We start from the raw sequence: 283,812 nt of genomic DNA, 5'->3' as shown, positions 1-283,812 counted from the left end.
GTGGTGTCCCCATATAACCTCCTGCAAACGACGGTAATTTGGTCAACATTGAACGATTACGCAGATAAGCGCCTGCCCGGGCCGCTTCATTGACTAGGTGAGCTAGAAACTGTTGGTATTCCCATTGTATGGATGAGAAAACTGAGGCTCAGAGGGGTGAAGTGAGCTGTCCAAGTCTACTTCCCTAATAGACAGCAGACCCAGGACTCCAGTATTCGATCTCATCAGCGTATGCCCCACATCACGTAAATATATCCTTGCAGTTTTATTGAACACCTGAACACCTACTAAGGCAGCTTACTATGCTCCAAACATTGTTCTAATTACCTTACAAATGGTAACATTTAATTGAAGCCTCACAAGGAGACCTGCGTGTTACAGATAAGGAAACAAACTCTGAAAGGTGAAGTTGTGACCGAGTTCAAACTCCTTCCGCTCCCTGCATGACAGCCACTCAGTCTAGAGGCCGGGAGTTGGAACAAGGAAAGCGACTTTATTTCGGAGAGCCAGCAAACCCAGATGGCCTAAATGTTCTAAAGAGCTCTCTTAGAATTATATGGGCTTGGCCGGGTGCGGTGGCTCATGCCTGCAACCAGCACTTTGGGAGGCCGAGGTGGGCAGATCACAAGGTCAAGAGATCGAGACCATCCTGGCCAACATGGTGAAACCTCGTCTCTACTAAAAATAAAAAAATTAGCTGGGCGTGGTGGTGCTTGTCTGTGGCACCAGTTACTCAGGAGGCTGAGGCAGGAGATAGCGTGAACCTGGGAGGCAGAGGTTGCAGTGAGCCGAGATCACGCCACTGCACTCCAGCCTGGGCAACAGAGTGAGACTCTATCTCAAAAAAAAAATATATATATATATATATATGGGCTTGGCCTTGTCTAATATGTTAGGTAAACGGGGAAAGAAAGAGGCCAACTGCAGACATCTGGGTGCCGGCAAGGGTTGAGGGGGAGGTTGTGAAACTTCTTTGTCCTTGGGTAATGGTCTCTCATGTGACAATAGCCAAATCTCCTTGTTCCTATAAATCTTTAACAACGTATAGTTGTCTACATACTTCCTCTTTTTTTTTTTTTTTTTTTTTTTGAGACGGAGTCTCGCTTTCTCCCGGGCTGGAGTGCAGTGGCCGGATCTCAGCTCACTGCAAGCTCCGCCTCCCAGGTTCACGCCATTCTCCTGCCTCAGCCTCCCGAGTAGCTGGGACTACAGGCGCCCGCCACCTCGCCCGGCTAGTTTTTTGTATTTTTAGCAGAGACGGGGTTTCACCGTGTTAGCCAGGATGGTCTCGATCTCCTGACCTCGTGATCTGCCCGTCTCGGCCTCCCAAAGTGCTGGGATTACAGGCTCGAGCCACCGCGCCCGGCCTACATACTTCCTCTTAATCCTAAAGTTAGTTTCGAAACTATGTAATTTCTATTTCTGCATTTTATCTCAGTGGCTCTAAAATTATCTTAGCTTTCAAACAGGAATGGGTAAAGGCCCCTTAAACAAAAATGGACCAGTCTGGACAACATAATCAATACAAAAAATTTTTTTAAAGATTAGCTGGGGTCGGATGCGGTGGCTCACGTCTGTAATCCCAGCACTTTGGGAGGCCGAGGCAGGTGGATCACCTGAGGTCAGGAGTTCGAGACCAGCCTGGCCAACATGGTGAAACCCCGTCTTTACTAAAAACACAAAAAGTAGCTGGGTGTGTTGGCGAGCACCTGTAATCCCAGCTACTCAGGAGGTTGAGGCAGGAGAATTGGTTGAACCCAGGAAGTGGAGGCTGCAGTGAGCCGATATCACACCACTGCACTCTAGCCTGGGCAACAGAGCAGAACTCCTTTTCAAAAAAAAAATTAGCCAGGCATGATGGTGCATGCCTGTAGTACCAGCTACTTGGGAGGTTGAGGCAGAAGGATCTCTTGAGCCCAGGAGTTCGAAGCTGTAGTGAGCTATGATTGCACCACTGCATTCCAGCCTAGGTGACAAAGCAAGACCCTGTTTTTAAAAAGACAAAAGTTCTTCTGCTGTTTAATTGTTACAAAGTGAATTTCAGTTCCTTGTCTAGAACAGTGATGTATTACAATGGGTGTGACATGTTGCGTTGTAATGGGCTCAGTGAGTTTTAGTTGAATGAATCAACAAGTGAATGTCAACCCTCATCAAACATTTGAGCTAATTTGGGTTTCTGTGCAGTGAACCTGGGTCAGATAAGGCAGCATCCCATGAGTGGGAACGCTTTGGCAGGAGGTGTGCTGAAAACGGCTGTCAGCTGGCGCACAAGTGAACACAGCTGACGGGAGATTTGGAGTTGGACATGAAACTCCTGTGGCCCCATATCTGGCTGGGTCACCCTGGGCAAGTCTCTTTGCCACACCCTGGGGGGTTCAATTTCCTTCTCTGATAAATGGGGCTACTGAGGTCCACAGGGCTACTGAGGTCCACGTCTCAGGCGGTTGTGAAATGATTTGTGTAGAGCACTTTTGCGGGGCCTGTTATATAGTGATCAATGTGTGTTCTTTCCTCCCTGCCCCAGGTGGAACTCAGTCCCATTTTGACAAGGATGAAATGGGAAGGGCATAGATGCCCTGCTGGCTTTTGTCTCTGGGGTCAAAAACCCAAAATGCTCCCAGGATCCCCGCAGGTACTAGGAACGGGGGCTGACCCGGGAAAATCCCTGCCTTCCATAAAAATTTGCCCTCCCGGTCTCACCATATTATGTCAGAGACATGAAGAAAAGATTTTTTTTTTTTTTTTTTTGAAATGGAGTCTTGCTCTGTCGCCCAGGCTGGAGTGCAGTAGCGTGATCTCGGCTCACTGCCAGCTCCACCTCCCGGGTTCACGCCATTCTCCTGCCTCAGCCTCCCAAGTAACTGGGACTAAAGGCGCCCACCACCACATCTGGCTAATTTTCGTATTTTTAGTAGAGACGGGGTTTCACCATCTTGGCGAGGCTGGTCTTGAACCCCTGACCTCAGGTGATCCACCTGCCTTGGCCTCCCAAAGTACTGGGATTACAGGTGTGAGCCACCATGCCCAGCCTATTTCATTATATTTTTTAATAATCCTCAGATTAGGGATGCTACTGTTCATTCTAAGCTCTAATTGCTTTTTAGGTTTTTTTTCCCCTTTGGATTTCCTAGAAATACAGAATTCTGTCTCTCCTTTTTAAAGTGATTTTTTATTTTTATTTATTTATTTATTTATTTATTTATTGAGACAGAGTCTAGCTCTGTCACCCAGGCTGGAGTGCATTGGTGCAGTCTCGGCTCACTGCAGCCTCCACCTCCTGTGTTCAAGCAATTCTCCTGCCTCAGCCTCCCAAGTAGCTGGCCACCATGTCCAGCTAATATTTTTAATTAAAAAATTTTTGTTGTTGTTTTTGGAAAGGGAATCTCACTCTGTCTCCCAGGCTGGAGTGCAGTGGCACAATCTTGGCTCCCTGCAACCTCTGCCTCCCGAGTTCCAGCGATTCTCCTGCCTCAGCAGGACAGTAGCTGGGATTACAGGTGCACACCACCGCCCCAGCTAATATTTTTGTATTTTTAGTAGAAATGGGGTTTCAGCATACTAGCCAGGCTGGTCTCAAACTCCTGACCTCAAGTGATCCGTCTGCCTCAGCCTCCCAAAATGCGAGGATTACAGGCGTGAGCCACTGTGTTCGGCCTTACAATGATCTTTTCTTGGCCAGGGGCGGTGGCTCATGCCTGTAATCCCAGAATTTTTGGAGGCCAAAATAAAATATTTCCCTCTACATTTAACCCTAGAATCAGAAAAAACAGCCCATGAAAAAGTGCAAACTGGTCTGGGGTGGGGAGGCCATAGGGATGGGTGGAGACTAAGGCAAAGTGGAGAATTGATTCCCCCTTCCCTTGCCCTGCCCAGCCAAGGGGGCAGTCATCTCTCAGCTCCCGCCAGGCAGCCTGGTTTTTCAAAAGAAGCTAGAAACCCAAGGTTCTTTTCTTTTTTTAATTATAAGTTACATAGGTATACACGTGCCATAGTGGTTTGCTGCACCTATCAACCCGTCATTTGGGTTTTTTATGAGAATACATCTTTTTTTTTTTTTTTTTTGAGACGGAGTCTGGCTCTGTCTCCCAGGCTGGAGTGCAGTGGCGCAATCTTGGCTCACTGCAAGCTCCGCCTCCTGGTTCACACCATTCTCCTGCCTCAGCCTCCCAAGTAGCTGGGACTACAGGCGCCCGCCTCGTCGCCCGGCTAGTTTTTTGTATTCTTTAGTAGAGACGGGGTTTCACCGTATTAGCCAGGGTGGTCTCGATCTCCTGACCTTGTGATCCGCCCGTCTCGGCCTCCCAAAGTGCTAGGATTACAGGCTTGAGCCACCGCGCCCGGCCCGTCATTTGGGTTTTAAACCCTGCATGCATTAGGTACTTGTCCTAATGCTCTCCCTCCCCTTGCCCCCACCACCAACAAGCCCCAGTGTGTGATGTTCCCCTCCCTGTGTCCATGTGTTCTCATTGTTCAACTCCCACTTATGAGTAAGAACATGCGGTGTTTGGTTTTCTGTTCCTGTGTTAGTTTGCTGAGAATGATGGCTTCCAGCTTCATCCATGTCCCTGCAAAGGACATGAACTCATTCTTTTTTATGGCTACAGAAACCCAAGATTTTTTTTTTTTTCTTTGAGATGGAGTCTTGTTCTTGTCAGCCAGGTTGGATTGCCATGGTGCAATCTCGACTCACTGCAACCTCTGCCTCCCGGGTTCAAGCGATTCTCCTGCCTCGGCCTCCAAAGTAGCTGAGATTACAGGTGCCTGCCACCACGCCTGGCTAATTTTTGTATTTTTAGTAGAGACGGGGTTTTACCATGTTGGCCATGCTGGTCTCGAACTCCTGACCTCAAGTGATCCACCCGCCTCAGCCTCCCAAAGTGCTGGGATTACGGAAGTGAGCCACTGCGCCCTGCCAAAACCCAAGAGTCTTATGTGAAATTCCCGTTTCTCCATGCAGCAACCAGTTCTGTTTTTCAAAACCATGGAGGCCAGGCCTGGTGCAGTGGTTCATGCCTGTAATCCCAACCCTTTGGGAGGCTGAGGCAGGAGGATTGCTTAAGGCCAGGAGAGTGAGACCAGCCTAGCAACTTTGCATAGCAAGACCCCAATCTCTAAAAAAAAACATTTAAAAATAAAATAAATAAATAAATAAAATTTTAAAACCATGGAGGCCAGAAAAGAAGTTCTTGGGAGGTAGGATTTGTAAGGGTCGCCAGTTGTAATTTCCAATGCAGGAAAGAAAAAAAAAAAAAAAAAAAAATCAAGAACCAATACAGTGCACAGATGTGATTCCAAAATAGAGATTTATTTATTAAGAATTATTTAGTTTCTGCATAAAAATCACCAATTGTTCCTCATTGGGTTTTTTCTTTTAAAACACACGTCAATTCTTTTGGGGTTGCTTTGTTTGCCCAGCACTTTAAAAGTACAGCTCTTTGTAGCGCCAGGAGGAACAGTTAAGGTTAAGGCAGCGAGGCGTTTTCCTGAATCTTAGCGGCTGAAGGGTTCATCTCTTCCCATCAAGAGAATACACACAGTAGGTCGTTTCTTAGGTTGAAAAATCTGTCCCTGAAGGAAGTAATTCTTCTGAAGAATGCAAACAGAGTCATCTATGGTCAATTGTTTGTGCCCTATAGCTTTGAAAGAAACGCCTCTTGGTCATCAAGGGCTTGCTGGTTGGTTTCAGCTGTAAAACAACAACAGCAACAACAACAACAAAAAAAAACAGAAAAAAGAAAACAAACAAAAAAACCTGTCTAGCGAGACAGAAAGAGCAGGGTTTACAATAGTGCTGTGAGGCTGGGCTATGCAAACCACATGAGAAAACACACCAGTTTGCTTAAAAAAAAAAAAAAAAAAAAATCCCACATGGGGCCCTGCATAATTTCAAATCAAACTCTCTACAGTCCTTAAAATAACCAAAATAGCAATACAGCGAGAGCCTCATAAGGTCACGTGCTTTTTTTTTTTTTTTTTGAGACTGAGTTTCGCTCTTGTTGCCCAGGCTGGAATGCAGTGGCGCGATCTCGGCTACTGTAACCTCCACCTCCCGGGTTCTAGCGATTCTCCTGCCTCCACCTCCCAAGAAGATGGGATTACAGGCATGTGCTACCATGCCTGGGTATTTTTAGTAGAGACAGGATTTCACCATGTTGGTCAGGCTGGTCTCAAACTCTGACCTCAAGTGATCCACCCACCTCTTTTTTTTTGAGACGGAGTTTTGCTCTTGTTGCCCAGGCTGGAGTGCAGTGGTGTGATCTCAGCTCACTGCAACCTCCACCTCTTGGGTTCAAGCAGTTCTCCTGCCTCAGCCTCCTGAGTAGCTGGAACTACAGGCGTGTGCCACCACGCCTAATTTTTTATATTTTTAGTAGAGATGGGGTTTCACCATGTTGGCCAGGCTGGTCTCAAACTCCTGACCTCAGGTGATCCGCCCACCTCGGCCTCCTCCAAAGTGCTGGGATTACAGGCGTGAGCCATGGTGCCCGGCCATCATGTGCTTATTTTTAAAGTGAGGTGGATGACACCATTCCCCCAGAGCCGTGTTCCTCGTTGGCGACAAAACAAAACCAAAAAACCCTAGGACTTGACTTATTAGAAGTGTTAATCGATTTTTACCACGCTGAAATGAAGCTATAAAGTCAGTCTGTGCTGTCGTGAAATTCCAAGGAGATTTGGAAGTAAGATCATTATTTATTGGTCCTTTAGAATAGACCAAAAAAAAAAAAAAAGACTTAAAAAACGAGGGCTGTCCCCTGCAGACTCTGGCAGGACCCTGGGCCGCTCTGGGGGACGCAGGCCAGGGGCAGCTCACAGACTTGATTCACAGTGATTCTGGTTTGCCTGTTTCTCTGTGTGGCCATGAGTCGGGGGCGTGTCCAGCGGTGGGCACGCCTACACCTTATAGTTAAGCTCGGCGTTCATCTGGGTGTACATCTCATAGATGACATCGATGGTGGCTGTGTAGTTGACTAGGAAGAGGCGGATCTTCTCCAGGCACTCCTCCTCTGTCACATTCTGCCCCTTGGAGAGTGCTTTCAGGAAGTCGGACTTATAGGGGGCTGCGTACAGTGCTGCCTTGAGACGGGCAAGAAGGGAGGCAGGCACAGCGTTAGCAGGGGCCGAGGAGCCAGGCCAGCATGCCAGGGTTCTGGGAGGGGTCTTCCCTGGGTCCGTGCTGGACAGGGGGTCTGTGCTATTTGAGGTGTTGGAAGGGAAAGGAAAAGGGAGGTGTATTTTGAGCGACAGCAGGAAGGATATCAGCTTTGGGGACAGACAAGCCTAGGTGCAAATGCCAGTCTGGGCCACCAACTAGCTGTGAGCCTTGAGCAAGTCACTTAGCCTCTCTGAGCTTCAGTTTCCTCATCTGCAAAATGGGGATAATGGCTCCCACCTAATCGGGTTGCTTTTATAAGGATTAGGGGGCTTGTACAAAGTGCTCAGCACAGCACCAGGCATACAGTAGGCACTCAGCACAACACCTGGCACACAGTAGGTGTTCAGCATGGGTAAGTCTCTTCCTTCTGGGTTCCCTGCTTTGGAAAAAGGGAACTGCTTCTTCAGAAAACTCCCTTTCTGAGTTGGGGAGACGACTGCTAATCATACTGTGGTCTCTCTTTTGTCCTTAGGGGGACGATACTTCCCTAAATTTCAGGGCTGCTCTCATACTTGAAAAGTACAGAGAATTTGAAATTCACAGAATTTCAGAGCCAGAAGAAAAAAGGTACAACTAGATAAAAAGCTTAGGCTAGCCGGGTGCAGTGGCTCATGCTTGTAATCCCAGCACTTTGGGAGGCCAAGGTGGGCGGATCACAAGGTCAGGAGTTCGAGACCACCCTGGCCAATATGATAAAACCCCATCTCTACTAAAAATACAAAAAATTAGCCAGGTGTGGTGGCGGGCGTCTGTAGTCCCAGCTACTCGGGAGGCTGAGGCAGGAGAATTGCTTGAACCCGGGAGGAGGAGGTTGCAGTGAGCTGAGATCACGCCACTGCACTCCAGCCTGGGTGACAGAGCGAGACTCCATCTTAAAAAAAAAAAAGAAAAAAAGTTTAGGCCAGGAGTTTGATAGGATGAGGAAAGTATAAATACTATTTTTTAAATCTTTTTTTTTTTTTTTTTTTTTGAGACAGAGTCTGGCTCTGTCACCTAGGCTGGAGTGCAGTGGCCGGGTCTCAGCTCACTGCAAGCTCCGCCTCCTGGGTTCCCGCCATTCTCTTGCCTCAGCCTCCCGAGTAGCTGGGACTACAGGCGCCCACCACCTTGCCCGGCTAGTTTTTTGTATTTTTTTAGTAGAGACGGGGTTTCACCGTGTTAGCCAGGATGGTTTCGATCTCCTGACCTCGTGATCCACCCGTCTCGGCCTCCCAAAGTGCTGGGATTACAGGCTTGAGCCACCGCGCCCGGCCTTTTTTAAATCTTTTTAAACATAGTCTTGCTCTGTCCTCCAGGCTAGAGTGCAGTGGCATGATCTTGGTTCACTGCAACCTCTGCTTACTGGGTTCAAGCTATTCTTCTACCTCAACCTCCCAAGTAGCTGGGACTATAGGCGCCTGCCATCATGCCCAGCTATTTTTTTTTTTTTTTTTTTTGAGACGGAGTCTCACTCTGTCGCCCAGGCTGGAATGCAGTGGCACAATCTCGGCTCACTGTAAGCTCTGACTCCCGGGTTCACGCCATTCTCCTGCCTCAGACTCCCAAGTAGCTGGGACTACAGGCGCCCACCACCACACCCAGCTAATTTTTTGTATTTGTAGTAGAGACAGGGTTTCACCATATTAGCCAGGATGGTCTCGATCTCCTGACCTTGTGATCCGCCCGCCTCAGCCTCCCAAAGTGCTGGGATTACAGCCTTGAGCCACCGCGCCCGGCCAATTTTTTGTATTTTTAGTAGAGACAGGGTTTTACTATGTTGGCCAGGCTGATCTCCAACCTGACCTCAGGTGATCCACCTGCCTTGGCCTCCCAAAGTGCTGGGATTATAGGCATGAGCCACTCACCTGGCCAAATATTATTCTTTCATAATAAAAGTAGTAATAGCTGGTGTGGTGGCTCACGCCTGTAATCCCAGCACTTTGGGAGGCAAGGTGGGAGGATTGCTTTGAGCTCAGGAGTTCAAGACCAGTCTGAGCAACATGGTGAAACCTTGTCTCTACAAAAAAATATAAAAATTAGCTAGGTTTTGGTGGCTTGCACCTGTAGTCCCAGCTACTTGCGATACTGAGGCTGGAGAATCACTTGAGCCTGGGAAGTGGAGGTTGCGGTAAGCTAAGACTGTACCACTGCACTCCAGCCTGGGCGACAGCGACAGAGGGAGACCCCCTCTCAAAAAAAAAAAAAAAGCAATAGCTTTGATGTACTGAGTGTAAACCATGTGAACCATGTGTCAAGCACTTTATACTGATTAATTTCATTTATTTAATGCCTATTTTATACCTATTTGAAAGATGAGGATATTGAGGCTCAGGAAGGTAGGATCACAGTCCCCCATTTTTGTGTTGTGTGACCTTGTCTGAGTGTCACTGTCCTCATCTGGGAAATGGGGGTAAGAACAGTGCCACCTTGTGGTGCATTTGTAAAGATTACAATTCATGGGCAGCTGCCCTGGCCAGGTACACAGGACACACTGTTACTATTGAGGTGATGGTTTGAGGATTTGTAGGGGCAATGCACTGTGGAGATCTCAAGGGGCCCATGGGAATGGGCTCTGTCTCCAGCTCTTCTGGGGTGGATGGCCCAGGGGCTGCCATGCATCTCACTCTGTGACCAGCTCTTCCTCTTTGGAACCATATTGGTTTCTGCTCCAGCCTGCTTGCAGACTGTACCCCACAGGAACACTGAACAGGGCCCATCAGCCCCTCATTCTCATGGCCACCAGAGTGGGCAGGCAGAGGGAGCTGCAGCAGAAAGGGTGGCCAGAAGAGGCCAGGCAGGAACATGTGGGTGAGATGAGGGCAGCAAGCAGCAGGTGAAGGGCATGGCGCAGGGCAGCCAGAGGGCCTTCAGACGTCTCCTCAGCAGGGCTTTCAGCCTGGTGATCAACTGCAGGGCCCTCACCTAACCAGGCAGGTGCTGAAGCCTCACTTCCAGGAGCCCTAGCCAATGTCACCCCAACACAAGCCACCAGGAACCCAGAGGGCCAGTGTCCTTTCAGCAGATGCTCCCAGGGGGAGGCCCTTCTTTCCCCGCATGCCCCATGTGGGGATCCAGGCTGAATTTGAGGGGCCGTCAGGCTGGGCCACCTTCGACCTGGGGTCCTCCAGGGCTTTCCCTGTGGTTTCTCTTTTCACCCCACCATCAGGCCTTGCAGGTCGAGGCCCCTAGAGAGAAACACCGTGGAGTATCTACAGTGACACCCGCCGTGGCTTGAATGGGGCTGGCCAAGGGCACGGGAGGGGGACCTCTCCGTACACTAGCTTCATCCAAATAGATGGGGGAGCCCTTCCTGAGCCCGAGAGGGTAAACACAGCCTCACAGGCCAGGAGGCCTCGGCCAAGCAGGGGCAGAGTGGGGAGCAGAATCTGCAAGCTGGTAGTCCTTGAAGGCCTGTGAGGGCGGCTCACCTGGAAGATCTTCTGCACGATCCAGCCGTGGTACTTCTTGAGGGCCATCTCATAGGCCTTGGTGGCGTTGACGCGGATGAGGTTGGGGTGGTTCTCGTCCCGCTCCCCGTCACAGATGCTCTGGAGGAAGACCTGGATGAAGCGGAGGCCTCTGCAGCCCAGGGAGGAGAAGGTTCATTAGGACCGTGCACACCCCTGTCGTGAAAGACCCTCATGGACTCTGAATTTGCCACCTGCTGAGAGCCAGGAACATGTATACCCCAGAGGGAGCGGTTATTCCCTGGTCATCTTTCCCTGCTGCTTACAAGTAACGTGACCACTTGGCTCCATTCATTATCTCCCAAGCACCTTCTCTCCTCCAGGCCTGGTGCTGGCCCATGACAATAGTGACACTGGCTGTAAGATCCACGAGGGGTGGGTCTGGGCCTGCCTTGTCCATTTCTGTGTCCACATGACCGCCACAGGCTGCAACATGGTAGGCAACCATCAGGCTTGAGGAATGAAGTCACAGTGCTGGCCCTTAAAGGGTTTGCAGACCACAGACTGTGGATATACCGGGCACACTGGTGAGACTGGCCCCATGTGCACCAGGTTCCCCGCCCCCACTCCCCAGCCCTCAGCATCTTTCTAAGTCTGCTACGTTGCTCCTCTGCCTGAGACCTCCCAGAGCATCCTCCAGTGGCCACTCGAGCCTTTCCTCAAGGGGTAGGGTGATGTTTCGAGAGCCAGGAGAAGCAGATGGGGTATAGCAAGGAGTCCACATGGAAAAGCTCACCAGGGCCCTCCCCTTAGCACACATCATCTCACCTCTTGCTTCCCTAGGGCCTGTGAGGCTGAGCTTGGCACAATCAGCCCGTTTCACAGAGGAAAGCACTGAGGCTTCCCTAGAAAGTCTCAGTCACAGGCCAGGATGTGAACCCTGCCTGCCTCACTGCGCACCCCCCTCCCAGCAGGCTCTTTCCTTCGCTGCCCCTCACCGTCCCACTGGGGTCCCCAGGTGAGCTGCTCTGCTCCCTCCCTGCAGTGGGGTGGGGATCAAGTCAGGGTGGGGTGCTCTAAGGGGCAGAAGCACTGGGTTTGAGGGCTGAAGAGTCTATAGCTGGTTGAGAACAGCATGGGTTCAAACCAGCCCATAGGATGTATTTGTGCAAATTAGAACTCCTCCTCACCGCTGGGCACGGTGCCTCACACCTGCCTCACACGGATCACTTGAGGCCAGGAGTTCAAGACCAGCCTGGCCAACATGGCGGGCCTGTCTCTACTAAAAATACAAAACTTAGCCAGGCATGGTGGTGCACACCTGTAATCCCAGCTACTCAGGAGGCTGAGGCAGAAGAATTGCTTGAACCCAGGAGGCAGAGGTTGCAGTGAGCCGAGATTGCGCCACTGCACTCCATCCAGCCTGGGCAACAGAACGGGATTCTGTCTAAAAATAAAAAATAAAAATAAAAGAATTCCTTCTCCTCAAGATGGTGTACTTCTACCAAGAAACTGTCATAACATACAAATCCACTTTGTACGTGTGACCAGCCCTAAACAGGACACCTCTGTGCAGTAGGCAACCTGCATAACTGTGCTGGATGACATGGGCACGTGATTTGGCCTCCAGAAGTGCCAGCTGCCTCCTCTGTGAGATGAGAATAGCTACCACACCTAACTCACAGAATATGAAACCCAATCAGCATATAAAAAGCTTAGCACAATGCCCAGATCAGGGTGTGCTCATATACTCTGATGGGACTGGAACCAGGAAGCATCACTGTCAGGCAAGCCCTGGCCCTTGGGAGGCCTTTTCCCAGTCATTAACTAGCATCACACTGGAAGGGCTCGGAGGTGACCTTCCCAGCCTGAGGTGACACTGCAGAACAGTTACAGTTTGCTTTCCCTCCTCTACAGCACAGAGCCCAGGCCCTGCCACCTGAGCCTGTCACCTTTTCAGCCACATCAGCGCCAGTGTGGCCCCTACTTTGGGCCACTCTGCTCCATACATTTCTTTCTCCACCTCCAGGATGTTCTGCAGGGTCCGGAACTTGGCTGGGTTGGTGTCATACACGGCTTTGATTTTCTGAAATGGAGCACACAGGATTTTCCCTTAGGTAAACTGCCCCCATAGACATCTGGCCCGCACGCTGGGTGAAGAGCACCCTACCAGCATCTCCCACTCCTTCCTGCCCTCCAGGAACAGCAAAGATAAGACCTGTAACAGTAACTATGACTGTTCACATTAGCCAGGATTTGCAAAATGCTTTACAGGCACTGCCTTATATGATCCTGGTGGCAACCCTGAAGTTGCTGTCATTATCCCATTTTACAGGCAGAGACACTGAGGCTCACAGAAGGGCATGGACTTGTCCAAGGTCACACAGTTGGTACAAAGTTCATGTTCTCCAGCCACTACTGACACTGGCTCAGACACCAAGTATCTGAAGTTTTGCTCTGGTGGACAAGTGGAAATAGGTTCCGAGGATTCCAAGAAGTCCAGGAATTAAGGCCTCTGAGATGGAGCCAGGTAGGCCTGGGTCTGAATCCCAGCTCTGCCACTTACTTGCTTGTGACCTTAAGTGAGTCCTTCTCTTAAGGTCTCACTCTGAGTCTCAGCTTCTTCATCTGTAAAAATGGGATAACACAGGACCAGCCTCAAAGGGCTGCTGGGATGAAGAAATGAGATCATACAGTGTGTCCAGAGCCCTTGGCTGGGCCCTACATGGATTCTCACGGGCAGTTTACGGCGGGGGAGACGGCATCAGGAACTACCAGGATTGGAGAAGGGGAGGGCCAGACCAGTGCTGACTGCGGACTTTGGGACTTACTTACTTGGTGGGGATAGATGAAAGAACCAGCAGGTTCCTTTTCAGGGTCAACCCTTTAATTAGACTTTGGTCCCAGTCAGGCTAGACTGGTGACCAGATGGCGAGACTGTGGAGGAGGGCAGAGAACATTGAGCCCTGATCGGGCAAGCCTGGGGCCCATCTTCTACGCCTCCATCTCCTTCCTCGGCCTGGGAAGCTTGCAGCTGGGACCATGGTGCTGGCAACCCAGGTAGGCTTAGATTCCTGATGCAAGTCCTAGGCTATGGCTACCTGACCAGGTACGTACCGTGATGTTGCCGCTTATGTCTGCCTTGATGGGAGTAAACACTGGGGACCCAAGGCAATCTGGGGACAAAATGAGAAGAGAGATTGAGATTACCAGCAAGTGATTTTTCAGGGCCACTGCAGGCCGTGGGGACATGGTGGGTGGGTTACGTGGTGGGTCCCGGGGAGAGCTGAGTTGTTCTGGATGTTACTAAGACAGCATAGGCTTGGGTGCAGCCCCCAGCTCCGTTCTCTGAGCTTCCTGTTGGCAAATGAGGCTACAGCACCAATCACAGAGGCATGATGAGGATGGCTTGAAATAAACAATCCAATCCTAAGACACACATTTGATTCATCTCGAGAATCAGAATGGTATTTGTTTGTTTTTTGGGGCTTATCTTGAGACAGAGTCTCGCTTTGTCACTCAGGCTGGAGCGCAGTGGTGTGATCATAGCTCACCACAGCCTCGACCTCCTGGGTTCAAGCCATCCTCCCACCTCAGCCTCTGGAGTAGCTGGGACTACAGGCACGCACCACCATATCCGGCTAATTAAAAAAAAATTTTGGCCTGGTGCAGTGGCTCACGCCTGTAATCCCAGCACTTTAGGAGGCTAAGGCGGGTGGATCACTTGAAGTCAGGAGTTCAAGACGATCCTGGTCAACATGGTGAAACCTTGTCTTTACCAATATACAAAAATTAGCTGGGCATGGTGGCTCGTACCTATAATCCCAGCTACTCAGGAGGCTGAGACAGGAAAATTGCTTGAACCTGGGAGGCGGAGGTTGCTGTGAGGTGAGATTACGCCACTATACTCCAGCCTGGGTAACGGAGTGAGATTCTGTCTCAAAAAAAAAAAAAAAAAAAAAAAAAAATTTTTTTTTGCACAGATCTTGGTGATCAGGATCTTATGTAGACCTAAGCTAATGTGTCTGTTTTTAACAAAAAAGATTTTTTTAAAAAAGTGCTTAACTTTTAAAATAGAAAAAAGCTCACAGAATAAGGATATAAAGAAATTTTTTCTAGAGCTGTACAATGTGTTTGTTTTCAATTGGATAAAACATTTAATTTATTGGTCTTTGGGGGAAATTTGATGCATCACCACTATATTAGAACTGAGCCATTAATTCTGTAGCTTCATCAATATTAACTACTTTATTTTCATGATGCTACTGAGGAATCAGTTCTTTCTACAGAGGTTCAAGAGAAAGTCCTTCTAAGAAGTGTGCAAATCTCGTATATTTATTAGATTGGTGCAAAAGTAATTGCAGTTTTTGAATACAAAAGCTTTATCTACTCTGTTGACTTTTTCATCATTCATAACGCTTATCTTTTTTTTTTTTTCCCCGAGACGGAGTTTCACTCCCGTTGCCCAAGCTGGAGTGCAATGGCATGATCTCAGCTCACCACAACCTCCACTTCCTGGGTTCAAGCAATTCTCCTACCTCAGCCTCCCGAGTAGCTGGGATTACAGGCACACGCTACCACGCCTGGCTAATTTTGTATTTTTAGTAGAGGCAGGTTTCACTATGTTGGTCAGCCTGGTCTTGAACTCCCACCCTCAGGTGATCCACCCGCCTCTGCCTCCCAAAGTGCTGGGATTACAGGCATGAGCCACTGTGTCCAGCCTCGTTTATCTTCTTAAGATTAGTAGTAACTGGTTTTGCTTTGTTGGTAGCCTTAAAGTGTTTTCAGCTGGCTATGTGAAATACACTCCTGGACTTCTGCCCTCTGAATTTGTTCTCGGCCATTGTCTTCAATAGTAGCGTGCACCTATGTGTGTTTTTAAAGACAGGGTCCTTTGGCAACTGAAGAAAGATAAATAAAAATAAATAAATGCATAAAATAAAGATAGGGTCTTGTTCTGGCACTCAAGCTGGAGTACAGTGGCAAGATCACAGCTCACTGCAGGCTTCAACTTCTGGACTCAAGCAATCCTCCTGAATCAGCCTCCCAAAGTGCTGCGATTAGAGGGATACACCATCACACCCAGTAGAATGTTCTTAAATGGAGGCGATTTCCTTTCTTGGTAGGTCATAATATATGGGAGCATCGTATAATAGGTAACACCTTGGAGTTGATAAAATGTAGACCTGGAAACTGCCTGGCAGTGCCTGGAACTGCTGGAATCTGCTGAAATGTGAGCAGCCTGCTGCCTGCCTCTCCTCCGCTCCCTCTTTTGACACCCCCATGGCAGGCTGTCACAGGACATCTCGCTCCTTACATGCAGGAAGTATGCAGGTTCTTTACTGAGCAGGCTCGATGTGGACTTTACCTTTGAGACTGAAGACAGACTACCGGGCTTCCGTGACACCTTTTCATTGTCCTTGCTGCAGTCCAGAAAAGTGAGCTCGCTAAGCCTACTACAGAGCCCAGGGGACAAAGACCCCAGAGCAGGCTAGAGGCGGGTGCCGACCCCACGGGAGTGAAAGGCCAATACCCAGGAGGCCAGACAGGGACCTCAGTGTGTGCGCCAAGTGACCACATGAGGGCAGAGGGCTAGGGAAGGAACTTCCTTAAGCCAAATTCCACCCAGGGTGACCCTGCACACCTGGCCAGCCATCTGGAACATTCTAAATGCAGCTATGAAAAGAGGTACATGAGAGAAACAGCATTAGACACTTAAGGAAACAGCCCATAGCCCAGTGGAAAGAAGGTGGGCTAGGGATTCAGACAGATGGGGTGAGAATCCTGCACGACCACTCCCAAGCTGAGTAAGTCTCCTCGCCTCTGTGTGCCTCAGTTTCCTCTTGTGTCAAATGGGGCAATAATAGTACTTATTTCATATACTTCTTTAAGAAATTAAAAATAAGGCACCGAGGCTAGGCGGTAGCTCACGCCTGTAATCTCAGCACTTTGGGAGGCCAAGGCGGGCGGATCACAAGGTCAGGAGTTTGAGACCAGCCTGGCCAACATGGTGAAACCTCACCTCTACTAAAAATACAAAAATTAGCCAGGCGTGGTAGCAGGCGCCTGTAGTCCCAGATACCCAGGAGGCTGAGACAGGAAAATCGCCTGAACCTAGGAGGCGGAGGTTGCAGTGAGCCGAGATTGTGCCACTGTACTCCAGCCTAGCAACAGAGCAAGACTCCATCTCAAAAATAAAATAAAATAAGGCGCCGGGCGCGGTGGCTCAAGCCTGTAATCCCAGCACTTTGGGAGGCCGAGACAGGCGGATCACGAGGTCAGGAGATCGAGACCATCCTGGCTAACACGGTGAAACCCCGTCTCTACTAAAAAAAAAATACAAAAAAAAGCTAGCCGGGCGAGGAGGCGGGCGCCTGTAGTCCCAGCTACTTGGGAGGCTGAGGCAGGAGAATGGCGTGAACCCGGGAGGCGGAGTTTGCAGTGAGCTGAGATCCGGCCACTGCACTCCAGCTCGGGCGACAGAGCAAGACTCTGTCTCAAAAAAAAAAAAAAAAAAAAACTTCAAAAAACTAGCCAGGCGAGGTGGCGGCGCCTGTAGTCCCAGCTACTCGGGAGGCTGAGACAGGAGAATGGCGTGAACCCGGGAGGCGGAGCTTGCAGTGAGCTGAGATCCGGCCACAGCACTCCAGCCTGGGTGACAGAGCGAGACTCCGTCTCAAAATAAATAAATAAATAAATAAATAAATAAATAAATAAATAAAATAAAATAAGGCACCAAATACATGTAGCAGAGTGTCCGGTGAGTGCTGAACACTCAGTACCTGGACTTCAATCATTTTTATGACCTCATATCATTACTAGGGTCAGGTGCTGTGACCCAGCAAATGACATCATTGTGGAAGCCACAGGATTCCCCAGAACCTCCACCGAGTGGGACTCATCCTTGACCTGTGCCCCTGCTGCTTTCTCTGTGCTCCCCTGTGACGCCCCACTAGAGGTGGGGCTGCCACCTTGCCCTGCTGCAAGCTCCGGGCATGCTGTCCTCATGCTGGGCCATGAGCAGTCTCCTCTTGGCAACTGAGCCTCTTTCCAATGTCTGCGGAGGCAAATTTCCCAACAATGGGCCATGCTGGAGCCTTCCCTATGGTGGTCACGTCACAGGCTGCTCAGAGGTGCTGTGCCAGGGATGCAGGCAACGAATCCAGGGTGCTCTGGTCTCCCAGACAGGCCTGCCAGGCATCAATGGGGTGACAACTCCATGCCACCCTTTAACCTCACCTGACGGATCACTGACCTCCGCTGCATGTGGAGGCCAGCCTGGGGAGGTCATGCCACTTGTTAGCCCTGGAAGGTGTTCTCTTCCAGCACCGCTACCACTGCCTCTCTGGAAGGACCATGCATTCTCAACTTACATAATAACGCCGGAGCCAAGAACCTCTTTCCTCCGCCAGTGACTACAGTGCCACCAGGGGGTGCCAATTCTGACCCTCACAGGGGGCCAGGCAGGTGCCATGGATGGGCTACATGGGGACTGGCAAAACCCATCCAGACGTAAGGCTGTTCCTCAGCTCCAGCTGACGGCTTTACATCCACATCTTCCCAAAATGTATAATGAGCCGGACGTGGTGGCATGCACCTGTAGTCCCAGCTACTCGGGAGGCTGAGGTGGAGGATCGCTCAAACCCAGGAGTTAAAGTTGCACTGAGCTATGATTGTGTCACTGCACTCCAGCCTGCGCAACAGAGTGAGACTCCATCTCTTAAAAAAATTAAAATGTGGGCCAGGCGCAGTGACTCGCCCCTATAATCCCAGCACTTTGGAAGGTCGAGGTGGGTGGATCACCTGAGGTCAGGAGTTCAAGACCAGCCTGACCAACATGGTGAAATCCTGTCTCTAATAAAAATACAAAAATTAGCCAGGCATGGTGGCACGCACCTGTAATCCCAGCTACTTGGGAGGCTGGGGCAGGAGAATCACTTGAACCCAGGAGGCAGAGGTTGCAGTGAGCCGAGATTGTGCCACTGTACTTTAGCCTGGGCAACAAGAGTGAAATTCCATCTCAAAAAAATAAATAAATGAAAAATAAAAATGCATAATATACAAAGGCTTACATTAGACTGATGGACAGCTAGATAGAGATATGGATAGATAGGCACAGTAAAATATTAATGGTAACATCTAGGTGATAGGTGTACGAGTACTACTTACTATAAAATTCTTTCAACTTTGCCACATTTGGATTTTCTCATAGAAAATACTGAAAAAAGTAATGTCACTTTTTTTTCTGCTCATAAAATCCTATTTGTTTTTCTACTTTTTTTCCCCAAGTCTGTTTCACTGCTACAGTGATGATAGTCACATGTGTTACACCTTTGTTTTTTAAACCAACAGTCTTGCCACCAGACTTGAGCTCTGAAGAGGGCAGGGACCAGGTTCCCTGCTATGCCCCCAGCACCCAGCAGGTGCCTGACCCCAGTCGGTACTTGTATGACATCTGTGGAATGAATGAATGAATGAATGAATGAGTGAATGAATGGACTGCAGGAAATGTAGAATCTGTCTGTGTATTTCCCTGCCAGGCTCTCCATCTCTGCACCCTCCTATGGTTCAGACTGACCCAACATACTGATTTTAAGTACCCTTAAACGCCTCCCGGGTTCAAGTGATTCTCCTGCCTCAGCTCCCTAGAAGCTGGGATTATAGGCATGCGCCACCACACCCAGCCTCTGATAGTTTAAATTCAAGCCTGCGCCTGCTCTGAATAGAGCATGACATGTTTCTACCAGGCTCTCGAGCCTTCCGTTTCCTACAGATGGCAGAGGATATGTGAAGGGACTTAGGCCTCAGTTCCCCTGCTTATAAAATGGAAATCCTTCTAAGATGTTCCTCTGCAGGGCTGCTGTGAGAAAGAGGTGTCACATGCAAAGTGAGGGCTCAAAGCACTGACCATGATTGTTTTTACTGCCATTGGCTGGTTTTCAACCAAAGCCTTCCAGTGAAGAAGAGATGATGGCAGGGCTTGATGACAGATCACCATCCACCATGGGTGGCTTATTAGCTTTTCTCAATGACTTAGGTCATTCAACATGCATTTCAGAGACGCAGAAAAATGTTATGCAGCATCCTTTTGCAGTTCTGAGGGGCCCTGCCGTGGTGGCAGGGAGAAAGGCTTTTTGTTTTGTGTTCTCCTGACCATGCGCTACGAGGGTCACGAGGCAGCTGTTATTGTGTGTGGGGCCACCGCACAGGGCCAGAGCTCCTGCTCAACAGTAAGGGAGGAATGTGGTGCCTCAAATGCACTTCTGGGGCTGGGAGCCTAGCAGAAGAGAGGGGAGGCGAGGCAGGGGCTGGGAACGCCACCCCAGACTCCACTTCCACGCTCTACCCACAGGGAGTCACTGGCAGGAAAGGGAGCTCCACATGCATCTGTGTTATGTAAACATGCACGCTGAAGTGGGTCTAGAAGCATCTGGAGGTGGGCTGCCTGCTATTAGCAGGGGCATCAACCTGGGCAGTGGCATTGAAGCAGTGGCATCCACAGTCCTAGGTTTGAATCTCAGCTCTGGTGTGAGTTTGGCCAAGTGACTTAACCACTCTAGGTTCTGGCCCTTCGGTTTCTACAGCCCAGAGGTGCTGTGCAAACAGGAAGTGCTCTGTATATAGTTGGGCTGAAGCCTGTTTCAACATCACCCACTCAAGGCTCTAGGCTTATGTTTGTCTTTGGTGCAGTCCAAGGACATCAAGTCACAGAAAAGCCAAATGACTTGCCCAGGTTACACTCCAGGGAGTGCCAAGACACAATTCCAGAGCCAAAGCTGCTTCCACTACACCCTTAACCTTTCTGTCTAGAATGTTACCATTCTTTGAACTCAAAGAATGATTCTTTGAAGTCCTGTGAACTCAGAGAAAATAGGAAACCAGAAGACGATTTTAATTCCCAAGCATGTGGTGGCTTTTCTAATAGTTTATTTTACTTATTTATTTATTTTGAGACAGAGTCTCACTCCGTCGCCCAGGCTGGAGTGCAGTGGTGCCATCTAGGCTCACTGCAACCTCCGCCTCCCGGGTTCAAGTGATTCTCCTGCCTCAGCTCCCTAGAAGCTGGGATTATAGGCATGCGCGCCACCACACCCAGCCTCTGATAGTTTAAATTCAAGCCTGCGCCTGCTCTGAATAGAGCATGACATGTTTCTACCAGGCTCTCGAGCCTTCCGTTTCCTACAGAATGCAGCCCTAACCCTAAATTACCCTTCTTGTTTGACCAGTTTTGCAGTTACCCCAAACTTGTTTTTTTTTTTAATTGTTGTCAGCAAACAGGCTCTTTGAAATGCCACCCAGAACCTGGAGGGAGGGAGGGGACTTGGAGGGTTTTCTAGTTCATGACCTCCAGGGAGAAAGGAAGCTGTCTTTTTAAACATGTTTTACTTCTTCTTCTTCTTCTTCTTCTTCTTTTTTTTTTAATAGAGACAGGGTCAGGCCGAGCATGGTGGCTTATATCTGTAATCCCAACACTTTGGGAGGCCGAGGCGGGCAGATCACCTGAAGTTCGGAGTTCAAGACCAGCCTGACCAACATGGTGAAACCCCATCTGTACTAAAAATACAAAAATTAGCTGGGCGTAGTGGTGCAAATCTGTAATCCCAGCTACTTGGGAGGCTGAGGCAAGAGAATCACTTGCACCTGGGAGGTGGAGGTTGCAGTGAGTTGAGATCATGCGTGAGACTCTGTCTGAAAAAAAAATAGAGACAGGGTCTTACTATTTTGCCCAGGCCAGTCTCAAACTCCTGGGCTCAAGCGATCTGTCTGCCTTGGCTCCCTCAAAGTGCTGGGATTACAGGCGTGAGCTGCCATGCCTGGCCTGAAGCTGTCTTTAAAATAAGAAAAATCAGATATGGTCCCACCATCTTCTTTCACAGACCCAACTAGAATGAGCAGATTCCAAATACAGTAAAGCCTTGGTTATCTGGAACAGCTGGCAAATGGCCCCTTCTGTTTAATGGAGAAGGCTTTTTCCAATGCACGCTACTCAAATCACAAGGCACAAGGAAAGAAACCAATAAACCTAATTATAAAAACAGAAACCTCCTATATGGGGGAGAGGAGAAATTCCACCACCAACTAAAGCCAAAAAACTTGGGGGCAGACAGTAGAGAGTCTGTGTAACAAGCATAACAGAAAAAAGGCTAGTATCCCTAATATGTAAAGAGCTCTTACAAATCAGTAAGAAAAAAACAACAGCCCTATAGAACAATGGGCAATTCACCATAGAAATGAAAAGATGCTTAATCTCAATAATAAGACAAATAAAAACAGTGAAATATTTTCCATCTACCATATTTTTTAAAAGTCTTGCTATATTGCCCAGGCTGGAATGCGGTGGCTATTCACAGGTGCAATCCCTCTACTGATCAGCATGGGAATTTTGACCTGCTGTTTCCAACCTGGGCCACTTCACACCTCTTTTTTTTTTTTTGAGACAGAGTCTCCCTCTGTCGCCCAGGCTGGAGTGCAGTGGCCGGATCTCAGCTCACTGCAAGCTCCGCCTCCTGGGTTTACGCCATTCTCCTGCCTCAGCCTCCCGAGTAGCTGGGACTACAGGCGCCCGCTACCTCGCCCGGCTAGTTTTTTGTATTTTTTTAGTAGAGACGAGGTTTCACCGTGTTAGCCAGGATGGTCTCCATCTCCTGACCTCGTGATCCGCCCGTCTCAGCCTCCCAAAGTGCTGGGATTACAGGCTTGAGCCACCGCGCCCGGCCCAGTTCACACCTCTTTAAGCAACCTGGTGGGCCCCTTTGCCAGGAGGTCACCATATTGATGCCAAACTTAGTGCAGACACCCAATCAGTGTAGCACACTACAGCCAAGAACTCCTGGGCTCAAGTCATCTTCCTGCCTCAGCTTCCTGAGCACTACAGCTGTGCATCACTGTGCCTGGCTCTCAAATACAAATACACCATCAGCATTGTAGCTCAGCCATCCTGGATGGAGCTCATCAAAATGTAACACAAATGTCACTGCTTTCATAGTGGAAGCCATCTATAGCTTTCTAAACAGGGCCATCATCAAAAATACGAGTTATGATAAAGAGGTGGCCCAGAAATGTCACTGGTCCCCTCAAACTGTCACTAAATGACTCCAGATGGTGTGCCTTCAGGCTTTTAGGACAACTGGACAGCTTTGTGTATCTTTTTTTTTTTTTTTTTTTTTAGACAGGGTATCACTGTGTTGCCCAGGCTGGAATGCAGTGACACAATCATGGCTCATTGTAGCTTGGAACTCCTGGGCTCAAGCAATCCTCCCACCTCAGCCTCCAGAGTAGTTGGGACTACAGGTGTGCACCACCATGCTGGGCTAATTTTTTTTTTTTTTTTTTTTTTTTTACTTTTTGTAGAGAGTGGGACTCACTACACCATTGCCCAGGCTGGTCTTGAACTCCTGGGCTCAAACAATCCTCCAGTCTCGGCCTCCCAAAGTGCTAGGATTACAGGCATGAGCTACTGTACCTGGCCAACTTTGTGTATTTTTTTTAAACTCCTGTTGATGCTTGATGGCTACTTCTTCCTGCAGTGCTTCAATTATTTATTTATTTATTTATTTATTTTTTGAGACAGAGTTTCACTCTGTAGCCCAAGCTAGAGTGCAGTGGAGCAATCTCAGCTCACTGCAACCTCTGCCTCCCGAGCTCAAGCAATTCTCCTGCCTCAGCCTCCCAAGTAGCTGGGACTACAGGCGCACGCCACCATGTCAGGCTAAATTTTTGTATTTTAGTAGAGACAGGATTTCACCATGTTGCCCAGGGTGGTCTCAAATTCCTGAGCTCAAACGATCCACCCACCTCGGCTTCCCAAAGTGTTGGGATTACAGGTGTGAGCCACCGTGCCCAGCCAAATTCTTTTAGATACTTAAAAACCAAATAGCCAACAGAATCAGAATCTCCTGCAAAGAGGAGGCATGTACCAAGGAGGGGTTTCGTGCATGGCCTCTGGGACAACTCTGACTAGACAAGGGCTGTCTGGGGCCTCCTGCCTGGGTCACTGCAGCTTTGACCTCCCAGGCTCAAGTGATCCTCCAGCCTCAGCCTCTGGAGTAGCTGAGACTACAGACACATGTCACCACGTCCAGCTAATTTTTTGTTTTTAATTTTTTGTAGAGATGGGGTCTCACTTTGTTGCCCAGGCTGGTCTTGAACTCCTGGCCACAAGTGATCCTCCCACCTTGGCCTCCCAAAGCACTGGGATTATAGGCAGGAGCCACTGCGCCCAACCTCATTTCCTCTTTTTCTGGCCTCAAGAGAGTTGGACAGTGCTGGTCGTTATGCTCTTAGCAAGACCACAGCATATATCTGGAAATTTCCATCCAAGTTGCCTCTTCAAACAGCCATCTCTTACGACACGGGATGTTCCTGATGTTGAGTAATGAGGTGACCAAATTACCCTGCCCTGGCCCACCCTCTCATTTCATCTCAGGAACAAAGTTCAGGAACAAAAAAGCACTCTTTAATATGCACAGCTTGCTTCACTTTCAGCCTGTGTGATTCAGGACAGAACACACCTAACCCAATTCATAAACAGTTATTTCCAGAAAGGAAGAACAGGATGCCCATGTCGTGATGCTACAAGCCTGGTGTGGGGAGGCTTTATTGTAAATTCAATGTTTTTTTTCATAGCTGAATAATAAAGTTCAGTTGTTAAACATATGAGGCAGATTAACTTTATAGGTCCCGGGTTACAAGGATCATAATGGAAGACACTCAAATTACAGCTGATGGAGATGAATCATTTATTAATCTGGGGGTGTGGGTTGTCATGGCTCAGTTTACAATAAGGCCTATTTTTAAGGATATGAGCCTTGAGATTACCTACATTCCTAAAACGGGTTCCTACTCTGAGTCTACTATCTAAAGAGGAAAGAATGTTTACAAAACAATTCAAAATACTGCTTTAAAAACTTCATCCCCGGGCCAGGCACAGTGGCTTATGCCTGTAATCCCAGCACTTTGGGAGGCCAAGGCAGGTGGATCACTTGAGGCCAGGAGTTCAAAACCAGCCTCCTGAGCAGCTGAGACTATAGGTACGCACTACCACGCCCAGCTAATTTTTTTTTTTTTTTTTTTTTTTTTTTTATTTTAGTAGAGACAGGGTTTTACCATGTTGGCCAGGATGGTCTCGATCTCCTGACCTCATGATCTGCCTGCCTCGGCCTCCCAAAGTGTTGGGATTACAGGCATGAGCCAGCACATTCAGCTGGGAAAATTATTTGTCCTTTTTTTTTTTCTGAAACTCTCACTCTCTCGCCCAGGCTGGAGTGCAACAGTGTGATCTTGGCTCACTGCAACCTCCGCCTCCCAGGTTCACACCATTCTCCTGCCTCAGCCTCCCAAGCAGCAAGGATTAGAGGCGCCCGCCACCATGCCTGCTAATTTTTGTATTTTTAGTAGAGACAAGGTTTTGCCATGTTGGCCAGGTTGGTCTCAAACTCCTGACCTCAAGAGATCTGCCTGCCTGGGCCTCCCAAAGTGCTGGGGTTACAGGCGTGAGCCACTGCACCCAGAAAGTTTCCTCATTTTTAAAATGAGGCTCATAATGGACTCTTCTTCAAAGCGTTGCTGTGACGCTTAAATAAAGTATAAATAAAGGCCTAAGCACAGTTTCTGGTACCTAGTAAGTGCTCAGTGAAAAAGAAGGTATTAGGCTGGGCACGGTGGCTCATGCCTGTAATCCCAGCACTTTGGGAGGCCGTGGCAGACAAATCATCTGAGGTCAAGAGTTCAAGACCAGCCTGGCCAACATGGTGAAACCCCATCTCTACTAAAAATACAAAAATTAACTGGGTGTGGTGGTGTGCGCCTATAATCCCAGCTACTTAGGAGGCTGAGGTAAGAGAATTGCTTGAACCTGGGGGGAGGGTGGAGGTTGCAGTGAGCCGAGATCACGCCACTGCACTTCAGCCTTGGCAACAGAGCAAGACTCCACGTCAAAAAAAAAAAAAAAAAAGAAAAAGAAAAGAAAAAGAAGGTATTATCATTTATGCTTATTATTATAAACTATATCATCATCACCTTTCCCAACAGATAAAGCTTTTCTTTAAAGAGAAAAATCCAGAAAACAATTATTCCAATGATTAAGAAATCAAAACAGAAGGAGAGGAAGGAAGGCAGGAGGGAGAAAAAGAATTATTGACTCATTGATTTATTGTTAGGGGTAAAATTAGCAGAAATCTCCCCATCATAAAATAATGACTTCAAATGTATTCCAGACCATTAAGACAGAGATCTCAGAATGGAGTGAAGTAAGGAACTTGGAGGAACAGCAAGGCAGAACATGAATCATTTCTGAACACAGGGAAGTGTGAGTCGACTGCCTAACTGCCAGGGTGGAAAGCAGAGGCTTCTAGAAGGCCCTGGAGAGGGCTGATCCACTGCAATGACTTTGAAAAGCTCAGATACAGTTAACGCTCTAACAAGAACCACAAAAAAGGCCTCCATACAAGTACCACCGTAAGTATGCAACAAAAGGAGTTAACATTCATTCTGACAGGTTTTTACTAAAACAATGAAACCCAAGACTAGGACCCAACATTTCCATTCTTCTTTTTTTTTTTTCCTGAGACAGTCTCGCTCTGTCCCAGGATGGGTACAGTGGCATGATCTCGGTTCACTGCAACCTCCGCCTCCTGGGTCAAGCGATTCTCCTGCCTCAGCCTTCCAAGTAGCTGGGATTACAGGTGCGTGCCATCACACCCGGCTAATTTTTTTTTATATTTTTAGTAGAGACAGGGTTTCACCATGTTGGCCAGGCCGGTCTCAAACTCCTGACCTTATGATCTGCCTGCCTTGGCCTCCCAAAGTGCTGGGATTACAGGCATGAGCCACCACGCCCGGCCCCAATATTTCCATTCTAAGAAGCTCATTGAAATAATCACACTGTCATGCCAGCCGGGAACTTCCTATCATTTCCCCTCCTCCCCTACAAGGGACATTTCTGCCCTAGAAAGGACTTCCAACATCTTCCTGTTTCCTGATGTGGCGCTGGTCTCCCCTGTTACAGCGCTAGACCTGCTGCAAAGTCCTGTGGACATCTCTCTGAACATCGGTTTCCTCTTCTGAAAAATGGTGCCAAATTCCTCCTAAGTTCATCATGAGGATTAGAAATGAGTTACTGTCTAATTCAATGCTTGATCCTGGGAACCAGTCAAAATAGAGATGATGCTAGCTATGATCACCGTCATACGTTATATTTTATAAAGCCCTGTGTCACTAATTCCTCCCATTCCTTTTCAGGTGGATATAGGCTGGGCGCCCATGATGCAGAAGCCCATTGGTGGGTCCTGGGAGGGCCTGACTTCTGCCCCAAGGGATTCACAGTGGAGGGCTGTCCCTCCAAGCATCCCTGTGCAGCAGAGGAGGGGCTAGATGAGTTAGCAAGCAACTGTAGTCTCTCCCCTCCTACTCGATCCTCTCTCTTCCTTCTGGCAGCAGAGAGGCCAGACCTCAGGCTCTGACCTCAAGGGCCAGATTTTTCTGAACACAAAGATCTAATCACCACCATCCCAGGACAGGGTGGGTGGGTGCCACTGGTCTGTATGTACTCTGGCCTTTGGACATTATAAAGGAGGCTGCTGGAGCAACTGTCAGACTTAAGCAGCCATGCAGCTGGCTCTGTGCCCTAGCAGTCATTCACCAAGTCAGGCATTGATTTTGGTGCTCCTGCCCGGAGCCACCACATCTTTCCACAGGTAGGACGGACAGCCCTAGACCTTTAGGAAGTGGGCCTTTTGCCACACAGCTGGTGGGAAACGGAGCTGCCAAAAAGAAGCCACCTCAGGGCCTTTCAAGCTCAGGCTGGCTCAGCCAGATGCCAATCTCCATGTTTCTTCCCACTCATCTATACACGGTGTTCAGGGAATGGATATCAGAGGAAGAGAATCAGACTCAAAGTGACTTCTCTCCTCTGAGCCTCAAAAACAGCCAACTCATGGGCTGTTACGCACATGGACAGAAAAACGCAACAGGGCCCTCGACAGCCCTCCTTCCAGATGGTTCTCTGGCCAGGTGGGATCAAGAGTGGGCCCCGCCAGCATGGCACTAGCACACATCAGGTGCTCCTGAAGGCCAAGAAAGCCTCACTTACTACTTACAAATGTATCTCCGAAGTCTGCCAGCAGTTTCAAAATTGTAACAGCCGTTGCAGAAAGTGTCTATCTGGGTTCTTCCTCCAACAAGACATTATTTGTTTCATCTTCTCAGGGTCTATCCCAGGCACACAACCGAAATCCCATTCCTCTAGAATCCAGCTCTCAACAGACAATCCAAATGATAACTCACCTGCTTATTAGGAGGGTTAATACAGTTTCTTGTTTTTCTTTTTTTTTTTTTTTTTGAGATGGAGTCTCACTCTGTCGCCGGGGCTGGAGTGCAGTGGCCGGATCTCAGCTCACTGCAAGCTCCGCCTCCCGGGTTCACGCCATTCTCCTGCCTCAGCCTCCCGAGTAGCTGGGACTACAGGCGCCCGCCACCTCGCCCGGCTAGTTTTTTGTATTTTTTAGTAGAGACGGGGTTTCGCAGTGTTAGCCAGGATGGTCTCGATCTCCTGACCTCATGATCCACCCGTCTCGGCCTCCCAAAGTGCTGGGATTACAGGCTTGAGCCACCGCGCCCAGCCATATTTTTCTTGGGATATTCTACACCAAGCTTGTCCAACCCGCAGACTGCAGACCGTAGACTGCATGTGGCCCAGGACCGCTTTGAATGCGGCCCAACACAAATTCAGAAACTTTCTTAAAACATTATGAAATTTAAGGTTGTTTGTTTTTTTTAGCTCGTCAGCTATCGTTAGCGTTAGTGTATTTTATGTGTGGCCCAAGACAATTCTTCCAGTGTGGCCCTGGGAATCCAAACGATTGGACACCCCCGCTCTATACAAAACCAAAAAATAAACAGGTATTAGCATTAACTTTAAATTTAAAACAAAGCAGAGGCCGGGCGCGGTGGCTCAAGCCTGTAATCCCAGCACTTTGGGAGGCCGAGACAGGCGGATCACAAGGTCAGGAAATCGAGACCATCCTGGCTAACACGGTGAAACCCCGTCTCTACTAAAAAAAAAAAAAAAAAATACAAAAAACTAGCCGGGCGAGGTGGTGGGCGCCTATAGTCTCAGCTACTCGGGAGGCTGAGGCAGGAGAATGGCGTGAACCCGAAAGGCAGAGCTTACAGTGAGCTGAGATCTGGCCACTGCACTCCAGTTTGGGCGACAGAGCGAGACTCCATCTCAAAAAATAAATAAATAAATAAATAAATAAATAAATAAATAAAACAAAGCAGAAAATGTTGCAAGGCTGTGGTAGGTGGTCCCAAATCTCAGAGGATGCTTGTTGCAGTGGGGGAGCTTCTAACTCACAGATTAAGGGGTTCAGGTGGGGCTGGTTCCCAGTTAGCCTGATGCCCCAGATGAAGGAAAACCCAGAGCTGAGGCCGGGCACGGTGGCTCACGCCTGTAATCCCAGCATTTTGGGAGGCTGATGTGGGCGGAACATGAGATCAGGCGTTCAAGACCAGCCTGGCCAGCATAGTGAAACCCCATCTCTAGTGAAAATACAAAACATTAGCTGGGCATGGTGGTGTGCATCTGTAATACCAGCTACTGGGGAGGCTGAGCCAGGAGAATCACTTGAACCCAGGAGGCAGAGGTTGCAGTGAGCTGAGATCATGCCACTGCACTCCAGCCTGGGCAATAGAGCAAGACTCTGTCTCAAAAAAAAAAAAAAAGCGAGAGTTGAGCACTGTGGCACACGCCTATAATCCCAAGGACTCAGGAGGCTGAGGCAGGGGGATCACTTGAGCCTAGGAGCTGGAGGCCGCAGTGAGCTGTGATCACCCCACTGCATGCCAGTCTGGGCGATAGAGCAAGACCTTGTCTCTTAAACAAAACACACACACACAACCAGCCAACTTGTTTGGGGCTTTTCCCACAAGATGATTTCAACACCCCAGTCATTTTCTAATTTACATTCAAACAGGAGTTACAGACCAGCTTGGCAGGCTGTTTAAGCCTTACACACCTCAGAGCAAACCTGCATGTCTGGTCTGTGGCACCCATGCCACCTGTCATGTGGACAAGTCACCATGGTGCCAGCAGAACCACTGGATTTTCTCAAGTACCTAACCAGGCTGGCTCCACTGGGGGTCCTCTCCTTTACCAGAGAGAAAGCCAAGACAGCAGGCATGACAGCAAAAGCACCACATAAGGAGTCCAGAGGCTTGAGTTCTAGTCTGGCTTTACTGGTCACTCACTGGCTGTGTGACCCTGAGCAAGTCACCTAACCCCTCTGGCCTCGGTTTCTTTGGCTGTAAAACAAGATAAATCTCTGATTGTAGGCTGTCACTGCTCCACTTCCCCAAAATGGAACAAGCACTGAACCAAAAGTGATAGAAAACCACTCTTTCTGGGTTCACTCTAGGACTATTTAATGAGTGCCAGATGCCCAGAAGGCCAGATTCCACAGACATCCGTTTAATTAAGGTAAGAGGCATGAAGAAAAGTGAACCCCAGAATTTGGATCTCAAGAACTGAGAGGTGGAAATCATGACCTTCAGCTCTTCCATCTCTAGTCTCTCCCTAAACAGTGAGAGCAAACAGGTATCATCTCACGCACCACTCTAACTGACCTGGAGTGGCTGTGTTAAGAAAGATGCCAAGGCTATGTTTAGGCTCAAAGGGGAAAACAGCATCATGATTGATTGATGATGTCTGCCACAAATACAGGCTATGAAGGGGGTTATGTATTTTAATTTAGTCATGTATCTTACTTTAGTTTAATTTAGTTTATTTATTTTGAGACAGAGTCTCGCTCTGTTGCCCAGGCTGGAGTGCAGTGGTGCAATCTCAGCTCACTGCAACTTTCACCTTCCAGGTACAAGGGATTCTTCTGCCTCAGCCTCCCAAGTAGTTGGGATTACAGGTGCATGCTACCATGCCTGGTCAATTTTTTTTGTATTTTTAGTAGAGACGGGGTTTCTCCATGTTGGCCAGGTTGGTTTCCAACTCCCAACCTCAGGTGATCCACCCGCCTCAGCCTCCCAAAGTGCTGGGATTACAGGCATGAGCCACTGTGCCTGGCCTAGTCATGTATTTTAATTTGGAAAAAGAGAGAAGGGCCCAGCATCTTCAACAAGAACCCAGAAGAATGAGAATAGAATGAAAAGCAGTCATTCAGCAAATAGTACTAGCACCGAGTGTGACGCACTGAAATAACTCAAATTCACAGAATATGATAGGGTCTATGGGCGTCTAAGAGAGTCAGGAGAGATGTTCTGGATAAGGTGACTCCTTAAGGATTAGTAGAACCTAGACAGGCAAAAGGAGGGAGGTGGGCTGAAGAGCAGAATGGTCCACCAGGCAGAGGGGCTAATGTGGGGAAGCTCTGGCGGCAAGAGTATGACAATAGTGCCACGTGTGGGGTTGGAAACCATTCACAAAGGCTGAAGCACAGGTTCCACGCTGGGATGACAGGGAACCACACAGACTTCTAGACAGGGAGTGTCAAGAACTAGATGTTACCTAAGTCTCCATGCTCCTGCCCTCCCATTGTTAATGCTTTAGAACAGCCACAAAATTGACCTTCAGAATGAGAAGGAGCCCTCCCAGAAGTCAGTCTTGCAAACTGATCGGTCAGGAAAGATCTGATTACTGGGTCAAGGTACAGACAGAAGATAAACAAAGGGCTGGCCTCTAAGTGGATGTAGTAAAACCTGTACAACTTGGGAGATTCCAATTGGAGATAAGGAGGAAGGGCAGGCCCAAGATATGGATGCTCTAAGCCAAGCAGGCAGGAGGCTGGCCCACTGCCAACGCACACTGAAGCAAGCCCAACTAATGCTGTCACAAACAACACCTAACAAAGCTTTAAGAAATGTGGCTACTCTAACAGGTTAAAGCACTCTTCAGCTCTGCAGTTTCACTTCCAAAAATGAGAAATAACCAAAGGAGTGTACACAGAAGTGTATACAAGGATGTTCACTGCAGCACTGTCTACCAGAGCCTGACATAAGAAGCAATGTGAATGTCCAGCAGTAGGGGATTGGTTTAATAAATTATACTGCATTGAAACAATACAATTGGCCAGGTGCAGTGGCTCACGCCTGTAATCCCAGCACTTTGGGATGCTGAGGTGGACGGATCACTTGAGGTCAGGAGTTCAAGAACAGTCTGGCCAAAGTGGTAAAATCCCATCTCTACTAAAAATACAGAAATTAGCTGGGCATAGAGTCATGCGCCTATAATCCCAGGTACTTGGGAGGCCGAGGCATGAGGATCACTTGAACCCAGGAGGTGGAAGTTGCTGTGAGTCGAGATCATGCCACTGCACTCCAGCCTGGGCAACATAACAAGACCCCTGTCTCTACAAAAATAAAAATTAAAAAAATTAGCTAAGCATGGTGGCACATGCCTGTAGTTCTAGCTGCTCAGGAAGCTGAAGTGGGAAGATTGCTTGAGCTCAGGAGTTCACATCACTGCACTACTCTAGCCTGGGTGACAAAGGAAAGCAAGGAAAAGAAAGAAAAGGAAGGAAGGAAGGAAGGAAGGAAGGAAGGAAGGAAGGAAGGAAGGAAGGAAGGGAGGGAGGGAGGGAGGGAGGGAGGGAGGGAGGGAGGGAGGGAGGGAGGGAGGGAGGGAGGGAGGGAAGAAAGGAAGGAAGGAAGGAAGGAAGGAAGGGAGGGAGAAAAGAAAGGAAGGAAGGAAGGGAGGGAGGGAGAAAAGAAAGGAAGGAAGGAAGGAAAGAAAGAAGGAGGGAAGAAAGAAAGGAAGAAAAGAAAGAAGGAAAGAAAGGAAAGGAAGAGGAAGGAAGGAAAAGGAGGAAAGAAAAGGAAAGACAGAGGATTGACATAAAAAGATGGTCATGCTATATTATTGGGCAGAAAAAAGCAGATTATACTTGTTTGTTTATTTTATTTATTTGTTTATTTGTTTGTTTATTTATTTGAGACAGGGTCTCACTCTGTCAACCAGTAATAAGTGATAATTAGGCTTTATGTAGTTTTTTTTTTTTTTTTTTTTTGAGACAGGGTCTTGCTCTGCCACCCATGCTGGAGTGTAGTGGCACAATCTCAGCTCACTGCAACTTCGGCATCCCAAGCTCAAGTGATCTTCCCACCTCAGCCTCCCACATAGCTGGAACTACAGGTATGCACCTCAACACCCGGCTAATTTTCTGTACTTCTGGTAGAGAGAGGGTTTCACCATGTTGCCCAAGCCGGTCTCAAACTCCTGACCTCAAGAGATTCGCCCACCTCAGCCTCCCAAAGTGCTGGGATTACAGGCGTGAGCCACCGTACCAGCCCATACTTTTTTTTCCCCCAAAAAATGGATGTAAAGGGTCGGGTGCGGTGGCTCATGCCTGTAATCCCAGCACTTTAGTAGGCCAAGGCGGGCGGATCACGAGGTCACAAGATCCAGATCATCCTGGCTAACACAGTGAAACCCCGTCTCTACTAAAAACACAAAAAAATTAACTGGGCGTGGTGGCAGGCGCCTGTAGTCCCAGCTACTCGGGAGGCTGAGGCAGGAGAATGGCGTGAACCCGGGAGGTGGAGCTTGCAGTGAGCCAAGATCACGCCACTGCACTCCAGCCTGGGCGACAGAGTGAGACTCAGTCTCAAAAAAAAAAAAAAAAAAAAAAGATGGATGTAAATGTAGAAGGAAAATATTCTGAAATCCCAGCAGAGATTCTTTCTTTAAAACTCCACCTCAAATGTTGTCAGACAATTAAGTGAACTAATCTACAAAGAGTACTTAGCACATAGTAAGTGCTCAGTGAGTGACAGGGAGATTTTTATGTATCATTTGTATTTGCTCAGTTTTCCTCCAATCGACAGATCTTCCTTGAAGAATTAAATACTTTTTTTAAACACAGCTTTTGGCTCTTAGTCATATTTATATCTAGAGCTATGGTTCTCAGAGGTGATTTTGCCTCCCTGGGGATATTTTTGGGGGAGGGGGTGTTACTGGCATCTGGTAGCTAGAGGCCAGGGATGCTGCTAAACATCTTACAATGCACAGGACAGCCCCACCACCACAAAGAATGATCTGGTCCCAATGTTGGCAGTGCCATGGTGAAAAATCCCTGACTTGGAGGAAACTGTCACTGCAAGGTATTTCAGACTCCTCGTGTCCCTCACCCCAGAGCAGCTCCATTCAAGAGACACACACACCACCCAGATCATCCAGGTGACCAGATGCTCCCAAGATCTAAAAAAAGCCCCTGCATCACAGCCGACAAATGATCTCGATCAGATGTCCCAGAGAAAAGTCACTCGTGGAAGAATCCTCCTAAAGCTTAAGTCTTCAACCCTCAGGAGCAATTCTACTCCCCCCACAGAAGAGAATAATGGCTCAAATGAATTATCACTTTTTTTTTTTTAGAGTCCTAAGAATTAGCCTCTCTGGTGAACAGTAAATAGCTCTGGTGGGCAGAGGGCCCTGTGGTGGTTAACCCATTGTGGACCAACCCCACTGAGGCTTCTGTGTAAATGGTACTTCTGTCAATAGATGTGACATCCACAGCACAGGGATTGCAACAAAGACAAGGGTCCTTTGAGACCAAGGAAAGGGAGGAGGAGACGCTCTTTAGCCCTGGCACCAGATGACTGCTGGCTCTGGCTTGCCACTTCCCTCTTTCCTCCAAAACCAGCCAGATAATTTCATCAAATGATGATACCCCCAATACAGAATGGATGTGCAACCTCGCTGAAAATAAGGGAAGAAAAAGCCACAGAGTTTAACCTAGGGTTTCTCCACCTTTGACACTGCTGATGTTTGGGGCTAGATCATTCTTTGTTGTGGCAGGACTGTCCTGTGCACTGTAGGATGCTGAGCAGCTCCCTGGCCTCTACCCACAAGACACCCCGCGTCCCATCCCCCAACACAGTTGTGACAAAAATGCCTCCAGGCATTGTCAGATGTCCCCTGAGGGGCAAAACTGCCCTCAGTTGAGAATCACTGACTTAAATGGATTCTGAATCCCTGTCCGGGGCAAGCTGGCTCTGACTTGTAACTATTCCTGGAACCAAAGAGGAAACAAGCAAGCAAAAAACAACAACAACAACTCAGTCACAAAATTAAACAACTTTTCAATGCTAGGGCCGGCTCGCTCCCAAGTCCCTGCCTGGACAGTCAGTATTATCTCAAGACTGTAACACTGATAATAAGAAAGTTTTGTGCATTCAGCAGTATTGACTGAGTGTCTGCTATGTGCCGGGCACTGTTCTGGGCACCGGGGACACAGAGTGGATGTAAAAGACCAAGCCCTTGATCTCAGATTGCTTACCCAGGTCTGGAATCATACACACCAGACAATTTGCACTCCCTTAAACACTGATTAATCACTCTAGCAAGGAACCAAAACTGGATTCAGGAACTCATAACCACACCCCCTACAGCAAAGACCTATTTGGCACTTATGGCCTCGGTGCTTTACACACACCATCTCATCTACTCCTCACAGCTGGCCTAGGAGATTAGCATCCCCGTTTCACAGCTGGGGACACTGGGGCTCAAGAGGTGAAGGAGGGGAACTATAGACTCCAGGTAACCACAACCATCCCAGAGCTCAACACACTGTGGGAACTACCACCCCCAACAAGCTTCATTGCCCACTAAGTCAGACTGCCTTAAGGTCTATGAGTTTCAGCTGGACTTTGCCCTGGGGGCTGGTATCTTCCTGCAAGGCCACCAAGTGAACCGGCAGGCCAGGACAGAGCCCACATGAAGGAGGAGAATAGAGGTTCAGGTTGCACCCTTTACCTGGGACCCAAAAGGCAAAGGGCAGGGGCAGTGGTGCTGTTTTCTGGTTCCCATTTTCCATCCCGGGCCTTGGCTGGGCTGGGCTAGGCTGAGGGAGTGGGAGAAGAGGATCTGAAAGTGGACCGCCTTCCCAATGCGTCCAGGAACTTCAGCACGACATACAGGGGAGGGGCTTCCTCTTGTAGAGCCTAAACTGAGGGAGCAATTGGTGCCAAGCTCTGTATGTCTGATGTCACCTCACAAAACAGCTCCCCCCACAACCCTCACCCCCGTCCTAAAAGGAGGAAAAACTTAAGGTGGTTTCCCCTAGAAAGAGGCCCTGGAGTTTTGCAACTCCACCTTCAAAACACCCTTCCTGTCCCCGCCTCACCAGGCTTCCTACCCTTGGAGGGGGAGACGGGAGTCTTTGATCTGGAATGAGGGAATTCTGCGGGAAGAAGGAAGGGTTCTTAGGTCCCATGAAGGAGAGGCTGGAAGCGTTTAAAGAGAAGGCTTATGAAATGGGGGGATTCATTGTAAGGTGAGGGAGTTGAGAGTCATCAGAAAGCGCCAGGGATGAAGGAAGCACTTTGGGGAAGAAGGGGCAGGAGTCTTTGGGGGAGATGGTGGATTAGAGAACGCCTAGGGGAGATGGAAGAGTAAGGGGTGTTGGGGGGACGGATGATCAGGGGGCATTTGGGGGATATGGAGGACTGTGAGGTGTCTAGGGAGAGGGAGGATTTGGAGAGGACAGGGAGGATGTGACATGTTTAGAGGGGAGAGGACTTGGGAGTGGTCCGGGAAAGGGAGACTTTAGGGTGAGTGGAGGTAAAGAGGATCTTGGGTGCCTGGGGAAACAGGACTTGGGGATGTCTAGGGCAGAGATGTTTAGGGGATGCTAAGGGGAAGGATTCGGGTGCGTGTGGGACTGCGGGCCGCCTCCCCCCTCCATTCCGGCTCACCGAAGAAGGGCGGCAGGTGGGACACCGCCTCGAGGAAGGGCCCGGTCTCGATCTGCTTGTCCGCGGGCAGCGGTTTCAGCAGGTGTTCGGCTAGCAGCGCCATTTCGGGGTCGAGGCCCGCGGTGATGCCCCAGCCGGCGCCGCGGGCGTCCACGCCGCCCCGCGGGCCGCCGCCGTCAGCGCCGGGGCCGTCACAGCCGCCCGCCGCAGGTTCCGGGGACGCCAGCGTCACCACTTCCGCCCGCACCGCGCCCTGGTACCCAAGCGCTCAGCGCTGCCTCGCGGCCGAGCGCCTAAACTGCCAGGCGCGCCGTCCCGCCCCCGCTCGCCGGCTCCCAATCCGCGCCCGCCGCCGAGGTCTCCGCGCCGCCACTGGCCGAGGGGCCGGCCGGGGGCGGGACGCAGAGGAGGCGCGCAGGTTCGTCGGTCCGGGAGGGCCCAAGTGAGCCGCTCCCAGTTGAGTCTTCGCCCGGTGTGCCTCCCGCCGTCCCCGGTTTGGCACCCCCCAACCCGGGCGGGTCGGCTCGGGCCAGGTCACAGCTCACAACCCGCCCACCAGCTCGGGTTACAGCCCCACCCAGCCAACGCTCCCCAGGACCCCCGTTTCCCCCAAAATTGTCCCCCAATAACCGCAAGTGACCTGGGTGGACACTGCTCTCCTGTTGGTCACGGTTCTCTTTCGCTACAGACGGGGACGCTCGATTGCTTGATTCTTCGTCTTCAATGACCTTACACCTGTTAAACACTGCTGAAGTCACAACCTAACTCAGCCACTGCCCTGCTGGACGACTCCTACTTCCCGAAATCTGGGGTCCAGTCTGCCCTCAACAGTCTGATGTTACCTGTTGTGAGGCAGAAGAATAGGGACTGGAGGCAGGGAACATAAGGCCGATCCACGCTGACTTGTAGACCTAAATCAGATGAAAGCACCTCAGCAATGACAGGAATGCGAATGGCTTTGCAACTTCATTTCATCCTCGCCATTCACGCCCTTTACACTTCGTAACTTCATATTCATCCTCTCCATTTACACAGACCACACGCTCCAAGAAACATCCTCTCCATTTATACTTTGTAACTTCACATTCATCCTCTCCCTTTACATAGATCACACACCAAGTAACATCCTCTCCATTTGCAATAGGGCACATTCTGAGTAAATAACTCTAACTTCACTTCATTCTCTTCATTTACATAGAATATTCACCAAGTAACCAATGGGAAGCCTCTAGAATATTGAAACCCCAGAAAATTCTGTAAGCGGGGCTCTTGAGCCTCTACGTTCAAGCACGTTCCCACACTGTGGGGTGAATTTTCATTCTCAATAAGTCCTCGCATTTGCTTTCCTTGCTTCGTTTGTGCGTTTCATCCAAGACGCCAGGTACGTGGACACCTTCTACCGGTAACAGTTGGAGCCAGCCCAGTTTATACCAATTCAACCACAACCTGACTGGGCACTTGTTTCCCAAACCTCATGTCTCTCCAACAGCCCAGGGTCCAGCTTCTCACACCTTGAATCACAAGTCATCTCAGCCACAACCCACCTAGATGCTTATGTCCTAAACCCAATGCCCAACTTTTACAAAAATCTAACACACCATTGTCGAGAGCCTCTTATTCATTCCAGAATAAACATTCGCTGTCCTTCCCCCCGCACCCCCCCCCCACCCGCCCACGGCCACTGTGTGTCATGCACTGCACTGGGCACTGAAAATAAAGTGAACGATACAGCAAAATCCCTGCCCTTGTGGAGCTGACATTCTGGTTGGGAACACGATACAATGCAATACAAATTGGTGAGACAATTTCAGACACTGATGAGTATGTGAAGAAACTAAAACAGCGTAGTGACGGAGGATGACTGAAGCCTGCTGGCTGAGATCGGATGTAGGGGTTTGGGAGCAGTACCTCTGGAGAGGTGATATTTGAGATGAGACCTGGAGAAGTAGGATAGAGCCAGATGAAAGATTTGGGGTGTGAGTCTGGCCAACATGGTGAAACTCCGTCTCTACTAACAAATATAAAAGTTAGCTGGATGTGGTGGCACGCACCTGTAATCCCAGCTACTCAGGAGGCTGAGGCAGGAAGAATTGCTTGAACCAGGGAGGCAGAGGTTGCAGTGAGCCAAGATCGCGCCATTGCACTCCAGCCAGAGCGAGCGAGACTCCATCTCAAAAAAAAAAAAAAAAAAGAAAAGAAAAAAAAAGACTTGAGGTGTGAGGCACATGAGCAAAAACCTTAAGGTAACAAAGAGCTTGGTGTGGTACAAGGAATCGGGGGACCAGGAGAGGAAATGGGAATGGGTAAGTGAGGGCAAGAGTGAGTAGGGTGATAGGAGTTGAGGTCAGGGAGGTGAGCAGAGGCTGGAGTATGTTGGGGCAGGAAGGGAGTGAGGGAGTGGTGAAGAGTTTGGATTTTTGTTTTTTTGTTGTTGTTGTTCTGTTTTTTTTTTTAGATGGAGTCTCACTCTGTCACCCAGGCTGGAGTGCAGTGGTGCGATCTCAGCTCACTGCAACCTCCACATCCCGGGTTCAGGCTATTCTCTGCCTCAGCCTCCCAAGTAACTGGGATTACAGGCATTCGCCACCATGCCTGACTAATTTTTTTGTATTTTTAGTAGAGACGGGGTTTCATCATGTTGGCCAGGCTGGTCTTGAACTCCTGACCTTGTGATGCACCTGTCCTGGCCTCCCAAAGTGCTGGGATTACAGGCGTCAGCCACCGCGCCCGGCCGAGAGTTTGGATTTCATATTAAAGGCAATGAGAAATCACTAATGCATTTCTCCTGAATCTTATTGAATGTTTTCATTTTTTTTCTTTTTTCTTTTTCTTTTCTTTTCTTTTCTTTTTTTTTTTTTTGGAGAGACAGGATATCACTCTGTAGCCAAGGCTAGAGTGATATGATCACAGCTCCCTGCAGCCTCAACCTTCTGGGCTCAAGCAATCCTCCCTCCTCAGGCTCTCGAGTAGCTGGGACTACAGGAAGATGCCAACATGCTAGCCTTTTTTTTTTTTTTAAGATGGGGTCTTGCTATGTTGTCCAGCCTGGTTTTGAACTCCTGGGCTCAAGTGATCCTCCCACCTTGGCTTCCCAAAGTGCTAAGATTATAGGTGTGAACCACTGTGCCCAGCCTGAATGTTTTAATCTTTCAGGGGGCAGGTGAGAGAAGAGGTTGTTTCAAACCATGACCCAGGTAGAATCAGGAAGTGAGAAGGGCTGGGGGAGACAAAGCTAACATCAACTCTTGCTCATACCCAGACCCTGACATGCCCCATCAAGTCAGATCTCCCACTGATAGGATCCCAAGCCATCAGCTTGGCTTGTTCCCACCCCACCCAACCTCACTACCTCGAGCATTCTATGATACCATCTCCTTGAAGTCTCACTGGCCCGCCCCGCACCCTGTCCTCATGCCAGAACCCCACCCACCTGTCAGACACCTCCATCAATTCCACACAGAGCTCACACCCTAGATGGGGACCTCTGGCATCAGACAACACCCTGATTTCTCAACCCTTTCCATTCCAGACAAACCATTCAGACACTATGGCTGATTCAAGAAGCACCTTGCCATAGAACATAGGCTCGATGCGTTGAGATAGGTCAATGCTCTGAGATAATGGAGCATCTCGAAAGTTCATCCATCCATTCATCTACCCCTTCATCAATCCAACAAATATGATCAGTGCTGGGCCTAGGGTGGATTTTTGCTTTCCCATAGCTTGTGACAGGGGCCAGGCTGGTAGCATAAATGGGTGCTATGGGCTGAGTGTGACACAATGAGGAGTGGTGGAGACTTTGGAGAACGGGGGCCACATAGCCCATCAAAAGGGCACTATTAGTCATGCATCATGGCAAGTGCTTGTAGCCCCAGCTATGTGGGAGGGTGAAGTGGAAGGACCCCTTCATTCCAGGAGGTGGAGGCTGCGGTGAGCTAAGATTGTGCTACTGCTCTCCAGCCTAGGTAACAAAATGAGAATACATCTTTTTATTTTTTTTTGAGACGGAGTCTGGCTCTGTCTCCCAGGCTGGAGTGCAGTGGCGCAATCTTGGCTCACTGCAAGCTCCGCCTCCTGGTTCACACCATTCTCCTGCCTCAGCCTCCCGAGTAGCTGGGACTACAGGCACCCGCCACCACGCCTGGCTAATTTTTTTGGATTTTTAGTAGAAATGGGGTTTCACATGTTAGCCAGGATGGTCTAGATCTCCTGACCTCGTGATCCGCCTGCCTCAGTTTCCCAAAGTTCTGGAATTACAGGCATGAACCACTGCTCCAGGTTGAATCCATCTCTTAAAATTAAAAAATAAATAAATAAACGGAACTATCAGGCTCTTCAGCTGACTACTCATCCTGCAGAGCTGCTAGCTTTTCCAGTTCCTCAAGGGAAACCAGAAAACTAGATCTTGGCCAGACACGGTGGCTCACATCTGTAATCCCAGCACTTTGGGAGGCCGAGGTGGACGGATCATGAGGTCAGGAGATTGAGACCATCCTGGCTAACACTGTGAAACCCCATCTCTACTAAAAGTACAAAAAATTAGCTGGGCGTGGTGGCGGGCGCCTATTGTCCCAGCTACTTGGGAGATTGAGGCAGGAGAATGGCGTGAACCCGGGAGGCAGAGCTTGCAGTGAGCCGAGATCGCACCACTGCACTCCAGCCTGGGCGACAGAGCAAGACTCTATCTCAAAAACAAAACAAAACAAAACAAAAACTAGATCTGTAGGTAAAAATTCCTTGATTTTTAAATGTTGGCAACTAATTCGAATTGTTAAGAACAAGATATCAGCCACACAAAGCATTTTTTCTTTTCTTTTCTTTTTTTTTTTTTTTGATACAACCTCAAACTTACAGAAAAGTTACAACTACAGTTGCAAGGTTTTCTTCCTGACCCATTTGAGCATCCTTGCTGAAACAATGCCCTATTGCCCTAAACACCTGAAAGTGTATTTCCTCCAAACAAGGACGCTCTCCTGCAGAATCACAGCACATCCATCCATGCAGGAAATTCACCCTGATGTACTGCTACCACCCAATCTTCAGACCTTATTCAAGGTTTGCCATTTGTCCCAGTAATGTCCTTTGTTTTTGTTTTTTGAGACGGAGTCTCGCTCTATCACCTAGGCTGGAGTGCAGTGGTGCGATCTTGGTTCACTGCAACCTCTGCCTCCCAGGTTCAAGTGATTCTCCTGCCTCAGCCCCCTGAGTAGCTGGGATTACAGGCATGTGCCACAACACCCAGCTAATTTTTGTATTTTTAGTAGAGATGAGGTTTCACCATATTGGTCAGACTGGTCTCAAACTCCTGGCCTCAGATGATCCACCTGCCTCGGCCTCCCAAAGTGCTGGGATTATAGGCATGAGCCACGGCACCTGGCCTCAGTAATGTCCTTTGTAGCCTAAGGGTCCAGTTCAGGACAGTTGCTCTGTCTCTAGAGTCTCCTTCACTCTAGAACAATTCCTCAGCCTTTCCTGGACTCCAATGACCTTGACACTTTTGAAGAGGACAGGACAGTTACTTTGTTTTTGTTTTTGTTTTCTGAGATGGAGTCTCACTTTGTCACCCAGGCTGGAGTACAGTGGCACGATCTTGGCTCACTGAAACCTGTACCTTCCAAGTTCGAGCGATTCTCCTGCCTCAGCCTCCTGAGTAGCTGGGATTACAGGCACCTGCCACTACACCCTGATAATTTTTTAATATTTTTGGTAGAGATGGGGTTTCACCATGTTAGCCAGGTTGGTCTCGAACTCCTGACCTCAAGTGATCCTCTTGCCTCGGCCTCCCAGAGTGCTGGGATTACAGGAGCCACCAAGCCCAGCCCCAGGACAGTAGCTTTGTAGAGTATCCCTCATTTTGGTTTTGTCTGATGTTTCTTCATGGTTAGATTCAAGTTGTACATCTTGACACTAGAAGCAGCTGTAGATTTTGTGTTTCACAAACTATCACAGGAGTGATGCTCTGTGCTTCTCATTGTATCATAACAGATGACACAGTGATTTTTATTTGTCCCATTATTGAAAATCTAATGGGTTTTTTGTTTTTTGTTTTTTGAGACGGAGTCTCGCTCTGTTGCCCAGGCTGGAGTGCAGTGGTGGGATCTCAGCTCACTGCAAGCTCTGCCTCCCGGGTTCACGCCATTCTCCTGCCTCAGCCTCCTGAGTAGCTGGGACTACAGGTGCCCGCCACCACACCTGGCTAATTTTTTGTATTATTTTAGTAGAGATGGGTTTCACTGTGCTAGCCAGGATGGTCTCAATCTCCTGACTTCCTAATCCGCCCGCCTTGACCTCCCAAAGTACTGTGATTACAGGCGTGAAACACCGTGCTCAGCCTTTTTTTTTTTTTAAGAGGCACAGTCTTGCGTCGCCTCTGTTGCTCAGGCTGGAATGCAGTGGTGCGATCATAGCTCACTGTGGCCTTGAACTCCTGAGCTCAAGAAATCTTCCCACCTCAGCCTCCTAAGTAACTGGGACTACAGGTGTGCACCCATTATTGCAGGTCTTAACTTTGATTATTTGAACAAGATGTCTTCACTCTTCTCCACTGTAAAGCTGGGATCACAGTCATGCATCGCCATGCACGACTAATTTTTAAATTTTTTGTTAAGACAGGGTCTCACTGTGTTGCCCAGGCTGGCCTCGAAATTCTGGCCTCAAGCAATCCTCCTGCCTTAGCCTCCCAAGGCACTGGGATTACAGGGGTAAGCCACTGTGCCCAGCTTGACACCCCTCTTTAGACCAGCATGTACCCTCCCCAGTGCCCCCCATTACTGACATTTACCTTGCGGGGACCCACTTACTGACTTTTGGATTGAATTGTTCAAGAATAGAAGGGAGGGAAAGAGAAGAAACAGGGCGGGGGAGAAGTGGGAAGGAAAAGGGGAAGAACCACAGAAAGCTTCAGCAAGTTGGTTTTGGCTACAGGCCATCAGTCTCTCCCCTTAGCTTCCCATAGTGTCAGGGAACTCCTACCAGGCACAGAGGAGCCACCTCATCTTTTTGGATTGTTGGGTCACTCTACTTCTCCATGAGTTGCAAACCCTCTCTGCAATTAATCTGTAGGACCCGCTTGACCAATGGACTTGAAATGTTTGGAATCAACTCAGTGTGGGTGAGGTGTTCACTCCGCAAAGTTTCATCATTTTCCTGAACCAGCTCCACCCAGTGTTAATAACATCTTCCCCAGCCGAATCATCAAATCCTTGTTACACAGGCCGTCTTTCCCCCAGCGGCCTCTGTTGGGATGGGTAAAGCAGGCCGAGTTCGTGGTCTTCCTGACATTTTATGCAATAAACGCAGCTTCTTTATTGCAGCATAGTAATAATAATAATGACAGGCAACATTTATTGAATACTTCCTATGTTTAAAGCTTAGCACTTCTACTTTCTAGTTGTATGGCCTTGAGCAAGTCACTTCCTGTGTCAATGTCCTATGGCTGCTTGATGATTTAAAACAATCAAAATGTATTCTCTCACAGGTCTAAAGGCCAGAAGTCCAAAATTAGTATCACTAGGGCAAAATCAAGGTGTTGGCTAGAACACACTCTCTCCGAAGGCTCTGAGCTGGTCATGGTGGTGCGTGCCTGTAATCCTAGTTACTTGGGAGGCTGAGGTGGAACAACTCCTTGAGTCAAGGAGTTTGAGACCAGCCTGGGCCGCATAGCAAGATCCTGTCACCAAAAAAAAAAAAAAAAGGCTGGGCTTGGCGTCTCACACCTGTAATCCCAGGACTTTGGGAGGACGAGGAGGGAGGATTGCTTGAGATCAGGAGTTTGAGACCAGCCTGGGCCACATAGCAAGACCTCGTCTCTACAAAATTAAAATTAAAAGACAACTCTGGAAGAAAATCTATTCTTGCCTCTTCCAGCCTCTGGTGGCTCTAGGCATTCCTGTCTCGCTCCAGCCTCTGCCTCCATCTCCACGTGAGCTTCTCCTGTGTGCGTGTAAAGTCTTCCCTCTGTTGTCTCATCTGTAAAGTTAGGACAGTAGCAATGCTAACTCCCTCTCAGGGCTGATGTGAGGTTTCCTCTCAGGGCTGATGTGAGGTTTCAATGGGTTAATGTAGACAGGGCCGTTTGCATGCTGGCAGGCAGGCGGCCTCGATGAATGGTGTGGCTACTATGAATCGATTTACGGAGTTATTTCTACCCGGGACTGGCAATTGTGGGGATAATTGATTCCAGTGATGTCACCTCCCCAACTGCCAGGTTTTCAGCAGGACTAAACGTGCCAAATGGGCTTTGTTGAGCCAACTCCTCTGGGTGTTAAGAGCCACCATGACAACTCTCCTTGCTGTTTCTCGGGGCCCGTCTGCCGCCTCTCCCTAATTAATGTGAAGGCACGCCCGCCAACAGGCCCACTTGCTGCCATCCCAGGAAACACCCAAGTGGGATACAGCCAAGTTTTGGACATTTTTTCAGTTACTGGATAAAAATAGTATTTTGGTCATTTAAACAGCACAGAGTAGAGGGGGAATGCCACCTTGTCCTCTATCTACAGGGCCAGCCTCAGGGGCTGAGAGGGCCTGGCCTTTGTAGTCTCAAACTGAAAAAATATTCTAAGGAAGCCTGACCGTGTCACAGTCCTAAGACAGTGTCATAGCACACTATCATTGCATTAAATTGAAGAAACATAAAAATGAACCAACCTGGGCAACACAGAAAGATCTCATCTCTACAAAAAAAAAAAAAAAAAATTAACAGGGCATGGGCGTGCATGTGCCTGTGGTCCCAGCTGCTCAGGAGGCTGAGGTCGGAGGATTACTTGAGCCCAGGAGATAGAGGCTGCAGTGAGCCATGATCGTGCCACTGCACTGCAGCCTGGGTGACAGAGCAAGACCCTGTCCCAAAAAGAAAGAAAAAGAAAAAGCCAACCTTTTTCTTTTTCTTTTTTTTTTTTTTGGAGACAGAATCTCACTCTGTCACCCAGGCTGGAGTGTAGTGGCATGACCTCAGCTCACTGCAACCTCTGCCTCCCGTGTTCAAGTGATTCTCCACCTCAGCCTCCCGAGTGGCTGGGACTACAGATGCATGCCACGGCGCCCAGCTAATTTTTGTGCTTTTAGTGGAGACTGGCTTTCACCACATTGCCCAGGCTGGTCTCGAACTCCTGATCTCAGGTGATCCGCCTGTCTCAGCCTACCAAAGTGCTGAGATTACAGGCATGAGCCACCGTGCCCAGCCGACCTTTTTCATTCCATTCAGTTCCACAGTCACTACTGGAACTTTTCTCTCGGACCAGGCTTTGCCAGGCAATGTGGGGTCAAAGATGGCACTCTCTCAAGGAGCTCACAGACCGGTGTTGTTAATGGCAATGAATCATGTAAGAATCTGAGCATTTAAAAATGAGGACAGGCATTAGCACACAGCCTCTGCCTGGCAGATAACAAGTCCAGGTAATGGTTTTGAACCCGTAGGGTATTTGTTCCTTTCTTCTCTTATTAACTTCCTTGTGTGAAAATGTTTTGAATATAGAAAACAAAACAAATCACATCAGAATTTGTACCTCTATGATAAATTACCTGTACAGTTTTGATTCCATGGGAACAGTTAGGTTTAACTTTGAAGCAAAATCTAAAGACCGAAGTTCCTCACTGAATCAATTTTGTAGTAAGCACAGTTTAAACATCCTTCTCTATAGGAAAATTGTAACTTTTGCTTATTTTTATTGGTACTTCTAATGCTATGTAATTGAGTGAGTAAATGTACTATAGTCATTCTAACTAAAGGAGAAGATACAGTAATGGGCTTTCTTAACATTTACTTTTTTTTTTTTTTTTTTGAGACGGAGTCTCACTCACTCTGTCTCTCAGGCTGGAGTGCAGTGGTACAATCTCCCTGCTCTCAGCAACCTCCGCCTCCCAGGTTCAAGCAATTCTCCTGCCTCAACCTCCCAAGTAGCTGAGATTACAACATGGAGAAACCTCGTCTCTACTAAAAATACAAAATTGGCCGGGCGTGGTGGCGCATGCCTGTAATCCCAGCTATTCGGGGGGTTGAGGCAGGAGAATCACTTAAACCCAGGAGGCGGAGGTTGCAGTGAGCCGTGATCGTGCCGTTGCACTCCAGCCTGGGCAAAAAGAGCAAAACTCTATATTGCCAGGCTGGTCTTAAATGCCTGGGTTCAAGCGATCCTCCTTGGCCTCCCAAACAGTGTTGGAATTACAGGTGTGAATGACCTCACTGGACCCTTTTGTTATCATTATTAAAACACAAAGCTGGGGCTCTGAGAGGCAGCCTAGTAGCCCCAGGGTCTTGGAGCACACCTGTCTACTTCTGCAGCCTTGTCTTCAGGTGGGGTGGGGTGTGAAGCAAGAAGCTGGAGTGGTTGGTGTTGAAATGTCATACCTTCATAATGGTACCTACTAATTAAATGATGGCATTGTGTGGCTTCCAGTACTGTCATGTTTCATCAAATGAAGAGTGGCTCCCATAGCATCACCCCCTCTCCCCATTCTTGTTTTCTTCTCCCATGCTAGGATACCCAAGGTCACAAGTCCAGGAGCAGACCCAACCTAAGGGTTCCTACCAGGGCTTCCCCTCTCAGCCCCCTGCACGCTGTAGTAATTAACCTGTAATTGAATATTTCATATTGCCAAATTCTTTGTATGTTCACATTTGCAGGCCTCTTCTTTTTGAGACAGAGTCTTACTCTGTCGCCCAGGCTGGAGTGCAGTGACATGATCTCAGCTCACTGCAACCTCTACCTCCCAGGTTCAAACAATTCTCCTGCCTCAGCCTCCTGAGTAGCTGGGACTACAGGCGCGCACTACCACACCTGGCTAATTTTTGTATTTTTGGTGGAGATGGGGTTTCACTCTGTTGCCCAGGCTGGTCTCGAACTCCTGACCTCAAGTGATCCACCTCCCTCAGCCTCCCAGAGTGCTGGCATTACAGGCATGAGCCACTGTGCCCGGCCACAGGCCTCTATTAAGAGCTACACTTCCAAACCACAAGCTCCCAGAAAAACACACTGAAGAAGGATTCACAGTCTAAGAGGTTTGTTGTAAATCCTGGCTTTTATAGTCTTTGCTGTGTGACTTCAAGAGAGTTACTTCACCTCTCTGAGCCTTGGTGCCCTCATCTGCAAAATGGGGGCAGGAACACACTCCTCCCAGGTTGAAGGTAAGCTTAAATAAGGTAATATATCTCAAAGCACCTGGCACATAGCAGATGTTCAAGAAATGCTCATTCTTTTTCTTCTTTTTGCTTTCTCTTAACATCATAGATTGCTTTTTCCTTTGGAGAAGGAGAGGAAGGTATTCAAAATTGGGGATCCATTCACTTTTTCATTCTCAACACAAGTATTGATTGAGGCTGGGCACGGTGGTTCACACCTGTAATCCCAGCACTTTGGGAGGCTGATGCCTGAGGTCAGGAGTTCAAGACCAGCTTGGGCAACATGACGAAAACCCCCCTCTACTGAAAAAAAGTACAAAAATTAGCTGGGCGTGGTGGCGAGCGCCTGTAATCCCAGCTACTTAAGAGGCTGAGACAGAAGAATTGCTTGAACCCAGGAGGCAGAGGCTGCAGTGAACCAAGTTCGCGCCACTGCACTCCACCAGCCTGGGCGATAGAGTGAGATTCTGTCTCAAAAAAAAAAAAAAAAAAAAAAAAAAAAAAATATATATATATATATATATATATATATAATGTATATACATAGAGAGCCTACCACGTACAAGGCATGGCATGGAGACTGCAGCAAGGAACATGATGATCCCTGCTTTTGTGTTGCAGCAAGAGGGCTTAGGCCCTGGGATCAGGCAGAACTGGTTTCAAATCATGGCTCAACCACCTATCAGCTGCAGCTCCTCAGGCAAGCCATGCCACCTTTCTGAGGCTTAGTTTAGGCAATTCTAAAATGGGGACAATAAGACATCTCATAGAATGCCCAAGAGGAGCAAAGGAAAATATTCTTGTAAAGTTGCTTAATACCGACAGCCAGCAGCTGTGTAATCCAGAGGTTCATAATTGAACTGAGGGGGCCGGTGAGGATGTCTGGCCAGCAAAAGAGAATGGAGGCTGTAATCTGGAGACTTCAGGCTTCCAGGATCAGGCCACTTGGGAATGGTTGCCCTCCGGCATGCTGGTCAAACCCTAAGCCCTAAAGTTCCGCTACTGGAGCTTATCTCATCATTATACAGATGAGGAAACTGAGGCCCAGATAGTGGAAAAGTCTTGCCCAAGAGGCACAAAATCAGGATCAGGTCTCCCGTCCCTTGCCCCAACTCACATATTTCTTTCTTTCTTTTTCTTTTTTTTTTTTTTTTTGAGACGGAGTCTCGCTCTGTCGCCCGGCCTGGAGTGCAGTGGCCGGATCTCAGCTCACTGCAAGCTCCGCCTCCTGGGTTTACGCGCCATTCTCCTGCCTCAGCCTCCCGAGTAGCTGGGACTACAGGCACCAGCCACCTCGCCCGGCTAGCTTTTTGTATTTTTTAGTAGAGACGGGGTTTCACCGTGTTAGCCAGGATGGTCTCGAACTCCTGACCTCGTGATTCGCCCGTCTCGGCCTCCCAAAGTGCTGGGATTACAGGCTTGAGCCACCGCGCCCGGCCGCTTTTTCTTTTCTTTCCTTTTTTTTTTTTTTTTTTTTGAGACGGAGTCTCGCTCTGTCGCTCAGGCTGGAGTGCAGTGGCCGGATCTCAGCTCACTGCAAGCTCCGCCTCCCGGGTTCACGCCATTCTCCTGCCTCAGCCTCCGGAGTAGCTGGGACTACAGGCGCCCGCCAGGTCGCCCGGCTAGTTTTTTGTATTTTTAGTAGAGACGGGGTTTCACCACGTTAGCCAGGATGGTCTCGATCTCCTGACCTCGTGATCCGCCCGTCTCGGCCTCCCAAAGTGCTGGGATTACAGGCTTGAGCCACCGCGCCCGGCCTCTTTCCTTTTTTTTTTTTTTTTTTAAACACTCTGTTGCCCAGGCTGGAGTTCAGTGGTTGGATCTCGGCTCACTGTAAACTCTGTCTCCTGGGTTCAAGTGATTCTCATGCCTCAGCCTCCCAAGTAGCTGGAATTACAAGCGCGTGCTACCACACCTGGCTAATTTTTGTATTTTCAGTAGAGACAAGGTTTCACCACATTGGCCAGACTGGTCTCGAACTCCTGACCTCAAATGATCCACCTGCCTCAGCCTCCCAAAATACTGGGATTACAGGTGTGAGCCACTGTGCCTGATCCAATTCATGTGTTTCTGAAGTTCCTATCAACAGACATTTATGTGTTGGTCTCCTTTGTTGGGTGGGCATCTCTGCTGAGTGACTGCAGTGGGCTGCTGCCTCTCCTCTGCATTGGGGACACAACATGAAAGAGTGGCCATGAATTTGGCCAAGGGGGTAGGGACTAATGGGAGGGAAACTTGAAGACTCTTATGCACACAGTGGGACAGACCCTGATTAAATGGGTGCCAACTAAAGGAGGATGTGAAAGAAGGCTCAGGTTTGGGCTCACCTGGGATGCACTGGATGCTCTACTCCTGGGCATGCTCCATTTATTCTCACACGGGCAACCCTAGAAAGTTGCACTATTTTTTGTTTTGCTTTGTTGTTTTGAGACAGAGTCTTGCTCTGTCACCCAGGCTAAAGTGCAGAGGCACAATCTTGGCTCACTGCAACCCCTGCCTTCTGGGTTCAAGCGATTCTCCTGCCTTAGCCTCCTGAGTAGCTGGGACTACAGGTGCCCGCCTCCACGCCCAGCTAATTTTTATATTTTTAGTAGAGATGGCGTTTCACCATGTTGGCCAGGCTGGTCTCGAGCTTCTGACCTCAAGAGATCGGCCAGCCTTGGCCTCCCAAAGTACCGGGATTACAGGCATGAGCCACCATGCCCGGTATTTTTACTCATTCCGCGGACTAGGAAGCTGAGGCACAGACAGATGAAGTGACCTGCCCAAGACTACACCAGCACAGTATAGCTTAAAACCTGGGCGTTCTGACTGTAGAGGCCATGTTTTGAGACAGGGTCTCGCTCTGTCACTCAGGCTAGAGTGCAATGGTGTGATCACGGCTCACTGCAGCCTCCCTGTCCTGAGCTCAAGTGATCCTCCCACCTCAGCCTCCCAAGTTGCTAGGACTATAGGTGTGCGCCACCACGGCCTGCTAATTTTATTTATTTATTTAATTTCAAGACAGAGGCTCACTCTGTCGCCCAGGCTGGAGTGCAGCAGCGCAATCTTGGCTCACTGCAACCTCTGCCTCCCAGGTTCTAGCGATCCTCCTGCCTCAGCTTCCCGAGTAGCTGGGATTACAAGCATCTGCCATCATGCCTGGCTAATTTTTATATTTTTAGTAGAGATGGGGTTTCATCGTGTTGGCCAGGCTGGTCTTCAACTCCTGACCTCAGGTAATCCACCCTCCTTGGCCTCCCAAAGTGCTGGGATTACAGGCGTGAGCCACTGAACCCATCTGAGGCCATGATGCTGCATCCAGGAAAACCAGAGATGAATAGAGAATGGAGAAATGAAGAAGAAACAAAAGAATAGGAAAATGAAAGAAAAGAGAACAAACAAGTAAGTATTTTTCTTCATTTTCTTTTTAATGGAATAGTTGGTATGTAATACTTGTAGCACACATGAGTTATAAAACATACTAATAGAATGAACACTCCTGAACTCATCACCAATATGACTATAATAGAAAGTTATTGACTGGGCGCGGTGGCTCACTCCTGTAATCCTAGCACTTTGGGAGCCTGAGGCAGGTGGATCATGAGGTCAGGAGATCAAGACCAGCCTGGCCAATATGGTGAAACCCTGTCTCTACTAAAATACAAAAAATTAGCCGGGTGTGGTGGCGTGCGCCTGTAGTCCCAGCTACTCGAGAGGCTGAGGCAGGGTAATCGTTTGAACCCGTGAGGCAGAGGTTGCAGTGAGCCGAGATTGCACCACTGCATTCCAACGTGGGGACAGAGCAAGACTCCGTCTCAAAAAAAAAAAAAAAATTACCAATAACTTCCATCTACTTATGCCAGCAGGTCTCTGCCCAAGTTGTACATTGAACACACCTGGGGAATTTTGGAAAACACTGGTACTCTCAGATGGGATTTGGGGTTTCATTTGGGCATCTGGATTTTTTTTTAAGGTATCTGGATTTTTTTCTTCTTTTTTCTTGAGATAGTGTCTGGCTCTGTCACCGAGGCTGGAATGCAGTGGCACAGTCACGGCTCACAGCAGCCTTGATCTCCTGGGCTTAAGTGATCCTCCCACCTCAGTCTCCCAAGTAGCTGGGACCACAAGTCCCACCATGCCGGGTTAAGTTTAAAAATTTTTTTAGAGACAGGGGTCCCTCTATGTTGCCCAGGCTGGTATCTGGTGATTCCCATGCGCAGCCAGGTTTGAGGATCACTGGCTTATATTCTCCTCCCCCTGGTTTCCGCCTTCACCTTCAGGTGATGGTAACCACCATCCTCAAATACGGGTAGTGCACGGACGGATTCTTTGCCTCCATCCTTCCGTATTTCAAGGAGTAGCGACGTTTGCTGTTTATCTCCCGCCGGCCACAAGGGGGCACCAGAGAAAAACACAGTCTCCCTTCGCGCTGAAGGAGGCGAGGCCCTTGCGACGCTCCGTCGTCGGGCTCGTTGCTGGCGCAACCAGGGCGGAAACTGCCGGCGTTGCTGTAGCGCCTCTGGAAATTACACTGCGGAACTCGCCTGACCACTTCGTGCCTGCGGGAACTCGGGCCGGGGGACTCTCGGGAAACTCCGAGACTCAGATAAATGTGAGTCGGGGGGTTGGACTCGGCCGGATCCGGAGTTAGGGCAGGGGCCCGCAGGCGGCCCGCGCGGGCGGGAACCGGGGCGGCAGTCCACGTACGCCAGCTCAGGGCGCCTCCGGGGTCCTCACTCTGCTCCCGACGTGCCGTGACCCCCTTTGTTGCACGTGCATGTTCAGGTCGAGAGAGGGATGAGACGTGTTCGGGAAGCAGCCCAGCTTGTGGGTGGCCAATCCGGGATCGGAATCTTAGACTTTTGACTCTTGATGCAAAGATAGATCCACTGGCGGCTTTACGGGGCGGGGAAAAAAGTATGTGAAGCTTGCCACGGTCTCGAGACCGAGGTCACACGTTAGCAGCTTGCCGGCTACATTTGTACCACAGATGCAGAGTGTTTGCCCCCAAACCTGGAGGACCTCGAGTATGAGATTCTTGGCGTGGACCAGGCTTTTTCATTCATTCGACAGGCGTTCCTACCCAGGCACTGCATCGACCCTGCACTCGAGGACAGCTTTTGAGGCAGGGGAATTGGTGCCTGGAGTGAGACTGCTCTCTGCTTTCAGGGCTCCAGATGTATCCCTACATTGCTCAGGCAGTTCCTCTCTCTAGCTCTCAGCTTCTTCATCTGCAGGGTGAAAGGTCTGTCCTCCATGGTAGCCCAAAATACTTCCGAGTGTTGTATCAGGCGAGGTCCCTCCCCGGGGGCTGCCAGAGCCGGGGCAGGTTGGTCCCAACAGGCAGCCCCTCGCAGTGTAGAGAACCGTGGGCTCTGGTCTCAGATGGACATGAATTAGGAACCCAGCTTGTTTATTTCCTTTACTTCCTGGCTCTGTGATCCTGAGCAAATCACTTCACCTCTTCGAACTTAAAGCGAGGTGATTGTAAGAATGAAAAAAAGTCGTATGTATTGACTGCTTGGCACGTACATGTGTTCCTTACATTATTGTCTCTGTTTAAGTAGAGCGTAAATGCCCCCGATGTGCCTAGTCTAGCAATCTTAGGACAATCCCTGTGTCTGTCTGTTGTGTCCCACAGCTGGGTGCATGCAGTCCAGAATTTTTGATGTTTTAGTTTTTTTTTGAGACAGAGTCTCACTGTCGCCCAGGCTGAGTGCAGTGGTGCTATCGTGGCTCGCTGCAGCCTTGACGTCCTGGGCTCAAGCAGTCCTCCTGCCTCAGCCTCCTGAGTAGCTGGGATTACAGACGTGCCACCACTCCTAGCTAATTTTTGATTTTTTGTCGAGATGAGGTCTCATGATGTGGCTGGTCTCCAACTCCTGGCCTCAAGTGATCCTCCTGCCTCAGCCACCCAAAGTGTTGGCATTACAGGCGTGAGCCACCGCATCTGGCTAAGGTTTATTGTTTGTTTTGTTTTGAGACGAAGTCTTGCACTGTCGCCTAGGCTGGAGTGCAGTGGCACGATCTTGGCTCACTGCAACCTCCACCTCCTGGGTTCAGGCGATTCTCCTGCCTCAGCCTCCCAAGGAGCTGGGATTACAGATGCCCACCAGCATGCCTGGCTAATTTTTGTATTTTTAGTAGAAACAGGATTTCACTATGTTGGCCTGACTGTCTTGAACTCCTGACCTTCCAAAGTGCTGGAATTACAGGCGTGAGCCACCGCACCTAGCCTAAGGTGTATTTAAATTGGTAATTTGCAGCACTAGTGGCAGATCATTTTTAAAAATGCTGGTGCTTGGGCCCCACTAAGTTTTTTGATTGAATTAGTTTGGAGTGGGGCTCAGGCATGTCTTTTTTTTTTTTTTTTTTCTTTTAAGTTCCACCCAGTGATTTCACTGTGCAGCCAAGGGGCGGTGACCACTCGTTAAAGGGATGAGGCCAAGCTGGTGAGGGTTCCTGGGGTTTGCAGTGGCTCACTTTCCTCCCATTACTGTTCTCAGATGGCACTCCCCACGCTGCCGTCCTACTGGTGCAGCCAGCAGCGCCTGAATCAGCAGTTAGCACGACAGCGGGAGCAGGAGGCCCGGCTTCGGCAGCAATGGGAGCAGAACAGCCGTTACTTCAGGGTGTCTGACATCTGTAGCTCCAAACAGGCAGAATGGAGCTCTAAAACCTCCTACCAGCGGAGGTAATTTTGCGGTAACTGCCGATTGTATGGAGGTGGGGGCTACTTGCCGGTCAGGGGATCAGGCCTTAAGGATTTAGGGAGAGCAGGATTTCTAGGATTTGCCAGGCAGCATGAATTACCTGCATGGTGATGTTTTTCCAGCTGGAAGTGGAAAAAAAGATCATCAGTGCAGCCATACATTGGCATTGAAGAAGATAAAATGATGCAGAAGAATATGATAGAATTTGGAAGCCTGCTTGTAACCCCTTATCCCCAGAGAGAGCCACAGTTAACAGTCTCGCAGGTATCTTTCCATGCTTTTACCCACTGATATTTGTGCTTAAACACACGCACAAAAAACTGCTTTTATAGAAATACATGTAAACACATGGAGGCCAAAAGCATAGGCTTTGAAGTCAGATAGACCTAGATGGAAATCCTGACGGTGTCTCTTGTTGAATGTATGAGCTTTGCTTTCCTCATCAGTCAAGTAGGGCTACAGCAGACGTATGCTGTAGGATTTATGTGGTGGATAATATATACATTATTTATACATTTATACATTTTCTTTTTGCAAAAACAAGATTTTCTCTTAGGCATACTATTCTGTGACCTGCTGTCTTCACTTTGGCTGGGGACACATTCCTGTATCATCATGACACATCTACTACCTCAGCCTCTTTTACCTACACAGCAGAGCAGAGCACGCTCCCTGTGGCTGTAGCATGATTGATTCAGGCAGGCCCCCTTTCACCCAGCATGCACGCCTATCAGCGTCAGAAGATGAAGGAAGAGAAGAGGAAGAGTCTGGAGGCCCGACGGGAGAAGCTCAGGCAGCTCATGCGGGAGGAGCAGGACCTCCTGGCCGGAGAACTGGAGGAGCTGAGGCTGAGCATGAACTTGCACGAAAGAAGAATCCGGGAGCAGCACGGGAAGCTGAAATCGGCCAGAGAAGAGCAGAGGAAACTGGTAACTTCCCAGAGGCCTTCAGGAGGCTGTGGAGCAGGAGTGCCCCCAGCCTGAGTGTGTCGTACATATAGGGCCATTCCTGGCTGCTCAGGTCTGATGAGAGGCCTGTTAACTCCAGAGCCAGCAGGAAAGGAGCTTATGTCCTTGTGCAGGGACTGGGTTATGGATCAGTTAGCTGTATTCTCTTTAGCCCCTTCAATCATTACATCTGAGTGCTTTTCCTTTCAGTTCTGTGGGCCCATAGAGATCTGGGACTAATCTGTTTTACCTTCCAAAGTAGTTATGTGAAACAGTGAGCCCTGATCTGTGCTTTTCAGCCTGCTGTATTATTTTGAGACCCCCTAGATAGGACCTCTGTGTAGCATCAGATTTTGGTTCCCTTTTGTCACCATTGCAGGAGTCATTTGGTAGTGCCATGTGGTTCTCAGAGCTGTGCATGTGAAGCACAAGGGTTTGAACAGTGGGTGCAGTGACAGTGTGAGTGGAGGCACTCATAGCCTGAGCTGACTTCCACTGTGTGTCATCCAAAACGTGAATGGATTTGAAAACTGACATCAGGCTTTCCATTTTGTGTTTTCTTGATAGATTGCTGAACAACTTTTGTATGAACACTGGAAAAAGAACAACCCGAAACTTCGAGAGGTGAAAATCAGAGACCTCCATTGATTTGCCTAAGTAGATGAAATCATGTTTCCAGACATTTTTTTTTTTTTTTTTTTTAACACGTATCTTGTACTGGGTTGAAACAGAGGAGGGAACCTTGAGCCACCTGAAAAGAGCGCCAGGCAGAAGATCTGGCACAGGCTGCACTGAGCGGTTCATTCAGTTGTTGAACAAATGTTGATTGAACCTCTGCTGCCTGTTCTACCAGGTGGGGGCATGGAGATTAGACGTGGTTTCTGCTGTCTCCAGCACGGGAAACAGTGGATAGCTCGTTACCGGGCAGGATGCAGGGCGCTGGGCCAGCCTGAGAGGATGATCATGGGCCAGCACACTCAACTCTGGAGGGGTCGGGGAGGCTTCCCAGAGGAGTTCCTGGGGTGGAAGAGTTTGAAGGGATGTATGTGTGTAGAGGTGAGGAAAGGATGTTCTAGGTTGATGTGACTGTGAGAACCAGGCCTGAGATTTGAGAGCAGAGTGAGCCCCGGGAGCTGAAAGTGTCTGGGTGAGGCTAGGATGTCAGATAGGGAGAACCCGAAGAAATGACGCTGGCGAGGCAGACGGTGCCAGACGCCATAAGAGCTTGTGTGACCTTCCTCTGAAGGTGCTGGGGGCGGCACACAGGATCCCGGCTGCATTTCAGAGAGAGCCGTCTGGCAGCAGTGTGCCAGCTGGCAGGGAGGGGTGCTGCGACAGCCCAGCTGGGGGATGGTGAAGGCCTGAACTGGGCTGGCAGGGGAGAGGAGGACAAACTGCAGGAGAGGGGGTGGCCTCTTGGCTTGGTGGCCTTGTTCAGTGGAGATTTGACTGTAGGGAGATCATCCCTCACCGTTACTCATTTATTTTCAACTTACAGTGTTTGTATACATTTGGTGCCTTCACGTGATTCATAGTTAACATTTAGAAATCGCCAGTCACTACATAATGGAACATCTAGTGCTTTTGTGTAGTGTGCACTAATCTGTGGGGGGACTCCTTAGCCCTGTTGGCTTCGGTGGAATCATCCAGAGCCGTTAAATCAGAAAAGTTTATTCAGAACATTCAAGTTAGTTGCCTGCGTTCACAGCTGTAAGTTGGGAAAGATTATTGTAAAACTTTTTTGTAGAGACAGGGTCTCCCTATGTTGCTCCGGCTGGTCTTGAACCTGGGCTCAAGTGATCCTCCCACCTCAGCCTCCCGAGTAGCTGAGGCTACAGGTGGGTGCCTCCATATCCGGCTAATTTTATAAACAGTTTCCCAGACAAAAGATTTGGATTGAATGTTGTGATCCATTTTCTAATCCAGGAGATTCTCTGTGCTCGAATCTCTTACTAACAATCCTAAACTTGTTGCACCCACTGGCGCATCACTTGCTACAGGGAGTACATTTTCCATCTGCTCTGCAGAGCAAGCTTTGGGGAGCCAGACACAGGGTTGAGTCTTCTCCTCACCCAGCTGTCTCCCAGGGCCTGGCATGCAGGAGACCAACCCACGGTAGCCTTCGAAATTGTATTTCCATCTCAGCGTCCAGCTTAACCCCAGGGCTAGTGGGAAGGAAGTCTCTGTTACTTTGTACCCGCTCCGGAGATTGATGTAGGAGCTCCTGGTCATTTGGTCTTCTGATTGACTTGCATTCACACTGTACATGTTGAAGTCGCCCCACGCTCTCTACTGGATGCCTGTGAGGAGATTCACACCCTCCCCCTTCCATCCTCAGGTGGAGCTGGACCTTCACCAGAAGCATGTGGTAAACTCTTGGGAAATGCAGAAAGAAGAAAAAAAACAGGTGTGGTGTGCGGCTCTGGGAATAGCCCCGCATTCTGCTGTGCATGACTGTTGGCGTCTTTGCATTCCTTTACCATTTTCAGCGTCAGTGACTCCAGTTAAGGAGTATAGTATACTCTTTCTCAGTTTACTTGACACATGTGAAAACTGAACGTTTGCTCTTACACATACCAGAATCCTATGTGATAATTCTCAGGGCAGAATAAGGCCAGGTGACCAGGACTGGGAGGTGGCAAGTAGAGTATGCGTCTTCTTTTTTTCTTTTGGAGGCAGGGTCTTGCTCTGTCACCCAGGCTGGCGTGCAGTGGTGCAATTCATAGCTCACTGCAGCCTCGACCAGCTGGGCTCAAGCAGTCCTCCTAACTCGGCTTCCTGAGTAGCTAGGACCACATGTATGCACCACTGTGCCCAGCTAATTTTTTAGTTTTTATAGAGATGGGGTCTTGTTCTGTTGCCCAGGCTGGTCTGGCCTCCTGGCCTTAAAAGATTCTCCCACCTCGGCCTCTCAAAGGGCTGGGATTAAAGGCATGGGCCACAGGGTCCAGCTAGAACATGTGTCTTTAAGGGCGTTTTTGTCGCTCTTTTTTTGTTTTGTTTTGTTTTGTTTTGTTTTTTTGAGACGGAGTCTCGCTTCTGTCGCCCAGGCTGGAGTGCAGTGGCCTGATCTCAGCTCACTGCAAGCTCCGCCTCCCGGGTTCACGCCGTTCTCCTGCCTCAGCCTCTCAAGTAGCTGGGACTACAGGCGCCCGCCACCTCGCCCGGCTAGTTTTTGGTATTTTTTTAGTAGAGACGGAGTTTCACCGTGTTAGCCAGGATGGTCTCGATCTCCTGACCTCGTGATCTGCCCGTCTCGGCCTCCCAAAGTGCTGGGATTACAGGCTTGAGCCACCGTGCCCGGCCTTTGTCGCTCTTTTGATGAAATTTGTATCATAAACTCGCAGCCGTGGCTTCCAGTAGCCCTTTGGGGTTGAGCTTCCACACCTCCGTGCACTGGTCACTTTGCTGCCTGGTTCATTTTAGAAAGTGTTTTGTTGAGTGGGGAGGAAACCCAACATTATCAAGCCGCTCCCTGACTTGGTCTCTGAGGGCATTGTCATTTGGGATTCAGACAGGATCTGCCTGGGCCCTGTGGCCTGCAGAATGGCGGCAGGAAGCTGGGTTTTTGTTGGCTTACAGTACAGATACTGACCTCCTGTGTTCATTTGATCCTTTGTAGCAAGAAGCCACCGCAGAGCAAGAGAACAAACGGTACGAAAATGAATATGAAAGGGCCCGAAGGGAGGCACTAGAACGGATGAAAGCCGAAGAGGAGAGGAGGCAGCTGGAGGACAAGCTCCAGGCCGAGGCGCTGCTGCAGCAGATGGAGGAGCTGAAACTGAAGGAAGTGGAGGTGGGCACAAGCCCCTGTCGGCCATGACCTCCTCCACAGCTGCTCGTTAGTGTGAGATGGGCCCTTGAGGGGCTGCCCTGAGAAGAGCCATAGCAGGGCTGAGGTTCCGCAACGGGCGGCAGCAGCCGGCTTCTCCCGCTCCCACACATCCCCTTCCGCCTCCTGCTTTCCCAGCCTCCACATTTGCGTGCCTGGATTCCAGAACGTTAACAACACGGAGCCAGTAGCTGTTCTCTTAGAGGTGCTTAGCGGCCTGCTGTTGGAGAACCTTCTTAGAATCTGGATTTTCCAGTGCACTGAGTAGGCACGATTTAGTCGGGTGGTCTGGCACCCAGCTCTCCATGGGGAGCAGGTTTCGGGTCTCGAGGCATAACTGAGGGTTTTTGGTCCAGGAGCTGTTTTTGGAGAACATGGCACAGTTTCCTTGAAAGAATTAGATCTTTCTATTTAGATGAGGGAGGCCCATCTCCTGTGACCCCTCCCCTTGCCCAGGCCATGATTCAGGAACTACATCCTTAGTGCCTACTACTTATTCTAGGTGCTGAGCCCTGGGTTGGGAACTAGAGGTAGAGCCTGACCGAGGCCCACAGTCCTGACCTCCTGGTGGGGGCTGTGTCAGGGGGAGGACAGTTGTTAAGTTACAGTAAGTGTGGACCAGTGCAGGATCCTGTGGGAGTTTAGAGTTTGGGGCTTAGAAAGGCCCTTGCAGGAAATGGCTCAGATGAGATGGGATGAGTAAGTGAGTGGTGGGAGGGGATCGTGACCACCTGCGTGGCCAGGCCACCATTGTGTAGTGTCTGCGAGAAGTGGAGATGGAGAATGAAGGAAGATCTGATTCCCACGATCTCAGATCTCGGTCGAGCTTACTCTCATCATCACCACAGGCGACCAAACTAAAGAAGGAGCAGGAGAATCTGTTGAAGCAGCGGTGGGAGCTGGAGAGGCTGGAGGAAGAGCGGAAGCAGATGGAAGCCTTCCGGCAGAAGGCAGAGCTGGGGTGTGTGTCAGAGGGCCCCCCACTCTTCCCAGGCGGGTGGGCTTCTTGCTTTTTCAGACTTGCATTCGTGTTGCTGAAACCATAAAGTAGACACCCTGGTCAGCAGTTGTCTAACTACTATTTCATTCTTTCTGAGATACTGAAGGCAGCACACATTTGATTCTCCTTCAGGCGCTTCTTGAGACATCAGTATAACGCTCAACTCAACAGACGCACACAGCAGATCCAAGAGGAGTTGGTAAGTCTGAAGAGACAGCCTGACATCTTTCTTACCCTCTTTTGAAAAAAAAGTCTTCCATTGCTTAGTATATGAGTGTATTCTCATAAGAATGAAAAGACAGTGAGGGGTTGGGGGAAAGGGGAGATGTTGGTCAAAGGGTACATCCCTCAGGAGATCCAGGAATAGTGTCCAACATGTTGACCACAGCTGATGATACCTTATTGTATTCTTGAAATTTGCTAAGAGAGTCAATCTTAAGTGTTGTCACCAGAAAAACCAACTGTGAGATGATGGATATGTTAATTAGCTTGACCGTAAGGATCCTTTGCCAGCATAGATGGATAGATACAGATATCAAAACATCAAATTGTTTTTCAGTAAACATGTTACTTAACAGCCCAACACAAAGTGAGATCACCCCCTTGACCAGTGCCTGCAATCTCTGTCCTCAGAGGTGTCTGTTTGGTGCACATCTTTCTAGATATATTTACATACAGAGAGGTGGAGGTTTGTTTTTGTTTTTGTATTTTTGTATTTAAATCTAATTGAGGTTGCATTCCTCAACATCTTCAATTAACACTAAATCTCTAATTTTTAAAAAGATGCACGGTGCCTCACGCCTGTAATCCCAGCACTTTGAGAGGCCGAGGCAGGCGGATCACCTGAGGTCAGAAGTTTGAGGCCAGCCTGAATGACATGGTGAAACCCTATCTCTGCTAAAAATACAAAAACTAGCTGGGCATGGCCAGGCATGGTGGCTCACGCCTGTAATCCCAGCGCTTTGGGAGGCCAAGGCAGGCGGATCACCTGAGGTCAGGAGTTTGAGACCAGCCTGACCAACATGGTGTAACCCCGTCTCTACTAAAAAATACAAGAATTAGCCGGGCGTGATGGCAGGCGCCTTAATCCCAGCTACTTGGGAGGCAGAGGCAGGACAATCGTTTGAACCCGGGAGGCGGAGGTTGCAGTAAGCTAAGATCGAGCCATTGCACTCAAACCTGGGGGACAAGAGCGAGACTTCTCTCAAAACAACAACAAAAACTAGCTGGGCATGGTGGTGCCTGCCTGTAATCCCAGCTACTTGGGGGGTTGAGACAGGATAATTGTTTGAACCCAGGAGGTGGAGGTTGCAGTGAGCCGAGTTCGCACCACTGTGCTCAGGCCTGGGCAACAGAGTGAGACTCTGTCTCAAAAAGAACAAACAAAAAAAGGTCATTATGCTTAGATTGAACCTGTTCTTTTCAAATAGCTCCTTCATATTCCTAAGTACTTTGATGAGCTCCCTTGCAGTGAGGGGGACAGACCCAGCATGGGGCACAGTGGCACAGGTGGTCCTGGTGTGCAGCTGTTTTTCATGGGGTCTTGCTCTATTGTCCAGGCTGGAGTGCAGTGGCATCATCACGGCTCACTGCAGCCTCGACCTCCCGGGCTCAAGCCATCCTCCCACCTCAGCCTCTTGAGTAGCTGGGACCATAGGTGTGCATCACCATGCTTTGTAGAGATGGGGTCTTGCTACATTGCCCAGGCTGGTCTTGAACTCCTAGGCCCAAGTGATCCTCCCACCTCAGCCTCTGAAAGTGCTGGGATTGCAGGCATGAGCCCCGGTGCCCAGCCTCCTGCATTCTTTTAATGCTTCCATTATGTCTACGTGCATAGTAGCTAATTCCCCACCAAGGAGCATTATGGTTGTTTCTGGTTTTTCCCTCTTATATAAAAGCTGCAATGAGTGTTTTGCACCTTTGTGTCACTGTGGTCTTTATTCTTACAAGTGGAATTTTTGCCAAGTTGTATTCCAAAAAGTTGTGCAACCAGGTGTGTCTGAGGGGATGTGGTGGTGGCAGAGTCTCCCTTTAGCCAGAGGGAAGCTCCTAGACCTGTGCGGTGTCTGAACCACCCCTCGTGGTTATCCCCGGTCTGTTCCAGAAATAATTCAGCATCTTCCCAGCTCTGTCTTGAGAACACTGTGTAGGATCACTAATGTCTGTGTAGAAAGGAAAGGGAGGGCAGGCCCCTCTGTAGGCTCTCACTGCAGAAGGACTCTGTCCAGCCCAGCCACATGCCACCCTCTGCTTCCTCTAGGAGGCAGACAGGCGGATCCTGCAGGCCCTGCTTGAGAAGGAGAACGAGAGCCAGCGCCTCAACCTGGCCAGGCGGGAGCAAGCTGTGGCCGATGCGGCCTGGATGAAGCAGGCCATTGAGGAGCAGCTGCAACTGGAGCGGGCGCGGGAGGCAGAGCTGCAGGTGCTGATGAGGTGAGTGGCGGCCACTGACTGGGCCAGACGCTCCTGGCCTGCACTCTGGTACCTTGAAATGCCCCATGGGTCACCTGTTACTAAAATAACTATTGGCTGGGCGTGGAGGCTCACACCTGTAATCCCAGCGCTTTGAGAGGCCAAGGCAGGTGGATCGCTTGAGCCTAAGAGTTCGAGATCAGCCTGGGCAACATGGCAAAACCCCAGTATCTACCAAAAATACACAAATTGGCCAGGCGTGGTTGTTCATACCTGTAGTCCCAGCTATTTGGGAGGCTAAATGGGAGAATCACTTGAGCCTAGGAGGTTGAGGCTCTGATTAGCCATGATTGCACCACTGCACTTCAGCCTGGGTGACAGAGCAGGACTCTGTCTCAAAAAAAAAAAAAAAAAAAAAAGAAGAAGAAATACCTGTGTATGTTGTCCATCATTCCTGAGGAGCACATCTTCATAATGGACCTGGCCTCTGGGGGTGTTTCCCTTGTATTATCTGAGGTGGAAATCATTAAGGTTTAGAGTAACGTTGTATTCATCTGAAATCTGAGAGATTTGGAAGGAAATTCTTTGTTTTTGTTTTTTTGAGATGGAGTTTTGCTCTGTCACCCAGGCTGGGGTGCAGTGGCGTGATCTCGGCTCATTGCAACCTCTGCCTTCTGGGTTCAAACAATTCTCTGCCTCAGCCTCCCGAGTAGCTGGGATTACAGGTGCCTGCCACCACACCTGGGTAATTTTTGCATTTTTAGTAGAGACAGGGTTTCACCATCTTGGCCAGGCTGGTCTCGAACTCCTGACCTTGTGATCCGCCCACCTTGGCCTCCCAAAGTGCTGGGATTATAGGCATGAGCCACCATGCCCAGCCAGAAGGAAGTTCTTAGAGAGATGTTGAATGCTGCTTAGGTATATAAAACTGAGTTTGGGTCCTAAAGATTAAACTAGTAGATTGAAATCATTGAATAATAAGTAGCATACATTGAGCACTTACTGCATGCTGGACATTGTGCCAAGTGCTTTATAGGCCTTATCTTACTGAGTCCTGACTTCCAGCCAAGTGGTGGCTTGTGAGACACGGAGACTCGAAGAGGTCACTTGGTCCAGGGTGAGCTATCAATGACACAGGCGCATGGTGGCAGGGCTCAGGCCCAGGCAGCGCCCTGCTTCTCTCCAGGTCCTGATGGTTTCATTCATCTTTGTGTTAAACAGCCACGGTGTAAGTCGCCCCAGTTGCTTTTTATAAGGAGATGGGGGCATTAAAAAGGTAACTTGAAATACTTCCAACACGGCGGCTCACACTTGTAATCCCAGCGCTTTGGGAGGCAAAGGCAGGTAGATCACTTGAGGTCAGGAGTTCAAGACCAGCCTGACCAACATAGTGAAACCCCATCTCTACTAAAAATACAAGAATTAGCTGGCCATGGTGATGCACGCCTGTAATCCCAGCTACTCAGGAGGCTGAGGGACTAGAATCACTTGAACCTGGGAGGTGGAGGTTGCAGTGGGCCTAGATTCGTACCACTGCACTCTAGCGTGGGCAACAGAGTGAGACCCATCTCAAAAATAAAAAAGTAAAAAACTTTCAACAGTACTTTCCATGGATGCTGTCCTTAATTGTAATCTTTTCAAAGTGTGTGCGGATGTTTATCTGCAGGGTGGCCCTGCAGAAGCCGTGTGCCCTGCAGCCCTGTCTGTTCTGTAGCTTGCTTCCTGTCAGGGCCGGGAGGAGCCTGCTGTCCCTTTTGTGTTTGTCCAGGGAGGAGGCCAAGGAGATGTGGGAAAAGAGAGAGGCAGAGTGGGCCCGAGAGCGCAGCGCACGGGACAAACTGATGAGCGAGGTAATCCCAGCTGCGGCGATGTGGACCGGCTGTTGGGTCCTGGGCAGGTGTCTGGAAGTCCATGGTCAGTCACCCTGCCACATGCTCTGGGAACCGTCTTCTCTGGTCATTTTAAGTGGGCTTTAAAAATCATTGAACAAGTAATATGAGTTTAGTAGAAAAGAATTCAAAGTACAGAAAGTAGAAATGGAAAAAAGTCCCCCAGAGCCCATCCTGTCGCAGCCATAGCTGCTTCGTCCATCTGTTCTTCTGTTTCTATGCCTGACATTTTTTCTACATGTATTTCTTACTGTCTTGTGCTATTTGGCTTCAAGCATTGTGACATGCTGTTACATCTTTATAAACGCCACGTCAGGGGCTGTATGGCGGACTGTCCTCCGTCACCTGCTGTCTTTCCATTCCCTCTAATGGGTGTGCTGTTTTTCTAATTGGAAGCCATTCTGAGAAACGCTGCCGAGAGCCTCTTGGTGCCTGAGGCTCTTCCCACGCGTTTCCCTGCCCGGGGTAGACGACGGCCGTGAACTGGAGGACATAACTGCTTTCCTGGTCAGTGTGTACACTGTGTGTGGAAGACACACCCCAAGCGCAGGGAAATCTGGGAGAAGAGAGTGCCTTATCCATGGGCTGAAAGCTGTTGTAAAGTGGTTTTGAATGAGAAACTCTATGTTGTGTCTGGTAGTATGCTGTATTTTGGAATCCACAGGAAATCGGGTCCCGATTTGGTGATGTTTTGCTCTTGTAAATACTAAGAATTCTTTTTTTTTTTTTTTTTTTTTTTTTGAGACGGAGTCTTGCTCTCTCGCCCAGGCTGGAGTGCAGTGGCCGGATCTCAGCTCACTGCAAGCTCCGCCTCCCGGGTTCATGCTATTCTCCTGCCTCAGCCTCCGGAGTAGCTGGGACTACAGGCGCCCGTCACATCGCCCGGCTAGTTTTTTTTTGTATTTTTTAGTAGAGACGGGGTTTCACCGTGTTAGCCAGGATGGTCTCGATCTCCTGACCTCGTGATCCGCCCGTCTCGGCCTCCCAAAGTGCTGGGATTACAGGCTTGAGCCACCGCGCCCGGCCAATACTAAGAATTCTCCAATGCCTTTTGATGTTCCTCCTGATGGCGACCACTTTCTGTCCCCCCAGCCCTGCAGCGTCACTGTGGTGAGTGTCAGGTGGCTTCTTGCTCCTGACTGTGGCCTGGGCTGGAGTTGAGGTGTCACACGGCTCTGGGGCCAGGTCTCAAACACAGCAGGTTCAAAAGGTTAGAGGATCACCCCGGCTCCGCCTCTGGTCATCTGTGTGGCTTGTGGCTCTCTTGTTTTTGGAACCCTCTGATAGGAGGGAGACTCACTTTGTTGCTGCAAAGTTTCTGTGTCCCTGGGGAGAGCGCTGCATCCCGTCTCCTTTGATTTCTTTGGCACTCAGCTGTCTCTCCATAATACACAGTCTGGATACATTTTGTGTGTGTTGGGGTGCAAGGGAAATGCGTCTTGTATACTGGCAGGCGTGGCCGGCATGAGAGCGAATCCTGTAGTCTGGCTCTGCCTCTGTCTGCGCACTTGGGCCTGAGGCCCAAGGATGAGGCTGGGCCTTGCTGTAGCTGCAGCCTGTCCAAGGCTTGTGGAACCAGGATCTGTTAGGGTCAGCCTCAAAGCTGCCCTTTTCTTTCTGCCGAGGTTAGGTTCTGACAGGGAGGCAACAGCAAATACAAGAGAAGATTGAACAGAACCGACGGGCACAAGAGGAATCCCTGAAACACAGGGAGCAACTTATTCAAAATCTCGAGGAGGCGAGAAAATCAGCTCGTCGCGAGAAAGAGGAGAGTGAAGAACTGAAATCGGCCAGGAAGCAGGAGCTGGAAGCCCAGGTGGGGCTGAGCCCGAGGGCAGGAGGCAGTGGGCCTGCTGTGGGTCTCGCATCATCCTGGGACAGGGTTCAGAGGCCCTGGACTGCCTGGCAGGGCTTGCGTGCATTTGAGAACACAGTGCCCCCTTTCCATCCCAGCTGCAGTCCTCATGCTCTTGACTGTGGCTTCTTTCCCTCCATATCCTCCATGTCGTATGGGTGAGGCCGGCACTGCTGTCTGTTCTCTTTACTCTGTCTGCTTCTGCAAATAGTTGGCTTCCTGGGGGCCACAGTTCTCTCTTCATTTCAGTCCTTGATACATAAGACAGAACAGTCGTCCAAACACCTGGCCACATGCCGAGCTTTTCACGAGGTACATGCCACGCGTATAGCCTCCAGCTTTCCAGAAGTTACACGCTACACATACAGCCTCTCCAGCTTTGCATGAGGTACATGCCATGTGTAAAGCCTTTCCAGCTTTCTACGAGGTACACGCCATCCATACAGCCTCTCCAGCTTTCCACGAGGTACACGCCACGCGTGTAGCCTTTCTAGCTTTCTACGAGGTACATGCCATGTGTACAGCCTTTCAAGTCCCGTGTGCTCCCTTCCGTTCCTTGGCACCTGCATTGCTATTGCTCAGCTGGATTCTCCAGTCTGGGTAGGACCGCAGGCTTACCCTCCTCATCAGAGGCGGGGCTCTGCCCTGTGGGCCTTGTCTCGGGGGGTGACTTTGCTCTTGGCACCCAGGTTGCAGAACGTCGGCTGCAGGCATGGGAAGCAGACCAGCAGGAGGAGGAGGAAGAGGAGGAGGCCCGGCGGGTCGAGCAACTCTCAGATGCCCTGCTGCAGCAGGAGGCAAAGACTATGGCCAAGCAGGGCTACCGGCCCAAGGTAGGAAGTCTGCCAGGAGACAGGCCAACACCGGCAAGACATACTCTGCCCAGCCCCTGCTCCCCTGGGCCTGCTCATCGCCCTGCGATGACTCTGCTCTCTGGCCATCCGGGTTATTCCTTGTTCCTCTTCTCTTGTATTCCTCTTTTCCCTGACCAGCAGGGAGCCCTGACACAGGGGCTGTTCCAGTCCTTGGTTGGGCCTCAAACCTTGAAGTGATTTTGCTCTGGCCTCTGCCTACGAAGCTGCATGCCTGTCCACCCTCTTTGGGCAATCTAAGAAGAGCTGTGGCCACAGCTGCTGAGAGGGGTCAGAGCAGTAGGTCTAGGCTCCAACTGCTGAGACAGCAAAGCCGGGTGAACAGGAGACCGGCCCCCCTCCTCCTCTCCCTCCCTACCGCCCTCCTCCCTTCCCTCCCTCCTGTGGATGTCCTTCTCCTCCCCTCCCTCCCTCCTGTGGGTATCCTTCTCCTCCCCTCCCTCCCTCCTGTGGGTGTCCTCCTCCTCCCCTCCCTCCCTCCTGTGGGTATCCTCCTCCTCCCCTCCCTCCCTCCTGTGGGTGTCCTTCTCCTCCGCTCCCTCCCTCCTGTGGGTGTCCTTCTCCTCCCCTCCCTCCCTCCTGTGGGTGTCCTCCTCCTCCCCTCCCTCCCTCCTGTGGGTGTCCACCTCCTCCCCTCCCTCCCTCCTGTGGGTGTCCTTCTCCTCCCCTCCCTCCCTCCTGTGGGTATCCTTCTCCTCCCCTCCCTCCCTCCTGTGGGTATCCTCCTCCTCCCCTCCCTCCCTCCTGTGGGTGTCCTTCTCCTCCCCTCCCTCCCTCCTGTGGGTGTCCTTCTCCTCCCCTCCCTCCCTCCTGTGGGTGTCCTCCTCCTCCCCTCCCTCCCTCCTGTGGGTGTCCTCCTCCTCCCCTCCCTCCCTCCTGTGGGTGTCCTTCTCCTCCCCTCCCTCCCTCCTGTGGGTGTCCTTCTCCTCCCCTCCCTCCCTCCTGTGGGTGTCCTCCTCCTCCCCTGCCTCCCTCCTGTGGGTGTCCTTCTCCTCCCCTTCCTCCCTCCTGTGGGTATCCTCCTCCTCCCCTCCCTCCCTCCTGTGGGTGTCCACCTCCTCCCCTCCCTCCCTCCTGTGGGTGTCCTCCTCCTCCCCTCCCTCCCTCCTGTGGGTGTCCTCCTCCTCCCCTCCCTCCCTCCTGTGGGTGTCCACCTCCTCCCCTCCCTCCCTCCTGTGGGTGTCCTCCTCCTCCCCTGCCTCCCTCCTGTGGGTGTCCTCCTCCTCCCCTCCCTCCCTCCTGTGGGTGTCCTCCTCCTCCCCTGCCTCCCTCCTGTGGGTGTCCACCTCCTCCCCTGCCTCCCTCCTGTGGGTGTCCTCCTCCTCCCCTGCCTCCCTCCTGTGGGTGTCCTCCTCCTCCCCTCCCTCCCTCCTGTGGGTGTCCACCTCCTCCCCTCCCTCCCTCCTGTGGGTGTCCACCTCCTCCCCTCCCTCCCTCCTGTGGGTGTCCTCCTCCTCCCCTGCCTCCCTCCTGTGGATGTCCTCCTCCTCCCCTCCCTCCCACTTGTGGGTGTCCTCCTCCTCCCCTCCCCTTCCTCCCTCCTGTAGGGTCCTCCTCCCCTCCCCTCCCTCCCTCCCCTCCCTGCCGTGTATGTATCTGTTTCTCTGCCTCTCCGTGTCTTTGTTCCTGGACCTCTCTTCACGGCACCATGGGGAGCACAGAGAAGCAAATGCTGCCTCCCCTGCCCTGAGGAAGCTGATGACTGAAGCACCCCCGCTGTTGGTTGTCCCCTCTGCCCTCCTTTACCCGGGGCCACCCTGACCTCCTGGTGCCTGGAGTGCATTCCCCAGGACACATGCTGCAGAATGAGGGCTGGCTCCCTCGTGGTCCGATGACACTGGGAAACGGAGTGAAACAGAATTAGAGCAGGCGTTTGCCGTAGGCCACTTGCCCTCATACACTGACTCTCACAGGCACAGGGAGCAGCATTTCCTAAACCCACTTGGCCATGGATCAATGAGAGTGTCAGGGTCAGGGTTTCACAGATCATATGTGAAAGTGTTTCTTAGGGCTAGTACTCAAAACTAAAAAGTTAGCAAGTGCCTCATTTATGGCTTAGGGTCAGACTTTCTCAGCTGGAAATGAAACAGCTGTTTATATTGTTCTTTTAGCTTGTAGTTAAAACAAGGCTAATTCCTCATGCTCCAGATACTGCTGATCTGATCACTCTTATGTTTTCTTTTCTCAGCCTTACGGACATCCAAAAATTGCTTGGAACTGACTTCATGGGTACCATAAGCACAGAGAACAAGGGATGCTGAGGCTTCTGATCCCAGCCGCCAGGCAGTCTTACAGGGCTCTGTTACAGTCGGTGCCCGGGGCACTGTCGGGCGGCTCAACAGTGCCTGCTCAGGTTCATCATTGAAAGCATCCAGGGTTTGGCCAGACATTAGGTGTTGTGGTCTGCAGCACCTGGTGAGAGGCCCTTTCATGCCTTTCTTACCCAAGCAAGGGTCTTTGATGGGCACGTGTTTACGGCGCTCCTGCATAGTCTTGTAATATATTAACAGTCGCATCAACTCAAGGTCAATACTAAGAGCCACAGGTGGTACCTGTGATGGGGCACGTGGTTTCCTGTTGTCTCACCTTTAATTGTCAACCTCCAGTGTTGACTGTAGAAATGTGAGGAAAGCTTTTCAGTTTTTAAAATTGCCATTTAAACTTAGTCTGTTAAAACCACCCTAGAGGTCCTGGTGCAGTGGATTTCAGAGTTTATTAATTTTGTGGTCCCAAAAGGATTACATCTTTTGTATTCCGGAAGAAAAGAACTGTGAACAAATTAGAACCCTGGAACAGTCTGACGTCTGTGGACGCATTCCAGAAAGTGGCAAGAGATGAGTCTTTCCTCCTTCAGGAAGCATTTCGGTAGAATTTCCATAGAGCATTGTCTGTGAGTGACTGATCCCAACATGTATGTTACCAAGCCCCAAAAGGAACCTCAAGCTGGGTGTGGTGGCACGTGCCTGTAGTCCCAGCTACTCGGGAGGCTGCGGCAAGAGGATTGCTTGAGCCCAGGAGTTCGAGTCCAACCTGGGCAAAAGAGTGAGACCCCATCTCTAAAACCAAAAAGGTACCTTAGAAGGTCACCTGGTTGGCTAACCTTTTAAAGGCAGGGGTGTGACACGTGGGGCCTCTAGTGTCTTGGGAATGTCTTGGCTACACGTAGCCTTCTGGGATATATGTGCCCAGAGGGAGAAGCACTGAACCTGAAGAAACTAGATGAGACTCGGAACCACAGACCGGCCAGAAATCCCTCCCACCATTATATGAGTGTGATACAGGTTGCCATTCATTTCTACAAACAGGAACAAGTTCCTAGCAGCGATAATATTATGACTTGTATTTTTACTATACTCTTCCTCTGAGGTTTAGTTTTCATCACATTGTTTTCAAGATTCCACATCTCCGTAAATTACAGCTAATTATAGGGCATTGTTCCATGGTTATTAAAAACCAGAGTTTATTAAAAATCCTGAGTCTAAGGGCTGCCTTATCTTTCACTTCCATTGTGCTGTAGAAACAGATTGAGCTGCAAACCATGTCCTTCATCTCTTGTTCATTTTCTTGCAACTCTTTGGCTCTGATCACCTGAGCAGCGCGTTCATCACGCATGCTCTCTCTTGCGTTCCTCGTTTCAGATTCCAGTAATTGTGAAATAAAAGCCTGCTTCGACAGCATGGCTTCCCGGCTTTGTTATGGATTCTCTGATTGACTGCTGTAAAGTGCATTGTTGGTGACAGGCTTTTTACTGATTTAATCCACATCTCCCACATACAGGCTTGGCTGTTTTCTATGACTGATCACATTTTATAGGTTATATTCATTTTTCTTAGGAAAATAGTTTCTCCCTTCTTTCTATTGGAACCTCAGTGAACTGAATTTAAACTTTTTTTTTTGAAACAGGGCTTTGTTCTGGCACCCAGGCTGGAGTGTAGCAGCGCAATCTCAGCTCACTGCAACCTCCACCTCCCAGGTTCAAGTGATCCTCCCACTTCAGCCTCCCCAGTAGCTGGAACTACAGGTGTGTGCCACCAGTCCTGACTAATTTAGTAGAGGCAGGGCTCTTGCCATGTTGCCCAAGCTGGTCTCGAACTCCTGGGCTCAAGTGATCCTCCTGTCTCAGCCTCTCAAAAGTGCTAGGATTACAGGCATGAGCCACCATTCCTGGCTTGAATTTTTTTCTTTTCTTTTCTTTTTTTTTTTGATACGGAGTCTCACTCTTGTTGCCTAGGCTGCAGTGCAATGGTGTGATCTCGGCCCACCGCAGCCTCTGCCTCCTGGGTTTAAGTGGTTCACCTGCCTCTGCCTCCTGAGTAGCTGGGATTACAGGCATGAGCCACCACACCTGGCCAATTTTGTATTTTTAGTAGAGACAAGGTTTCTCCATGTTGGTCAGGCTGGTCTGGAACTTCTGATTTCAAGTGATCCACCTTCCTCCTCTGTCTCCCAAAGTGCTGGGATTAGAGGCGTGAGCCACCACGCCCAGCCTAATTTTTTGTTTTTGAAGCCTGGTAGTAATCATTAGCATTAAAATTATGTTACACTGGTTCACTGCCCTAATTAAATGTTTCTGCTCTGCAGTGGTCAAAAATAATTTGTTTTCTAAACTTAAAGTTTCCACTGTCTTACTATTTCTACTGTGGCCCATACACCTCTGGGCCCAGAGTATTTGCGTTTTGTATTTTTATTGTATTGTAGTTACCGATACCTATATGGGTTTTATTGTATTGTAGTTACCGATACCTATATGGGTTTTATTGTTGCTAAGCACCTTTTTCTACTGACTCGAAGTAAGTAGTTTCTAGGTTATTCTTCGGCAGATTCTTCTACAAAGGTCCATTCCTTCAGTACAGATGGTGCTGAAACCACTGCTAGGAGATACTTCTTGCACTGATACAGAAGTGATAACTTGGCTGGGCACAGTGGCTCACGCCTGTAATCCCAACAATTTGGGAGGCCAAGGCGGGCAGATCACAAGGTCAGTAGTTCAAGACCATCCTGGTCAACATAGTGAAACCCTGTCTCTACTAAAATACAAAAGGTTAGCCGGGCATGGTGGCGCTTGCCTATAGTCCCAGCTACTCGGGAGGCCGAGGCAGGGGAATTGCTTCAGCTGGGAGGTGGGGGTTGCAGTGAGCCGAGATCATGCCACTGCATTCCAGCCGAGGCGACAGAGCAAGACCCCATCTCAACAACAACAAAAAACCCTCGCTTTCTGCTCCTCGTTCAGCACATTCTCTCTAGGGAAGGTACTAGGCCTGGGAAGTCACAGCTGACCACGAACAAGAGTCAGACGCTGGAATCAGACACACGGATGAGCAGACCTCACTGGCAGACACAGCCAGTGTGTCTCTCATGGGGCTGAAGAGATATTTGTGCAACACATACAGTCTATACATCCATCTTTATGGATATGATTTTTTCATCGGGGTTTTTAGGTAGTTTTTGGTGTTCATAAAATAGAGCAATCATTTAAAAGATATTGTAAAGCCTTTAAAAACATTGGCCTTAGCAGTTCTTGATGACCTCGACTGAATTCAGCCATGATGCTCTGTGGAGTTGGATTTTAGGGAACTGATGTTACATTGTAATGTCTTCCTTTTAGAGGGATGTTCACTTGATGCCTTAATATCACTCAGAACACAGTGTCTACCCCAAAGGATACATCCCTGGTTTTTTCAGCAGGTAGCTGGAGTTTTTTTACCGCCCTGGTAGCTGTAAATTCACTATCATTTGTTTGTTCATGGTCACTTGTTTGGTTTTCGGTATTTTTGTATTAAAATGGAGTTGCTGGAATCCTCCATGCGCATAACTTCCAGTGCCGGCATTCCAGGTGATCTCCAGCAGAATGACTGGAAATGGGCCACTTTCCACATTACAGCCATCAGGCTCACGATGGAAAAGCCTGGATTTGTGTCAGGACGCTGCCTTGACGCTGCCCTAGAGCTGTTTTTCTCATTTTCTCCCAGTTAACTGATCTAAACACTGCAGCTCCCTTTTCTTCATTTCCCCTAAACACCCCCTCCTCCATTTCCATCTAGAAACGCTTATGGTAGGAGGCTGGCGGGCGGGGGTGCCCCGTGTGAGGGTGCTCAAGCTGTGTGGCACTGCAGTTCCTGCCGCTGACTCCTGGCTCCTGAGACAAACCAAGCATCTGGCCCTAAGTAGCTGGCCACCGATGCTGGCTTCCAGCTCACATGTACAGCTCTTGATCCATCGGGGTTGCTGATACACATGGGGTTCTGTGGGTACTTTGCAGTTACTGTGGCCTCTGCTGGTCATAATGGAGCAGTGCTAGTTTTCTGGGCCCAGGGCTCACCACACAGGCCCTCCTAGGTGATGTGAGCCAGGCCTCTGCCTTCTGTTGCCATCCTCACGTCAGTAACACCTGGCTCTGCAGCTCTAGTCCAGATTCTGATGTCCCTACCACTTTGACATCTCCACGGTGTCTCAAAGGCGCCTCAAGCTCAACGTAGCCAAGACTAATGAGTGATCTCCCCCAGACCCCCATCAGAAAACCCCAGACACATCTAGCCCTTCTCCAGTGTTCTCAGATAAGTGCCTGGTGATGCCATCTATTCTGACAGTTGATTATGCCTTAGACCGAGAGCACTGGGTCCTGCTGGCCTCCTGAACCTGTGGCCATCCACTTTGCTTTCACGTCCACCCTTCTTGTCACCAAACCAGCCCATTTTTTCCTTCATTGTACAGAGATCATTTACAAACACACACCTGAAATGAGAATCGTCCACCTTCTTCAGTGGCTGCTGCATTTAGTACCAAGAACCAAATCTTTCCCTGGTCTACAAGACCCTGTCCTGACCGGCCCTGCAGAACTTTCTGGAAATGTACTGCTCTGCCTTCTGACCCAGGAGATGGAAATACCAGATTGGTACAAAGATGTTGTTCACAGCATTAGTATGGTAACAGCAACGGATAACCTAGACGTCCTAGACATCCAACACCAAAAGGCATGCAGTGCATTAAAGTGGAATGGAAAAGTTACGGAGAAATGTTCCTGCCATGTGAAAAAGTTAAGGCCAGCACTTTGGGAGGCCGAGGCAGGAAGATTGCTTGAGCCCAGGAGTTTGAGATCAGCCTGGCAACATAGTGGGACCCTGTCTAAAAAAAAAAAAAAAAAAAGGCATGGTGGTTCACACCTGCAGTCCCAGCTACTTGGGAGGCTGGGGCAGGAGGATCGCTTGAACCCGGGAGATGGAGGTTGTGGTGAGCTAAGATCACGCCATTGCATTCCAGCCTGGGCAACAAGAGCGAAACTCCGTCTCAGAAAAAAAAAAAAAAAAAATGCATGGAGCTCAGAAGGCCATACTGTTTCTGCCAATAGGATGCTGCTGAGGAGTCCGCCTGCCTGGGGTGGAACTGGCCATGGCTTTCTGCCTTTGGACTTGGACTTGGGCAGGATTTCCATTGCTTCTGGTGGAAGCAGGTCAACTCCTGGCTGCGCCTCATTCCCCAGCACTCCCTGGACTGGGAGGCTCTCCCTCAACTCTGGGGATGGGGTGGACCAGCCTGTGCCATGCCCTGAAGGAAGGCCTCTGCTTCTGGCAGCAGGCACAGGGCCACTCCTTCCAGAAGGGCTGCCGTGGGGAAAGTCACTGTGCTTGTGAACGAGGCTCCTCGAATCACTCCAGCAGTTGAACTGGGCAGCGTCCTCCACACACACAGAGTTCCGAGTCTTACTTGGGCAGTGGTTACTGAAGGTCTCAATTTGAAACAAACAGAAAAGACGACAAATATTTGGGGCAGAAGTAAGGAATTGAAAGACAAAATACAAACCCGGCCACCCAGGCTCTATTCCTGCGAGCCTCCTCCCAAGTCGAGGAGAGGACCACACAGTAAGCAGCACCTCCAGGGGCCTCCCTGCTCTGACCCTCCCAGAAAAGAGGACTGGGAGGAGATGGGAGCCCTCAAGTCTCTGCTCCACACCTCCTTCCCACCACACCCCTGCCAGGGTCGCAGCTGTTCCTCACCCTCTCCTGGTTCCAGAAGGCCTGCTGTCCTTGGCCTGGACCTCCACCTGTGTCAGTCGAGCCCTGGGGTTAAGAGTACAGGCTCAGTGCCCTCACTTGCTCCAACATGAACTGGGCTCCAAGGGCCGAGCCTCGGTTTCTCATCTGCAAAACAAGGGTGGTTTTAATTCCTACTTGTGAAGCCTGCTTTCATAACTGACTGGGAAATGCCCAGTGCACTTAGCCCAGTGGCTGCTCGGAGTGCAGGTGTCAGCTCAGCCCCTCTGGTCTGAAAGAAACAGGCCGGGCTGGGGAAGAACCTGAAGTGGGGTCCTGGGAAGGGGCGGTGGGAAGAGGGGAGCAAAGAACAGTTTGCATCCCCGGGCCCAGAGGGGAGGGCAGTTTCCATCCCCTGGCCTGGAGGGGAGGACGAAGGTACCACTCGGGCCTGGGGATGGAAATTGCAAAACTGAGTTAGACTTCAAAACGCCTCCATGAAGGGCCAGGCACGGTGGCTCACGCCTGTAATCCCAACACTTTGGGAAGCCAAGGTGGGAGGATCACCTGAGGCCAGAAATTCGAGACCAGCCTGGCCAACATGGCAAAACCCCATCTCTATGAAAAATACAAAAATTAGCCTGGTGTGGTGGCTTGTGCCTGTAATCCCAGCTACTCAGGAGGCTGAGGCAGGAGAATTGCTTGAGCCTGTGAGTTGAGAGGTTGCAGTGAGCTGAGATTGCACCACTGCACTCCAGCCTAGGCGACAGAGTGATAAAAAAAAAAAAAAAAAGGTAGTGTGAAAAAGATGACGGCCGAGCACGGTGGCTTACGCCTGTAATCCCAGCACTTTGGGAGGCTGAGGCGGGCAGATCACCTGGGGTTGGGAGTTTGAGACCAGCCTGGCCAACATAGTGAAATCCCATCTCTACTAAAAATACAGAATTAGCTAGGCATGGTGGCGCATGCCTGTAGTCCCAGCTACTCGGGAGGCAGAGGCAGGATAATTGCTTGAACCCAGGAGGCAGAGGTTGCAGTGAGCCAAGATCACGCCATTGCACTGCAGGCTGGGCAACAAGAGCGAAACTCCATCTCAAAAAAAAGAAAAAAGAAAGAAAGAAAAAGATGAATTGCTAACAGTGTTGGAGCAGGTAGACAGTCATCTTGGAAAATAATAAAGTGGAATCCCTCCCTACCTTTAAAAAAAAAAGCACTCCTGTATGTAAAGTGTTCTGGGAGAGATGGGGCTCACAGGACTAAGCCAGGCCAAGAGGCCAGGGCTAGGTGAGTGGGGTTCTGAAGGAAAGGGCAGTGGAGAGCCAGGCCCAAGGGGGCCTGTGGAATGACACAAAGGAGGGGAAAGATGAGCCCCAAGAAGGGAAGGTAGGGGTTGGGTGAGAAGAGGGACTTTGGAGGAGGAGACGTGGTCTTTGGTGAGAAGCCTCCTTTGGGAGAGAAATGAGGCTGAGAAGTTCTGAGCAGGTTTGAGTGGTTTGAGGAACTGGAGAGACAGCAGCTGGGGAGCTGTGAGCCCAGCAGGGGCCTGGGTGTGGGGCAGGACGGATGGTGGGGCAAGTGGAAGGATGAGGCGAGGGTCCAGGCCAGCCTCTTCTCATCTCCAGCAGCCCCTCCCTTTGGGATTTGGTGGGAATCTGACATACATACTTTGAACACAGCTGGAACCACCGGGCCTGGACTGAAGTAGAGCTCTGGCTCCTGATTCCGTGACTGGCTAGCAGATGCTGGGACCCCCAGAGTCCATGGACCACAAGGAGCCGTTCCTGGACAACATCACACGCCCAGCCTGCTGGACAGCGAGCCGCTCCTCAGATGGTCACCGAGTGCACTTCTGCCCTAACAGCTTCAGGGGATGGAGACTGCTGCGGCCACAGTGTTGTGAGCAAGGGGACAGGCGCTCAGACAGTCCTTCCAGTCGGCCATTCAACAAGTGCGAGAGAAGTCCAGGCACCAGGGACTCAGCCCCCTGCTCGAGGGCCTCCAGGCTGTGAGGGCACCAGCTGTCAGGGCTGTGAAAGGCATCTGTTTACGTAGCCTGTTGCCTACCTGCCCCCCATATCTAGACTCATGGGGAGGAGCCTTTGAGGCACTGCAGTGCAGCCAGCCCAGCAGCACCAGCTCCACGTGGAGGCCACCTTCCCCGACTCCACTGTTTTTTTTGTTTTGTTTTGTCTTTTTAAACAAAGTTTTTTGAAACAAAGTCTCGCCCTGTCGCCCAAGCTGGAGTGCAGTGGTGTGATCTCGGCTCACTGCACCGTCTGCCTCCCAGGTTCAAGCGATTCTCCTGCCTCAGCCTCGAGAGTGGCTGGGACCACACCTGGCTAATTTTTGTATTTTTAGTAGAGACGGGGTTTCACCATGTTGGCCAGGCTGGTCTCGAACTCCTGACCTCAGGTGATCCACCTGCCTTGGCTTCCCAAAGTGCTGGGATTACAGGCGTGAACCACTGCGCCCAGCCCCGACTCCATTGTTGATGGTAGTGTCTGCTGCCGTTATGCCGATTGCAGCAGGGAAGCACAGCTGGGGCTGCATACTCCATGGAGCCACTGGGAGCCCTACCCCTTCTGGGTTGGAATGGGAGCTCTCCGTGCTTCTGCAGCCACCAAAACCGCAGCTGCAGACCCAGGCCTCCTGCTCCAGGAGGGTGGGGCTGCTGCCGCCCACACTGAAGTTGTGGATTTGAGCCTCTTTGTGCTCTTGGGCTCTTGCGGGAGCCAAGAAGAGACGGGATCTGCCCTCCTGGGTGCAGCTGCAGCCACTGGACCTATGACCTCCTGCTCCATGAAGCAGGCAGGAGCCGGGGACAAGCGGCAGCCCTCCCTCTTCTGAGTTGGTGGGGCGGGAGCTCCTGGGTGCTGCTGTGGTTGCCCTCCCAAGTGCAGGACCTAGGTGTCTCTGCAGCCTGCATCCTCGGGCGCCCCAGAAAGTACCCCCCAGTCTCTGCAGGCTCAGGGGTGCCTGTTCCCACTGCTTGGCCTCTCTCGGCTCCCAGTACCCTCTCCCATCTCAGAGCAGGGTTGGGGCCAAGCCCTGGGGCCATGAATGGCAGCCGGAGGCAGACAGTCCTGGGTGGGAGTGGGCAGGGTCCCCAGTAAGACCCCACCTACAGGCCAGGGAGGGCCTGAAGGCTGTGGACCAGGCTGCCAGTCCTGCAGACCCGAGTGGGGACTTGTGGTACCTCTTCCGGGCCTGCGCATAGCCAACCACAGACCAATTGGAAGGCACTTCCTCCCCTCTGCGGTCCATGAAAGCCCTGAGCTCAGCCAGATCAGGCCAGTGGATGGAGAGGGCAGAGAGATGACAACGGGACAACCAGCTGCAGAGAGGAGTGCTCTCTCTGCTGATAGCTGTAGCTGCAGACGATGGGACGACCAGTTGCAGAGAGGAGTAGTACCCTTTCCCCTGAGAACTGCAGAGACAGCCTGCTGGCAGAGAGGAGCTACCCTCTCTACTGAGAGCTTCAGAGACCTGCAGAGACGTCCGAATGACTTGCCTGTGGAGAGGAGCCACCCTCTCCAGGGCCTCCTCTCTGCTGACAGCTGAACACTTGACAGGATGACCTGCCTACGGAGAGGAGCTGTTCTAACACTAAATAAAAATCTTTAGCCAGGCAATGTGGCTCACGCCTGTAATCCCAGCACTTTGGGAGGTTGCGGTGGGTGGATCATGAGGTCAGGAGATTGAGACCAGCCTGACCAACATAGTGAAACCCCGTCTCTACTAAAAATCCAAAAATTAACTGGGCATGGCGGCGCGCACCTGTAATCCCAGCTACTCAGGAGGCCGAGGCAGAAGAATCGCTTGAACCTAGGAGGCGGAGGTTGCAGTGAGCCAAGATTGCGCTGCTGCACTTCAGCCTGGCAACAGAGCTAGACTCTGTCTCAAAAAAAAAAAAAATCTTCTTCACCCTTCACTTGTCTGAGTACCTCATTCTTCGAGGATGCAGGACAAGAACTCAGGCAAAGGCACTGGCCAGAGATTTCCAGCCAGAAAAATCGATACCCGAGATCCTGTAACACTGTGACTCTGCCGGCGGCTGGGAAACACACCCTGGTGGTGAAGAGGAATAAGGAGCATGACAACAACTGACACACTCTCTCCTTGGATGTGGGGCTCGGCCTCCTGGGCTGTAAACTTCCTTATCTGAAAAATGGGAACACTCACTTCATCCAGCTGTAGTGAGGATGAAATGAATGACTATGTGTCAAGAACTCAGCACAGGCTGGGCGTGGTGGCTCACACCTGTAATCCCAGCAATTTGGGAGGCTGAGGCGGGCGGATCATGAGGTCAGGAGTTCAAGACCAGCCTGGCCAACATGGAGAAACCCCCATCTCTACTAAAAAAAAAAAAAAAAAAAAAATTAGCCGGGCATGGTGGCATGCACCTGTAGTCCCAGCTACTTGGAAGGCTGAGGCAGGAGAACTGCTTGAACCCGGGAGGTACAGGTTGTGATGAGCTGAGATCATGCCACTGCAGTCCAGACTCTGTCTCAAAAAAAAAAAAAAAAAAAAAAAAAAGAACTCAGCAGTGCCTGGTGCAGAGGAAATGTCAGCTAAAATTACATGACTCTCCTACACTAAAACGTGTAAAAGCAGAAGCCAAGGAGCTGTGTGGTGGGAAAGGCCTGGAAACGGTCTACAGCAGAACTTCGCAGAGTGTGGTCCCTGGAACCTGTTAGAAATGCCTACTCCTGGGCCCCACCCCCGAGCTGCTGAACCAGACTATAGGGGCTCGGCCTGGTGAGCCTGCCAGGGTTCCAGGGGGCCTGCTGCTGACTCTTTTGAGCCTCCTGCCTGAGGAGGTTGCTCTGGGTGTGAGCTGTGTGAGCCATTGGTCCTAAGCCTGCACAGATGTCCCCTGGACAAGTGGGATCATAGCGAGGACGTGGCATCTTTCCGACTTCTCACTTGGAAAAGCACCTGTGGTGCTCAGGCCCTACCCCACCCTTCTTCCATTTGGGAGAAGAGTCCCAAGTCACCTAACCAAAGAACAATCACTGGTGACCATGGGCAGCCCTGATGAACCCCCATGCAAATCTATACCAGTTTCCCCTAGGAACCTGCACAGGGGGCCTTTCTCTGAAAATAATAATAAAAAAGACCAGTGGTTTTAAGACACTGAACTTGCCGGGCGCGGTGGCTCACACCTGTAATCCCAGTACTTTGGGAGGCTGAGGCAGGTGGATCACGAGGTCAGCAGTTTGAGACCAGCCTGACCAACATGGTGAAACCCCATCTCTACTAAAAATACAAAAAAAATTAGCTGGGTGTGGTGGCAAGCACCTGTAATCCCAGCGATTTGGGAGGCTGAGGCAGGAGAATCACTTGAAATCAGAAAGTGGAGGCTGCAGTGAGCCGAGATTGCACCACTGCACTCTAGCCTGGGCAATAAGAGCAAAACTCCATCTCAAAAAAAAAAAAAAAAGCATTGAACTCAGTTCAGGACCCCATCACCTGTTAGGAAGAAGTGAGGGCATCTGTGCTGGGCTGGCTTTCACTGCATTTAAAAAATTAAAGTTAGGGGCTGGGCACAGTGGCTCACATCTGTAATCCCAGCACTCTGGGAGGCTGAGGTGGGTGGATCACTTGAGGCCAGGAGTTCGCACCAGCCTGGGTAACATGGTGAAACCCCATATCTAAAAATACAAAATATAAGCTGGGGTGGTGGCGCATGCCAGTAATCCTAGCTACTTGGGAGACTGAGGCACGAGAATCACTTGAACCTAGGAGATGGAGGTTGCAGTGAGCTGAGATCACACCACTGCACTCCAGCCTGGGTGACAGAGTGAGATCTTCTCTCCAAAAAAAAAAAAAAGTTAAATTTAGGGAATAAATACATTGTAAGATGCATGGAACTAACATCTTGATGCAGGGTTTAAAGAAAGCTATTTGCACCAGGTGCGGTGGCTCACATCTGTAATCCCAGCACTCTGAGAGGCCGATGCGGGTGGATCACCTCAGGTCGGGAGTTCGAGACCAGCCTGACCAACATGGTGAAACCCCATCTGTACTAAAAATACAAAATTAGCCGGGTATGGTGGCGCACACCTGTAATCCCAGCTACTTCAGAGGCTGAAGCAGGAGAATCACTTGAACCCAGGAGGCAGAGGGTGCGGTGAGCCGAGATCATGTCGTTGTACTCCAGCCTGGGCAACAAGAGTGAAACTCCATCTCAAAAAAAAAAAAAAAAAAAAAAAAAAAGCTATTTGCTAAGCACAGAGGAAGAAAAAGATAGTCATTACTGTAAAACTGCTGGAGCCCCAAAGCATATGAAACACTGCATCTCACTAATAATGGCGTTTTGGGAGAATTTCCTCAGACCTTTTACAGAGTATCTGGAAACATCAACTAAGTGATGGGGAGCACAGCATTACCACAAACACCTTTGTAGAGCCTGTTTATTGCGTAACTAGCAGGCACAAATTCCAAAACGATTTTACAACACTTAAAGGGCACGATAATTACAGGAATAGAATGTACAATAAAAAGTACAGAATAATGAGTGACAGGGATCAAACACCTTAGAATAAAAGGCATCTCAGTTTTCCTATGCAGCATTTTCTTTTCTAGGAACACACGTTACCTTCAACCAGGACAAGGAAAGAAAGAAAATTATACTATTGGAAAGCTCATGGGTGCCACTGAGGACAAAAACAGGTGAGTTTTGCTCTCGATTCTGCAACTGAATCATTTGAGGAGCCGTGCACAGCTCCTGAGTTGTGCATTTAGAATTCCGATTACGTGAAATGCTGTGTTTGATCTTTGGGCCCAGTTCACTGTTCTTTGGCAAATAAGAACTATTTGCATTCCAAGGCAGATGACGATTTCTGTGAAAGGAGCTTAGGGGTACAGCTGTTTCCTTCTGTTCAGCCAAGTGCCAGTTTCATAAAGTGCACCTCTGCCCTATCGGCTTCGGGGGAAGGGTGAGATATGGGGAGGAAGGGATCATTGAGAATACAGGGTGAACAAAACGATGTTACCGAAGGTAGACTTTGCTAGTGCAAGGTACGGAATCCATGTGCAAAAGGTGGCTGGAACAAATGTTCAGACAAGGTGCAATTTGCCAACAGGAGCAGAGAACTCTGACACCAGATCTCAGATGAGGCTCAGGAAATGGGCGGGGTACATAGGGAGAGGACGACCTTCAGCCCTCCAATGGCTACATCATTCCACCGGGGAACTTCTGTTTGGAGTTTTGGCACCGTGGGCTAACCGAGCACTCTTCTGAGATATTCTTATAACTGGAAGTGCTTTGTTGGTCCCCATGTTCCTTGACTTTCTCTAGGGCCATAAAGACAACATCCTCTATTGCAGGTCCTCAAACGTTCCGAGGAACACACTGCTTCACCTCCTGCAGACAGCTCATTTCCCAGAAGCCTCTACAGAAGCCTGTCCTCCCTGGGACAGCAGGGGCAGGGGTTTGCAAGAAAAAGGAGGATCAGCTAAGTACACGAAGCCTGCAGAAAAGGCTATCAGATGGCGCCTGCACTGAAGGTAGGGGCCCCCTTCTAAAAGGCATCCCAGGAGCAACCAACAGCAATGTGGCACTTAGGGCTGTGGGACAAACAAGTGGAAGAGTCTTCTGGAGATCTGGACCCTTTTCCCATGCTACTCACAGTGTAGCAAAATGCAACAAAAGCATCCACACACGGTGACTTAGTAAAGCAAGCACCGTCGGGGTGCTACTTTCATGACAGCATACGGTCAAGCTATAAAGGTGTGCGTGAATCAGTCCTGTGAAAATAGAGGCTGAGTTATTAGCATGTATTGAGGCAACTTGTACTTTGATTCTTGTGTCTTCTTCACATGTGTGAATGACCACTATGGGACAGAACATATGGGTAAAACAGGAGCGACAGCAACATAACACACAGGGTAGGCCGGCTCCATTATGGGCAAGACTCAGAGGCTGCTCCAGGTGTGTCTGGGGAAGCCAGGCCTTCACACTGCACAGCTTACAGGGCCCTGGGGTGGGGACTGTGAGCTGTCAGCCTAGAGGACACAGCTCACCTGCACATGGCCTCTGAAAATGTTCAAATTGGTTGCCAGCATTTATAAATGAAGAGATGGCACCAAAAAAAAAATATATAGGTTTCTTATCTCTTGAAAAATCAAAGCTGTGGCCATCCTAGGTCCACTTTTCCACATGGCAACAGGAGTAGAGCTGGGGGCTACTGCCCCTACCGGGTGGGCCATGGGCTCCCCGTAGTCCCCTCTGCCTTACTGCCATGTACCTGGCTCCCTTCACTCATCCATATCACCAGCCCTAGGCCAGGGTCTGAACCACACACACAGAATGGCTGCAGTAAGCAGGAATGGGAAGAGCTTTCACATTCAGAACAAGAAGGGGCTTTTTAGTAACTGAAAAATAGTCTGAGCATGTTCCAGCACTTCAACCTTACTCTTTCAGGGCTTTAGGGTAGCAGGCAGCCAGCTGAAAGCACACTCTCTAAGGAATTCTTGAAAGTTGATGTCTAACTTTTTTTTTTCTCGAGACGGAGTCTCGCTTGTTGCCCAGGCTGGAGTGCAGTGGCGCCATCTAGGCTCACTGCAAGCTCCACCTTCTGGGTTCCTGCCATTCTCCTGCTTCAGCCTCCCAAGTAGCTGGGACTACAGGCGCCTGCCACCATGCCCAGCTCATTTTTATTTTTTTTGTATTCTTAGTAGAGACGAGGTTTCACCACGTTAGCCAGGATGGTCTTGATCTCCTGACTCGTGATCCGCCCGCCTCGGCCTCTCAAAGTGCTGGGATTACAGGCTTGAGCCACCGCGCCCGGCCGTTGATGTCTAATTTTTAAGTACTCATGAGGTGATGGAGGAGAAACTAACTCAGATGACTGCGATACATCTTTCCTTATAAGAAGTCCTTAAAGATGATGAAAAATGTGAAGCAACTCATGTGAGAAAGCTGTAAGTGGTCAGAGAAGCAAGCTGACTTTTGGATGAAAGGTGCAACACAATGTCAGGGAATAGGTGATTTCTTTTCCCTACAGTTCATGGTAGTGATACCTGAATGGGTGGCACAAAATGAGTTCTGGCGTGTTAGACTGACGCTTCTCTTTGCTGCGGGTTTTGAACAAACTGCCTGGCTTACAGGGGTGAGGGAGAGCACCTGACAATGGGTGGCGATGTGCGTGAAGCTCCTACCCTGAACATGGCTTCATGAGATGTCCTGTGGCGGGTCAATGCTTTATCTCATTCCATGGGGCCTTCAAGATGACAAGAAAATATCAAGAGATAGGAGCTTGAGATAACAACATTAAATAACAAAACATTTAGCAGGGTAAAACACTGAGAAGAAATGGATCAATTCATTGTTTCCTCCCAAGAGAGACTGTGACACTAGTTTTAAAAAGTGGCAAAGTCCTTTCTCTACATACATGCTTGGAGATACCCCAAGCTTAGAGATTCTGAGCAGGCCAGGAAATTCACTTATTGCACGATGCTTGGTAGGGAACAAATGATGTTGATTTTTTTCTTTTTAAACTGAACTCTCTCAAGAAAATGTTTTATGAAAAATTTCATTTATAGTTTTAGCCATAGGCAGGGAGTTTTAAGGGATGGAAAAGTTTTCACAAACTTTAGACAATGAAACTATTCTTTTGGATGTATGTGATCAACTCGACAGTTATTGACAACACAACCGAACATCAGAAACTAAACCAGCAAATAGGCACAAAATAAGGCAAGTGGGTTAAATAGTTGAAAATTGGTTAGAAAACATGCAAAAATAATACTGAGTTTTCTTTTAAAAAGTTTTAAACCATCATTAAATTTTTTTTTGTAGAAATCTGAAGAGTTCTGTGTCTGAATTTGAAATTGGACTTTATAAAGCCTAGAAAACAGAGGAGGTGACACCCTGCCTTTGTCAGTTGTTGTTCTCTTTGGTGGTGATGGTGACCAGCTGCTTGGCAGCCTTGGCGATGTCGTACGCACACTGGATGACCTGCTGAGTGACCAGCTGGACGTCTGTGGGTGAGCCGGGGTCCCCTGGGAGGGTCTTTTTGCACTCTGACTGCAATCGGTAGGCACTGGACGTCAGTAAACGAAGGGAAGTCCTCACCATGTCAGACTTGGGTTTCTAAAAGGAAGAAGACAACCGTTTACCCTGAACTGCAGGGCAGACATCCAAAACCAGGGGACAAACATTCTTCTAAAGCAAACCAAGCTGCTCCCCGGAGTGAAAGGCAGTTTGGTCCTGCCCTTTCTCAATGGGGTGCTTTACACACTCCAAGTGTCACAGCCCACAGCGTAAGAGATGCTGGAATATTCTGATTCAAAGGTCAAAGTGCCTGCAGGGTAATTTTAGTAGTATGTGGTATTTTGAGGTAGTTTTTGAAAAATATTAATCCATGTGGGTAAAATATTCCAGAAAATCCTATAAATTTAAAAATTTAAAAATTTGCCTTTTAGCACATGACTTGTATATCCTTGTCTTATTAAATCAACATTCATGCAGAACAAAAATATTTCAAAGCTCTATACGACTGCATATTTTAAAACTGCATATGCTACAAAAAAGCTAATATAATATACAGGTCATAAAGAAATTTCTTGCTGTTCATTTAAAAGGATTTAAACCAAGTGAGTAGCAAGTGACTTACTTTGGGGAATAATGCTGCCATTTCTGTAACAGCTACGTGTATCCTCTCTGAGCAGGGAATATAACTGCAAGAATATTGAAGAAGTTACTCAATGACAGTAAAAATGATTCGGAGGTGAAGAGTACTCAAGTGCTAGGATAGATTGTGTTTATATTCCCTTCATGAAGGGGCTGGGGCTGTAGCCAGCCAGCTGGGCATCCCACACCACCAGAGGGCACATGGTTATAAAGCAGGACTGCCATTGCTTCCTGAAAGTTCAATCTGATGAAAAGTCTCCAGGTATGAAATATGGCAACATACACTCCTGATCAGGTAAGGCCACACAACAGTACCGAAACATAATTCACCCCTCCTCATGTCAACTTCTCATGTGTTTCATTGTCCTGATTTCTAGAAAGAGAAAGGATTTCCATGCAAAAGGCCACAGAAGTGAAAAATAAAGGACTGAAAAAAATCCTTAAAATTAGAACTGGAGCCTCTCAAGTAGCCGGAACTTCAGGTATGTGCCGCCATGCCTGACTGATTTTTAAATTTTTTTTTTGTAGAGGAGTCCCACTATGTTGACCAGCCTTGTCTTGAAGTGATTCTCTTGCCTCGGCCTCCAAAGTGCTGGGGTTACAGCTGTAAGCCACAGTGTCCGGCCCTTTCCCCATTTTTTAAACCATGAAGTTGGCTTCTGAATAGATTGTCATAAGCAACTTACGTACTTCCCCTTTGTAATAAATTTAGTTTCAAAACTATTATAAATAAAACTGTTGGTTGGGCATAGTGGCTCACGCCTGTAATCCCAGTATTTTGGGAGGCCGAGGTGGGCAGATCACCTGAGGTCAGGAGTTTGAGACCAGCCTGAACGACATGGTGAAACCCCATCTCTACTAAAAATACAAAAAAATTAGCTGGGCGTGGTGGCGCATGCCTGTAATTCCAGCTACTCAGGAGGCTGAAGCAGGAGAATCGCTTGAACACGGGAGGCAGAGGTTGCAGTGAGCCAAGATCATGCCACTGCACTCGAGCCTAGGGGACAAGAGCGAGACTCCATCTCAAAAAAAAAAAAAAAAAGACTGCCTACATTTTAAATTAAACCATTACATTTCAAGAAAATGTTTATATTATCCAAAAATGCCTTCATGGGAAACCTTGACTTTTACCTTTGTGAGCAATTACAATTATAAACCATGTAATAACAAAAGTTCCAACGTATAGTTAACTTGTAAATATGAAGGGGCAACAACCCATCTGGTCACACAGATTTCAGAAAGAGAAAAAAGCAATGTCCATAGCTGTCATGTGTATCATGCATACTAATAAACTGTGTGTTAATATCACAGTGACTGAGAACCACACTGAAGAGTTATTTTTTCTTTTTTGATACAGAGTCTCGCTCTGTCACTCAGGCTACAGTGCAGTGGTACAATCTCGGCTCACTGCAACCTCCGTCTCCCGGATTCAAGCAATTCTCCTGCCTCAGCCTCCTGAGTAGTTGGGATTACAGGCTTGCGCCACCACGCCCGGCTAATTTTTGTATTTTTAGTAGAGATGGGGCTTCACCATGTTGGTCAGCCTGGTCTCGAACTCCTGACCTTATGACCCACCCGCCTCAGCCTCCCAAAGTGTTGGCATTACAGGCGTGAGCCACCATGCCTGGCCAGTGAAGAGTTTTATATTCTGTTGGTTATGGTTTCATTTTTGAGAAATACGATTCACCCTTTCCTCCTGCTACAGAGAAGGAATCTTTCCTAAGGCCATCTCTCAAAAGCTCACTCATTATGAACTATTTGGGGAAGTCCTCGACAAGACAGAAAAGCAAGCACACCCAGATTGATGAGGAAGGCCTTCTCCTCCTCTAACAGGAGTCCACTTTCACAACTTCATTCACATTGGTATCTTTCCTCAAAAAGGTTTTCGTGCATAGTATGTCATAATCCCTGAATCGTATGTATGTCTGTGTGAAGGCAGGAGTGAGGCTGGAGGCCCAGGAGACAAGACCAGACTTCAGGAATGTCAGGGGCTGGGGCTGCTTACATGGATCAAGAAGAGAAAATGAGAAAAAGGCATGGGTTTAATTTGTACAATTCAAGATTATAAATAAAAGCATCTCGGGTATCTAAGTATCCACAAATTTTAGTATAGCATTGAACAATTTATGAAATATAAATTCTCAGGCCGGGCGCGGTGGCTCAAGCCTATAATCCCAGCACTTTGGGAGGCTGAGACGGGCGGATCACAAGGTCAGGAGATCGAGACCACCCTGGCTAACACGGTGAAACCCCGTCTCTACTAAAAAATACAAAAAACAAGCCAGGCGAGGTGGCGGGCGCCTGTAGTCCCAGCTACTCGGGAGGCTGAGGCAGGAGAATGGCATAAACCCGGGAGGCAGAGCTTGCAGTGAGCTGAGATCCGGCCACTGCACTCCAGCCTGGGCGATAGAGCGAGACTCCGCCTCAAAAAAAAAAAAAAAAAAAAAAGAAATATAAATTCTCTAGACCAATTATGGTTTTAAACCAAAAGAAATGAGCTAATGATTAAAATCTCTGCATCATTCTCTCATGGTCTTAAAAAAAAAAGGAAATCAGATCATGATATGTGTTGTTGAATGGATTTGTACACTTTAAACAAAGAAAGGAAAAAAAAAAGAAACTTCCCAAATTGTACCAAGCACCATATTGCATCTTTGAAGCCAGAAATGGCCTCAGGGCAGATATTTATATTTTTGACAACGACAGCAACATAAGGCAAGCACGTTTTAGTTTGAAATACAAGCACAGCACTTCTGAACTAGAGGAAATGAAAAGCGAAGCACACTGACAAACGGGGTCACAGTGCTCAGGAAGGACGTGTTATTGAATCATGATTACATTAAACACGGTCAAAAACTTTGGCCAAGCACGGTGGCTCAAGCCTGTAATCTCAGCACTTTGAGAGGCTGAGGTGGGCAGATCACTTGAGATCAGGAGTTCAAGACCAGCCTGGCCAACACGGTGAAACTGTTTATACTTAAAATACAAAAAAATTAGCCAGGCATGGTGGTGGGCGCCTGTAATCCCAGCTACTCGGGAGGCTGAGGCAGGGGAATCACTTGAGCCAGGCAGAGGTTGCAGTGAGTGAGATCACGCCACTGCACTCCAGCCTGGGTGACAGAGCAAGACTCTGTCTCAAAAAAAAAAAAAAAAAAAGGCCTGTACTTTGGAAAGCCATGGGATACTGCTTTCTGTAATCAAATATGTCCAAAAGGCGTGGTACGAAGAGGATGCCTGGGAAAGGAGGAAGAAGCCAAATCATTAAACAGTTTTTATCAAAAAAGGCTAAAAAGTTATGCGGGTTTCTCTTTTTCTCTGAGGAGCTTCCAGCAGTCCCTCCAAAAGACTAACTCTTATCTTTCAATAAACATGGCTTATTCCCCTCTTTCCTAGTGGGAAATAAGGACACTGGGAGATGTGTGAGCCACATAAAAAAGGGTAGAGAAAGGGGAGGTTGACCCAGTAGTGCCAGGACTACAAAAGGGAATACAAAGGCCCAGATGCATGTCTGTGTGGAAGAAGAAAACAGAGAGAAGAGTAAACAGCACAGCATCCCTTAAACACTATTTTCTCGTGCAAGGCGTGTAGAAAGTTCTTCACTGAAGTCCTAAACTTTGCTGTCCTAATGAAAAGAATGAGATTGTTCTTGGGTTTGACTGAACTCTGCTGGTTTAGCTAATGTTTTATGAGTGTCTACATCCTGCCAACCATGGGAAGCTAGGATGTTACCCCAAGCAGTCTGCAACTCACCAGAAGTTCTTAGAGAATTCACTCTCAAAGAACAAAAGGCTAAGTTGGAGCAAGAGCCATTCCCTTCCGGGTAAGAATTAACCACAGGATGTGCTTCTGGTCAGAGTAAGCAGCTTCCCCTCTCATGCGCAGACATGGATTTGGGTGATGATGAGATCAACTTTATTCACTTTGAGACAGAGTTTCGCTCGTGTTGCCCAGGCTGGAGTGCAGTGGCATGATCTTGGTTCACTGCAACCTCTGCCTCCAGGGTTCAAGAAATTATCCTGGGGGCCGGGCGCGGTGGCTCAAGCCTGTAATCCCAGCACTTTGGGAGGCCGAGACGGGCGGATCACGAGGTCAGGAGATCGAGACCATCCTGGCTAACACGGTGAAACCCCGTCTCTACTAAAAATACAAAAAACTAGCCGGGCGACGTGGCGGGCGCCTGTAGTCCCAGCTACTCGGGAGGCTGAGGCAGGAGAATGGCTTAAACCCAGGAGGCGGAGCTTACAGTGAGCTGAGATCCGGCCACTGCACTCCAGCCTGGGCGGCAGAGCGAGACTCCGTCTCAAAAAAAAAAAAAAAAAAAAAAGAAATTATCCTGCCTCAGCTTCCTGAATAGATGGGACTACAGGCACATGCCGCCCATGCTTGGCTAATTTTTGTGTTTTTCGTAGACATACGGTTTCACCGTATTGGTCAGACTGGTCTCAAATTTCTGACCTCAGGTGATCCACCTGCCTCGGCCTCCCAAAGTGCTGGGATTACAGGCGTGAGGCACTGTGCCCAGCCCAGGATACCTTTTTTGTCAGCAGCCTTGTCCCTAGCCAGGCCAGGGTATAGCCATGGCCAAAAGCAAGGTGTAAGGTAGCCCCTTTCCCCTCTACCTAGAACTAGCACTGTCGCCACCCTAACTATGCCACAATCCTATTTCTAGAAGCACTTATTTTCGGAGCTTCATAACAAGATGAAAAAAAGAAAATACCATGTAAATCAAACAAGACAAACCAAACCAAAATTGACATTGTTCTTAAGCCTGTTAATGTGGACTTAGGTTTTCAATGACCTTGAAGCAGCATGCTAGGAACAGCTGCCATTGGGAACGTGGGCATCATCCCTTTCTGGGCGCATAACACATGCTCTGCCAAAGCAGGGTCTTCAGTCCTGCTTACCTGTCATGTTTATTTTCTTGGGCTGCTCTTAAGAGCTCCTGTATGTTTTTGGTGATCTGTTCAGTCTTCCTGATGACATCTTCGGTGCTAGGGAGAGTGGGGCTTGGGGCCACATGGGGTTCTGCTGTGTCTGGTACCAAGCCATCACCTGGCCACACCATACTTCTTTGCCGTCCCTTTCGGCTTGACCTGTGAACATTAAAGATGCAGTTAAATACAGCAGGTGCTTATTAGCTGCTCCTCTGCTTCTAGGAGCCACTTTGTATGCACCAGCTAAATGCATGAGCAGGCTGGTCTCGTCATTTCCTTTATCCTGTCTAGCAGGAGACTCATGGTAAGGCTCTAAAATGGGCTATTTCACTCTACCACAGGGCTGGAAGTGTATACTCCCATCGGAAGGGTGAAGGAGGGGAAAAGGGAGGGAAATACCTGGGGCGGGGAGAGTGTGTGGTTATAAAGCCATCCCCAGGTGAGCCAATTCCTTGGGTACAAATGCAGAATGTAACCTAGTGTTGTCTGCGTGACGAAGTGCGGTAATGACTTTAGACACACTACAGACAGCTAACGACACATAACATGCTGGTGCAAAGAAAAAGACCTTTTAGCAATAATGTGAGATGACAAGACATGCCAACTAGGAGCGTATACTTGAATGTTTTAAGACTTTATGAGTCTGAAAATAGAGAAAAGGGGTGTGTGTGGTGAACTGCTTCTGCTGGCCCTGGGGAGCCCCTCCCCTGGCACGCTCGTCCTGTGGATGTACCCCATGCCATCTGGCTCCATGTCATTGGGAGTGTTGTCGTAGTCACTCTCAGGTGTGCTGTTCTGCTTCTCCAGCCTGGATGCCTACAAGAAAGAAGGGGGACCCTCATAAGTTGGTAACATGAGACCCTTCTCAGGAGTCTTCCCTAGGAACTGTTACCTATTAGGCTATTGGCCTTCACATCCCAAATCTCATTTGGGACAGGGGCCAACTCTCTAGTGAAAATTCAGTAAAAGATGAACATTGGATCCAGAAATGGCCTCTTTCCTTCTTTGCACCATTTTCTTCTTAGCTCAGTGGCTACTCCATAATCACATCCTTGGTACAAACTAACAGACATGCAAGGCAACACACCCTCATTTAGTTCTCAAATTTATAACATAATGAGATGTAGTTAAAATACAGGCAGGGTGTGGTGGCTCATGCCTGTAATCCCTGTATTTTGGGAGGCTGAGGCAGGACGATTGCTTAAGGCTAGGAGTTTGAGACCAGCCTGGGCAACATTAAAAAAAAAAAAAAAAAAAAAAACCAGGCACGGTAGCATACACCTGTAGTCCCAGCTCCTCAGGAGGCTGAGGGAGGATTGTTTGAGCCCAGGAGTTCAAGATTGTAGTGAACCATGATCGCACCACTGTACTCCAGCCTGGGCAACAGAGTAAGACCCTGTCTCAGAAACAAACAAAAACAATCCTGGCACTTCTATGACCACAGACCTTCAGCGCTGGAAGCCACCTTCAGATTATCTGATTGAACCCATATGAGAAAATGAAGGGTCAAGAAAGCTGCGTGGCCCACCAAAGGCCACGACGTCCGCAGAAAAACAGGACCGAGCACCAGGTCTCCTGCCTCCTGCTGTCTCCAATATTTCATGCCTGGGCTCAAATCTACCCCTTAAAATGTAAAGATTTGGTGTAACTGTGGCAATCAAAAATGGGATATAGATTCAAAAGAGGAATCCTAAAAATGTTTTGAACAAATGCCAGCACTGCTAAACACAGGATCTTCTAGGGTGACGAAATTCGAAGGGGACTTTATTCCTTCGAAGGGGACTATGTTCTGAGTATTTCATGAACATTATTTTCCCTCAGTATTTATTTCACCCATAATGCTTGAGAATTTCTTTGGAACAGAAATCAGTGGAGGCTAATTTAAAACCTAAACCAATTACCTTATAAAATACAAGTGTGAGCTATTTCTAGCTTTACTCCTTGAATTTCATCCAAGTTAATCAAAACATGTGACTAAGAGAGTTTTATTGATGCTGCAATAAAAGGTAGCTAAGGACGCAGATGTAAACTAAGAGCTTTGTTTAAACACATGGAAACCCTGTAGCTTCATCCAAGAGAATGGCTACTTTTGAGTAAGTTGGTTTAAGAAGGTCTACATGGCCAGGTGCGGTGGCTCGCATCTGTAATCCCCGCATGTTGGGAGGCTGAGGTGGGTAGATCACTTGAGGCCAGGAGTCTGAGGTCAGCCTGGGCAACATGGTGAAACGTCATCTCTACTAAAAGTACAAAAATTAGCCAAGTGTGGTAGTGCACACCTGCAGTTCAGCTACTTAGGAGGCTGAAGTGAGAGGATCTCTTGAGCCTAGGAGGCAGAGGTTGCAGTGAGATGAGATCACACTACTGTACTCCAGTCTGGGTGACAGAGCTAGATCCTAACTCAAAAAAACAAAAACAAACAAAAAAAAACAACAACCCCCCCCCCACAAAACTACGTAAAGCCTGATTGTCACTCCTTACTGATAACACCTGGTGGGTACAGGCAAGGCAGCCGGACCCATGTGGAGGAGCCCCCCTTATTCACACCACACTTTGTTTGCTATCCCCATAGACTCTCCTTCTGCTCCCAGGGCACATGTTCTCTTCTCTGTCGGCTGAGTTCTTCCATCCACACCTCCACACATGCTCTGTTTAGTTCCCAGCCACTCAAATACAAGACACTTGCTGTGGGCTCCTAAAATTCACTATGAACTCGGGCATCCTGCAGCCACTCAAATCCATTTGGCAAATGATTAAACATTGGCTTGGAGCCATATGGGGAGTTTGTAAAGCTAATTTCTGTAGAATCTACAACTTTGGTGATTCCTTTGTTTATATCTCGTACCAATAAGTAGTTCTGCTTCTCTTGCTGCCTTGTTTTGATCTGGCTTTATGAACAATCAATGAGTTTGGCTCCTAGAAGTCTATAGCAGGAAGATCATGGGCAAGCACTGTGGTCTTCCAGAGACGAGCTTAGAAAACCAAAAAGAAAGAAAAAAACCCAAAACCCTTCTTATCTTGTCACAGGGAATGCCTAACTTTTTTTTTCTTTTTCTTTTTTTTGAGATGGAGTTTCACTCTTGTTGCCTGGGCTGGAGTGCAATGGCATAATCTCGGCTCACTGCAACCTCCGCCTCCCAGGTTCAAGCAATTCTCCTGCCTCAGCCCCTCGAGTAGCTGGAATTACAGGCATGCACCACCACACCCAGCTAATTTTGTATTTTTAGTAGAGATGGGGTTTCACCATGTTGGTCAGGCTGGTCTCAAACTCCTGACCTCAGGTGATCTTCCCACCTCAGCCTCCAAAAGTGCTGGGATTATAGGTGTGAGCCACTGCACCCTGCCAACTTTTTCTTTTGTTTTCTTTTTGAGACAGGGTCTCACTGTCTCCTAGGCTAAGTGCAGTGGTACAACCTCAGCTCGCTGCAGCCTTGACCTCCCAGGCTCAAGCGACTCTCCCACCTCAGCTTCCTGAGCAGCTGGGACCACAGGCATGTGCCACCATGCTCGGCTAATTTTGTACTTTTTTGTAGAGACAAAGTCTTACTATGTTGCCCAGCCTAGCCTCATAATCCTGAGCTCAAGTGATCCTCCAACTTTGGCCTCTCAAAGTGCTGGGATTATAGATGTGAGCCACCACACCTGGCCCCAACTAACTTTTAAGTTTTATTTTGGTTTTTATATATACACCCACACATATATCAATAGATAAAAACTTGCATTTATGTAATTATACTGAAAAATGTGCCCAGAGCTGCTCCGGTGGAAAACAAACTAGAAACAGAATTAAACCCAGAAAATGCTACATATTTATAATGAATCTTTTTTATATATTTATCTGGAGACAGAGTTTCGTTCTGTTGCCCAGGCTAGAGTGTAGTGGCACGATCCTGGCTCACTGTAACTTCTGCCTCCCAGGTTCAAGTGATTCTCCTGCCTCAGCCTCCCAAGTAGCTGGGAGTATAGGTGCCCACCGCCATGCCTGGCTAATTTTTTGTATTTTAGTAGAGACGGGGTTTCAATGTGTTGCCCAGGATGGTCTTGAACTACTGAGCTCAGGCAATCCACCTGCCTCAGCCTCCCAAAGTGCTAGGATTTATAGGCATGAGCCACCACGCCTGGCCTTTATAATGAATCTTTTTGCCTTCCCCAATGAAATGTGATAATCGCAAATCATATGCATTACCCTCAATGATCAAAAGTACCAAGTTGCATTTAAACATTTTAGAAGAGTAGTGACTCACATACCTAATAAATGCATAAATGTTTCTCAAGTATGGAAAACAACACACAGCAGCAACCACCCAGGAAATCAGTTACTTACACGTTAGTTAAGTCCTTCGTCGTTGTCAACAAAAGCATATGTACAGAATTTCAGTGTAGCCAGCATTTAATGTATCAAAATTATTACAAGCATGCAGAGCCAAAAGCTATTGGTTAAGAGTGCTGCTCTCTCAAAGCTGTTAATAGAAAGGTTACCTTATAGCTGGTGCTGGTTCAATTTATTTAATAGGTTTGCAGTTTTCTCTGAATAAAGACACGCCATAAAAATCTAAACTCATGATGAAGCTGTCAGGAACAATCAGGGTGATCAGTTTAAATGATTTTTGTACAAAACTCTATCTTAGCAAGCAGTCCTTGCAATGATTTTGAAGGCTACCATACAAATTAAAAAACAAAATTTCACAGTAGACGAAAGTGGTTTGACTTACAAAATTTCTAGTAAGATATTTAATCACTAACTGTCCTTTAGTTGTATCTGGGCTATTTTAATGAAAACATTACAGTTCAATTTCAGAACTGCTCAGGAGACTTTTTTTTTTTTTTTTTTTTTTTTTTTTTTTTTTTTTTGAGACAGTCTCACTCTGTCGTCCAGGCTGGAGTGCAGTGGTGCAATCTCGGCTTATTGCAACCTCCGCTTCCCAGGTTCAAGGGATTCTTGATTCTCATGTCTTAGTCTTCCGAGTATCTGGGATTACAGGCATGCACCACCACCCCCCACTAATTTTTGTATTTTTTAGTAGATATGGGTTTTGCCATGTTGGCCAGGCTGGTCTCAAACTCCTGGGCTCAAGTGATCCACCCACCTTGGCCTCCCAAAGTGCTGGGATTACAGGCATGAGCCACTGCACCCAGCTGAGACTTTAAGTCCAATTTATCAAGAATTCTTTTTTTTTTTAGTACAATAATTGCTTTTTTTTTTTTGAGACAGGGTCTCACTGTGTTGTCCAGGCTGGAATGCAATGGCAAAATCATGGCTCACTGCAGCCTCGATCTCTCATGGTGGGCTCAAGTGATCCTCCCATCTCAGCCTCCCAAGTACCTGAGACTACAGGTGTGCATCAACACACCTGGATAATTTTTTAATATTTTTTGTAGAGATAGAATGTCACCATGTTGCTGAGGCTGGTCTTGAATTCCTGGGCCCAAGCAATCCACCCGCCTAGGCCTCCCAAAGAGTGTGAGTCACTGCACTCGGCCGAGAAATCTTTTTTTTTTTTTTTTGAGACAAGAGTCTCGCTCTGTCACCCAGGCTGGAGTGCAGTGGCCGGATCTCAGCTCACTGCAAGCTCCGCCTCCCAGGTTTATGCCATTCTCCTGCCTCAGCCTCCCAAGTAGCTGGGAATACAGGCGCCCGCCACCTCGCCCGGCTAGTTTTTTGTATTTTTTTAGTAGAGACGGGGTTTTACCGTGTTAGCCAGGATGGTCTCGATCTCCTGACCTCGTGATCCGACCGACTCGGCCTCCCAAAATGCTGGGATTACAGGCTTGAACCACCGCGCCCGGCCGAGAATTCTTAACAGACTACTGTGAAAGTGAAGAATTCCAAAAGGGTCAGGGCATGGTGGTGCATGCCTGTAGGCCCAGCTACTCAGAAGCCTGAAGCAGGAGGACTGCTTGAGCCCAGGAGTTTGAGGCTGCAGTATGCTATATGACTATGCCTGTAAATAGCTACTGTACTACAGACTAGGCAACATAATGAGGCTCTGTCTCAAAAAAAAAAAAAAAAAAAAAAAAAACCAATCCTGAAAGGGCCTTGATAATCCATATGCCACTGGAACTAGGAAAGAAAGGCTCTCCATCATTCCTAGGTGTGGAGGGAATGGCAAAGGCCCAGTGCAAACCCCACTTTGCCTGTAAAGGTGGTTCCTTACCCACAGCCACCTTCCTTCTCTTACCTTACATTGCCCTTCCATTCAAAAAGAGATGGAGCCAGAACTGGGACATGGATTTTCAAAGCTTGTGTTCTTTCCACGGCTTTCCCAGGTTGCAGTCATGTACCACTCTTTGTGCATGCAAGTATTTTTTAATCGACAGTGCCTTCGGGAGCAGGGGCTGTGCCACCTAAGTCCTTAGTACCCTTTCATTGACTTACCAAAACGCTGTGTATGGAGGAGTTGCTTAATACTTACTGCCTGACTACTCTAAAAGGGGCTTAACTGAATCATGCACTGCTATTGAGACCATAAATTATACACCAGTAGGTGGGGTTTAACCAACCCGTACAAGTGAACAGCTTTAGGCTAACAGCTGCTTGCACAGATCCAATGCCACAAGGTGTTACAATTCTGATTCAAGATGCAGGGACTTGTAAACCTTGGTTTGTCAAGTGTGGTGCTGACATAAAATGTGTCACAGGTTTAAAAAAAAAAAAAAAGGCATGACATTTTAGTACTTCAGCGAGTCCACATACAGCAGTTTCAATATGACAACTGTAGCCCTGAACAAATGGAACAGATTTGGCCTATTATAATATCTAACCAGCAGCCAGCTAGTTTTCTGGTTGTTTAAAAAGACAGTATGCTCAGAATAAATGCTGTAGGGTGATTTGTAAACTTTGTTAAATATGACGTGAACATGAGCAGTGTGGGGTTAGAGAAAGGTAGGTGCCCTCGATGGGTAAGCGTGCATGTGCACGAGTGTGCGCCTGATGCACTGTGAGAAACCAGGAGGAAGCGCTGCCTCATGCAGGTCGGAAGGGCAGTTAGCGAGGGACAGGAGGGCCAGAGCCCAAGCACAAAGAGCCCAGGAGCACGGCCCCTCCTCCAGAGAGCAGACCATTCAGAATGTACTTAACCCTTCGGGTGCTTTCGTCCCTCGACCAGGAAAGTGTGGAGGGGAAGGAAGGCAGAGATGAAGAGGAGGTCACAAACGCACTCCTCCCGATCTGGAATGGGAAAGAGAAACACACTCGGGAAAATACAAAACAGACCCAAAACCTACCACCTCGCCAGCTTCAGTAAAAGAATCCTGGAACACCACATATTACGTGACATGAGTGGTACAATCTCAGTGGCCACCAGTGACAGGACCCCAGAGATGTTTAAACCCTTGGTGAAACACCTCCTGGAAATTACTCTGAATTTAATAAGGCTGCTTTTCCATATGGGAAATACCTAACATAATTTGTCAAACTTGTCAATAATTTGTTCATGGATACTATGAAATGCATATTTGTTTTTCAGTCAGGACTGATGTGAGATGAGAAACTATGCAAATGATTCTAAGTTGCTATACACTATCAGTCTAATTTTTAGTACAGTTATAGTACCTTCCTGATCTCTTTATATTCTAATTTTTTTCTAAAATAAGAAAGTACACTGAAAAATAACAAAGGCTGATTTTCCTAAATTTTGTCTTCAGCTATACAAAAATAAGATTCTTAACTTAGGGTGGGCGTGGTAGCTCACACCTGTCATCTTAGCACTTTGGGAGGCTGAGGCGGGTAGATTGCCTGAGCTCAGGAGTTTGAGACCAGCCTGGGCAACATGATGAAGCCCCGTTACTACTAAAACACAAAAAAATTAGCCAGGCGCGGGAGCATGTGCCTGTAGTCCCAGTTACTCAGGAGACTGAGGCAGGAGAACTGCTTGAACCCAGGAGGCAAAGGTTGCAGTGAGCTGAGATTACACCACTGCACTCCAGCCTGGGTGACAGAGCGAGACTCCGTCTCAAAAAAAAAAAAAAGATTCTTAACTTAGTTCAATGGCATTCCCATTACATCAAATTTATCAAATCAATTGCCTTAGAATGTTAAACCCAAATATCTTAAAAAGAATTTGAGATGATAGACTCCCAATTATAGTAAAACAATATTATAATTTTAGCACACTGAAAACTGACAAAATTAAACTAGGGTTTTTTTTTTTTTTGAGAGGGAGTCCCACTCTGTCGCCCAGGCTGGAGTGCAGTGGCCGGATCTCAGCTCACTGCAAGCTCCGCCTCCCGGGTTCACGCCATTCTCCTGTCTCAGCCTCCCGAGCAGCCGGGACCACCGGCGCCCGCCACCTCGCCCGGCTAGTTTTTTTTTTTTTTTTTTTGAGGCAGAGTCTCACTCTGTCGCCGGGGCTGGAGTGCAGTGGCCGGATCTCAGCTCACTGCAAGCTCCGCCTCCCGGGTTTACGCCATTCTCCTGCCTCAGCCTCCCGAGTAGCTGGGACTACAGGCGCCCGCCACTTCGCCCGGCTAGTTTTTTTGTATTTTTAGTAGAGACGGGGTTTCACCGTGTTAGCCAGGATGGTCTCGATCTCCTGACCTCGTGATCCGCCCGTCTCGGCCTCCCAAAGTGCTGGGATTACAGGCTTGAGCCACCGCGCCCGGCCTAAACTAGGGTTTAATTTACGAAACCATGTCCTTGCTTTGCATCTACCTTGAGAATTTTTTTGGAAACTCCCGTAAAATTTGACTGAAGAAATAATAAACTCTGACACTCAAAAAGACAACTACTCCTCTCCGAAAAAGCATCACGTGAAAAAGTTTAAATGTCTGTAACATCTTGGCAAAACACATATTTTTATAATAAAGTAATCCAGGATAAATATATTTGAAAATCTTACAACACAGTATGTATCCCAATGCAAAATAAGATTGTAAGAAACCTGCTGCAGAACACAATCTCTGGAATTCAGCGCTTCTAAGACTGATGAAGAGTATTACATTTCCTTTTCTGAGATGACAAAGCCACACTTCCCCCACCACGGGGAAGGAGCAGGATGCAGAAGCGAACCTAGCAGGCACACTGAGCACACATGGAGAGGCTGTGGAGGCCTGGAGCCTTCCAGACTTGCCTGGGTACCTGGGCCACAGACTCAAGGCCACCTGCTTGAAGAGGAGCTGAAAAGCCATCTTGGATTCTAAGGGCTCCAGTCCTTAAAGGGGTACATCCCTGTGTAGCTCCAAGAAGGCGACACTTCCTTCTGAGAGTGACCTTTATGATTTGCTTTTGTTTTTGGAAGTGGGGAAGGAAGGAAGCTTTACCAAAAAATGTTCCAACACTGGCTGGTTGAGAAATAATCATGGATGTGGGGGAGAAAAAAAGTAGCAGTTCGGGCAAGAGCCAGAATCCCCAACTTGGTTAGGAAACCATCAGCCCATGGCCCTGTGTGCTTGTGGGAACATCGCAAGCATCTGTGGACATGTTAATACAGCAAACACAATGGTAACTCTCTTAGCCCAATTTGGCAAAGCAGAGGTGTGGGGACCTGCAGGTTCAGAAGAGGGAACAGAGTAGTCAGGCTGCACAGAGTGATCAGCGGAAGCGCCAGTGGTGTTACTTACGTGTGCGGGGAAGGGCTGGAGTCTCGTCCTGCTCTCTTCAGGGCGGCTCGCTTCTCCCATTGGGAGATACGGTTTCTGACCTGATCCGGTCTCGTACATGGACATGGGCCTACTGCCCCGGGCAGACGGACGTCTCTTTAAGGAAGAGTGGTTGGAAGTGTCTGTGTACTCAGAACCAGTTTGCACCTGATATACATTGGTTGTGGCCTGTTTCCTGAGGTTCGAATTTTCACTCTGGAGTGTTTGAAGCTGAAAGAAATGTTTGGCAGTGGGACTGTGTTTTTTTATAGCAAGCAGAAAAAGCAAACACCAAGTAAATGAATACAACTACCAGCTTTAAACAATAAAGGCAGTAACAGCTAGCGGGGCTGAAAGTAAAAAGCCAATACAAAGAAAGACCCTTTCTTCTGGATTGGGTGAAACACAATCAACTCCCTTCATCATGTAAGCAAATTAAATAGCTTCATTTCTGAACGCGGAAAAGTTGTGGTTTGGACTTCCTCAAAACAAAATGTCTAACCGCTTAAAAATTTGTCATGGTGGGCTGGGAAATGTTTGCAGGCAAGCTGTATACTGGATTATTCTAAGGTTGTTTCAAGCAAGAGCTCGAGATCATTAAAACATCATTTAGGTAACTTGCTTTTCAAATGAGCCCCGAGCAATTTGCAAAGGCCAAAAATGACAGCAGACACCATGGAAGCAGCACAAAGATGACTAGGGTTGCTTTGCAAAGCAAGAAAGACAGAAGTTCAGCTTATGAAAAATCAGATCAGCTATTGCTTTCCAAAAAGCCAACAAGAAAAATTATGATCAACAAGTTTTTATTACATAATACTCTTGATATTCCAAACAATTCAGCACTTTGTAAAAAAAAAAAGAAAAGAGAGAGAGAAAACCGGATCATGGTAAGTTTGCTATATTAACATATCACAAAGAAAACTGGAAACCTATTATCTATGGAATTGACATCTTCGCATGGATGCTCCACGCAGCACGCTTGCTTCCGTCTGGTGAGTGATCATCTTTCAGCCAGGACTGGAATATTTGGCCTTTCTCTCCTTTGGCTTTGTCACCCAAAAAACACGACCTCAGTGGTGTCAGCTTTGAACATGCTAATCTGCCTGGCACCACCCCATTTTAGAGACTGTCACTTGGAGGCCCTGAACGCTCCTTCCATTCCTCACATGCAGGCTGCTCCATGGTGCTGGATGGATTAGAGTTAAGGGGTCAGCAGGGAATCGTGTTACTCTTTGGCATCTGGCATTTTAAACACCATTCACCACGTCCATTCTGCGCAGGGTCCTTCCCTTCTGGTGCGCCTTCATCTTCCATGGACATTTTATAAGCTGGGTGTGGTGTGAGTTCAGCTGTCTACTCTTTGACAGAGATTGTAAAATCTGACCAAATTCCCCACCAGTGCCAAGGTTTAAGTCCACGAGCAACTGTTTGCACCGGAAGATCATTACTTTTTCAGTAGCAAACCCATTCAATGTTAGGAGTTGCTTTAAATTTTTATTTAGAAAGCACCAATCTGTGAAAAATACACCAATAGTAGTTGCTCCTCTTCATTAATTAGCATCTTTTCCAAGCAACTGTTAAATGTGAAAGATCAGATACAAATCATGCTACTTTGTCAACTTTATGTATATTAAAAACTTTACCTAACTTTGAAATAAAATCAATACATCTTTGCTAAATAAACAAATTCCATATGCTTTATATTAATCTTGCCAACTGCTGCGAAAGTGTGACTTACTGCCTCTTCCACAAAAAGACCACTCATTCTGTTTCCTTGAAGAGCAAGCCATTACAGAATGATAGACTGCTTTTATCCCACAAAGGCTGGCAGGGTATAGCTCATATCTGCAATTCCCTTTCCAGGGAAAGAACAGCTGCGAAGTGACAAAGCAGCCCTGAGCATTTCTACATTCCAGGATACAGACAGGCATGAAGTGCCTGTTGAAACTACTCATTAGAGAACCCAGGGCCTAGAGTGAAATGGTCAAGGTTCAAGGACTGAGGCATGTAACTGACACATGTCCCTCAATGGGGCACTGGTGCATCTAATCACATGTTTGTCTGTGTAAAAAGCCACTGTGACAGTATTTTAGTTAGAGCCTTCACATCTGAAACTTTATCCTAACACTTTTCATGCTTGGATTTTGCCTGAATGTGTTCTCATGAACACAAGTTCTTGGTTTCAATTTTTAAAAATTTTAGTATTCTGTATTTAGAGAGATGTCCTCACATAAATTTTAATGATGCTTATCTTAATAAGAACCAGGCTACACTTTTTTATTTGGAAGGAGTATAAGGGAAAATAAAAAGTTACAGACAATTCAATAGTTTCAGAAATCAAAAGCATTTCTAAGAATTGATGAGATAATCAATAAGCAACAGCAAATAATTTCACTTTGCGTTTCTCAAAGAAGCTCAAGACATTTGCTTTCAGAGATAATGAGGCTCTCTCTGGTGATTTCCAAAAATACTAAAAGAAGCATTATTAGATTTTAAAAGGTGATGTGCAGCAGATTGATTTACAGTGGCAAAATCAGCATGTTTCAGAAATAGTCACCTGGTCAAAATTATCAGTCCAATTAATGGGACAAACTATAATCCATTAAATAAAATATATTCCAAAGAAGGCAGAGAAAGTACAGGTTCTGTATGTAATGACAAAGGGGCTCTTGGTCTGTCTTGTTTACAGCTGCACGGCAGCCCTAGACAGGACTGGGAGACACAGAACAAATGTCTGTTCGTTTAAGGCTGGCTCATCTTGGGCATTCTTCATTCCCTGCTACTATAGGCATTAGAGCCATGTATTTCAAAAAGTCTCAAAAATGCTCTAGAACTCAACATCAAAAGAATCCTAGACCAAACCCCAGGCAAAAGTGCACAGCAATTTCCTTCCCTAGTAAGTAGAGGGGCATGGGCCCCTTTTTAGTTCTTTGACTTTCCTTTAGGAAGCAGCACTGAAAAGACTCTAGGTACACATGGAGTATACCATGTCCTCAGGTCTTGAAAATGATTTGAAAACCTTACTTCTCAAATGACTGCCTAAAGACATAGATTATATATTTCATTTTGTTTCTGGTTAAGTGTCCAAATCTCATTTTAGAACTGAATGATGGGAGTGATACCCACAGTCATGGGCAAAATTTGGAATTTTTCGAATGCCCTTACTTAGCTTTCTCATAAAGAGTTGCATACATAATCCCCCTCCTACTAAGGGTATTCCTTGCTACCATCAACCACACTCCTTTTCGGGATTAATATATTCATACGGTTCTGATTCTCTCAACAGGTAATGAATGAGAAAATGCTGAGCAAATGAGATTGCTTCTTACCAGTGTGCAGCTCTTGCTAGTACAAATGAAATGTTTTTTTGTTATTTTTTGAGAACCTACTCTGTGGCAGGCCCTCCCGTAGGCTCTGGGGATAATACAAGTTAGTAGTAAACACTGGTAAGCAATAAGGTGGGGATGTGGGATAGGGCTGCCAGGGTGGGAGCAGGGTTTGAATGCTGATAAACATGCCCCTGCCCAGGGCTCTCACTGGCTCTGTCTCCATGGTATGATCATCCCTCCCTAGCAATGGGAAGAATCACATCCATGAAGCACCATCCAGGTTTCCAGGAAGCACAGAATAGTGCAAGGTTTATTCTAAAGGGCACAAATTCTTAAATAGGATGTTAGGTTTCTCCTACCTGGGGAATTTACTCTGGATATATTTCATTTTAAATATCCAAATACATCCTGCTTCAAAAAGACAACTTGGCCCAAAGATTTCTAAGGCTGTTACAATAACTGTTTTTCTTCCCTCGGGCCACATCACAGTGCCTGAGATTCTTCCTTGTACTATGGGATTAAAGCATCAACCATCCTGGCATTTATTAACATGTTACCTTTTTCTGCATAATTCTCAGCTCGTCACTCAAGTTGTTATTCACCTTCATTAGCTGCTGTATCTTGGCCTCAGAAGCCACTAGAGCGTTTTTGACCTCCATAAATTCCTGTACAGTGACTGGTCCATCTGATAAATCTGAATCTAGGCTCTAAAAATAAATTGGGGAAAACGTTCACAATCTGAGATGATGAGAACATTAAAGACTAACAGCTCAAGAATTTCAAATTCTGACCAAGCCAGCTGAATTGCAAAGTTAGTCAAACCAAATTAAGGCCTCTGAGAGTAATGTAAAACTAAAACATAAAAAAGTAGGGTCACTATCCTATTTAAAAAATTTGAAAGTCAGTATTTTCCAGTAGAACAGGCAGTGGGACTACACATCTATGCTGACAATGACTGTCTAAGGAGGTCTGTCCTGTCTTGTAAGCCTTTCTCTCGTTCACTCACATTTTGCTTTTATTCATTCTTTCATTAATTCATTCATTCCAACATTTTCATTGAACATTAGGCGGTGTTCTAGGTGCTTGGGATATATTAGAAAAGAGACAAAGATTCCTGCTTCCATGGTGTTTATATCCCAACAGCATGCGAGAGTATATATATAGTATGATTGAGGATGATGAGTGCTGTGGGAAAAGATAAGACAGAGCAGGGTAGGGGACTGCATGTTAAGCGGGTAGCTGGGTTAAGCCTGTGAGTGGGTGAGAGGTGAGCAGAGCCCCGGGAGGTGAGGGAATAAGTCACATGAATCTGGAGGAAGAACATTCCAGCCTGCAGTGGAGCTCAGTTAGAGGGAGCAGGTATGTGGGATGGATTGGGCAGGAGGCCAGGCAGTTGACAGAGGGCCTGGTCACAGAGGGTCCTGAAACGACCTCAGCTCTGACTGAGTGAACCAGGTGGCTTCCCGGAAGTCTGCACAGGGGTGTCCCCTGCATCTGCTAATGGCGCCATCTTTCTCATAGTCATGTGGGCCAGAGAACTCCGAACACATCTTCCATAAGTCTATCTCCCCACTCCAACCTTCCAACTTATTGCCAAGACTTTTCTATTCTACCTTCCTATTCATCCATTCTCAAATGATTGCCAAGCCCCTCTGTGGGTGTGTCCTGGGGGTCAGCAGAGGGTGCACAGCCTGGGGTCCTGCCGCCTTCTCCACCAGCTCAGGCTCTGGTGCCAAGGTCTCTCCCACCTGCACCATCTTAGCATGGGTCCTGGGGTGGCCTGCATCAGCTCCAGTTTGGACCTCTCCCTCCACTCTCTAACCTACCAGAATAGTCCTCCCCAGACATCGCATCCTGGGCTCCGCACTGCCTGTGAGGCCCACACTCTTCCGTTGGGCGTCATACCCCTCTTGCTGCAGCTTCGAGTCCCACCCTTCTTAGGCTGTCCCTATGCATGACCAGCTTCCCCTTAGATGCCCTGGTTTCACTTTCTTTCTGCCTCCTCCATACGCCCCAATCCCAAGCATCCCTTGAGGCGCATCTTAAGAACCGTCCTATGACACAGCCCTGCTGATGCTCCCAGCCATAGGTTCTCTCTCTGTTCACTCCCTCAGCCTGTGTGTGCTTCATATGACACACATCACTTTGTGCCTTCTCCTGCAGTTCTCTCTCTCCTAGGTAATGAGACCCTCATAGGAAAGGGACGAGACCTCATTCAGGAGAGTCATATCCAGAGACGTCACTCAGTAAACACTTGTTGAATGAATAAAACACACCAATCATTCCTCACAAGTTTTATAAAGTCTCAACTGCGGCAGGGCTGTGATGCAGGGACAAGGACCCCTATTTTAAAACCATTTAACCTTGTTTCACCTTTGCTTGGCCTAAGCTAGTAACAAACCCAACCTCACTGCACAGCAGCTTTGGCAGGGCTAGCCCTCAGCTGATGCATGCTTGCCCTTCCACAGGACGCACGGCCTCTCACCTTCTGCCGGTTTGCTTTGCTTGCAGTGGTTTCCAAATCTGTGTCTTCGTCTGATGCCACGCTGTCATAGTCGGGCTGGTCGTTGTCTTGACTCTCAACGCTGTGCTGGTTATTGATTGTTTTCAGTATGAGCTCCACATTGTCTATCAATAAAAGCAAACAACTTCACTTCAGGCTTAAAACACTGCTTTTCTTCCAAAAACTATGGAGAGGATTTTTTGGTTTAGCCATTTAAAGGACATAAAGGGCTGAATGCTGTGCTCTTGCCTGTAATCCCAGCATTTTAGGAGGCCAAGGAGGAGAAATGCTTGAGGCCAGGAGTTTGAGACCTACTTAGGCAACATAATGAGACTCTATCCCTACAAAATAATTTAAAAATTATCCAGGCCTGGTGGTACACGCCTGTAGTCCCAGCTACATAGCTACTCAGGAGGCTAAGAAAGGAGGACTGCTTGAGCTGAGAAGATTGAGGCTGCAGTGAACCATGATTGCACCACTGTACTCTAGCCTGGGCATCAGAGTGAGGCCCTATCTCTAAGAGCAAAAACAAAGACAAAAACAAAATACACAAGGACTGAAAGAAAATGACAGAAATGGCAATGTTATATTCACACCAATATAGAGATAACAGAAAAAGTTTTCAACCAGGTAGACAGTTACATAAGAGACTCCAGCATTCCTCATCTACCTGCCAAATATGAGCAAATTAAACAGATGGCTTAGGAAGGAACTGGTCAGATAAAGGAGGCAAGATCCCAAGTTTCTAGAGATACAGCCTAACTCCAGGTCATGAAGATAAGGCTGTAGGTAATGGAAGATAAACTGTAATTTGATTAATACCTATAACATGTTTACAAGGTAATATCAATCAAAACAGAAAGCAACTTGTTAAACTGGAGCCAGAACCTAGGCACTCAAAGAATAGAAACATTGTGCTGGACGTGGTGGCTCACACCTGTAATCCCAGCACTTTGGGAGGCCGAGGTGGGTGGATCACGAGGTCACGAGGTCGAAACGATCCTGGCTAACACGGTGAAACTCCGTATCTACTAAAAATACAAAAAATTAGCCAGGTGTGGTGGCGGGCGCCTACAGTCCCAGCTACTCGGGAGGTTGAGGCAAGAGAATGGTGTGAACCCATTTGCAGTGAACCAAGATCACACCACTGCACTCCAGCCTGGGCGACAGAGCGAGACTCCATCTCAAAAAAATAAAAAACAAAAAAAAAAAAACATTGGCATTTAGTCAATTACCTGCATCTCAGTGAGAGAAACAGATAGAGGAGAATGAATCAAATACACATGTGCATGTTACAAGGAGTGTCTATTCCATAAGGGAGCAGGGATTATTCTACAGGATCTAACACACTTTGAACAAAAGATTTCACAAACTAAAGTCTCTCTGATTTCTTTCAGGTAACTCAAACTCTGACTTCTAATACTGCTTCCCAGAGATGTTGAGGAAACAAAGGATGGATGATATCTGGGTGATGAATTGCGGTTATTTAAAAGGACTAGGTCCCAGCTGGGCACAGAGGCTCACATCTGTAATCCCAGCACTTTGGGAGGCTAAGGCAGATGGATCACTTGAGGTCAGGAGTTTGAGACCAGCCTGGCCAACATGGTGAAACCCCATCCCTACTAAAAATACAAAAATTAGCTGGGCATGGTGGTGGGCATCTGTAATCCCAGCTACTTGGGAGGCTGAGGCAGGAGAATCGCTTGAACCCAGAAGGTGGAGGTTGCAGTGAGCTGCGATTGCGCCACTGCACTCCAGCACAGATGACAGAGCGAGACTCTGTCTCGAAAAATAATAAGTAAAATAAAAGGATAGGTCCTATTTTAACTTTTTAAATATTTTAAAACACATAAATATAATGATTACAGAAGTAGCAGTCAATACATACAATTTAGAAACTAATGAGCAAGTAAGATAATCACTTATAGCCACTGTTATTTGTTGATCTATTTTTTTCTAGTTTTTCTGAGCACTTATATCCACACACAGTCAATTCTTGTTATTCTTTTTTTTTTTTTTTTTTTTTTTTGTGAGACGGAGTCTGGCTCTGTCGCCCAGGCTGGAGTGCGGTGGCCGGATCTCAGCTCACTGCAAGCTCCGCCTCCCAGGTTCAGGCCATTCTCCTGCCTCCGCCTCCCAAGTAGCTGGGACTACAGGCGCCCGCCTCGTCGCCCGGCTAGTTTTTTGTATTCTTTAGTAGAGACGGGGTTTCACCGTATTAGCCAGGATGGTCTCGATCTCCTGACCTTGTGATCCGCCCGTCTCGGCCTCCCAAAGTGCTGGGATTACAGGCTTGAGCCACCGCGCCCGGCCAATTCTTGTTATTCTTGGTAGTTATTTTATTTATTTATTTTGAGACGGAGTCTCACTCTGTCACTCAGGCTAGAGTGCAGTGGCGCGATCTCGGCTCACTGCAAACTCTGCCTCCCAGGTTCATGCCATTCTCTTGCCTCAGCCTCCCGAGTAGCTGGGACTATAAGTGCTACTTATAGCTACCACGCCGGGCTAATTTTTTTGTATTTTTTTAGTGGAGATGGGATTTCACCATGTTAGCCAGGAAGGTCTCGATCTCCTGACCTCATGATCCACCCGCCTCGGCCTCCCAAAGTGCTGGGATTACAGGCGTGAGCCACTGTGCCCAGCCTCTTCGTAGTTATGTTCTAAAAAGTTGCTGTGAATTGGCCAATATTAAATTAGTACTCTTGGGGTTATCAACCAATCAATACATAACCTTGTTCTATGTGTGTTTCTGTTTAAAGATACCTTATTTAATACATGTTATTGATTCATTAACATTGAACTCATGGCCAACAGCACTATAAATCATGCCTGAATGATGCTTATTTAACACACATTTCTCCGTCGGGGACATCACAGCCTTCTCGCACTTAGACACACTAGACAGCGCTTCAGGACTATGCTTGGAGGCCACTTTTTTTCTTTTTTTATTGAGACAGGGTCTTGCTATGTCACCCAGGCTGGAGTGCACTGGCATAATCATAGCTCACTATAGCTTTTAACTGTTGAGCTCAAGTGATCCTCCTGTCTCAGCCTCTTGAGTATGTAGGACTACAGACACATGCCAACACATCTATATAATTTTTAAATTTTTTGGTAAAGATGGGGCCTTGCTATGTTGTTCAGGCTTGGAGACACTTTTTTTTTCTCTTTTTTTGAGATGGAGTCTCACTCTGTCGTCCAGGCTGGAGTGCAGTGCTGCGATCTCTGCCTCCTGGGTTCAAGCGATTCTCCTGCCTCAGCCTTCTGAGTAGCTGGGATTACAGGCAGACGTCACCATGCCTGGCTAATTTTTCTTGTATTTTTAATAGAGACAGAGTTTCCCCATGTTGGTCAGGCTGGTCTTGAACTCCTGACCTCGTGATTGGCCCACCTCAGCCTCCCAACGTTCTAGGATTACAGGCGTGAGTCACCGCGTCTGGTCAAGGAGACACTTTTGAGATAGGGTCACCCATGCTAGAGTGCAGATGTGATCATGGCTCACTGCAGCCTCAACCTCCTGGGCACTCAATCGATCCTGGGCGGGGGTGGGGGCATTTTAAAACAGTGAAATGACCAGTGAAAAGCACACAAATATGACTAACATGACACTAAATAGACCACAGACACTTGTGTATAGCACGAATGCAGAAACAAGAAGTCAAAGAGTCTCCTCCCTGTTCAGTCTCAGCTGGAAACATGTGCTTTTGGTGACTCAATTTTTTTCTCTGCTCTGTATATTTCTTAGAATGACCTTGAAAATGCTGTATTAATTTTGAGGTCACAAATAAATTTTAGCAAGTAGATGAATTTGTAAATATGGGATGTGCACATGAGGATCAATTGTGTATTTATACTTACCTGTGGTATACTCACTTGTACACATATATTTACATAAATATGTTTTCCTTACAAAATTGGGGTTATACAAAACCTTTTAAAAACGTCATTAGTTGGCTAGGCATGGTGGCTCATGCCTGTAATCCCAGCACTTTGGGAGGGTGAGGTGGGCAGATCGCTTAAGGCCGGGAATTCGAGAATAGCCTGGCCAACATAGAGAAACCCCGTCTCTACCAAAAAATACAAAAATTAGCTGGGTGTGGTGGTACACACCTGTAATCCCTGCTACTCAGGAGGCTGAGGCACAAGAATCACTTGAGCCTGCGTGGCAGAGGTTGCAGTGAGCCAAGATCGTGCCACTGCACTCCAGCCTAGGCGACAGAGTGAGACTGGTCTCAAAACAAAACAAAACAAAATCAAACTTTATTACTTTATCTAATATAATTACTACTATAGTATAAATGTTTGTTCCCTCCAAATCTCATGTTGAAATGTGATCCTCAGTGTTGGAGGGGAAGACCAAAGGGAGGTGTTTGGGTCATGGGGGTGGATCCTTCATGAACAGATTAATGCCCTCCTTTTGTAGTGAGTTCTTGGTCTATTAGTTCCTGCCAGGAGCCGGTTATTGAAAACAGCCTGGCACCTCCCTCCTTGCTCTCTTGCTTCCTCTCTCACCGTGTGATCTCTGCACATGCAGCACCCCTTCACCTTCCACGAGTGGAAGCAGCCTGAGGCTCTCACCAGATGCCCAGTCCTACAGTCAGCAGAATCATGAGCCAAATACACCTTTTTTCTTTACAAATTACCCAGTCTCGGGTATTCTTCTATAGCTACACAAAAAGGACTAAGACAATTACATATTCTTTTTTAAAAAGGTAAGTATGTACTATTTTAAAATGTGACTAATTGTTCCTCTTTATTACTCAGTTGCTTCTAATGTCTGTGTTTTTCTACATAACATACATATAACATCTCTGATGATTTCCCTTCAGTTAAGACCTAAGAATGGAATTATCAAATCAAAGAGCTGGTATTTTTTTAAGACTTTATTTTTTAAATTAAATTTTTTTTTTTTTTTTTTTTTTTTTTTTGAGACTGAGTCTCGCTCTATTGCTCAGGCTGGAGTGCAGTGGCACAATCTCAGCTCACTGCAAGCTCTGCCTCCTGGGTTCACGCCATTCTTCTGCCTCAGCCTCCTGAGTAGCTGGGACTACAGGTGCCCACGCCTGGGTTATTTTTTGTAGTTTTAGTAGAGACGGGGTTTCACCGTTAGCCAGGATGGTCTCGATCTCCTGACCTCGTGATCCACCCGTCTCGGCCTCCCAAAGTGCTGGGATTACAGGCTTGAGCCACCGCGCCCGGTGCCCAATTTTTTTTTTTTTTTTTTTTTTTTTTTTTGAGACAGAGTCTTACTCTGTTGCTCAGGTTAGAGGGCAGTGGTGTGATCTCGGCTCACTGCAACCTCTGTCTCCCAGGTTCACGCAATTCTGCCTCAGCCTCCTGAGTAGCTGGGATTACAGGCGCATGCCACCACGCCCAGCTAATTTTTTTTGTATTTTCAGTAGAGATGGGTTTCACCATGTTGCCCAGGCTGATCTCGAACTCCTGACCTCAAATGAGCTGCCTGCCTCAGCCTCCCAAAGTGCTGGGATTACAGGCGTGAGGCACCACACCCAGGCCATTTTAAGACTTTAAACTTATCCAAAGACTCGTCACTGTGCCTTCACCAAAATTTAATAAACCATTTCAGAACTTCCTTATTCCTGGTTGAACAGATAAAATCAAATTCCTGAACAGGCAAGAAGAATGAATGAGTTGTTGTCAGTTAATGATTACTGTCTTTGGGGAATGTGATACTGACTGAAAACTTAATTTTTATGGTACATATTTCTTTTGCTTAAATGACTTACAATGAAAAATGTCTAATTTCTATAATTAGAAAAAAACAATATGGATACAGTAATAGGGCTGGAGAGGAAGGACATTCCTAAGCATGCAGACAGGACCTGGCCTACTGAACTAGACTCAACAGGGCAACTGTGAAACAGATGCTCACAGCTCTCCTTATGATTGTATATCACAGTAATTCTCACTGAAGACATTTAAAGTTTTTGGCAACAAATTTTAATTATGTCGGACTCAGTTTCGTAGGTAAGCAACAGCAGATATTATGCAGTTTCAATCAAGAAGAGTTTTTCTTTTTTTTTTTTTTGAGACAGAGTCGTGCTCTGTCACTCAGACTGGAGTGCAATGGTGTGATCTCGGCTCACTGCAACCTCCACCTCCCAGGTTCAAGTGATTCTCCTACCTCAGCCTTCCGAGTAGCTGGGATTACAGGCACCTGCCATCATGCCTGGCTAATTTTTGTATTTTTAGTAGAGACGGGGTTTCACCATGTTGGCCAGGCTGGTCTCGAACTCCTGACGTCAGGTGATCCACCCGCCTTGGCCTCCCAAAGTGTTGGGATTACAGGCATGAGTCACTGTGCCTGGCCAAGAAGAGTTTATTTTCACATGTCCTTTAATAAGATCTAAATCAGAGTTTTGGGTTAATTTCAGGATGCAATTTTACAGGGAAGGTAAGTGTCCCAAAACAAAACAGAAATCATATATAAGATAAATATGTGTAGCAGTTAATAACTCTGAAATATTGTTAATTCACCAGGGCTCAGACAGGTAAACTATTTATCACAATATACTACCAATAAAACTTATATGAGTAGGGGCTGAGGGGAGGGAACCTAGACGACAGGCCAATAGGTGCAGCAAACCACTATGGCACACGTATACCTATGTAACAAGCCTGCACATTCTGCACGTGTATCCCAGAACTTAAAGTAAAAAAACAAACAAAAAACCAAAAACCTGTGGAACTTTAAGCTGTCATGCTGATGACTGCTTTAATTAGCTGATAACTTTAACACTTTAGTCAAATTTAGAGGGCCAAAAATACAAATATCTGGAGGTTTGAGCAGTTACCTTTTGAACCCGAGAGAAAACTGCCCTGCTGTCTCCTCTTGGCATCACTGAGAATGTCAATGACCAGTGTGGCAAACTCATGGGCGTTGAACCGAGCTAACTTCTGTCTGCCCTAAGGGTGGGAAAACAATTGGAAATATTTCCCTGTGTAAAAATATATATATAAACAGTCACATAAAATTAGTCAGACTATTGACAGACTTCTGCAAAGACTTTCTTCTGGATGATCAAAATACAGTTAATCCCAGCCATAATCAAACCAAGTTAATGCTTGTTTTCCATGTGAACAGTTTAAAACCATTTATATAACAGAACTTCATAATAAATGTTATGGCATTTCTCACATATGCATTGTTCTCACAACACAGATCTATTTGGTAAGCAAAAATAAAATGGTTCTACTGAATGCTTTTCTTCTATTATTGTTTCAGTTTAGAAGTAGACTCAGTAATAATAAATTAATTTTGAGGGGAATTTTAAAATTTTAAGTTAAGGCCAGGCTCACACCTGTAATCCCAGAACTTTGGGAGGCTGAGGCGGGAGGATCACTTGAGGTCAGGACTTTGTACAAAAATTAGCCAGGCATGGTGGTGGGTGCCTGTAATCCTAGCTACTTGGGGAGGCTGAGGCAGGAGAATTGCTTGAGTCCGGGAGGTGGAGGTTGCAGTGAGCTGAGACAGTGCCACTGCACTCTAGCCTGGACGACAGAGCAAGACTCCGTTTCAGAAAAAAAAAAAAAAAAAAAATTTTTTTAAGTTAAACAAAGTCATAGATATACCCTATCCTTATATATAGCTGCTAATCATAAAGACTAAAACACCTTCCTAATTCATTCAACATTTCTCGTCTTGATAGATGTGTTGGCTGTTTTCAATGCTCTATTACATACAGCAGTGCTTTGATGAAAATCACCGTGCATAAATCTATTTTTATTTTATTAGAGCATATTCTCAAATGAGTAATTCCCATGTAAAAGGATGTACTTACTTCTGAGGCTTCTGAAACTGGTAAACAAATTGCTTTTCTAACATCTACAGCAATTTAAAGTTCTACCTGTTGCAAGAGAAAGCTCAGCTTACCACATCCTTACCAGTCTAGAGTATCCTTTATTATGTATTTTATTAATTTGACTGATAAAACTTGCACTAATGCTTTCAAGTTGCTTTCTTAAATTAGTGACAAGGTTAAACACTTCTTCACATGTGTAAGCCATTTATATTTCTTCTGTGAATTGTTTCATATTCTTTCCCAGTCATTTATTTATAGTCTATTGTTTTTCTTATCATTTTGGGGGTTGTGTGTGTGTATATGTATAAAGGATATTAAATTTTAATCAATCAAAAAATTTAGAATACTTGTCCTGGGAAAATGAAATACCATGACATCAGTCATTCCCCAACTACTATTCCTTTCTAAACAGAATCACTTGCCTGGTTTCGTGTTGATGAGTACTCAGGATTGACCGGAAGAAAGGGGACGACCGTTGTCTCAGTTACCAGGGCGCTGTGGTTTTGCGTGGCAAGCCAGACTAGCCAGAGGAAAGAGCCAGAGACAAACCTTATCACACCTGTGTGTCACTGCTCCTGGGAGGCACAGCTGACGCATTATGAGGGGAAACACACTCTGAAGCCAACACACGCAAAGGCAAACGTCGACATTCGCACCATCAGGACAGCAGAAATTGGGCTAGTAAAACACTGAGCCTGGCAGCTTTTCACTGCCCACTGATAACAGAAGCTTATTAGATAAAGCCACGTCAAGTCACCTGCATCCGTCTCTCGCCTGTCAACTTCATCGTACACATCCATGGCAAGTTCTTCAAACAAATGATTACTTAGCTGAAAGTAAAAAATATCAGGAACACAAGGGACAACGATTAACACCAGGAGGACGAGAGGGAACGGCGACTTAGTCACCCTTTTATTGCCTATGTCTTATCCAATGCCAGTGCTTGGTACATACCCACTGTTAAACAGATGTAACATTTTCACAATCATACAGGGCCTCTAGAAATGTCTGCCAACCACAGCAATTTCACTACTTTATGACACAGACAGGGCTGATGCTATTAAGGAGCTAAGAGGCATCTAAAGTACATCATCTCAGAAGTAGTTTCCAGTTCTCTACTTTTCTTGTGATATCACCCTATAAGCCTCCTTTTCTGCACTTAAAGAGTGTTTGTCAGTTCCCCGAAGTGTAAGCGATCCTATACCCTTGCAAAAATAGCCAGGCTCAGTGGTGCACACCTGTAATCTCAGCACTTTGGGAGACTGAGGCAGGTGGATTGCTTAAGCCCAGGAGTTTGAGACCAGTCTAGGTAACATGGTGAAACTCCGCTTCTACAAAAAATACAAAAATTAGCTGGGCGTAGCGGTGCATGCTTATAGTGCCAGATACTCAGGAGGCTGAGGCAGGAGGATCACTTCAGCCCAGGAGGTTGAGGGTACAGTGAGCCAAGATCGCACCACTGCACTCCAGGCTGGGTGACAGAGTAAGACCCTATCTCAAAAAAGAAAAAAGAAAAGCAAAAGACATGCTGTTTTGTGAGGATAAAATGTGCCCTTGCACAAAAACATGACCCAGACCTCAGCTGAGTTTCTTTGCTCTCTTTCTCAGTAGCAGTCCTACTGTTTCAGTCTCCAGAAGGAAGCTTCCTCCAGCCTGACTCTTCAGCACACAACTGCCTCACGGCCTGCAGTGTCTCCCTGGGCACATGGAGGATAATTGAGTTCTTCCTGGCCCAGATGAGGTTAAGCCCCTGCTAGGGTGGCTCCGCATCTCTGCACTTTATGCCTCATGAAAACACCTTAACACGTGGTAGCTGTGACTCTTAAACTGACATCTGCTTTGGGAGGGCAGATGCTGAATCTGTTATATTCCCTATTGGGTTCCTTACATCCACACATGGTACCTCACACTTTAAGAGGGGCCAGAAAAGAGACATTGGCTGGCCAGAAGGTATTGAATGCAGCAATTTAAAATGCTGGCTACAGGCTGGGTGTGGTGGCTCATGCCTATAATCCCAACACTTTGGGAGGCAGATGCAGGAAGATCACTTGAGCCTGGGAGTTCAAGCTGCAGTGAGCCATGATGGCACCACTGCACTCCAGCCTGGGTGACAGAGTGAGACCTTGTCTCGAAAAAAAGAGAAAAAACAACTGCTGGTTACAGAGACCTCATAGGAATATGTTAAAATGGGTACAATATATTATTGAGTGAAAAAAGCAGGTTAGAAACATCTATAACTATGATTAAGTTCCGGTTTTTAAAAAAGATATGCACATAAAATAAGAACTGAAAGAAATGTACCAAAATACTGAGCCTGACTCCATTAAGAGTGTGGCAATGAGGATGGTCCCCCTTCTCTATTTTTCAAATCTTCCCAAATGTGGTCACACTATAATTAAAAACAAACCCCAAGAGCCTGTTGCTAGGTAAGATGAAGGATTGGGAGCTTGACCTTGCTTCATAAATGTCCAGTTTCTTCCTCCATGGGACTACAAGCTAATGTTATCACTAGCAACAAATGCAATGGCCAACTTATAACACCTCTATGAAAACAGGAACTACTATTGTCCCACTTTTCAGACAAGGAAACTGAGGAAGAGAAGATAGTAGCTTGCCTAAAGTCACAAAGCTAGTAAGTGACGGACCTGAGATCCAAGTTTATGTCTTTGAAAATGCTAACATTTACTCATTCAAGGAATACATTAGCCTTTGTTATATTTCTCTCAGCTTTTCATCAGGAGGGAAGGAAGGAAAAGAGAAAGGAAAGAAAGGATGAAGGGAGGACAGGAGGAAGATACCGGAGGATAAACACTGACTTGGCACTGATAACATGGTCACCTGTGAGAAGGAGACCACAGGAGAGGGTCAACAAGTAACAGTGGCAGCCCACTCTGAGCAGTTCTGGTCAGCAGCCCCTGCAGGATCCTTATCTCCCTTTTCTATGAGAGTACGCCAAGGCACAGGGAGGCTAGGAAGCTTGGCAGGGCTAAGAAATGTACTGACTAGTCTGACCCAAACCCCAGCTCTTGAGAGCTATACTAGACTCTGTTCCAGGTCTTTACTTCATGCCTGTCACATGCTAGAGATATTACAGGCATAATCTCAGCTTTCATGCAGCTTCCAGTGAAGCAAATGTAGGATAGTCTAATAAAATGTGGGTTTTTATCTAGGTTTGAATTATTTATAATAAAATGTACTTACAGATTGTGAGTAATTAAAAGGAAATCACACAATATTTAGTGCTGTCTGACTCCAAAGCTTATCATCCTGATCATCTTAGTCTATAACTTCCTTAAGGCAATAAAACACACAAACACACAAAACTGTAGATACAGAACACAGAGACACCAAACAAATTGCATAAAACACATTTATTTCATAATACAGTTAAATACTAGTAAGGATAAATTCATTTTATGTAATATTTAATACTGAGTATTATATGAAGTTTTAGTAAAGGGTCTTCTGTGAAAGTGGAAATGAGGAGAAAGTCATAAATTAGGGAAGCTGCAATGTCAGAGTTAGGCTTTGGGAATGCCACTACCTACACTGGTCAGATTTCAGGTCCTTGAATGATCAGAGGGATGGAAGCTGGGAAAGGCAAACACTGCAGGTAGAGGAGGATTCCTGGAAGAGGACTTGAGTGTGCAGCTCATGGCCTCAGAGCATGTTAATCCACAAAGACACACAGACAGACAGACAGACACACACACACACACACACACACACACACACACACACACACACACACACACACACGGAACCAGATGGGAAGTAGGGCAATCTCTGAAAGGTGAGAGTTGAATGATGCCCTTAAGGGTTACAGAAAGAAGTTAAGAATCTTGGTTCTGATCCAAAGAGCAGTGGGAACAGCTGAGGAGTATACTTTGGTGGTTAAAGTAGTGAGAAGTACCCTGGTGAGGCTTCATGTGAGAGGACTAGACAAAGAGAAGTCAATCCCAGAGAAACAGATTTCCCAAAGCCTTGAGGCCTTGGGCCCTTAGGCCTTTCCTAAGGCTGAGGTGGGCAGTCTGGAAGAAAGATACAGGCTAAAGGGAGGCTGTGGTGCAGACCCGGCAAACTCTGAGCACACACATGGGCCAAGACCACCAGCTTTTAACAGTAGAAATTTAAAAAGCGCTGATGAATGGCATGGGATGGTAAAGAGGATTACAGTATGGCTGGATCCAAATGGCAGCGAGTGAATCTATGGGACTCGCTACCATTTCAGCATCAGCATTTACCATGTTCTAGAACCCTACGTGGCTAAGTCACCCCAGGAATGCGTGCCCTACTTACTCATGATGCTGGGAGGAACTAGGGAACTCTCCTGAGGAGAACAACTGCCCAATGCCAAAGGTGCCATCTGGCACTTTTTACATGACAGAGAAAAATGAGATTATCTGAAGCAGAACCGATGAATATACTGAACTTAATAGTCCTTGTGGTCATCACTGCTGTATACTCAATGGTCTGGTTCTAATTTAACAAATAAAAGTATGAAATAAAGTCATCAGACGCAATAGGTAACCTGCATTGAGAGTAGGTATAAGCAGAGTGCACCGATTCTCATACTAGAGAAAACCAGTACAGAGAGATACTCACAGACTGAAGTTTCTTCTTAGCAGCTTTTGCCAATTCAGACAAATCCAGGCTGCTAAGAAAACATACAAAGCTAATAAGCAAATAAATAAAGCCAGATTTGTGAACTCTGTAAAGTTTAAGACACCCAAAAGATAAAAATATTAATTATAGTTCATGGACCATGTTAGAACCAAGCATTCTACAGACCGACAGTCAGTGAGGAGCTCTAAACAGAACAAGTCGGTGAAAGTAACTCCTTCTGAAATATAATCATTTAAGTGTTAAAGAGAAAAAAAAAATTGTCCACCAACTAAATGACAAAAGCTATTGCCAGGTTACCTTCTAGGCCCTTATGTGAGGAGTTACAATTTTTGAAGCATTAAAAAAAAAGCATGATATAAGAAAATATGTCAAGCTCAATGGATCACGCCTATAATCCCAGCACTTTGGGAGGCCAAGGTGGGAGGATCACAAGGTCAGGGTTTTTTTATTTATTTATTTTTTTGAGACGGAGTCTAGCTCTGTCGCCCAGGCTGGAGTGCAGTGGCGCGATCTCACCTCACTGCAAGCTCCGCCTCCTGGGTTTACGCCATTCTCCTGCCTCAGCCTCCCGAGTAGCTGGGACTACAGGCTCCCGCCACCTCGCCCGGCTAGGTTTTTTTTTTTTTTTTTTTGTATTTTTTAGTAGAGATGGGGTTTCACCGCGTTAGCCAGGATAGTCTCGATCTTCTGACCTCGTGATCCGCCCGTCTCGGCCTCCCAAAGTGCTGGGATTACAGGCTTGAGCCACCGTGCCCGGCCGGTTTTTTTTTTTTTTTTTTTTGAGACGGAGTCTGGCTCTGTCGCCCAGGCTGGAGTGCAGTGGCCGGATCTCAGCTCACTGCAAGCTCCGCCTCCCAGGTTCACGCCATTCTCCTGCCTCCGCCTCCCAAGTAGCTGGGACTACAGGCGCCCACCTCGTCGCCCGGTTAGTTTTTTGTATTCTTTAGTAGAGACGGGGTTTCACCGTATTAGCCAGGATGGTCTCGATCTCCTGACCTTGTGATCCGCCCGTCTCGGCCTCCCAAAGTGCTGGGATTACAGGCTTGAGCCACCGCGCCCGGCCGGTTTTTTTTTTTTTTTTTTTGAGATGGAGTCTCACTCTGTCACCCAGGCTGGAGTGCAGTGGTGCAATCTCGGCTCACTGCAACCTCTGCCACCCGGGTTCAAGCAATTCTCCTGCCTCAGCCTCCAGAGTAACTGGGATTACAGGCACACACCACTGTGCCTGGCTAGTTTTTGTATTTTTAGTAGAGACAGGGTTTCACCATCTTGGCCAGGCTGGTCTCGAACTCCTGACCTTGTGATCCACCCGCTTCGGCCTCCCAAAGTGCTGGGATTACAGGTGTGAGCCACTGTGCCCGGTGAGGTCAGGGGTTTGAGACCAGTCTGGCCAACATGGTGAAACCCCATCTCTACTAAAAATACAAAAATTAGCCGGGTGTGGTAGCACACACCCGTAGTCCCAGCTACTCAGGAGGCAGAGGCAGGAGAATTGCTTGAACCTGGGAGGCGGAGGTTGCAGTAAGCCTAGACTGCACCATTGCACTCCAGTCTGGGCGACAGAGCAAGACTCCATCTCAAAAAAAAAAAAAAAAAAAAAGAAAAGAAAGAAAAGAAAATACAAGGCTAGATGTAGTGGCTCGTACCTGTACGAGCACTTTGGGAGGCCAGGGCAGGTGGACTGCTTGAGTCCCGGAGTTTGAGACCAGCCTGGGTAACATAGCAAGATTCTGTCTCTACCAAAGCAAAAAAACAAAAAGGGAAGATGTAAAGGATCGGGATGGCAATATTATATCGGGAATAGCATTTAGTCATTTCATAAACTCTTGACAGTTTCTGTGCAAAGGTAACTTGCAAAACAAGGGTTTAAGGTTCATTCCTGTAGCAATGAACTCATCTGCAATTATAGACCAGGTGTCAGCAAAATTATGGCCTTTTTGTTCAATTGACCTAGGAATGGTTTTCACGTTTTAAAATGATTGAGGGGCAAAAAGAAAAAACAATCTTTCATAACGTGAAAACTATTTGAAATTCAAATTTCAGTGTCCAGAAATAAAATTTCACTGGAATAGACATACCCATCCATTTATACAGTGTCCATAGATGCTTTCATCTACAACAGTAGAGTTAAGCTGTTGTGAAAGGGGCCATATTGCCCACAAAGCCTAAAATATTTATTATTTGGCCCTTGAGAAGAAAAGTTTGCCAACCCCTGTCACAGATAATGTAATCTCTATAACACAGACGTATTCTGTAAATAAATAAATAATACTGTCACAACTGGCTAAAACAGTGACAATATCACTGATTCCAATTTTCCTATTAGTAAAATTGCTACTTATGCTCTTTGAAACTTAAGTTTTATATGGTGGTTTACTTACAGCCGTCTTATTTCCAAATGGTATAGCCATAAAAGAGAAAAATGTATGGGCTTTGTTAAACACAAAATATAATATACTTAAACATAACACAACCAAGGAAATATTAGTGATAGACAAAACTAACTGGTATTTCAATGGCCTTACCTGTCTGCCATTTGAGGTATTATAAAGTGCTGTCCATTTTTGTGATCTGAAACAGAAACCAAGTCAAAGTTTTGTTCATAGAAATGTTGATAAGATCTGTAAAGGAACACCACCATTATTTCCTCAAACTAAGTTCTGCAATCAGTATTTGTGCATAATTACGAGTCATGTTGCTAGACTGGCTAAAAATCCCTGAAGACTCAGCCATAGCAAGGCTTATAGCTTTGTTTTTTTCTGGTACAAAGGACCAGGCATCATTTAGCAGAAACCTATGCTCACCTCAATCCTTACGATTAGTTTGCGCTCAGTGTAACTGATGATCTTTGGCCATGGAAAGTGTGCTGAGGGAGCTGAATCAGCTCACAGCAGGCTTCCATCAGCCCACGGTGTGGGGCAGTGGATGAGCTCTGGGCCTTGCTCAAATGAATCTATTAGTATAAAACAGTCAGGGCTGGGGCAGGTGGCCTTTGCAGATCCAGACAGGGACTCCATCTGCAAGGAAGCTTACTGACTCAGTCCTAGTCTAGCTTTTGGAGGACCCTGATCCATGTACCAATGAATAACGCCACTATCAGCATTCCTATGTAGGTTTTTGTTTAACATAAGTCTATCTTTTTTCTGGGTAAAGACCCAGGAGTAGAAATGCTGGGTTGTATGGTAAATATATGTTTAACTTGGTAAGAAACTGCCAGACTTTTTCCCTTGAGTAGCACTATCACTTTGTTTTCCAAACAGCAATGTGTGAGAGTTATAGTTGCTTTCTGTCTTTCCCAGCATCTGTACTTTCAGTTTTTGTTTTGTTTTCAAAAGTTTAATCATTCTAATAGGTATGCTGTGGCATCTCATTGTGCTAATGACTAATCATGCCGCGTTTGTCTTCATGTGATTTTTTTTTTTGCCATCCCATATCTTGTCTTTGTCCAGTTTTTATTGGGTTATTTTCTTACTGTTGTTTTAATTTTAATTAATTAATTTATTTATTTGAGACTGAGTTTCACTCGTTGCCCAGGCTGGAGTGCAATGGCGTGATCTCAGCTCACTGCAACCTCTGCCTCCCGGGTTCAAGTGATTCTTCTGCCTCAGCTTCCTGAGTAGCTGGGATTACAGGCATGCGCCACCACACCTGGCTAATTTTGTGTTTATTTTAGTAAAGACTGGGTTTCCCCATGTTGGTCAGGCTGGTCTTGAACTCCTGACCTCAGGTGATCTGCCTGCCTCAGCCTCCCAAAGTGCTGGGATTACAAGCGTGAGCCACCGTGCCTGGCCTATTTATTTATTTTGAGTCAGGGTCTCACTCTGCTCCCCATGGCTGGAGTGCAGTGGCGTGGATCTCAGCTCACTGGCAACCTCCACCTCCTGGGTTCAAGCGATTCTCATGTCTCAGGCACCTGAATAGCTAGGACTACAGTTGTGCACCACTACACCTGGCTAATTTTTTAATATTTTTAGTAGAAACAGGGTTTTGCCACGTTGCCTAGGCTGGTCTCAAACTCCTGGGCTCAAGTAAATATTACTCCTGGGCTCAATTTAAATATTCTTTAAATATTCTGAATATGAGTCATTTGCTGGATATGTGATTTCTAAATACCTGTATTTTCTTGCAGTCTATTGCCAGTCTTTTCACTTTCTTAACTGTAGTTTTCTCAGAACAAACATTTTCCTTTTTTCTTTTTTTTTTTTTTTGAGATGGAGTTTTGCTCTTGTTGCCCAGGCTAGAGTGCAGTGGTGCAATATCGGCTCATTGCAACCTCTGCCTCCCAGGTTCAAGCGATTCTCCTGCCTCAGCCTCCCAAGTAGCTGGGATTACAGGCATGCGCCACCACACCTGGCTAACTTTTTGTATTTAGTAGAGACGTGGTTTTACCATGTTGGTCAGGTTGGTCTTGAAGTCCTGACCTCTGGTGATCCACCCGCCTTGGCCTCCCAAAGTGTTGGGATTACAGGCGTGAGCCACTGCACCTGGCCAAAAATTTTCAATTTTGATGAAGTATAATTTATCAATATTTTCTTTTATGGATTGAGTTTTTGGTGTTATATTTAAGAATTTTTTTTCCCCCTTGCAGAGGCAACGTCTTGCTCTTGTCGCCCAGGCTGGAGTACAGTGGCATAGTCATAGCTCACTGCAGCCTCGACTTCCTGGGCTCAAGAGATCCTCCTACCTCGGCCTCCCAAAGTATTAGGATTATAGGCATGAGCCACCATACTCAGCTGATAGCTAAAAGCTTTAATCCAAGATCACAAAGATTTTCTCTTATGTTTTCTTTTTTTTTCTTTTTTTTCTTTGAGACGTGGTCTCACTCTGTTGCCCAGGCTGGAGTGCACTGGTATGATCTTGGCTCACTATAACCTCTGCTTCCTGGATTCAAGCGATTCTCCTGCCTTGGCCTCCTGAGTAGCTGGGACTACAGGCGTGCACCACCATGCCCAGCTAATGTTTGTATTTTTAGTAGAGACGGGGTTTCACTATGTTGGCCAGGCTAGTCTCGAATACCTGACCTCAGGTGATCCACCCGCCTTGACCTCCCAGAGTGCTGGGATTACAGGCATGAGCCACCGTGCCCAGACCTCTTATGTTTTCTTCTAGAAGTTTTACAGTGTTAGGTTTTACATTTAGATCTATGATCCTTTCCAGTTTCGGGGTAAGGTGTGAGGTTTAGATTAAAGTTCACTTTCCTGCACATGGATGTCCGGTTGTCCCAGTGCATTAAAAAAGACTATCCTGGGGCGGGTGCAGTGGCTCATGCCTGTAATCACGGCACTTTGGGAGGCTGACGCAGGCGGATCATGAGGTCAGGCAATCAAGACCATTCTGACTAACACAGTGAAACTGTCTCTACTAAAATTACAAAAAATTACCTGGGTGTCGTAGCGTGAGCCTGTAGTCCCAGCTACTTGGGAGGCTGAGGCAGAAGAATCACTTGAACCCGGGAGGCCGAGGTTGCAGTGAGCCAAGATCTCACTACTGCACTCCAGCCTGGGTGACAGAGCGAGACTCTGTCTCAAAATAAAAGAAACAAAACAAAACAAAAAAACTATCCTTCCTCCACCACTGAACTGATTACCTTTGCATTTTTGACAAAAATCAATTGAACATATTTGTGTGGGTCTATCTCCGCATTCTCTATACTGTTTCAATGGCCTATATGTCTATCTCTTCATCAGTATCATAGTCTTGAGAACTGTAGAGCTTCACAGCAAATCCGAAAAATTGGGTGGTGTACTTCCTCCCACATTATTCTTCTGCAAAATTGTCTGGGCTATTCTAGTTCCTTCACCTCTCCATTTGAATTTTTAAATTATTATTATTATTATTGGAGATGGAGTCTCACTCTGTCGCCCAGGCTGGAGTGCAGTGGCACAATCATGGCTCACTGCAGCCTCAATCTCCTGGGTTCAGGTTATCTTCCCACCTCAGCCTCCCGAGTAGGTGAGACCACAGGCATGCACCACCACACATGGCTAATTTATTATTTGTAGAGTATGAGGTCTCATCATGCTGCCCAGGCTACTCTTAAACTCCTGGGCTCATGTGGTCCTCCTGCCTTGGCAGGATAAATGTATACATTTATTAACTTGTGGAGAATGGACATGTTATTGAGTCTTCATATCCATAAGCACAGTACATCTCTCCCCTTATTCAGGTCTCCATTGATTTCTTTTATCAGCAGTTTTTGGCACATAGATACTATGTGTATTGTGCATTTCATTAGATTTATACCTAAGTATTTAATTTGGACCTTTTTTATTTTTTTGAGACAGAGTCTCGCTCTTTCACTCAGGCTGGAGTGTAGTGGCGAGATCTCAGGCACACTGCAACTTCCACCTCACAGGTTCAAGTGATTCTCCTGACTCAGCCTCCCGAATAGCTGGGACTACAGGTGCCTGCCACCATGCCCAGCTAATTTTTGTATTTTTAGTAGAGACAGGGCTTCCCCATGTTAACCAGGCTGGTACTGAACTCCTGACCTCAGGTGACCCACCAGCTTCGGCCTCCCAAACTGCTGGGATTATAGGTGTGAGCCACCGTGCCTGGCCAATTTGGAGTTTTTATTACTGGTATTGTTTTTCTAGATTCAGTTTCCAATTGTTCACTGCTAGTCTAAAGAAATATGATGGATTTTTGGCAGGGCGCCAAAGAGCCCACTTGCTTTTGGCAGAGCAAGACTCTGTCTCAAAAATAGAAAAAAGAAAAAAAAGATGGATTTTTGACTGTTGACCTTGCATTCTTGCAATCTTGTTTAAGTAAAGGTTCTGGAAACCTTTTTGTAGGTTCCTTGTGATTTTCTACATAGAAATAATCTCATTTGAATGGGGACAGTTTGATTTCTTCCTTTTCAATCTGTATGTTTTTTATTTATTTTTCTTTCCTCTTGGCACTGGTTAGGATTTCCAGTGTGATGTAGAAGAGAAATGGTAAGAGTGGACACCCTAGTCTTTCTCCCAATCTGAGAACAAACACAGTCTTTCACCATTAAACAGATACTGTTTATCAGATCAAGGGAGTCTCATCTATTCCTAGTTTGCTAAGAGTTTTTTAAAACACGAATGGATGTTGAAGTTTGTTGAATGCTTCTTCTGCATCAACTGATACGATTATACAGTTTTCCTTTTTTACTCTTAACATGATAGATAATTACATAAAGTGATTTTTTTTTTTTTTTTTTTTGAGACACAGTCTCACTCTGTTGCCCAGGCTGGAGTGCAATGGTGCAATCTCAGCTCACTGCAACCTCTGCTTCCTAGGTTCTAAGCGATTCTCCTGCCTCAGCCTCCTGAGTAGCTACATGCATGCACCACCATGCCCAATTAATTTTGTATTTTTAGTAGAGATGGGGTTTTACCATGTTGGCCAGGCTGGTTTCAAACTCCCGACCTCAGGTGATCCACCCACCTTGGCCTCTCCAAGTGTTGGAATTACAGGCGTGAGCCACCGTGCCTGGCCCAATTTTCAAATATTAAATCAGTCTTGCCTATCTGGAAATCCTACTTGGTTATGTTGCATTTTTCTTTTCTTTTTTCTTTTTTTTTGAGACAGGGTCTCACTCTGTCACCCAGGCTAGAGTACAGTGGTGTGAACAAGGCTCACTGCAGCCTTGACCTGGGCTCAAGCAATCTCACCTCAGCCTCCAGAGTAACTGCGACTACAGGCATGTGCCATCATGCCAGGCTAATTTTTTTGTTGTTGTAGTTTTGTAGATGGGGTCTTGCTATATTGCCCAGGCTGGTCGCAAACTCTTGGCCTCAAGCAATCCTCCCACTTCGGCCTTTCAAAGTGTTGTGATTACCACTGTGAGCCACTATGCCTGGTCTTTTTTATTATTATTATTATTATTATTATTATTATTATTATTATTATTAGAGACAGAGTCTCACTCTGTCACCCAGGCTGGAGTGTAGTGGTACGATCTCAGCTCACTGCAACCTCTACCTTCTGGGTTCAAGCAATTCTCCTGCCTCAGCCTCCCAAGTAGCTGGGATTACAGGTACCCACCACTATGCCCAGCTAATTTTTATAGTTTTAGTAGAGACGGAGTTTCACCATGTTGGCCAGGTTGGTCTCAAACTCCTGACCTCAGGTGATCCACCTGCCTCAGTCTCCCAAAGTGCTGGGATTACAGGCATGAGCCATCGCGCCTGGCCTGGTTTGTATTTTTTTAAAATTATCCTTCAATGTCTGTGGGGTTTATAGTGACAACTCCATCTGTATTCTCTCATTTTTGTCAGTATTGCCAGACATTTATGAGTTTACTAATCCTTCTGAAAAACCAACTTTTGGTTTCATTGATTTTCTCTACGGTTTCCTTCTTTCAGTTTCATTGATTTCTGCTCTTTACTATTTGCTGCCTTCTGTTTGGTTCAGGTTTATTTTGCTCTTTTTTTTTTTTCTTTTTAAGTTTCTTAGGGGATGAGCTTAGATGAATAATTTGAGGTCAGGTGCAGTGGCTCACCCCTGTAATCCCAGCACTTTGGGAGGCTGAGGCAGGCAGATCATTCGAGGTGGGGAGTTACAGACCAGCCTGGCCAACATAATGAAACTCCATCTCTACTAAAAACACAAAAATTTGCCAGGCATAGTGCTGCATGCCTGTAATCCCAGCTCCTCAGGAGGCTGAGGCAGGAGAATCACTTGAACCCGGGAGGGGGAGGTTGCAGTGAGCCAAGATGGCACCACTGCACTCCAGTCGTGACAGAGCAAGACACCATCTCAAAAAATAGTAAGAATAATTTGAGACCTTTCTTCTTTTCTAAGGTAAGAATTTAATACTATAAAACTTCCTCTAAGCATTGCTTTGGCTGCATCCCAGAAATTCTGATATGCTGCATTTTCATTTTCATTCAGTTGAAAATATTATTTCCCTTGAGACTTCTTCTTAGACCCATGGGTTAGTTAGAAGTGTGTTGTTCAGAGCTGGGCACGGTGGCTCACACTTGTAATCTCAGCACTGTGGGAGGCTGAGGTGGGTGGATCACCTGAGGTCAGGAGTTTGAGACCAGCCTGGTCAACATGGTGAAACCCTATCTCTACTAAAAATACAAAAATTAGCTGGGTGTGGTGGCACACGCGGGTAATCCCAGCTACTAGGGAGGCTTAGACAGGAGAATCGCTTGAACCCAGGAGGCAGAGGTTGCAGTGAGCCGAGATCGCGCCACTGCACTCCAGACTGGGCAACAGTGTGAGGCTCTATTTCGGGGGGGGTGGAAAAAAGAAACATGTTGTTCAACTTCCAAGCACTTGGGTATTCTCCAGTTTTATTTGTATTACCTATTTGTAGCTTAATACTATTACGGTCTGAAAATATACTTTATAGAATTTTAATTCTTTTAGATTCACTAAGGTTTGTCTTATGACCCAGGATATGGTCCATCTGAGTGAATGTTCAATATGTACTTGAAAAGAATGTGTACTCTAATGTTGTCGGGTAGAAGAGTCCATAAACATCAACTAGATCTAGTTGGGTTTTGGTCTGGTTTAGTTCTATATCCTTACTGATGTCCTATCTACTAGTTCTATTACTAAAAGATGACTGCAGAGTCTCCAACAATAATTGTAGATTTGACCTTCTCTCCTTTTAGTGCTATCGAAGTTTGCTTCATGTATTTTGAAGATCTGTTGCTGGACATGTACACATTTAAAACTGTTATGCCTTCTTGATGAATTGACTCATTTATCATAATATTATGTCCCTCTCTATCCCTGCTAATATTCCTTCCTCTGAAGTCTACTATGTCTGATATTAATACAGCCACTTTCTTTTCCTGGGCCTTTGCATGGTACATCTTTTTATACCTTTGGCTTTTAACTTACTACCTATATTGTTATATTTAAAGTGGGTTTCTTATAGACAGTACATATTAGGCCTTATGGTTTTTTGTTTGTTCCTTGAGGCAGGGTCTTGCTCTGTCGCCCAGGCTGGAGAGCAGTGGCATGATCAGCACTCACTGCAGCCTTGATTTCCTGAGCTCAAGTGATCCTCCCACGTCAGCCTCTCTTGAGTAACTGAGACTATAGGCATGCACCACCATGCCTGGCTACTTTGTATAAAATTTTTTGTAGCAAAGGGATCTTGCTCTGTTGCTCAGGCTGGTCTCAAACTCCTATGCTCAAACGATTAGGAGAATTGCTTCAGGCTCCCTAAATTGTTGGGATTACAGGTGTGAGCCACTGCTCCCAGCCCCTTTTGCTTTTTAATCCATTCTGACAATCTCTGCTTTTTATCGATGTTTTTGGGTCCTTAACATTTAATGTAATTACTGATATGTATGGATTTAAGTCTGTGATGTTACTATTTATTTTCTGTTTGGTCCTTAGTTTTTTGTTCTCCCCCTCTCCTCTCTTTTGAATATTTTGAATCAAAATATCTTTTGATGATTTGAGTAATGTTTAATACTCCATTTTCATTTACCTCTAGCATTTTTGATCACATATCTTTGTAGTCTTTTTTTTTTTTTTTTTGAGATGGAGTCTCACTCTGTCACCCAGGCTGGAGTGCCGTGGCATGATCTCGGCTCACTGCAACCTCCGCCTCCCAGGTTCAAGCAATTCTCCTGCCTCAGCCTCCCAAGTAGCTGGGACTACAGGCGCACACCACCACGCCCAGCTAATTTTTGTATTTTTAGTAGAGACAGGGTTTCACCATGTTGGCCAGGATGGTCTTGATCTCTTGACCTCATGATCTGCCCACCTCAGCCTCCCAAAGTGCTAGGATTACAGGTGTGAGCCACCATGCCAGGCCTGTAGTCTTCTTTTAGTGGTTGTGGTAGAAATTACTCTCTCTCTCTATATATATATACACACACACACATACACACACCTAACTTTTCAGTCTACTTAGAAATCCTATTTTACATTTCCAGAAGGCAGAAATCTTACCATTCTATTTCTTTTACCCTACTCCCTTTTATGTTATAGTTGTCAAATATATTACACTGATATATGCTGAAAACCCCACTAGACAATTTTTTTTTTTTTTTTTTTGGAGACAGAGTCTCCCTGTCACCCAGGTGGGAGTGTAGTGGCACGATCTTGGCTCACTGTAACTTTTGCCTCCTAGGTTCAAGTGATTCTCCTGCCTCAGCCTCCTGAGTAGCTGGGTTTACAGGCACATGCCACCATGCCTGCCTCATTTTTGTATTTTTATTAGAGACAGGGTTTCACCATGTTGGTCAGGCTGGTCTCAAACTCCTGACCTCAGGTGATCCGCCTGCCTCAGCCTACCAAAGTGCTGGGATTACAGGCTTGAACTACTGAGCCCGGCTGACAATGTTATAGCTTTAAGATATGTATCACAATTTCAACTTTTTGTTTGTTTCGTGAGATAGGGTCTTACTCTGCCAGATCTTTAACATTTCTGTTGTTTTTCTTTCATTCCTAAAGTTCCAAGATTCCCTCTGGCATCATTTCCCTTCCACTCAAAGAACTTTCTCTAGCATTTCTGTTAAAGTAAATAATAATTCTCTTATTTTTTTTTTTCCTGTTAGAATATCCTTATTTTGCCTTCATTCCAAAGGTTATTTTCATTGGATATGGAATTCTGGGTCGACAGCTCTTTTCCTTTAGCACTTTAAAAGTATTGTTTCTATCATCACAAAGAAGATGAGAAATAATAATAATAATAATAATAATAATAATAATAATAATAAAGGATCAGTGTCTCACGCCTGTAATCCTATCACATTGGGAGGCTAAGGTGAGCGGATTACTTGAGCTCAGGAATTCAAAACCAGGCTAGGCAACATAGTGAAACCCCATCTCTACAAAAAATACAAAAATTATCTGGGCACAGTGGCGCACACCTGTAGTCTGAGCTACTGTGGATGCTGAGGTGGGAGGATCACTTGAGCTCAAGAGGTTGAGGTTTCAGGGAGTTGAGATCATGCCACTGCACTCTAGCCTAGGGGATGGAGTGAGATCCTGTCTCAAAATAACAATAATAAAAAAAGTATTATTCCAGCCGGGCGCGGTGGCTCATGCCTGCAGTTCCAGCCCTTTGGGAGGCTGAGGTGGGCGGATCATGAGGTCAGGAGTTCGAGACCAATCTGGCCAACATGGTGAAACCCCATTCTCTACTAAATATGCAAAAATTGGCCGGGCGCGGTGGCTCAAGCCTGTAATCCCAGCACTTTGGGAGGCCGAGACGGGCGGATCACGAGGTCAGGAGATCAAGACCATCCTGGCCAACACGGTGAAACCCCGTCTCTACTAAAAAATACAAAAATCTAGCTGGGCGAGGTAGCGGGCGCCTGTAGTCCCAGCTACTCGGGAGGCTGAGGCAGGAGAATGGCATAAACCCGCGAGGCGGAGCTTGCAGTGAGCTGAGATCCGGCGACTGCACTCCAGCCTGGGCGACAGAGCGAGACTCCGCCTCAAAAAAAAAAAAAAATGCAAAAATTAGTCAGCCGTGGTGGCGGGCACTTGTAATCCCAGCTACTCAGGAGGCTGAGGCAGGAGAACTGCTTGAACCTGGGAGGCAGAGGTTGCAGTGAGCCGAGATTGCACCACTGCCCTCTAGCCTGGGCGACAGAGAGAGACTCCATCTCAAGCAAACAAACAAAAAAAAACAAAGTATTATTTCATTTCCTTCTCATCTCCATGGTTTCTGATAAGAAATCCATAATCATTCAAATCACTGTTTTTCTATATATGTTATGTGTCACTTTCTCCTGGCTGCTTTCAAGATGTTTTCTTCAACTTTAGTTTTCAGCAGTTTGATTCTGATGTGTCTCAAGTGTGGATTTGAGTTTATCTTCTCTGGAATTTTCTAAGTTTCTTGAATCTGTAAGTTTATGTCTTTCACCAAATTTAGATTTTTTTTTTTTTTTTTTTTTTTTTTAAGATAGAGTCTCGCTCTGTTGCCCAGGCTGGAGTGCAGTGGCACCATCTGGATTCTGGACTCACTGCAATCTCTACCTTCCAGGTTCAAGTGATTCTTGTGCCTCAGCCACCCAAGTAGCTGGGATTACAGGTGCACACCAACATGCCTGGCTAATTCCTGTATTTTTAGTAGAGATGGGGTTTTGTCATGCTGGCCAGGCTGGTCTCGAACTCCCAACCTCAAATGATCCACCTGCCTCGGCCTCCCAAAGTGCTGGGATTACAGGTGTGAGCCACTGAACCTGCTCTAAAATTAGAGGGGTTTTTTTGCCAATATTTCTTCAAATACTTTTTCTGCACACACCACTCTTTCTCATCTCTTATTGGGAATCCAATGACATAAATGTCAGACATTCTAGTATTTTCCCACAGGTCCCTGAGACTGTTCAGTTTTTTCTTCCTACTCTTTTTTCCTCTCTGTTGCTTAAACCAGATAATTTCTAGTGATCTGTTTTCAATTCACTGACTTTCTTTGTCATCTCTAGTCTTCTATTAAGCCCATCCAGTGAGTTTTAAATTTTTAGTGTTTGTATTTTTCAGTTCTAATATTCCTATTTGTTTCTCTTCTGTATCTTCTATTTCTCTGATGAGACTTTCTATATTCCTGTTTGTTTCAGGAATGTTTGCTCTTACTTCTTATAGCATGGTCTTACTAGCTGCTTTAAAATCTTTGATAATTCCAACATTTGTGTCATCTTGGGGTTGGCATCTGTTGACTGCCTTCCCTTGCAAGTACATGAGAATTACTCATATGTCAAGTCATTATGGATGCTATCCTAGACACTGTGAATGTTATGAGACTCTGGGTCTTCTTTAAACTTTATGCAAAAATGTTAATATTTCTGTCTTAGCAGGCAACTGACCAGGTGAGGTTCTGCCTCCTGGGCAGATGGTGAGAGAATAGAGAGAAAAAGAAAAGCAGTCAGGATCCCCCCTCATCCTCTTGCTCAGAGATTTAGAAACCTGTACTGCCACTGCTGCTGCTGCTATTGCAGCCACAGGCTTGCCTAGGGTCTGGATGGGAGAGATCAGAAAAAGGGAGGAGGAGGAGGAAAAAACCCTAGGGGAATCCCCTTCCTCTCTGTCCTGTAGGAGTCCCATTTCCTGCTCTTTAACCAGAAAAAGGCTTTTTTGTTTTTTGAGATGGAGTCTCATTCTGTTGCCCAGGCTGGAACGCAGTGGCGCAATCTTGGCTCACTGCAACCTCTGCCTCCCGGGTTCAAGCGAGTCTCCTGCCTCAGCCTCCCAAGTCGCTGGGATTACAGGCGCCTGCCACCACATCCAACTAATTTTTTTGTGTTTTTAGTAGAGAAGGGTTTCACCATGTTGGCCAGGAGGGTCTTGATCTCCTGACCTCGTGATCCACCCGCCTCAGCCTCCCAAAGTGCTGGGATTACAGGTGTGAGCCACTGCACCTGGCAGAAAAAGGCTTTTTTGCACTCATTATGTACTTCCAGGTTTCAGGCTGTTATTGAAGTCCTATGAGAAGTAAGACAAAGAGGACACTCACCACCAGCTGATGGCACTTTGAGTTCCCTAATCCACCAACTAGGATTTACTTTTCAGTCTTTAGCTAGCTGCTCCAAGCATTTGGTCCACGTCTGTTAGTTCTATTCTGCAGGAGACACGGTGGGGTGTGCTTACTCCATGTCACCCAGAACTGAAACTACACCAGAGGCTCTTAACTCTATTGTACAACCAGGATGGAGAACCACTGCATACATGTATGTGAAGCTTGTACATCAGGGATTGGCCAATATTTTCTCTAAAGGGCCAAATAGTAAATATTTTAGGCTTTGTGGCCTGTTGCAATGACTTAACCTATTCAGCTCTGCTGTTGTTATGTGAAAGCAGCCATACACAAGGTATAAATAATTGGGCATGGCTCTCTTGCAATAAAACTTGATTCATTTATTTTTTAGATAGGGGTCTTGCTTTGTCACTGCACCCAGGCTGGAGTGCAGTGGCACAATCATAGATCACTGCCACCTTCAATTCCTGGGCTCAAGTCCCAGCCTCCCAAGTAGCTGGGACTACAGGCATGCACCACCATGACTGGCTAATTTTTAAAAAAACTTTTTTGTGGAGACAGGGTCTCACCTCTCTTACCCAGGCTGGTCTCGAATTCCTGGGCTCAAGCAATCCTCCTGCCTCGGCCTCCCAAAATGCTAGGATTACAGGCATGACCCATTGCACCCGGCAAAAGCTAGCTAGCTAGCTTGCTTGCTTGCTTTATGTATGTATGTATGTATGTATGTATGTATGTATGTATGTATTTATTTATTTATTGAGACACAGTCTTACTCTGTCACCCAGGCTGAAGTGCAGTGGCGCAATACAAAACTTCATTTAATAAAACAAGTAGCTGGCTAGATTTTGGCTACAGACCATGGTTTGCTGACCCCCTGTTCCATATCCCAAATAGCCAACTTGGCTTTGGCAAAGTTTACTTCTGGACTTTTTTTCCATTCCTTAGGAAGAATTTTTCAATTAACTACAAAGGTTATTGCTTTACTCCTGCATTTACTCCCACCAACTTCAAAAACTGTGGTAACCATTCAATTTTGCTTTGATTATTCAATCTGATTCTTGAAATAAGTTATTTCTCTAGAGCTGAAGTTTTAAAAATGAAAAATCTAAGATTTGTCCAACTTTATATCTTTTACATGTAACTGACAATTCTGTAGTTATCCTTTCAAATTAAAACCCATATTTACAGCTTTCTCAGGGATATGTTAAAGTAGAGGAGGTCATAAAAAAATAGTGTCTTGATTTGTTTTTCTAGAACCTTCCTGACTGGAGATGTGAAGCGGTCATTCTCCGTCCACTCACCTGGTTTCCTGCCACAGAGATAGAAGGCTAGTCTGTCCGTCAGCTCATACTGTATTTCCACAAGGCGCTCTGCCAGCTCATGGTGCCCTCCTTGCCTACCAAGAGAAAACAAAGTACCATTTATATTGCTCACTATTCACTGGCTTTAAAATGGAGAAGTACAAAGAGAGACACCTGAGCAGTTTATCACACAAGACTTTTTAGAATAATCAACCTTGTCGTGGGAGGTAGATTTCTGAACTCTACTTTGCATCCCACTTTTATAAACTGTTTTCACCATCTGAACTATCCCCTTTCCTTTATTAAGGCACAAAATAGAATACTTAATAAGAAATTCAAAGACTTATGAGAGGGAAGGATAAAGAATGACTTAATTTAATGAGGTAAAAAAATGAAATTAATCAATGGTTTAGGGTAGAGGTTCTCAAAAATTAACTAGCACATTTCTAGGAATATACCATGTGCAGCCCCCACCCTTGGAAATTCTGAATCAGTGGGGACAGGATGGGGCCAGGGGCCAGTATGTTGAAGAAGGTCCTTCCCCTAGGTGATGCCGATGCAGCCAGTCTGACTCTGGATGAAGTCTAGTAACCACTTCGAAGACTTCAAATCAGTGAGAGACAGGCCAACCTAATGCACACCTCACGCCTGCAGCTACTTCTGTCTCCTTATCTTCAATTTGCATAACAGAAAATATTAAATTTACCTTTCAACATTCATGAAATAAATATTTAAGCTGCTTAGAATCCTTTTGGTAACAAGAATTCAAACAAATTATATTGAGATTATTATATGCAAGGTACAAGTGTGAAAATCCCATGGTAAGTGATAATAAGTATTATTTACCCAGGGCTGTCTTCCAAGATCAAGTATATTTTGTGGTTTTTGTCCTTAAAAGTAATGGCAAAAACCGCAATTACTTTTGCACCAACCTGATAGTTTCAGTCAGCTTCTCTCCCGACCATTCAAGGCACTCACAACACCCTCCGACCTACCACACAGCTTTGATCTGTGAGAGTCACATCTTATTCTTTCATTTTTTAGTATCTTTGAAATCAGGAAATATTCTATAATTGATGATACACCATAATTGGCTGAGCTCTTTTCTTTTTTAGTGCTGTGTGAAATAATGAAGCACCGTGCAATACTGTACTCCTGCTGTTATTCCCAGACCCACTCTGTTCTTTCCAGTCAGGTCTCCTGCTGTGCTGAACACGCTTTGTCCCTCCCTGCCTCCTGATCTTGACTCCTGCCTTTCCTCTTACCTGGAATGCTTTAGCTCCTCCTTCACACATTCAAATCCAACCCATTCTTCAAGACCAACTGAAGAAATTTCTTAAATGATTTGGACCAAAATAAAGAAACCCTATATATGCTTTTTAAGACCAATTATCTATTTTGGCAATGAATCACACATGGTCTTGCCTCTTGAACTCTTTCAGGCATTCATGAATCATCTTTTCCGAGAGAGTAAATTTGGGGATAGTAGAGTTTTGTTATTTGCCCATTTTATCCTCTGTGAAGCAGAGTATTGTGCTTCACAGTTAATAAAGGTACTTTGGAAAAAGAAGGAAAGATGATTGATCTTTGGCTATTTAATTGATATTCAATTTAACTGAATATTTAAATGATATTCAAGACTAACCTATAATTTTTCAAGGACTGTATTAATAAAGAAAAATTTAAAGCATTTTACAGTGAGCACTTTTTTTTTTTTTTTTTTTGAGACGGAGTCTCGCTCTGTTGCCCAGGCTGGAGTGCAGTGGCCGGATCTCAGCTCACTGCAAGCTTCGCCTCCCGGGTTTACGCCATTCTCCTGCCTCAGCCTCCCGAGTAGCTGGGACTACAGGCGCCCGCCACCTTGCCCGGCTAGCTTTTTTGTATTTTTTAGTAGAGACGGGGTTTCACTGTGTTAGCCAGGATGGTCTCGATCTCCTGACCTCGTGATCCGCCCGTCTCAGCCTCCCAAAGTGCTGGGATTACAGGCTTGAGCCACCGCGCCCGGCCGCTTTTTTTTTTTTTTTTTTTTTTTTGAGACAGAGTCTCGCCCTGTTACCCAGGCTGGAGTGCAGTGGTGTGATCTTGGCTCATGGCAACCTCTGCTTCCCAGGTTCGAGTGATTCTCCTGCCTCAGCCTCCCAGGTAGCAGGATTACAGGCGCCTGCCACCATGACTAGCCAATTTTTTTTTTTTTTTGTATTTTCAGTAGAGACAGGGTTTCACCATGTTGGCCAGGCTGGTCTCGAACTTCTGGCCTCAAGTAACCCATCTGCCTTGGACCCTCAAAGTGCTGGGATTACAGGTGTGAGCCACCATGCCTGGCCTAGAGTGAGCACTTAGATGTCTACTACCCAAACCTTACAATTAACATTTTACTATACTTGTTTAATCACATATCTATATATATAGATTTGCTTTTAAGTTCAAGCAATAACTAAGAGTATTAAAAAATAGAAGAGTGCAGCCAGGCGCGGTGGCTTACGCCTGTAATCCCAGCACTTTGGGAGACTGAGATGGGTGGATCATGAGGTCAGGAGATGGAGACCATCCTTGCTAACACGGTGAAACCGTCTCTACTAAAAATACAAAAAAATTAGCCAGGTGTGGTGGTGGGCACCTGTAGTCCTAGCTACTCGGGAGGCTGAGGCAGGAGAATGGCGGAAACCCAAGAGGCGGAGCTTGCAGTGAGCCGAGATGGCCCCACTGCACTCCAGCCTGGGTGACAGAGCGAGACTCCGTCTCAAAAAAAACACAAGAGTGCATTCTGTAATTCTTGATACTTGATTTGGAATCTGACTACAGCTCAAATACCACTGTGTTATAAAGGATCAAGTAAAAGATTGGAAGTTTAGCACACTGGTTCATGATTCTAGCCTTCCTCAACTTTGCCAGGCTGAGCTTATATGCATTTGAAATGTCTTCATCCGTAAAATAAAGTAACGTAAATCTTTAAAGGGGTTAAATGTTAACATATACAACTTAGCTACTTAACAAGGAATCATACCCAACAAAAAAATCCCAGAGAGAAGTAGCAAGAATCTAGGTCTCTTACCTTGCATAATCAACAGGAGTTTTCCCACTAGAATCCTGTGTGCCTGGGTCTGCTCCATATACTGCTAATAATTCAGCCTGTAAAATCTGCCCTGCTTTGGAGGCAACATGGAGTGGGGTGTTTCCTTTTTCCTAAGAATCATTAATAAAAAGTAGACAAAAGAGCACATTAAATAAAGCTACATGAACACAACTCACTTAGTTTCAATACCTGAAGCAACTGATGTTTTCTTACAGGATGAAAGAAGTTGGCTTGTGCTCCTAAAGACAACAGTCTCAAACAGGTTTCAAGATTCCCTGTTCTCACGCTTGAATGGAGTTGCTGAAAAACACAGAAACAAGAAAGGAACCATGGTTAGAGGTGTAAAGAATGATGTCCTAGAGCAGTGGATAGACCATTTTAATATATGTTACATCAGTAACGCATAATCTTTATTTGTCTTGGTAAAGTGCATGGACCAGTCTCTCCTTTTGCCAGTCACAACCGTCCCTGGGCTGTAAGATGGGGTCAGGCCACTTTACTGCTAAGGAAACTAGGGCTGTGAAGGCTGACTTGCCCAAATGCATGACTTGTCTAGGAAGTGGCACAGCCAGAACCTGAGTGAGAGGTAGGACTGTGCTGTGTGAAAAGGTGACTGTGCGTGGTTCTGATGTCTGACAGACCTGAATTTCAAACTATACCCACTTCAAACTGTGTGGCCTGGAGAAAGGGCTTTAAGCAATCTGAACCTCACTTTCCTCATCTCAAAAATGTCAACAATGGCCAGATGGAGTGGCTCATGCCTATAATCCCAGCATTTTGGGGGGTTGAGGTGGGAGGATCACTTGAGCCCAGGGGTTTGAGACCAGCCTGGGTAAGACTCTGGCTCTACAAAAAATATGAAAATTAGTTGGGTGTGGTGGCGTGCGTGCCTGTAGTCCCAGCTACTAGGGAGGCTGAGATGGGAAGATCACTTGAGCCTTGGCAGTGGAGGCTGCAGTGAGCTGTGATCATGCCACTGCACTCCAGTCTGGGCGACGGAGCGAGACCCTGTCCAAAAAAAAAAATTTTATAAAAGGTGGCATTTTTCTTTTTAGAAAGAGTCTTGCTTGCTCTGTCATCCAGGCTGGAGTGCAGTGGAGTGATCATGGCTCACTGCAGCCTCAGTATCCTGGGCTCAAGCAGTCCTTCTACCTCAGCCTTCCAAATAGCTGGGACTACAGGCACTGGCCACCACGCCCTCCTAATTTTTTAATTTTTCAATACAGATGAGGTCTCACTATGTCGCCCAGGCTGGTCTGGAACTTACGAGCTGAAGCGATTCTCCCACCTTGGCCTCCCAAAGTGTTGGGATTATAGGCATGAGCTACTGTGCCTTATTCACAGGGTTATTATAAGGATTTAGTGATATAATAAAGTGCTCAAAGAATACAAATGCTATAATAACAGTTATCACTATTAGTTGTTACTGTAATTAGGGCTTTAGGACTTCAAATTCTATACTGTGTAAGCTACAGGATCCTGCCTTATACAATACCCTCTCTGTCACATTATTCTTGGCCTGTATAATACGCTTTAATAAAGTATTTCAGGGTAGGAAAAGGCCCATGATATACCGAATTCTGTACTACTGCAGAAAAGCTCTTATACATTCAGAAGATGAGCTGCCTTCCTTTCAAATCTAACCTAGAATTGTCCAAGATGCAGTAACCCTTATCACAGGAATTAAGAAATCTACTCTAACATCTATTTCTTCTAAGTCTTATTTAATTTTTTAAATAGTTATTTTTGTTTGTTTTTTAAACACAGGGTCTCATTATGTTGCCCAGGCAGGACTGAACTCCTCGGCTCAAGCAACCCTTCCACCTCAGCCTCCCAAGCAGCTAGTATTACAGGCATGTGCCACTGTGCCTAATTTTTAAAAACTATGATCAGAAAAAAAAAAACAAAAAAACCCAACACATACCAAGTATTATTAACCAATGGAAGTAGCAAGTATATGCATTTATATGCAAAATTTCAAATTCTGAATTCTTCAGCCAGATTCTGCTGGGGATTAAAAAAGGGGGAGAGGAAAAAAAAAAAAAGGCCAGATACAGTGGCTCACATCTATAATCCCAGCACTTTGGGAGGCCAAGGCAGGCAGACTGCTTAAGACCAAGAATTTGAGACCAGTCTGGACAATATGGTGAAACCCCATCTCTCAAAAAAAGACAAAAATTGGCCGGGCGTGGTGGCTCATACCTGTAATCCCAGCACTTTGGGAGGCTGAGGCGGGCAGATCACTTGAGGTTAGGAGTTCAAGACCAGCCTGGCCAACATGGCGAAACCCTGTCTCTACTAAAAATACAAAAAAAATTAGCCAGGTGTGGTGGCAGGCACCTGTAATCCAAGCTACTCAGGATGCTGAGGCAGGAGAATAGTTTAAACCCAGGAGGTGGAAATTGCAGTGAGCCGAGATCGTGCCACTGCACTCCAGCCTGGGTGACACAGCGAGACTCCATCTCAAAAAAACAAAAAACAACACACACACACACACACACACACACACACACACACACACACACACACTAGTCAGGCTTGGTGGCACATGCCTGTGATCCCAGCCACTTGAGAGGCTGAGATGGGAGAATCATTTGAGCGTGGGGAGGTTGAGGGTGCAGTCAGCCATGATTGTGCCACTACACTCCAGCCAGGGCAATAGAGTGGAGACTCTGTCATTCAGGCTGGAGTGCCTTGGCATGATCTCGGCTCACTGCAACCTTCGTCTCCCCAGTTCAAGAGATTCTCAGCCAAATTCTACTAGACATACAAAGAAAAACTAACATCCTACTGAAATTATTCCAAACAATCAAAGAGGAGAGGCTCCTCCCTAACTCATTCTGTGAAGCCAACATCAGCCTGATACCAGAATCAGGCAGAGACACAACAAAAAAGGAAAACTTCAGGCCAAAATCCATGAAGAACACAGATTAAAAAAAAAAAAAAACTCTCAATAAAATATTAGCAAACCGAATCCAGAAGCACATCAAAAGTTAATCCACCATGGCTGGGCGCAGTGGCTCATGCCTGTAGTCCAAGCACTTTGGGCACCTGAGACAGGCAGATCACGAGGTCAGGAGTTTGAGACCAGCCTGGCCAACATGGCGAAACCCCGTCTCTACTAAAAACACAAAAATTGGCCAGGTGTGGTGGCTCACGCTTGTAATCCCAGCACTTTGGGAGGCCAAGGCGGGTAGATCATGAGGTCAGGAGATCAAGACCATCCTGGCTAACAGGGTGAAACCCCGTCTCTACTAAAAATACAAACAAATTAGCTGGGCATGGTGGCGGGCGCCTATAGTTCCAGCTACTCGGGAGGCTGAGGCAGGAGAATGGCATGAACCCAGGAGGCGGAGCTTGCAGTGAGCCAAGATTGCGCCACTGCACTCCAGCCTGGGCAATAGAGCAAGACTCCGTCTCAAAGAAAAAAAACAAACAAAAAAAAGATTAGCCAGGCCTGGTGGCACACACCTGTAATCCCAGCTACTTGGGAGGCCGAGGCAGGAGAATCACTTGAACCTGGGAGGCAGAGGTTACAGTGAGCTGAGATCGCGCCATTGCACTTCAACCCCAGACAACAGGGTGACACTCCGTCTCCAAAAAAAAAAAAAAAAAAAAAAAATTAATCCACCACGATCAAGTAGGCTTTTTTGCTGAGATTCAAGGCTGGTTCAACATACACAAATCAATAAATGTAATTTGCCACATAAATAGAAGCAAAAGCAAAAACCACATGATCATCTCAACAGATGCAGAAAAAGTTTTCTTTTTTTGAAACAGGTCTTGCTCTGTCGTCCAGGCTGGAGTGCCGTGGTGTAATCTCAGCTCACTGCAACCTCCACCTCCTGGGCTCACGTCATTCTCCCACCTCAGGCTCCCGGGTAGCTGGGACTACAGGCACATGCCACCATACCCGGCTAATTGTTGTATCTTTTGTAGAGACGGGGTTTCGCCATGTTGCCCAGGCTGGTCTCGAACTCCTGAGCTCAAGTGATCTGCCGGTCTTAGTCTCCCAAAGTGCTGGGATTACAGGCGTGAGCCATCGCACCCGGCCAAAAAAGTAATAAAAAAATTATGAATAGTAAGTCCTCAAGCTCTGTGTGAGTAAGCATTTATCCAAGGCAGTGCTTTGAAAATAAATATGCACATTTCTTACAGCATCTCTCAAAAACATGCGAAGGCCCACATAAAGAAAACCACCTCACTCGTTTTACAAGTATGATAAACCATTCTGTGAACTATAGCTTTGTGAGTCACACATTGCTTTCCGAAGATCATACTCACTGTTCAGCCTGGAAACCTGAAGAAGTCCCCTTCCTTTAGTACTTTTTCTAGTCCTTATTAAAAAGAAACAATTGTCCTATAAACTTTCTAGTCCCTTCTAGAAACAACTCTGAGATGGTTCCTATTTCAAAGGTAAACAAACAAAAACTTATCAAAATATAATTTAAAAGCCATATTGGAAAAACACAAATAGCCTTCCAGAGACTTCCTTTTCCTCTTTGCCCTGTACCTCCACTACATGAATGGCTGCCATTTGAATTTAGATTAAAGATGAACCCAATTGGGAAAAAAAGCTATTCATTACTTAATGTGCAGAAATTAGTTTTTGTTTTTCTTACTTTAAAAACTTTTTTCAGCCTGGGCAACACAGCAAGAACCTGTCTCTACAAAAAATAAAAAATATTAGCTGGGCATGGTAATGCGCCTGTAGTTCCAGTTACTCGGGAGGCTGACGTGGGAGGACTGCTAGAGCCTAGATGGTCAAGGCTGCAGTGAACTGTGATTGCACCACTGCACTCCAGCCTGGGCGACAGAGCAAGACTCTGTCTCAAAAAAACAAAAACAAAACCAAACACCAAAAAACCCTGGCCGGGTGCGGTGGCTCACGCCTGCAATCCCAACACTTTGGGGGTCCGAGGCAGGCGGATCACCTGAACTCAGGAGTTCGAGACCAGCCCGGCCAACATGGTGAAATCCCGTCTCTACTAAAAATACAAAACTTAGCCAGGCATGGTGTCATGCGCCTGTAATCCTAGCTACCCAGGAGGCTGAGGCAGGAGAGTTGCTGGAATCTGGGAGAGAGAGGTTGCAGGGAGCCGAGATTGTGCCACTGCACTCCAGCCTGGGTGACAGAGCAAGACTCCGTCTCCAAAAAAAAAAAAAAAAAAAAAAAAACCAAAAAAAACCCCACAACCAAACTTTTTTTTTTTTTTTCCAAATAAAACAATATGCTGTCTTAGCCAGCTCTTTTAGGAATTTTAAAAAGTGTGACCCACCTTACTAAGATCTTTGGCAGTCACACTATCATCATCCCGGCAGGGCAAGCGATGGACGAATGCTAACATCTGATACTTGGCTCTGATGAATTCTGCTTTATTGGGACTGGTTCAAAAACAAAAAAGAAAACAGTTCACTCGTTCAGATACAGCAATCCCCATTCTTTGTACTGTAAAAAGAAGAGGAAGTAACCCACATCCCCCACTTGAGAATAAAATGAACAATGCTCAAGTAAGTTTCAGCAAGGTTTAAGACCTGAAGTTTGGGCCGGGCGCGGTGGCTCAAGCCTGTAATCCCAGCACTTTGGGAGGCTGAGACGGGCGGATCACGAGGTCAGGAGATCGAGACCATCCTGGCTAACATGGTGAAACCCCGTCTCTACTAAAAAAATACAAAAAACTAGCCGGGCGAGGTGGCGGGCGCCTGTAGTCCCAGCTACTCGGGAGGCTGAGGCAGGAGAATGGCGTAAACCCGGGAGGCGGAGCTTGCAGTGAGCTAAGATCTGGCCACTGCACTCCAGCCTGGGCGACAGAGCGAGACTCCGTCTCAAAAAAAAAAAAAAAAAAAGACCTGAAGTTTGAAAACATACATTAGTCATTATAATGGCTGGGACGGCAGAGTACCTGCTTTTTATAGTAGCCCTCTTCTCTGTGTAATTGTCTGAACTGACCTAGCAACCTTGGGAGAAAGCACCATTTAGTCCCATCTTACAGGTGAGGCAACAGGCAGACAGGTGCCCAGACCTAGATTTCTGGTCTGATCGCCTCTTATTTGAGTATACGTTTAAATCTGATTACATTTACAGACTCCAAGCCATGGTTTCCAACTGAGCAAGCCACTTACTCCTGCTGGGTGGCCATGCTAAACAGATGGTCCTGCCCCACCCCATTCTGCATTTCTAATAGCAAAAAGCCTGATGTATGACTAGGGTAAACCCCTCCTCTGCTGCCCTTGTGGAGACTGACCAAAAATAGCTGCACTCCTTTCAGTGGGCCCCATTTGTTATGAAGAAATAAAAGTATTTATAAACATTCCACTCACTGTACTTTATCCTGTGGATTAGCTTTACGTCTTCCACTCATAATAGACGCAGGGTCCAGCAAAGAATGCTCCCATATAGAGTTAGCACCGTTATTATACAAGGTCTCAACCATCTAAAACCAAGCAGACAACATAAGACTTTAATTTCTTTTCACAAATATTCAATGGGGATCAGTGACTGAACAGGGTAAACAAAGTCCTATTATAAACACTAATGTTAGGAATATCATTCATATCACTGTTTTCTGATTTGAGAATGAGAAAGATGATCAATCTGTATGCAGGATTCAGCTTTGACTAGTAGGATACTTAAATACCTAAAGAAGTGTGACCGAACTATTCTTATAGAGTATGAAAGACAAGCACTCTGACACCTCAGAGCAGGGTTTCCCAAACCTAATTAAACACTATTTTCAAGATTCCTAACGACCCATGTACTGTCTATATTATTCACATAATATTTCTTTAAAGCCACTTACTTTTAAAAACAACTACAGTTTGATGTGCTAGTTATAGCTTTCCTATACACAGTAAAATAATGCAACCATTAAAAAAAACCATGTATTACCTACATCTGTCTTGAATACCACTGGTGGTTCCACATTTGGGGAATTGTTGCTTTAGGGTCAACTCTGGCATTCTAAACTACTCATCTCTGGACTTTACTGAGATTCTATAATACAATCTGGCTTTGTAAACACAGACAGACCTGAGAGCAGTAAACAGCCCCTTTCACATGAGCGTGAGCTGTTAGAAACTTCTAAGCAAAAGTCAGTAATAAATCATATCTCCAAATTTCATTTCAAGGCATGACTCCTAAAACAGCCCCATCTGTTTTTTACAGCAGTGTAGCTATTTTCACATCAGTGATCCAAACCCACTTGTTTTGGCTCCTTGGTTCACATAGGCAAGTTTAAGGGATATGTGCAGCTGTCAGAGATTCAGAGAAATGTCCAATCAAGACAAATGAAAGCAAAACACATACTTAACCTTGAGTTCCAAGAGAACTTGAAGAATGTGTACCCCAAAATAGAAGTAAAGGTGACATGACATTGGACCCCAAATAAAACAAAGAGCCCATTTAACAGGGTATTCTACATGCAATCAAAACATATTAATTTAATTTGGTCTCTCTGACTAGTAACAGAGCTTTAAGAAAACTTAAAATGTTTCAGAAGTTTCTGAGGAATCCCAGCCCATGCCACTATCAAAGCAGAAAAACATGTTCTAAAAATATTAGCAGGTACTCAGGAATAAGTACATTAAAGAAAAGTTTCTCAGGCAGTAGCTTTCAGAAACATTCATTATCATGAATAGAAGAGATGGACTACTGGCTGGGCGCGGTGGCTCATGCCTGTAATCCCCGCACTTTGAGAGGTTGAGGTGCAGATCACTTGAGTTCAGGCGTTCAAGACCAGCCTGGCCAACATGGTGAAATCCCTTCTCTACTAAAAATACAAAAATTAGCCGGGCATGATGGCGGGCACCTGTAATCCCGGCTACTCGGGAGGCTGAGGCAGGAGAATCGCTTGAACCCTGGAGGCAGAGGTTGCAGTGAGCTGAGATCACGCCACTGCACTTCAGCCTGGATGACAGAGACTCCGTCTCAAAAAAAAAAAAAAAAAAAATTTCTTTTCTAGTGACAGTCTAGAAAATCAACAGTGCAACATTACCAAGGTACTTTAATGACTATCCATCTATGTACCTATAATTGAGCTGTTTGGACAAGATTTATGTCAAATAGGAAGAAAAGTCTTAAATGATGAATTCAATACAGATAATATTTGTAAGTAGCATTGATGGGCATGCCATCTCTATTCAATTATGAAACAGTTTTGTCTTATGGAAGAAGTACGCCAGGAGAAATTTTAGTTGTTAACACGATGAGCCCTAAAATGTAAATTACCATCAGGAGAATTCTTCTTATCCTTTACCTGAAGCAATGTTGGAGGCCATGGTGTGTGTTTCAGATGCCTCACTTGGGAGATATGACGCCCTAGACTCCGATGGACACTGCAACACTCATCACATATAAACGTTCCCCTATTTACTGATGCCCAGGAAGGATCTGGAAAGAGAGTGAAATCTCAGTGGCAGGGATACCAGCAGGTTGCTATACCACCAGATGGCGAAAGACGACTGAGGTTTGCTTTGTCAGAAAAATGAGACATTTTTGTTTTAGTATGCTCATCAATGCATCGAGCTGGTTATCTTGTCGGATGATGTGACCTAACTTGGCTGATTAGGTACGATGCTAATTGATACTAAAAACATCAGTGGGAGCCTTGGGTAAACAGCTATCGTCTTTCTGGTTCAGGGCCACAGTTTGTAGCCCTAATAGTGGATCTACCATTTCAGATGCATGCTCTTTCATTCAAGGTAAGAAAGCAAATTGAGAGGGTACTGACGAATGATTTTGGATCCATCTCCATAAAAACCAAGATAATACAATTTTTTTTTTTTAAGATGGAGTCTAACTCTGTCACCAAGGCTGGAGTACAGTGCCACAATCTTGGCTCACTGCAACCTCTCTCTCCCAGGTTCAAGCGATTCTCCTGCCTCAGCCTCCCAAGTAGCTGGGATTACAGGCATGCACCACCATGCCCGGCTAATTTTTGTATTTTTAGCAGAGACGGGGATTCATCGTGTTGGTCAGGTTGGTCTCAAACCCTGACCTCAGGTGATCTGCCCACCTCGGCCTCCCAAAGTGCTGAGATTACAGGCGTGAGCTACTGCACCCAGCCAAGATAACATAATTTTCACAGTGAATTATGCAGATAGCATTTTCCGCAGTAAATGGTGTAAAGACTGCTGTCCTAATTCACTGCTATGAATCAAGATGCCAATATGCTTAGCAGAAAGCTGCGAGTTACAGAATCATAAAATCACTCAGCTGCTATGGTTCTGAGAACAGGGAAACCTGGCCTCTTCCATTAGGAAATGTTCTATGATGTCCACCAAAAATTTTTTTTTTTTTTGAGACAGTCTCACTCTGTTCCCTAGGATGGAGTGCAGTGGTGCAATCTCGGCTCACTGCAACTTCTGCCTCCAGGGTTCAAACGATTCTCCTGCCTCAGCCTCCCGAGTAGCTGGAATTACACACATGTGCCACCAGCTCAGCTAATTTTTGTTATTTTTAGTACAGACAAGGTTTCACCATGTTGGCCAGGCTGGTCTCAAACTCCTGACCTCAGGTGATCCACTCGCCTCGGCCTCCCAAAGTGCTGGGATTACAGGTGTGAGCCACCGTGCCCAGCCAATTACTTGTTTTACATAAACTACCAAGTCCAATCCTGCAATTGATCTTAAAAAAAAAGAAGTTGCAATAACAGCAGCTTCACAGAGGCAAAGATGTAAAATAAAAATGAGTAATATTTTTAGTGTGTGTATAATACTTTTTTCCCTTTAAAATCATAGAGCTTCATTAGATGTCCTTGGAAACATGGGATAATTTCATACTTGGCAAGCAGGATGGATCTGGGTAAGTAAACTGAATACTTCGAAACCTCAAAGAAAGACCTACATTTCATCAGACTCACAATGGGGTGACAATAGGTGCCACTTAAGCTGCCTGGTCAAAGGGTTACATTTAAAAATTCTTCAATGTCCACAAAAATCTCTAAAATGCATGTACACCATCTTTACCATTTTTTAAGTTTATTCAAACCCATTCAAACCATATAATGAAAAGTTATGGGCTTTCAATCAAAGACAAATCCTGGGACCAAGTGACTATGGTGGTTAAGAGGGTTGGCTCTAGAGACAAGCAGTTCAGGGTTTGAACCCCAACTCTGCCACTTCTTGCACAATGATCTCAGACAAGCTACTTCTTTGAGTGTTTTCACCATGGCTCAAATGAGAATAACAACATATCTCAGGATAGTGAGGATATAGAGAATAAGTGAGGTACCTCACACATAGTAAAGTAGTAACGTTAGCTGTTATATCTTTTCTAAATTATTTTCTCAGTAATTCAGATATTTTCTAGATGTGAAATTCACAATCACTGGAAAAAGTTTCTGATGGGAAATATTTAAAACATTGAACATTTCATGTGACCACTATACTACTATACTGAAAATCTCCATGGAGTTTTCAAGTAATTGAACTCAGAGTGTGATGTATTTGAAACGAACCAGATTCATTAAAAAAAAAACACACACACACAAAAAAGTAGAATATTTAAGAAGAAGTGATCATGGTTAAATGTTTGCATAAAATAAAACAATAAAAATAATTGAATTTAGTATAACTGTTACTATTACTATATCATCCTAAAAAGCAGAGATTGGAAATGTCCAGATGAAGGAGCTCTACAAAGATGCATAACAACACTGCTTCCTGCAGTATAGTACTGTCACTAATGGCCAAAAAAAAAAAAAAAAAAAAGACTGTTTTGAAGCATACCTTTGGTTTTCACTTATCATTCAGAGGATTTGCACTATTCTTTTTTTTAGTAAGTATTTAACACATATTAATTAAGACAAGTATTTGACTAACCACTTTAGCGTCCTGGATCAGAATCCCATGGAAAGAATATTAGAATAGTAACATAGTAAAATAAAAATAAGTTTGTATGAATGAGATTGGGTAAAACCCTTTAAGTTCATCTGTAGGATTTATGCCTGGGCTCCAGGGACACCACAAATGAACTTCAAAAATGTCCGTGACTCCCCTAGACAAATCTTAGGTAAATTCGTTCACGTGCATTTTAGGGGAGAAGGCCTTAGCATTCATCAGAATCTCAAAGGAGTCCCTAACCCTACAGGTAATTCTCTCAGTAGGGTTTTGCAGAAAAGGCAGCACAAATTCCAGGCTGCTCAATTTCACAGAATATTTCAAGGTAGCCTACTTATATTCAAAACAGGAAGGAAGTGACTCAAGTCTCTGCAGATCAGGCGTATGAGACAACAACTAAAGCAATACAATGGAAGAGAAAATGTTCTGAAATGCACAAAATGCTGCAAAAGTATATTTAGGATGGCAATGGAGGAACAATTTTGCTTTGCCCCGTACCCCATCAAGAAGCAAAACAATATGCATTCCAAGAGGAAGTTAGAAGCTAGACACATGTGAATCAAACACATCACAGAAAGTTCAACTGAAAATAGGCAAGAAAATAAGGAAGTTGAACAAGTAACATTTTTAGAGAAAACGATGGAGTTTAGTTTGTATAATTCACATTAACTTGGTTTAGAAAACGCTTCTTTTTAAACTCCTCCATACCCCCTTCCTATCGTCAAAGGAAACTGGTAACACCTGCACTGTACGAGCCATTAAAACCACCACATGAGGTTTGAGTTATCACAGTTCTATTTACAATCAGTCTTCACTTCCAAATGACAAGCTGAAGATCAGAACAGTTGCAAAGCCAGTAGTGTTCAATGATTTGATTAAGATTGTTTATCGGACACTACTGTGCCAAGAAAGCCATGTTACCTTCGAATTAACTCAAAGCCAATACATCCAAGCACCTAAAACAGCATGTAATAATCTATCCAGAGACCCGACAATTCAGCTGCAATTGCTGAGACACGCTTGATCTCTAAATGTGAATATCATGTATGAACAGTTATGCATCATTATGAAGGAACGGCTTTAGCGTTTCAATGCCCCATATTGCTGGTGATTTTGCGTTTGTTTCAGTTGTAATCAACGTATGATTTAGATAGTCAATTCTAGCTTTAAGGGACTGCAAGGGTTCTATTGTAGACAGCATAACGCAAAAAAGAAAAGCCTTAGATGATATGATCCTACGAGTATTCATTGAATCTTCCTCACCACTGAGCGTGATACTCCCGATTATCCTCATCGAAAAAAATAAGGAAATCAAGCCAAGTGACCAAGTAAAGTCACGAGCCCAAGGTCACCCAGAAGTAAAATCTAGTTTGAACCCAGGCCATTCAGATCCTCAAACTTGAGACACGCACTGCCTCCTAAGTGCTGGTTGTGTCTGGAAGACCCCGATCTCCTGGCAATTCTCCCCGACGGAGTAGCTGTCGGATGTCAGGAGCGGGGAAGTCATCTACGGGGACCCTCTGGCGAGACTCAGGGAGTGTCATCCTCCCCGGGCAGGGCACCCAGGAGGAGAGGGGGTCTAGCGGGAGGTGACACCTGCAGCCTCTAGAGGCTGCAGCCGGGAGGACGCTCGCATTTTACTTCTGTAATTGGCTTTCCTGTGGATTGCCCAAGCCCCTTCCTGTTGGGGGAGCAGCCCTGGCCCCCGTCACCTCCCCAGCTGGCCTGGGACGGAGAGAACGGGAGGGAACTAGAGGAAAGGGAGGGCCGCGAGGTACGGGGAGGGCGGCGGCCCCCTGCCCGCCAGTCTCTGACAGGCCCGGGACGGGTCCCGCCCCAAGGCCGCCCCGGGCTCTCTTCGTTGAGACCCTAGTAGCGGGCCGCGGACGCTTGACCGCGGGATGCCGCCTGACCTGAGTGGGCGTCCCCGGGGTAGGGGTCCGGGCCAGGAAAGCAGAGGGGAGCGGGCCCGGCCGGTGCGACTCACCCGGCCCGCTGCAGTCAGCGCACACCTCGCTGCTCCGGAGCCGTTTCGACATGGCTCCCGCCTCCCACCTGCCGGGAACTAGAGGCCCGGGGACAGCAAAGGCGGCGGCGGCGGCGCTTCCGCTCTAACGGGTCCCAGCGGCGGCGGCACTGACGGCGGCGCCTCTCCCCTCAGCGCCTTGCAGCCTTGGCATAGCACGCAAGCGCGGGGAGGCGCCCTTCTGCGAGTGTCAGGTCATGTGACCGGAAAGGGCACGCTGCCTTGTCGCCATCTTGAGTGAGGGCAGGAGACTGCTGGACCGTCATCTGTCCTACATTTAAATATTGAATTTGGGTCTCCCTCTCTGGCAGAAATTCCCCTTGTCCCAACTGATTAATACCAGGGGAAGCAGCAATATCTTGTGATGAGAACCCTGCAGCCACAGCCTTCCTGAGGTCAAGTTCATTGATTCATTCCTTTATTCAACAAATATTTATCAAGTACTTACCATGTTTTGTACAATGTCCCAGCCACTGGAGAAACAGCAGTGAGCAAAGACTGAATTTCTAGTCCTTTGAAGCTTGCATTTTACTGAGGTAGATAAAGTAAAATAAGAGTATATTATATGATTCCAGGCTGGGCGCAGTGGCTCACTCTTGTAATCTCAACACTTTGGAAGGCTGAGGCAGGCGGATCACTTGAGGCAGGAGTTGGGAGACCAGCCTGGGCAACATAGTGAAACCCCATCTCTACTAAATATACAAAAATAGGCCGGGCACGGTGACTCACGGCTGTAATCCCAGCACTTTCGGAGGCCGAGGCGGGTGGATCACGAGGTCAGAAGTACAAGACCAGCCTGGCCAAGATGGTGAAAGCCTGTCTCTACTAAAAATACAAAAATTAGCCAGGCACAGTGGCAGGCGCCTGTAATCCCAGCTACTTGGGAGGCAGAGGCAGGAGCTTGAACCCAGGAGGTGGAGGTTGCAGTGAGCCGAGATCATGCCATTGCAATCCATTCTGTCTCAAAAAAAAAAAAAAAAAGATTGGCCAGGCGTGGTGGCGCATGCCTGTAATCTCAGATACTCAGGAGGCTGAGGCGTGAGAATCACTTGAGGCTGGGAGGTGGAGGTTGCAGTGAGCAGAGATCGCGTCACTGCACTCCAGCCTGGACGACAGAGTGAGACTGTCTCAAAAACCACTTCAACAACAAAAACAAAAATAACAAAAAAGAATATATTAGATGATTCCTTATTTAGGCTTCAGTTTTAATCTCATCTTCAAAATTAAGATAATGCATTGTTTACTTCTAGTCCATGATTTGTTTTTGTGTGGCTTGCTACTTAAGAATGATTTTTACATTTTTAAAGGGTTGCCAGATGAAAATGAAGGAGAAGAGAGAGAGGGAAAGAAAGAAAAAGAGGAAGAAGAATATGCGACAAAACTTGTGACCAGCAAAGTTAAACATTCATTTTGGCTAAGGACAGATGGAATAAATTATGGGAAAAATGTGATATAACTGCTGGATAGTAACCCCTCAGTAAATAGTAGCTCCCATAATTATGGATATTGCTATTATTTTCTAATTACTGTTTTTCTTCATATGCGTGGAATTTGAGAATAAGAATAGCTAACCTGGGATAATTTACAGAATGGTGTGAGATAAACACAATGAAATGAAGTGAATCAGTGTGCGGGAGAAAGGAGATGTGGCCCTAATACCAATGATTACTTATTGTCTGTCTTACATATAAACACAACTATGATCTCCATTCAGCAAATATTGAATGCCTGTTGTGAGCCAGGTACTATTTTGGTTTTAGATACTCTGGTAAGCAAAATGATGTGGTTCCTGTCATTGTGGGGTTTTCTGATTAATGAGATAGGGAGGTTTTCAAAAAACATGGGAAGATGAAGAAGAAGAACATTAAGTTGCAAAAGGCATCTGAAAGAATGAGAAGTGCTGGAAGAGGCCTCAAAGCACCAGTCTTGAGTTCATCTCTACAGTGTGATAAATGTGTGATGTAGGAATAATCACAGAATTCCCACACATTCCACAGTTAGAGTATCCGGGTGCCATCCTGGTGCTCCTGCATCCTGTTTTGGTTTAACAACTCACAAATCTGGGCTCCACATCTGTGGAGAATGGATTAGGTTGGCATTCTTGAACAGCTGTGTTGCAGGCATCTGAAGAGCTGGATGTGCATATGCTCAGAGGGCAGAGGGAATGTTTTCACAATGCATTAAATAGCTTCACCCTGCTATGTGGTCTAGTTGTAGACAGCTGAGCTGAAGCAGCAGCAGAAAGTTCAAGCCCATGAGTAGCTAGCTGTAAGTTGTTTTGGTTCTTCATTGAGTCAAGGAGGCATAGTGCCTGAAACACAAAGAATAAACTTCATATTCGCAGACTGTGGTCAAATACGTGTATTATTTATCAATCCTTTCAGCCATAACCTCAAATCCAAAAAGCTAGCTTAAAAATGACACTCATATATGGACTAAAATCACCACCATAGGTAGCCATTGAATCATAACCTGGTTCGGAGTTCAAATAGAAGCGGTTTTCAACTGAGGACGATTTTTCTCCCCGAGGCGACATTTGGCAATATCTGGAGAGACATGTTTTGGGGAGTGCTACTGGCATTGAGTGGGGAGAAAGACCAGGGAAACCGCTCAGCATCCTACAAAGGACCGGACAACCCCCACACAAAAACTGCCCAGTTCAGTATGTGCCGAGGTTGAGAAATCATGAAGTAGAAATATCCCCTTTCATGCAAATACTGTATTTGAAGCCACTTCGCTAGGGTTTAGAGTTCCTCCTTCAAAAATTATCCGGTGTTGCCCACTTCCAAAATGGCTTTTGACCCATCTTGGAAGCATCGGCCCTGCTCCAAAAAGGCTGCAAGGGTGTGGGCAGCTGGAATGGTTTGGTCTGGGGCTTAATTGTCACCCCCTGACTGTAGAGCCAATGGAAGAGGCCCAGTTGTGGACCGAACCACATGGGGCCGCTGGAGCAGGGGGAAAGAAGCTGGGGACAGGTAGACGGAACTTTCCGTGTGGAGATCTTTGGCCAAGAGAATGAGCCGCAGCTCTGGTCTGTGGTCTGCACTGGGTTTCTCGGTGTGAGCTGGAGGTGGGTGCAATGGCGTGGACCTCGGACCCGGTGCCCGAGGTCGCCTACCCCCGCCGCGGCATGCGGTGGTTCGCTCTCCGCACTTCCCTGTTTGGGGCAGTTAGGTCTGCAGAAGTCGGTCCGCGAGCTGTCAGCGCGGGCGGGAACGCCGCGGGGCGCGGGGTGGGCGCGGCCGACCTGGTCACTGAGCCGGCCCGCGACCCCTGACCTCCGGCGCGGCCTGCACCCGACCGGCTCAGCCGGCCGGCAGCGTAACGCGCCCTTCGCTTGCTTGCTGGCCGGCCTCAGGGCAGGCGGGCGGGCGCGGGAGACCCCGCCAGGGCCGAGACTTGGGGCTGGCTGGCGGGCGGCGAGGACCCGGTTACGGCCTCCTCGCCATGTCCTCGGCCTGCGACGCCAGCGACCACTACCCCCTGCACCTCCTAGTGTGGAAAAACGACTACCGGCAGCTCGAGAAGGAGTTGCAGGGCCAGGTGAGGGGAGGGCGGGGGTCCGACTCCCGATGGGGACTTCGGGGAATCGGGGGTCGTTTCGCCTCCCTGAGCCCATTTCCAGCCCTCTGTCTCCGGGATCCCCAGACGCCTTCCACTTTGCAGGTGTGGGACAGTCCTAATAATAGGACACGTATCGAGTGCTTACTGTGCCACGGGCTTTTTAATATCTTGTCTCTTTACCTTTCCAATAACGCTGGAGGGTAGGTACTGTTACTTTTCCACTGGACAGAGAAGGAAACTGAAGTCCTCAGAGGCTACGTGCCTTGTGCGAGGCCGCCCCGCTGATAAATGCCAAGTCGGGATTTTAACTCGGGCCGGCTGGCTCCGGAATGCACCGTCTTAACCATTTTTAGGTTCTGCTGCCTCAAAGACGTAAGAATAGCACACCCTCCTTGTTGTAAGGAAGGGCTTGGTTGGTTTTGGAGTCCAGGTTCTAACGCGCCCTGTGACCTTGGTCAAGGCATTTTCCCTCTCTGGCTGACGTTAACTTAGCTGTAGAATGAGGATGTTGGTGCTGGGGCAAAACCTAACACTTGACTCTATTGATAGGTCTGGGGTGAAGTCCAGGTGCCGCGTTTTAACATACTCCCCAGGGAGGCTGATAGCTAGCAAAGTTTGAGAATCACTGGTTCTCAGGCTCCTTAAAATCCCTTCTTGTTCTAAAGTGCTTTGAGGCTTTAATGTTTTCATTATTGCCATCTCTTTAAAGCAGTAGTGCTCTCAGTTGGAGGTGATTTTGCACCCCCGAACCCCTGGGGACATTTGGCAATGTATTTTTGGTTGTTGCAAGTGGGGAGTGGGTGCTACTAGTAGTGGGTAGAGGCCAGTTATGCTGCTCAACATCCTGCAATGGACAAGACAGCCCCCCGCAACTAAGACTTATCCAGCCCCCAAATCCAATAGCGTCTTGGTTGAGAAACTCTGCCCCCCGCCCCCGCTCTTGTTGCCCAGGCTGGAGTGCAATGGCCGGATCTCCGCTCACTGCAACCTCCGCCTCCTGGGTTCAGGCGATTCTCCTGCTTCAGCCTCCCAAGTAGCTGAGATTACAGGCATGCGCCACCACACCCAACTAATTTTATATTTTTAGTAGAGACAGGGTTTCTCTATGTTGGTCAGGCTGGTCTCGAACTCCCGACCTCAGGTGATCCGCCTGCCTCAGCCTCCCAAAGTGCTGGGATTACAGGCGTGAGCCACCACGCCCGGCCGAGAAACTGCTTTTCAAGTATCCCAACAATTCTGGGAGATATTGGTGCCCTCAAGTTTCAAGCTAACAAACTTAGCAGTTAGGATGAGGATTTGTGATTATCTCTGAAATCTAGTATGGTTGTTCTTGTTGGCTTCATACATTTTATCCAGTGTCTTACAGACCTGGTTTTTGAATGACTCGAAATTGGTGCTATAATTTTCAAGAAATTGTAGAGGAAGAGCAACATTGGTTGTCTTATGGTTGACAAAAATTGAGACAGTTTAGCATTACTCCATTTGGTGAATGGGTACTGCAAGCTGTGTGCTTGCAACCTGCCATATTTAAGGTGGTTGAGCCCCCACCAAGAGTCCAAAATTACCCTCTTTTCTTTTCTTTCTTTTTTTTTCTTTTCTTTCTTATTTTTTCTTTTCTTTTTGAGATGGAGTCTCGCTCTGTCATACAGACTGGAGTGCAGTGGCGTAATCTCAGCTCACTGCAGCCTTCGCCTCCCAGGTTGCAGCGATTCTCCTGCCTCAGCCTCCTTAGTAGCTGGGATTACAGGCTAATTTTTGTATTTTTAGTGGAGATGGTATTTCATCATGTTGGCCATGCTGGTTTCAACCCCTGGCCTCAAGCAGTCCGCCCGCCTCTACCTCCCAAAGTGCTGGGATTACAGGCATGAGCCACTGTGCCCGGACATTTTTCATTTAAAAAGAATTCCAGATACAATAAACTTTTGTGAGAGTCATTGTTCTTAATTAGGTGACAGGGCAACTATTTAAGAGTTAAGGAAATATGACACATGCCCTCAGACTAAATGATTCACCATTAGGCATTTTAGTATACTGATAATTTAATTCCTTTTCTATTACTAGACATGGTACAGAGGTAAAAACTCCAAGACTCAGCTAGGACACTTTAAAAATGACCAGTTTTGGTTTTTAGGCATCTGCTTCTTTTGGTGCCCAGGCTGGTCTTGAACTCCTGGACTCAAGTGATCCGCCCGCCTCAACCTCCCAAAGTGCTGGGATTACAGGTGTGAGCCACTGTGCCCTGCCCAAATCCTGTATTCTTAACCCCTACTATACTTCTTTCAGTAAAAATAACTTCATTTCAAGATTATGGAGAATAAATAAGGAAGATAATGGACCTGAAAGTGCAGGCATATGGTAATTGGAAACGATATTTACCAGTAGCTGCTGCTATTGTAATCATCATTTGTAAACCTGGGGATTGAGCTTCTTTTCTCTATATTCCAGTTTTTCTACAAGGAAGATGTATTGATTGCATAATTAAAAACAAAAAATTCTTTTTTTTTTTTTTTTTTTGAGATGGAGTCTAGCTCTGTCTCCCAGGCTGGACTGCGGTGGCCGGATCTCAGCTCACTGCAAGCTCCGCCTCCTGGGTTTCCGCCATTCTCCTGCCTCAGCCTCCCGAGTAACTGGGACTACAGGCGCCCACCACCTCGCCCGGCTAGTTTTTTTGTATTTTTTAGTAGAGACGGGGTTTCACCGTGTTAGCCAGGATGGTCTCGATCTCCTGACCTCGTGATCCGCCCGTCTCAGCCTCCCAAAGTGCTGGGATTACAGGCTTGAGCCATCGCGCCCGGCCAACAAAAAATTCTTAAGGCCAGGTGCGGTGACTCACACCTGGAATCCCAGCACTTTGGGAGGCTGAGGTGGGTGGATCAACTGAGGTCAGGAGTTTGAGACCAGCCTGACCAACATAAAGAAACGCCGTCTCTACTAAAAATACAAAAATAGGCCGGGCACGGTGGCTCAAGCCTGTAATCCCAGCACTTTCGGAGGCCGAGACGGGCGGATCACAAGGTCAGGAGATCGAGACCATCCTGGCTAACATGGTGAAACCCCGTCTCTACTAAAAGATACAAAAAACTAGCAGGGCGAGGTGGCGGGCGCCTGTAGTCCCAGCTACTCGGGAGGCTGATGCAGGAGAATTGCATAAACCCGCGAGGCGGAGCTTGCAGAGATCCGGCCACTGCACTCCAGCCTGGGCGACAGAGTGAGACTCCGTCTCAAAAAAAAAAAAAAAAAAAACAACAAAAATAGCCCAGTGTGGTGGCATGCACCTGTAATCCCAGCTACTCAGGAGGCTGAGGCAGGAGAATCACTTGAACCCAGGAGGCCGAGGTTGCAGTGATCCAAGATCGTGCCACTGCACTGCAGACTGGGAGACAGAGCAAGACTCCGACTCAAAAAACAAAAAATTCTTATCACCGCAGCAATAAAGTGGCTGTTTCCCTTAATGTTTTGTTTGCTGGTGAGTTTCTGCTGTCAGTTCTCTCATTCCCTCTATCACCCACCCGATTGAGACTTGGAGCATGTACACTGATAGCTGTAAGGATTTTTTTCCAGGTTTTTTGTTCCTGTTCCAGGAACAGCAACACAAGAAAGAATCAAGTTTATCCAGATGAAGAGGATAAGCACATGTTTCTGAATGTGTGTGAGCCAATCCCACTGTCTCACTAATAGCGGGCAGTTGTGTAACTTTGCCAACTACGAGATTATTTCAGGCCTTCGTTTGATCAGCAGAGGCATTTAATAAAGTGCCTCTTAACCCATCAGCTAATTAATATTCAGTGGGGCCTTGAACTTGGTTGCTGAAGTTGAAACTATCTATGTTCTGCTTATGTCATTTGCCACTTAGCAAATGTTAAACTTCTTTGTCCTTCTTACTGATGCTGAGACATGAACACTTAAGGGGACAGATACAAAGGTGAGTTAGTGTACCTTAGACAGGCTTGGAAAACCTGGGTTGTGTGAGGTGGAGGGTGGCAGATGAGGCCTGACTCTAGAGCCAGGCTCCCTGTTAGGAAGCCAGCAGGTGAAAAGCACAGCACCTAGGTAAGAGGAGGACGTTCCTGGGGTTCCCACTCCGGAGCAGGCCAGGTGAGGCCCCTGGGCACAGATTCACGTCGCTGAGCCGTGGGCTAGGCATCCAAGATGAAAAGCCTAGAGCCTGCTCTCCGCATGTGCACCCTTGGTCATCAGGGGCTCAGGCTCAACTTAGGAAACTAGCCTCAAGATTCCTGTTCCCACTGACTCAGGGTGGGGGCCACACAGAGGACCAAGATGGTCTGAGAGTGAAGAGGAGTGAGGGCGGTTGACTGTGTTGAGAGAGAGGAGGACTAGCTAGCAGCCTCTTGCTGGAGGCCCCCTAAAGGTAACAGTGAGTTTATGAAGCACTTCCTGCATGCCAGGTACCAAGGCACAGGGGATCTGATAATTCACCTGAGGCTAGTGGGGAACCTGGAAGGGGCGCCCGGTTGTCTGGTTCTGCAGCCTGGCCTCAGAGCTCAGCAGGAGGATGGCAAGATAGTAAAGAAGGCTTGATTGAGGAGGCTGAGATGAGGCAGTGCTTGAGGACAGGAGTTCAAGACCAGCCTGGCCAACATAGTAAGACTCCGTCTCCTTAAAAAAAAAATTTTTTTTTGGCTAGGCATGGTGGCTCACGCCTGTACTCCCAGCATTTTGGGAGGCCAGGGCAGGTGGATCACGAGGTCAAGAGTTCAAGACTAGCCTGGCCAACATAGTGAAACCCCATCTTTGCTAAAAATACAAAAAAATAGCCGGGCATGGTGGCGGGTGCCTGTAAGCCCAGCTACTTGGGAGACTGAGGCAGGAGAATCGCTTGAACCCGGGAGGCAAAGGTTGCAGTGAGCCAAAATCATGCCATTGCACTCCAGCCCCGGCGACAGTGTGAGACTCTGTCTCAAAAAAAAAAAAAAATTTTTTTTTTTAAGGCTTTTGATCAAGAAAAGTGGATGGGCTGAAATGAGCAAATAGGAAGGAAACTCCTAGTTAAAGGGGGATGAGTATTTTTATTTGGGTATAGCTCATGGCTAAAGAAACTTAAAAACCTAAATGTTCAGTTTCAAAAGTGAATTCCAGCTGGGCGCAGTGGCTCACGCCTGTGATCCCAGCACTTTGGGAAGCTGAGGCGAGTGGATCACCTGAGGTTGGGAGTTCGAGACCAGCCTCAACATGGAGAAACCCCATCTCTACTAAAAATACAAAATTAGCCGGGCGTGGTGCATGTCTATAATCCCAGCTACTAGGGAGGCTGAGGCAGGGGAATTGCTTGAACCTGGGAGGCGGAGGTTGCAGTGAGCTGAGATTGGGCCATTGCACTGCAGCCTGGGCAACAAGAGGGAAACTGTCTCAAAAAAAAAAAAAAAAAAGTGAATTCCAGCTAAATTCTGAAAGTCCTTGTTCTCTGAACTCATTAGTTGAAGATTCTAAGCCCCACTATTAACTGTAATGCAATTTGAGCAAATCCCTTTTAGGAAGAAAGTGACAGCTATATGAAACTACATAGTGTGGGCGTATGATAATAACAGATAACTCTTCTCAGCACTTACTGTGGTGTCAAGCACTGTGCTAAGTTAAGGCCTTTCCCCTTGTAAGAACTGTAAGGTAGGTGTTTTTTTATTGTTCAGTTTTTTATTTTTATTTTTTATTTATTTATTTTTTTTGAGACGGAGTCTCGCTCTGTCGCCCAGGCTGGAGTGCAGTGGCCGGATCTCAGCTCACTGCAAGCTCCGCCTCCCGGGTTTACGCCATTCTCCTGCCTCAGCCTCCTGAGTAGCTGGGACTACAGGCGCCCGCCACCTCACCCGGCTAGATTTTTGTATTTTTTTAGTAGAGACGGGGTTTCACTGTGTTAGCCAGGATGGTCTCGATCTCCTGACCTCGTGATCCGCCCGTCTCAGCCTCCCAAAGTGCTGGGATTACAGGCTTGAGCCACCGCACCCGGCTATTGTTCAGTTTTACAAGCGAGCACACTGAAGCTCAGGAGAAATTAAGCAACTTGTCAAACAGTACATGAGAGATTTTGTTTTATGTATTATATATAAACATACACATTGATTTTCAAAACATTTTTATTGAGATATTATAGTTCACTTATATAATCTACATTTAAAGGTTATTCAATGGTTTTTAGTATATTTGCTGAGTTGTACAACTATCACTACTGTCAAATTCAGAATTTTTGTTTTTCTTTTTTTTTTTTTTGGTGGTGTTTTTGAGACAGGGTCTCACTCTCTTTCCTAGGTTGGCACGATCACAGCTCACTGCACCCTTGACCTTCTGGGCTTAAGCGATCCACCTCAGCCTCCCAAATAGCTAGGACGACAAGCAAGCACTACCACTAATTTTTAAAGATTTTTTTTGTAGAGAAAATGTGTCCCTGTGTTGCCCAGACTGGCCTCAAACTCCTGGGCTCAAGCAGTCCTCCCGCCTTGGCCTGCCAAAGTGCTGAGATTACAGGTGTTAGCCACTGCACCCAGCCTGTAACATTTTCCTCACCCGAAAAAGAAACCCCATACCTGTAACAGTCACTCCTCATTTCTCCCCAACCCCTCCAGCTCCAGGCAATCTGCTAACCTACTTCTTGTCTCTAGAGTTGCCTATTCTGGACATTTTATATAAATAGAATCGTATGTGGCCTTTTGTTTCTTCTTTCACTTAGCATAATGTTTTGGAGGTTCATCTACGTTGTGGCATGTTTCAGGTACTTAATTCCTTTTTATCACTGAGTATATCCCATTACATGGATGTACTATGTTTTGTTAGACAAAAATGTTTCTCCATTGGTCAGTTGATTGACATTTGGGTTGTCCCCACTTTTTGGCTATTATGAATAATGCTGCTGGGTCTATTTGTGTATATGTTTTTGTGGGTTTCTTTTTTTTGAGACAGTCTTGCTTGGTTGCCCAGGCTGGAGTGCAGTGGCACGATCTCAGCTCACTGTAACCTCTGCCCCCTAGGTTTAAGTGATTCTTTTGTCTCAGCCTCCCTAGCAGCTGGGATTACAGATGCGCACCACCATGCCTGGCTCATTTTTGTATTTTTAGTAGAGATGCGGTTTCACCATGTTGGCCAGGCTGGTCTTGAACTCCTGACCTCAAGTGATCCGCCCACCTTAGCCTCCCAAAGTGCTGGGATTACAGGTGTGAGCCACCGTGCCCAGCCCCATGTATAAGTTTTTGTATGGGTATATGTTTTCATTTATCTTGGGTATATACCTTGGAGAGGAATTCCTGGGTCATGTAGTTACTCTACGTTTAACTTTTTGAGGAACTGCCAATAATTTATCAAAGTGGCTACACTGTTTTACATTTCCACCAGCAGTGTATGAGGGTTCCAGTCTCTTCACATCCTTGGCAACACTTGGTATTATCTGTTGTTTTGTTTGTACCCATCCTAGTGGGTGTGAAGTGGCATCTCGTTGTGGTTTTGATTTGCATTTATCTTATGATTACTAATGTTGAGCATCTTTTCATGTGCTTATTGGCAATTTGTGTATCTTCCTTGGAGAAATGTCTACTCAAATCCTTTGCCCATTTAAAAATTGAGTTATTTGACTTGTTCAGTTGTTAAGGTTCTTTGTATATTCTGGACAGTAGGCCTTTATCAGTATGTGATTTGCAAATATCTTCTCCCATACCATGGGTTGTCTTTTTTTTTTTTTTGAGATGGAATTTCACTCTTGTTGCCCAGGCTGGAGTGCGATGGTGTGATCTCGGCTCACCACAACCTCCGCCTCCCAGATTCAAGCAATTCTCCTGCCTCAGCCTCCTGAGTAGCTGGGATTACAGGCATGCACCACCACACCCAGCTAATTTTGTATTTTTAGTAGAGACAGAGTTTCTCCCTGTTGATCAGGCTGATCTCAAACCCTACTTCAGGTGATCCTCCCGCCTCGGCCTCCCAAAGTGCTGGGATTATGGCTGTGAGCGATTGAGCCCAGCCAAAATTTTGTTCTTTTGCATGTAGATATTCAGTTGTTCAAGCAGCACTTGTTGAAAGGACAGTTCTTTCCCAATGAATTATTTTGGCACCCTCGTTGAAAATAAATGACCATAAATGTGTGGGTTTATTTCTGGACTCTAAATTGTATTCCATTGACCTGTATGTCTGTCCTTATGCCAGTACTACATTGTCTTGATTGCTGTAGCTTTGTGTAGTACGTTTTGAAATTGGCAAACGTGAAATGTGAGCCCTCAGACCTCTCTCTTCAAGGTGGCCATTCTAGGTTTCTTGCATTTCCATATGAATTCTAAGATCAGCTTGTCAATGTCTGCAAAAAGCCAGCTGAGATTTTGATAGGAGTTGAATTGAATCTATACCTCAGTTTGGAGAGTTTTGTCATTTTAACAATGCTGTCTTGTAAACCATGAGCATGAGGATGTTTTTCAATTTACTTAGGTCTTCTTTAATTTTGTGGGTTTTTTTTTTTTTTTTTTTTTTTTTTTTTAAGACGGAGTTTTCACTGTTGTTGCCCAGGCTGAAGTGCAGTGGTGAAATCTTGGCTTACTGCAACCTCCACCTCCCAGGTTCAAGCGATTCTCCTGCCTCAGCCTCCCAAGTAGCTGGAATTACAGGCATGCGCCACCACGCCCAGCTAATTTTGTAGTTTTAGTAGACTACATGTTGGTCAGACTGGTCTCAAACTCCCGACCTCAGGTGATCTGCCCTCCTCAGCCTCCCAAGTGCTGGGATTATAGGCTTGAGCCACCACACCTGGCCAGGTCTTCTTTAAATTTTTTAAACAATGTTTTATGATTTTAAGAGTATGTAAGCTTTATATTTATTTTGTTATGTTTATTCCTAAATGTTTTATTTTTTTGATGCTATTATAGATGGAATTGTTTTCTTAATTTCATTTTGAGTTGCTCATTACAAGTATATAGAAATATAATTGATTAGTTATTGATCTTGTGTCCTGCAACCTTGCTGAACTCACTTAATAGTTGTAATAGTTTTTTGGTAGATTCCTTATGATTTTATACACAAGATCATGTCATCTTCCTTTCCATTCTGGATCTTTTTATTTCTTTGTCTTGCCCAGTTGCCGTGGTTAGAATCTCTAGTACAATGTTGAATAGATGTGGTGAAAGAGGACATCCTCATCTTGTTCCTCATCTTAGAGGGGAAGCATCCAGTCTTTCGCCATTAACTATGATGTTAGTTGTGGGTTGTTTAGAGATGCTCTTTGGGGAAGTTTCCTTTTATTCCTAGTATGTTGAGAGTTTTTTTTTTTTCTTTTAATCATGAAGGGATGTTGGAGTTTTGTCAGATGTTTTTGCTGCAGCTGTTGAGATGATCGTGTATTTTTGTTTTATCCCATGATATGGTGTGATACGTTAATTGACTATCTAAAGTTATACCATTCTTGTATTTGTAGGATAAGTCTCAGTTGGTCATAGTATAAAATACCCTTTTTATATGTTGCTGAATTTAGTTTGCCAGTATATTGTTGAGGATTTTTGCATCTACATCATAAGAGATATTAGTGTGTGGTTTTCTTTTCTTATGAAGCATTTGTCATCAGGATAATAGTGGGTTCATAAAATGAATTGGAAAGTTTTCTTTCTGCATCTATTTATTGAAAGAGTTTGTGAGACATTGGTATTAATTCTTCTTTAAATGTTTCATAGAATTCACCAGTGAAGGCCAGACATGGTGGCTCATACCTGTAATCCCAGCACTTTGGGAAGCTGAGGTGGGCATATCATATGAGGTTAGGAGTTCAAGACCAGCCTGGCCAACATTGCAAAACCCCAGTTTTACTAAAAGTACATAAATTAGCCAGGTGTGGTGGTGGGCACCTATAATCCCAGCTACTCAGGAGGCTGAGGCACAAGAAATCACTTGAACCTGGGAGGCGGAGGTTATAGTGAGCTGAGATTGTGCCACTATGTTCCAGCCTGGGCGACAGAGCAAGACTCAATCTCAAACAAAACAAAACAAAAAAACCATCTGGGCCTGCATTTTTTTGGTGGGCAGTTTTAAAATTACTAATTCAATTTCTTGTTATAAACTTATTCAGATTTTCGGTTTCTTTTTGAGTCAGTTTTGCTAGTTTGCATTTCTGTAGGGATTTATCTTGTTCATCTAAGTTGTCTAATTTGTTGGCATACAGCTGTTCATCATCTTCTTTTATTTTATTTTATTTTTTGAGATGAAGTTTCACTCTTGTTGCCCAGGCTGGAGTACAATGGCACAATCTCGGCTCGTCGCAACCTCTGCCTCCCGGGTTCAAGCAATTCTCCTGCCTCAGCCTCCCGAGTAGCTGGGGCTACAGGCATGCACCACCACACCCAGCTAATTTTGTATTTTTAGTAGAGATGGGGTTTCTCCATGTTGGTCAGGCTGGTCTCGAACTCCCAACCTCAGGTGATCCACCTGCCTCAGCCTCCCAAAGTATTGGCATTACAGGCATGAGCCAACGCTCCTGGCCCATAGTTTTCTTTTATAATCCTTTTTATTTCTGTAGAGTTGCTAATAATATTCCATCTTTAATTCCTGATTTTAGTAACTTAAGTCTTCTCTCGTTTTTCCCTGGTCTATCTAACTAAATGTTCGTCAATATTGCTGACATTCTCCAAGAACCAACTTTTGGTTTTGCTGATTTTCTCTATTGTTTTCTCTTCTCTATTTTACTCATTCCCCCTCTACTCTTTATTCACTTATTGTTTTAAAATCACACTGTCACCATAATACAATTACAGCATTTTTTTTTTCTACTGCCTCTTACTTCAGATGAGAGAGGTGCAGGAAGGTCTGAAGAGTTATAATTATCCAAGAAAAGTGTGCTGCCCTGTCTTATCCATAGGTGCTCCTCTATGGTCCAAACTAGAAAAAAAGTTAACATTGTAATGTATTTGGCTTTTATTTTGTGCATCATCTCTAACTGTTGCCTAGGAGTTTGAGTGTTTTTTGTTTGTTTGTTTTTGTTTTGTTTTGTTTTTGAGATGGGAGTCTCACTCTGTCACCCAGGCTGGAGTGCAGTGGCATGATCTCGGCTCACTGCAACCTCTTCCTCCCGGGTTCAAGCAATTCTCCTGCCTCAGCCTCCCGAATAGCTGGGACAATATAGGCACTCACCACCTTGCCCGGCTAATTTTTTTATTTGTGGTAGAGATAGGGTTTCACCATGTTGGTCAGGTTGGTCTCGAACTCCTGACTCGGGTGATCCACCTGCCTCGGCCTCCCAAAGTGCTGGGATTACAGGCGTGAGCCACCGCGCCTGACTGAGTTTGAGTGTTAATCCTTACTCTGTGCTTTTAGTTTTGCTCTGGGGTGTGAATTGTAGTAAGTAGTTTCCCCTTTCCCATGATAAACATTTTTACACACCTCCCCTGTGGCAGGTAGTGTGCTAAACCTAGCACCTTTCATTTCGATTGAATTTGTTAGGTAAGAAAATACTTAGTTTATGTAATAGACGTGTGGGAAGATAATGAGTTTGCTAATTATTTCTTTCCTGCTAAACTTCAACTGAATTCATAGTTCATAAGTTCATCGTCTTGTTACTTTTAAGAAAATATTTAATGCAAGTTAAGAGACTAGAGTAAGAGAATCTAGAAGACGTTAATATGACTTGGATGCTCCCCTTTGGAATTCTCCATCTCTTTGGTGCGATGGACAAGTCATAACCTTGGGAAGAGTTAGGGAATCATGGGAGATGTGTGGACTGGGCTCCAGAAGACAGGAAGGTATTTTAGCACTGGGGGAATACTGAGGCCTGGGATTGGTCCAGGAGGACTTATGTTCAGCTAGCAGATGTCTTCAATCACATTTCTTATTCCTCAATAAGAGTTATCTTCACTATAATAGCCATGACATAGTGTTCGCAAAACAGGGAGGTTTGATAGCTATTGGATTGTGGCAGTTTACCCATGATCCTGCTTCACTTTCCTAAGTGGCACTTTCTGTGTATCTTCAGAGACTGCAGGAGTAGTACCTGAATAACAGCTAGCATCTCAAATAAAAATAAAGCACATTTTCTAAGATGTATTATGGCATTTAAAAAGTTTTTACAGGCTGGGCATGGTGGCTTATGCCTTTAATCCCAGCTACTAGGGAGGCTGATATGGGAGGATCTCTTGAACCCAAGAGGTCAAGGTCAAGTGATCACGCCACTGCACACCAACCTGGGTGACAGAGTGAGAGACCTTGTTTAAAAAAAAAAAAAAAGGTTGTACCTTCTAAAAGTCCATGGCAGTTTATTGTATCCTTGAAAGAACTTTCAGAGTCACATTTTTGCAGGCAGCGCCCAGGCCTTGAGATTTAGCGCACACTAGAGAAATTGCTGCGTGGCTCTGGAGACGCGGTACAGGTGCCAAAAGGGGGGCAAGAGTGGCAGAATAGGAATGAAGAGGTAAGAGCCAGGTGTGCATGTCTAGCATGGGGAAGAAAACCCTCGATGGGATGGACGGAAGTGACGCATGTGCGCTTGCCTATTTCTCTGTGAGTAGATCTGCACACCTGCCCGGCAGATCATGCTTGTGGTCTGAAGGACCCACACGTGCTGCTGGAGTTTACGTGCTACTTCAGGGCACGTGAAACTCAATACACAATTATGAGAGTGGAGTTTTGGTGGGAATCCAGCTAGAGAATGTAATTTTATTCTGACCCAAATTATCTTCTCTGCTTTCAGTTTTGATTAAAGTCCTGTACTTCCTGTTCTAGACTTGAATGCTGATATGTGCTTGAGAAATCCCCCATGTTCTGTGTTGTCCGGTGATTGCATTTCATGAAAGCTCCTGGCTTTATTTAGACTTAATTTAAGTGCTGTTGAGAGCTTAAAGTTGTGTTGGATCATCTGGAGCCTGTTGCCAACATTTATTTATTAGGCACTTAACTTTACAGAAAAAGGAATTCAGTAATTCAGTAACTATCATCTTTATATGTAATCCCCAAATTCGTATTTTAATTGTGCCCAAATGCAAACATAACCTTCTTACATGTGTTGCTCTAATTAATGCATAAATATGTTTTCCATTTTTTGTACTTGAAATATCTGTCAAACACATTTCCCTATTTTAATGTAATACATCCAGTTATAGAAATGCCAGTGTTTCCTTCACAGAATGTGGAGGCTGTGGACCCACGAGGTCGAACATTACTGCATCTTGCTGTTTCCTTGGGACATTTGGAATCTGCTCGAGTCTTACTCCGACATAAAGCAGATGTGACAAAAGAAAATCGCCAAGGATGGACAGGTAAGTATACTTTTACAATAATTTAAAGTCCTCCTGGGCAACATGGTGAAACCCTGTCTCTACAAAAAAATACAAAAATTAGCCAGGTGCGGTGGTGCATGTCTGTAGTCCCAGGTACTAGGGAGGCTGAGGGGGTAGGATCACCTGAGCCGGGGGAGGTTGACACTGCAGTGAACCGTAATTGCGTCACTGCCCACTCCACCCTGGGCAATAGAGCGAGACCTTGTCTCAAAAAGAAGGTCATTCATTTTGGTTTATCTTTCTGAATAAAGGCCAGTCTCAATCATACTTTTCCTCGGAGTCATCTTTATCTTAAGATTTCTCTCTTGGGACAAAGGATGGGGACAAGGAAATGGGAGCCCAGGACGATACAGGTTGTGTCCCGGGCCAGAAACCCTCGCTAGAGAATGACTCCTCATCCAGAAACAGCTCTCAGTGCAAACTTCTTCCACCGTACATGAACGTGGAGGCTGGTTTTCCTTGAGGAATATGGTTACCTCCATTGAATCCATCAAAATAGGCAAAAATCAAAAATAAATTGTGGCTAAAAGTAGCCTCTTCCTGGGAAATCCTGGCATTCCATTGGTCAGAGTAATTTTGTATTGACTAAGCAGGGATACTGTAGGCCAAGCCCTGCCTGCCAGGTCTACATATAACCACAGTTACATGTTGTGTGATCGTATAGTTAAAGCCAGCTCTCTAAACACATTGTCAGGATTTCGGAACCAGTGGTAAGAAGAGGGGTGGGGAGAGGTGGAAGGGGTTTGATCAAGATGCTAAGGGTACTCTGTGTTTTTTACTCAGTGAAGAACTAGCAATCAGAAGTCATAATCATCATGGTAAGGTTGGACTGCAGCCCTTTTCTTCTGAGGAAAATACTGATCTTTGATCTAGATACTTTTTCAGCCTGGTTTTGGAATTTGTCAGAGAGTATGAGAATTAAATTTCACCCTTTTGTTTTCCAGTTTTACATGAGGCTGTGAGCACTGGCGATCCTGAGATGGTATACACAGTTCTTCAACATCGAGACTACCACAACACATCCATGGCCCTTGAGGGAGTTCCTGAGCTGCTCCAGAAAATTCTCGAGGTATTCATGAAAATGTGTTCAGGCTATAATCTGAGCTAAATGCTGATACAATTACTGTAGACACAGTTTGACATCCTTGTGTGCCTTCCTACAGAATTTTCTGATTCATGAATATGAAATACTGAATACCAATAACATTGTTCCTTGCCCTTCTAATTTGTAGAAGTGTGAGCTCTTTCACAAATTACACATCTAAGTCACTGGGCTTACCCTTTTAAGTACTATTTAAAGATTATAATTCGGCCAGGCATAGTGGCTCATGCCTATATTCCCAGCACTTTCGGAGGCTGAGGCAGGAGATTTGCTTAAGCCCAGGAGTTTGAGACCGGCCTGGGCACCAAACAAAGCAAAACTCTGGCTCTAAAAAAAAAATTAGCAGGACATGCTAGTGCACACCTGTTGTCTGAGCTACTTTCGGAAGAGGCTGGGGTAGGAGGATTGCTTGAACCCAGAAGGTTGAGGCTGCAGTGAGCCATGATCACACCCCTGCACTTCAGTCTGGGCAACAGAGCAAGACCTAAAATAATAACAACAAATATAATAATAAAATAATAAATGATAATAAAGTAAAAATTAGAACTTAAGGAAAATGGACATCAAACAGTTAATTTGTTTAGGTGCCTGTTTTCTTGAAAGTAGCCTCCTGAGCATCAATAATCTTAAGGAAGTTGTGATAAGCATCACTTACTATGCAGGAATTTTCAGATCCTGTTAAGGCTCAGAGGTCTGTGTGCAACTTTTCCTTGCCAGTCTTGTCACTTCTAGCTATAGTATTTTGAGACCTTTAGTCCATTGCCCTAATTCATTTATAGAGAAAAATTAATAGCTCTATCAAGAAAAGGAACAACTTTATTATAAATAAGACAATCAGCCAGGCCCGGTGGCTCACGCCTGTAATCCCAGCACTTTGGGAGGCTAAAGCGGGCAGATCATGAGGTCAGGAGTTCGAGACCAACCTGGCCAATATGGTGAAACCCTGTCTCTACTAAATACAAAAATTAGCTGGGTGTGGTGGCATGCACCTGTAGTCCCAGCTACTTACTCAGGAGGCTGAGGCAGAAGAATTGCTGAACCCAGGAGGTGGAGTTTGCCGTAAGCCAAGATCGTGCCAGTAAGCTCCAGCCTGGTGACAGAGCAAGACTCTGTCTAAAAAAGTAAAAAAAGGCCGGGTGCGGTGGCTCAAACCTGTAATCCCAGCACTTTGGGAGGCCGAGACGGGCGGATCACGAGGTCAGGAGATCGAGACCATCCTGGCTAATACGGTGAAACCCTGTCTCTAATCGAAAATACAAAAAACTAGCCGGGCGACGAGGCGAGCGCCTGTAGTCCCAGCTACTCCGGAGGCTGAGACAGGAGAATGGCGTGAACCCGGGAGGCGGAGCTTGCAGTGAGCTGAGATCCGGCCACTGCACTCCAGCCTGGGCGGCAGAGCAAGACTCCGTCTCAAAAAAAAAAAAAAAAGTTAAAAAAAAAAGACAATTGTTGGTCATTTTTTGAGCCGTCTTTAAAAAGAATGTCTTTTTCTTTTTCTTTTTTTTTTTTTTGAGACGGAGTTTCCCTCTTATTGCCCAGGCTGGAGTGCAAATGGCGTGATCTCAGCTCACTGCAACCTCCGCCTCCCAGGTTCAAGTGATTCTCCTGCCTCAGCCTCCTGAGTAGCTGGGATTACAGGTGCGTGCCACCACGGTCAGCTAATTTTTTGTATTTTTAGTAGAGACAGGGTTTCATCATGTTGGCCAGGCTGGTCTCGAATTCCTAACCTCAGGTGATCCACCTGCCTCGACCTCCCAGATTGCGTGGATTAGAGGCGTGAGCCACTGCGCCTGGCCTAAAAAGAATTTCTAAGCTAAGTCATGCCCAAGGTATTCATTTCCCATATATACTACAGTTAAATCTCTCATAAAATATGAAATATTTGTGTGCATTGTTTTAAAAATAGGTGTGTATTTTTGAGTGTGCAAAGATAACATGGATTTCTTGTTTTCTTCCTAACTTAACTGCAGGAGGAACTAAAAACATCATCTGCCCATTTGGCAAAGTGGAAAATTACTTTTTTAACATGAGGTCACCCTTCACTTAAAAAATTTAGTGTCGGCCGGGCGTGGTGGCTCACGCCTGTAATCCCGGCACTTTGGGAGGCTGAGGAGGGCACATCACAAGGTCAGGAAATCGAGACCATCCTGGCTAACACAGTGAAACCCTGTCTCTACTGAAAATACAAAAAATTAGCCGGGCATGGTGGCAGGTGCCTGTAGTCCCAGCTATTGGGGAGGCTAAAGCAGGAGAATGGCATGAACCTGGGAGGCGGAGCTTGCAGTGAGCCGAGATTGCGCCACTGCACTCCAGCCTGGGTGACAGAGCGAGACTCATCTCAAAAAAAAAAAATTTAATGTCAAGGATTTTCATTTTTTTACTCATATTGGTCCATTGCAATAGACTGCACTGAATTGTATTCTTTGCTTCAAGTTATAGAGAGCCCATAAATGACCTGTGTACTTAGCGGCTCCAGAAGCTGTCATTAATGTCTTGTCTTTCAACAGTATCTCCTTATAACATATGCCAGCCTTTCTTACCACCTGTCTCTTGGAGGTTGTCTTTGCTCATCATTGGAATGCTGGCAGATTTTACTCCAGGGTAGATTCTTGGCCCTCCTGCCCTGTGCTTTGGTAAAAATCATGGCAAAGCCTTGCAAGTGTGTAGGAACAGGAAGAACACCTGGAATTTCTAGCATTTCTCTTCTTGAAGGGTAACTTTTGGATTTCTGAGTCTTTAGGAACCTATAGGAATGGTAGGTAAGAAAATAATCCTAAACAGGGCTGCTCTGATGGTTTAAAACTTTAGAAAGCCAAATTCTACATGTTTCAGAGGAAAGTGGAGAAAAGTGTTCTGTTAACTGGAGGGAAAATCAACTTCCTGAGGAAGTGAAATCTAGCAACCTCTTTCAGTTTCACAGAGCAGTTCAATAAGTAGGAAGCACTTGCCAGTACACAAAGCCTTTTACAGTCAAGTTCCTCGTTGAATGGATGGAATTAACATTCTCTGCCCTTTGCCTAGAATAGATGGTTACCCATATTGCTTGGCAGTGCTTAAGCCCATCTTCCCAGGCTCATCTTTCTCTTACTGTTAGGAACCTGACTGGATCCCTGAATCAGGTTTGACTTTTATCCCCCTCCAGTCCTCTTATCCTCTTTCTTTCTGTTCACTGTTCACTTTCTTTCTTTCTTTCTTTCTTTCTTGAGATGGGGTCTCACTCTGTCGCCTGGGCTGGAATAGTGCGATCTCGCCTCACTGCAACCTCTGTCTCCCAGGTTCAAGTGATTCTCCTGCCTTAGCCTCCCCAGTAGCTGGGATTACAGGCGTGTGCCACCATGCCCAGCTAAGTTTTGTATTTGTAGTGCAGATGGAGTTTCACCATATTGGCCGGGCTGGCCTCGAACTCCTGACGTTAACTGATCCACCCACCTCGGCCTCCCAACATGCTGGGATTACAGGCATGAGTGAGCCACTGCGCCCAGCTATCTGTTCACTTTCTTAACATCTAGACATATTTTATATCGAGGTAAAATAACACTTTAATATATAATAAGTAATGGGCTTACACTTGTTTTTTCTTTTTTTTTTTTTTGGGTATAGTATCTCGCTCTGTCACCCAGGCTGGAGTGCAATAGTGCAATCTTGGCTCTCTGTAGCCTCCACCTCCTGGCCTCAAGCAATCCTCCCACCTCAGCCTCCTGAGTAGCTGGGACTAGAGTGAGCCACCATAGCCAGCTACTTTTTGTATTTTTTGTAGAGATAGGGTTCCGCCATGTTGTCCAGGCTGGTGTCAAATTCCTGAGCGCAAGTCATCACCTGCCTCAGCCTCCCAAAGTGCTGGGATTACAGGCGTGAGCCACCTCACCCGGCTAGGGGCTTATATTTTGTTTCTTCTTATTTTCTCTTTTCTTTTTTCTTTTTTTTTTTATTTGAAACCCAGGGTTTTTAAGAACCCTGTTAACCCCTGCTTATGTTGTGTTGATAGTGCCAAGGGTAATCTGTTTTAAATCTTTGTCTGCCCTTCAGGCTCCGGATTTCTATGTGCAGATGAAATGGGAATTCACCAGCTGGGGTGAGTGGCTGTGGGCTTGTTATTTATTTCTCTTTCTAAATTTACTTAGCCCGCATGTAGGTTTATTTTTCCTTTGTAAAAGTTACATGTGCTTTTTTTTTAATCAAGGAAATATATGGTGAAGAATAAGGAAAAATAATCACCGATAGTCCCATTTAAACACAACTTTTAATGCTTTGTGTGTTTTTCTTTTTTTTTTTTTTTTTTTTTTTTTGAGAAGGAGTCTTGCTCTGTCACCCAGGCTGGAGTGCAGTGGCCAGATCTCAGCTCACTGCAAACTCCGCCTCCCGGGTTTACGCCATTCTCCTGCCTCAGCCTCCCAAGTAGCTGGGACTACAGGCACCCGCCACCTCGCCCGGCTAGTTTTTTGTATTTTTTAGTAGAGACGGGGTTTCACCGTGTTAGCCAGGATGGTCTCGATCTCCTGACCTCGTGATCCGCCCGTCTCGGCCTCCCAAAGTGCTGGGATTACAGGCTTGAGCCACCGCGCCCGGCCGCTTTGTGTGTTTTTCATCCAGTCTTCCCCCCAATGCATAGGACTTTTCCTCCCAAGCATTCATGAAGATAGTATATAGACAGTTTCATTTCTTCCTTTTGTCATTTATAGCTGACATCTGTATTATTAGTTTTAAAATGTCACTTTATTTTTATTTTTATTTTTTTGAGACAGAGTCTCACTCTGTTGCCCAGGCTGGAGTGTAGTGGCACAACCTTAGCTCACTGTAATCCTCGTCTCCCAGATTCAAGTGATTCTCATGCCTCAGCCTCCTGAGTAGCTGGGATTACAGCTGCATGCCACTGTGCCCAGCTAATTTTTGTATTTTTAGTAGAGAGTGGGTTTTCACCGTGTTAGCCAGGCTGGTCTCAAACTCCTGACCTCAGGTGATCCACCCACCCCAGTCCCCCAAAGTACTGGGATTACAGGCATGAGCTACCATGCCCAGCCTAATTTTTGTATTTTTAGTAGAGATGGGGTTTAATTATATTGGCCAGGCTGGTCTCGAACTCCTGACCTCAGCTGATCCACCTGCCCCAGCCCCGCAAAGTGCTGGCATTACAGGCATGAGCCACCGCACCCGGCCCAAAATGTCACTTTAAATTGCTAGAATTTTAATAAGTAGATTTACCATAATTTACTAATTTCCTTATGTGGTTTAGCTTGATTCTTTTAAACTTGTTATTCTAAACAAGCTGAGATGAATACTGAAATAGCTTTTTTTTTTTAACAAAATGGATATATTTCTCTAAAGTATTACATAGGCAATTGACTGACAGTATATTTCCATAGATGTTGTACTTTTATTTCTTGTAGATGAGTTAACGATAACTCCTAACTTCCAGGTTTCAGCTGTTTCCATTTCCAGACTTCCCTTTCAGGCAAGAAGTCATATTTGTTAGAAACGTTTAAATGACATAAAAGTACATAACATAATAGAACTTCAGATTGTTTTGAGAAATGAAATTTTTTTCTAATGTACATAGTCACTCTTATTTCAGGTTTTGTTAAAAAGTGGCATACTTAGGCTGGGTGCGGTGGCTCACGCCTGTAACCCCAGCACTTTGGGAGACTGATGTGGGAAGATCACCTGAGGCCAGGAGTTCAAGACCAGCCTGGCCAACATGGTGAAACCCCGTCTCTACAAAAATACAAATATTAGTCGGGCATGGGCATGATGTTGGGTGCCTGTAATCCCAGCTACTCAGGAAGCTAAGGCGGGAAAATTCCTTGAACCCAGGAGGCGGAGGTTGCAGTGAGCCAAGATCGCACCACTGCACTCCAGCCTGGGCGACTGAACGAGACTCCGTCTCAAAAAAAAAAAAAAAAAAGTGGCATACTTTAGACATTTGATACTCTGAATGGTGGATATGACAATATGGTAGGCCGCAACCATATGGCAAGAGTTGCATATGTGAGTGAAGAAGACCAGACGGACAGACCCTACATAGTGGGGACAGACTCCACTATAAAGTGGGGCTCATTTCGGGATCAAGAATACTCTTGGGAAATTTATTTAGACTTTTTTTCTGATGAATGGAACGGAACGTTCATTTTTATTTTTCAAGAGTGATTTCCTGTGTGGTAGATATGACAGCCAAGACGTCCAGTTGTTTGATGGTCACCATCTTGCCACTCCCCTCCTTTTGTTAAATCAGAATCCTGATTTCCTGGCTTAGGTGTTCTACTTGGCCCTTGAGTTTTTCTCAGTAGTACACTTCTCTCCTCCAGTGCCCTTGGTTTCTAGAATATGCCCGAATGATGTCTGTCGCATCTGGAAAAGTGGTGCCAAACTGCGCGTCGATATCACATTGCTGGGATTTGAAAACATGAGCTGGATAAGAGGGAGGCGTAGTTTTATATTTAAGGGAGAAGGTGAGTGACTTCTCTTGTAGTAATCACTGCTCAAGCGAAATTACAGGGTGATTTTTAACCATCAAAATGCTTTCACATTCATGTGCCTTTTCTGTCTGATCCTTCCTAGGGCATGTTTTTTGGTTATTCTTATTAATTATTCAGCTCTCCATCCCTGTCTTTGTTCTTGTCTGGCTAGTTCTCCTTCATGTGTCCTTTACCACCCAGCAGTTACCTTTGTGATATGTCTGCTTCACTTTCCTGAGCCTTTGAGCCCAGGCATTTTGTGTGTATCTCTGTATAACCCTCCATAATCAGGCATGAGAAATGGCATTGCTCACCCAATGTTGTGCATACATAATTTCTATGAATTCTGTAATAATATGTTTTATAAAGGACGTTGATGGAATATATTGCTAATAAGAATGCAAATTATTTAAAAATTCCGCATCTTTGGGGAAGATGGCTCAGAGCTTCCTATGTATTGTGGAAAGCTGGTCAGATAGGTGCAAATAGGTAGTCAATAATCAGTATACTGTAGGTTTTATCAGATAGCACCTGGGAGGACACACGTGAAAGATGATGCATTTTAACATACGAAGCTTCCTTGTTTTTGCATCTTCCCTGCTTTGTGCTTAGTTATGTCTTTGTTTCCATTAATAGACAACTGGGCGGAGTTGATGGAAGTCAACCACGACGACAAAGTGGTCACCACTGAACACTTCGACCTTTCCCAAGAAATGGAGCGCCTCACTCTGGACTTGATGAAGCCAAAAAGCAGGGAAGTTGAGAGGCGGCTCACAAGCCCAGTCATTAACACCAGCCTCGATACTAAAAATATTGCTTTTGAAAGGTACAAATTTAGACTCTAAATTTTAAGGTCTAATCCCCATGCTGCCATCTTGAGTGACATGTATGTATGAATTAGAAATTATGGATGGATTGGGTTTTTTCTAATATGACATAATAAACACTAATGAGTTTTAAGATTGATCTCTAACCAATAGAAATTGTAGCTGACACTCAACACCATCCATCATTTTTATAGCACATTGGTTAAGTCTTCTAAGACTTAACCAACATAAGGAATATGAAGAAATGTCTTCTTTTTCTTTTATGTGCCCTTTCTAGTGGCTTTTACTTGAATCTTATTTTTGTCTTGATGTTTATGGATCCATAACACTCAGTCCCAGACCACGGAGCTTGAAGTTTCTGGAGGTTAGAATTGACCCAGTACTGAGTTCAGTTGTACTGATATTGGTCAGTCAAATTCACACTTACTGTATAGTTAAATGTTTGTTTGGTTTTTTTTTCTAACCCACCTGTGAGGTTTAATGGTTTAGAGCAAGAATCTGGAGGGGATTCAGTTCTGTTCCAGACTCATAAAGAATTCTCCAGAGAGGTCTGTGCCTTGGTTAATCCAGATGAGAACACCATCACTGGTCATGTGCCTCTGGGCCACATGGAGGGCTTGGAGGGCCTTTGAGTAGAGGCTGTCAAAGCTGTTTGCCTGTGTCTACAGTGGAGAACACTGACCTGATGGAGTCCTACGACCACTGATGGTATTTGCCTAGGATGTCACATCCAGCTTTCTGCAAGCCAAAGTAGCTTAGCCTGAGAAAATGGACACTATTATCCTGATAATATTTGCCTAGGATGTCACATCCATCTCTCTGCAAGTCAAAGTAGCTTAGCCTGAGAAAATGGACACTATTATCTTGATAGTATTTGCCTAGGATGCCACATCCAGCTCTCTGCAGCCTAAGTAGCTTAGCCTGAGAAAATGGACACTATTATCCTGGACTTAGGCCTTCTTTTCTCTTGATGAATATAACAACTGTCCTCTCATTATATTTTTCTTTTCTTCTTTTTTCTAATATAAAATTGGTTAATAAATTTGTTTAGTCAAGCATAAAACTTGTTAAGTATCCTTTTCTTCTAATTTAGATTGAGCGGTGGAATTAGGACATCTGTCCAGTGCTGCTGCTAGGGTAGGAGGGTAGCATCCCTGGAGGCAGGGTCAGTCCTCTTCTGCCAGCCTCCTTGCACTGGCCTGGCCAGTTAACATTCGCTGTCTTTTGGGGACAGCAAAATTTAGGGACTGACTGGATTTCCCTTGGAGGATTGTGGAAAGACATTTCCAGGCTTCCGCGTACCCCTCTGCAGGCAGGGAGGGCCCTTCAGCTTAGGGCTCTGTTTGTATCCCCAGAAGGCAGAGGAGGCTGCCTTTTCTGCCACTGTTCATCTGTAGGCATGAGAGGGGGAGGAGCTGAGTGCCATCCGCAGGGCTCCTAAATAACTGTGTGACTTTGGGCAAGTGGCCTCATCTCTCCAGTTTTGTTTCCTTAGCTGAAAGAAATAATGGAGTGAATCTGGAGATGAAGTCTCCAAAGTTCAGGACTCTTAAAATGTCTTGAGAAGAGACATTGTTCCTCATATTGTTCAACAGTAGAGTTGCCAGAGTCATTGTTTGTTGAAGTGTGATTTATGAAGAGAGCGTGACAATTCCTGGTTGTTACCCCACTGAGTGTAAATGTGAAATGATGGCATATTCCATTTGTACTGAGGACTAAGGCACATTTTTGTATTTTCGCGCCCACAGGGTTTTCTGGTTTTTTTTTTTTTTTTTTTTGAGAAGGAGTCTCGCTCAGTCGCCCAGGCTAGAGTGCAGTGGCACAATCTCGGCTCACTGCAAGCTCCGCCTCCCGGGTTCAGGCCATTCTCCTGCCTCAGCCTCTGGAGTAGCTGGGACTACAGGCGCCCGCCACCTCACCCGGCTAATTTTTTTGTGTTTTTATTAGAGGCGGGGTTTCACCGTGTTAACCAGGATGGTCTTGATCTTCTGACCTCGTGATCCACCATCTCGGCCTCCCAAAGTGCTGGGATTACAGGTGTGAGCCACCACGCCCAGCCCCAGAGCCCACAGGGTTTTCAGAGTGCTCAAGCTAACTCTCTTGCAACTGACAGTGTGTTGCTGAGAGAATTTTTGGAAGACAGCTGCTTTGTTTTAATGGTGCTCAGAATTAAATGTGTGCTTGTCATGCACTGAGCAAGAATTGAGCCACTCCTTAGAATTGATACCAGCTACAAAAAGAATATAGCTGCTTTTGAATGTGAGGTTTGTTGGTACAAAAAGTGTGTGAATTTACTTCTGATCAAAGGTGTGAGTATTCATTTGATTGAATTTGGAAGGTGTGGCCTTCTCTCATTTTCTTTTCTTTCTTTTTTTTTTTTTTTTTGAGATGGCCTCTCGCACTGTCGCCCAGCCTGTAGTGCAATGGCATGATCTCGGCTCACTGCAACCTCTGCCTCCCTGGTTCAAGCAATTCTCATACCTCAGTCTCCTGAGGAGGTGGGATTACAGGCACCCTCCATTGTGCCCAGCTAATTTTTGTATTTTCGTAGAGACGGGGTTTCGCCATGTTGGCCAGGCTGGTATTGAACTCCTGATCTCAGGTGACCCGCCTACTTTGGCCTCCCAAAGTTCTGGGATTACAGGCATGAGCTACCACACCCAGCCCCCTCTCTCATTTTTTGATGGTCACTTTTGTCCACTTTTTTCTAATCTGTTACTCAGAGCTTATGTGGGCAAATTAATACCGTGCCCTGATGAATTTTTGGCCTGCTGTATATACACTGTGATTGCAGTTTGAATTTTTCCCTTCTCTGAAAGATTACGCTTGCCCACCTCAAACAAAATATTCCCTGCCACCTTCAGAGCCTTTCTCCAGATTGTGTAGCAACTACCAAGACACAGTGCCTGTGAAGTGGCCTTTGGTGTGGTGGTCTCAGTGGAGACAGGCAGAGGTGAAAATGGCACGAGAGGGAAGCCAGGTGTTCTATCATCTTCGGATGCATTTGCATGCAAAGTTACCAAGGGCCACAGAGTCATTAGGAGATGAAGATTTAAAACAGGGTATGAACATTGGGTTGAATAACTAAACTGCTTCCAAGAGTGGAAATGCTGGGCCGGGCACGGTGGCTCACACCTGTAATCCCAGCACTTTTGGAGGCCGAGGCGGGCGGATCATGAGGTCAGGAGATCAAGATCATCTTGGCTAAAATGGTGAAACCCCATCTCTACTAAAAATACAAAAAAATTAGATGGATGTGGTGGTGGGCGCCTGTAGTCCCAGCTACTCGGGAGGCTGAGGCAGGAGAATCATTTGAACCCAGGAGGTGGGAGGTGGAGCTTGCAGTGAGCCGAGATCGTGCCACTGCACTCCAGCCTGGACGACAGCGTGAGACTCTGTCTCAAAAAAGAAGAGTGGAAATGCTAAGGGCAGTAGAGGCAGGATTGCCGAAGGAGCAGAGGTAACCCAGTGAGGAGTTTGGTGGTTCCTTGGGAGAAAAGCATAGTGCCGTCTTCCCAGAGTGTATGAAGGGTGAGATGGAGCAGACGTAGTCATCCTTCATCCATCAGAAGAGTCTGTGCCAGAAAACAGTGACTTCCTGTGCCAAGACATCAAGTGACTTAAGCAAACAAGGAACTGAGGATTGAAGGAAAAAGACTATCTCAGTTTTCTGGTATTGATGATAAAAGGGGACTGTGGCTTATTAATCACTTGAGTCTGGTTCCTTACCTTCTCCCTGTGACTGTTATCTTGTTTCTGAAGTGTAAGTTGGAGATAGCATTTGGTATAATCCTGTTAGGATTCCTCTGTTTCCATCCATGGGTCGTGCTGTCCTAATTATAGACAACTAGTAGGAAAATGGAGCTCTGATCCCTCCTGTTCTGATGGGCTAAAATACACACGTAAACTCATTATACCATCTGGACTAATTTCACTGACCAAATCCCATTAGAAGAAAAGCAAACTATTTGGAAACACAAAATGCAAATAACCACATATGTTCTTTGTAACGTGGCTGACCTGCTGCCATTCCCTGAGCTTCCTGCATGACGTCCCAACTCACTCAGTGGTCAGAGCAGAAGTCAGGCTGTTGCCCTAGCCAAGGCCAAGAGGAGCTGGGATGTGATGTCCTAGACAAAGGGTAGGGCTGGTCAGGGGTCCCCTGTGAGAAGCAGCGTTTCCCAGGGCAAGCTGCTTTGAAAAAGAATCAGAGCCTTCTGACTGCTCTTGGCTCCTAAATACATTTTTTTAGGAGTATGTTGAGTTGAATAACTGAGATTTTGGGCATATTACCAGTACTGCATCTGCCACTGGAATGCTGGGCTACTTTAAAAGGAGTTCCACAAGATGGAATTAACAGCTGGGCTAAAAAAAAAAAACTGTCTTTCACATCCTTTCCCCTGCTGCACCAAACCTGCCCAAACATGTGACTCATAGCCATTTTGCAGGCCTAATGGCATCTCCAAGCAGCTCACCACAGTGATGAGTTCCTGGCCCACCTGCTCTTTTGCAAGGAACAGGATGGTCTGTGCCTCATTGTTCTAAGAATTCCTCGATTGAAATGTGACTACTTGTGGAGATCCCACCACTGACATCCATGTCCCCAGTTAAGATGACTCCGATAAATTCTCTGACCTGGTTACCACCTTGTGGCGAGCCCTTGGATGTTGGTCATCTTCACTCACTTCTTTGGGACTGCTGTGCAATAAATGTCACCACCTTTGTCCTCAATGCTGGCAGTTTTGTAAAGAAGCCAAGATTGGAGGCTTTCTATGCCTGGGGTGAGGCAAATTGATTAATAACTGTGGGAGGAGGGTGGGGGTGCACAAGCCATCTGTCAGTGCTAGCCGCCTTCTGTGGACAATAGGACCATGATTTCTAAGTGTCCTTCACTAACTTAAGCTGGGGGGAAAAAACTATAAAGGCTGCAGATATAAATCTGAATGGCATATTGTACATGTAGAAATTTGTGGTGTTCACTTTTTATCAGAACTAAATCCGGATTCTGGGGCTGGAGGACAGATAAAGCAGAAGTTGTTAATGGTTACGAAGCAAAGGTAAAAGGAAACTCTTAAAATAAGATTTAATATAGCTATTTAGCTTCTATGCAAATAAGGAATCTGTTCCCATTTTTTTCATGCATCTGTGCCATGGAGATGCTCTGGGGAATGAGAACTGTCTAATGTGTCTCTCACTTGGATTTTTGATTTTGTCTTATTTGACTTTCAGAAAATGAGATAGCATGCCCTGAGGAGGTCTGTAGCTATGCCAAAGAGAAACAATATTGTAGAGAAGTGAGTACAGGTACCACTTGTTCTGGTAGGAATGACAAGCTAGTCATTCCCTTAATTATTTTAAAAAAAAAAAAAAAAGGAAGAATTAGACTTCACACGTGTTCAAATATTGTGTAGTAGCTTTTGAGTCTCTTTTCTGCTGAATCAGCTTAATTGTAGTCAGCAGGCTCACAGCCCATTTGCATAACATCAGTGCATTTAAAACATAGTTGTAATCATGGAGACGATTGTCGATACAGTCATCTGGCATTTTGTCATCTGGAAAGCTCTGTTTCCTGGCCTTTCAGTCCCGCAGTACAGCAGGGCTTGATGGCTTTTGGTGATGGAGCCCAGTGCTGCAGGGTCCTCTGGTGGCCTCTGAGTGAGCAAAGAAAGTTTATGTCATGCTCAGCAAGATACATTTAGAAGCACTTGTCCTAGTGCTGAGTGTGTTTTCTGCAGCTTTCAATGTTGGGGCTCCTCACGTGGCATATAGAGAGAATTCTCTGTTAACTGTTATGTTTGATTTTCTAGACGACCATATTCCCCAGTTGTCCTTGATAACAGCATTTACTCTGGCAGTTACAATAATTTTTGTCAGTGCATGGAATGCCTTTTAAATAGTGACTTGCTGGTTTTCTCTAAAGCTCGTAAGTCTAGAGAACCTTGTGTTCATACCTTTCTCTTCTGCCCAGCAGATGGCTGTCTGAGTCATACTAGTATTACAAAATTACCAGCAGAGGCGGGGTGCGGTGGCTCACGCCTGTAATCCCAGCACTTTGGGAGGCCCAAGTAGGCAGATCACTTGAGGCCAGGATTTTGAGACCAGTGTGGCCAACATGGTGAAACCCCATCTCTACTACAAATACAAAAATTAACCAGACATGGTAGCACACGCCTGTAATCCCAGCTACTCTGGAGGCTGAGGCACGAGAATCGCTTGAACCCTGGAGGCGGAGGCTGCAGTGAGCCGAGGTCACACCACTGCACTCCAGCCTGAGCAACAGAAGGAGACTCTGTCTCAAAAAAAAAAAAAAAAAAAAAAATTTACCAACAGAAGTACAGGATCCTGATTTGGGTACCTTAGTTTAATAGAAACCCAGGTGGAAACCTAGATTGCAGGGCATTTGTTTGAGACTGTTTAGCCACAGCAGGGCAAGCAGGAAGATACAGCCTGTCACTGCTAACTCCTCGGTATTAAAACTGTCAAATACGGGAGGTAACTGCTGATGCATTTTTCAGTTGATAGTTTATATACTTTCTCTGAAGGACCCTAATGATAGTTAACCATTTCTGATTTTTATTTTGCTGGATTGTTTTCTGTTTTTTGCTTCAGCATTCTTGCTTTTGCTGTGCTTATTTTTGGAGTTTTGATTCCCTGTGTCACTGTTTTCTTTCGCATACACCTCTCAGGTTTACACAGTAAACAATGTGAATGTGATCACCAAAATACGCACAGAACATCTGACCGAGGAGGAAAAAAAGAGATATAAAGGTAATCACCACCACCCTACCACCTCCTGTTTTGTTGTTATTTTTTAAGCCTAGAGGGAACTCTTTGTTGGCTCTGTTAAGTTTAGAGTTAATGTGATTGGGATATGTTAAACCTAACCCTAACTACTTCTCTTTTTTTTTTTTTTTGAGACAAGGTCTCGCCCTGTCACCCAGGCTGGAGTGCAGTGGCGCGATCTCAGCTCGCTGCAACCTCTGCCTCCCGGGTTCAAGTGATTCTCCTGCCTCAGCCTCCTTAGTAGCTGGAATTACAGGCACCCGCCACCACACCTGGCTAATTTTTTGTATTTTCAGTAGAGGCAGGGTTTCTTCATGTAGGCCGGGCTGGTCTCACACTCCTGACATCAGGTGATACTCACCTGCCTCAGCCTCCCAAAGTGCTGAGATTGCAGGCGTGAGCCACCGTGCATGGCCCCTAGCTTCTTTTTATAAAAATTTCTGGCCAGGCATGGTAGCTCACGCCTGTAATCCCAACACTTTGGGAGGCCAAGGCGGGCAAATCACCTGAGGTCAGGAGTTCGAGGCCAGCCTGACCAACATGGAGAAACCCCATCTCTACTAAAAAAATACAAAATTAGCCAGGTGTGGTGGCACATGCCTATAATCCCAGCTACTCAGGAGGCTGAGGCAGGAGAATCACTTGAACCTGGCAGGCGGAGGTTGCAGTGAGCCGAGATCACGCCATTGCACTCCAGCCCGGGCAACAAGAGTGAAACTCTGTCGGAAAAAAAAAAAAAATTCCTGGCTGGGCACAGTGGCTCACCCCTGTAATCCCATAATCCCAATACCTTGGGAGGCCAAGGTGGGTAGATCACTTGAGCCCAGGAGTTTGAGACCAGCCTGGCCAATATGGTAAAACCCCATCTCTACTAAAAATATAAAAATTAACCGGGTGTGGTGGCACACTCCTGTCATCTCAGCCTCTGGGGAGGCTGAGGCAGGAGAATCGCTTAAACCTCAGAGGCAGAGGTTGCCATGAGCCAAGGTTGTCCCACTGCACTCCAGCCTGGGCGACAGAGCTAGACTCTGTCTAAAAAAAAAGAAAAAGGAAAAAAAATTTCCTTGGTCTGACTCATTCTTCGAGGTGTTTCCCCGTAGTTGGCCTCAACTATAATTAAAGCTCTTCATGAGGGCTTGTTTATGTGTTATCAAGAACAATTGTGGAATTCAGCTAAAAAAGGAGATAAGGATATTTGAGAACATTTATCACTGGAATGAGTGATTTAGTCCAAACTATTGTAATGAAAGATTTAGACAGAACTTGGGGTCTGAGCAAAAACATTGCATGTGGTTGCCACATCCCAGCCCCATCTCAGCCCCTCCAACTCTATGGCCTTGTGAAATTACTTCTGCTCTGTGCCTCAGTTTCCTCAGCAGTGAAATGCAGGTGATATCCAACCTTCCTTAGAGTTATTGAGAGGATTAGATGAGTTACGACGTGGAAGCCTTTAGAATGGCGCCTGCAGTACGTGGTAAGCATGCAGTAATTGTTCACCAGCACCACCACCACCATTGCCATTACTCCACTTTGACAGATGAGGGAACCGAGGCCCAGAACACATGGATAGCGAGTGGCCAAGGTGGGGTTGGAATCCAGGTCTGGCTCACTCCAAAATCCAGACTCTTCCCATTATTCTGCTTTAATTATTACAGCTGTTTATCTGGTTTAGCGATCCTCATGAAAAGTACCCAATAAAGGACAACTTAGTTTATGGTTATTGTGAATGATTTGATCAGCCAGTCTGTAATTGCATTTCCTAATGAGGTAGCTTGGACCGGAAACTTTAATGAAGATTTTTTTTATAGCCACAAGTAAGATATAATATTAGACTTTAAACTTCCCCCCTCTCTGTAGCGGACAGGAACCCGCTGGAATCTTTGCTGGGAACTGTGGAACACCAGTTTGGTGCACAAGGGGTAAGTTGAGGCAATGAGCTTTCATTGCAGTTAGATGAGAGGAAACAACTTGTCTATGCCTGGGATGGCATTTACTGGATCCTGAACAGCCCACTCTTTGTAAAGGCCAAAGATACCCCCAAGCTGGAATTTCAGATACTCTTGGAAGAGAATTAGATGAGTGAATCTTTGAAAACAAAGATTTTAGAGGAGGGGTAGTGATTATAGAAATCAGGTGCTTCCCCTCTTATCCATTATAAACGAGGGGACTCTCTATAGAAATGGAACTTAAAAAGGACTCAGGACTTTATATTGCAACAGAGCACCTTAACAAATATTTCCTTACTCAGTGCTCACAGTAACTATGTGAACTTGGCACAGTAGATGTCTCTGCGGGGCAGAAAAATGACCTTTCCACTGTCAAAGCTAGACAGGGAAACAGCTAGAACTTCAACTCCAAGTCTTCCAAGTCTCATGAACTTTCAGATATTTTTCTTTCTTTGCTATAATCAGGAGATAAAAATTTAAAGGAGAGTAGAGAAATATTGTGAAATGAAGAAATCCATTAGACTTGCCATGTAGTTTGGTGATACCCTCATAGATTTTCTTGTTCCATTCAAAAAAGTTAGTGAATAGAACTTCTTGGTCTTAGCTGGTTAACACGTCCACCTCAGACACTGAGTGCCGTAGGCCTTCACTTGTGAACATCACTTGGCATTTCTGACTCTCCCGAGTTCTGGCTCAGCAGGACCTCACCACGGAATGTGCTACTGCAAACAACCCCACAGCCATCATGCCTGACGAGTACTTCAATGAAGAGTTTGATCTGAAAGACAGGGACATTGGAAGGCCGAAAGAGCTGACGATTAGAACACAGAAGTAAGAGAGGTTCAGCTGCCATTTTCAACCTATGTATGTTTCAGAAATTGTGCTGTTTTATGGTGTTATGTTGAATCACTGCACTGCCCCCCCACCCCCCTTTTTTTAACGGGGGAGACGGAGTCTTGTTCTGTTGCCTAGGCTGGAGTGCAATGGCACGAACTTGGCTCACTGCAACCTCTGCCTCCCAGATTTAAGCAATTGTCCTGCCTCAGCCTCCTGAATAGCTGGGACTACAGGCACGTGCCACCATGCCCAGCTAATTTTTATATTTTTAGTAGAGACGGGGTTTCCCCATATTGGTCAGGCTGGTCGTGAACTCCTGACCTCATGATCTGCTCGCCTGGGTCTCCCAAAGTGCTGGGATTACAGGCATAAGCCACTGCTCCTGGCCTCCTCTGCCCCTTTTTATAAAAAATAATTTTAAAATTACTTTGCCATGAAAGCCAACAGTAGATTGTTCATGTTATTAGCTCTTTTCCAAATAGAATCTAGATTGGATGTAAGAATTCCTTTTTTTTTTTTTTTTTTTTTCTGCTAACCAGCTTCAGCTGATCAAATTCAAATGAAACTGTTTCCACCCGCTATCATTTCTTCATGCTTGCTGTCAATTAAGACTTTGATAGTGGCAGGTTGTCATGCAAGTCGCTTGCCTTGATTTCCAGATTTTAGGGTGATGTGAATTCCTCATCTCCCTAGACATTTGACCTTTAATAGGTCCGAATTAAGAGATGACTGGGCAGAGTGTAGAGTAAGGCTGCTGTTGTCTAGCCTACTGCATAGCAGTAATCTCCTTTTCCCATCTGGTGGAGATGGCCTCAGTCTTTTCTCGGTTGAATTCTGCAGGTTTAAAGCAATGCTGTGGATGTGTGAAGAGTTTCCCCTCTCTCTCGTGGAGCAGGTCATTCCCATCATTGACCTAATGGCTCGAACAAGTGCTCATTTTGCAAGACTGAGAGATTTCATCAAATTGGAATTCCCACCTGGATTTCCTGTCAAAATAGGTACTGCTAAATAAACTTCAGCAACACTTGGAGGTTCTGCCCATGTTTGTGGGTGGCAGCATGTGGGTGGCGGGATGCTTCAGGGAATTGGAATGCTTTAGTTCAAAGTAGCTTATAGACATAATGGAGGAGGTCAGAGTTCTCCTGTGGTTTAATTTGATTTAAATAAGTGTTATGATTGGTGGTTCATTTTGCATATCAAAATCAAGAGATCTCCAACCATCATTTCTATTTGCAAATGGTGCTGACAGATGTAAAAAGGCATAAAAACATGACACAGTCATTGTTTTAATGTCAAACCTTACTTCAATGAGACTTCAAATTAGATAATTATTTGAGGAAGACAGTTGACACCAAGATCCTTTGATACATAAATATGATCTACATCCTAAGCTAGTATGCATCAAGTATGCATAATGCTGTGTATATGTGTGTGTGTGAAGAGTATTAATTTTGGATAGTTGTATGATCTACACATGAAGAGTATTAATTTTGGATAGTTGTATGATCATGATGCTTGAACCCTGGCTCGATCACTTACTCACTGTGATCTAGGAGAAAGTACATAACCCTCTTTTTTTTTTTTGAGACGGCGTCTCGCTCTGTTGCCAAGGCTGGAATGCAGTGGCATGATCTTGGCTCACTGCAACCTCCACCTCCCAGGTTCAAGCAATTTTCCTGCCTCAGCCTCCTAAGTAGCTGGGATTATAGGCGTACACCACCACGCCCAGCTAATTTTTGTATTTTTAGTAGAGATGGGCTTTTATCATGTTGGTTAGGCTGGTCTTGAACTCCTGACCTCAGGTTATCAGCCCGCCTTGGCCTCCCAAAGTTCTGGGATTACAGGTGTGAGCCACCGCGCCCGGCCGAAAATATGTAATTCTCAGTCTCAGTTTTCCCATCTGTGTATTGGGGAGGGTTGTTATGAGGCTTAAATAAAATTATACTTATCAAAGTACTTGGCATAGTAAGCACTTAGTAAATGATAACTATTATTGTTATTCTCAGTAAAGTTTACTTATAAAAGTTTTTATTTTGTTAGAAATTCCCTTGTTTCATGTCTTAAATGCACGGATTACATTTGGAAATGTTAATGGCTGTAGCACTGCTGAAGAATCTGTATCTCAAAATGTGGAAGGGAGCCAGGCTGATTCAGGTAAAAAAATAAATAAATAAAAAGTTTAGTTTTGTTATTTAAAAAAAATTTTATGGCCGGGCGTGGTGGCTCATGTCTGTAATCACAGCACTTTGGGAGGCCGAGGCGGGTGGATCACCTGAGGTTGGGAGTTCGAGACCAGCATGACCAACATGGAGAAAACCCATCTCTACTAAAATACAAAATTAGCCAGGTGTGGTGGCACATGCCTGTAATCCCAGCTACTCGGGAGGCTAAGGCAGGAGAATCACTTGAACCCAGTTGGGGGTGGGGGGTGCAGAGGTTGCCGTGAGCTGAGATTTCGCCATTGCACTCCAGCCTGGGTAACAAGAGCAAAACTACATCTCAAAAAAAAATTTATAATTCAGTCATCATATTCATAATTCACTCTGAAGCTGGAATATCTGAGGGAGTCTGTGTTGGATGAAAGAAAACTTTAGATTTAGTTTAGATTAAGCAAAGAAAAACTTGTAGTATATGTGTGATCCTAGTTATATTAAAAAGACAGGATGTTCTTAAAAATCAGCTTTATTGAAGTGTAATGTACATACAATAAAACGCTCTCATTTTAAGTGTGACGGTTCAGTGCATTTTTTTTTTTTTTTCTCGAATATAGAGTCTCACTCTGTCACCTAGGCTGGAGTGCAGTGGCACAATCTCTGCTCATTGCAGCCTCTGCCTCCCAGGCTCAAGCGATTTTCTTGCCTAGTCTCCCAAGTATCTGGGAACACAGGTGTGTGCCACCATGCCTGGCTGATTTTTGTATTTTTATTAGAGACTGGGTTTCACCACGTTAGCTAGGCTGGTCTGGAACTCCTGACCTCACGTGATCCACCCACCTCGGCCTCCCAAAGTGCTGGTATGAGCCACCATACCCAGCCACGTTTTGACAAATGTATGCATCTATGTAACCACCGCCACAGTCAAGATAGATAGCATTTCCATATGCCCCCAGATTTCCTCACGCTCCCTTGCCATCAATACAATTCATATTTTTAGATGCAATTGTAAATGGACTTATTTTCTTAATTTCATTTTCCAATTACTAGTATATAGAAATATAAATGAGTTTTGTATTTTGACCTTGACTCTTTTTTAAAAATTTTTTTAATCTTTTTTTTTCTTGCACAATTGCATGGCCAGAATTGACCTTGTTTATCTTGTAACATGGCTGAATTTACTTGTCTTACACTTTTTTGTAGATTTCTTAGAATTTCTTACATATATGGTCATGTTGTCTATTAATAAAGAAAATTTTACTTTTTCCTTTCCAATCTTTAAGCTTTTTATTTCTTTTTCTTGACTTATTGGACTGACTAGGACATCTAGTACAATGTCAAGTAAGAGGGGTAGGAATGGCTGTCCTTGTCTTGTTCCTGGTTCTAGGGGAGGAAGGATTGTTGTGCCATTAGGTTTGATGTTATCTGTGTAGGTTTTTTGTAAATGTCCCTTATTAGTTGAAGGACATTATTCTCTTTTATTTCTAGTTTGCTGAGAGTTATTACCATTTTTAAGTATTGATTTTTGTGAGATGCGTTTTCCGCAACTATTGTGATGGTCCTGTGTTTCTCCCCTATAGTCTACCAATAGGAGGAATTAAAAGATAGCATTTTAATGTATATAAATTAAGACTTCAAATAAAAACGAACTCGACAATAATATACAACTTTATGTTCCCATGTGGCAGTAAAGTTGGGTGATACGTGTTCATGAGGTTGTGCAGCTGAGGAACACTCATGTACTCTTGGCAGGAAGAGGAGATCAGTATAGTTCTTGAAGAAAACATTTGGCATTACTGTGTAAACTGAAGATGTGTATGACCTACCAATTCCTAGATGTGTACCTAAAGAAACGTATGCACATGAGCATCTGGAGACCCCAGTACTGGGCAGCAGCATCCACTCATAACAGCAGAAACCTGGAAACAACCCAAATGTCCTAGGATGGTAGAATGTGCTATTGTACTCTGTTAATACAACAGAATAACGTATAGTATTGAAAATAAACATTTATAGCTATGTGCGTCAAGACTGTTGAATTTCAAAAGCATAATGTTGAATGAAGAAAATCCAGTTTGAAGAATAAATTCCAATGATTCCATTTATGTCAAGTTCACAAACAGGCTAATACAAACTGTTAGGATGATATACATGTGGCAAACTCCAGAGAAGAGCTAGGCAGTGTAAACAACTATTCTGAATTATGTATTTACCTCTGGAGAGGAAGAAGGGGATATTGTTAACGAGGGATGTGCCTGTGGTATGGTATTGATAGTGTTCTTTTTTTTTTTTTTTTTGAGATGGAGTCTCGCTCTGTCGCCCAGGCTGGAGTAGAGTGCAGTGGCGCGATCTTGGCTCACTGCAAGCTCTGCCTCCCAGGTTCATGCCATTCTTCTGCCTCAGCCTCCTGAGTAGCTGGGACTATAGGCGCCCGCCACCATGCCCGGCTAATTTTTTCCTTGTATTTTTAGTAGAGACAGGGTTTCACCATGTTAGCCAGGATGGTCTTGATCTCCTGACCTCATAATCTGCTCACCTCAGCCTCCCAAAGTGCTGGGATTACAGGCGTGAGCCACTGTGCCCGGCAGTTATTGATAGTGTTCTGTGTCTTAGGTGAAGGGCACATAGACATTTGCTTTATTATTATCATTTTTAAGTGTTCAGATTTTTTTTTTTTTTTTTTTTTTTTTTGAGACGGAGTCTCACTCTGTCGCCTGGACTGGAGTGCAGTGGCCGGATCTCAGCTCATTGCAAGCTCCGCCTCCCGGTTTTACGCCATTCTCCTGCGTCAGCCTCCCGAGTAGCTGGGACTACAGGCGCCCGTCACCTCGCCCGGCTAGTTTTTTTTTTTTTTTTGTATTTTTAGTAGAGACGGGGTTTCACCGTGTTAGCCAGGATGGTCTCAATCTCCTGACCTCGTGATCCACCCGTCTCGGCCTCCCAAAGTGCTGGGATTACAGGCTTGAGCCACCGCGCCCGGCAAGTGTTCAGATACTTTATAGATACTATCTTTTATATATTTACCATGTGTCTTCATGCAAAAAGAAGAAACACATTGGTGTGACTGTGCATATGTGTTTAGAGGGAGAAATCTTCGCTTTTCATTTTACAGTCTTGTGTATTTTTTATGACTATGTGTTCATTTTTTCCACTAAAATCAAGGAAAAAGAAAAAAGCTGTATTCTGTCACTTTTTTCTGTCATGCTTCCTCAAAATCTCTCATATAATAGTAAGCCTTGATTATTATAATTTTGAGCCTTTCTTTTTTTCCTGATGTAAAACATTTTTGCAAAAAGTTGGAGTGGAAATGTAATGAACTCAGACATTGGACGGTTGCCTTTTGTGTTTCAGCTTCCCACATCACAAACTTTGAGGTTGATCAATCTGTGTTTGAAATTCCCGAATCTTACTATGTTCAAGACAATGGCAGAAATGTGCATTTGCAAGATGAAGATTATGAGATAATGCAGTTTGCCATCCAGCAAAGTCTGCTTGAGTCCAGCAGGAGCCAGGTGGGTTTATCAGAATAAATGGCAGGTCTTGGGAGGTCTTACCCTCTGGGTTAGCCTCAGTGTTTGGCTAATCTGAAAGATTTATTCTAAATATCAAGTTTGACACATTCATGGTATTTGCATAGGTTGTACTTTGTGCATCTGGTCTTCTTACAAAAGCTTGTTATGTAAGAGATCATCTACATAATCCCAGTCAGCACCATTCACAAGATGTCTTCAGGCAGACTTTCCTTTTCCTCATTTTCATGCACATAGCTTGTAATTCTGTACTTTTCGAGATGTGCTTCATTTTCTAGTACTGAAGCAGTAAATTCCATCATATTTTTCCTGAAGGATTACCTATGTGTCTGTAGTCTCAGATGAAGGTCATGAAGTGGATTTGAATCCCATTCCCTCCACAAACGGTATCATCTCCCTAAACTCTCTCTGGGTCTCTAGTGAAACAGAAAACGAAGGACGGGACAGACCTGTGTAAGCTGTAGGCTGTGTGTGTGTGTGTGTGTGTGTGTGTGTGTGACTTTTTGTTGCCCAAGTTGGAGTGCAGTGGCTATTCCCCAGCATGATCATATTGTACCCTAAAACTCCTGGGGTCAAGAGATCCTTCCACCTCAGCCTCCCAAGTAGCTGGGACTAAAGTCATGCACCACTGCACCCAGTGGAACAGTTACCTTTTATTGTCGTATGTAGTTCTCCCTCCATGCCTCACCTACCTGGGACAGTCCAAGGCTTGAGGTCCTCCTCCCCTAACATCAACTCCTTCCATCTCCTTCCTTCCGTGGCTCCTGGCTCTACTAGGGTAGGGTCTGGTCTGCCTCCAGCACCCTCTGGTATGTCCTGGGTTCCTGCAGTCCATTTATTTGTTTGTTTCTTTGTTTGTTTATTTTTTGAGACAGAGTCTCTCTCTGTCGGCCAGGCTGGAGTGCACTGGCATGATCTCAGCTCACTGCAAGCTCTGCCTCTGGGGTTCATGCCATTCTCCTGCCTCAGCCTCCTGAGTAGCTGGGACTACAGGTGTCCGCCACCATGCCCGGCTAATTTTTTATATTTTTAGTACAGACGAGGTTTCACCATGTTAGCCAGGATGGTCTCTGTCTCCTGACCTCGTGATCTGCCCTCCTCGGCCTCCCAAAGTGCTGGGATTACAGGCGTCAGCCACCGCACCTGGCCCATTTATTTGTTAATTGACTTTTTCTTCCATTCTTCATTCAGATTTTGCAGAGTACCTTCTTTGTGCCAGGCTCTGTGCCAGGTGCTGGGAATTCTCTGGGAAGCAGTCCCTGCCTTCACAGGGCTGCTGCTTTGAGAACAGTGCTCACACTCCAGCGTTCTCACTGGTTTAAGCTTGTAGCTTTCTGGTTCTATTCCTGAGTCTTAGTGCTTGTGTAATGTGAGTCTACCTCCTCCACTTCCCCCTGCCACCACCATGGCCCCATTCCCAGACCCATTCAGTTTTCCAAGCCAGACCCCAAAGCAAGCATGTTCCCTTTGGGAGGCCTCCTGGGAGAAGACCCCTGGACATCACCATCAGCCTGGTATGCTTTTCCTTTCCCTATGTAAGTGAGCTTAGCTCCCCTCGCCAGCTCCCAAGAAGCTTCATAAACCTTGTTGACCGTAAGTTTTAACAAGGGGAGTAGCCAAAGTCAAAGACTACCAATATTGAATTATGTCTTCTAATCTTGCCCTTGAAGAATTATTGGCTGGGTGCAGTGGCTCATGCCTATAATCCCAGCACTATGGGAGGCCAAGGTGGGAGGATTGTTTGAGCCCAGGAATTTGAGACCAGCCTGGGCAACATAATGAGATCCTATCTCTACCTCTTTTTTTTTTTTTTTTTTTTTTTTAATTTTTGAGGCAGAGTCTCACTCTTTTGCTCAGGCTGGAGTGCAGGGGCACAATATTGGCTCATTGCAGCCTCTGCCTCCCAGGTTCAAGTGATTCTTATGCCTCACCCACCTGAGCAGCTGGGATTACAGGTGGGCACCACCAGACCCAGCTAATTTTTGTATTTTCAGTAGAGACGGGTTTTCACCGTATTGTCCAGGCTGATCTCAAACTCCAGGCCTCAAGTGATCTGCCAGCCTTGGCCTTCCAAAGTGCTGGGACTAGAGGTGTGAGCCACCGTGCCTAGCCTCTACCAAAAATTTTTAAAAGCCAAGTATGGTGTTATGCATCTGTATTCCCAACTAGTCAGGAGGCTGAGGTGGGAGGATTTCTTGTGCCCCCGGGGTCAAGGCTACAGTGAGCTACGATCACACCACTACCCTTGAGCCTGGACAACAGAGTGTGACCCTGTCTCGAAGAAAAACAAAAACAAAAACCTGCTTTGGTCACTTGAACTTTGCCCAAGGTCAGCTGTGTTTCTGTTTTTCGTTGTGTGTATCTTCCACTTGAGTTAGCTGTATTTAAGAGATTGATTTTGTAAAAAGGATAAGGCTGTGGCTTTGAGTTAGGCTGTGGCATGTTACTAGCTGCCACTTAGGTGTTGTTTTTGAGGTAACCCAAGTCCCTGTTAGTTAGCACTATCGATAATGGTCATGGAAAGACTTTTAATTTGGTTCTTGCTGCCATTGTTTCCTTACCAGAATGGCACCAATTTCTCCTAAGACATATTCATGTCTATCATATTTGTCTTTGCCAGGAACTTTCAGGACCAGCTTCGAATGGAGGGATCAGCCAGACAAACACCTATGACGCCCAGTATGAGAGGTGATTGACTGATGTGACTGTGGATTAAACCAGGGTGGACACAGGCGGGCAGACGCGTGGCACTATGCATTTGCATGGTGACACACACTGGCAGAAAAGACTAGAAAAAGTAGGCTAGGTGCTGTGGCTTACGCCTGTAATCCCAGCACTTTGGGAGGCCGAGGCAGGCGGATCACGAGGTCAGGAGGTCGAGACCATCCTGGCTAACACGGTGAAACCCTGTCTCTACTAAAAAAAAATACAAAAAACTAGCCGGTGAGGTGGCGGGCGCCTGTAGTCCCAGCTACTTGGGAGGCTGAGGCAAGAGAATGGCGAATCCGGGAGGTGGAGCTTGCAGCGAGCCCAGATCATGCCACTGTACTCCAGCCTGGGCCACAAAGTGAGACTCCGTCTCAAAAAAAAAAGACTAGATAAAGTATTGGCTCTCCTGCTTCCTCTTGTGGCAGTTACTTACTGTAATAACTCTGGACTTGATAGCAAGTTTCCAGGAATGGGTGATAGAATTTCTGACTGGTTCACAGGTCAGTGCCATTGGGGGAAAGGTACTGAGTCAGTGTTTTCTGATTGGTTTGATCTTCTGTGAATGATGTATGACCACAGGGCCTAGATGTCCTCAGTGGGAAGTTTATATAATTGTAAAGAAAAGGAAGTTTGTGGGAACAGCTCCAGAGAGTTAGGGAAAAACTGCGAGGATTCATTTCACGAAGACTTTTCGTATACTTAAGGTGTCTGTGAGAGCCTGTTGATGAAGAACCTGTTTTGCTTTAAAACAGATCCAAGTTCAATTCCCAGCCCTATCACTTACTGGTCAGGTGGTCTTGGGCAGCAGTGTGGGGTTTCTCACCTGTATACAGCACTTACACCCCCAGCGTTATGTGGGATTAAATGGCATCATGCATATTAAATGCCTGGCACAGTATGCCCTTGGTAAGCGGTTAAGAAATGTAGTTACTGCTGCCACCATGATGATGGTAGTGACTCTCCCTTTTTATCTGTTTTCCAACCCAGGGCCATCCAGGAGAGCCTCCTCACCAGCACAGAAGGCCTGTGCCCCAGCGCCCTGAGCGAGACAAGCCGTTTTGATAATGACTTGCAGCTGGCCATGGAGCTGTCTGCCAAAGAGCTGGAGGAACGGGAGCTCCGGCTCCAGGAGGAAGAGGCTGAGCTCCAGCAAGTCTTACAGCTGTCACTCACTGACAAATAGACCTTTTGGCCTGTGGGCCGCACAAAGCAGAGGCTCTGGGCTGTCACAGATGCTGTGTCAACCAGGGCCCCGGGGCTGAGGGCCTGTACCTCGCGTGCGTGCAGCAGACAACAGCTACCCCTTCTTTATGCAGAGGTGCAGAACCAGGGACTCCCGGGCCCATCCAGGCCGCTCCCTGGGGTGGAGAAGGGACCAGGGATTGCAGGCCCCATCTCCAGGCTAAGGGGAGGAGAGCATCATCACTTTCCATTAGCTGTATTGGCTTGCAGGTCACATTTTTACTACCAGCTTTAGACAAAACCCCAATCCCCACAGGTTTGTAGATCAATTTTTATCAAGGAGTGATAACAAAACAAGTTATTGCAGAGTCAGGGTGCTTTTATATATGAGAGCAGCAGCCGCCTTTGTAAAGTGTGGTCTATGAGAATTGGAGACACATCTTTACTGTTCACCAAAGAAATGGGTAATCTGTGCTGATGTACTCCTTATTTTTACCTTTTTACAGGGTTTCTAGGATGTTGTCATTATTCTTCCTTCATCTCTATCTGATTCCATTCCTTCCACACCCAGCTCAAGTTAGAGGAGATACATATAGAATCTATTTTAGATTATTGTTAACTATTTGAATCAAATTAAGATACACAAATGGCCATGGATGTTGCCTTCGCCTTAAACATTACTAATAGTTTCACATCACCTCACTGCATGCATCAAGGGATCTGATTTGAATTTGTAAAGGCAATTCTTTTGAGAGCAGGATTCTCCAGGCTAAATCAAAGGCAGCTAATCCTGTCCCTGAAGGAGCAGCTAGGGGAACCTGAGGGTTGTTCTTGAAGTGGGCAAGCTGGCCAAAATATTGGAACACACAGAACCAAACCAGGTGTGTTCCACACCTGCACGAGTGAAGGATTTCCACATAGACACCTAGGAAGAACCCACTGCATGCCCTAGACTCACTCCAGAGGAAGGATGGATTTGCAACCAGAAAGGGAGCGGAAAACCACGGAGCTCCATGGCTCCTCATTCAAAAGGGAAAATGATGATTCCACATTGCTTTTCAGAGTTCAAATCAACATCTTTCTGAATAAATCTATTTTTTAACAGAATCTTTTTATTATTTGTAAAAGATATAAAAACAACTATTCCCATCAGTAGCAATACAAGGTTATACATTTTAACCAGATTTTCTCAGGCCTTTTTTGGATACCTTTAGTAGTTAACTGTCTTTTGTCAAATCCTCCTGTAAATAACCATCGCACAACATACAGAAGCCTGGGGAATACAGCCAAGGGCACTGCTCACTGTGGCCCATGTATTCATTCCCACAGGCTGCACTGAAATAACCTGGTAAACAGTACCCTCCTCCATTTTGCGTCTATTTCCTCTGTTGTGCTTCTTTGGGGATAGGAAGAGAAACATAACTACTATTCCAGGTAATGTCTGTATCATAGTGTTGCCAGTGAAACGTTCCCAGACACAAAGAATTGTGCTTTTAATTCCATGTCACCATTTGCCTTTTTTTTTTTTTTTTTTTTTTTTTGTCATGGTCTGACCAAAATTCCTTCCCTGCACAGCAGGCCAGTATAGGCAATGCCACATTTGTTTCAAATACGCAACGTGGCATTTTGTTTACTTCACATTTGCCGTGAGCAAAGACACTTCTTGGAATGGCTGCAGCGAGGCCGTGTCATTGGCTTACAAAGGTGACTCATAGGTAATTTCTGTGTTTGCATTCCACTGCTCTGCTCCCTAAGGTCCTTGACTTTCTCCCCTGGAATTCACTTAAAAAGGGACTGAGCATTGTGTCAACCTGTTGCAGCGTTTTTCATATATGTGTTCACTCTAAAAATGCAAATAAAGACTGCTTCCTTAGAGGGTGCTCATACAATATTCCAGTCTTTGAGTCTTTTTTCTTTCCAGTTTTTTCTAGTCACTGAATGTAGTGACCACACTTCCTGTTATGTATGTCAGTAGAACATTAGAATGCCTCACATTGCTCAGTTCACCACTGCAAAGGTGGCATGCTCCTCCCAGCCTTCCTGCCCAGGTTAACAAGCCCCGTGCTGCTTGTTTCAAATGGAAACTAAAAGCAAGCCAGTGTTGGGCTGTTCTGACACCCGTGGTTCCTCCTGGAGGTAAACTGGCCCTTGTAGGGTAAGGGAAGCCCAGCCAACATCAAAGCTCTGCATCAATGCTATCCCTTGAAGCCAAGTGCTTTATGAGGCTGTTCCTAGAAGTCCAGATGATAAGGCTTCCAAACTCTTCCTATTCCTAATGTTGGTATTAAAAACAACAACGGCAGTGGCCAGTAGAAATGGGTGGGTTCCAAAACTGAGGCTGTATTTGGGAAGATGTAAAGGAGCTGCTTTGCTTTTGGGGGAAAGTAGATATCAGTACTTGAAGCTACAAGAACACTATGAAGAAAAACATTACTCCTTCGGGTCAAGGGGTGCAATGACTATGGATTATTTAAAAACTGAAAAGCTAAGCTTGAGTGGCCCAATATCAGCAGAAAGTTTTTGTTTTTGTTTTTCTGAGACGGAGTTTCGCTCTTGTTGCCCAGGCTGGAGTGCAATGGCGCAATCTCGGCTCACTGCAGCCTCTGCCTCCCGGGTTCAAGCAATTCTCCTGCCTCAGCCTCCTGAGAAGGTGGGATTACAGGCGTGTGCCACCATGCCTGGCTTTTTGTATTTTTAGTAGAGACAGGGTTTCACCATGTTGGCCAGGCTGCTCTCAAACCCCTGACCTGAGGTGATCCACCCGCCTCGGCCTCCCAAAGTGCTGGGATTACAGGCATGAGCCACCGCGCCCAGCCAGAAACTAATTGAGCAATTTCTGCACGTTAGACACTGCTAGGAACTAGGTTCCTAAGGCACTCTGCTCTATAAACAAGCTTGTCACACTACATAAACGTGGCATGTCAAGGAAGTGGAAGTCTGCTCTAAATAATGACAGGAAAGGGAAACTGTCATAACTGCCAGCTTGGTCACAGTCTCTTGACCATAAATGACATCAAGGAAGGTGAACTGGATATGGAAATTTCCAGTGATTCTGTGGTGCAATGAATGATGGAGTTCAAAGTACCACCTAGACCTCTGTTTAGAAATATATAGGTTTAAGCCTGAGGTCCAGGTGGAAAAAAATACAACATGCTGATATGACTCCATGGAGCCACTAAATCATAGGCAACACTAGGAGACTTCCTAATCTCAACTTTAGGCCAGGCACAGTGGCTCATGCCTGTAATCCCAGCACTTTGGGAGGCTGAGGCGGGTGGATCACCTGAGGTCAGGAGTTTGAGACCAGCCTGGCCAACATGGTGAAACCCCATCTCTACTAAAATACAAAAAAATTAGCCAGGCATGGTGGCTCATGCCCATAATCCCAGCTACTCCAGAGGCTGAGGCAGGAGAATCGCTTGAACCCGGGAGGTGGAGGTTGCAGTGAGCTGAGACCACACCATTGCACTCCAGCCTGGGCAACAACAGGAACCAAACTCCATCTCGGGGGAAAAAAAAAATTTTTTTTTCACTTCACAGAGCTTCTTTAAGTGATTAGATCAAATTCAAACACATACCTGCATTTCAAACACTTGGGAAATAATTGGTGGAGTAAAACAATATATAGGATTTTACTTTAATTTTAATTGACATTTTGCTCAAAAGCACAGAACAGTGAACATTTCAATGGCTCAGTGTTACAAGATTACAAACAAAATCCTTAAGTTAAACAGTTACAGTATCCTGCTTCAGTTATTTCACATTAAATGCAGGTTGTTAAAATCAGTGCTGTGCTTGAACACAAGATAAGCATTTCAACTTAATAACAAAATTAAATCTAGCACCTTGAAATAAATATTGACGACCGCTTTATAAGTATGAAAGTATTATTTCAATAGGAGGAAAAAATCCAGTTCACCAACAGTGCAAACTAATAGCAGCATTTTCAAAGAGGAGATGAAATTTGTGTAAACCCACACTGGCCGGTACAGTGGACATGCACTTCTGGCTGGGCCCTCCCCACCCAGGGATGAACAGAGTGCCTGCTGAGCCTTTTACATTCCAAATCTGGAAAGCTACCTCAAGTTTCAGACCGTGGGCTACAAAGACTCAAATGCAGGGCAACAGAGATCAATGTGTTTAAGCAGGATGGGGTCCTTTTTTGTGAGAGGCCAACCTAGTAACATTTCCAGTCCAACCCCAGAGCCTTCCAGGCCAAAGGTGCATGTAGTAACAGGTCTACCTGATGTGACCCTGGCTTCAGGGGGAGCACCTGAGTGCAGGGCCGGATGCAGGTAAGGAATGAGGGCCCAAGTTCCCCACAGCTGACACCACTTTGCAACCAGCGCATTCTAGGCCAACTCAGGTGAGATTAAAAAAAAAAAAAAAAAAAAAAAAATCTGTGATTCTTAACCCACTGTAACCAAATGGTTCTTAAATAGGGAATGTCTACATGGTAAGTCTCCCTCTATTAACATTTTCAAGCATTAATGATGAGTTCTTTCCAGTGTGGTTCTTACAGGCACTCACAAGGTGAATGTTTTCTTTCTCATGAACACTCCATCTTTACACTGACCTTTGGAGCTTCCAGGTCTTTTAACAAGTACAGTCAGAAACACTGAGAAGCAGATTCAGGGGCCAATTATTTGCACTACAGTGTTAGGAAAAAATAATTTCTAGTAGATGTTTTCTTCTAATTCATTTAGCGTTTACCAACTGTCCAGACCAAAGGTCATTTCCAAGTAGTAAAGTTTTGATTCCAACTTCTCCACTGGCCCGTGTGCAACACAACTTATCCTATTCCCAAATACTCATTGAAGAACTTGTCTGGCTGTCACCGACGCCGAATGGGCTTGTAGACACAAAATGCCATGAGGATGACAGTCACCAGCAGGATGCTGAAAATGGTTCCCATCAACACTGCAAAGGGAAAACAGGTTACTTCCTAACGGCAGCTCCAGGTCAGGCAATTCATCTACTCACTGCCAATGATTTATCAAATGCCACTTGCTGCCAGGCACTATGTCAGGTGCTGTGCAAACAGCTGTAAACAGATCCTCTCTCCAGTTGTCTCTATGTATAGTGGGGGGAGAAACAAACAGGTGAGAGCATTTCACATATCTTGATATACCATGAAAAAAACAGTAATGGGCTAGGGATGGAGACGGGGTGGGCAGCAGGAGGTAGGACAGTCAGGAAGCATCCGAGGAGGAGACTCACAAGCTGAGACAGGCCGAGTGTGGTGGCTCATGTCTGTAATCTCAGCACTTTGGGAGGCCTAGGTGGGTGGATCACTTGAGGTCAGGAGTTCGAGACCAGCCTGGCCAACATGGTGAAACCCCATCTCTACTGAAAATACAAAAATTGGCCAGGCATGGTGGCAGGTGCCTATAGTCCCAGCTACTCAGGAGGCTGAAGCAGAATTGCTTGAACCCAGGAGGCGGAGGTTATAGTGAGACAAGATTGCGCCACTGGGAGACACAGTGAGACTCCATCTCAAAAAAAAAAAACAAAAAAAGCTGGGACCTTACGAGTGAGGCTCTGCAGGGAGCGTGCTGCAAGCCCAGGGATCAGCTAAGGAAGGGCCTTGAGGCCAGTATAAGCTCAACACACTCAGTGAACAGAAGGGAGGCAACCAGGCAAGGAGTGCAGGAAGAGGCAGGAAATCAGGCCAGAGAGGAAGGCTGGGGCCGGTCTGTACAGGGCCTTGGAGACCATGAAGGAAACATGGATTTTAAGTTTAAAGAGAAGCCACTGGGGGGTTGTAGGCAAAGGAATGACATCATCTGATTTAGTTGGGAAAAAAGAGATTCCTCTGGCTTTTGTGTGGAGAATTGTCCGATTATAGTGGGGCAAGAGAGCAGGATGCCCAACTATACCTTTAAAGCCATTAATAAAAATCTGGAGATTCAATGAAGTATTTCAGTCTCAAGATGAGTCTCGACAGGACCTTATGAGCAAAGAGGCAATTAACCCACAAATCTGTTATGTTTGGCCGGGTGCGGGGGCTCATGCCTGTAATCCCAGCACTTTGGGAGGCCGAGGCAGGCGGATCATGAGGTCAGGAGTTCGAGACCAGCCTGGCCAATATGGTGAAACCCTGTCTCTACTAAAAATACAAAAAAATTAGCTGGGCATGGTGGCGTGTGCCTGCAGTCCCAGCTACTCAAGAGACCGAGGCAGGAGAATCGCTTGAATCCAGGAGGCAGAGGTTGCAGTGAGCCAAGACTATGCCACTTCATTCCAGCATGGGCAATAGAGGGAGACTCCATCTCAAAAAAAAGAAAAGAAAAGAAAAGAAAAAAACTGTTGTTTTTAAGACTAAATTTCACATCTGAAATTTTCAAGGTGCTCAGGTGAGAAACGGGAACCACAACTGATTACTCAAGTTGAGCCCTGGAGGTACAGGGTAAGGACCTGGGCTTTAAACTACTTCATAACAAAAAAGAAAAGAAAAGAAAGAAAAAATAAACTAGCATAACCAGCAACCGTTCAGAGGTTTATTCAACAGCAGCAGTGATATGCAATCTTGTTTCTGTGACTATCTCAGTGATCTTGGGAAGCATTCAAAACCAGCAAATGTGCACTGGCGTGTGTCTGTAGTGACGTGGGCCCATCCCAGGTTTCAGCTGGGGCCTAACCATAGTTGTTTTTCAGTCTCATCACTGTTCCTTTTTGAAAAACTAAGATTTAGTCAGGCGAGGTGGCTCATGCCTGTAATCCCAGCACTTTGGGAGGCCAAGGCAGGCGGATCATGAGGACAGGAGATTGAGACCAGCCTGGCCAATATGGTGAAACCCCGTCTCTACTAAAAATACAAAAATTAGCTGGACATGGTGGTGGGCACCTGTAATCCCAGCTACTCAGGAGGCTGAGGCAGGAGAATCGCTTGAACCCTGGAGCCCAGATCGCACCATTGCACTCCAGCCTGGGTGACAGAGCGAGACTCCATCCAAAAAAAAAACAAAAGAAAAACCGAGAGTTGACCATAGTTTTACTCAAATCAGTAACTCTGTAGTATCTGTGACAGCCCCCCTCCAACATACCCTCCACGCTTAAAACAGTTATTATTGTAAAACCGACTATACAGAAAAATCAGGCCAGGTGCGGTGGCTCAGGCCTGCAATCCCAGCACTTTGGGAGGCCAAGGCAAGCAGATGACCTGAGGTCGGGAGTTCGAGACCAGCCTGACCAACATGGAGAAATGAAGAAACCCTGTCTCTATTAAAAATACAAAATTAGCCTGGCATGGTGGCACATGTCTGTAATCCCAGCTACTTGGGAGGCTGAGGCAGGAGAATTTCTTGAACCCAGGAGGCAGAGGTTGCAGTGAGCCGAGATCACACCACTGCACTCCAGCCTGGGCAACAAGAGCAAAATTCAGTCTCAAAAAAAAAAAAAAAAGAAAGAAAAGAAAACTCATCTTTTTTTGATGAGTGAGGGGGAAGAAGGAAGGAGAAGCTGTCAAAGACAGTATGTCATAACTTCAAAGGCCAGAAGTAATTTTAAGATCTCTGTCAAACAAAATCTACAACCTACGTGAACTAAATGTCACGTCTTAAAATAGCCCTTGTTAACTGAACACCTGCCCTAATTTCCAAAAGTCCTGAATTCTGAGTTTCTATGGTTTGGACTACAATTGGACTTAAAGTTGTCTTATTCCATTTAAATAAACCATTTTCTTGCATCTCGCATTTTGGAAGCACTCTAAAAAATATTTAAAACTCCCGGCCGTGTGCGGCAGCTCAAGCCTGTAATCCCAGCACTTTGAGAGGCCAAGGCGGGAGGATCACGAGATCAGGAGATCGAGACCACTCTGGCTAACATGGTGAAACCCCATCTCTAGTAAATATACAAAAATTAGCTGGGCATTGTGGCGGGCACCTGTAATCCCAGCTACTCGGGAGGCTGAGGCAGGAGAATCACCCGAACCAGGGAGTCAGGGGTTGCAGTGAGCCAAGATTGCGCCCTTGCACTCCAGCCTGGCGACAGAGCAAGACTCCACCTCAAAAAAAAAAAAAAAAAAAAATTTAAACTCCCAAAGCAGGAATGCAGAAGATTGGAATTGGGGGATGGAAATCTACCTTTAAAAAATAAAAAAGGCCAGACGCAGTAGCTCACACCTGTAATGCCAGCACCTTTCGAGGCCGAGATGGGCAGATCACTTGAGATCAAGACTTCGAGACAAGCCTGGCCAACATGGAGAAACCCTGTCTGTACTAAAATTACAAACATTAGCCGGGCACAGTGGTGGGTGCCTATAATCCCAGCTACTTGGGAGACTGAGGCAAGAAATCACTTGAACCTAGGAGGTGGAGGTTGCAGTGAGCCAAGATCACGCCACTGCACTCTAGATTGAGCGACAGAGTGAGACTCCATATCAAAAATAATAATAATAAAAGTAAAATTTAAAAAGGAGCTTAAAACCATGAGTTGTTAGGTACACAGTGGCCATGCATTTGGGTCCTGATCAATTCTCCCACTCGCCATCTTTTCACTTCTCCCTACACTTTGCATGCAGTGACAGATGCCTGAATGGCAGGCCCAGGCAGAACCTTAAAAGAATGTTTTAAGGCCGGGCGCGGTGGCTCAAGCCTGTAATCCCGGCACTTTGGGAGGCCGAGACGGGCGGATCACGAGGTCAGGAGATCAAGACCATCCTGGCTAACATGGTGAAACCCCATCTCTACTAAAAAATGCAAAAAACTAGCCGGGCGAGGTGGTGGGCGCCTGTAGTCCCAGCTACTCGGGAGGCTGAGGCAGGAGAATGGCATAAACCCGGGAAGCGGAGCTTGGCAGTGAGCGGAGATCGGGCCACTGCATTCCAGCCTGGGCGACAGAGCGAGACTCCGTCTCAAAAAAAAAAAAAGAATGTTTTAGGCCTGGCGTGGTGGCTCACGCCTGTAATCCCAGCATTTTGGGAGTCGAAGTGGGCAATTCATGAGGTCAAGAGATCAAGACCATCCTGGCCAACATGGTGAAACCCCATCTCTATTAAAAATACAAAAATTACCTGGGCGTGGTGGCACACACCTGTGGTCCCAGCTACTCGAGAGACGAGGCAGGAGAACTGCTTGAACCCGGGAGGCGGAGGTTGCAGTGAGCCAAGACCGCCCCACTGCACTCCAGCCTGGGCAACAAGAGTGAAACTCCATCTCAAAAAAAATAAACACCTATTGTACAGAACTGTCTAGGACAGCATTTCTCAAACTATATCTATGGCAAAGGAGTAGTTTTTATAATTTCTAGTCTAGCACCACTGCACTCCAGCCTGGGTGACAGAGGATACCCTATGGTAAAAGAAAAAAAAAAAAAATAGGGCTGCAAACCGTACATTTCTTATTAAGTTACTGTGAGGCTCAAATGAATTCGCGTATACAAAGTGCATAGCACAAGACATGGGATGTAGGAAATGCTCAAAAACCGTTACCATTTTTGCAATAAATACTGGCTCCTCTGGGAAAGAAGAGGGGTGAGGTAAATGATGTGCCTTGTTGTGAGCCTGAGCCCACACAGCCAGCGAGGAGGGGACCCAGACTGAGACTCAGGTCTCCGGATTGCAGTTCATTCATGGGCAACTAGTACATATTGAGAGCCTACTGGACACCATGTCTTGTGGGTGATCCACCCGAGGTGGGTGGATCACTCGACGCCAGGAGTTCGAGATCAGCCTGGCCAACACAGTGAAACCCCATCTCTACTAAAAATACAAAAATTAGCCAAGTGTAGTGGGGTGCGCTTATAATCCCAGCTACTCGGCAGGCTGAGGCAGGAGAATTGCTTGAACCTGGGAGGCGAAAGTTCTGGCACATATTGAGCACTTGCTGAGAGGTAAAGCTCAGGCCTTCTGCCCCAGGCTTTTGGAGAGGGAGTCTCGGGGCCCCCTGAGAGGCCTCACCTGCACTCCACGCCCTCACCCATCTCCCCACTCTATCCCCTGTCCGCTCCGTAAGCCCGGCTCCAGCACCCGGAGCGGTGAAAGCTCGGGCACTACCCGCCGCCCGCCAGCTCCAGGACCGCTCACCCAGGTTCTGCCCGCGCAGCACCGCGTACGGTCGGCTCCGCTCCAGCGGATCCACGGGGCTCGGGGCCTCTGCATCCCCGACCAGGAGGCTGCAGAGGCCAAAGCACAGCCACGATAACGCCGGACGCAGCATCTTCCCTAGCCCTGCAGAAGCAGAGAGGCCACTTCCGTCGCAAGCCCTGCCTCTGTCTCCTCCCAGGTCTCTCTGCGTGGCTGCCACCGCCCTTCGAGCGCGCCTCATTGCCATGGTAACTGTGCGTTCTGGTCTAACTTCCGCTTCTGCCCAAGATTTGTTCCGGATTAACGTTCCTCAATAACTAACGTTTCCCTCGGACAAACTTTCTGTACCAATCAACTTTCCGTCTGTGCCAACGTTCTGCCGCGATTACCGTTCTGCTATGGTTAGCGTTCCTTTATCCATTGAGGTAGAGGTCTTGTAGGTCCATTTGGGGCCTATTGAAGATTTTTTAAGAATCCATGCATTTTCTTATTAAACTTTCATTACAGGCCCGGAAAATAGATACTGTGTTTCTGTTGTACAAATGCCACCTTCTCAGGGAGGCTTTGCCCAGACATCCTTTTCTGAAATTGCAACACTCCTTTTCCCTTAATGTACATTCTCCCTACCTTCGTTATCTTCCATTCTCCCCATTCACTTTAGACTCATCACCATTTACCTTATACATTTGATGTACATTTGATGATTTTCTGAGGACCTGCTCCGCCGTAGCGTGTGAAGTCCATGAGCACAGCGATTTTGTTCTTGCTCTCTGCTCTGTCCCAGAGACTAGAAGAGTAGCATATTATATTCAGTAACTGTTTGCTGAATACATGAGGGAACTGAGCTAAGTGTTTGGCCCAACACTGCACACACAAAGTGGCAGAGCTGGAATTTGACCCAAGCATAGTTTTGAATCTGGAGGCTTTACCACCTCACACATTGCCTCACCTCCTGAAGGCTTGATTTGTAGTGGGATTAGTATCATCTACCTCACAATGGATGTGCAATACAAATGTCAGAGGCGTGTGAACCAGAGCAACCCCATCTTAAATAGGAGCTGGGTAAAATGAGGCTGAAACCTACTGGGCTGCATTCCCAGATGGTTAAGACATTCTAAGTCACAGGATGAGACAGGAGGTCAGCACAAAATACAGGTCATAAAGACCTTGCTGATAAAACAGGTTGCAGTAAAGGAGCCGGCTATAACCCACAGAAACCAAAATGGCGACAAGAGTGACCTCTGCTCGTCTTCAGTGCTACACTCCCATCAGTGCCATGACAGTTTACAAATGTCATGGCAACATCAGGAAGTCACACTATATGATCTAAAAGGGGGAGGCATGGATAATCCACCCCTTGTTTAGTATATCATCAAGAAATAACCATAAAAATGTCCAACCAACAGCCCTCAGGGCTGCTCTATGGAGTAGCCATTCTTTTATCCCTTTACTTTCTTTTTTTTTTTTTGAGACGGAGTCTCACTCTATCGCCCAGGCTGGAGTGCAGTGGCCGGATCTCAGCTCACTGCAAGCTCCGCCTCCCGGGTTCACGCCATTCTCCTGCCTCAGCCTCCCGAGTAGCTGGGACTACAGGCGCCCGCCACCTCGCCCGGCTAGTTTTTTGTATTTTTTTAGTAGAGACGGGGTTTCACCGTGTTCGCCAGGATGGTCTCGATCTCCTGACCTCGTGATCCGCCCGTCTCAGCCTCCCAAAGTGCTGGGATTACAGGCTTGAGCCACCGCGCCCGGCCTATCCCTTTACTTTCTTAATAAACTTGCTTTCACTTTGCATTGCGGACTTGCCCTAAATTCATTCTTGCGCTAGATCCAAGAACCCTCTCTTGGGGTCTGGATTGGGACCCTTTTCCTGTAACGCATTTCTGGCGACCACAGAAGGAACTATAGTGCAGAAACCTGACCCAATGGCTACCTTTGGGTGTTGGGGTCCGGTAACACTACCAGGTGCTTGCCTGCAAAGGGAAGGTGCAATCTGCCATGTTAAAGACACTGTGCACCAACTTCTTCACTCCGTTCTCCATGATCTCCTCTTTCACCTCTGCTATCCTTTTCACCTTGCTGTGCACAGAACTGATGGCAGGCTCTTTCCACTGGTACAGCTTGTCACTCACCAGAGCAAAGCTAAATGGCAGACACAGGAAAGCATCAATGGGAGGCATAGAACAGTGGGCTGGGAGGCAGGCTCTGCAGGCCACTTCTGTTCCAATCCTAGCTCTGCTGCATGACTTGTTTCCATGTGACTCGTTTTCCCTCTCTGCACAATGGAAAGCATAGTCATACCTACCTTATGAATTGTAAGGATAAAATGATACGTGTCTGCAAACTCCTTTGCCCAGTATCTGGCACATACTGAGCATTTGCTATAGGTAAGCTACTGCCCCCAATCTCTTTTTTTTTTTTTTGAGATGGAGTCTTGCTCTGTCACCCAGGTTGGAGTACAGTGGTGCGATCTCGGCTTACTGCATGCTCCGCCTCATAGGTTTAACTGATTCTCCTGCCTCAGCCTTCTGAGTAGCTGGGATTACAGGCACACGCCACCACACCCGGCTAATTTTTGTATTTTTAGTAGAGACCGAGTTTCACCATGTTGGCCATGCTGGTCTCGAACTCCTGACCTCGTGATCCGCCTGCCTTGGCCTTCCAAAGTGTAGGGATTACAGGCGTGAGCCACCACACCTGGCCCCCAATTCCATTCTTTAACATTGCCTAACATGGCCCCTCATAGATAGGACAGTTTCTCCAGTCATAAAATCCCACTCCAGTGGGTTCACCAGCTTCGTCTGGAGGCTCAGTAACACATCAGCACCTTCCAGTCTAAGGCTGTGTCTGGTGCATTTTCAGAAACACCCACCTGCTTTATCAACAACATTGAAAATGGCAGCTACTCTCTCTCTCTCTTTTTTATTCTAGAGAAAGGGCCTTGCTCTGTTGCCCAGGCTGGCGTGCAGTGGTGCAATCATAGCTCACTACAACCTCTAACTCCTGAGCTCAAGTTGATCCTCCCACCTCAGCCTCCTGAGTAGCTGGAACTACAGGTGTGTGCCACCACACCCAGCTAATTTATATTATTTTTTGTAGACCCAGTGGTCTCTTTATGTTGCCCAGGCTGGTCTCGAACTCCTGGCCTCAAGCGATTCTCCACCTCAGCCTCCCAAAATGTTGTGGTTATAGGTGTAAGCCACCACACCAGGCTGCAGGAGCTACTCTTTATTGGGAACTTAATACGTGCCAAGTGTTCTACATGCATCATCTCCTTTAATCCTCACAACTGTAGGAGATAGTTACTGTGATTGATTGCATGCATGCACCATCACGTCCAGCCTAAAGGGTTTAAATGCTTTGTTTACTCATTCAGAGTTTATTTATTTAGTCCCTTCTCTCTGCCCTGCTGCTGAGTGATATTAGCAAGTCTAAGATGATGGCTTCCCTCTATGAGCTGACCTTGGGCTGAGCTGAGACACAGTGGGCCAAGACTCAGCCCCAGCTGTTCTCCACATTGGCTGTGTAACCACCCAGGGAGCTTTCAAAATTGCAGCTCCCCAGTCCCATCCCTGGAGACTATGATTTCGTGAGTCTGGGGAGTTATCCAGATACCTATATATATTTTAAAAGTTCATGGCTAGGCTCAGTGGCTCATGCCTGTAATCCCAGCGCTTTGGGAGGCCGAGGTGGGCGGATCACAAGGTCAGGAGGTCGAGATCATCGTAGCCAACATGGTGAAACCCCGTCTCTACTAAAAATACAAAAATTAGCTGGGCATGGTGGTGCATGCCAGCTACACAGGAGGCTGAGGCAGGAGAATCGCTTGAAGCCAGGAGGTGGGGGTTGCAGTAAGCCGCTATCGTGCCACTGCACTCCAGCCTGGTTACAGAGCTAGACTATGTCTCAAAAAAAAAAAAAAAAAGTTCCCAGGTGAGAATGGGCACGGTGGCTCACGCCTGTAATCCCAGCACCTTGGGAGGCCGACATGGGTGGATCACTCAAGGCCAGAAGTTCGAGACCAGCCTGACCAACATGGTGAAACCCCATCTCTACTAAAAATACAAAAATTGGCCAGGTGTGGTGGTGTGCGCCTGTAATCCCAGCTACTCGGGAGGCTGAGGCAGAAGAATTGCTTGAACCTGGGAGGCGAAGTTTGCAGTGAGCCGAGATTGCACCACTGCACTCCAACCTGGGTCACAGAGCAAGACTCTATCTTGGGGAAAAAAAAAAAAGTTCCCAGCTGATTCTAATGCATAGCCAGGGCTGAGGACCACTGGGAGGCTCCTGAAAGACAGCTCATATTTGACAATAGCAAGTACATTTGAAGAAGAGCATTCCTCATGACCCAGCAATGAAACTCTTACCTATGTGCCCTAGAGAAACTCTTGTACATGTGCCGGAGTTATGGACAAGAATGCTTCTGCAGCATTGCTTGTAAGAGGGAAAGCAAGAAATAACCTATATGTTCTCAAACAATAAATGGATAAATTGTTGGATTCATACAATGGGATGCTTTGGACCAGGCGCAGTGGCTCATACCTGTAATCTCAGCACTTTGGGAGGCTGAAGCAGGAGAGTTGCTCAAGCCCAGGAGTTCGAGACCAGCCTGGACAACAGGAAGAAACCCTGTCTTGACTAAAAATACAAAAATTAGCTGGGTGTGGTAGCACATGCCTGTAGAGATGGAGGCCAAGGTAGGAGGATTGCTTGGGCCCCAGAGGTCAAGGCTATGGTAAGCTGTGATTGCACCCCTGCACTCCAGCCTGGGCAACAGAGCAAGACCCTATCTCAAAAAAATAATAAAATAATTTTTAAAATGGGATGCTTTGGAGCAGTGAAAATGAATTAACTAGAGCTGTGCATATCAACATGGAAATAACCTAACACTGAACAAGCAAAGCAAGCTGCAGTGTGATATAAAGTTTAGAGAAATCCAAAGCAACATCATGTACTCACAACTACCTATACATGAAGGTGCATAGCAGCACTATTCACATAACCCAAATGTTCATGTATGGATGAATGCATAGGCAAAATGTGGTCTATCCATTCAATAAGATGAGATATTATTCAGCCATAAAAAAGGAACAGAGTACTCATACTGCTATAACATCGATGAACCTTGAAAACATTATGTCTGCTACCTCAAAGAGGCTAGTCACAAAAGGCCACACATATTGTATGACTCCATTTATGTGAAATACCCAGAATAGGTAAATCTATACAGACAGACAGTAGATTTGTGGTTGCAGGGGACAGAGGGAGGGAGAAATGGTGAGTGACTACTAATGGGCATGGGGTGTCCTTTTGGGGTGATGAAAATGATCTGGAACTAGATAGAGGTGGTGGTTGCACACCTCTCTGAAGTGTCACTGAATTGTTCATGTTTACAGTGGTTAATTTTGTGTTCTATGAATTTCGCCCCAATAAAAAAGTAAAAATTATTTTTTTTACATATGTAGACATATATGTGCTTAGAAATATAAAAACAAGGGAATGACAAATGTCAAATTCAGGGTTTTGTTTAGAGATGGAGTCTTGCTATGTTGCTGAGGCTGGAATGCAGTGGCTATTTCACAGGTGCAATCGTAACACACTACGGCCACAAACTCCTGGGCTCAAGAGATCCACCAGTCTCAGCCTCCCACAGTGGGACTGCAGGTGCAGCCACTGTGCCAGGCTGCAGGGTGTTTACAAAGGGAAAGGAAAGAGAATGAGAAGAAGGATGCGTTTGCAGGGAGCAAAACTGGATTAGTAATGCTTTATTTCTTAAATTGGATGGTGATATGTGGGTGTTATATTATTCACAATACATTTTAGTATTTCTATAGCATTTATTTAAAAAGAAAGATTGTCAAGAAAGATGTTGGGGTAAGAGGTAAGATATCCAAATTTGAGACCTAATCAGCATATATGAGACGAAGGTTTTTTATTTTTTTTTTTGAGACAGAGTCTCCCTCTGTCACCCAGGCTGGAGTGCAGTGGCACTATCTCTGCTCACTGCAACCTCCACCTCCTGGGTTCAAGTGATTCTCCTGCCTCAGCAGGAGTAGCTGGTACTACAGGCATGCACTGCCACACTCAACTAACTTTGTATTTTTAGTAGAGACAGGGTTTCACCATGCTGGCCAGGCTGATCTCGAACTCCTGACTTCAGGTGATCCACCCACCTCAGCCTCCCAAAGTGTTGGGATTACAGGCGTGAGCCACCATGCCTGGAAGAGAGAGAGGTATTAAATAGAATTGTAACTGCCCAAAGGGTTCACCTTGCCTGCTGCCTAGACAGAGCCAATTCATCAAGACAGGGGAATTACAATAGAGGAAGAAGAATTCACGCAGAGCAAGCTGTGCGGGAGACCCGAGTTTTATTATTACTCAAATCAGTCTCCCCTAGCATTCAGGAACGGAGCTTTTAAGGATAACTTGGTGGGTTGGGGTAAGTCAGTGTGCCAGGAGTGCTGATTGGTCAGAGATTAAATCACAGGGAGTCGAAGCTCTCTTCTTGTGCTGAGTCAGTTCCTGGGAGGGGACCACAAGATCAGATGAGTCAGTTTATTGAGCTGATCCATCAAGTGCAGGGTCTGCAAAATATCTCAGGCACTGATCTTAGGAGCAGTTTAGGGAGGGTCAGAATCTTGTAGCCTCCAGTTGCATGACTCCTAAACCATAATTTTTAATCTTGTGGCTAATGTTAGTCCTACAAAGGCAATCTAGTCCCCAGGCAAGAAGGAGGTCTGCTTTGGGAAAGGGCTGTTACCATCTTTGTTTAAACTATAAACTAAGTTTCTCCCAAAGTTAGTTCAGCCTGTGACCAGGAATGAACAAGGACAGCTTGGAGGTTAGAAGCGAGATGGAGTCAGTTAAGTTAGATCTCGTTCATTGTCTCAGTCACAATTGTGCAAAGGTGGTTTCAGAATTCCATAGACAAATACGATAATGCTTGATAATACCTTTCAGCCCAGCATCCCAACACATACATGGTACATACAGCACTTTCTCATGTTGGATGTTGCAATGTTCTCCTGGAACAACTCTGGGTCACTGTGACCCACCATTTGGGAAGCTCAATTCTGATTTCTCATGTTCATTCCAGAATGTGCAACATATGACAGATCAGCCTTAATGGAATCCAGCCCTCTCCTAAACAGAAAACATGTCTCTGTGTCATGATGAACATGTAAATTTTAAGAATTAAAATCTTTTAGGCCAGGCGCAGTGGCTCACTCCTGTAATCTCAGCACTTTAGGAGGCTGAGGTGGGCTGATCACTTGAGGTCAGGAGTTCAAGATCAGCCTGGCCAACATGGTAAAACCCTGTCTCTACTAAAAATACAAAAATTAGTCGGGGGTGGTGGTGTGCACCTGTAATCCCAGCTACTTGGGAGGCTGAGGCAGGAAAATAGTTTGAATCTGGGAGGCAGAGCTTGCAGTGAGCTGAGATTGCGCCACTGCACTCCAGCCTGGGCAACAGAGCCAGACTCCATCTCAAAAAAAAAAAAAAAAAAGTTCCAGTGCTGCATCAAAGAAAAAAAAGAGGGAATGAAAGCCAGTTTGCACACTTTACCTGTAGGAGGGGAATACTGTGATCATGAAAATGAGTTTGTACTGTCCTCCCTTTGGAAAGAAAGTGCTAATGACCATCCCAGAAATACTCTCCTGACCTTGCTTGGTGACTAAGGCAAGCCATATCACCCCTCCAGGTGGTAGGTTTAATCCCTGACCTTTTTGCTCTAAGAGGCTATAAATTTATGCATTCTATAGAAGGCAAAGCTGCTGGTGCCTGGAGCTAAACAAGGGTGTGAAGAAGCTGAGGATTTTACTGGGTTGGGGAGGATGGGTAAATTTTGGGGGTGTGGTGGTGCATGCCTATAGTCGCAGCTACTTATTAGGTGGAGGTGGGAGGATCCCTTGAGCCCAGGAGTTCAAGACCAGTCAGGGCAACACAGTAAGACTCCAGTCTCTTAAAAAGAAGAAGAAGAGGAAAGCTGGAAAGAGTCTGGGAGGTAGAAGAGAGCTAATGGGAGAGAAGTCATTGATATGGTTTGGTTGTGTCCCCACCCAAATCTCATGTTGAATTGTAGCTCCCGTAATTCCCACATGTTGTAGGAGGGACCCGGTGGGAGACAGTGACTAAGTCTTATGAGATCTGATGGTTTTATAAGAGGTTTCCCCTTTTGCTTGGCTCTCATTCGCTCATTGCCTGCCTCCATGTAAGACGTGCCTTTCGCTTTTCACCAAGATTGTGAGGCCTCCCCAGCCCCGTGGAACTGTGAGTCCATTAAACCTCTTTTCTTTATAAATGACCTAGTTTTGGATATGCCTTTATTAGCAGCATGAGAACAGACTAATACATCCATTAAGGCGCACTCACAGGCAAGTCTGGATGAGGAAGAGCCCTGGAGTGGCAGGGAAATAAGGATGGAGGGTGAGGTTGAGCCCATGGAACTCTCAGGCTGCTTGTGCTGGACTCACCAAATGGAGATGAAGGTGTCCACCATAAAATCGGTCTTCAGAGTCCCAATCCACATGTTCTGAATATGAGTGACTTTCTTTTTTCTTTTCTTTTTTTTTTTTTTTTTTAATTGAGACAGAGTCTTGCTCTGTCGCCCAGGCTGGAGTGCAGTGGCATGATCTCAGCTCACTGCAAGCTCCACTTCCAGGTTCACGCCATTCTCCTGCTTCAGCCTCCCAAGTAGCTGGGACTACAGGCGCTAATTTTTTGTATTTTTAGTAGAGACGGAGTTTCACCATGTTAGCCAGGATGGTCTTGATCTCCCGACCTCGTGATCCGCCCACCTCGGCCTCCCAAAGTGCTGGGATTACAGGCATGAGCCAACGCACCCAGCCGAATATGAGTGACTTTCACACACTTACACTGGCATCGCAGGTGGGATGGGCCCCATGCTAGCATGGTTAGATTGTTCTTCAAGCTCTGCAGGAAGGATGTGCCTTTCAGCAAAGTTCCTCTGCCCCTTATAGCTCCTGAGGTTCCAGAGCAAAGGTAACACCAAAGGGCTGAGCCTTCAAAGTGAACTGCCCTCATATCCCTTAGCTCATGACTAACCCAGGGCCAACAGACATCTTCATGGACCCCTAAAGAACAGTGGCGCCAGGCATTGTGCCTGCAGTGCAGCATGGTGAAGCTGAGCATACAGCCTCTGATTCTCTTATTTAAAATCCCAAGAGGAGAATCTAATCAAGTCCATCCCTGGTCCACTAGGCCATAGTGGGGGCTCAGCAAGGGTTGAGGACCCAAGAGATGCTCTGAGAAGAAAATGGGGGAGAGCCAGCACCCCCAAGGCAAGTTAAAACCCGAGTATATTAGTTTCTGTAACAAATTACCACTAACTTAGTGGCTTCAACACTAATGTATTCTTTTGCACTTTTGGGGGTTAGATTCCTAAAGTCAGTCTAACAGGGTAAAAATCAAGGGCTAAAAAGAAAAAGTATAAATTAAGATCCCAGCTGGGCGCAGTGACTTGTGCCTGTAATCTCAGCACTTTGGGAGACCAAGGCAGGTGGATCACTTGAGGTCAGGAGTTTGAGGCCAGCCTGCCTAACATGGCGAAACCCTGTCTTTACTAAAAATACAAAAATTAACCAGGCGCAGTGGTGGGCGCCTATAATCCCAGCTACTCGGGAGGTTGAGGTGGGAGAATCATGTGAACCCATGAGACGAGGATTGCAGTGAGCCAAGATCATGCCATTGTAAACTCCAGCCTGGGTGACACAGCGAGACTCTGTCTCAAAAAAAAAAAAAAGATCCCAGCACAAATCACTCAGGCAATCACTGTTGAAACTTTTGAGTGTCTTCTAAATGTCTCTCTATGTCCACACCTAGACACACAAATAGATACACTGATGTTACAAACGTGGCCACACTCCAGGCTGCAGGCTGTTTTGTAACTTGCTCTTTTTACTCAATAATATGTTATTAATTCTTTCTATGACAGTAAATATATATCTGTGATAAAGACAGATCTATGATACACAATCATTTTCAGTGGCTAAAGAGTATCCTAGTGACTGAATATATGAAACTGCCCATTTTGGCAGGTCATGGTGCCTCACGCCTGTAATCCCAGCACTTTGGGACGCCAAGGCAGGCAGATGACTTGAGGCCAGGAGTTCAAGACCAGGCTGGCCAACATGGCGGAAACCCCATCTCTACTAAAAATGCAAAAATTATCCAGTCGTGGTGGTGCATGCCTGTAATCCCAGTTACTTGGGAGGCTGAGGCAGCATAATCACTTGAACCTAGAAGGCGGAGGGTGCAGTGAGCTGAGATCATGCCACTGCACTGCACTTTAGCCTGGGCAACAGAGTGAGACTCTGTCTCCAAAAAAAAAAAGAAAGAAAGAAAGAACTGCCCATTTTATAGGCCATAGCTATAGAATATAGGCAGTTCCATATGGCTCAAGGTGAGAGGTACATTGTGATAATTTGCCAGCCAGTCTCTGGGATAGATATTTAACTGGAACTTTTGTTCTATTTTCCCAATTATAAACATTTTTGGTAACCCTAATATAGTCCTTACCATGTGCCAACCACTCTTCTAAGTCTATTTTGCTGACATATATTAATTTTTGCAATCCTTACTCTCCTCCACCAAAAAAAAGAAAACAAAAACCAATTCTATAAGGAAGGTGCTAGTATTACCTCCACCTAATAGCTGAACAAACTGTGGCATGAATGAAGCAAGAAGCTTGTCCAAGGCCACATGGTAAACAGCAGCACCAGCTCTGAACGCAGCCATCTGGCTCCACAGCCTCAGCTCTCTGAAATGCTATGGTAAATGGAATTATTTTTCCAATTTCCTTTTCAAATGTTCCTTGCTGGTGTAAAACACACACACACACACACACACACACACACACACAATTAATTTTTGTGTGTTGATCTTGTTCCTTGCAACTTTACTGAATTAGTAATTAGCTCTATCCAATAGTTTTCTTGTGAATTTTTCGGGATTCTCCATATATGGGATTGTGCCATCTGTGACTAAAGATAGTTTGACTTCATTCTTTGCCATCTGGATGCCTTTTATTGCTTTTCTTGCCTAATTGCTCTGGCTAGAACTTCCAGTACCATGTTGAACAGCAACGGTGAAAGCGGGCGTCCTTGTCCTGTTCCTGATCTCAGGGAGAATGAACTCAGGCTGTGCTCCTAACAACTGTGCTCACTGTGTGTCCACCCTACATTCATGTTGCCAGGAATCCCTGCACAAGCTTCTTCTCACACCTAAGGCATTAAGTCTGTAGGACTTCTGGGTCAAAGGGTGTGCATATTTTCTTTCTGAGTTCATTTTCCCAAATCATAAATGCTTGAACCATTTCATGCTTCCATCACCAAAGAAAGAGTGTGCATACCACCTCTTAAGCGGGGCTTGACAAATAAGAGGGTAGTCGTGTGAACTTGGCTGAGACAGTTGAGGGTCTGGTCACCAGGCTGGGAGCACATGGCCTGTAGGATGGTGACTGTGAGTTTGAAGAAGAGGAGAGACATAGTAGCAGTGTACAGCCATTTGAAGAGGGACACAAGGCAAAACTTTAACCAAAGGTGAAAGTTACAGGGGGATAGATTTTGGCTCATTTTCTCAGGAAGAAAAGTAACAGGGCAGTCCCAGAGCAGAACACGCTTTCCTTGTGGTTGCTGCTGGTGATGGTGAGGAAGATGATGAAGATCATTTTCATTTACCACATCAACTTCCCTTTCTCTCCTGTCCCCTTTCCATCTGCACTTAAACATCATTTCTCTACTAAAAATACAAAATTAGCCAGGCATGGTGGCGCATGCCTGTATTGCCAGCTACTTGGAAGGCTGAGGCAGGAGAATCGCTTAAACCCCAGAGGCGGAGGTTGCGGTGAGCCGAGATCACCCCATTACACTCCAGCCTGGGCAACGAGAGTGAAACTCTGTCTCCAAAATACCCCCCTTCAATCCCACATTCTCCTACCACCACTCCATGCCTCTCTTCTTTATAGCCAAGTCCCCTGAAAGAGTGAGTCATCATATCCATTTCTGCATCTCCATTCACTCCTCTGCCCACTCCAGTCTGGCTCCCACCCCCATCCCTTCTCTAAAGCCAAGTAAACAACAACGTCATTGTCACTAAATCCAATAGACACACCTCAGACCTGGTCTTCCTGGAACGCTCAACACCAGTTGACACTGTGACCATGCCCCACCTCCCTCACCTCCTTCCCTGAGCTTGCAGGAATCCGCCTTTGCCTGACTTTCATTGGATCTCCGTGGCTACGCCTTCTCAGAATCCTTTGGGTTCGGCACTCCCACCCTTTAAAGGTTAGTATTTCTCTGGGTTCAGTTCTCAGCCCTCTTGCTTTCTCATCTACTTCTTATCTTGCTGGCGAGTTGCAGCTTCTTCCGTGGTTCTAGTTCACATCTATATGCTGGTGATATAGAAACCTACATCTCAGGCCGGGCACAGTGGTTCACGCCTGAAATCCCAGCATATGGGAGGCTGAGGTGGGAGGATCACCTGAGGCCAGGAGTTCGAGACCAGCCTGCCCAACATGGTGAAATCCCATCTCTACTAAAATTACAAAAATTAGCTGGGTGTGGTGGTGGGCGCCTGTAATCCCAGCTACTGGGGAGGCTGAGGCAGGAGAATCACTTGAGCCTGGGAGGCAGAGGCTGCAGTGAGCCGAGATCGCATGACTGGACTACAGCCTGGCAACAGAGTGAGAATCTGTCTCAACAAAAAAGAAACCTGCATCTCAGCTCCAGATTCATATATCCAACCACCTATTCAACATCTACATGTGTATGTTCCATAGACACCTCAAACTCAATGCCTTCAGTTCTGACCTCATCTTCCACCCCAAATTGGCCCTTTCTCCTGCATTTCCTATCCCAGCAAGTTATTCCAGCATCCATCAGTTGTCCAAGCCAGAAACATGGCACACTCCTTGACTCATTCTCTCCCTCTTTCCCCCTCGCCCATTCAGTTGCCAAATCCTACTGTTTTACCTTTGTAATATCGCTCAAAGTCATCTACTTCTCTCCTCTGCCTCTATTACCTCCTCAGTCCAGGTCACCATCAGCTTTCCTGTCTGGACAACCCAATAGTCTCCTAAATGGTCTCCTTTCCTCCAGTCTCACCCTGTCCCCTCCACTCTCTATACTGCACACTGCATACTTTTTTTTTTGAAACGGAGTCTTACTCTGTCACCCAGGCTGGAGTGCAGTGGCAAGATCTCAGTTCACCACAACCTCTGCTGCCCGGGTTCAAGTGATTCTCCTGCCTCAGCCTCCCAAGTAGCTGGGATTACAGGCACCTGCCACCATGCTTAGCTAATTTTTGTAACTTTTAGTAGAGACCTGGTTTCACCATCTTGGCCAGGCTGGTCTTGAACTCCTGACCTCATGATCCACCCGCCTCAGCCTCCCAAAGTGCTGGGATTATATGTGTGAGCCATCACTCCTGGCCTACACTGCATACTTTAATGAGAGCATGGACTATGGTGTGAGATGCTTAGGTTCAATCTCAGCTCTACCACTTACTATAAGATCTTGGACAGGCCGGGCGCGGTGGCTCAAGCCTGTAATCCCAGCACTTTGGGAGGCCGAGACGGGCGGATCACGAGGTCAGGAGATCGAGACCATCCTGGCTAACACGGTGAAACCCCGTCTCTACTAAAAATACAAAAAACTAGCCGGGCGAGGTGGCGGGCGCCTGTAGTCCCAGCTACTCGGGAGGCTGAGGCAGGAGAATGGTGTGAACCCGGGAGGCGGAGCTTGCAGTGAGCTGAGATCCGGCCACTGCACTCCAGCCTGGGCGGCAGAGCGAGACTCCGTCTCAAAAAAAAAAAAAAAAAAAAAAAAAAAAAAAAAAAAAAAAAAAGATCTTGGACAAGTGACTTAACCTTTCTGAGTCATTGTTTCTTCTTCTGTAATAAGAGTATATTAGGGCTGGGCGTGGTGGCTCATGCCTGTAATCCCAGCACTTTGGGAGGCTGAGGCGGGTGGATCATTTGAAGTCAGGAGTTCGAGACCGGTTTCGCCAATGTGGTAAGACCCCATCTCTACTAAAACTACAAAAATTAGCTGGGCGTGGTCACGCACGCCTGTAATCCCAGCTACTTAGGAAGCTGAGGTAGGAGAATTGTTTGAACCTAGGAAGCAGAGGTTGCAGTGAGCCGAGATTGTGCCACTCCACTCCAACCTGGGTGATTGAGTGAGACTCCGTCTCCCAAAAAAGAGGATATTAGTATTCTATTGGATAGGGTTTTTAGTTTTTTTTTTTTTTTTTTTTTTTTTTTTTTGAGACAGAGTCTCGCTCTGTCGCTCAGGCTGGAGTGCAGTGGCCGGATCTCAGCTCACTGCAAGCTCCGCCTCCCGGGTTTATGCCATTCTCCTGCCTCAGCCTCCCGAGTAGCTGGGACTACAGGCGCCTGCCACCTCGCCCGGCTAGTTTTTTTTTTTGTAGTTTTTAGTAGAGACGGGGTTTCACCATGTTAGCCAAGATGGTCTCGATTTCCTGACCTCGTGATCCGCCTGTCTCGGCCTCCCAAAGTGCTGGGATTACAGGCTTGAGCCACCGCGCCCGGCCTGGGTTTCTAGTTTTAAACAACAGAATTTACTCTGCTGAGTTTAAGAAGAAAGATTATCCAGGAAAGACAAATCTACAGAGGCATAGAGTAGATTCATGGTTGCCTGGGTTGAGCAACCATGGGGAGAGAGTGGGAGTGCGGAGTGACTGTTGATGGGTATGAGGGCTCTTACTGGGCTGATGAAATGTTCTAAAACTGGATCATGGTGATGGTTGCACAACTTGGTAAATTTACTAAAAGTCATTGAAATGTGTATTTAAAATGGGTGGTTTTATGACATGTAAGTTATACCTCAATAAAGTTGAGAAAAAATATAGAAAAAAAAAAGATTTTTTTTTGAGATAGGGTCTCACTCTGTTGCCTAGGCTGGAGTTCAGTGGCACAAACATGGCTCACTGCAGCCTCAACCTCCCAGGATCAAGTGATCCTCCAACCTCAGTCTCCCCAGTAGTTGGAACTACAGGCCTGCACCACCATGCCATTTTTTTTTTTTTTTTTTTTTTTTTTTAGAGATGGAATCTCACTTTGTTGCTCAGCTGGTCTCAATTGGTCTCAAACTCCTGGGTTCAAGCAGTCCTCCCATCTTAGCCTCCCAAAGTGCTGAGATTACAGGGGTGAACCCCTGCAGCTGGCTGAATAAAGAGATTTTTTGTTTTTGAGACAGAATCTCACGGTGCTGCCCAGGCTGGAGTGCAGCGGTATGATCTCAGCTCACTGCAACCTCCGCCTCCCAGGTTCAAGTGATTCTTCTGCCTCAGGCGCCCGAGTAGCTGGGATTACATGCACCCACCACCACGCCCGGCTAATTTTTGTATTTTTAGTAGAGACAGGGTTTCACCATGTTGGCCAGGCTGGTCTTGAACTCCTGACCTCAAGTGATCCAGCTGCCTCAGCCTCCCAAAGTGCTGGGGTTACAGGCATGAGCCACTGCACCCAGCCTCCCCCCTTTTTAAATTTTTTTAATTGTCTCAATATTTTTATTTATTTTTTATTGTTTTGAGACGAAGTTTTGCTCTCATCACCCAGGGTAGAGTGCAGTGGCGCAATCTCGGCAACTTCTGCCTCCCGGGGTCAAGCGATTTTCCTGCCTCAGCCTCCGAGTAGCTGGGATTATAGGTGCCTACCAGTACGCCTGGCTAAATTTTGTATTTTTTCTTTTTTTTTAGTAGAGATGGGGTTTCACCATGTTGGTCAGGCTGGTCTCAAACTCTGGACCTCAAGTGATCCACCTGCCTTGGCCTCCCAAAGTGCTGGGATTATAGGTATGAGCCACCATGCCTGGCAGGGGATTTATTTATTTATTTAGACTGAGTTTTGCTCTTGTTGCCCAAGCTGGAGTGCAATGGTGTGATCTCAGTTCACTGCAATGTCCGCCTCCCAGGTTCAAGCGATTCTCCAGCCTCAGGCTCCCAAGTATTAGCCGGGCATGATGACAGGTGCCTATAATCCCAGCTACTTGGGAGGCTGAGACAGGAGAATTGCTTGAACCCAGGAGGCAGAGGTTGCTGTGCGCCAAGATCATGCCACTGCAGTCCAGCCTGGGCAACACAGCGAGACTCTGTCTCAAAAAAAAAAAAAAAAAAAAAAAAAAAATGAGCTTGGAAGTCAATTTTCCCCAGAGTCTCCAGACAAGAACTCAGCCCACTGATGCCTTGATTTAGGCCTGTGGGACTGTGTTAGTTTCCACTGCTGTGTAACAAATAGAAACTCATACAGCCTCAGACAACCCTCATTCCACAGGGGGCTAGCAGTCTGTAGAGGAACAGAGTGGGGCCCTCTGAGGCATGGGGTCCAGTGAAAGGGATCCCCTATTGTATGGGTCAAAGGGCAATGCTTCCCTCTATTCCTGAATTTGAATTCTGCTCATACCCAGCATCCCATGTTATTCCTTGTGTATGGAAGTATTGCCTGGGGCATATGTTTGGAAAGCCTGGGTCTCATGCTGTGTCCTAGCCGCAAGGGAACCTGGGACATTCAGTTGTGACATGTATTAGGGAGTGGAACTCATAACACAGATAGTTCTCCAAACATGTTGTGACCATTCAGGTCATGATTGACCATTCCAACAACCAATACTATAAGATTATATGTAGGAGGATCAAATAGGCCAACACATGTTACATGCTAAGAATGGAACCCAGCACAGGCTAAGACCTCAGCAACACTCAGTAGCTCTTATATTTCAAGCAAAATAATGTCTCTAAAATGAAAATAGCATAAAACTCTTCACGTTTTCTGTATGTTTCAATATTTTCTACTAAGATGCTGGGGGTTGGGAGGACAGCTCTCCATGCTTTCTCAGTGCCCCCCAGATGCAGCTCCAGGTGCTCCATGATCTCCCCCCTGCTAGCTTCCCCAGCCCCACCTTGGCCTCGCCTTCTCGGCCACTGTACACGCCAGTTGCGGGCCTGTGAAGAAGCCAGACAAACTGCTCCTTCCTCTTCTCAACACTGTGCTACCCACGCAGGAGGGCTGAGAGGCTCCAGTGCAGGGTGGGAGGCTGGGCTGGGGCGGTATCCCCAGTGGCCTGTGGGTGCAGGAGAGAAGCCTCCATCCTTGCCCCTCAAAACAAGAAAACCAGATAGTAAGGCAGCTTTTCATAAGGCTACAGCCATTCATTTGAAAAAACCATGCTGGCCGGGTGCGGTGGCTCAAGCCTGTAATCCCAGCACTTTGGGAGGCTGAGACGGGCGGATCACGAGGTCAGGAGATCAAGACCATCCTGGCTAACACAGTGAAAACCCGTCTCTACTAAAAAAAATACAAAAAGCTAGCCAGGCGAGGTGGCGGGCGCCTGTAGTCCCAGCTACTCGGGAGGCTGAGGCAGGAGAATGGCATAAACCCGGGAGGCAGAGCTTGCAGTGAGCTGAGATCCGGTGACTGCACTCCAGCCTGGGCGACAGAGCGAGACTCTGTCTCAAAAAAAAAAAAAAAAAAAAAAATGCTTGTCTTTTGAGATGATGTGCTTCCAGCTATTTGGGTGTTTTGGTGTTAGATATGAACAAAGGGATGAAGATGGATGGTAGTAGGCAGGTGTTTTAATTTATTGCCTGAGATCCTTTATTTATTTATTATTTTTATTATATATATGTATGTATGTATACATATATGTGTATATATACTTTTTTTTTTTTTGAGACTAAGTCTCGCTGTATCACCCAGGCTGGAGTGCAGTGGTGCAATCTCGGCTCGCTGCAACCTCCGCCTCCTGGATTCAAGCAATTCTTGTGCCTCAGCCTCCTGAGCAGCTGGGATTACAGGTGCCTGCCACCACTCCCAGCTAATGTTTGTATTTTTAGTAGAGACATGGTTTTGTGATATTGACCAGGCTGGTCTCGAACTCCTGACCTCAGGTGATCTGCCTGCCTTGGTCTCTCAAAGTGCTGGGATTACTAGAGTGAGCCACTGTGCCCAGACAACATATATATATATATACACACACACATATATATACACACACATACATATATATATATATATATATATTTTTTTTTTTTTTAAAGTATTTTAAGACAGGATCTCAGTCTGTCACCCAGGCTAGGGTGTAGTGGCGGCATGACCACAGCTCACAGCAGCCTCAACCTTTGCCTAACCTCCTTACCAGTGCTGTGGTAGTCCTCGAACCTCTCCTTGGTCTTCCTCAAGTCGGTAAAAGGCATTATCAATCCCTTAGGAATCCAGAGCCAGCCTTCACCTCCTAGCAAATCCATCAGTTCTGCCTCAAAACACATCCCAGCTTTGTCCACATAGGCTCCACCATCCCATTCCAGCCCAAGTTTCCATCTCCTTGCATCTGGTGACTCTAGCAGCCTTCTCATTGGTCCCTCACCATTATTCTGGTCCCACCACACTCTATGCTCTGCACAATGGTCCATGAGAGCTTCTAGAAACATGAGTCAGATGGTTTCACTTCTCTGCATAATACTTTTCAGTGGCTTCCCATGGTACCGAAAAAATCAAATTCCAACTCTTCCCCTGTCCTGCCCTCTGCTCTGGCCCCACCCTCCTTTCTTACCAGGTTCTAGAACATGCTGTCCTTGCTGTTCCTCTTTTGTGCTTCCAGACCTTTGCATTTACTGTTCTCTTGGTCCTGTGTATCACGTGGCTGGATTCTTCTCCTCCTATGGGGTCACCTCCTGAACTGGGTCATCTCTGACCTTCTGACCTCCCCCTCAAGCTCTCACATCACCTAGGTATCAAGGGTGGGATGAGAATGTGGCAGACCTCATGTTTCTATTTCCCTGAAGATGGTCAGAGCAGGCTGGCCACAGTAGCTCACACTTTGGGAGGCCGAGGCAGGCGGATCACTTGAGGCCAGGAGTTCAAGACCAGCCTGGCCAACATGGCAAAACCCTATCTCTACTAAAATTACAAAAATTAGCCTGGTGTGGTGGCACATGCCTTTAGTCCTAGCTGCTCAGGAGGCTGAGGCAGAATCATGCGAATCCAGGAGGCAGAGGTTGCAGTGAGCCAAGATCACGCCACTGCACTCCAGCCTAGGTGACAGAGCAAGACCCCATCTGAAAAAAAAAAAAAAAAGCAGGGTGCGGTGGTTCATGCCTGTAATCCCAGCACTTTGGGAGGCCAAGGCGGGCAGATCACCTGAGGTCAGGAGTTTGAGACCAGCCTGACCAACATGGAGAAACCCCATCTCTACCAAAAATACAAAATTAACAGGGCGTGGTGGCACGTGCCTGTAATCCCAGCTACTCGGGAGGCTGAAACAAGAGAATCACTTGAATCTGGGAGGCAGAGGTTGTGGTGAGGCGAGATCATGCCATTTCACTTCAGCCTGGGCAACAAGAGCAAAATTCTATCTTAAAAAAAAAAAAAAAAAAAATCAGGGGCAGAGGGGCCACGCTTGAGTTGGATTTGCTCCTCCTGGTGTCTGGTGGTCTGGTGCCTCCCTGACCTCCGTGCTGGGTTCACTTCTATTCAGACCTACAGGTGTGCGGCCACGCACTGGGAAACAGGTGTCCAGACAGGAGCTCCCTTTTAATAGCCAGGAACTAGTAGAGCAGCACCATCTCCATGGTGACAGCCAGCCTGGGACCACGAATGACAACACAGGCTCACTGTTGGCCCCAGTGGAGGCTAACTAGGCAGAGGAGAAGCAGCAGCTGTGAGTGGAGTTTGTTCTCCTGTCCCTCTCTCAACCTTCCCTAGTCTGAGGCCATTGGAAAAGCTTCTGTGAGGACTGATCTCCAGGGAAGAGGGAAATCTTCCCAACAGAATGTAACCATCTTTTATGCCTTTGCTTACAATCTTCCCGTGGCTTCTCAACTCACTCGGAATAAAATCTAAATAATTCTCCTAGGTGGTGCCATTGTAAGCGGCTTGGTTTAAGCAATAGCTTGTGTCACAGAAACCAAATAGTAGTTAAGTACCAAGGTGAGTTGGCAGCCTCCGTGGGCCAAGTCGCACATCCCAAATGAGCAGGGCTTCTGGTGGGACTGAGGAAGGAACCGAGATAAGAATAGGAGCTCAGCAATTACCTAGGCAGAGTCTCCACAGCCCAAACAAGCCAGCACTAGAGAAGTAGACTTCAGAAATCCCTGGAATTTCTGGCTTTTGGGAAGACTTTGTAACAAATCACTCTATTTTGTCTGCCTACTCTTCCCACTTCCTTTTCCCTTTTTGTCTGGTAATAGGATCTTCTTTCCTAAGGAAAATCCACTGGATGTGGTTCAGTAGGACTCACACTGCTCCGTCATCTTCTCGAACTCGAGACCTCAGGTGATCCACTCACCTTGGCCTCTCAAAGTATTGGGATTACAGGCATGAACCACTGCACCCCGCTGGCTCTGTCATCTTCTCCCTATTTCCTGCTACAGGAGTCAGCACATGATCTAGAGTGGCCAATGGGATGACACCGTGGCCCAGGTGGTGATTGGCTCAGGGATGGATATGTAATTCACACCCGACTGATCAGTCTCTCCCCGGACTTTCCTAACAGAGCATCAGGAAAGACTTGTTTGCTCCTCTGAGGTTGCTAAGCAGAAGAGAATGTGAGGATTTCTTGCTACATAGAGAGTTGTTCAAGAAGGAAGCCAAAGGCCAGGCGCGGTGGCTCATGCCTGTAATCCCAGCACTTTGGGAGGCTAAGGTGGGAGATCACCTGAGGTCGGGAGTTTGAGACCAGCCTGACCAATATGGTTTAACCCCGTCTCTACTAAAAATACAAAAAATTGCCGGGCGCGGTGGCTCAAGCCTGTAATCCCAGCACTTTGGGAGGCCGAGACGGGCGGATCACGAGGTCAGGAGATCGAGACCATCCTGGCTAACACGGTGAAACCCCGTCTCTACTAAAAATACAAAAACTAGCCGGGCGAGGTGGCGGGCGCCTGTAGTCCCAGCTACTCGGGAGGCTGAGGCAGGAGAATGGCGTAAACCCGGGAGGCGGAGCTTGCAGTGAGCTGAGATCTGGCCACTGCACTCCAGTCCGGGCGACAGAGCGAGACTCCGCCTCAAAAAAAAAAAAAAAAAAAAAAAAAAAAAAAAAAAAAAAAAAAAAAAAAATACAAAAAATTAGCTGGGCGTGGTGGCGCATGCCAGCTACTCAGGAGGCTGAGGCAGGAGAATCGCTTGAACCCAGGAGGCGGAGGTTGTGGTGAGCCAAGATAGTACCATTACACTCCAGCCTAGGCAACAAGAGGGAAACTCCATCTCAAAAAAAAAAAAGAAGGAAGACAAAATAGAAGCAAATGGAACCAAGATGTAGGGAGAGAGATCCTCCATGATGACATAATTTGAACCCTTATCTTCATCCATGTCCGAGGACAGCACCATCTCTTCAACTGCCCAGTTACATGATTCAATAAATTCCCCTTTGAGGCTTTGTGGTTAACGTAAGTTGGATTTCTGTCACTTACTGCCCAAACAATCCTGGCTAACACAGACCTGCTTAGCATCCTGTCTACATAAACCTGCAACACAAACTTTTCTTGTAGCTGCATCCCTGCCTCTGACTCCAGATCTGAACTTGGTTGTAAGAACAGAAGAAGCTGGACAGCTTCTTGTTTAATTTCCCCCACAAACAGTCCTCGATTTCAATCCCAGTTTCAGTAATGGAGGCCCTGTCTCCTTATCCTGGCTCTTTGTCCTTCCAGCCCCCGTAGGGACAGCTGGCCAGAACCTGTCACTTGCTGCTGTATCCTGAACATTGCTCTAGCCTGTCTGGATTGCCACCTATGGTCCACACCAGACCTACTTGGTGCAAACTACTTCCCCCAATCCCTACGCCCCATGGGTATATACCTGTTACACAGATGGCTAATTCATGGTGACATAAACTTAAGGCTTCACACTGCATCTTAAGGCAGTAGTTCCCAAGCTGTGTACATGAGACTCCATTTGGTGAGATGTTAATAGATAGTCCATTAACAAAGAGGAAAAAGCAAAGCTGGCAATCGTTTTTTCTTCAATTTTATATTTTAAAATATAAACTGTGGACAAACGTTTTACATGGAGGTTATCTTCTAAAGACGGCACTTCAGATAAAACTCATGGCTCATCACCAGGTGCGGTGGCTCATGCCTGTAATCCCAGCATTTTGGGAGGCCAAGCCAGGCAGATCACGAGGTCAGGAGATCGTGATCATCCTGGCTGACATGGTGAAACCCTGTCTCTACTAAAATTACAAAAAATTAGCCGGGCATGGTGGCGGGCACCTGTAGTCCCAGCTACACGAGAAGCTGAGGCAGGAGAATGGCATGAACCCAGGAGGTGGAGCTTGCAGTGAGCCAAGATCACGCCACTGCACTCCAGCCTGGGCGACAGAGCGAGACTCCGTCTCACAACAAACAAACAAAAAACATGGCTTATCAAAATTGCCTTTTAAACCCTTAAATTGTCCACAAGGCATAGCAAAACCTCCTTCTTCCCAGTGGGTCCACTGGAGCCAATTTCCAGCTCCGGAACAAGTTGCTGTTTCTACAGTTTTGCTCCAGATGCAGGTGGAGGAATTGGCTTATTTTAGGGGTCATGTGGCTGAAAAATCTGTACCTAGATTTAAAGATAGAGCAGCAAGATGCTCACTCTGTGAGAAGCACATGAGAACAGAGATTGATGGAGGGAACCCCAGATACAAGTATCCCAACTCACACTTACTCCAGGAAACCCAGTTGCTGAATCATTGTACTGGTTATATTATTCTCTCTCTCCATGTCCCCATGGAACATGTAAAACTGAATTTGAGGGAGTTAAATACATGTAAGTTATGATTTCATCATGTGAAAGAAAAATACTCATCATTATAAGGTGTTCTCATAGTAATGTTTTTATATATACAATAATCTGCTTTTAAAAAATTGTAGGCTGGGCATTGTGGTTCACACCTGTAATCCCAGCACTTTGGGAGGCCAAGATGGATGGATCGCTTGAGCTCAGGAGTTCAAGACCAGCCTGAACAACATGGTGAAACCCTGTCTCTACCAAAAATACAAAAAAATTAGCTGGGCATGATGGTTCCAGCTACTCAGGAGGTTGAGGTGGGAGGACTGCTTGAACCTGGGAAGCAGAAGTTGCAGTGAGCCGAGATCATGCCACTGCACTCCAGCCTAGGTGACAGAGTAAGACTCCATCTCGAAAGAAAGAAAGAAAGAAAAGGAAAGAAGAAAGACAAAAGAAAGAAAGAAAGAAAGAAAGAAAAGAAAAGAAAGAAAGAAAGAAGAAAGAAAGAAGAAGGAAGAAGGAAAGGAAGAAGGAAGGAAGGAGGAAAGGAAGGAGGAGAAGAAGGAAGGAAGGAAGGAAGGAAGGAAGGAAGGAAAGGAGGGCGAAGAGAGAGAAAGAAAGAAAGAGGATCCTGATGACGAAGAAACGGATGAATCCGGAAGGAAGGGACAACGGCCAGGACCCAAGCGAAGGCAGGATCAAGGAACCCCGCCCGCTTCCATCCCTTGCCTCCCCCCCGACAGCCTCACCTGCCTTCCCACACGGACTTCCCGAAAGATCCAAGGACTTCCCCCTGAAAGAAAGGAACCTTCCCAGGCAAGGACAGGAAGGACAGGAAGGAAAGGAAGGAAGAAATTGTAGGCCAGGAATGGTGGCTCACACCTATAATCCCAGCACTTTGGGAGGCCAAGGTAGGAGGATTGCCTGAGGACAGGAGTTTGAGACCAGCTGGGCAACGTAAGGAAAGCCCTGTCTCTACAAAAACAATAAAAATTAACCAGGTATCATGGCATGTGCCTATGGTCCCAGCTACTTGGGAGGATGAGGCAGGAAGATCACATGAGCCTGACAAGCTGAGGCTGCAGTGAGCTGTGATCACGCCACTGCACTCTAGCCTAGGTGACACAGTGAGACCATATCTCACTTTTTCGCGAAAAAGTAAGAAAGAAATTGTATGCTGGGTCCAGGAATGTCAGGAAGTCCTATCACCTGCTACACGGAATTATGACATGCAATCTCTGTATTAATGCAGAAGGGGGCATTTACTAATTATGCTCTTTTCCATTGGTCCTATGATAGCTGGTCTAAGTAATATGTCTGGTTTTCGATTTCAGCATGTTTTGTTTTGTTTTTGTTTTTGTTTTTGAGATGGAGTCTTGCTCTGTCATTCAGGCTGGAATGAAGTGGCATGATCTCGGCTCACTGCAACCTCCACCTCCCGGGTTCAAGCAATTCTTTTGCCTCAGCCTACTGAGTAGCTGGAATTATAGACACACACCACCGCGCCCAATTAGCTTTTGTATTTTTAGTAAAGATGGAGTTTCACCATGTTGGCCAGGCTGGTCTCAAACTCCTGACCTCAGGTGATTTGCCTGCCTTGACCTCCCAAAGTGCTGGGATTACAGGCATGAGTCACCATGCCCAGCCTAGTGTATATGTTTATCATTCAATATTGTTGAGTAGTAAAAATAGGACTCAAATAATGATAATCCTAATGATAGCATTATTAAAAATAAGAACTGCCGGGCGCGGTGGCTCAAGCCTGTAATCCCAGCACTTTGGGAGGCCGAGGCGGGTGGATCACGAGGTCAGGAGATCGAGACCCTCCTGGCTAACACGGTGAAACCCCGTCTCTACTAAAAATACAAAAAACTAGCCGGGCGAGGTGGCAGGCGCCTGTAGTCCCAGCTACTCGGAGGCTGAGGTGGGAGAATGGCGGGAACCCGGGAGGCGAAGCTTGCAGTGAGCCGAGATCAAGCCACTGCACTCCAGCCTGGGCGACAGAGCGAGACTCCTCCTCAAAAAAAAAAAAAAAAAAAAAAAAAATAAGAACTAACACTTAGTAAGGGCTTGCTATATGCCATATATTTCTTGAACAACTTTGCATTTATTAGTTCATTTAATATTCCTAACAACAAGTCTCCCCATTTTACAGATGAGGAAACCAAGGCTCAAAGAGGTGAAGGATTTTAGAATCCACATTTCCAGATCTCAAATCCCAAACTCAGACGTGGTTACTTTGAGGGTCAAAGGAGAGTATGTATATAGAATACACACATGTATTCTATATACATATATACATATATGTATATTCTATATACATATATAATACATATATAAAATACATTCAAAAAGATTATTTTTAAAAATTGATTCCAGTTATGGAGCTCTTATCGTATGTCAGTCATCATGATAAGGGCTTCTCATGCCTTTTTTGTTTAATTGTCACAACCCTACGAACAGATGCAGAAACAGAGGCTCAGAGAAGTTAATGACTTGGCCAATAAGACACAGCCAGTATTATAAAATAAGTTGCCTTCACTCTTAGTAAACTACACTGCCACCCTCTATAGATATAGGTTGTCATCATCATCATCATCACAGAAAATAAGAGACAGTCACCCTCAGGGAAATGCAAATCACAACCACAATGAACTAGCACTGCACACCCACTAGCATGGCTATAATTAAAAAGAGATAATAAGAAGAGTTGGTGAGGATGTGGAGAAACTGGACCCCTCATACTCTGCTGGTGGGAATGTCAAAGGGTGTGGCTGCTGTGAAATTCAGCTCCACAGTTCCTCCAAGGGTGAAACAAAGTTAACATATGACCCAGCAATTCCACTCTTAGGTACGTATTCAAGAGAAATGAGAATATATATCCACATAAAACCTTGTACACAATGTTTATGGCGGCATTATTCGTGACAGCCAAAAAAAGAGAAACAACCAAAGTGCCCATCAATAGATGAATGGATATATAAAAGTGTTCTATCCATGCAATGGAATACTACTCAGCCATAAAAAGAAATGAAGTATCAGACAGGTATGGTGGCTCACGCCTGTAATCCTAACACTTCAGGAGGCTGAGGTGGGAGGATTGCATGAGTCTTGGAGTTTGAGACCAACCTGGGCAACATAGTGAGACCCCCATATCTAAAAAAAAAAAAGGAATGAAGTATCAACACATGCTACAACAGCTACAACATGGATGAGCACTGAAAACATGCTAAGTGAAAAACAGTCAGCCACAAAGGACCACATATTGTGTGAGTTCATTTACGTGAAATGTCCAGAATAGGCAAATCCATAGAGGCAGAAAGCAGATTCATGGGTAGGAAGGAGGGGGAACAGTGCTGGGAAATGATGGCAAAGGAGTGTGGTTTTTTGTTTGTTTGTTTGTTTGTTTGTTTTTTGAGTTGATGAAAATATTCTAAAATTGATCGTGGGGATGATTGCACAACTCTGTGAATAATCTGAAAACCATTAAATTGTACCCTTAAATGGTGAATTGTGTGGTGTATGAATATTATCTCAGTAAGTTTCTTTTAGAAAAAACAAACACCGGCCGGGCATTGTGGCTCACGCCTGTAATCCCAGCACTTTGGGAGGCCGAGGCAGGTGGATCACATGAGGTCAGGAGTTCTAGACCAGCCTGGCCAACATGGTGAAACCCATTTCTACTAAAAATACAAAAATTAGCTGGGCTTGGTGGCAGGCACCTGTAGTCCCAGTTACTCGTTGGCTGGGGAGGGTGGGGCAGGGGAGTGGAGTGGGCAGGCAGAGGCAGGAGAATATTTGAACCCAGGAGGCGGAGGTTGCAATGAGCCGAGATCGTGCCGTCGCACTTCGGCCTGGGGTACAAGAGCGAGACTTCATCTTAAAAAAAGAAAAGAAAAGAAAAAGCAAAAACCAAAAGGCAGAGCCGTCCTGACGTTGGTGACCTAAAGTTAAAATACATTTATAAACCTGGTCCTATTCTTCCCAAGCAGGGTGACTCAGATGCCAGCCTGATCAGCCTGATCTCAGGAGTGCCCTGAGATCCTTGCTTCCTCCCTGGGAAACCAGGATGTTGCCCTGCACTTTCCCACCTTCCCCGGGCACAACCCAGCCCTGCTCTCCCTGGCGGCCCTGTAGTAGAGCAGAAATGAATCCTGCTTGCCTCCCATGGCTTCTCTCTGCTGCAGCCTCCTGCCTGAAGCTGCTTCCTCCCTCCCGCCCAGCTTGCTGTGAAAGCAGGTCCAAATTTGAAAACCATGTGAGATTCAGAATGTGTACCTGAAGCTGCCCCCTGGGTCCTTCTGTGCTGTCAACCACTGCAGAGATCTGGGGTCCTCCCGGCATCCCACTTACCTAACGTAGGAAAAGACAATCACGTGGAAGAACCACTTAATAGTGCCACAATTCATGCTCTGGATCTGGGTGACTTTGTTTGTCTCATACTGGAAAACATCACTGCAGCTACAGCAGGCTGGAACGGTGACAGGCTCCCTCCCTGAGCGGGGCTGGACCAGGACTCCCAGATGGTGCCACAGCAAGCCCCCTACCAGTAACTGCAAAATGAAACATAGTGACTTTTAGCGGGAGCCTTTAACTTTGAGCTCTTCCAATGACTGTGGAGTGGGGGCGGGCCCTGGCAGTTGCCTGAGATGTGACTGCAATAAATGATAAACCAGAAGGGCTGTGTCCTAAGGGCCTGGCTGGCAGATTACCTCGCCCCAGGGGGCCTCCCCCAGATGCCTACACAAAGATGGTGTTCAGAGGATGAGCATTTTTAGAATTCTCTCTTTCCCCCCTTTCCTTTTGCTTTTTTGGACTCATTTCTGTTGGGAAAAGGGGGCAGCCCTGCAAATGTCGCAAGACCCAGAGCTTCCACTGTGCCTCAGAAAAGGGCTGAGATCTTTCCATTGCCTCAAGCCTCACTTGGAGATTGATTCATTCATTTCTACAACCCTTTATTCAGCCCCTGATGTATAGGAGCTCTTATAATATTCTGGTCTGCAGTTGGCGGGAAACATCCGATTTGCAGGGGTGGGGGTACTAGGGGTGGAGGGGCTTTATTTCTCTGCAGGATCTTTCTTGCTTGACCCTGTGAGTTACTTTCCACCCTGCTCTAGACCAATCAGCCCAAGATCACCAGGGACCAAGTGGCAGTCCAACAAAGTTAGGTTTATTGATCTACTCTGTGAGGAACACCACCCACCAGAGGAGCCTCAGGACATCACCAAAGGAAGACAGCGATTTATTATAGGATTCTGAGGAAAGTGGAGTATAGATAAAATCTAAATGAAGTCATGTTTTGATAGACTCGGAGTAAAGCAGGCTTGTACAAAGCAGTCAACCTCAAATCTGGATTGTAAAGGGGACCCAGGGCCCTGTTTTCTTGGAAGCAACAAAGCTAAGATAAATGTCAAATGTGTCCAGAAACTCTTTATCTGAATCTCTGCTCCTAAGTTGTAAATTGAGGCTGCTTCTCTGTGTCAAAATGACTTAGATTCTACAGGCAAAATTGGAATATTTCAGTCTTAGTCACGTAATTCCAAACAGTAAACTTTCTGATGGTCTGTGATTTTAAAGGACAATGTTTCAGCAGTCACTCAAAGACGGGGGGTGGGGGAAATATTATCACTGTATAGCTACAGAGAAATATTGTATCCTGTTATCTTTGCAGCCGACTTGATCCATGTCTGTTATTCCAGTCTGCTAAGTGGCCCGGTAGATTTTTAATTTTCCAGTCTGAGCTAATTTGTACATTCTCACCCCCACGAACTGTATCAGGGGCCCCCTTGACCCCTGGCTTCCAGTTCAGGAGACTGGAGAGCAGTGAGGATGGACTTGACTCTGGGCCCTACCCTTCTCATTTGCATATAGGCGGGGCTTCTGGGCACCACTTCCTCCTTTCGTCCTGGGAGTGGTAAGGGTTCCCCACTCTTGCCAGCCCCAGGCAACTCACTATCCCTTATTGCTTTTTCTTTTTTCTTTTCTTTTCTTTTCTTTTTTTTTTTTTGAGACAGAGTCTCACTCTGTCTCCCAGTCTGGAGTGCAGTGGTGCGGTCTCAGCTCACTGCAAGCCCCGCCTCCCAGGTTCACGCCATTCTCCCGCCTCAGCCTCGTGAGTAGCTGGGACTACAGGTGCCTGCCACTACGCCCGGCTAATTTTGCTTCTATATTTTCGGTAGAGATAGGGTTTCATCGGGTTAGCCAGGATGGTCTCGATCTCCTGACCTTGTGATCCGCCCACCTTGGCCTCCCAAAGTGCTAGGATTACAGGCGTGAGCCACCGCGCCCCCCATTATTGCTTTTTCTTAACTCTGCCCACACTTTTGTAAATGGTCCCATCATTAGTTACCCCACTTGAGTATGCCATTGCTTTCCCACCAGGAATCTGAGTGATACAGTCATCTTCATCTGTAACAAGAGAAGATTCACAGGTAAAGCCTGATGCTTAAAACATTGGCCTGGCCATGCAGGGTGGCTCACACATGTAATCCCAGCATTACATTTGGGAGGCCAAGATGAGCAGATCACTTGAGGTCAGGAGTTCCAGACCAGCCTGGCCAACATGGCGAAACCCCATCTCTACTAAAACTACAAAAATTAGCCAGACGTGGTATCAGACACCTGTAATCGCAGCTACTCGGGAGGCTGAGGGGAAGAGAACTGCTTGAACCCAGGAGGCAGAGGTTGCAGTGAGCTGACATCACGCCACTGCACTCCAGCTGGGGTGACAGCAAAACTCCCTCTTAAGAAAAGAAAAAGAACATTGGCTCTAGGGGACTAATGGTTTGACTTCCAATCCTGGTTTCACATCTTACCAGCTCTGTGACCTTGGACAGCTCTGCTCGTTTTATTCATTCACTCATTCATTCATTCATTCCCAAGAGCACCAGGAATAGTGGATACAGCAGTGAACAGGCAGACAAGTCAAATGTCCATCCACTGACAAATGAATCCACAAAAGGGGGCTGTCCATAAAAGGGAATATTATTCAGCCTTAAAAAGGAATGAAGCACTGACCCATGCTTCAACATGGATGAGCCTTTAAAACATTATGCTAAGTGAAATAAGCCAGATGTAAAAGGATACCTTTTTTCGTTTTTTTTTTTTTCTTTTTTTTTTGAGATGGAGTCTCGCTCTGTCACCAGGCTGGAGTGTAGTGGCATGATCTCGGCTCACTGCAACCTCCACCTCCTGGGTTCAAGTGATTCTCCTGCCTCAGTCTTCCAAGTAGCTGGGACTACAGGTGTGCACCTCCACACCCAGCTAATTTCTGTATTTTTAGTAGAGACGGGGTTTCACCATGTTGGCCAGGATGGTCTCGATCTCTTGACCTCGTGATTTGCCTGCCTTGGTCTCCCAAAGTCCTGGACTTACAGGTGTGAGCCACCAGGCCCAGCCAGGATACTTCTTTTATGACTCCATTTATAGGAAATGTCCAGAATAGGCAAATCACTTTAGTGTTGCTCTTGCTACCATTCAAAGATGTCTATTTTCTTGTCTTTGTTTGTTTGTTTGAGATGAAGTCTCACTTTGTTGCCCAGGCTAGAGTGCAGTGGCATGATCTCAGCTCACTGCCATCTCTGCCTCCTGGGTTCAAGAGATTCTCCTACCCCAGCCTCCCAAGCAGCTGGGATTACAGGCACACGCCAGCATGCCCGGCTAATTTTTGTATTTTTAGTAGAGACAAGGTTTCACTATGTTGGCCAGGCTGATCTCAAACTCCTGACCTCAAACAATCCGCCCATCTCGGCCTACCGAAGTGCTGGGATTACAGGTGTGAGCCCCTGTGCCTGGCCTGTTTGTCTTTCTGCTGAACTCTTGCACTGATCTCTCATGCTGTCCCCTCTCTACTCCTTCAGCCCTTGTCCACTATTTCACTATTGCCACCTCCACCACTCCATGGATTCTGTTCTCAATGAGGTTACCAATGACTTCTTAGTAGCCAGACTTCGTGAATATATTTTATTCCTTATTTTACTTGATCTCTTGGATGTGTTCAACACCACTGACCACTTTCTACTTCTTGGAGCAGTTTTTTCCCTTGGTTTCCATGACTCTCCTGGGTCCCATGTTCTCCTGGTTTCTCATTTGTACCTCTATGACTCTTTATCTTATCTTTCTCTTTAAAAAAATAATTTAATTTATTTATTTCAGAGACTGGGTCTTGCTCTGTCACCCAGGCCGGAGTGCAGTGGCGTGATCATAGCTCACTGCCACCTCAAACTTCTAGGCTCCAGTGATCTTCCTGCCACAGCCTCCTGAGTAGCTGGGACCACAGGTGCATGACACCAAGCCTGGCTATTTTTTTTTTTTTTTATTTTGTAGAGATAGGGTCTTGCTATGTTACCCAGGCTGGCCTCAAACTCCTGGCCTCAAGTGATCCTCCTGCCTCAGCCTCCCAAAGTACTGGGATTACAGGCATTTTTTTTGTCTCTCAGCAGTTTTTATGTTCCTATCAGGACAGGACAGGTTATGCTGAAATAAGAAAGCACTCTCAGAGTCTCATGGCTTATAACAGTGATGATTTAATTCTCACGCACACTGCATGTCCATCATGGGTCTCCCAGAAGGCTCTGCTCTCTTCAGTCACTCAGAGATCAAGGCTAATGGAATAGCCACTGTCTTGAACTCTTTAATGAGTTCTACTAAAAATACAAAATTTAGCCAGACGTGGTGTCAGGTACCTGTAATCCCAGCTACTCAGGAGGCTGAGGGAAGAGAATTACAGTCTCACAGCAGCAATTAAATGTTCTGACCTCGTGATGGAAAGAATATAAAGTTACCAAAAAAAAAAAAAAAAAAAAAAAAAAAAAAAAAGCTCTGACCTAGAAATGCACTCACTTCTCTACTCATTACTCATTGGTCAAAACTAATCACTTAGTCCTACCCAACCACTAAGGAATCAGGAAATGCAATTCCCACATATATCCCCCATGTATCCAGAAACTGCAGAAGCAGAAATATTTGGTGAACAGTGCTAATGACTATTGCATCTTCTCCCTGGGAAATGTCATCCGCACACATTGTTTTAATAATAATCAAATGCTAAATGCAAAGCAGGTGGGAGGAGGAAGTATATATGTATATTATATGTTTAATTATGCATGGAATATAACTGGAAACAGGATCTACTACATAATTTGCAAGGCCTAGTGCAAAATGAAAATGTGAAGTCCTGGCCGGGCATGGTGGCTCAAGCCTGTAATCCCAGCACTTTGGGAGGCCGAGACGGGCGGATCATGAGGTCAGGAAATCGAGACCATCCTGGCCAACACGGTGAAACCCCGTCTCTACTAAAAACTACAAAAAAACTAGCCAGGCTAGGTGGCAGCGCCTGTAGTCCCAGCTACCTGGGAGGCTGAGGCAGGAGAATGGCATGAATCCGGGAGGAGGAGCTTGCAGTGAGCTGAGATCCGGCCACTGCACTCCAGCCTGGGCGACAGAGCAAGACTCCGTCTCAAATAAAAAAAAAAAAAAATACAAAAAACTAGCTGGGCGAGATGGTGGGCGCCTGTAGTCCCAGCTACTTGGGAGGCTGAGGCAGGAGAATGGCGTAAACCTGGGAGGCGGAGCTTGCAGTGAGCTGAGATCGCGCCACTGCACTTCAGCCTGGGCGACAGAGCAAGACTCTGTCTCAAAAAAAAAAAAAAAAAAAAAAAAAAGAAAGAAAAAGAAAATGTGAAGTCCCTTATTCAAAAGTTAAACATTTCAAAATGGTGACAGCAAAGCATTAAACAAATTCAGATTCCTTTTAAGTGTGTGTCCCTATATGACTGCACAGGTCCCATGCCCATGAAGCTGGCACATCTGGAAGGATACACAAGGTGGTCTCTGGGAAGGGAGCTGGGGGAATTAGTCGGTGTTTGACAATTTATTTATCACCCTGCTTGTATCTGAATTTTTTCTACCATATGCGTTCATTACTTTCTTTTTTTTTTGAGACAGAGTTTCACTCTTGTTGCCCAGGCTGGAGTGCCATGGCACGATCTCGGCTCACTGCAAGCTCTGCCTCCCAGGTTCAAGCGATTCTCCTGCCTCAGTCTCCCAAGTAGCTGGGATTACGGGCATGTGCCACCATGCCCAGCTAATTTTTTGTATTTTTAGTAGAGATGGGTTTCTCCATGTTGGTCAGGCTGATCTCGAACTCCCGACCTCAGGTAAGCCACCAAGCCCGGCCTGCATTCATTACTTTTTAAATCTCCCGAATGCCAAATCTATATCTCCAGATCATATCTGAATTCTGTGCTCCACCCCTGAATAGTCTATGAACCTATGAACCTATATATCCCACAGACACTTCGAGTCACATCTTCAAAATGAAACGCTTTCCCACAAAATAGTGCAAGTAAGGACTAATGAGAGGAGAGAGTGGAGACAGCAGGCATGGACTATTTTTTCTATAGGCTTGACTATGAGGAACAAGAGAGCTAAGAGGCCGGGTGCGGTGGCTCACGCCTGTAATCCCAGCTCTTTGGGAGGTCAAGCTGGGTGGATCACATGAGATCAGGAGTTCAAGATCAGCCTGGCCAACATGGCAAAACCCTGTCTCTACTAAAAATACAAAAATTAGCTGGGTGCGATGGCGCCCGCCTGTAATCCCAGCTACTCAGAAGGGTGAGATAGAAGAATCACTTGAACCTAGGAAGAGAAAGTTGCAGTGAGCCGAGATAGCGCCACTGCACTCCAGTGTGGGCGACAGAGTGAGACTCTGTCTAACAAAAGAAAGAAAGAGAGGTAAGAATGGTTTTCAATTGAGTCAAGGGAAAATGTTTGTGTGTTGCAAGAATGTAGAGAAGATGGAACCAATTGAGCCATTCAAAGATTATGATAGACTAAGTGGGATGTTGAGAATGGTGGTCTCTGTTTCTCTGTGGAGTAAGAAGCCACGTGTGAAGAAATGGGGATTGGGGATTGAATGGTGGATTTCTTAGTTGTGTGTGTATGTGTTTACAATTTACAGAAAATCAGGTGACATTCTTCAGCAGAAAAGGGAGGTTTTTCTGAGGAAACACTTATCTCACAGAACTCAGGTGCAGGAAATGTGGCCCAATCTCATGAGAACCTATTAGTAGAATCAGAAACTAAATTGTCCTAAGCTGAAGCTGCTCTTTCAATTTGAAGCTGCATGGGCCCGCCTCTGTTTGTCTCTCTGTGCACCCATTGTGAGTGTCTGTAAACACTGGATTCCTCTGTTTCTCCCAGGGCACGTGGTCCAACACTACCTTCAAGGTTAGGTGTCCGCAGTTTAAGTGCAAGCCCAGATCCACTACCCAGTTCTGGAATTCAAGGGAAATGATTGGCTTAGTTATTTATCCCTGGTCCAATCAGCTCTGGCTGTGGGCGGGGCCACAAGCAAACACGGCGTCAACGGCTCAGGTCCACAAGGGGAGAAGGGAGAGAGGAAGTAGAAAGGATGAAGAAAAGGAAGGAGCAAGGGAGAGAGAAAGAAGATAGCTCTCAGAGAATAGAGGCTGGGGGACTGCTGGTTAAATAACCCAATTCCCTCAGGTGGGACAGCCCTGATGCAGGTCTAGGCAATCTCCAGAGGGCCCTAGTGGGACTGAGCCCAGATGCCCACAGCTGTGACCTGCCGTCCCCTGAGACGGAGTCTCGCCTTGTCGCCCAGGTTGCAGTGCAGCGGCACCATCTCGGCTCACTGCAACCTTCACTTCCCGAATTCAAACGATTCTCCTGCCTCAGCCTTCCCGAGTAGCTGGGATTACAGGCACGCTCCACCACGCCCAGCTCATTTTTGTATTTTTAGTAAAGACAGGGTTTCACTATGTTGGCCAGGCTGGTCACGAACTCCTGACCTCAAGTGATCTAATCGCCTCAGCCTCCCAAAGGGCTGGAATTACAGGCATGAATCACCACTCCCGGCCGTGACCTGCTCTTTAGTGCTTCCTGTGTCGACTGCCTTCCCTTCTCTGCCTCCCTTCCCCATTCCTCTTCCTGGGTCACATCCCAAACAAACTACATTCACCTGAACCTCGTCCAGCCGTATGTGCTGGTGTTAAGGAGTCTGTCTGGAATTTTCCCTGAGAGCAACAAGTGGGTTTATAAACAGGGGTGTGGCATGATCTCATTTGCAACTCAGAGCACTTTGCACCCTGGAGAATGGGCAGAAGGGGCAAGAGTGGAGCCAGGGTCCTGCCCAGGGAGAGGGTACAGTGACATGGAGGGGGGCTGAAGACAGCTCCCTGAAGGACACCAACATTAAGAAGACTAAGCTGAGGCACTAGGGAGGAGAGGAAAACCAGGAAACAGTGAGTACCCAGAGGCCACGGGATGAACACTTCACAAATAAGCCAGTGGCCAGGAGATATTAAGAGCGATGGTAAAGCTGTGTAATTAAAGCCACTCTAGTAAGGGACCTGACAGATAAATTACTGGAACAGAGTGGAGTCAAGTATTAAACACAAAGATAGGTGGAGGCCGTGTGTGGTGGCTCATACCTGTAATCCCAGCACTTTGGGCAGCCAAGGCAGCAGGATTGCTTGAGCCCAGGAGTTCAAGACCAGCCTGGGCAACAGAGGGAGCCCTGTCTCTATAAGATATAAAGATAAATCAGCCAGTGGTGGTGGTGCACGCCTGTGGTCCCAACCACTCGGGAGGCTGAGGTGGGAGGATCACTTGAGCCTGGAAGGTCAAGGCTGCAGTGAGCCATGTTCATGCCACTGCACTCCAGCCTGGGCAACAGAGTGAGACCCTGTATTAAAAAAAAAAAGAAAAGAAAAGGCCGGGCGCGGTGGCTCAAGCCTGTAATCCCAGCACTTTGGGAGGCCGAGACGGGCGGATCACGAGGTCAGGAGATCGAGACCATCCTGGCTAACACGGTGAAACCCCGTCTCTAGTAAAAAAAAATACAAAAAAAAATTAGCCTGGCGTGGTGGCGGCGCCTGTGGTCCCAGCTACTCGGGAGGCTGAGGCAGGAGAATGGCGGGAACCCGGGAGGCGGAGCTTGCAGTGAGCCGAGATCGCGCCACTCACTCCAGCCTGGACCACAGACCGAGACTCTGTCTCAAAAAAAAAAAAAAAAAAAAAAAAAAAAGTTCCTTTAAAAAAAAAAAAAAGTAGGAGCTTAGTGTGTGATAAAAGCATTTAAATCAGGGAGAAATAAATTCCTCCAAATAGGATCTTTAAACAATTGGTTGCTCATTTAGGGGAGGTCCGAGGAGAGAGGAAAATGTACTCAAACTTTACAGATTTTAAAAGGTGTGTAACTTTTCAAAATATAAACTGATAGAAATGTCCTGGGTAAACTGAGTCCTTTCCTTACTTTATATCAGTTGCAAAGAAACAACACCCAAATTGGGGAAAAAAAAAAAAGGCCAGCTGGATTTATTCTCTGGCCAGAGAAGGAGAAGGAGTGACCTCTCACTCCAGAAACACCTCCTCCTCCCCAAGCTGGGGAAGCTGGAGAATTTTAAAGAGTTACATATGGGGTGGAGAGGTTTAAGTTTATGCAGGGAGGAACTTTAGATGTGCAGGCACAAACCATAAACACGTCTCTTCATAAGATGCATGTTCAGAAAATGGTAATTCTATGGGTAGGGATTTTAGTATTATAATGATATATTAATGATCTAAAGATAACAAGGAGTCCCTGATTCTGGTTTGCTCTGGTTTCCAGCAGGCCCTACCTTACTCTGATAATTGGCGAAACATTTTGAAGCTCCCAGGCCATCTGGAGTCCTTGTAAACTAGCATACCTAGAGGTAAAGAGATTGAAGCTGTTTAAGAAATGAAATAGAGCGTTTGCAGCTATCTACCACTTAATAAAATAATGAATATTCAGCTGTTTTGCTTTCTCAGCTATTTCTCCAGGACTGCACCAACAAGAGTCTCCAAAAGTGAGCAAAATCAGTTACACAAAATGGGACATGCAAGTTACCATTATATTTGTGTTGCACACATTTTGCATTCAAGGTAGAAAATGCAAACAAAGATAACTGGACATCCTTTGAAATTACTCAACTGATGATGAAACCTCACTCTCCTCTTCTCTACCTGGCTGGTGTTCCATACTTCCTCCCACAGACTCTGTGAACCTGTCTGTACCAGTGGGGTTTTGCAGCCACGATACAAGGCTTTTCTTCTTCTTTTCTTCTTTTTTTCTTTCTTTTTTCCTTTTTTTTTTTTTTTTTTTGAGATGGAGTCTCGCTCTGTCACCCAGGCTGGAGTGCAGTGGCACAGTCTCGGCTCACTATAAGCTCTGCCTCCTGGGTTCACACCATTCTCCTGCCTCAGCCTCTGGAGTAGCTGGGACTATAGGCTCCTGCCACCATGCCTGGCTAATTTTTTTGTATTTTTAGTACAGATGGGGTTTCACTGTGTTATCCAGATGGTCTCGATCTCCTGACCTCGTGATCTGCCTGCCTCGGCCTCCCAAAGTGCTGGGATTACAGGCATGAGCCACCGTGCCTGGCCAGGGCTTTACTTCTCTGTCAGGTGTGCAATGTTCCAGCCATGGTTCACTCTTGTTTCTTTCTTGATAACCGCCATGACTAAAACAACATGTCAAAGCAATATTATTTTCCTCTATATTTCTCCAGGGCTATTTCTCAGTGAATGTGCCTTTTTAATTCTCTCTTGCTTCCTTCTCATCGCCTAATTCAGAATTATTTATTTATTTATTTATTTTGAGACAGAATTTCATTCTTGTTGCCCAGGCTGGAGTGCAATTTCTCAGCTCACCACAACCTCTGCCTCCCGGATTCAAGTGATTCTCCTGCCTCAGCCTCTCGAGTAACTGGGATTATAGGAATGCACCACCATGCCTGGTTAATTTTGTATTTTTAGTAGAGACGGGGTTTCTCCATGTTGGTCAGGCTGGTCTCAAACTCCTGACCTCAGGTGATCCGCCTGCCTCCGCCTCCCAAAGTGCTGGGATTACAGGCGTGAGCCACCGTGCCTAGCCCAGAATTCTTAAAATAAGTTAATCAAGAGTGTATTGCCTAGTGATGTCAGAGGGTTAGCAGAAACCGCTGTGCCTTGGTATCTTAAAATGTTTTTCTTTTAGTTATGCTAAACTGGTGCTGCCTAATAGGGTGGCCACTCACCCCATGTGGCTACTTCAATTTAAATTAGTTAAAATGAAATAAAATTTAAAATTCACTTCTTCAGTTGTACAAGCCGAATTTCAATAGCCACATGTAGCTAATGGCTACCATATTGAACAGCAAAGACATACAGAACTTGCCTACCATTGTAGAAAGTTCAACCGGACAGTGCTACAACATCTGTGGGATAGAGGAAAAGGTAAGTTTAGTTGCAAGTAAGCAAGTAAGGTAAGGATAGTCCCAATCAGATAGATGGCATCTATTTTGTGTAAAGTCTTGTGATGCCCGTAGTCCCAGCTACTTGGGAGGTGGAGGTGGGAGGATCACTTGAGGCCAGGATTTTGAGACCAGCCTGGACAACATAGCAAAATAAAAATAAAAAAATTTTCTTTTTCTGTTTTTTTTTTTTTTTTTGAGACAGAGTTTTGCTCTTGTTGCCCAGGCTGGAGTGCAGTGGTGTGATCTTGGCTTACTGCAACCTCTGCCTCCTGGGTTCAAGCAATTTTTCTGTCTCAGCCTCCCAAGAAGCTGGGATTATAGGTGTGTGCCAACATGTTCAGCTACTATTGTATTTTTAGTAGAGATGGGGTTTTACCATGTTGGCCAGGCTGGTCTCGAACTCCTGATTTCAAGTGATCCACCCGCCTCGGCCTTCCAAACTGCTGTGATTACAGGCATGAACCAATGCGCTAGGCCTTTTTTTTTTTTTTTTTTTTTTTTTTTTTTTTTTTTGAGATGGAGTCTTGCTCTGTCACCCAGCCTAGAGTGCAGTGGCATGATCTTGGCTCACTGCAAACTCCACCTCCTGGGTTCAAGCGATTCTTCTACCTTAGCCTCCTTGGTAGCTGGGATTACAGGTGTGCACCACTACCCCCGGCTAATTTTTGTATTTTTTTTTAGTAGAGAACGGGGTTTCACCATGTTGGCCAGGTTGGTCTCAAACTCTTTTTTTTTTTTTTTTTTTTTTTTTTTGAGACGGAGTCTCGCTCTGTCGCCCGGGCTGGAGTGCAGTGGCGGGATCTCAGCTCACTGCAAGCTCCGCCTCCCGGGTTTACGCCATTCTCCTGCCTCAGGCTCCCGAGTAGCTGGGACTACAGGCGCCCGCCACCTTGCCTGGCTAGTTTTTTTTGTATTTTTTAGTAGAGACGGGGTTTCACCGTGTTAGCCAGGATGGTCTCAATCTCCTGACCTTGTGATCCGCCCGTCTCAGCCTCCCAAAGTGCTGGGATTACAGGCTTGAGCCACCACGCCCGGCCAGTCTCGAACTCTTTGACCTCATGATCCGCCCATCTTGGCCTCCCAAAATGCTGGGATTACAGGTGTGAGCCACCGTGCCTGGCCCAAAAAATATTTTCTGTGTGAAACAGGAGGCAGGGTAGTCCCAGCCACTTGGGAGGCTGAGGTGGGAGGATCACCTTGAACTCAGGAGGTCAAGACTGCAGTAAGCCATGATTGTGCCACTTCACCCCAGTCTGGGCAACAGAGCAAGACCCTGTCTCATAAAAGAAGAAAGAAAAAAAGAGAGAGAGAGAGAGAGAGAAAGAAGGGAGAGAGGAAGGGAGGGAGGGAGGAAGGAAGGAGAAAGAGAAAGAAAGAAAAGAAAAAGAAATAGGAGGCAGAGTTGCCTGATGAGAGTGAGAGGGAAGGCAGGAGGGTGGGAAGTGGGATGAGTGTTGAGAAGATTCAAAATAGTTGCTATGGTGAACGGGAGGAGAATACCAACAGGGAAAACAGGAATTCCCGGGTGGTGGTAAGAATTAGAGACCATGAATTTGTTACTGCCAGCAGTCTAGGTGACTGAGATTATGGGAGTGACCTGGGGCCTTCCCACCAACAGGAACTGCCTTCTACCTCCACACCCAGCAACCCACCAGGACTTGCCAAGTGGTTCACATAGTTTTAAGATATGTCATCATTGTTGTCTACTGTTTGTTATGGTGTCAACATGTGTTACTGGGACTGTAGCTAGCCAGGCCCAAGATGCAGGAGCAAAAGGCTGATTCTGTTGCTCTGCCCAAAGATCACCCTTTCCTGGGACTTGCATCCCCTGTCAGGCCACAATACAGGGCAGAAAGCTTTTCTTTGTCTCCTGACTCAGTTCAGCCACTGGGAATTACTTGGTTCACTCAACTTAATCTGGATATACCTACCCTACCTTCTTATAAATGCTGGATTTATTTAAACCTCAAGATCTCCCCTCTATTCCTCTCAACCCAAGCTGAATACCCATGCTATCCCTGGGAAATTCAAAAAATATCTGTTTCCTAGTCAAGATTGCTGGCCATTTTACATAACAACCCAGGTCTTCTACAACCCTAAACAAAGGCTGGAGATAGATGAGGAAAACTAAGACTCTCCTAATGGTGGATGGTAGAGAGACGTCTGAGGTTTCTGGAGGATTGAGGACCTATTGTCTTCTCCACCAATCTAACCAGAACAAATATAAAAACAGGATGGAAGGAAATTTACATTGATCCAGGACTGGGCTTTTGCTCTAAGTTGCAAATTATGTTATTTAGGGTGCTTTTGTCTAAAAGTAGCAGAATGCCTGACTCAAGCTGGCTTAAATATGAAATAATTGATTATTTAATGTACTAGGATATCTGGGGGGGAAGATAAGCTTCAGTGTGGGATGATTTAGTGGCTTGACAATATCGTCAAGGATCTGGATTCTTTCTGTCTCTCTGTACTGCCACCCTTGTTGTTGGGTTCATCCTCAGGAAGAAAGATAATCAATTATTTTGTCTCTTTCATGGGAAAATTTTTCCCAGAGTCCCCTTCGCCCCACCTCACTCTACCCTCTTGTGCTAGAAGTGAGTCACATGCCTGTTCCTCTCCTGACAAGAGACAGGGAATGACCATGACCCACTTGGACCAACCATCTGGGTTGGAATGGATATCAGGGAGTCGTTCACAACGTCCATGCCTGGGTATAGCAAAGATCATGGAATCTAGGCTGGATGGGAAAGGAATTGGAGGAAGGAGCATCCTGAGAGGGAGAAAGTGGAAGGGCCAGGGGATTCTGGAGTTCAAAGAACTGCTAAGCCAGAATGATCAAAAGAACAGAGCCTGTGATCAGAGAAATGTGAGACTTTAGAGGATGATTTGTTCTAGGAGAAACCGAGGTCCAGGACATGGTCCTGGGAGATAGTGACTAAAGCAGAGTGGAGGTGAAGGTCATTGGAATAAGAAGGGACACGAACTGAGGGGCCAGGAGTTTGACCATGTCCTGGGCCATTGAAATCACCAATATGGCAGTAGGAACTGGGGTGAGAAGGATAAGCCAGTTGCTAAAGCCCTCTGAGAATAAGGGTTGATTGGTTGATTGATTGATGAGTAGGCATCATCAATGAGGAGGCACAGAAGGTGGTACAGCTAGATGCCAGGAGCCTCAGTGCTTACTTAAGATGGAGGACTATGGATCTAGTAATAGAGGTGTGGAGGACAGAGGATACCATGGGGTTGGGAGGAGGACCACCATCCCCTAGGAAGGGCTTCAAGGACTGTCAGGGAAGAGCCAGGGCTTAGGGCAGGAAGGAGAGGGAACTGTTTGTGCAGAGGTCATGACCTTAAAAATAAAGAGCACGCCCCACTCTTCCTTTACTCCATCTCACAGGCTGGAATGAGAATCTGTGGGTGAGCCACCTTTGATCCAGAATTTGGGAACTCATACTCCCCACCTGCTAGTTGGTAATAGAAGCATGCTTGAAACAATCCTTCCCACGTGTCCATTAATCCCGAGAGCTTGTCAGTCTCAGGGGTATAGCAGACATTCTTAGTTGCCCATTCAAAATTCATTCTCAGTGGGGCATGAGAGCTCATGCCTGAAATCTCAGCACTTTGGGAGGCAGGAGGATCCCTCGAGCTCAGGAGTTCAAGATCAGCCTGGGCAACATAGTGAGACCCCTTTTCTCTACAAAAAATAGAAAATATAGCCAGGTGGAGGCCGGGCATGGTGGCTCATGCCTGTAATCCCAGCATTTTGGGAGGGTGAGGTGGTGGATCACCTGAGGCCAGGAGTTTGAGACCAGCCTGGCTAACATGACGAAACTCCGTCCCTACTAAAAATAGAAAAAATTAGTTGGGCATCATGTCGGGCGCCTGTAATTCCAGCTACTCGGGAGGCTGAGGCAGGAGAATCGCTTGAACCCAGGAAGCAGAGGCTGCAGTGAGTCGAGATTGCACAATTGTACTCTAGCCTGGGTGACAGAGCGAGACTGTCTCAAAAAAAAAAAAAAAAAGAAAAAGAAAAAATAGCCAGGTATGCTGGCATGCGCCTACAGTCCCAGCTACTCTGGAAGCTAGGTGGCAGTTGCGGGGGGATCATTTGAGCCCAGGAGGTCAAGGCTGCAGTGAGTGCTGAGTGAGACCCCGTCTCAATAAATAAATTTAAAAAACCATTCTATTTTCATTGTTAACAGAATACCCAATTTTACTCAGGTTTTAAACTCTTGAGAAAGACAACTTCATCCCCAATTCAGGAATATCGTGTTAGTCCCATTCCACTTGTGGGTGACTGGTGTAGGAATGGGTATGAAAACGAGTGTATGGCTGTGAAACATGAGAGGAAATTTGTTGTGGGGCTTCTAAAGAAAGATGTAGCCGGGCCTACCGGCTCAAACCTGTAATCTCAGCACTTTGGGAGGCTGAGATGGGAGGATTGCTTGAGCTCAGGAGTTCAAGATCAGCCTAGGCAATGTAGTGAGACCTGCCTATAATTTTTTTTTTTTTTTTTTTTTTTTGAGACGGAGTCTCGCTCTGTCACCCATGCTGGAGTGCTGTGGCCGGATCTCAGCTCACTGCAAGCTCCGCCTCCCGGGTTCACGCCATTCTCCTGTCTCAGCCTCCCGGGTAGCTGGGACTACAGGCGCCGCCACGTCGCCCGGCTAGTTTTTTGTAGTTTTTAGTAGAGACGGGGTTTCACCGTGTTAGCCAGGATGGTCTCGATCTCCTGACCTCGTGATCCGCCCGTCTCGGCCTCCCAAAGTGCTGGGATTACAGGCTTGAGCCACCGCGCCCGGCCTAATTTTTTTTTTTTAAATTAGCCAGGCATGGTGGTGCATGCCTGCTGTCCCAGCTACTTGGGAAGCTGAGGTGGGAGGATCACTTGAGTGCAGGGGTCAAGGTTGCAAAGAGCTATGAACACATCACTGCACTCCAGCCTGTGTGACAGACTGAGATCCCGTCAAGGAAGGAAGGAGGGAGGGACAGAGGAAAGGAAGGAAAGAAGGCAGGAAGGCAGGAAGGAAGGAAAGAAGGAAGGAGTCATTCCTAAGAAACAGATGTGAGAAGAGATGGTCTTTCTGAAATGACATGCTCTGGATGGCAGAGCAGAATGATGGAAGGAACTTGGTTTGAACCATTGAGTTAACTAACTCAGGAGCCACCCTACTTTGGGACTTCTTTTTTTATTTTTTATTTTTATTTTTTGAGACAGAGTCTCGCTCTCTTGCCCAGGCTGGAGTGCAGTGGCACGATCTCAGCTCACTGGAGATAATGCTGCTATAAACATGGTTCTACAAATTCCTGTTCATGTTTCTGCTTTCAATTCTTTGGGGGGATATAGCCAGTAGTAGACTTGCTGGGTCTTGTGGTAATTCTATATTTAAGTTTTTGAGGAAATAAGTTTTTTTCTTTTCTTTTCTTTTTTTCTTTTTTTTTTTTTTGAGACAGAGTATCGCTCTGTCGCCCAGGCTGGAGTGCAGAGGCGTGATCTTGGCTCACTGCAACCTCCGCCTCCCAGGTTCAAGCGATTCTCATGCCTCAGCCTCCTGAGTAGCTGGGATTACAGGAGCATGCCACCATGCCTGGCTAATTTTTGTATTTTTGGTAGAGATGGGGTTTGCCATGTTGGCCAGGCTGTTCTCGAACTCCTTACCTCAAGCAATCTGCCTGCCTTGGCCTCCCAAAGTTCTGGGATTATAGGCATAAGCTACTATGCCTGGCCAAGTTTTGTTTTTTCTTTTTTCTTCCTTTAACAGAAAGAGCATTTCTTGTGTGTTTTTATGTAATCTACCCGGATAGCCACCTGTGCCTCACAGCATCTCCTTTTTAACCCAAAAGCTGAATACATCACCCTTGGAAGGGGAAATACCTTCCTTGCATCAGTGAGTCACCATCTCTCTTGCTAAGCAGAGATTAAAATTTTTAATTTAATTCCAACAGGCATTTTGCTACAGAGCATGGAGAGGGGAAGCAGAGTAAAGTTATGCTGAATAGTTGGACATTTCAGACATGAGACAAAAAGCAGAAGCAGAGAGATCAAGAGAAGGAAGAGAGGAGCTGAATGTGGGGCTTCGGCATGAAGACCCATCAGCCCTGAGATTCCTTAGAGTAATCCTCAATAGAGAGTTCCTCCCTAGTCCTGGACTCCAGGAAGCCTGACTCATTTACGGCACCTCTTCTTGTTTTCTATGAGATCTCGTCTTCTGTATTTCTCTCTGAGCATCCGTATACTATGCCCTCAGTGTGTGACCGTCTGTTCCTCACAATCAAACAAACGCAGCTAAAACACAGTCTCATTCCCTCAGCCCCCACCAGACTGACTGCACCTTCATGTCAATGATATGGACTCACTTGGGCCCATTCTGTTGAGCCAGTGACATGGCATTCATCAGAGTAGTTGTCTCGATCCAGCTGAAGAGTTCCAAGTCAAATGGAGAAGCCAATGGAATGGGCAGGAAGTGGGATTGTCACCAGGCTGGGGCATGGAGATGGTGACATGGGATAAAGTAGGTACAGCAAACAGGACGTGAGGGCCAGAACCGACGGGCGGTCAGGAGGATGAGCTCAGGATCTCTGAAAGCCCCAGGATGAAGGGGTAGGGAGAGCACCTTGGCTCTTCTCACCTGCAGGAAGAGGAGAGGGGATGGTGGTAGAGTCTATGATTGAAGATCTGTGTACTTCTCCCTGACAGCATGACATAGCTCTTACCAAAACTCCCTCTTTTCACTGGCCTTTTTATCCAATCTAAACCAAATTTCCCTTGGCTCTCGTTCACTCTCTCACTTTTTTTCATACCCACCCCCATTTATCTTATGCCTGGAACAATCTCCCATTTAGCATCTGCCTGCCCAGTTCTTTGCCTTCCTTTACAACTCCACCTACCACTTAGCTTCTCTGATTAAGTGAAAGTCGAATAATTATACTTCTTTCCCCAAAACACATTTCTGAAATCCCCAACATCCCTGGGGTTGCAATCTGTGAAGAAAGGTCTCTGACTCCCTAATTTTCATTAAGGGAATTCAGTGAGATTTCTAATTATAAGCACCATGCCTGGCACCTAATAATGTTTAGTGAACTGTAGCTATTAATTAATAATGATATGCCATTAATAATAATAAAATAGTAATAGTATATAAGCTCTTAGAAGATAAGGACTCTATGCACAGGTTCAGTAATCCAATACTCAAATATTTAATTGTAGCAGAGAGTGTTAGGCTTTTCTGCCATGCCCAACTTCCCCCTCTAGCTCAACCTGAAATCAACAGACCTTCATATCCATAGCTGTGGCTTATTGGATCAGGGTGAACATCTGCCCAGAAGAGCCTGACTATTGGCTGACCAGTGGCCAATTGGGACCTCTCTATTGAGAGTATAAGCCAGGCACAGTGGCTTATGCCTATAATCCCAGCACTTTTGGGAGGCCAAGGCAGGAGGATCTCTCGAGTCCAGGAGTTCAAGACCAGCCTGGGCAGCATAGCAAGACCTCATCTCTACAAAAATAAAAAAAAATAAAAAAAATAAAAAAAGATTTAAAATTAGCCAGGCATGGTAATGTGTGCTTATAGCCCTGCTACTTGGGAGGCTGAGGTGGGAGGATTGCTTGAGCTAGGAGTTTATTTGCAGATACAAGGTTTCCTATGTTGCCTAGACTGGTCTCAAACTCCTGGTCTCAAGCAATCCTCCTACCTTGGCTTCCCAGAGTGGTGGGACTGCAAACATAAGCCGCTACGCCCAGCCCCAGCTCTGCCATCTCTATGGTGTTACCCTCATCAGCATGGTCCTAAGTGGTTCCCACGAGAACTCAATTCTAAACAGAAGGCTGGAAGAAAAAGGAAAGGAGAAAGAAAGGGCATGTTCCTCCCTTGAAGGGCATGATCTGTCACTGCCACTTGCAGGTCATTGGCCAGAGCTTAGTCATGTAGTCACACCTACCTGCAGTAGAAGGTGGGAAATGCAGTCCTTATTCTGTTGACCATGTTTCCCACTGAAAGTCAGGACAACCAAATTGAGGACAACCAAGAATTCCTGCCACCAGTACAAACGAGACAGTCCCCTGACCTGGAGCTGATGACTAGCCTGTCCTACACATGGAAGGAACTCTGGGTTCCCAGGGGATCTAGGTGGCTATGAAGCGTATAACATAGCCCAGCCAGGAAAAAGCCCCCAGAAGAGAATTTGTTTGTCCAGGAATGTACAGACAAAAAAATGACCATTCTGCATTTTTCCAGGGGAAAGAGGCCCAACCAACCTCATGTGGTTTGTTCTGTCCAGCTTGGCACTGACAGAGGCTGGTGGGGACTAGGGGAGGGTCTGAAAGTTCAGGATCTCAGTGAACAATTGCTCTGACCAGGTGCTAGGTTGTGTCCTGTGGGAATGTGCTGGGTCCCTAGATGACCTCAGAGGTCACTGATTTCACTAATCCATAATCAATCCAATATTTGAATATTTAACTGTAGCAGAGATGGATAGATTTTTTTTTGCCATGCCCAACCTCCCCGTCTAGATCAACCTGAACTCAACGGACCTTCATATCTATAACTGTGGCTTATTGGACCAGTGTGGATAGGGTGGATCAGCCTCCCCTGATCCACCAGCTGAAAGAGACTCATGCTCTCCTCTGAGGCTCCATCATATCCTGGAATAGACATCTCTTGGTAGCGCCATGCTTCCTATATTTTCAGTTGATATGGCTCAGGTCAAGCTGTCCCCATCCACAAGTCCCAGGGGTGGGTCCAGGACACAGAACTAGACAATCAAAGCATCATTTTCCCCTGGCTACTGTGCTTTGTTCAAGAGCAGGCACATGATTCAGGTTGGTCTAATATGAGTCTTGGAATTTTGGCTAAAATTATTGAAAAAGTGGTGCTCTTTGAGTTGGAATTGCTAAGCTGGCAGGTTGTACGCCTAAAGCTCTTGGTGGCCATCATGCTAGCAAGGAAAGAAGTTGACTTAGAGGAAGCCAGAGGGAAATGATGGAGGGATTTCTGACAACATCATTTGAACACGCTGATCAAGCCATACCTGCAACCTCGACTAGATTTAGGCGCCAGTCACCTCCCTTTATTGCTTAAGCCAATTGGAGCAGGCATGCCTATCACTTTTGACCAAAAGTCTTGGCTAATGTAGTATCTATGTGTCCCTTCATAACGTAGCTTCTCACTTTGTAGCTGATGTTGCAATTATTCCTGAGCACATTTCGTGGGTCCTCTTTGGCTATGAGAATTTTTTTTTTTTTTTTTTTTTTTGAGATGCAGTCTCACTCTGTCACCTAGGCTGGAATACAGTGGTGTGATCTCGGGTCACTGCAACCTCTGCCTTCCAGGTTCAAGTGATTCTCCTGCCTCAGCCTTCCGAGTAGCTGGGACTACAGGTGCATGCCACCACGCCCGGCTAATTTTTGTATTTTTAGTAGAGACAGGGTTTCACCATGTTGGCCAGGCTGGTCTCAAACTCCTGACCTTGAGTGATCTGTCTGCCTCGGCCTCCCAAAGTGCTGGTATTACAGGCATGAGCCACCATGCCCGGCTGACTATGAGATCTTGAAACCAGAATTCCTCCTAGGTGCCAGGCACAACTCAGGTGTTTGGGGAATGCTTGGTGAATGAATGGATGAATCGATGGATGGATGGACTGATGGTTGGAAATAATTAAGATAATACTTGTTCCTCCAGAATGTTAAGCCCCCATGTTGCAGCCTATGCTTCTCCAGGCCTTTCTCAGAATCTTTACCTCACTCTTGTGTTCATTAATCCAGGCAATACATGTTTATTGATCACTACAATGTATGAGGCTCTGTGCCAGGGAATGTGTGGTGCAGTGGTGCAGAGCCCGTGCTCTGGAGCCATATGGATCTGGATTTGAAGCCCAGCTCTGCCCCTTAATCTTCATGTGACCCTGGACAACTTGCTTAACATCTCTGAACCTTGATTTCTTCATATGTAAAATGAGCGTTAGTGGTATTTTCTCCATAGAGTTGTTGTGAGAATAACCAAGATAAAATGACCACTTACTATGTGTCCTTTACAAATGTTAGCTGTAGTTATGCTCTTGCCTTCCAATGTAACTAGCTAGATAGGTAGGTAAGGGGGAGAGAGAGAGAGAGAGGAGAGAGAGAGAGGAAACGGCAAAAATAAATGGGTTTTTTTCTCTGTCTGATAATTTGTGGAAAATATACTTGTCTAGACCAGTGATTCTCAACTAGGGGTGACTGTGTGCCCCAAGGACATTTGGCAATGTCTGGGGACATTTTAGTTGTCATGACTGAGGGAATGCTACTGGCATCTACAGCCAGAGTTGCTGCTAAAATATAAGACAACCCCTGTGACAAAGAAATGTCTGGTCCCAGTGTGCACAGTGGCCAGGCATAGTGGCTCACGCCTGTAATCTTAGCACTTTAGGAGGCTGAGGCAGGAGGATTGCTTGAGCCCAGGAGTTCAAAACCAGCTTAGGCAATATGGAGAGACTTTGTCTCTACAAAAAATGCAAAAAATTAGCCGGGCATGGTGGTGTGTGCCTGTAGTCACAGCTAGTTGAGAGGCTGAGGCGGGAAGATTGCTTCAGCCCAGGAGGTTGAGGCTGCAGTGAGCGTGATTGTGCACTGCACTCCAGGCTGGGCCATAGAGTGAAACCCTGTCTCAAAAACAACACAAAACAAAACAAAACAAATGTTCACAGTGCCTAGGCTGAGAAATCCTGGTCTATAATGCGTTGACGTCTTTGAAATCAAGTACCACAGTCCAAGGTACATAGTAGGTGCTCAACGAATGTTTGACAACCACATGAATGAATGAATGAATCAATCACAGAATCAATGAAGCACCGAATGAATGAATGATTATGTAGTTCATTTGTGATTTGGCTGAGTGCCTGGGACAGGGCTGCATCTGAGCAGCTGTTCAGTAAATGGTTATTGACAAGTTCCTGTAAACATCCCCCTCCGAAGCAGTTGGGGAGCAAGGTCCTGGCGGGTGAACAGCGAGCCTCACAGCTGTGGTTCCAGGTCTTGATAAATTGCTGTGGGAAGTCACAGAGCAGACAGCTCATCACACATTGTGATGGATTCATTGTCTTCTCTCGTGGCCCCCTTTATCTCAAACTCTCAGCAGAGAAAGATTTAAAGGGGCTGAGCTGAGCGAGAGCCTGTGGATGCTGCTCTTCAGGAAAAGGAGGGGAAAATGAGCCCAGACTGGGGATCATCATTAACAGGAGCCTGTTAGAATTAGAGATGGGGGTGCGGATGGCGGCGGAACTCTCTTCATTACCACACCCTATCTAATTCATTTATTCAACAAATATTTATTGAGTACCAGAGACTCTTTGGGGATACGTGAGTTAACTAAACAGACAAAAATCCCTACCCTGTTGGAATTTATATTTTAAAGAAGCAGGATGAACAATGGACACATAAGTCGGACATACTGTATATGAGGAGCCCTGTACACTAGGAGAAAAATCAGGCAGGGAGGGAAGATAAGGCATGTTTGGGGTTGAGCTTTTCCATTGAGGTGAAATTCACATAACATGAAATTAACCATTTAAAAGTGAACAATTTGCTGGTGCGGTGGCTCAGGCCTATAATCCCAGTACTTTGGGAGGCTGAGACGGAAGGATTGCTTGATCCCAGGGGTTGGAGACCAACTGGGCAACATGACAAGACACCATCTCTATTTTTGTTGTTGTTTGTTTGTCTGTTTGTTTTGAAACTGAGTCTCACTCTGTTATCCAGGCTGGAATACAGGCGTGATCTTGGCTCACTGCAACCTCTACCTCCTGGATTCAAGTGATTCTCGTGCCTCAGCCTCCCGAGTAGCTGGGATTACAGGCATGAGCCACCACACTTGGCTACTTTTTAGTAGAGACAGCGTTTCACCAGAGTTCGAGTCCAGGCTGTTCTCGAACTCCTGACCTCAGGTGATCCACCCACCTCGGCCTCCCAAAGTGCTGGGATTATAGGTGTGAGCCACCGTGCCTGGCCTCTATTTTTTTTTTAATTGAACAATTTAGTGGCATTTAATTCATTCACAATGCTATGCAACCACTGTCTCTGTCTAGTTCCAGAACATTCTCACCGTCCCAGAAGGAAACCCCATACCCATTAAGGAGTCCCTCTCCATTACCCCTTCCTCCAGACCCTGGTAACCACCGATTTTCTTTCTCTGTACAGATTTGTCTGTTTTTGGATATTTCACAGAAATGGCATCATACACTATGTGGCCTTTTGTGACTAGCTCCTTTCACAAGAAGCTCACCTTGTTTTCAAGGTTCATTCATGTTGTAGCATGTGCCCTTCATTCCTTTTTATGGCTGAACAAAATTGAATTGCATGGATAGACCACATTTTGTTCATCCATTCATCTGTTTAGGGACATCTGGGTTGTTTCCATCTTTGGCTATTGTGAATAGTGCTGCTATGAACATTCAGGTTACAAGAATCTATTTGATGCTTGGCACAGTGGCTCATGCCTGTAGTCCCAGCACTTTGGGAGACCGAGGTAGATGGATCATTTGAGGTCAGGTGTTTGAGACCAGCCTGGCCAACACAGTGAAACTCCATCTCTACTAAAAATTAAAAAATAAAAATAAAAAAAGTTTCTGTTTGAATCCCTGTTTGCAGTTCTTCTGGGTAAAAACCTCAGAGTGGAACTGCTGGGTCATATGGCAATTCTATGTTTAACTTTTTGAGGGATGGCCAAACTGTTTTCTACAGCAGCAGCACCATTTTACATTCCTATCAGTGATGCATAAAGGTTCCAGTGTCTTTATTTTCTCACCAATACTTGTTATTTTTGAGACAGAGTCTCGCTCTGTCACCCAGGCTGGAGTGCGGTGGTGCGATCTCAGCTCAGTACAGCCTCCACCTCCCGGGTTCAAGTGATTATCGTGCCTCCCGAGTAGCTGGGATTACAGGGACCTGCCACCGAGCCCAGCTAATTTTTGTGTTTTTAGTAGAGACCAGCTTTCGCCATGTTGGCCAAGCTGTCTTGAACTCCTGACCTCAGGTGATCTGCCCACCTCGGCCTCCCAAAGTGCTGGGACTACAGGCATGAGCATCTGGCCTCCATTTAAAAATAATAATCGGCCTAGTGAAATGAAGTCATATGTCATGTGGTTTTGGTTGGCATTTCCCTAATACAAATCACTACGTGGTAAGCATCTTTTCATGTGGTCACTGGCCACGTGTATATCTTCTTAGATAAATGTCTATTCAAGTCCTTTGCTCACTTGTGACTTGGGTTGTCTTTTTGTCATCGAGACAGAAGCATGGGGTTATTTTTATTTATTATTATTATTTTTTTTTTTGAGACAGAGTCTTGTTCTTATTGCCCAGGCTAGAGTACAGTGGTGCGATCTTGGCTCACTGCAACATTCACCTCCCAGGTTCAAGCGATTCTCCTGCCTCAGCCTCCCGAGTAGCTGGGATTACAGGCACCTGCCACCACACCTGGCTAATTTTTGTACTTTTAGAAGAGACGGGGTTTCACCATGTTGGCCAGGCTGGTCTTGAACTCCTGACTTCAGGTGATCCACCCACCTTGGCCTCCCAAAGTGCTCCCAAATTACAGACTTAAGCCACCGTGCCCGGCCTTATTTATTTATTTTTTGAGACAAGGTCTCACTCTGTCGCCCAGGCTGGAGTGCAGTGGCACAATCATGGTTCACTGCAGTCTCAACCTCCCTGGCTCAAGCAATCCTCCCACCTCAGTCTCTTGTGTAACTGGGACCACAGGCATGTACCACCACCCCAGGCTAATTTTTGTATTTTCTATAGAGCCCAGGTTTTATCATGTTGCCCAGGCTGGTCTCAAACTCCTGGGCTCAAGTATTCTTCCTGCCTCGGCCTCCCAAAGTGCTAGGATTAATAGTTGTGAGCCATGATGCCCAGCATAAACTTTTAAATAGGGTGATCAGAAAAGATCTCCTTAAGATGATGACTTTTAAGTGAAAACCTTAAGAAGGTGAGAGGGTGAGCCAAGGAGTCAACTGGAAGAGTATTCCAGGCAGAGAGGACAGCAAATACGAAGACCCTGAGGCAAATCACTTTCATTTGTCTGTGACTCTGTTTTCCTGTCTGCAAATAGGGAGGAATAAGACCATGAAGCAGCCCATCAAATGTTGGCAAATTACCAACACTTGGGCTTGCCCACTGCTCTTGCTCTTAAGCAAGATACTTAATGAATGTCTCAGAGCTTCAGTTTGCTCACCTGTAAAATGGTGATAATAACTGTACCAACCTCACAGTGTTGTCAGGAGAATTAAAAGAAATATGCCTTGCCAGGGCCTGGCACACAGTTGTGTTCAGAAATGTAGGGTTTGAACCCAGACTAGGAGGACTTCCAGTCCTGAGGGGCGATCATAGCTCACTGCAGCCTTGCCCCCAAGACTTAGGTGATCCTCCCACCTCAGCTTCTCAAGTAACTGGGACTACAGGCGTGTGCCACCATGCCCGGCTAATTTTTGTAATTTTTTTAGAGACAAGTTTCACCATGTTGCCTAAGCTGGTCTCAAACTCTTAGGGTCAAGTGATGTCCCTGCCTTGGCCTCCCAAAGTCCTAGGATTATAGGCATCAGCCACCACGCCTGGCCCCTCTTTTCTTTTCTTTTTCTTTCTTTCTTTTTTTTTTTTTTTAGACAGAGTTTCACTCCGCTCTTGTTGCCCAGACTGGAGTGCAATGGTGCGATCTTGGCTCACTGCTACCTCCACCTCCTGGGTTCAAGCGATTCTGCTGCTTCAGCCTCCCGAGTAGCCAGGATAACAGGCATGTGCCACCATGCCTGGCTAATTTTGTATTTTCAGTAGAGACTGGGTTTCTCCATATTGGTCAGGCTGGTCTCGAACTCCCGACCTCAGGTGATCTGCCTGCCTCAGCCTCCCAAAGTGCTCAGAATACAGGCCTGAGCCACTGCGCCCGGCTTCGCTTCACTTCTCCCCTCCCCTCCCCCACATCCCCCTCCCCTCCCCCACATCCCCCTCCCCTCCCCTCCCCTCCCTTTCCTTTCCTCTTTCTTTTCTTTTCTTTTATTTTGAGTTAGAGTCTCACTCTGTTGCCCAGGCTGGAATGCAGTGGCACAATCATGGCTCACTGCAGCCTTGAACTCATGGGCTCAAGCGATCCTCCCGCCTCAGCCTTCCAAGTTGGGATTACAGGCATGAGCCACTGCACTTGGCTTAGCTCCCCTCATTTCTGTGAGAGAGTCTGCAGGGTTTCTTGGTGGGGAGGCCTGTGGTCCACCCTGACTGTCTCCCTATGTTTTCCCCTATCTATGTTTTTAAAAGCATAATTTAACCAGCCTGGCCAACATGGTGAAACCCCATCTCTACTAAAAATGCAAAAATTTAGCCGGGTATAGTGGCGGGCGCCTCTAATCCCAGTTACTCAGGAGGCTGAGACAGAAGAATTGCTTGAACCCAGGAGGTGGAGGTTGCAGTGAGCTGATTGCACCACTGCACTCCAGCCTGGGCAACAAGAGCGAAACTCCATCTCAAAAAAAAAAAAAAAGCATAATTACTTAGATTCTAACATCAAGCAGGGAGATTAGAGTCTGAATCCCAGCTTTCACCGAATGACCTTGGGCAAATTTCTTAACCTCTTTGAACTCATTTCTTCATCTGTGCCTCAATATTGTGGACAGGATTCAAGATCACATTGTGTCAATAGAAGAATTAACAGAGATAATGCAAGTGAGTATCACCAGCACATGACATGTGCTCGGAAAAAAATCTTCCCAGCCAGACATGGTGGCTCATGACTGTAATCCCAACACTTTGGGAGGCCAAGGCTGGAAGATCACCTGAGTTCAGGAGTTTAAGACCAGCCTGACCAACATGGAGAAACCCCATCTCTACTAAAAATACAAAATTAGCCGGGGTGGTGGTGCATGCCTGTAATCCTAGCTACTCGGGAGGCTGAGGCAGGAGAATTTCTTGAACCTGGGAGGCGGAGGTTGCGGTGAGCCAAGATCATGCCATTGCACTCCAGCCTGAGCAACAAGAGTGAAACTCTATCTCAAAAAAAAAAAAAAAAAAAAAAAAAAAAAAAAAAAAAAAAAAAAAATCTTCGCTCCACTATGGCTTCACATGTGTCTGCCCAACAAATACCATTCAAGGCAATCAAAAAACACAAGATTACTTTAAATAGATCATCTCCAACACAAGTTACCACGGTGTTTTGCTTTGTTTGTTTTTTTTGATGGCAAATAGACTGTGCGCCTTGAGGGGGTCTCAAGTGAGTGCTCAGATCTCAGCTTCTGTGCTTTATTGGCTGTTGGACCTCTGGCGAGTGTCTTAACCTGTCTCAGCTTTAGTTTCCTGGCCTAACTTACAAAGTAGTTGTAAGGATCCAAGATAATTTTCGTAAAGCACCCAGCACCCAAGAGGATTTTGGGCCTTATGGGGCCTCAGGTAGTTATCCTGCTAAGAAGAAAAGGACAAAAAGCCAGGCGCAGTGGCTCACACCAGTAATCCCAGCACACTGGGAGGCTGAGGTGGGCAGATCACTTGAGGTCAGGAGTTCGAGACCAGCCTGGCCAACATGGCAAAAAACCCATCTCTACTGAAAATACAAAAATAAATCGGGCGTGGTGGCACACGCCTGTAATCCCAGCTACTCTGGAGACTGAGGCAGAAGAATAACTTGAACCTGGGAGGCGGAGGTTGCAGTGAGCCAATATTGCACCCCTGCTCTCCAGCCTGGGCAACAAAGCCAGACTCCGTCTCAAAAAAAAACAAGGTCAAGAAACCCAAGCAGTTTGGGTGGCAAAGACCAGGAGAGAGAAATTCCAATCAGGCTATTTAGAAACCCCATGCAGAGCCAGACATGGTGGCTCACATCTGTAATCCCAACATTTTGGGAGACCGAGGTGGGCAAATCACAAGGTCAGGAGTTCGAGACCAGCCTGGCCAATATGGTGAAACCCCATCTCTACTATAAATACAAAAGTTAGCCAGGCATGATGGCAGGCACCTGTAGTCCCAGCTACTTGGGAGGCTGAGGCAGAAGAATTGCTTGAACCTGGGAGGCAGAGGTTGCAGTGAGCTGAGATCATGTCACTGCACTCCAGCCTGGGCAACAGAGCGAGACTCTGTCTCAAAAAGAAAAAGAAAGAAAATAAACGCTGTGCAGAACCTAGTGAGAGTGAAACCAAAAATCAACGAGTTTCCAGCCCTTATTTTTCTCCCTCTAGAAAGAGCTAGGGATCAGGAATCTCAAGTTTGGATGTCACTTTGTCCAAAGCTAACTCTGCCCTTGAGCAAATCCCTTCCCCTCTCTGTGCCTCAGTTTTCCAGGAATCCCTTTGTAAAGACCCTTTCCTCTCTGAAACCATAATGGTACTGCTACTACTGACCAGCAGAGAGCAGTGATGCACCAACATTCTCTATGCATCTGCGTTGCTTTTGTCTGGCCTTGGACAAGAACATTGAAATAATTAGTTAGTGGTCTGTGTCACTCTTTTTCAAAGAGCCTTATTTTATCCTCAGTGCATAGTCAGAACAAGGTCTTGCCACAGTGCACAGATGAGGAAGTAGAGCCTCAGAAGCATAAGAAACTTAACAACCGGTAATTTTGGTCACACCACATCCTAAATTTAGACTATCAGAATGGTATGAACACATTGCTGTATGTCTGGGCTGCGTGGCATCAATAATCCATTACCTGCTTTATGGTTCATGAAGCACTTTCTGATCCTTGATATCAGAATTCTCATCTTATTCTCCTCCAGTTTACAGGTGAGGAAATAGTGGCTTCTAGAGGTTATGTCATTTGGCTTAGCATTTTCTTGTTCTTTTTTTTCCAGATGTTTTTTGTTTGTTTTGAGACAGAGTCTTGCTCTGTCACCCAGGCTGGAGTGCAGTGGCGCAATCTCGGCTCAGTGCAACCTCTACCTCCTGGGTTCAAGCGATTCTCATGCCTCAGCCTTCCGAGTAGGTGGGATTACAGGCATGAGCCACCATGCCTGGCTAATTTTTGTATTTTTAGTAGAGACAGGGTTTCACCATGTTGGCCAGGTTGGTCTCAAACTCCTGACATCAGGTGATACACCTGCCTCAGCCTCCCAAAGTGCTGAGATTACAGGTGTGAGCCACCGAACTCTGCCTCTCCAGGTTTTATTTATTTATTTTAGCAACAGGGTCTCACTAGGTTGCCCAGGCTGGCCTGGAACTCCTGGCCACCCAGGATCCTCCCACCTTGGCCTCCCAAGTAGCTGGGATTTACAGCAGTGAGCCACTGCACCTGGCACTAGCATGTTCACAATCAGCTCCATCTTAGAGACTAGTTGACCCGCAGAAATATTAGCTTAACAACAACAGAACCTGGTGTTCTGCAGTTTTTATGTGATGGAATGTAGTGAGTGAGTTCTCATCCAAATATTGCTCTTTGTTTTGCAAAAGGAATTAAGCCCCTTTCCCTGTCTCAGTAGCCACACCAGTTATTAGCAATCCCATAGGAAACTGGAATAGCTTTACATAGACAGTGGTTCTCAAAAAGGACTATCAAGTGACACACCTGTCCCCAACTCCAAATTCTGATATCCATACCCCAAACATCCAATCACTGGTTTTGATGGTCTTTTGATGTTGTTGTTTGTTTGTTGTTATAGTTTTTGTTTTTGTTTTGAGATGGAGTCTCACTCTGTCGCCTAGGCTGGAGTGCAGTGGCACAATCTCGACTCACTGCAACCTCCGCCTCCCAGGTTCAAGTGATTCTTCTGCCTCAGCCTCCTGAGTAGCTGGACTACAGGTGTGCACCACCATAATTTTTTTTTTTTTTTTAATTTAGACAGAGTTTTGCTCTTGTCACCCAGGCTAGAGTCCAGTGGCACGATCTCGGCTCACTGCAACCTCCACCTCCTGGGTTCAAGCGATTCTCCTGCCTCAGCCTCCCAAGTAGCTGGGATTACAGGCGCCTGGCACCACACCTGACTAATTTTTGTATTTTTAGTAGAGACGGGGTTTCACCATGTTGGCCAGGCTGGTCTGGAACTCCTGACCTCAGGTGATCTACCCACCTCTGCCTCCCAAAGTGCTGGGATTACAGGTGTGAGCCACTACGCTCAGCCTTGTTTGTTGTTTTGCTCTGTTTGTGTGTGCTATGTCATCAACAGACTCCTGGGTTGGATAAGATGCTGTAACAAAGTGCAGCTCAAATTAGCTTACACACGCAAACATTAGGAAAGTTTCACCTCACCTAACAAGTAAACTGCAAGGTAGCAAAGGTAGCCACTAAACAACATCAGCAGCTTCACTCCATTTTTTCACCTTCATCACGATGGGCAAAAGTGCCCTTGAGTGTGCGTCCCCCTCATGGATACAAGATGGCAACTGCATTCCCAAGGAAGGCAGCCAAGAGGGGCAACACCCAAAGGAAGATGAAAGGCCTTTTCCTTGTGTCTTTTTATAAAAGGAGCTACCCACCCCAGCTGATTTGCTCTCACATCTCATTGGCCAGAAATGGATCACATGGCCCTGCCTAAACCAATCACTAGCCAGGGAATGAGAATGCCATGAAGGCTTAGGCCTCTGGTTCTCAACCAGCTGTGATTTTATCCTGGAGGGGACATTTGGTACTGTTTGCTCACATTTTTGATGGCTGCAACTGAGGGCAGGATACTACCAGCATCTACTGAGTAGAGGTCAGGGATGCTGCTAAAACCTTACAATGCAGGACAGCCCCACAGCAAAGAATTATCTGGCCTTTTTGTAAAAAAAAAAATTTGTGTGAGACAGTGGTCTTGCTATGTTGCCCAGGCTGGTCTTCAACTCCTGGCCTCAAGCAGTCCTTTTACCTTGGTCTTCCAAAGTGCTGGGAATCTGTGCGTGAGCCACTGCGCCTGGCCTTTTCTGGCCTAAAATGTCAGCAGTGTTGGAGTTGAGAAACCCTGGCATAGACCGATTCACTAGAGGGTTCTTTCTCTAGTGCAGGTCTTGGGGCTGGTATCTGCCCTCCGTGAAACACATAACTACAAGGAGGAGGGAGGACACCACACAAACTGAGATTCAGAGAATGTGAAAGAAGAACGTCGGGGGGCTGGCTTTTGGGAAGGGGACCAACAGTCTCTGTTCTAAGCCCTGATGCTGTGAATTTAGCTCCCAGCAGGCTCTAAGGAGCTCTGACACTGTGTGCCCTGCTGCTGGGAGTTAGGAATAGCACAGAACCAACACTTGGCCCTTGCCCTCACGTTGCTTATAGGCCAGCTGTTTAAACCAGACTGGCATTACTTCCTTTTTGCTACTATCATTTATAGTGTTTCCTCATGGTAGAAAATACAGAAAGGAATATGGAAACAAAGCCAGAGTCGCTCATACTCCCAGCACGGAGAGAGTCACACTAACATTTTTTTGTTTGTTTCCTTCCAAACTTGGCACTGTTTTCTAATTATCGCAGTCCACACAAATTATCTCCTCATTCTTTCATTCAGTCCACAGCTATAGAGCTGAGTGCTGGTGTGTGTGGTTCAGATTCTCACTGCGCTGAGAGTACCCAGAAGAACAAGTTCACTGGAGTTCAGAGCAGTTGGATGTGCGAGACTTTACTTGGGCAACCTGAACGGAGAAAGAGGGAATAAGGATGGCTCCCACAGAGCAGAAGGGCCTGCACCAGGAAGATTCCAGGTATTGTAGATATCTCGTTCTTTGACTTATTCAGCATTCATTCCCCACTTCCTTTTTTTCCTTTTTCTTTCTTTTTTTTTTTTTTTTAAGACGGAATCTCACTCTGTCACCCAGCCTCGAGTGCAGTGGTACGATCTCATTTCACTGCAGTGTCCACCTCTGGGGTTCAAGTGATTCTCCTGCCCCAGCCTCCTGAGTAGCTGGGAAGGCGCGTGCCACCACGCCCGGCTAGTTTTTGTATTTTTAGTAGAGACGGGGTTTCACCATATTGGCCAGGCTGGTCTTGAACTCCTGACCTCAGGTGACCCGCCCACTTCGGCCTCCAAAAGTGCTGGGATTAAAGGCGTGAGCTACCGTCCTGGCCTCATTCCCCACTTCTGAGAAGAGCACCTGGCTTTCCTTTGGAGGAGTCATTCCTTCCCCACCATCAGCCCTCAGCTCCTGCTTGGGTGCAGCTAACCCTACCCCCTGGTTCCAGGTGGTCACATGACCCAACTCTCGTCAATCCCTCCCACCAGTGATTGTCTCACGGCTGGGCACATGACTAGATCAGGCCAATCAAGACCAAGGAGACTCTATTCCGTTTGGGAGGGCCTGTCTAGAAAGGGAAGCTCTCTCTCCATTGGATTTGGAGCAGTTAGGATGAAACCTGGAGCTGGTGGCTGGTTTGCTATCAGGAGCAGACAGAGGATACTTGGAAATAAAGCCAACATGGTAAAGGGAAGAGCTGAGAGATGGAGGAAGAGTGACCACCCTGAGGGAAACCTTAGAGCTTCCCCAGCCAATTGTATTGAAGTCCATGGCTTCTACGGATTTCCAGTTACGTAATCGAATCAATTACCTTTTTTGCCTTAAGCCAGTTACAGTTAACTTTCTGTCTTTTGCAACTGAAAGTTCAGACATACTTTGTTTCCTAGAGTACTGGAAAAAATGGACTCAGAGTCAAGAAGGACTTTTGCTTTGCTCTGCCATTAACCAGCTGTGTCCTTGGGTAACTCACTTCATCTTCTAGATTCAATTCTCTAGAATGAAGGAAATAATACATTCCTCTTGGGTGGCTGGAATAATTGAATGACCTCCTGTGGCTGGCAGTGCTTTGTGAACGTGAAGGGGAAATACAAATGCAAGGGGTTCTTATGAAATGGCAGAGATAATATTAGGAAAGAGGTTTCAGACGAGCTTAAAAGGATGGCGGGCTCCAAGGTAAACTCAGATGCAGTAGCAACCAGGTGGTGATGGAAGCCTGTGAAGTGGTGGCAGGTATAAGAAAGATCAGGGGCCTTTCTGGTCTACTCTTTCCTTTTCTCTTTGATAAATTTGTGAGACAAAGGAATATCACTGTAAGAAAAATGGCAGCACAAATGTCATGATCACCATCAACTGACACTGACCTTAGGATCAGAGACAATAGGGAGTGGTGGGGACTGTGGCAGACTGGACAGTGCATGCCCCATTGTAAACAAGTAGCATTCCTCAGCTCCAGCCAATCTATGCCACACAGTATGGCCAGATTTTCTAATTTTTCTTTTTTTTTTTCTTATCTTTTTTTTTTTATAGAAAAGTGGGAAATATCTTTTAATATTTGAGTATTTTCTTAAAATTTTCCTTTTTTTTTTTTTTTTTTCTTTTTGAGACAGTTCCTCTGTTGCCCAGGCTGGAGTGCAATGCCACAATCTCAGTTCACTGCAACCTCTGCCTCCTGGGTTCAAGCAATTCTCCTGCCTCAGCCTCCCGAGTAGCTGGAGCTACAGGCGCACACCAGCACACCTGGCTAATTTTTTTGTATTTTTAGTAGAGACGGGGTTTCACCATATTGGCTAGGCTGGTCTCAAACTCCTGACCTCAAGTGATCTGCCCACCTTGGCCTCCCAAAGTGCTAGGATTACAGGTTTGAGCCACCACATCTGGCCAGATTTTCCATTTTTTTGACTTAACACAATAGTGTAATAAAGGAATATGGCTCCCTTATTAACATAAATATAGTTTTTAAATATTCTTTTTGTGAAGTTAACTGTGTTTATTTAGCCATTTTCTTAGCTTTTGCAATCATGGTTCTTTGAGAATTTTCTTTGTAATTGCTGCAGTGAGCTTGGAGATCACAGATGTATATAATTTAAATATTACTTCCTCAGGTTTATTCTTAGAAGTAGTATTACCGAATCAAAAGTTCTCAGTATTTCTCAGGGTATTGGAATTTTTACATGGCATATCAAAATTGTTGTTACTGAAATCTGCATTCCTTTCATCAGTTCACAGAAATATGCAATCACAGACATCTTTAGATCTATGTCCAGCTGTGTTCATTTCACAAGTTAAGAAATGAAGCCTAAAGATCTGAACCCAGAAGCCAGACCTCCAGACTGCCAGTCAGTTTCCTCCCTCATCCACTCTGATTTGTTAAGCAGTTAGGCTGGCCCTTCCTGACCCATCCTACACAGTGGCAGAGCTTTTGCTCCTCTACCTGCTACAGTCTACACTGGTCCCAGCCCCTCATCCAGCTCCCATGGGATGCCAAGCAATATGGAAGTTGGAGTTTGAGAAGCACAGAAATCTCCTGAACCCCACCACAAGTCCATACTAGGCAGCAAGTCCACCACAGGGTCTCAAACCACAAACTGGAAAAAGTAATTTTTCAAGGCAGCCTGGAAATCCAGATTTTTATGTAAAATTCCTCAATTTTATTTATTTTATTTTATTATTTTTTCTTTGAGACAGAGTCTCTCTCTGTCGTCCAGGCTAGAGTGCAATGGCACAATCTTGGCTCACTGCAACCTCTACCTCCCAGGTTCAAGAGATTCTCCTGCCTCAGCCTCCCAAGTAGCTGGGACTACAGGCATACACCACCATGTCCTGCTAATTTTTGTAATTTTAGTAGAGATGAGGTTTCACCATATTGTTCAGGCTGGTCTCGAACTCCTGACCTCTGGTGATCCACCCACCCTGGCCTCCCAAAGTGCTGGGATTACAGGCGTGAGCCACTGTGCCTGGCTAGAGACAGGGTTTCACCATGTTGGCCAGGCTGATCTCGAACTCCTGACCTCAGATGATCTGCCTGCCTTGGCCTCCCAAAAATGCCTGAATTTTAAATGTTGGTTCTTTTTAAAAAATACCCTATGAGCCAAGTACAGCTTATCTATCTAGTTTAGCTAGTTTGTGGCCCCCTGTGTAGGTACAGAGATGGATCTTGGGAGAATGAGAGGGTGGCTGGCAGGGAGATGTCCTTACAAAAAACGAGAAACAGGCAGAGGGTTCACATCCTCTTCTGAAAACAAATGTGCAGTAATTCCATAAACTTTCCTATACATTTATTAAACCCTCACATCAACCCTGTGAGTTAGGGCAGGTTAACTCCATTATGCAAATGGGGAAACCAAGGCCCAGACACCAGCTAACCAGTAGCCCTTTAAGGCTGTGCTCTTTACTTCCTCACTGATGGAACTCAAGTCAGAGCTGACTTTGAAGATCACTAAGAAGCTCAAGACAATGCAAGGAAAATGAACACTTTTGCTTAAAGAAGGCCAACCTGGCTTTGTTCCCCACTACACCACTGGTGCCTTTTTAGTCTCCTTGCTTTAAAGTGAATGTAACCAATGGGCACCATTTTGATGATGTAGCAGCCATGGAGTGCACCGCTCACATCTCCCTCTAGAGAGTCTGCATGGCCAGGCTCAGTGGCTCATGCCTATAATCCCAGCACTTTGGGAGGCTGAAATCACTTAAGGATCACTTAAGGTCAGGAGTTCGAGACCAGCCTGGCCAACATGGTGAAACCCTGGCTCTACTAAAAAATACAAAAATAGGTCCCAGCTACTCAGGAGGCTGAGGCATGAGAATCACTTGAACCCAGGAAGCTGAGGCTGCAGTGAGGATTCCAGCCTAAGTGACAGAGTGAGACCTTGTCTTAAAAAAAAAAAAAGAGAGTCTGCACGGAGAGCACGGTTGACTCACAGTCCTCATTCCCACTCCTCTGGATCCATTAAGTTCACACCAAGGCCATATTTCCTCAGATGGCTCCTAGCCAATGACAGCACAGCGGGGGTGGTAGCACAGCCCCACTGCTGCTGACCTGAGATTCATTCTACCAGTGACTTTGTTCAGGAAGCCCTCATCAGTCCAGTCAAAACTTTCTGAGACCTTCATTGCTATCTGCAGCTCCTCTTACTCACTCCTTCCTTCCCTGTCTCTTTCCCCAGGTGTTAACCCAGCATCCCAGTCTGAAGACGTCTGCCCTTTATCTTTCACAGGCATTCCCTTGATCCCCTGCAAGTCTGAGCCTGTCCTGGCATCTGCTTCCCAGAGGATCCAAATTAACACAGATAACTTTCATTTTGTAGGATAAGATAATGAAGTCTACAACCATCCAAACTCACAATCATCTGTTGTCAAGGAAATACAGTTTCACATTGCAATGGTAAGGACCATGGGCTTTGGATAGACCAGGGTGTGAGTCCTACCCACCAGTGGCATGACCTTTAGGAAATGTCTTAGCCTGCCCTAACCCTCTGTTTCATCCATGGAATCAGTGATTCTTAAGTGGGAGCAACTTTGTTTCCTCCAGGACAGTTTGCAGTGTCTGGAGACATTTTTTGGTTGTCACAACTAGGGGGAGGGGAATGGTTGCAACTGGCACCTAGTTGGGTAGAAGGCCAGGGGCACTGCTAAATATCCTACAGCGCACACAGCAGCCCCTCCACGACAAAGATTATCCTGCCCAAAATGTCCATAGTGCGGAGGTTGGAAAATTCTGTGTTAAATGGGGATGATACTAGTAAGCTAACTCAAAGAACTATTGTGAGGACTCAGTGGAATCATGTGTTCAATATCCCTTGCCTTCCTTGTAAACTCCACAAGGGCAGGAACAAGATGATGTAGATAAATGTTCTGTATCATCAATGACTGGAACATAGAAGGTGCAAAGTAAATTATTAATTGTTGAAATATTTATCAAATGAGTGCAAATCAACAAATGTTAATTGTCATCATCATCGTCACCACTGCCATCTTTCCAGCCCCTGACTCAGTGCCCGAGGCATAACAGGTCCTCAATCTTTGTTGAATGAATGCATGAGAAATGAAGGAATATTTACTCACTAACTACTTATCTGTGTGCTTTGGAGAGATATTGGAAACTCTTGAGAAATAGGCCTGGGCATTTCCTTTTCATTTGCAACGAGGAATTTTGTTCGTCAAAGAAATGACTTTAAAGGATTGAGACTGCTGCCAAGCCACAGAGTCGGAATCAAGGGGCCTGACTCAGAGTCATGGAGAGGTTAGGACACACATCTTGCAGGGCTTAGGCAAAAAAGGAAAATGGGCCAGGCTTTGTGCAAACTCACTGTGAAACAAGAGCTGTTTTCAGGGCCCAGGAACACACTCTGTCCCATGTTTAATTTCTTCCATCTGTCTGGTATCTGACCTCTGCTGCCCTTTAAGCCATTGCCACATATTGTCTGCGCACGTTCCCATATAAGGTGATCGCTCTCTCTCTTTCTCTCTTCCCTCTCCTCTCCTTTCTCTCGCCCCATGTCTCTCTCTCCCTCTCTTTTCCTCTCCCTCTCTCCGGTTAGCAACATTGACTTCCTCCACCCTGTTCGCCCTCTCTCTGCTTTCCCTGGCAGACTCTGCTGCGAGGATGGATGGCTGGAGAGCAGGAAGGGGCAGGGGTCTGCCAAGGAATGTAACAGGTTTATTTTTATTCAGGCTGCATTCTTTGCCCAGCCTGCAGGCCCCAGCCACTTGGGAATGTCACATGCCGATAAGACAGTGGGGGTGACTGAGATCTGTGGCTCAAATCTGCAACACCCCAGGTGTGAGCCATCATCACAGAGGGGGAACTAAGGGTGGGAGGGGCAGGGACTCTGAGGTCATGGGACTTACCTGTTCCCATTGCCTTGTGTCTGATTCCTAGAAAGACAAGTTTGATCCTTCAGGGAAACAATTGCAGTAATTGAGATCCGTAACCACCTAAGCCCATCTCTGGGCAAAATCCAACATCTACAGGAGAGTGGAGAAGAACCAGGTGTCAGGGTGAAATTAACAGCTGTGTGACCTTGGGCAAGTTGCCTGACCTCTCTGACTCTCAGTTTCCTTCTTTGTCAAAATAGTATTAGTGAATCTGTTCTCTACTATATGGTGAAAATACACTCCCTTAGGGCAGGTATTATTGTCTATTTTGTTTCCTGTTGTTTCACCATCACCTCAAATAGTTCCTGGCACATGGCAGGTGCTCAAACATGTGTTGAGTAAATTAAATGAGATAATGCTTTTAAGTGCTCAGCACCCAAGAAATGAGAGCTGATTCAACAACACCCTACTCCATGACCACAGGTATTTTATTAAGCACCTCTTAACAGCCAGACCCTATTAGGTGCTGAGGACACAGCAGCAAATAAGACAGATAAGGCCCTTGCCCGCAGGGAACTTGCATTTGAATGGCAGAGATCTATAGTAGAGTAAGCTAAGGTCAGAGAGTACTAAGGGCTATGAAAAAATTTTTAAAGGATATTGAAGTGTGTTTTTCCAGCCTTTTGACTATGACTCACAGCAAGAAATATGTTTGTCATGTGAACCAATGCACACACATGCATGTTTATTAAAAGGAAAAGAACAACTGTGGTGGACTGTCTGCACCAACCTCTGCCAACAACTTCTCCCATTCATAGAATGCACATGTTGCTCCTCCATCAAGAGGTGGAGTCAAGGCTGGGCGTGGTGGCTCGTGCCTGTAATCCCAGCACTTTGGGAGGCTGAGGAGGGTGAATTACTTGAGGTCAGGAGTTTGAGACCAGCCTGGCCAACACGGTGAAGGCTCCGTTTCTACTAAAAATATAAAAATTAGCCAGGAGTGGTGGCACATGCTTGTAATCCCAGCCACTTGGGAGGCTGAGGCAGGAGAATCGCTTGAACCTAGGAGGTAGAGTTTGCAGTGAGCTAACATTGCACTGCTGTACTCCAGCCTGGGTGACAGAGCAAGACTCCATCTCCAAAAGAAAAAGAAAAAGAAGTGGAGTCAAGACCCGGTGCAGAGGCTCACACCTATAAACCCAGAGGGAGGCCGAGGCTGGAGGATTGCTTGGGGCCAGGAGTTTGATACCTACCTGGGTAACAACAACAACAAAAAAGAGGTGGAGCCAGCTTCCACTTCCCTGTTTTTGTTTGTTTGTTTGTTTGTTTTAGAGACAGAGGCTCACTCAGTCACCTAGGCTGGAGTGCAGTGGTGTGATCAAACTCAATGAAGCCTTAAACTCCTAGGCTCAAGTGATCCTCCTGAAACTGGCCCAACACTCCCATAGACTGTTCTTTTGGATAAACGTAGACATTGACCCTTCTGCTATTAAAGCTGTATTTGTTTTATCTGAGGACCTTCAGGCCTCTCAAAAACAAGTACCGAAGCACTGAAATTCACCAGATCAGGGCATCGGGTGCCTTCTTGCCCCTCCCTAGTTCTTGTTTTCCCACATGTTGTTACATTTCTTCCCTGCTATATAAACTCCTAATTTTAGTTGGCCAGGGAGTTGGCTTTGAGTCTGAGCTCCCATCACTTCAGCTGCAGCACCCGATTAAATCCTTCTTCCTTGGCAATACTTGTCATGTCAGTGATTGACTTTCTGTGCGGCAAGCAGCAGGACCTAGTCTGAACCTCTGGTGTTTCAGTAACACTCTTACCTTAGCCTCCTGAGTAGCTAGGACTATAGGCATGTGCTACCACACCTGCTGATTTTTTCATTTTTTTGTAGAGATGGAGTCTTACTATGTTGCCCAGGCTGGTCTTGAACTCCTGGGCTCAAGCTCTCCTACTGCCTCAGCTTCCCAAGGTACTGGGACTATAGGCGTGAGCCACCACACCCAGCCTCTCCCTTCCCTTAAATCTGGGTGGCTCTTGGGATTTGCAATAGGCAATACGATGCAGTGGAAACAACTTTGTGCGTGTTCTGGGCTTTAGCCTTAAGGGAACTGGCAGCTTCCACTTTTGTGCTCTTGGTACCCAGAACCAGAAAGGAAGCTCAGTTCAGACAACTGAATGATGAGAGGCCACAGGAGAAGGAGAGCTTTCATGTGAAGGAGAAGTGGCCACCAACACTAACATCCAGATCCAAGAGGGAGCCACCTTGGATGTTCTAGCCCCACATGGACCTCCAGGTCGATTCAGCCATATAAGTGATCCCAGGAGATACCGTGTGGAGCAGAACTGCCCAGGTGAGCCCAGCTAACCCACAGACTTGGTTGCATATCAATAAATTTGGAGTAGTTTATTAAGAAGCAAAAAGTAGGCTGGGCATGGTGGCTCATGCCTGTAATCCCAGCACTTTAGGAGGCCGAGGCAGGCAGATCACTTGAGGTCAGGAGTTCAAGACCAGCCTGGACAACATGACGAAACCCCCGTCTCTACCAAAAATATGAAAAAGTTAGCTGGGAATGGTGGCTCGTGCCTGTAATCCCAGCTACTCAGAAAGTTGAGGCAGGAGATTCGCTGAACCAGGGAGGTAGAGCCTACAGTGACCTGAGATTACACCACTGCACTCCAGCCTGGGCCACAGAGGGAGACTCCATCTCAAAAGAAAAAAAAAAAAAGCAAAAACATTTCTGACACAGTAATATTTACCCTCATCCTTGTGTGATATTTTCTGTTTTATTTCATTTCGTTTTAAAAGAATGTTAATTGAGACCCAGTAAATTGATTTCCATTCCCTCTAATAGGCCATGACCAACAGTCTGAAGAGCACAGTGATGGAAGGTGACTGGTGGGTTGGTTACTTTAAGTAAGCGGAACAGAAAAGACCTTGCTGGCTGGGCATGGTGCCAATGCAGGAGGATCATTTGAGCCCAAGATTTTGAGACCAGCCTGGGCAACATAGCGGGACCATTTTTCTACAAAAAATTAAAAATTAGCTGGGCATGGTGGTGGGTGTAGTCCCAGCTACTCAGGAGGTTGAGGAGGATCACTTGAGTCCAGGAGGTCAAGGCTGCCGTGGGCCATGATCATGTCACTGCACTCCAGCTTGGATTAGACCCTGTCTCAAAAAAAAAAAGAAGAAGAAAAGAAAAGGAAGGAAAGAGGAAGGAAGGAAGGAAGGAAGGAAGGAAGGAAGGAAGGAAGGAAGGAAGGAAGGAAGGAAGGAAGGAAGGAAAGAAGGAAGGAAGGAAGGAAAGGACGGGGAGGAAAGGAAGGAAGGGAAGGAAGGGAATTTTTTTTCCAAAAATTAAATAAATAATTGAGATGAGATTCACATAACATGAAACCAACCATTTTAAAGGGAACAATTCCATGGTAATTAGTACATTAACATATATCGTACAACCACCACCTCTATCTATTTCCAGAACATTTTCATCACCTCAAAAGGAAATGCCTTTTTTTTTTGGAGACAGAGTCTTGCTCTGTCACCCAGGCTGGAGTGCAGTGGTACGATCTGGGCTCACTGTAACCTCCACCTCCTGGGTTCAAGCAATTCTTCTGCCTCAGCCTCCCAAGTAGCTGGGATTACGGGCCTGCACCACCACACCCAGCTATTTTGTATTTTTAGTAGAGACAGAGTTTTGCCACGTTGGTCAGGTTAGTCTCGAACTCCTGACCTCAAGTGATCTGCCTGCTTTGGGCTCCCAAAGTGTTGGGATTATAGGCATGAGCCACTGCGCCCGGCCTCAAAAGGAAATTCTGTACTGATTAAGCACTTGCTTTGCATTCTCCCCTCTGCCTGGCCCCTGGCAACCACCAGTTCACATTGTGTCTCTAGGGATTTGCCTATTCTGAGTATTTCATGTAACAGGAGTCATACAATGGGTGGCCTTTTGCATTTGGCTTGTTTTGCTCAGCACCATGTTTTCAAAGTTCATATATGCTATAGCATGGACCAGTACTTCATTTCTTTTTATGGCTGAATAATATTGTACTGTATGTATATACCAAGATTTGTTTATTCATTCACCCATTTCCCATCATTTTGAGTCAATCATTTCATCTGTAGTGCTCTCATAGACCTCGATTTGACGTCATCAGCCCCAGGAGGATGAGAAGGTCTTGGCAACATGAAAGACAAAGCCAGTTTGTGCCTTGCTGCTCTTGTCCCCTCCCACCAACCTTCTCCTGCATGACTCTCAGCTTCCTGATGGCCCAAAATGCAGCTCCACTGCCGGTTACCCTTAAATACTCCCCCTGAATTCTATAAATACACCAAGCATTCAGCTGGGAAAAAAAGGAACTTGAAAGGCATCTGAAATGAAAATACACTTTTTTTCCCAGCATTGGCCAAGTGTTTTCTCTCCATCTTCCCCCTCTTAGATTTTGGGATAAGCGCTTGGATTTCAAACCATTAGCTGTACCTGGGTGTGAGAAGAGCTTCCTTGGCAAAGCCCTTGTAGGCAGAGAAGTCCAGGCACTGTGTTGATGTGGTCCCTCCCACACAGAAAATCCCTGTGCCTCCCACCTCAGCAGCCTGATTTATCGTTCTTTCGGTCTCTGCTGGGCCAGTTTGGAGCCAGTTTAGGAGGTTGATGAAAATGGCTTTGGAATCAGGCAGACCTATGTTTGAATCTTGGCTTAGCCAGCTACCAGCTCTGCCACTTTGGGCCTCTGTTAACTCTCTAGGTCTCAATTTCCTTAATTATTAAATGGAAAAAAAATAATACTGTGGCTGGGTGTGGTGGTTCATGCCTGTAATCCCAGCACCTTGGGAGGCCAAGGTGGGAGAATTGCTTGAGCCCAGGAGTTCAAGACCAGCTTGGGCAACATAGTGAGACACTGTCTCTAAAGAAAATACAAAAATTAGCCAGGCATGGTGGTGCTCGCTTGTAGTCCCAGTTATTCAGAAGGCTGAAGCAGGAGGATCTCTTGAGCCCAGGAGGTCGAGGCTGCAGTGAGCCATGATCACACCACTGCACTCCAGTCTGGGTGACAAAGTGAGACTGTCTAGAAAAAGAAAAACAAAAAACTGTCCTTGCAGACTTGTTGTGAAGATTAAATGAGATTATGTAGGTCCAGGCAGTGTGCCGAAATGAAATTAGGCCTAACTCACATAATGCCTGGAAATTCAGGTACAAGAGAGCAAGGGCAGCTTGGAAGACATGGGGCTGGATTTGCTGACCCCACAAGGCCTGACTGCCCATCATTTTGATTGTGTAATTTTATCTATAAAGTCAGTCTGCCCCTCCAGATCCACACTGCTGTCACCTTTTTAAAAATTAAATTAATTTTTTTTTTTTTTTTTTTTTTTTTGAGACAGAGTCTCACTCTGTCACCCAGGCTGGAGTGTAGTGGCACAATCTTGGCTCACTGCAATCTCCATCTCCTGGGCTCAAGCGATTCTCATGCCTCAGCCTCCCAAGTAGCTGGGATTACAGGCACGTGCCTGCCCGGCTAATTTTTGTATTTTTAGTAGAGACGGGGTTTCACCATGTTGGCCAGGCTGGTCTTGAATTCCTTACCTCAGGTGATCTGCCCACCTTGGCATCCCAAAGTTCTGGGATTACAGATGTGAGCCACTGCGCCTGGCCCCACTGCTGCCATCTTCCTCCTCCTCTTTGTCCAGGGAGGCACATCTGTATGGATGACCTCAGGGGAGCTCCCTTTCCCTTTGGCTCTCTGTTGGGTTTAGCTAGTGAGGAGCCGGGCAAGAAGAGATCAGAGGATAGGAGAGTGGGATTGGGACTGGCTGTGTCAGAGGCTCTTGTTAGGCAACTGTCTCTGTAGGGCTGACCTGTCAGGCTTTTGGTGCTTGTCCTCTTCTCTTCCTGCTTCAGGCTTAGGAGCAGCAATGGCTGCCTTTGGTGCTGGTCTCTTGGTTGCTCTAAATGCTGTCCACACCTTTATAAATAGCCCTTTTTAAAGCTATCCTCAATTGCCCAGAGTGTGCCATCTTTATCCTGCCAGGATGCTGACTAATACAGAGGTTATCAGTTTTAGTCCACGACTCAGGTTTGCAAGAGGAAGGACATTATTTTATAACCAACTGAAATCCAATTCTGAGCCCCCATTCTGCTAGGTTGGAGAGAAATGTAATCTCGTTTTGAGCATCCTGGGGGATACCAAGTCCCTGGGCTCTTTTGCAGTGATGTAGCTTTGGGCAACACCTGCAGTCTTCTGTCAGTGGCCCACACTAGTGATTGCTTGGTCACCCATCCTCCCAGGCTGCAGGTCCTTTCAGGTCCAATGGCATTCATCCTTCCATGTCAGGCCTGGGACAAAGAAAGCTTTAGTCAGACTGGAAGGAACTGGACTTACGGTTTGGCCTCCTTAGGGTATTTCTCCCTTCCCAGGAGCTGCTCTGGACTTATCAACTTGTGACCCTTCCCACTCTCTGTAACATCTGTCTTTTCTCTTTCTACTCTCGTTTTGTCTCATTTTGTTTTGTTCTGTTTTGTGTTGTTTTGAGACAGAGTCTCCCTCTGTTGCCCAGGCTGAAGTGCAGTGGCACAATCCTGGCTCGCTACAACCACAACTTCCTAGGCTCAAGATATCCTCCAGCCTCAGCCTCCCCGATAGCCAAGACTACAGGTGCATGCCACCACACCTGGCTAACTTTTCATTTTTTGTAGAGATAAGGGTCTCACTGTGTTGCCCAGGCTGGTCTCAAAACCTTGGACTCAAGTGATCCTCCCACCTTGGTCTCCCAAAGTACTGAAATTACACGTCTCAACCTCCGCACCCGGCCCCATCTTACTCTTGAAGGAACTCCCCTCTCTCCACTCCCTGCCTGAGGACAACCAGTACAATTGCCCCTAAAGACTTCAGTTTTTCACACGCCTACAGGGTCTATAGGAAGTACAGATGTACTGAGCAAAGTACAGCTGGATTTTCAACCTGCAGAAGTCAAGACAATAAAAATTGTTTCAAGAGGATAGGAAACAGAAGGAGTACACACATAAATTAAAAATTGAATAAATTCTGATACATATTTGAAGTATTTAGCAAAGTTCCTGACATGTAGTAAGCACTCAGTAAGTGATGATATAATGATAATTTCAGCCCACTAAGAATGTTAGGTGCATCCTAGCTATGCACAGTGGCTCACACCTGTAATCTCAGCACTTTGGGAGGCCAAGGTGGGTGGATCACTTGAGGTCAGAAGTTTGAGACCAGCCTGAGCAACATAGTGAGACCTCACCTCGGGAAAAAAAGAAAAAAAAAAAAAATCCGGATGTGGTGGCGCCACCTGTAGTCCCAACTTTTCGGAAGGCTGAGGCCAGGAGGTAGAGGCTGCAGTGAGTTATGATCATGCCACTGCACTCCAGCCTGGGTGACAGAGTGACATCCCGTCACTGAAAAAAAAAGTTATATGCATCCTGTATTTCAATCCATACTGATAACTAAGGAGTTAATATGAATTGCGTATTATTTTGGCTATTCTACATTGCCCATTAATCTCATTAGCAATTTCCAGCCTTTGTGGACCATAGCACATTTGTAAATACAAAACCCATTTTATAAAAGTCATCTGAGAAAAATAATAGTACCAGGCACACATTTAAGAAGACCTCTGGAATCTCATCCATTTAAGTTGAGTGTTTCACATATTATTTATCTTTTTATCTTTCAAGAAAGCACATTCTGCTACTAAACATCCCCACAAGATTAAATTGTCAGAACAGAGACCATTTAGGATATCTGCAAAATACAATTCAGATTTCCATTCAAATTTAATTTCTTTCCAAGTAACCTAGATGGCAAAGGCATTAAATGACAATTAATGGATAACAGAATAACCCACTTCTGAATTTGTTCCTGCGTCTGGGTCATTTTTCCCAGTTTTAAAAGAATGAGATAAAGTGGGCAGCCTGCAGAATAGCCCCAGATGGGATAGCATCTTGAATCCTGGCACTCACTGAATACTCGTGCAGAATCCAGAAATATCTCATGGTCAGGATAAAAGGTCTAAATTTAATACCAAAAACAGAAAATTGGCTTGGCTTCCCTGTACTCTGCACAGGAAAGTTCTGGTTTGGAAGTTCTGAAATGAGAAGGGGTTGGCGACATTTTATTCATGGCCATCCTCAGATGTTTGTGGGGGATCCGGAGGGGTCTGCTGTCATCCCAAGACCTCATTCGGCCCACAGTGGAAGACCACATTGAAGAAAGATAATTCGTGGAAGGAAATCAGGGAGAAGCTTCTCATTGATACAGATGCTCTCTGCCATGAGTGCAGGCTCATTCCTTCCTCTTCTGGTTTTTGTTATGCAGCTTTCCAGATTTACCAGCCTTCCCTGACCACCTGTGTGGGAAATCTACTGGTCTGGTTTGCATAGCATCTCTATCTCTGATAAGAGGATCCAGTATTTCCTTTGGCTTAAGAAGGGTCTGACACACTTCAGACCAATGAGAGTGGGCCCTGGAAATTTGCTGGAACTATTGGATTAAAAGTTCTGCCTTTTTCTTTTTCTTTCTTTCTTTTGTTTTTTATTTGAGACGGGATCTCACTCTGTCACCCAGGTTGGAGTGCAGAGAAGTGATCATGGTTCACTGCTGCCTGGACCTCCTGGGCTCAAGTGATCCTCCCACCTCAGCTTCCTGAGTAGGTGGGACCACAGGTTCGTCCCATCATGCTCAACTAATTTAAAAAAATTTTTTGTATAGATGGGGTCATGCTATGTTGGCCAGGCTGGTCTCAAACTCCTAGACACAAGCATCCTCCCACCTCAGCTTCCCAAAGTGCTGGAATTCAGGGGTGAGCCACACTGCACCTGGCCTAGGTTCTACTTTTATGGGGACTGCTAGGCTGGTAGAACATAAGCCTATGGCTACTAGCAGCTCATTCAGAAAAAGGAGGGGTGAGAGACAGAGATGGAGGGAGAAAGAATATCCAGATGATATCATTGAGCTCCTAGGTCAAGCCGTACCTGAAAGTAGTAACATCCTTAGATTTCTGTGGCAGCCAAAGCAACTCCATCTTGGATGCTAATCCACCATGTTGACTTCTAATTAACCTCAGTTTCAGGAAGGTCACTAAGATTCCAAGTCTATCTACTGTTTATCTATTGTTCCTCGTTTAAGAGCACATACTCACTGTAAATCTTTCCCTTACATCAAAGCAACCTTGATGTTATCATACTTATCATAAATCATACCCTTAAGCATGTATCCTACACATCCCTTCTAAAGCACCTATACCCTTTCCCTGTGATATATAAGTTCTGGGTCTGGGAGGTGATGATTCTGGGACCCACCATCTTGTCTTGCCATCACCTGAGACACAGACATGGCTTCTGTTCATAAGTCCCTATTAAATGTCTCTCTCTCTCTCTTTTTTCTTTTTTGATGGAGTCTTGCTCTGTCACCCAGGCTGGAGTGCAGCAGTACGATCTTGGCTCACTGCAATCTCTGGATTCAGGCAATTCTCATGCCTCAGCCTCCCAAGTAAGTAGGATTACAGGCATCTGCCACTATACCCAGCTAATTTTTGTATTTTTTTTTTTTTTTTTTTTTTTGGAGAGACAAAGTTTTACCATATTGGCCAGGCTGGTCTTGAACTCTTGACCTCAAGTGATCCTCCCGCCTTGGCCTTCTAAAGTGCTGGGATTATGGGCATGAGCCACTGTGCCCAGCCTAAATGTCTCTTTCTAAGAAGCTGGATTTGTCAGCCTCTTTTTTTCACTTCTCAGCTTCCTCAGACCTTGGGAGTAGGTTTGCATAGGCCTGCTCACCTCAGAACAACTTCACAATTACATGAGATAAATCCTCTTCTCTTTATTTTTTATCTTATAACTAACTGAGGCTTGAAAAATACACTTTATCAGGAGTAATTTCCCCCCTCTGAATAATCGGACCAAAGGTTCGAAACTGTGGATACTCCTTATTATCTACACAGTTAAATAAGGAGATAAGAAGGGGCAGCTTCAAGTTTTTCTCACCTCCTCCTCACCTCGCCTCACCCTCTCCTCCACTGGAAGATGGTGAACATTTGAAGCCCATCCATGTAAGCAGCATCTTCTTATCAGAGGGCTTCTGGTGAGAAACAGATTGGGGATTCTAGTGCTTTGGTAGCAAGGGATGAGTAGATTTCAGTAATAGGTCCGTTACATTATAACCAAAAACTACTAAAGGCTCCACATCTTGGGTCCTGTAATCTACAACCATAGGTACCCAACAGGCCAAAAATTAACAAAAATTGAAAGGAAGAGACACTGTAAGAATGAATTCTTTCTGCAGTCCTGCTGATGTATATAGCCTGCTCACCCAACCTAGGCAATGGAATCCTTATTCATAAGGGGGCGAAAGTGTGTATACAAATGTTCATAGCAGCATTATTCATAGTAGCAAAAAAGTGGAACCAACTCAAATGTCCAGGAATAGAAAATGCATAAACAAAATGTGGTCTATCCATAGAATGGAATTATTTGGCAATAAAAGGGAATGATGGGCCAGGCATGGCGGCTCACACCTGTAATCCCAGCACTTTGGGAGGCAGAGGTGGACAGATCGTGTGAAGCTAGGAGTTCAACACCAGCCTGGTCAACATGGCAAACCCCGTAGCTACTAAAAATACAAAACATTAGCCAGTTGTGGTGGTGCACACCTGTAGTCCCAGCTACTCAGGAGGCTGAGGCAGGAGAATCACTGGAACTCAGGAGGCTTGAACCCAGGAGGCAGTGGTTGCGGTGAGCCAAGATCGTGCTACTGCACTCCAGCCTGGGAGACAGAGAGAGACTCCATCTTAAACAACAACAACAACAACAACAACAACAAAAAAAAAAAAAAAAAAAAAAAAAAAAAAAAAAAAAAACCGGGAATGATGTATTGATCCATGTTGCTACATGGATGAACCTTAAAAACATTATACTAAGCAAAATAAGCCAGACACAAAAGACCACATTTTGCATGATTTCATTTATATGAAATGTCCAGAAAAGGCCAATCCATAGAGATGGAAAGTAAATTAGTGGTTGCCTAGGGCTGTGAAATGGGGAGCTTTTCATTGTGAGGGTGATGACTGAAGGGTACAGGGTTTCTTTTTGGTGTAATAAAAATGTTCGGGGATTAGATAGTGGTGATGGTTGCATAACTTTGTGAATATGCTAAAAGCCACTGAATTGTACACTTTTTTTTTTTTTTCAGATGGAGTCTCGCTCTGTCTCCCAGGTTTGAGTGCAGTGACGTGATCTTGGCTCACTGCAATCTCTGCCTCCTGGGCTCAAGTGATTCTCCTGTCTCAGCTTCTTGAGTAGCTGGGATTACAGGTGCCCACCACCATGTCTGGCTAATTTTTTTTTTTTTTTTTTTTTTTTTTTTTGGTATTTTTAGTAGAGAAGGGATTTCATCATATTGACCAGGCTGGTCTCGAACTCCTGGCCTCAGGTGATCCACCCTGACTCCCAAAGTGCTGAGATTACAGGCATGAACCGCCATGCCCAGCCTGAATTGTACACTTTAAATGAGTGAATTTTTTTTTTTTTTTTTTTTTTTTTGAGATGGAGTCTTGCTCTGTCACCCAGGCTGGAGTGCAGTGGCTGGATCTCAGCTCACTGCAAGCTCCGCCTCCTGGGTTCACGCCATTCTCCTGCCTCAGCCTCCTGAGTAGCTGGGACTACAGGCGCCCACCACCTTGCCCGGCTAGTTTTTTTGTATTTTTTAGTAGAGATGGGGTTTCTCTGTGTTCTCCAGGATGGTCTCGATCTCCTGACCTCGTGATCCGCCTGTCTCGGCCTCCCAAAGTGCTGGGATTACAGGCTTGAGCCACCGTGCCCGGCCTAAATGTGTGAATTGTATGTATGTGAATTATATCTTAATAGCGCTGTTTCAAAAAGAGAGTGAGGAAGGAGTGGGAAGCTTTCAGAAAAGCTGTCACATATGGCTAGAATTTCCCACCCTCTATTAAAAATGTCAAATATAGTTCAGCCAAAAGGCATTGTTGGGAGCTTACAGAGAAGACTCAACATAGCATCTAAGGAGGGAAAAAAAAGGCTTCATGGGTGGCTCAGTTGGGAGAAGATCAGCAATGCCTCTGTTGTTGTGAAATTGTTGCTGAGAATTCTCTCTTAGACCCTTCAATGAATCCACGCAAGGTTTTATCTTAAATGAATCAGGGGGCTGGGTGCAGTGGCTTATACCTGTAATCCAATCACTTTGGGAGGCTGAGACAGGAGAATTGCTTGAACCCAGGAGGTGGAGCCTGCAGTGAGCTGAGATCGCACCACTGCACTCCAGCCTGGGCAACAGAGTGAGACTCCATCTCCCAACACACACACACACACACACACACACACACACACATACATACACACACACACACAGAATCAGGGAGTGGTAGCTGATCTTCCTTTGGCCTGGGGACCCAATATATGCAGGTCTTTTTTTTACTGTGAGTCGGAACGTAAATTTTTCAATATACAGATTCCAGGAAGCATGCTGACTGGCTTCAAGTTCTTCCTTGTGTTCCAGAGCAACCATATTAAGCATAAAATCTATTCAAGTTTTAGTCCAAAGAGTGAATCCTCTTGCTTATTTGAATTTAGACAGGATTGCAGTCTCATAACTGAAAGGTATAGTGTTTGTAGACTAGTGGCAACAGAGAGAGGAGGAACTAAAAGCTATTAGATAAACCAGTCCTATCTAGGATTTCTATAGCCTATACCCATAAACCCTATAGAAGGTGCAAATCTAACCCATCTTTCCTTTCCTTTCCTTTCCTTTTCTTTTCTTTTTTTTTTGAGACAGAGTCTCACTCTGTTGCCCAGACTGGAGTCCAAAGACATGATCTTTGCTCACTGCAACCTCTGCCTCCCAAATTCAAGTGATTCTCCTGCCTCAGCCTCCCAAATAGCTGGGATTACAGGCATGCACCACCACGTCCAGCTAATTTTTGTATTTTTAATAGAGATGAAATTTCACCATGTTGGCCAGGCTGGTCTTGAACTCCTGATCGGAGTGATCGGCCCATCTCAGCCTCCCAAACTGCTGGGATTACAGGCGTGAGCCATCGTGTCTGGCAAACCATCTTATTTTAAAATTTTTATTTAACAAAATGTTTACTTCTTCTTTTTGATTTCTTTCTTTCCTTCCTTCCTTCCTTCCTTCCTTCCTTCCTTCCTTCCTTCCTTCCTTCCTTCCTTCCTTCCTTCCTTCCTTCCTTCCTTCCTTCCTTCCTTCCTTCCTTCCTTCCTTCCTTCCTTCTTTCTTTCTTTCTTTCTTTCTTTCTTTCTTTCTTTCTTTCTTTCTTTCACGGGGTCTCACTATGTTGCTCAGGCTGGACTTGCACTCCTGGGCTCAAACTATCCTTCCACCTCAGCCTCGCAGAGTGCTGAGATTACAGGCTTCAGCCACCATGTACAGATTCATTTTTTAAAAAGAAAAAACATAAATGTCTTCAGTGCTTCCCAATGTTGGGCACTGTTCTAATCACTTTACCCATATCAACTCACTTAATCCTCACGTCAACCTTATTGAGGAAGGGTTTATTATAGCCATGTTTTACATATGAGGAAAGTTTAGCAAGATGAAGAGAGGGTACAATGGCAGATACAGAATTCAAACCCAGGTAGCCAGGGATGTCTCCTAACACACCCACCAGGATCAATGAATTATATAATCCCTTCTACAAATCTTGTATTGTTTCTCTCAGGATTACATAAATTACTTAATTTTTTGAGGTTTTAAGTGTTGCCTCCCCTAATTGGTTGTGAGCATTCTGTGGGGCGGGGCCAGTTTTAGTTTCTTTCCAAGAGCCCTGCAGGGTACCTACGCTTGATATTTCAGCAGTCAGAGGGCAGCCAACAAAGGGACTGTTCTTGGAATGTTGTATTGCCCCTTCCCAAAGCACTCTCCCTTTTCCTGTTTGGCTAATTTTTGCTAATCCTTTTTAAGAGATGGAGGTCTCACTCTGTTGCCCAGCCTGGAGTGCAGTGGTACCACTCCTGGCCAATTTTTACTTTTAATTTTTTGTAGAGAAAGGGTCTTGCTCTGTTACCCAGGCTGGTCCTGAACTCCTGGGCTCAAAGTTATCTTGTTGCCTTGGCCTCTCAAAGTGCTGGGATTACAGGTGTGAGCCACAGTGCCAGGCCTAATTTTTACTGATCCTTAAACATCACTCCATTTGACAGAAACTTTCCTGATGGTATTGCCCCTTTGGCACCTCCCTCCTCAAATAAACTTGAGGCCCTTAATCTGGGCTCCTAATCATTGACTTCTCTTGTTACAGAATTTATCTCAGTTGTATTGGTGTTGCCCCTTTAATAATCTCTGCCAGCACTAGACTGTCAGCTCCATGAGGGCAGGGGCCAGGTACGTCCTGCTCTTCTGCATTCCCAGCAGCACGTATGGTACAGGGCATATAGGAAATGCCTAATACATAATCTGTTATTTTTTGTTGCGGTAAGTCTGATGCTAAAGCTATAGTTGGTTTCTCCTATGCTGTTTGAGCAGGCAACTAAGTTTTCAAGGTATCAATAATTTGATTTTTTTTTCCTTCTCTTTATTTCATTGCCAGCTGATATCACAAAGTATGGTGGTCTCTAGTCTGATAGGGATTGGTTCAAAATACCATTTGCCAACTAAAGTCTCCCACAAACCCGCTAGTGCAAATTCGAGTAGACTTTTAAACCTCATCAGTGACTGGGCACAAAGATCTCCCTGCCTCCTGCACGGGATGTGAACTCCATGAAGACCACAAGGATTGAATTTATTTCTGCAGGCACCTAAAGAGAGCCCACTCAGAAGCCAAAGGAACCTTAGGACACTTAGTTCTCCTGCACCCCCTTTCAGGCTCTCAGCATATTTAAAACGTACTGGGTTTAAAAAAAATTAATTCCCAGTTCAGGTAATGTGGCCCAGTAATGTGACACAGAAGCTGAAATCTCTATGATGAATGTGTCTTCTTTTAATCCTGCCAGAGCCTCACTACAATTGTTTCTATGCATAACCTAATTTGGAGATTCTTATGTCAAAAACCTACATTTGAAGCACAGGCCAAATGCTTGCTCATCCCA

General features: G+C 46.3%; 6 protein-coding genes and 1 pseudogene across 23 annotated transcripts; 2 read left to right on the top strand and 5 right to left on the bottom strand.

The window, feature by feature from the left end:
• Nucleotides 1-5,842: 5,842 nt before the first annotated feature.
• GLTP (glycolipid transfer protein) lies at nt 5,843-36,505 on the bottom strand. Of its 2 annotated transcripts, none has more exons than XM_010379434.2 (5): nt 36,241-36,505; nt 13,660-13,718; nt 12,495-12,628; nt 10,564-10,714; nt 5,843-7,077 (listed from the first exon to the last, which is right to left on the bottom strand). In XM_010379434.2, exons 1-5 carry the CDS (start codon nt 36,341-36,343, stop codon nt 6,895-6,897), a joined length of 630 nt encoding a protein of 209 aa, XP_010377736.1. In that variant the 5' UTR covers nt 36,344-36,505; the 3' UTR covers nt 5,843-6,894. The 2 variants fall into 2 exon arrangements, with proteins under 2 accessions (XP_010377736.1, XP_030794813.1); XM_030938953.1 differs by lacking the exon at nt 5,843-7,077 and adding an exon at nt 7,078-7,195 and having other exon boundaries at nt 36,241-36,487.
• On the bottom strand, nt 14,745-15,386 carry LOC104675099 (annotated as a pseudogene).
• A 15,288-nt stretch (nt 36,506-51,793) lies between the features above and the next one.
• Nucleotides 51,794-70,535, top strand: TCHP (trichoplein keratin filament binding). 2 transcript variants are annotated; one of them, XM_010379427.2, is made up of 13 exons: nt 51,794-51,950; nt 53,845-54,032; nt 54,770-54,980; nt 55,566-55,622; nt 57,337-57,405; nt 58,621-58,794; nt 59,679-59,791; nt 59,963-60,029; nt 62,091-62,263; nt 64,011-64,092; nt 65,762-65,947; nt 66,676-66,819; nt 69,047-70,535. In XM_010379427.2, exons 2-13 carry the CDS (start codon nt 53,845-53,847, stop codon nt 69,077-69,079), a joined length of 1,497 nt encoding a protein of 498 aa, XP_010377729.1. In that variant the 5' UTR covers nt 51,794-51,950; the 3' UTR covers nt 69,080-70,535. The 2 variants fall into 2 exon arrangements, with proteins under 2 accessions (XP_010377729.1, XP_030795523.1); XM_030939663.1 differs by lacking the exons at nt 51,794-51,950; nt 53,845-54,032 and adding an exon at nt 54,199-54,315.
• A 13,815-nt stretch (nt 70,536-84,350) lies between these two features.
• GIT2 (GIT ArfGAP 2) lies at nt 84,351-150,093 on the bottom strand. 15 transcript variants are annotated; one of them, XM_010379339.1, is made up of 20 exons: nt 149,881-150,093; nt 145,310-145,443; nt 143,376-143,488; nt 142,334-142,439; nt 137,268-137,354; nt 137,034-137,164; nt 133,982-134,076; nt 120,778-120,823; nt 118,232-118,283; nt 114,384-114,456; nt 114,049-114,146; nt 112,619-112,730; nt 105,786-105,928; nt 103,858-104,007; nt 99,954-100,202; nt 97,474-97,563; nt 91,132-91,214; nt 90,369-90,557; nt 85,448-85,511; nt 84,351-84,924 (listed from the first exon to the last, which is right to left on the bottom strand). In XM_010379339.1, the coding sequence occupies exons 1-20, from the start codon at nt 149,930-149,932 to the stop codon at nt 84,712-84,714; spliced, it is 2,280 nt and encodes a 759-aa protein (XP_010377641.1). In that variant the 5' UTR covers nt 149,933-150,093; the 3' UTR covers nt 84,351-84,711. The 15 variants fall into 15 exon arrangements, with proteins under 15 accessions (XP_010377641.1, XP_010377651.1, XP_030795519.1 ...); XM_010379349.1 differs by having other exon boundaries at nt 103,903-104,007; XM_030939659.1 differs by having other exon boundaries at nt 118,232-118,280.
• Nucleotides 150,094-153,065: 2,972 nt separating this feature from the next.
• On the top strand, nt 153,066-196,128 carry ANKRD13A (ankyrin repeat domain 13A). 2 transcript variants are annotated; one of them, XM_010379320.2, is made up of 15 exons: nt 153,066-153,462; nt 166,568-166,700; nt 167,666-167,790; nt 171,850-171,895; nt 174,123-174,266; nt 174,909-175,098; nt 180,090-180,156; nt 181,786-181,867; nt 183,740-183,801; nt 184,526-184,659; nt 185,506-185,663; nt 186,706-186,819; nt 190,170-190,330; nt 192,969-193,036; nt 194,045-196,128. In XM_010379320.2, the coding sequence occupies exons 1-15, from the start codon at nt 153,367-153,369 to the stop codon at nt 194,238-194,240; spliced, it is 1,776 nt and encodes a 591-aa protein (XP_010377622.1). In that variant the 5' UTR covers nt 153,066-153,366; the 3' UTR covers nt 194,241-196,128. The 2 variants fall into 2 exon arrangements, with proteins under 2 accessions (XP_010377622.1, XP_010377631.1); XM_010379329.2 differs by having other exon boundaries at nt 153,100-153,462; nt 184,529-184,659.
• A 1,736-nt stretch (nt 196,129-197,864) lies between these two features.
• LOC104674851 lies at nt 197,865-204,541 on the bottom strand. Its single transcript, XM_030938632.1, has 2 exons — nt 204,264-204,541; nt 197,865-199,159 (listed from the first exon to the last, which is right to left on the bottom strand). Exons 1-2 carry the CDS (start codon nt 204,508-204,510, stop codon nt 199,074-199,076), a joined length of 333 nt encoding a protein of 110 aa, XP_030794492.1. The 5' UTR covers nt 204,511-204,541; the 3' UTR covers nt 197,865-199,073.
• A 1,677-nt stretch (nt 204,542-206,218) lies between these two features.
• LOC115900052 (P2X purinoceptor 7-like) lies at nt 206,219-244,993 on the bottom strand. The gene is made up of 3 exons (XM_030939708.1): nt 244,949-244,993; nt 231,361-231,560; nt 206,219-206,402 (listed from the first exon to the last, which is right to left on the bottom strand). Exons 1-3 carry the CDS (start codon nt 244,991-244,993, stop codon nt 206,219-206,221), a joined length of 429 nt encoding a protein of 142 aa, XP_030795568.1.
• Between the last annotated feature and the right edge of the window lie 38,819 nt (nt 244,994-283,812).

This window comes from Rhinopithecus roxellana, chromosome 10 (assembly GCF_007565055.1).
Source record: "Rhinopithecus roxellana isolate Shanxi Qingling chromosome 10, ASM756505v1, whole genome shotgun sequence".
Classification (NCBI taxonomy): Eukaryota; Metazoa; Chordata; class Mammalia; order Primates; family Cercopithecidae; genus Rhinopithecus; species Rhinopithecus roxellana.
Note: the sequence above shows the minus strand (reverse complement) of the source record. Positions and strands in the feature narration are given on the sequence as shown.

Excerpts from the sequence above, each read along its gene's own strand:
- GLTP (XM_010379434.2), bottom strand. The coding sequence starts at position 36,343 with ATGGCGCTGCTAGCCGAACACCTGCTGAAACCGCTGCCCGCGGACAAG. Across the intron at positions 12,629-13,659 it reads ACATAAGCGGCAACATCACG|AAAATCAAAGCCGTGTATGA; the intron begins GTACGTACCTGG and ends GCTCCATTTCAG. Across the intron at positions 7,078-10,563 it reads TCGTGCAGAAGATCTTCCAG|GCAGCACTGTACGCAGCCCC; the intron begins GTGAGCCGCCCT and ends GCCCGTCTCAAG.
- TCHP (XM_010379427.2), top strand. The coding sequence starts at position 53,845 with ATGGCACTCCCCACGCTGCCGTCCTACTGGTGCAGCCAGCAGCGCCTG. Across the intron at positions 55,623-57,336 it reads ACAACCCGAAACTTCGAGAG|GTGGAGCTGGACCTTCACCA; the intron begins GTGAAAATCAGA and ends TTCCATCCTCAG. Across the intron at positions 59,792-59,962 it reads CGGCAGAAGGCAGAGCTGGG|GCGCTTCTTGAGACATCAGT; the intron begins GTGTGTGTCAGA and ends ATTCTCCTTCAG.
- GIT2 (XM_010379339.1), bottom strand. The coding sequence starts at position 149,932 with ATGTCGAAACGGCTCCGGAGCAGCGAGGTGTGCGCTGACTGCAGCGGG. Across the intron at positions 145,444-149,880 it reads CGCTGACTGCAGCGGGCCGG|ATCCTTCCTGGGCATCAGTA; the intron begins GTGAGTCGCACC and ends CTCTCTTTCCAG. Across the intron at positions 137,355-142,333 it reads CTGCCAAAGATCTTAGTAAG|CAACTCCATTCAAGCGTGAG; the intron begins GTGGGTCACACT and ends TGTGTTTTTCAG.
- ANKRD13A (XM_010379320.2), top strand. The coding sequence starts at position 153,367 with ATGTCCTCGGCCTGCGACGCCAGCGACCACTACCCCCTGCACCTCCTA. Across the intron at positions 167,791-171,849 it reads TGCTCCAGAAAATTCTCGAG|GCTCCGGATTTCTATGTGCA; the intron begins GTATTCATGAAA and ends TCTGCCCTTCAG. Across the intron at positions 186,820-190,169 it reads AGGGAGCCAGGCTGATTCAG|CTTCCCACATCACAAACTTT; the intron begins GTAAAAAAATAA and ends TTTGTGTTTCAG.
- LOC104674851 (XM_030938632.1), bottom strand. The coding sequence starts at position 204,510 with ATGGCAATGAGGCGCGCTCGAAGGGCGGTGGCAGCCACGCAGAGAGAC. Across the intron at positions 199,160-204,263 it reads GCTGCGCGGGCAGAACCTGG|TGTTGATGGGAACCATTTTC; the intron begins GTGAGCGGTCCT and ends TTCCCTTTGCAG.
- LOC115900052 (XM_030939708.1), bottom strand. The coding sequence starts at position 244,993 with ATGGACGTTGTGAACGACTCCCTGATATCCATTCCAACCCAGATG. Across the intron at positions 231,561-244,948 it reads TATCCATTCCAACCCAGATG|TTACTGGTAGGGGGCTTGCT; the intron begins GTTGGTCCAAGT and ends TTCATTTTGCAG. Across the intron at positions 206,403-231,360 it reads ATTGTCTTTTCCTACGTTAG|CTTTGCTCTGGTGAGTGACA; the intron begins GTAAGTGGGATG and ends TCTGCCATTTAG.